General features: G+C 52.2%; 17 protein-coding genes and 5 long non-coding RNA genes across 49 annotated transcripts; 11 read left to right on the top strand and 11 right to left on the bottom strand.

Annotated features, from left to right (window-relative positions):
• Positions 1–16,059: 16,059 nt before the first annotated feature.
• Positions 16,060–20,369, top strand: LOC148224165 (uncharacterized). Its single transcript, XR_015802105.1, has 2 exons — positions 16,060–16,927; positions 18,817–20,369. It is a non-coding gene; the product is annotated as an uncharacterized LOC148224165 (long non-coding RNA).
• Positions 20,370–42,073: 21,704 nt separating this feature from the next.
• FOXA2 (forkhead box A2) lies at positions 42,074–44,968 on the bottom strand. Of its 2 annotated transcripts, XM_088160832.1 has the most exons (3): positions 44,845–44,968; positions 44,029–44,098; positions 42,074–43,534 (listed from the first exon to the last, which is right to left on the bottom strand). In XM_088160832.1, exons 2-3 carry the CDS (start codon positions 44,095–44,097, stop codon positions 42,281–42,283), a joined length of 1,323 nt encoding a protein of 440 aa, XP_088016958.1. In that variant the 5' UTR covers position 44,098; positions 44,845–44,968; the 3' UTR covers positions 42,074–42,280. The 2 variants fall into 2 exon arrangements, with proteins under 2 accessions (XP_088016958.1, XP_014750512.1); XM_014895026.2 differs by lacking the exon at positions 44,845–44,968 and having other exon boundaries at positions 44,029–44,142.
• Positions 44,969–55,171: 10,203 nt separating this feature from the next.
• Positions 55,172–62,550, bottom strand: LOC148224164 (uncharacterized). The gene is made up of 2 exons (XR_015802106.1): positions 62,004–62,550; positions 55,172–55,342 (listed from the first exon to the last, which is right to left on the bottom strand). It is a non-coding gene; the product is annotated as an uncharacterized LOC148224164 (long non-coding RNA).
• On the top strand, positions 62,496–65,677 carry SSTR4 (somatostatin receptor 4). Its single transcript, XM_014895021.2, has 2 exons — positions 62,496–62,634; positions 63,217–65,677. The coding sequence occupies exon 2, from the start codon at positions 63,264–63,266 to the stop codon at positions 64,539–64,541; it is 1,278 nt and encodes a 425-aa protein (XP_014750507.2). The 5' UTR covers positions 62,496–62,634; positions 63,217–63,263; the 3' UTR covers positions 64,542–65,677.
• On the bottom strand, positions 65,191–68,595 carry THBD (thrombomodulin). The gene has a single exon (XM_014895020.2). The coding sequence runs from the start codon at positions 68,560–68,562 to the stop codon at positions 66,928–66,930; it is 1,635 nt and encodes a 544-aa protein (XP_014750506.2). The 5' UTR covers positions 68,563–68,595; the 3' UTR covers positions 65,191–66,927.
• Positions 68,596–72,092: 3,497 nt separating this feature from the next.
• Positions 72,093–76,117, bottom strand: CD93 (CD93 molecule). The gene has a single exon (XM_088160831.1). The coding sequence runs from the start codon at positions 75,678–75,680 to the stop codon at positions 73,944–73,946; it is 1,737 nt and encodes a 578-aa protein (XP_088016957.1). The 5' UTR covers positions 75,681–76,117; the 3' UTR covers positions 72,093–73,943.
• A 17,475-nt stretch (positions 76,118–93,592) lies between these two features.
• LOC106865228 (GDNF-inducible zinc finger protein 1-like) lies at positions 93,593–101,369 on the top strand. Of its 9 annotated transcripts, XM_088160820.1 has the most exons (9): positions 93,593–93,694; positions 93,866–94,025; positions 94,475–94,559; positions 95,568–96,467; positions 97,048–97,908; positions 98,716–98,810; positions 99,260–99,427; positions 99,926–100,083; positions 100,805–101,369. In XM_088160820.1, exons 4-9 carry the CDS (start codon positions 95,569–95,571, stop codon positions 101,057–101,059), a joined length of 2,436 nt encoding a protein of 811 aa, XP_088016946.1. In that variant the 5' UTR covers positions 93,593–93,694; positions 93,866–94,025; positions 94,475–94,559; position 95,568; the 3' UTR covers positions 101,060–101,369. The 9 variants fall into 9 exon arrangements, with proteins under 9 accessions (XP_088016946.1, XP_014750641.2, XP_088016942.1 ...); XM_014895155.2 differs by lacking the exon at positions 94,475–94,559; XM_088160816.1 differs by having other exon boundaries at positions 94,475–96,467.
• A 96-nt stretch (positions 101,370–101,465) lies between these two features.
• GZF1 (GDNF inducible zinc finger protein 1) lies at positions 101,466–114,227 on the top strand. Of its 7 annotated transcripts, none has more exons than XM_088160830.1 (6): positions 101,466–101,620; positions 102,901–104,161; positions 107,866–107,960; positions 108,425–108,592; positions 108,628–108,763; positions 108,799–109,259. In XM_088160830.1, exons 2-5 carry the CDS (start codon positions 102,912–102,914, stop codon positions 108,732–108,734), a joined length of 1,620 nt encoding a protein of 539 aa, XP_088016956.1. In that variant the 5' UTR covers positions 101,466–101,620; positions 102,901–102,911; the 3' UTR covers positions 108,735–108,763; positions 108,799–109,259. The 7 variants fall into 7 exon arrangements, with proteins under 7 accessions (XP_088016956.1, XP_088016954.1, XP_088016955.1 ...); XM_088160828.1 differs by having other exon boundaries at positions 108,628–108,730; positions 108,799–108,906; XM_088160829.1 differs by having other exon boundaries at positions 108,628–108,730; positions 108,764–108,848.
• On the top strand, positions 109,433–110,845 carry LOC148224163 (uncharacterized; the record flags this gene model as incomplete). Its single annotated transcript, XM_088160704.1, has 1 exon — positions 109,433–110,845. A coding segment is annotated over one exon (1,413 nt), but the record flags the coding sequence as incomplete, so codon positions are not given.
• NAPB (NSF attachment protein beta) lies at positions 112,894–121,486 on the bottom strand. 2 transcript variants are annotated; one of them, XM_088160836.1, is made up of 12 exons: positions 120,799–120,889; positions 120,054–120,193; positions 118,960–119,039; positions 118,548–118,664; positions 117,820–117,866; positions 117,647–117,724; positions 116,974–117,029; positions 116,681–116,765; positions 115,984–116,088; positions 115,671–115,739; positions 115,409–115,459; positions 112,894–114,533 (listed from the first exon to the last, which is right to left on the bottom strand). In XM_088160836.1, exons 3-12 carry the CDS (start codon positions 119,006–119,008, stop codon positions 114,429–114,431), a joined length of 762 nt encoding a protein of 253 aa, XP_088016962.1. In that variant the 5' UTR covers positions 119,009–119,039; positions 120,054–120,193; positions 120,799–120,889; the 3' UTR covers positions 112,894–114,428. The 2 variants fall into 2 exon arrangements, with proteins under 2 accessions (XP_088016962.1, XP_014750644.1); XM_014895158.2 differs by lacking the exon at positions 120,054–120,193 and having other exon boundaries at positions 120,799–121,486.
• A 103-nt stretch (positions 121,487–121,589) lies between these two features.
• Positions 121,590–130,695, top strand: LOC106865144 (uncharacterized). Of its 3 annotated transcripts, XM_088160814.1 has the most exons (8): positions 121,590–121,760; positions 121,911–122,126; positions 122,253–122,433; positions 122,587–125,751; positions 126,315–126,554; positions 126,816–126,988; positions 127,249–127,366; positions 128,376–130,695. In XM_088160814.1, the coding sequence occupies exons 1-8, from the start codon at positions 121,606–121,608 to the stop codon at positions 128,634–128,636; spliced, it is 4,509 nt and encodes a 1,502-aa protein (XP_088016940.1). In that variant the 5' UTR covers positions 121,590–121,605; the 3' UTR covers positions 128,637–130,695. The 3 variants fall into 3 exon arrangements, with proteins under 3 accessions (XP_088016940.1, XP_088016939.1, XP_088016938.1); XM_088160813.1 differs by lacking the exons at positions 121,590–121,760; positions 121,911–122,126; positions 122,253–122,433 and having other exon boundaries at positions 122,514–125,784; positions 128,159–128,515; XM_088160812.1 differs by lacking the exons at positions 121,590–121,760; positions 121,911–122,126; positions 122,253–122,433 and having other exon boundaries at positions 122,515–125,784.
• On the bottom strand, positions 130,360–143,579 carry ZC3H6 (zinc finger CCCH-type containing 6). 2 transcript variants are annotated; one of them, XM_088160815.1, is made up of 12 exons: positions 143,340–143,579; positions 139,406–139,586; positions 138,992–139,117; positions 138,179–138,434; positions 137,840–137,979; positions 137,621–137,737; positions 136,575–136,686; positions 135,893–136,002; positions 135,177–135,430; positions 134,238–134,740; positions 133,608–133,850; positions 130,360–132,797 (listed from the first exon to the last, which is right to left on the bottom strand). In XM_088160815.1, exons 1-12 carry the CDS (start codon positions 143,429–143,431, stop codon positions 131,296–131,298), a joined length of 3,636 nt encoding a protein of 1,211 aa, XP_088016941.1. In that variant the 5' UTR covers positions 143,432–143,579; the 3' UTR covers positions 130,360–131,295. The 2 variants fall into 2 exon arrangements, with proteins under 2 accessions (XP_088016941.1, XP_014750640.2); XM_014895154.2 differs by having other exon boundaries at positions 137,840–137,961.
• Positions 143,535–147,090, top strand: LOC106865226 (uncharacterized). Its single transcript, XR_015802104.1, has 3 exons — positions 143,535–143,621; positions 144,760–144,977; positions 146,952–147,090. It is a non-coding gene; the product is annotated as an uncharacterized LOC106865226 (long non-coding RNA).
• Positions 146,407–151,418, bottom strand: FBLN7 (fibulin 7). Its single transcript, XM_014895153.2, has 7 exons — positions 150,141–151,418; positions 149,870–150,040; positions 149,428–149,553; positions 149,210–149,347; positions 148,652–148,789; positions 147,543–147,681; positions 146,407–147,447 (listed from the first exon to the last, which is right to left on the bottom strand). Exons 1-7 carry the CDS (start codon positions 150,451–150,453, stop codon positions 147,075–147,077), a joined length of 1,398 nt encoding a protein of 465 aa, XP_014750639.2. The 5' UTR covers positions 150,454–151,418; the 3' UTR covers positions 146,407–147,074.
• A 1,230-nt stretch (positions 151,419–152,648) lies between these two features.
• MERTK (MER proto-oncogene, tyrosine kinase) lies at positions 152,649–169,000 on the bottom strand. Of its 2 annotated transcripts, none has more exons than XM_088160811.1 (19): positions 168,904–169,000; positions 165,130–165,436; positions 164,907–165,007; positions 164,636–164,809; positions 163,454–163,540; positions 162,773–162,888; positions 160,512–160,695; positions 160,151–160,302; positions 157,775–157,925; positions 157,383–157,503; positions 156,197–156,282; positions 156,009–156,104; positions 155,743–155,823; positions 155,525–155,617; positions 155,313–155,431; positions 154,991–155,100; positions 154,666–154,825; positions 154,251–154,387; positions 152,649–153,179 (listed from the first exon to the last, which is right to left on the bottom strand). In XM_088160811.1, exons 1-19 carry the CDS (start codon positions 168,971–168,973, stop codon positions 152,705–152,707), a joined length of 2,820 nt encoding a protein of 939 aa, XP_088016937.1. In that variant the 5' UTR covers positions 168,974–169,000; the 3' UTR covers positions 152,649–152,704. The 2 variants fall into 2 exon arrangements, with proteins under 2 accessions (XP_088016937.1, XP_014750638.2); XM_014895152.2 differs by having other exon boundaries at positions 157,383–157,536; positions 168,904–168,996.
• Positions 169,001–173,849: 4,849 nt separating this feature from the next.
• On the top strand, positions 173,850–206,047 carry ANAPC1 (anaphase promoting complex subunit 1). The gene is made up of 47 exons (XM_014895151.2): positions 173,850–174,184; positions 174,845–175,006; positions 175,151–175,202; positions 175,753–175,862; positions 176,053–176,135; positions 176,795–176,868; positions 177,092–177,237; positions 177,845–178,065; positions 178,626–178,835; positions 179,121–179,216; positions 179,475–179,565; positions 179,655–179,720; positions 179,862–179,999; positions 180,333–180,473; positions 180,709–180,769; positions 181,069–181,256; positions 181,671–181,745; positions 181,886–182,151; positions 182,363–182,454; positions 182,734–182,882; positions 183,868–183,946; positions 184,026–184,062; positions 184,153–184,223; positions 184,351–184,529; positions 194,154–194,380; positions 195,556–195,674; positions 196,058–196,329; positions 196,812–197,046; positions 197,762–197,853; positions 197,995–198,129; positions 198,224–198,306; positions 198,428–198,506; positions 198,784–198,858; positions 199,376–199,452; positions 199,643–199,733; positions 199,827–199,880; positions 200,158–200,351; positions 200,578–200,664; positions 201,001–201,118; positions 201,811–201,888; positions 202,214–202,281; positions 203,191–203,329; positions 203,737–203,823; positions 204,258–204,353; positions 204,508–204,706; positions 205,143–205,277; positions 205,763–206,047. Exons 1-47 carry the CDS (start codon positions 173,972–173,974, stop codon positions 205,876–205,878), a joined length of 5,856 nt encoding a protein of 1,951 aa, XP_014750637.1. The 5' UTR covers positions 173,850–173,971; the 3' UTR covers positions 205,879–206,047.
• Positions 206,048–207,415: 1,368 nt separating this feature from the next.
• Positions 207,416–224,954, top strand: LOC148224162 (uncharacterized). Of its 5 annotated transcripts, none has more exons than XR_015802101.1 (6): positions 207,416–207,641; positions 211,663–211,863; positions 217,470–217,580; positions 223,671–223,871; positions 223,963–224,238; positions 224,598–224,954. It is a non-coding gene; the product is annotated as an uncharacterized LOC148224162 (long non-coding RNA). The 5 variants fall into 5 exon arrangements; XR_015802100.1 differs by having other exon boundaries at positions 224,577–224,954; XR_015802099.1 differs by having other exon boundaries at positions 207,418–207,641; positions 223,963–224,954.
• On the bottom strand, positions 219,770–229,917 carry BCL2L11 (BCL2 like 11). Its single transcript, XM_014895018.2, has 3 exons — positions 229,472–229,917; positions 224,752–224,864; positions 219,770–222,493 (listed from the first exon to the last, which is right to left on the bottom strand). The coding sequence occupies exons 1-3, from the start codon at positions 229,821–229,823 to the stop codon at positions 222,404–222,406; spliced, it is 555 nt and encodes a 184-aa protein (XP_014750504.1). The 5' UTR covers positions 229,824–229,917; the 3' UTR covers positions 219,770–222,403.
• Positions 229,918–230,225: 308 nt separating this feature from the next.
• LOC148224161 (uncharacterized) lies at positions 230,226–244,398 on the top strand. The gene is made up of 3 exons (XR_015802103.1): positions 230,226–230,899; positions 242,948–243,048; positions 244,236–244,398. It is a non-coding gene; the product is annotated as an uncharacterized LOC148224161 (long non-coding RNA).
• BUB1 (BUB1 mitotic checkpoint serine/threonine kinase) lies at positions 233,386–244,863 on the bottom strand. 3 transcript variants are annotated; one of them, XM_088160806.1, is made up of 25 exons: positions 244,819–244,863; positions 244,573–244,632; positions 244,339–244,483; positions 243,835–244,031; positions 243,278–243,318; positions 242,935–243,029; positions 242,597–242,643; positions 242,300–242,490; positions 241,971–242,119; positions 241,268–241,605; positions 240,602–240,654; positions 239,947–240,087; positions 239,242–239,337; positions 238,839–238,929; positions 238,417–238,492; positions 237,737–237,917; positions 237,160–237,262; positions 236,567–236,790; positions 236,067–236,207; positions 235,401–235,516; positions 234,654–234,815; positions 234,397–234,554; positions 234,136–234,313; positions 233,865–233,971; positions 233,386–233,686 (listed from the first exon to the last, which is right to left on the bottom strand). In XM_088160806.1, the coding sequence occupies exons 1-25, from the start codon at positions 244,833–244,835 to the stop codon at positions 233,491–233,493; spliced, it is 3,303 nt and encodes a 1,100-aa protein (XP_088016932.1). In that variant the 5' UTR covers positions 244,836–244,863; the 3' UTR covers positions 233,386–233,490. The 3 variants fall into 3 exon arrangements, with proteins under 3 accessions (XP_088016932.1, XP_014750503.2, XP_088016933.1); XM_014895017.2 differs by having other exon boundaries at positions 237,184–237,262; XM_088160807.1 differs by having other exon boundaries at positions 241,974–242,119.
• A 325-nt stretch (positions 244,864–245,188) lies between these two features.
• Positions 245,189–256,772, bottom strand: LOC106865141 (two pore channel protein 2-like). Of its 2 annotated transcripts, XR_015802097.1 has the most exons (20): positions 256,731–256,772; positions 256,546–256,628; positions 255,854–255,968; positions 254,663–254,791; positions 254,351–254,467; positions 253,524–253,642; positions 253,283–253,384; positions 252,559–252,685; positions 251,493–251,694; positions 250,652–250,796; positions 249,111–249,296; positions 248,797–248,861; positions 248,421–248,508; positions 248,138–248,207; positions 247,370–247,589; positions 247,082–247,172; positions 246,757–246,870; positions 246,263–246,381; positions 245,935–246,095; positions 245,623–245,674 (listed from the first exon to the last, which is right to left on the bottom strand). XR_015802097.1 is itself a non-coding variant. In XM_088160809.1 (19 exons), exons 1-19 carry the CDS (start codon positions 256,749–256,751, stop codon positions 245,529–245,531), a joined length of 2,259 nt encoding a protein of 752 aa, XP_088016935.1. In that variant the 5' UTR covers positions 256,752–256,772; the 3' UTR covers positions 245,189–245,528. The 2 variants fall into 2 exon arrangements, 1 of the variants encoding a protein (XP_088016935.1); XM_088160809.1 differs by lacking the exon at positions 245,935–246,095 and having other exon boundaries at positions 245,189–245,674.
• Positions 256,773–256,833: 61 nt separating this feature from the next.
• MTLN (mitoregulin) lies at positions 256,834–258,063 on the top strand. Its single transcript, XM_088160805.1, has one exon. It carries the CDS (start codon positions 256,867–256,869, stop codon positions 257,041–257,043), a length of 177 nt encoding a protein of 58 aa, XP_088016931.1. The 5' UTR covers positions 256,834–256,866; the 3' UTR covers positions 257,044–258,063.
• The last annotated feature ends 14,985 nt before the right edge of the window (positions 258,064–273,048 follow it).

The raw sequence follows: 273,048 nt of genomic DNA, 5'->3' as shown, positions 1-273,048 counted from the left end.
TGGGATTATCCCTAAGCGGAGCCGTTCCCCAGGATGGGATTCATCCGTAACTTACACCCCAATTAATTCCAAGTGCTCCTGGCTTTTAGAGCTGGGATTTGTGGCACACGACCGGCTCTCCTTGGCTTTGTCCCTTTTCCAGGGGATCCTGGCTCCATGTCCTGCTTCCCAGAATCCAAATCTTCCCACCAGCCTTTTCCAAGCTGGGCGTTATTTGTTATTATTTTTCCGCCATCCTCTTTTCCTGTTTCTCCATAAAACTTACTGGCATCATCGTCATCATCATCATCATCATCAACTTATAATTAATTTTCCCTGCTCTTCCTTCAGGCTATCCCTTGGATATTCCCAAACTCACTCTTCCCGAGCCCTCTGGCGCCACTTGACAACATAACCCTCTTTTATTCCCTCTTTTTAAAAATCCTAATGGGATTATCCCAAAGCCAATTTTTATAATCGCATCCCGGAGAACGAGCGCGTTCCCTGGGGGGGTGGGGGGGGACATTCTTTAGAATCATTCCAATGAAATCCCAACTCTTGGATTCCATCAGGAAGGTGTCCCTCAGAAAACCCAGAGCTGATCACACAAGATGGGGAAAATCATGGGGTTTTTTTTGGGCTGAGAGAAAATCTGGATTTTTAGGGCCAAAATCCCGTTTTATCCATTGGAAAGGCGTCGGCCAATTCCACGGCTCTTCATTGCTGGGATCATGGAGCAAGGAGAGCCGTGTGTTTGCATTTTGGAAAATGAACCTGGATGCAGTTATTTATCTTCTCCCTTTAATTGTTTGAGCTGTTCCTAATGTCAACTCCGGTAATTTTAAATCAATAGAGGAGGAAAAACTTTCCAAGGGATCGGAAATCCCGAGTAAATTTACTTTGCAAATAGGCTCGGGTAGGTGGGACTACGCCGAGGATCCCCAACTGACGCTTCCAGACAAAAATGCTGGGAATGCTGGGGAGGAGGCACGGGAGTTCGGGAGAACAGAGAACCTGCCTGGCTGGAGGATTGGATTGGAGCTGGAAGCTTCAGGATCGGAATTGTGGAATCTTCCCTGCAAGGATGGGGATGCCTTGGAATAGAATTCCCAGAGAAGCTGTCCTTGGTCCATGCCTGGATGTGTCCAAGGCCAGCTTGGATGGGATTTGGAGCAACCTGGGCTAGTGGAAGGTGTCCATGGCAAGAGGGTTTGGAATGGGATGAGCTTTAAGCTCCCTTCCCATCCAAACCCTTCCAGCATCCCACGGAGGATCCCGTGGAACCTAAGAAGTGCCAGATCCTGCAAACAGGGAATCCCATTCCCAAGGACACCGGCGCAGGTTCCTCGGATGGATGGACGCATCCCTGATGATCCCAGCTCTTAATTCCACACCTCTCTCCTCCAGGAGCCACCCAAAAATAGGATTATCCTGCCAGGACCCGTTTTCCCGACCCGTACCCTGTGTGCTTTGGATGCTTGACAACGACGAATTCCAGGTCTTTCATCTCCTGCTGCTCCACGGCCAAACTTTAACGGGACAACGTGTCCGGGCGCGCCTTCCCGCTGCCACCGGAGATGGGAATGCACGGCCGTGGCTTTGGGACTCCCAGGAAAACTTTTTCAATGGATTCTGTCATCATCCCACGTAAAATCCCAATTATCCGCAGCGGGAAAGGGTGGCTCCCGCTTTGGAGCTTTCTGTGGAGGTTTAGAGCTGGGCTTAGCTAAGCCTGGGCTGTGGATTAAGGAGGTGAATGCGCTGTTGACTCAGCCCTGCGGGGTGGTGTCCCTTTGTTTTTCCAGGATTTCCAGGCAAGGCTCCGACAAAGGGAACGCTCCGGGTGGAAAGGTAACTCCGGTGATTAATGACACGGACGTGACGTCCTCAGCCCAGGTGGTCTGATCCCTTTGGAGTTCAGCAAGCTGGGAAGAGAGCTTGGAGAAGGGAAAACCTGGGCAAAATTAATTCATTGCCCAAACAAAGGAGTTCCTGCACCTGGAATTCGGTGGGAAGTCCCACCTTGCCAGAATTTTTTGTGGCAACTCCATAAATCCTGACTGTTCCTTTCAGAGCATGAAGCCAGTCAAAAAAAAAAAGAAAAAAAAATGGAATTGGAATGTTGGGATTGGTTTGGGCTTGTTGGCTCTGTATGCCAAGAGGATTTTTTGGAATTCAGCGCCGGAGTTCATGACTCCGGTTCAAAGTGATTTTTCCCAATGCTCCAGTGCAGCTCCTGGGGCAGGATGGAGCTTGTCTACTTTGGACGTGGCATTCCCAAACCTGATCCTGAATTCAGTGGGATCCCACAGTTTGGCTTTGAGTGATGGCCCCGTTTTCCTTGGCTTGGGGATCCCGAACATCCAACATTCCCTTGGGTTTTCCACAACGGAAAAAAAGAGGCAGGTGAGAAATGCCTCTGGATGTCAGCTTTGTCGGGAATAAGCAAATTCCATGCAAATGAGGGCCCTCATTATCCCCAAGGGTGAGATGATCCCACATCCACCCAAAATTCCCTTGGGAAGCAGAGGAAATGAATCCATGGATGCTGCTCTCCGTGTGCTCCAGTTCCTTTAGATGGCACCATCCTCCTGCGCTGGATTCTGGCTCGATCGGAATTCCCTGAAAAAAAGGAGAATTCCTTCATTGTGGAGCAGGAATTGAGGTGGTGCCAGCAATTCCACGGATTCCATGAAGGAAAAGCTTCCAATGCTGCTGGCCCGGAGCGGCCTCGTTCCTCCTTTCTCCAGGTATGGGATGGTGAGATGGGACATTCCAGAATCCAGCCTGGCTTTGGGATTGGTGGGATTCTGCCAGCTCCAGAGGCAAAGGAAGAACTGGGAATTCGGTTCCCAGGTGGAATGACGCAGAGGTTGCTCCAGGGTGGCCAAGATTTTCCTCAATCGTTGGGAAAACCAACCGGGAACAAGAAGATTCAAGAAGTTTTGGACCATCCTGGATGCTGTTGGTCCATAGGGATCATCCTCACCCCAACTGATGGGAATTTCATCATCCAGAACCCCCTGCATTCCAAAGAAACCAGAGAAACCATAGTGGAATAATCTCCTTTGGGATTCAAAATTCCAGGAAAACATGGCAGGTAGAGGAGCTGGGAATTCTGGGTGTTTCTCCCAGGAACTTTTTTTGTTCCTCTCTGGAAATTTGAATTTAAATGTGGCATCCCAAGGGATAAAATGGGAATTTTTCCATCTGGCAGAACGATTCCCTTAGTAAGGGAGGATCCATCCCTCCTTTGCCACCAGGAAAAGTTCCCCCTTTTCCTTGGCTGCCCTGAGGCAAAGCAGCAGAAGGGAATTCTCGGGATCAGCCCAAATCCCTGATTCTCCAGCCTTGTCCTGCCTTTTAGAAGTGCAAATATTCCCTGGAAAATGTGGGAGCAGATCGAGGATGGGGCAGGAGCCTTTTTTATCCACTTTGTTTTATTTTTCCTGGATTTTTTTTTGGGGGGGACAGGCTATTTTTGGTCTCTCTTCCCAAACTCATCCCCTGCTTCTGGATTGGAACCATCTCCACCAGGATCTTGGGATGTGCAGCATTCCCTCCATAATCAATGCTTAGGGATTAATGAAGGATCCTAAATCCTGGGAAACTGTGATGGCAAAACATTTTCTGCCAGGTTAGGGATGTGGATAAGGCAGGAATTGATCCCAAACGGGTGTTGTGAATTTCCTTCTTTCCCCCCTGCCTTTTGTTCCCTTTCCAGCCTTTGTCTGTGCTGAACCCACGGGATCAGCACTGGGAATTCTCCCTCCTGGGATCCTTCCAGCTTTTCCCATATTCACCCACCTGAACCCCCCTGCTCATTTCCTGTCGATCCTGTGCCATGCAGGAAACTCAGATTTTTCAGGGATCATGGTGATTTCCCATGGATTTAGTTACCTGGGAAAATAACTTTGGCTTCCTCGTGCTTTGGGATGTCACATCCCATCATTCCTTTTTTTTTTTTGGGAAGCCATGGCTCCGTTCCCTTTTAAATACTCAAAATCATTCCTTAAAGCAGCATCAGGGAAAGATCTTCCTTCTTTCCCACATTTCTTTTCCCTTTGGGTGGAGCAGGGAATAAAAATACTTGGGCTGGTTGAAAAAGCCTGGAAAGATTTGTGAGCAGGGGAAGAATTCCCATTATCCATTCAATTTTCCCTCGCTAACCAAGTTTTCTCCATTATCCATTCCATTTTCCCTTGTTAATCAAGTTGTCCCCATTATCCATTCAATTTTCCATTATCCATTCAATTTTCCCCATTAATCACTGAATTTTCCCTCCACTATCCATTAAATTTCCCCCATTATCCATTGAAGTTTCCCTCTTTAACAACTGAATTTCCCCCCATTATCCATTGAATTTTCCCCATTATCCGTTGAATTTCTCCACCATTATCCATTTGATTTTCTGCATTATCCATTTAATTTCTCCCCTTAACCACCCCATTATCCATTGAATTTTCCCCATTTTCCATTGAATTTTCCCCCATTATCCACTGAATTTTCCCCCATTATCCATTGAATTTTCCCTGTTATCCATTGAATTCTCCCCATTATCCATTGAATTTTCTCCCATTAACCATGACTTTTCCCAGGTCAAGCTCCATATTCCTTCCCCAAAATCCCAATCCCCATGGAAGCAGCAGTGTAGAAATTCCCTGCACACCCCCTAATCCCATTATTCCATGTAAAGAACAGGAATAAACTTCAGGAAAGGCAAAAAACTCCATCCAGGAGCTTAAAAAAATCCCACAAAACCCCAAGCGTCGCGCTACGTCCGAACCTCATTTTCCCACTTAAATTTGCCCTTCCCACCCTGAGTTCGACTTCTCCCTGGAATCTGTGATTTAGGGATCCGATCCAAAGGGTGGAGCCGTTCCTCGGGGCCAATTTTATCCCAATTTCCCGGCGGCGACCCCGCTGTCTCACCCCGCTCCCTGAATTACGCCGGCTTTTCCGACGCCTCCTGCCGGAGTCAATTGTACGTGGCCACCTCCATATTTCATTCCCGCTTTTCCAATGTCTGCACAAGGTCAGGTTGATATTCTCCGGGAATCATCAAGTGACACTCGAGATAAACAGAATGTTTACTCTCTCCATGTGAGCCGGAGCTGATATGGAAATTTATCCGGGCGGCGGGAATCGCATTTGCATTCCCGCTCTTGGGCAAACATTCCCGGCTCCAAATCAAACAGCTTTGGGGGCTCGGCCCCCTCTTCCCGCTGCCAGGCCAGGGAGCAGGAGCAGCGATTTGGATTCAGGAGGGAAGAGGGACACGATGGAACGAGCCCCAGCCCATAATTGGATCAACTTTGCATCCCAACGCCCCGGCCTTGGATGCTCGGCTGCCCGGAACGGCGGCTCCGGGCGCTCCCGGTGTTTTCCCAGCTCCTTTATCTGCTCCAAGCAGGCCGTGCTCACCTCTCAGTCATTTTTCCTGCTGAGCAAATAAATCCTGCTTTTTCCCTTTTTTTTTTTTTTTTCCCCCCTTGTATTTGCATGAAAGAAGGGGAATTGATTGACGGCCCCTTCCAGATGGAAAGCTCGGGATGGGATGGGATGGGATGGGATGGGATGGGATGGGATGGGATGGGATGGGATGGGATGGGATGGGTTGGGATGGGATGGGATGGGATGGGATGGGATTCATGGACTGGGATGGGATCCATGGGTTGAATTGGGATGGGATCCATTGGATTGGGATGGGATCCATTGGATTGGGATGGGATCCATTGGATGGGATGGGATCCATGAGATGGGGTCCATGAAATGGGATGGGATCCATGGGATGGAAAACACCAAGGCAAGGTGGATTCCCAGCTTTGGGATGGGATCCATTGGATGGGATGGAATCCATGGGATGGAATCCATGGGATGGGATGGGATCCATGGGATGGGATGGGATCCATGGGATGGGATGGGATCCATGGGATGGAAAACACCAGGGCAAGGTGAATCCCCAGCTTTGGGATGGGAAGATCAGGTTGGGATGGGATAAATCCAGCAGGGCAAGGTGGATTCCTAAGTTTGGGATGGAATAGAACCTGCAGGGCAAGGTGGATTCCCACATTTGGGATGGGATAAAACTGGCTGGACAAGGAGGATTTCCAGCTTTGGGATGAATGTTGGGCTGTAGGAGGCTCATTCCCAGGAATCTCCCAGGAATAAAGGACCTCGTGGGCAAGAATTTCTGCCGAGGTCCACAGATGCAGGGAATAATGGAAATCTTCCCGAAAATCCCTCTCAGCCAGAGGGAACATAAATTATGGTGGGATTTATGGATCAAGCTGGGCTGAGACCCCCCACAACTCATTGCACTTGTGCCTTTGGCTCACACTTCCAGAGGGGAAGGGACACCACTCTTCCAGCTTTTATCCAAAGAAAACCGGGATTTATTTGGTCCCTGAGGCTCACACACCCAGAGAGGGAGGGACACTGCTTTTCCAGCTTTTATCCAAGAAAAAACAGGATTTATTTAGTCCCTCTGACTCACACACCCAGAGGAGGAAGGACACTGCTTTTCCAGCCTGATCCCAAAGAAAAATGGGATTTAAAAATTTTTTTTGGCTCCTCAAAACTCACGATTCCAGAGGGGAAGGGGCACCACTTTTCGAGCCTGATTCCCAAGGGAAACCGGGATTTTTGGGGTGCTTGCTCACAGACATTTGGGGCACGGCAGAACCAGAAGATCCCGCGCTGAGATTCCCGGGAACAGAGCTGAGATTCCCGGGGACCAAGGCTGGGATCTGCTGAGCAAAGAAAGGAAGGGGGGGGAAAAAAGAACCGCAGAGATGTCGGGATGCAGCTTTTCCTGGGAAACGAGAGGTTTGGAGCCGGGAACGGTGAAGCCAGGAATGCTCCCAAAAAAAAACCTGCAAAAACCAGAGAAAAAAAAAAAAAAAAAAAAAAAAAAAAGAAAACAAATCAGTTAAAAGGAAAAAAAAAAAAAAAAAAGACGGGGAAAAGCGGGGGGAAAAGCCAATTTTCCTTTTGCAGCGGCTCCCTTGGAGCCCCAGAGCCGGCGGCGCGAAGTATTCCTGCCATTCCTTGGAGCGCCGGGATGCCACACACATGGTGTTTGTTCACGGCGAGCAAACAGATTGTAAACTGGCTGATAATTTCGGTGCTGACAATGTCATTTACAGCTGTCAGCCCTTTGTGCGCCGTGTTTGCTTTATTCAAATATGAACCCGCCGCCCCTCCCTCCCCGCGCTTCCTTCTGCATTAAAATCCCATCAATTCCCTGCCAGCCCGCCTTATCTAAAATTCATTGGAGGCCAATCACTTGCATGAATGCTTTGGGGTTGCCATGGAGGCGAGAAGTCTAGTGGCGACTTCGGGGGATTAGGAAGTTTCGCTTGGAAAAGCCTTGGAGTGCTGGAGAGGGGAAAATGTACAAAAAAAAAATTAAAAAAAAAAAAAAAAAAAAAACAAGCCCAAAAAAACCGGCGGAAAAATCAGCGATTTCCGAGCTGATTTCAAGCCCTCCTTAGCCACGAATTCCCGGGAAAATCTCTCGCTGCTTCCCAGCCCGCTTCCATAATAAATTCAAGGCCGGCTCCCGGTAGATTGATTTGGATCCAGCTGCTTCCCAGGGCGCTTCCCGCAGGTCGGGAAGCATCTCCCATTGTTAATGGAGGTCATGGCACCGCTGTTAAATAATTCACAGCGGCCTCTCCCCGCCCGCCCGGGCCAGCTGCAGATGTTGCCACCTGTATCCCAAACCTTTGGACATTCTGGGAATATCCCCGTGATTTGTTGCTCCAGCCGGGCTGTGGCAGGAAGGATCCAGCGGGATGAATTTGGGGACATTTGGGAAGTTTCCCGGTGTTGTTGCAGTTGGATTTTTGGGGATGCTTTTCCTGGATAATTCGGGCCTCGAATCTCAAATTGCAGCTAGATCTTGGGTTTGTGGATTGGAGCAGAGAGGGAAATGAGGTGTTTATCCAGGGAAATAATGGGGATAAGACCCCTCTGGAGTGACCCACAGGTGACAATTAAAATCACCTTTTCCCATCCTGTGTCATCCTCCTTTTCCCCCCCCTTCACCCAGGGATTAAATCCCTGGAGTCAAACCTCGCGAGGAAAAAACCCCAGACTGGTTCGGTGAGTCTGGATTCTTCCCCAAAAAAAATAAAAATAAAAATAAAAGCCTTTATTTACCTCGGGGCTCCTGAAATTGCACTGCTCCAAGGAGGGGCTGGAGCAGGGCTGGGATTCCCGGGAGAAGGGCTGGGATTCTGGGAGCAGAGGTGACACAATCCCAGAGCCATCCTAGCATTCCCATGGTGAATGGATTCATGGCATCAGGGACCGTGATGGAGGTGGGAATGACAAGGATTGTCCCACAGGGACATTCCTTATGATCCCACTCCCTTCTCCCATGGGATGAGATTCCTCCCCTCAAACTGGTGGTGGGTCCAGTCAGATTTTTGGGAAAGAATTCCCTCCTCCCATGGCTTCCTTCACAAAGCACATCCCAATATTGAAGGGAGAATGGAAATGCCATATCCAGGAATCCCAGAGCTCCTCCTGGACACCTCCCTGTTATCCCACTCGTCCTCAAGGACAAACACCCAACACGCAGTGAGCAAAACTCATCCCGACATTCCTCCCGGATCCAGGAAGGAATGGAATCACCGGGGGTACTTTTATGATTCCTGATCCCATTGCAGACCCTGGATGTGCCCCGGATAATGCCCAAGGTCCTGGATGGGATTTCTCCTGGATCCAGCACCCAGCCCAGTGCTGCAGTGACTCCAAAGCTCATCCAGCTTTTCCTGCTATCCCAGGTTGCTCCAAGCCCTACCCAAGCTCTCTTTAGGATGGGAAATTCGCTCCCCTCCCGGGATCAGCCCTCCTGGGAATGACCCTGAAGCTCCTTTTTCCCTGTAATATTCCATATTTAGCTGCCATCATTCCCCGTTTTCACCCCTTTTCCTCAGCTCCTCCACCTCGGGAAGCTTTGGGAATGACAGAGGTTGTTCCCTCGCAACCCTGGCACATTCCAGGATTTGGAAATCCCCGGCCACGGAGCCGCTGCCGGGTTTTGTTCCCTCGCTGCTCGGGCTCATCTTCCTTTCAAGTCGGGCTCTTTTTTTTTCCAAATTACAAAAGGGAAAAAAAAAATAAAGAAAAGGAAAAAAGTGGGAAGGAGCTTTTGCCTGTCATTTGTCTTGCTGGGTATAAAAGCAGGAATAAAAGAGGGAGAGGAGAGGAAAGTTTTCCTTTGTTTCAGGAATGTCTCATTTCAATTTGAAACCAAACTCAACCTGTGTGTGCTGCTTTATAAATTCCAGCTGGGAAAAGGCCTTGGAATTGTGTCAGGGCTGAGGTGTTTTTCAAGCACGGATGGCTGTGTTATACCCCGGAGTGGTGAAGTCCGGGGAATCCTGGAATCCTGCCGTCCCAGCAAAATTTCACGCTCAAACACCACCTCTTCGGAAAACCGGGTTTAAAAAAAAAAATTCTGGGATGGTTTGGGTTGGAATTGAACTCATCTCAGTTTCATTCCCAGGGACACCTGCCGCTACCCCAGGCTGCTCCGAGCCGCGTGCAATCCCTGGATTTAAAACTTCCAGGGACGTGGCAGGCACAGCTTTTCTGGGATATCTCGGTTCCTCCCCAGCCTGCCGGGCGAGGATCCCTTCCCAACATCCCAGCGGCAGCGGGAAGCCATTCCCGCTCATCCCATCACTCCCTGCCCTTGTCAAAAGTCCCTCTCCAGCCTAATTGCTATCAATGGGATTCGGGATCACCGGGAGATGCCGTGTGGTCCAACAAGCCCCGCAACCAAAGCCCAAATCGACTCCCAATGGAGCTCCCTCTTTTTTTTTCCCCCATTATTATTCCCCTTCCCTTTCACTCTTCCCGCTTTCTTTCCCAAACAAAACCGCCGCCGCCGGCTCAGCCGCATGCCGGACAATGCCCCCCGCACAATCCCACCCCACAATTCCAGGCCTCTCCTGGGATATTTACGACACATCCCACAGTTGTCATGTCAACCCCCCAGGCGAGGGCGGCCCTAAATCAAGCTGTCAAGGGGCCGGGAGAATCCCACTATGGAAAAGGACATCCCTGAGTGACACCCGGGGAGCATCTGGCATTTCGGGATCGCCGCCGCTGCTCCCGCTTTTTTTTTTGGGTTTGGGAGAGGAGCAGGGCAAGGCAGGAATATCAATGGGGTGGTGGGGATGGCTCCCGTTTCTCCTTTTGTTGCACTGTCAGGTGGTGATTTCCCTCCAGGAATTCTGGGGTTAGCAGGGCTGGAGCCAAATGTCTTGGAGGGTTTTTTTTTCCAGCTTCTAAAAACCTGGGATTCCAAGTTCATCGCAACCTCTTCCCTCTCTCTGCACAGGAGGCAGCTCCTCTCCATCCTCATCCTGCCCTAAGGAATTTTCCTCCCCCACAGCACAATTTCCAGGATCAGAGTGGGATCCTTCCTCGGGAATCGGAACGATAGAATGAGGAGCAATGGCTCAAACAGAAAAATGGGAAAATTAGACGGGATATTGGGAAGAGATCCTTCCCTGAGAGGGTAGGGAGGCCCTGGCACAGGTTTCCCAGAGAAGCCGTGGCTGCCCCATCCCTGGAATTGTTGGACAGGGCTTGGAGCAAGCTGGATTTATGGAAGGTGGGGGCAGAGGGACGATCTCCCAAGCCAAACCATTCCTCGATGAAGGAAAAGCTCGGAATTTGATTAAACACCTCAGGCCAACCAAAACCTTCGGCACTGCTGTTGTGTGGGAAGAGCTGTGTTTTCCAAGCCTGGAAATCCATTTATTCCTCCAGCAAGCCAAGCCTCAGGGCAGGGAAACCAGGGTGAAATGATTCCTGGGAGATTATAGCCCGAAACCTTAGGACGCGCTTTAGCCCTGACCGCTTTAGACCGAGCTTTAGCTCTTCCTTAAACCCGGACTTTGCAGGCCAGCTGCTCCCTTAATTCCGTATTTTCAGCCCTGCGGGATCGCTGGGAGCAGCGAGGTGGCCTCTGGAGAGGCCGGAGCTGTCGCTCCACCGAGGTTACAACCCCTCGGAAGCTCCTCCCGGGCGGAGCAGCCTGGGTGGCACTGCCACCATCAGCGAGGTGACAACGGCGCGGGGGGCACAGACGGGGAGGTGCCAGGCAATTAGCGAGCCCAGCAGCATTCCCGGGAAAGCTTTCCCGGCAGGAAATCGCTCCCCAGCCCTCGGAGCCGCCGCTTGCCCGGTGGCCAGATGGCTCCCGAGGCCATTCCAGCACGAGTGACAATTTTCCAGGGATGTAAATGACGCAGCGCGGTTGTTGCCGGCTAATTGCCGGGCTGTCCATCATTCTAATATTCCACGCGGGCACGGATTTGCGGCATTCCAGGGATGGACGATTAGGACGAGGCTGAAAATAAAAAATTACGGGCGCTGCGCGGGGGTGAAAAATCCCGGGATTTTTTCGCATCCCAGCGCGGAGTTGGCAAACAAGCTCCAAAGAGCGGGCGGGGAGGGGAGCGCTTCCCTTTGTGTCCCGGCCGAGGGCACGGCAGGATCACAGAGCCCATCCCGGCGCTGTTTGCTTTGGGAACAATCGGGAATGGCGGGACAAGAATGGCACCCCCTGACCATGACTAATTGAATCCCGGCGGGAGCGGGGCCGGGACAAAGCGCCGCTGCCGCCGCTCCAGCCGGGAGCAGCCGACAGTGATTGATGCTGCCGTGATCCCCAACAAGGCTCCTGAAAGCCCGGACCTGCTGGATTTATCCACAGGCTGCTTTTCCCCTTGGACAAGGTGCCCTTGGCTGCAGCCTCCCGCTCCGCTGCGAGCTCTGTCACCGCCTCAGGGATCCCAGTTTCTCCGCCGGGATCCCTCTATTCCCACTGGACCATTCCCATCCCTGCCGAGACCCCGTTGTCCCTGCCAGATCCTCACCATCCCTTCCGGGATCTCACTATTCCCAGCAGGACACTTCTATCCCTTCCAGGATCCCTCTATCCCTTCCACGACGCCCCCATTCCCACTAGGACCCCTCTATTCCTTCGAGGACTCTCCCATTCCCACCAGGATTCCTCTATTCCTTCCAGGACCCCTCTATCCCTTCCAGGACCCCCTATTCCCACCAGGATCCCTCTATCCCTTCCAGGATCCCTCTATCCCTTCCAGGATCTCTCTATCCCTTCCAGGATCTCTCTATCCCTTCCAGGACCCCACCATTCCCACCAGGATTCCTCTATTCCTTCCAGGACCCCTCTATCCCTTCCAGGACCCCACCATTCCCACCAGGATCCCTCTATCACTTCCAGGATCCCTCTATCCCTTCCAGGACTCCCCTATTCCTGCTGGATCCCAAAGGTGCTGCCCTGATTCCCGACGTGATTCCAAATAAGTCTCCATAAGCGCTGGCACATGTGGATCTGCAGCTCCTGGATTTATCCATTCCCTTTATTCCCTTTAAAGTCCCTCCAGGGGCTGCTTTTCCCCTTTGGAAAGGTGGGAGCACTGGGACAGGGAAAGGCAGGAATTTTCCTTTCATCTCTCCTTAGCTCTGTGCCTATCACAGAGGATTTTAGCTTGGAAATCCAGAGGCAAAGCCAGATGGGAAAACCCATCCACGGCTTTTAGGATCAGCCAGGATCCCAAACTTCCAGCTTGGCATCCTGGAGCTATGGTATTAAAAACAAAACAAAACAAAACAAAAAAAACAGCTGTGAAAAGTGCAGGGGAGGAGCTCCACATCCCTGAGCTGGGGGTGGCATTTCCACCCTCTGCTCCAAGAAATCCTCACTTTTCCATCAGGAATTCCCACAAATCCCACGTCCCAAGGGTTGGAACGGGCATCACAGCAGCGGCTCCAATCCCAAGATCCTGGTAAAGGCTGACAAATGAGGATTTGAGCCGTGGGCTCCCAGCCCGGGGTTCTTTCCAGCTGCCCCAAGCACACATTCCAAGTTGGCTCCCTCTCCATGGCCTCCAGGCAAGTGTCCAGGCCCCGGGATACTGCACTTGATTAAGGGAAGGTGGGGAAGTCCATTAAATCCTTTCTTTTGGGATATGATGGAGTGGAACGTCAGGGGTTTATTTGCTCCTCCTGGAGTCAAGATTTTGGGATCCAGGTGCCAGCAGGGCCGGCTCCAACTCCAGAGTGAGAGTCAACAAAAGTGGGATTGAGCAATGGGGAAACCAAAGGGAATCCAGCCCCTGGACCTTGCTCCAGTGGGACAGCGAGTTTTGTGGCAAAACTTTTTCCTGAGCTTTTCCTCAAAGATTTTCCTGAGTTTTTTTTCTTGCCATGCCTTTGTCCTGGGGCGAATCCTGGGAGAGAAAAGCTTCACTTCCCTCCTGGGAAAGGAAGTGACTGGGATGGGGAAGGGAAGTTCAGGTGGTTGCTGGAGCTGCAGCAGGAGCATCCCAGGGGCTGAGCTTCCCAGTGGGACATCAGTGCCCCTGATCCCTCGGGAGAGCCAGGGATGCAGCACAGCATCCTCATCCCGTCTGGAATCATTCCTCTTTCACCCCATCCCTGGGGAAGCTTCTGCACTCCAGGCTGTGGTGAGCACTCCAGGGCTGGAGCATCCAAATCCAGGAGCATGCCAGGGCTGGAACATCCCAGTCTGGGATCATCTCAGTCCCTGATCCCTCTGTGGAATCTGGGATGCAGCACAGCATCCCTATCCCAAGCCAATCCCCTCTGTTTGCGCTGGAATAACTCCACTTCCTTCCCCTTTCCTGGGAAGCCTCTGCATTCCAGGCTGTGGTGAGAATCCCAGGGCAGGAGCATCCAAATCCAGGAGCTGGAACATCCAAGTCCAGGAGCATCCCAGGGCTGACACATCCCAGAGCTGGAGCATTCCAGGGTTGGAACATCCAAATCCAGGAGCATCCCTGATCCCTCAGACAAGTCAGGGATGCAGCAGAGCATCCTCATCCTCATCCTCAGCTTTCCCCTCTCCCTGGGAAGCCCCTGCATTCCAGGCTGTGATGAGAATCCCAGGGCTGGCACATCCCAATCCAGGAGCATCCCAGTCCTTCATCCCTCAGAGAAATCAGGGAAACAGCAGAGCATCCTCCTCCTCAGCTTTCCCCCCAGTTCCTGGGAATCCTCTGCATTCCAGACTGGGGTGAGAATCCCAGCATTGGAGCATCCAAATGCAGGAGCATCCCAGGGCTGGCACATCCCAATCCAGGAGCATGCCAGGGCTGGAACAGCCCAGCCCAGCCCCATCCCAGCCCCTCAGTAAAACCTGGGATGCAGCAGAGCATCCTCATCCTCGCCTTTCGCCCCTCCCTGGGAAGCCCCTGCATTCCAGGCCGTGGGAGCGGCTCCGGAGGCTCCCGGTGCCCGGCGCAGCATTCCCGGCGCACGATCCCGCAGGATCTGTACACTTGGCCGGGCTGTGTAAACTCTGACATGTGCCTGTCAATCTCTGCCATATTTGCCGACGGCTTTATCCCAGCCTGATTAGTTTCCCGAACAAATTGGAGCGAAGGAAAACATCACCTCGAGTCTGGAAAAGCCAACATTCCGGGGAGTTTTCGGATCTTTCTATTTACATGGACACGGGGTGTTTTCCTAAGGCTCTGGAAGTGATGGTAATTGAACAGTGCCAGCGTGTGAGGGGAGGCTGATGAGTGGGAAAGGTTTTCCAAACAACGCCGCTGGATTTGGCCGCGGCCTTGGCGGGAATGTTTGTGGAGCGTGTGCCCGGAGCAGTGTCAATATTCCCGAATTTCGAGGTGGCGGGAGCGGGACTTTGTTTGGAAAATGGCTCCCTGATATCATCAGCAAGTTTACAAACGGCCCGTGGCCAAACAGAGCCAGAGCTTAAGGAAGAGCCCGCCCAGGACTCGGGGAATGTTTGCTGTTTGCCCAGGGATCCCAAAGAACTTCCATAAATACTGCCCTGATCCCGAATCTTGGGAGGCAGCCCCGGCGTGACGCAGCGAGCCCACCGCTCCTGCTTTTCCAGGGAATCCCCGGGCACAGCAGGCTCCTGATGAAGCTGTCTCGGCTGGAATCTTCCCTCTGCATTCCTGTTATCCAAATATTGCCAGGAGGGATTCACATCCCAAAATTCCATCCCAAATCCCCTTAACCGAACGTGGCCAGAAGGAGCCTGAATCCCAAAATCCCATTATCCAAATATTACCAGGAGGAAACTGCATCCCAAAATTCCATCCCAAATTCCCATTAGCCAAACATTGCTGAGAGAAACCTGCATCCCAAAATTCCATTATTGAAATATTACCAGGAGGAAACTGCATCCCAAAATTCCATCCCAAATCCCATTAGCCAAATATGACCAGGAGGAACCTGCATCCCAAAATTCCATTATCAATATATTATCAGGAGGAAACTGCATCCCAGAATCCCATTATCCAAATATGACCAGGAGCAAACTGCGTCCCAAAATTCCATCCCAAATCCCATTATCCAAATCTTACCAGGAGGAAACTGCGTCCCAAAATTCCATTATTGAAATATTACCAGGAGGAAACTGCATCCCAAAATTCCATCCCAAATCCCATTATCCAAATCTTACCAGGAGCGAACTGCATCCCAAAATTCCATCTGAATTCCCACTATTAAAATATTACCAGGAGGAACCTGCATCCCAAAATCCCATCCAAATTCCCATCAACCAAATATTGCTGAGAGAAAACTGCATCCCAGAATCCCATTATCTAAATATGGCCAGGAGGAAACTGTATCCCAAAATTCCATCCCAAATCCCATTAGCCAAATATGACCAGGAGGAAAGTGCATCCCAAAATTCCATCCCAAATTCCATCAACCAAATATTAACAGGAGGAACCTACATCCCAAAATTCCACCCAAACGTCGCCGGAAAGAAACTGCATCCCCAAATTCCATCCCAAATTCCCATGAGCCGCTAGAGGGCCCAAAAATTTTACCAGAGGTTTTTCCCTCCTGAAATGAACTCCAATTCCCCATTTTTTTTTTTTTTTTTTTTTTTTTCCCCCGTGTGGGAAGGAGGAGCGAGGCGGGAAGGGAACGCTGGGGGTTAATAAACAACTCCCGGCTCCGGAATTATTGATGGAAGCGGGAATGAGGCACGGTGACATTTAAAGGAGGAATTTGTGCTCCACAAATCCGAGCGTGACTGACAGAGCCGGAGGCTCCGGAATCAATACAAATAACCCCAACCTTAATTCCTTGATCCCGGGGAAAACAGCGCATTCCAAGCGCTCCCAGAAACTCGGGATCAGCCTGCTGGATGCTATCGACTGCCCGGGAGCAAGGACAATTAGGATGTTCCTCAGGGATGGGGCTTTTCCTGATGTTTCCCTGGCTCCTGTTCCCAAAATGCCAGGCTCCTTTTCCAATATAAAGGGAGATTTTCCCGGGATCATCTCCTTTCAGGAATGACTTCCTGGTGCCTGGGGGAGGTGAGGGGAAGGAGAGGTTGGATCTCCCTCGGCATGTGGGAGAATCCAGCCCCTAAGCCGTGGAAAATCACATCCCAAGCTGAGGTATCCCATAAACGTCGGGAGCAGGGATTCTGGGATAACTCCATCCCGTGTCCCCATGGATACCTGGATCAAGGTGGGAGAAGGAGAATCATTCCTAAAACGGCATTCCCAGCTCTGGGAATGTCCACCAGCACCACAAATCCCAGGAATCTCCATCCCCACCCCCTCCATTTCGTATGCATCCTTTGGAATTTTGTTTGGAGTTCCTCAGGACCAGCGTGGCCAACGATGCCTTTGGGAATCTGAGATCGGAGGAATTTTCCAGCCCCACACTCCCTACGCTTTTCCTTCCTTTTAGAAAAGCCAGGAAGGTCTCCCTGGCATCCCTGGGATCGTGGCTTTGGAATTCCCATCCCGCCCCATTCCCGATGGGAAACACACCTTAATTCCCTGTTCCCACAAAACCACGGGCACCTGACATCCCCAAACTCCCAAATCCAAGAGCGGGAGCACCTCGGGAGCTTATCCAGCTTTTTCCTGGTGTAAGTACAGTATTTCTCTGGGAATTATGGCCGCTGGAATTCACCCGGCCTTGTCCTTGCTCCCATAAAAAACCGGGAGCCGACGGAAATTATGGGATCAAATCAAGCCTTCCTTTGATTCTGACCCTACAGCCACGAGAGTCCCAGAGGGTCCTGCTTTTTTCCTTCCCACTTTCCCTAATTTATGGCTCATTCCCTCTTTTCCAATCAAGCTGGCCGGGGGCAGCTGCTCCCTATCCCGAGAGCCGCCATAAACCATGGATAACATTCCAGCTTCCCGGTTGCTGTGGACAGAAAAAAAAAAAATCCTTTAAGGGAGAGGGAATGGGGATCCAGGGGGTGGCAGGAGGAGAAGGATTGGCTCAACAGATGGAATTTCATTCCCCCTTTTTTTTCCCTGAAAGTGGGGTGGGAATATCCAGAGGGATCGAAATCCCGAAAAAAAAATCCACTCCAGGGTTAAATCCAGCTGTTTGTTCAGTGGGAAAAACATCCTTGGGAAGGTGGGAATGGTGGCAGGTGCGAGCTTGGACTGGGAAAATCCAGGAAAAGAGCAGCGTGTCCCAAAATTCCTGGATTTCTTCCTATTCCAGGAAAAAAAAAAAATAATATTTCCACCTCTTCCCATTTTGTCGCTCTTTTCTGGGATAGGGGAGGATCAGAAAATCCCACAGAGCTGCCTCCCGAATTTTCTTCTGGAGAAACAACTTCCCCCTGGCAACTCCTCTTCCCAAAATCTCCCTCCAAAAATCCTTGGGAATGATCCTGAACTGCTCTTTGCTTCCAAAAATCCATCCCAAAAAGCCAGGGCTCTGCTTGGGTATTTCCAGCTAAATACTCAGGAATGGAATTCCTAGGGATTTGTGGGAAGAAATTTTCAGGGATATTTCCATGAGAGTTCCCAGACCCCACAGAAATTCCAGGTGTCTTTAAAATCCTGTCCTTACTCATTTTTTTTGGAGTCAAATCTGGTGCCCGGAAGGATTTGGGAATTTTGAAATCTTTTTTTCCCGTGAAAAATTAAAATGGGGGGATGTTTTGTTTAATTTGGAATTTTTAATTAATTTAAATTATTATTAAACTATTTTATATTTTATATTATTATAATTTTTAATTAAATTTAAAGAGTTTTAAATTAATTTTTGTGAGTTTGGGATTTTTAAAAAATATTTTTTAAATATTTCCTGGGTTAAAAATTGGGAATATATCGGGATATTAGGAATGATGTTTTGAATTAAGTCTAAAAATCAGGAGCACTCCCAATATTCCAGAACACCCCCACGTGCTCCATTTGGCTTTTCCTTCACTTCCAGACCCCCAAAAAATTCATTATTCCCAGGAATCTCCAAGCAGATTCCTTGTTCTCTTCTCACTGGGATGCGACTTGGGGCCCAATATCCTGGGAGGAGGAAATTTGGGATCCAGGTGTTGGAGCAGGGACACAACCCCGGCTGAAATTCCTTCCAAAATCCAAACCCAGGAGGGTCAAAAGTTCACCCAGCAACTCCCGGGAGTTGTTGTTTTTTTTTTTTTTCCTTCCTGCTTGGAAAAGGGTGAAGGAAAGGGAGAAAGAAGAAAAGAGGGAGAAATCCAATAAATGCCGGGGTGGGAAGGGAGAGGGGCCGGCGGTGGGAAAAGCAAACAAGGAGGGAAAAGGGAACAGGAGGCACGGAAAGGTCCAGGATGGAAAAGTGGGGACACACAGGAGAGGGGCTGGGAATGGGAATTTGAGGGAATGGGAATGTGAGGGGTTGGGAGTGGGAATATGAAGGTTGGGAAGTGGGAATGTGAGGGCGTGGGGAGTGGGATGAGGTTGATATTCCATGTGCGTCCCACCTCACAGGCTGCACTTCCTTATTTTTCCCCCTTCCTGTTCTTTTTTTTTTCAGGAAAAATCCCCCTGGATGCATCCCAAAACCTCTGCTTTGCCAGAAGTCATCCTGCTCCCACAACAAAAAAATGGGATCAAAGCTGCAAAACCCCTGGAATTTCGCCCTGGATATGGCCAGAGCCAGGAATGACCACGGGAGAATCCCAAGGAAAACCCTCTGGAGTCACCGGGAATGCAGGGAGGGAGAGGTGGAATTAAAAACTGGATCAGAAGCTGTTTCCTAACAGAATTCCAGCCCCTCATCTCCATGCCACCCATGCCAGCATTCCAAGGATAACTGGGAGAAGCTCCGTGCTCCATCCTGGAGCCCTTTCCACGCTTCCCAGTTTTTCTGGGAACAATTCCCGGGATGAGCAGAGCCCTGCTCCTCTCCCGGCATTCCACAGTGTCCATGTGCAATTCCAAGGCTTTATGGCTCCCCCACGGAGCCTTCCTTGGAGCTCGATTATCCCGGGAAATGGAGCCTTTATGGACTCCAGCTGGGAAGTGGGACATTAATGAGCCCTCCTTGGCACAGCTCCATATGTTTTCCGCCTTCTCCCGAGATCCCGGTTTTTTTATGGTGACATTTATTTCATGGAAATGAGCCTGGGAATGAAGATCCATGGCCCTTCCTGGAGATTTGCAGGAATCGCTTTCCCACTGCCACGGATAAACCTGGAAGGGAGAAGGAAAACACAGCTGGGTATTCCCTCTTCCCACCTTGCTGGGAATTCGATAAACTCTGGGATTTTTACATTTTGGGGGGAGTTTTCCCCGATTTTTCTCCCATTAAAACACCACAACTTTCCCGAAGCCAAACTCCCGATTCCAAGAGAATTTGCTGCCCGAATGTTGGCGTCTCCAAATGCAAATTTCCTTGGAAATCACCTCCAGCTTTTCTTCCTAGCAGGAATTCCACCTCCAACAATAAATCCCGAGGTGCTAATTCCTTGTTTTTATCTGAAAGGACCTTTCCTTGGATCCCACTGGGTTTGGAATACAATGGACAATCCAGGGGCAAATCCAGGTGAACAAAGGGAATTTGGAGATAAAGGGATGGATGAACTCCCGGGAGGAGAAAACCTGGAGCTGGGAAGACTTCCCAGGCTCTTCAGAGCCATTCCAGAGGTGCAGAGGGGCAAATCCATCGGGAATGGGGGGGGATTGGGATCCCTCTGTGACCTCTGGGAGATATTTGGGATCTTTTTGTCTCTTCCACCTGGAAAAACCTTGGAAAAAGGTCAAGGATCGAGTGTGGGATGAGCCTGGCACAGCGACTCCTTCCCAAATCCCGAATTCCCTATCCCATTTTCCCACCGGTGGCCTCAGTTAAACCAGCACGAGTTCCTCAATCCCAATCCTTTCCAAGGCTGTTGACTTCCCAGAAAAGCAGGAAGAGGAGAAAGCCGGGAATTGGCTGCTCCCTCTGCTGCCCGAAAGGCAGGAGAGGGCGGGTGTGGGGCGGGAATTCCATCCAGCTTTAATTGATCCTGGATTTGAGCGTATTCCAGGTCACTGATCACACACCCAGTCGGAATCTGGGGAATAAAGGAATTCTTTCCATCCCTTCGTTTGCTTTCTCCCTAATAAATCTTTATCCTGATTTTAGGGGATCGCTTCCCTTCCTGCTTTTTTTTTTTTTTTTTTTTTTTTTTTTTGGGAAAAATACACCTGGATACAGCCCAAACCCTCTGCTTTTCCACACCGGCCTTGGGAATGCAGCTTTGCCAGGAGGCATCCCTATCCCACAGGAGAAATGGGATCAAACCCACAAACCCCATGGAATTTCCCCTGTGGATTCTGGGATGAAGCTCCCTTGGACTCTTGGAGGATCTGGAATCACTGGGAATGCACGAAGGGAGAGGGGATATTTCCAAGCAGGAAAAGCTGGATCTGCTCCATCTTTCCCAATTCCAAGAAATGTCCCTGTCCTAGAGCAGCCCAGCACATCCCAGATCTCCCAGTTTTCCATCTTTTCCCTCTCTGGAAAGCAAAAGCAGAGGATCAATGGGGAAATATTCAGCCAAGGAGTAAATCCAGCTTGGATGGGGCTTGGGAATGGTGGAAATTGTTCCTCTCCATGGCAAGGAGTGGGAATGGGATCGTCCTTAAAGTCTCTTCCCACCCAAACTCTTCTGGGAATTTATATGGGAAAAAATTCCGAATTAGGAGAAAAAAATACAGAGACTAAAATCCTTTATTCGGAGAACAGGCAAAGAAAGGGTTAAATTCCACCTGCTCTGGATCAAACCAGGGATTTGGCTTTTCCAAACACAGAAATAGGGGATATTCCAGGGTGGCAATCCACGTTGGATAACGGGAAGTACTTGGGATTTTCCCTCCCGTGTTGTGAGACTTAAATTCATTGCCAGGAATTCTGGCCTCAATCCCAAAAACTTCAATCCCTAAAATGCCGAGATCCCACAGAAACAGCATTCCCAAGCTGAGGAATATTTCCCTCTTCAAGAAACGCTCCCAGAAGTTTTCCCAACCCATTTCTGTTATTTTTCCCCCCCTATTTTTTTTCACTGGAAAACAAAGTTCCAAAGACATCCTGGTGGTTTTTTCCCCTGTTTTCCCAGCCTCCATCCCGTTTCCCCCGGTGTTTAATCCTCCTCATTTGGATGATTTGCATCCCAATTTCCCGGTTTTGTCCTTCCCTTCCCGAGCGTTTGTTCCCGCTGATCCAAGGGCATCGCTTCCATCTTTCCCAATTTAATGATATTTATCCACCATCGCCTGGGAGAGGAATTGGCCGGAGCTCAATTTGGCAAAATAAATCGGGATCGCTTCCAGGATAATCCCGCGGAACACATGGAATTTAATGTCCCCTTTTAATGTCCCCATCTGCAGCCGTTGTCCTTGGGATAAAACCTGGATGTTGCTTCCCAGTTCTCCTTGTGGAATTCCACTCTCTGTCCCAACTCTCTGCTTGCTCTTCCCACCAGGGCACTTTGGTTGTTTTTCCCCGGATTTTCCAGATGATCCAGCAGCTGGATCCGTGATTTCTCCTTAAATCCACTTTGTGCTGAAGTCACCAGGGCGATGGATCTTGGAATTCCAGCATGGGTTGGGATGGAAGGGAGCCTGTGGATCATTTCCCTTCAGGTATCCCAGGTTGTTCCAAGCCCTGTCCAACCTGGATTTGAGCATTTCCAGGGATGGGGTAGCCATGGCTTTTCTGGGAAAACTCTGCCAGGGCCTCCCCATCCTCACAGGGAGGAATTAATTCCCAATATCCCATCTAACCTTGGCAGTGGGAAGCCATTCCCTGTATCCCATCTCTCCATCCCTTATCCCAAAACCACACCCTGTTTGCACCAAAGACTCAGCCCCATCCCAAAAAATCCCCTCGGATGGTGCAGATCGGAATCCTCCTCCCTTTGGGGGAGCTATCCCGATTTTTGAGACTCAAATCCACATTTTTTTCTCCACAGGGTTGAAACTGTGGGAGCCAAGCGCTTCCTTCAGCATCCACAGCATTATTCCAGCTGCAAGGCTGGATTTTTTTTTTTTTTTTTTTTTTTTATTTTGGAAAAGCAGGATACTCCCTTGCTCCTTCCAGCTGGGAGAAGAGGCAGCATTCCCATTCCTATTCCCATTCCCATTTCCATTTCCATTTCCATTTCCCATCCCAGCGCTGCCGTTCATTCCCAAAGCTGCTCCTGGGATTTTTGCGCCACTTCTCCCACCTCAAAGTTCCTTTTTTTGGGATTCGATCCCAATTTTCTGCTGTGGCCAGGAGCCTGGGATAAATCTTGGAACGGGGAATAAAAACCCGGCAATTCCTCATGGAAGCAAAGAAAGCCACTAGAGGGACCTTCGGGCTGAGCCACAGCGAGGTCACACCCCGGTTTGGGGTGGGGGGGGACATCCCAAATTTCCCCTTTTCCCTCCCCTCCCGCTGCTCCAGGGTTATCCCACAACATCCCAAGCGTTTGTTTGGGATCTCCCAATTAATTCCCTAAAAAAACAAAACAAAACAGGAGCGCGTTTTATTTCCCTGTTTAATAACTTCCCTCAGCTTTTTCCACGTAAGGAACCTTTGGGGGGGAGCTTTCCTTTTTTTTTTTTTTTTTTTCCCCACCCCCTTTTCTTCTCTCTCCCTGACCACTGAAAGCTTCAAAAAAAAAAAAAAAAATTAAAAAAAAAGTAAAAAAAAAAAAGGCAGGGAAAATCTCCCGGCAGGAAAAACGGGAGGCAAACACAGGAGTTAATTTCGGCCGGAATAGCTGCGGCTGTTTGTGGTTGTCCCTGACTCCGGAGCACCTGTGTTTGCTCACGAGCTTTTCCCAATCTGCCACAAAATGCCCGGGATTGTCACATGGGCCTGGAGCTTCCCGGCGCCTTGGGAATGAAAAAGCCGCAGCTTTTAGCGGAGTTAATCATTAATGCGCCGGCCTTTGTCCCGTTCCCGAGGCTGACAGGCCTTTGATATCCCAGATTTGCCAGCGGCGCCCCGAGCCAGGTACCGAGGAGCAGCCTGCCTGGAGCTGCCCTTTCCCTTGGGATTCGCTTCCCGGGGTGATCCGTGCACCCCTGTGCCCACCCAAGAGTTTTCCCGCAGAGCATCCAACCCTGTGCTCCCAGCTCGTTGGGTTTTTTTTGGGATAAAAAACCCACTGGGATATCGCTCCGGAGTTTTTGGATTCCTAGGAATTGAGGGGTGCTGGGACAGGAGTGCAGCTGCTCCCAAATTTCCAGCTCCCCCCCCTGGCTTTTCCCAAATTGTTTGCCCGGTTGTTCCAGGGGCACGGGGAGGGAATGCTCCAAAATGGCTCAGTTTCCTTGGAATTCTCCCATAAAATCGTTTTGGAGCCCTGCTTTTCCAGGGGTTGTGGGAAAGAGGGAGAAGGAAAAGGGGGAAGCTCTCCCTGGGCACCAAGAGTGGGCCCCATTCCCTTGGAATTCTCCAATAAAATCAGTTTTCCACCAGTTCTCCAAAGGAAGGCCCAGCTTTTCCAGAGGCTGTGAGAAGGAAAACTCTCCCTGGGCACTGAACACAGCTCCACTCCCTTGGAATTCTCCCATAAAATCATTTTGGAGCAGAAGCCCTCCCCCCCAAAGGACAGGAGGGTTCCCATAAAACTGCTGGGAATGTGATTTGTGCTCCCAGAGCTCCAAGGCACAGTCAAACTCCAAGGTTCCTGAACTTTTCCTTGACTCCATCAAATCCTGACAGCTCCTCCATGGAGCTGCCAGGACAGGGATGGAGGTGGAGCAGTGCCAGGGACTTCCCAAGGCTCTGTTCCCACATTTATGGCACCCAGGGACACAAATCCAGCTGGATCCCCCCAATATTCCCAGCTGGCAATTCCCAGTGTGGGTGGAAATCATCCCAAATCCCAAATTGAAGGAGGAATTCAACAATTCCTCGAATTTTTGGCCCCCTCTGTTGCAGCCTCTGGAAGCTGGATGGGAAAACTCAGTGGCTCCGTGGATTGACACTGTTCCCTCTGGAATGCCAGAGGGAGAAATCTTGGAAAATTATCCAGGGATTGCAGCCTCTGAAAGAGTTTTGAGGTCACTTTTGCCCAAGGAATTCTGCCCCCGGATGCCTCCTGATCCTGGCACACCCCAAAACCACAAAGAATGCGGGGCTGGCTCCCGATTTTTCAGATCCAAGGGGAAACTCCCTTCAATGTCCAGGATTTGCTCCCGGTGACTCACGGAGATAAAGCTCCCAAGGTCACTGAAGGAGCCTGGAAACCTGGAATTCTCCCCCAGCGCCTCCCTGCTCAACTGGGATGTGCCTGGACAAGTTCTGGGCAATCCCTGGAGCTGCAGCATCCCCCCAGGAACCTCAGGCTGGAATATCGCGCGGGTTGGGTGGAATTTAAGGATCAGGCCTTGAACTGGGAACGAATCCAGGGCAGAATTCCCAAAATCCAGGGAAACATTGGAGCTCCAAGGGCCATGCAGAGCTTTGCTCCCCTCACCTGTCGGAGCACCCAGGGAGGCTCCGCTCTTTTGCAACTCCGACCAAGAATTCCACTTAAGGCACTCCAGAGCCGGAGAGCCAGGATTCCAGCCCTTGGAGAACACGGATCCACCCCCAGGCCAGACTCCCAAGGGCTCTCCAGGCCTTGGAAATGCCTCCGTGCTCACGTCATGGCTGGAATGCTCCGGGAGCCGCAGCTCCGATCCCTCGGGATTTTTGGCTCCTTGAAAGTTTGGAAAAGCAGCCAGGGGGAACACAGGGCGTGGGGAGCAGAGCACAAATTCCAGAATCCACTGCTGCTCCTTCCCACCTCGGAGCAGACCCCAGCTCCCTCGGGATTCCAGCTGGGAAAGGAGACCAGGTGCCTTTGGAGGGCGGGGATCTCCGGGATTGGCCACCAGGAAGGTGGGAAGCCGGATTTTCCCTCCTTTCTGCCAAATCCCGGCGCTGTGGAGGTGGGAAAAGACCTGTGGGGGTGGGAAGGAGCCTTTGGATTTGTCCCCAAAGCCTCCATTGGAAGGAGGTGTGAAGCCTTTGCTTTGCTCAGTCCTGATGGGAATTATGGGAATATTCCAGCTGGAAAACCAGAGATCATCACATCCAACCTTTGTCCCTTTCCCACTTTATCTGAGCGCTGAGTGACAATTCCAGGGATGTTCCTCGGACACTTCCAGGGATGGGGACTCCACCAATGTCCCACCCCAATCCTTTCCATGAAGAAATTCCTGATATCCAACCGAACTTCCCCTGAGGCCATTCCCTCCTATCTTATCACTTGTTTCCTGGGGGAATATCCCAATTCCCACCTGGCTGCACCCTCCTTCCAGGTGAAGGCTGCACCTTCCCCAGTTATAATTCCCAGAGGGAAGATTTTCTTTGCTTTCCACAAAAGCTGGGAGCTGGACGTGCCTCTGCCCCGGGGCATATCCATGAATTTAACCCACGGAACGTGGAGCTGGAGTGTGCTGGAAGCAGGAGCAGGGCTGCCCGGGATCATGGATAAATGAGCGTGGGATCAGCTTCCCGGCAGGAAAACTCCAGGGTGCTAAAAGGCTCTTTGATCCAGCGGGGAGAAGATAAATGGGATAAATGGGATAAATAAACAGGACCTGCTGGAAGCACATGCACGCTGGGAACACAAATGATTAATTACGGCCTTTTCCAGCCGCAAAACTCCAATCCCAGTCCTTAAAAAACTCCGGAGGCTCCGAGGGAAAAGCACATTTTAACACCGGCCTCGGAAACTGCTCTCGGAGTGAGCGATCCAAGCTCATTCCCGAATCCTTGTTTAAATATTTTCCCTGCTCCTTCCCCGCCACAGCCCGTTTGCCGTGTGCATCCCACGCCGGAGCCAGGGAGGAAGCGTTCCTGGAAAAATCACAAAGCCACTTTCAGCCGCAGAAATCCCCATCCCGAATCCAAACAGGGAAGCCTCTGTCCCTTGCCAGCCTAGGCTGGGTTTCCGCCCGGAATTAGGCAGGGAAAGGGAAGGGGCCGCTTTTCCAGCTGCGGGGTGGAAATCCTGCTTTTTTTTTTTTTTTCCGAGGGGCTCTTTCCAAGCTCTGCACTGACGGGACACTCAGGACTCCCTGGATGGGTGACCACGGAAGGGAAGGCTCTGGGGACAGGGATGTGGCCGTGGAAAATGGGTTTCCATGGAAAAACCTGGTCACTCCTATAACAGCTCCGGGTCTGGGAGGGCTGGAAAAGCTCATTCCTGGAGCAGGAATCAGACAGATATTTGCTGGAATACGGGGTTATTCCGGGCCGGTTATTCCAGGGAAGGGGGGGTGAGGATCTTCAATTTGCCCCTTGGATCGCATCCAGCTTGCTGGGAATGTCCTGGGAAGCCCCTTCCTGGTGACACCCCCGGTGACCCGGAGCCGCTCCGATGTTAATGGGATAATGAGCCCTCTGTGGGGAAATACGGAATTCCAGGGGATGCTCCCGAGGGGCTGGGATGCCGGGATGTGGCTGCACATCCCATCCTGCACATTCCAGGCATCTCCATTCCATTAATGTGATGGAGAAACACCTTTGTCCCGGGGAGGAGAGGCCAGAAGGAGCCACCGGCAGCTCCAGGATTATTCTCCATTATTAGCTGGGAGCTGGATATTCCCAAGGTTCTCTGTACTCCCAGGAGGGAGCAGGAGGCACAGAACCTGATTTTTCCCGAATAAAGCTCCTTCCTAACTCTCATCCTGGCAGCTCCAGTGGCAGCTGTGCCTGCATCCCACAGATCCAGAGCTCATTCCCACCCTCTCTGTGTCCCCTCACCGTCATCCCCCTGGATCCCACAAGGACAGGCTGGGCTCGCTCCCAGGAAACCAAGGAAGTCAGGGATCATCCCTTCCAGGTGGGATATTCCAGAGGATGAGGAGCTGGTGTCACCTGGAGGTGACGCTTGGGACCAAGGCATGGATGTGACCAAGGCATGGATGTGGTTGGATTATGGACGTGACCAATGCATGGAAGTGACCAAAGCCATGGATGTGACCATGGATATGGCTGGAGTCATGGAGAGCAGGTCCATCCAGGGTGTTGAAGCACCAGGAGACTCCAAGGTTTTTGTTCAAAAGCCGAGGGAGCAGCTCGGAGCCGCTGTGGGAGCGGGAAGCTGTGGCTGCTCTCCCTTCCCTCGGGATCAGCCGGCTCCCTGCTCCTGCTGGGCAAACACGGCCGGCTGAGATAAGGGCTGTGTGTGCACAGCTCTCCACCAGCAATTCCTGACCTCCCTTCCCCGCATCCACCTGCTCCCGGCTCCCTCCCTGTGTCCCAGCCACGCTGGCCTCAGCCCCTTCATCCTTCCCCTTCCCGCTGCTCCTGCTCCCACGTTGTGCTGCAGAGATGGTGCATCCCAAAAACCTGATGGGGTGTGGAATACCACGCCCAAACAAAACTTTGGGAAGATGAGCGGGAGGGAGGAGGGATTTTGGGGTTGGGATGATGGGATGAGTCCAAGCAACGCCGATCCAGCGGAGCGGGCATGGTAAAACCAGGTTTAAAGTTAATACCGGGATTCCTGGGAGATTAATCCCGGAGATAAGCGGGACAATGGCGAGGCTGGAGGGCCCCGTGGCTCAAACAAAGGGATCTGGGAGCGGGAGCAGGGAAAGACGGATGGGTTGTTAAACATTGCCAGCATACCTGGCTGGAGCCATTCCCGGGTCACCAGGAAGAGCAGCCGGGATTTGGGGTGGTGGATCCGACCAATTCCAGCCAACTTCCACCCTCTTCCTTATCCCCGGCTCACTCAGGGGTGATCTCGGCATTCCAGAGGCGCTCCAGGACACGGAGAACATTCCTGGCTGTCTCCAGGTGTCCAAACCCACCCCACCCAGTGGGGGCTGCCATGCCAGGGGCTCCCAGTTTTCCCAGCAGAAGGAATTCGGGAGAGCAGCGGTGTCTCTGCGTGGGTTTGCCCCTTCCAAACATTTTCCACAGGCTCCAAGGAGTGCCCAGTTGGGCAATTTGGAATTTGCTCCAGCTTCTAAATCGGGGGATTTTCATCCTTATGGGGTGCTGCACCTCTGACCATGGGATCCATTCATAGTGGGATCAATTCTCCCTAAAATCCGGGAAAACTGTGGGATTAAAATTGGCCCAGCCAACAGCACCCCCGGGCAACCTCTTCCCTGTTTTCCCATCAGGTGAAAGCCGTGCCTGGGGAGAAAATCAGGATAAATCCCATCAACTTCGCTGCCTCTCTGTCAGCTTCTCTGCTCTCCATCAAATCCCTTCCCTGCTCCTCCATCAAATCCCTTCCCGGCGTCTCCCAGCGGAGACGAGCCACTAAAGAATGGGATGTCAGGGCCACTCGGCTGCTCCCCTCCATCCATTATCCCACTCCAAAGGTCTCACCTATCCAAGAGCCCCATCCATCCCCATTTCCAGGCGCCCGGGGCGGCCCCTCCCCTCCCAGCCCTTGGAGCCCTCTGCTTTCCATCAGATTTTCCAAGACAATGGGTGTCTGGAAGCTCCTTAACTCCTCGGAGAAGGGGGGAGGTTTGTGGACACAGCCCCGGTGCTGGGGGACGACTCCAGGGAAAAAAAATCTCTCCTGGGACACCCCTTCCTTCCCAGAAAAATGGGATCACACCACCCCAGGCTTTTCCCTGCAATTTGGAGGGAGTTTCCCGGCGTTTTTCCCCCCCAGACTGGACACTCCTAAAATCCCTGGGATATCCAGGGAGGTAATTAATGGGATGTATGATTCTATTTGACATCCCAAACCGTAATTCGGGATTGGGAATAGGAACTCCTCCGCCAGGGCAGCAGGTGGAATTCTGGAATCTTGGGACGAGGCCACGAGCGGGAGATGCCTTGTGGGAATTGTCTCTTCTGGGCGGGACCTCCGTGGGATAACACCAATCCCATCAGCTCCTGTGGTGCTGGGATTTCTTGGGAATGCGTGACCCCCACTGGAATTGCTTCTGCATCCCCCCCTGTGCCTCAGGCTGGATCCAGGGAGCCCCAGGTGTCCAGGAGACTTGGCATACCAGGAATTCCAAGGAAAAGGTTTACTAGATTTTTTTAAAGATTTTTATTAATATCGGTGCTGATATTCCACTGATACTTCGGTTATTTTCATTATTATTCCCACCATTCCCAAAATGATTTGGGGATTGGAGCTGAACACCCTCAGCACAGACAAAACCACGGATTTGGGCTGGGTTTTATCCCCCCTCGGGTGGGATTTAAATCCCAAAACAACCACGGATATTGGAAGTGCAAAGGGGGGGATGAGGGGCCCCAAGTCCATCCCGCTGGACCCGGAAAACTTTGGGATGGTGCTGGAACGGTGCTGGAACGATCCCTCATTCCAAGGCCTTATCTCGTGGCAGAGAACCGGTGCTGGCACCGCTGCCAGGGGCACTTTATTCCCTTGGAAAGGAAGGCAGCAGAATTCCAGTGCCAAATCCATTGTTCCAGGAACAGGAATGGCTCCAGGTCCTGGCAGGTTACAGAGCTCCCATTGTTATTCCAGAGCTCAGGATCACCCAGCTTTGAAGTAGCTGAGGCGGGAACGCTCCTTCCTCTCCGCTTTGCTGCTTTTATTCCCTGATTTTTCCCCCCCCTCCTCCAGTTCCACGATTTAACTGTTGGAATGAGAGGAGCTTTAGGGTCACTTCCAACCTGAAACATTCCATGATCCAGGCTGGGCAGAACCAGCACTGGGAATGTTGGCCCTGGGGTTTGGATGTTGGGATGAGCTGGACACAGGTGGGAAGAACCAAAAGCCAACGGATTCCAGAGGATCGGAGCTCTGTTAGATCCTCTGGGAATTCTCCATGGGACATGGGAATGTCGGGTCATCTCCAGGTGCTTCCTGGCCACCTCTCCCTGCATTATCCCACCCTTTGAGCCCGCGCATCCCTCGGGAAGGAGCCGCTCCCTCCTGCAGCTCCTTCTCCCGGCTTTGTATCCAATTTAACCGCTGGATTTGAAATGCCAGCGGAGTTAAGAGGAGCTGATTAAAAAGCGGGAGCCTCATCCCAGTTTTTAAACACGGAGTTGCTTGGCCGTATTTACATTAGTGTCAACTTTAATTTAAATCCCGCATAACGATATTTGCTTCCCTAAATTTATTCCCCGGGAACGCCGCGCAAATTACCCGGCACCGCCGGCACCTTCTCTTTGTCTCCGGCGGAGTGGCTCGGGAATGAGCTCCTGGAAGTGTCATTCCGCCTCTTTAACGTCTCATTAATTAACCCATCCCGCTTTCGGGATGAGGTTGGAGCTGGTGAAGCCCGGAAAAGGAATTCCAGCTGGATCTGCCTTCAAAATGGCAAATTGGGATAGGCTTGGTGAGCCTCATCCTTTTCAACTCGGGAGGTTCCTTGGGAAATCATGGAATTAAGGAGCCCAACCATGCTAAAGGCATAAAATCCCTTCCCTGAGGGATTTTGGGATGAGCAGTCCTAGGAATGGAAATCCGGCTGGATCCGCCTTTAAAATGGGAATTGGGATAGGCTTGGTCCCTTCCACCTTGGGATATTCCATGGGAATTCATAGAATCAAGGAGCCCAGCCCTTTAACTGAGGGATTTTGGGATGGGCCATGCAGTATCAGAGCAGGGAATATCCAGGTGCTCCGGGATTTCAGGATATGTGGGATGAGCTCCGGGCAGCCCAGGAACAGCAAGAACCTCCTGCCTTCCAGTCTGACCACCCTGCAGGGAAAAAAAATGGGAAAAGGCAGGAAAAAACACCAAAAATCCAGTGATTCCGTGGGTTTTTGGGACAGCAGTGGAGTTCTGGGATTGCTGAATCCACAACCTTTTCCCTTTGTACTCCTCAAATCCTTTCAGGATTCTTTCCATCAGCCCAGGGCTATTCCCAGCTCCCAGAACCAACAGGGCAAAAAGTGGGGATGGCAAAGGATGGCTCATCCCTGCTGGCCTTGATTCGTTTGGAATTCCAGCATTTCCCTGCTCAGAGCAAAACGGGCCTGGATTGGAAAAGGGAGAAATTTCCCTGGATTTTCAGGGAATGAAGGCCTGGAGGCAGTGGTAGCCAGCAAGGATATTCCCAGTATTTCACATCTGGTTCCCAGATGGATCTCCCAGGAAGGACGACACATAATTAGGATTTTCACATTCCAGGCTCACTGTGTCCTAAATAAAAATGGAATTCTGCACTTGGCAGCTCTGCATCTCCAGCCCGGGCTGGAAATACCCCTTGGAATGTGGCATTCCTGCAGCTTGCTTGGAATGAGGACAGAAATTCCTTGCCCAAAAAGGGTTTCCTTTTTACCCAAGAGTTTTTCCTTTATCCAAGAGGATTTTCCCTTTATCCAAGAGGTTTTTCCTTGCCCAAAAGTGATTCCTTTCCCTAAAATGTTTCCTTACCCCAAGAGCTTTCCCTCTTTCCAAGTGTTTTTGCCTTATCCAAGAGGTTTCCCTTTATCCAGGACGGCTTTCCCCTTATCCAAGAGGGTTTCTCTTTTTCCAAGAGTGCTTTCCCCTTATCCAAGAGGGTTTCTTTTCCCTTTCTCCAAGGGTTTTCCTTGTCCCCAAAGGATTTCCCTGCCCCTAAAACCTCTCCTTGTCCCAAAAGGGTTTCCTGGCCATTCCCAGCAATGCCAAACAAAGGGTGTGGGATGAACCATCCAGGGGCACATGGAGCCTCATCCCAGAGCCTGGAGCGTGGCTCGGGAATGCCAGCAGAGGCAGCTTTGGCTGGATCCCTGGAATCAGGGGAGGGCCGTGCTCTTACCTGGCCGAAGGAAAGGGCTCCACAACAAAAGGGATTGAGGATCCATGGAAAAGCAGCGGGCCAGAGCCCGGATCTTGGCTGGGGAATGCTGGCAGAGGCAGCTTTTCCTGGATCAGTGGGATAAGGGAATCAGGGAACCAGGGAATCGGGGAAGGGCTGCAGCTGTGCCCTTATCTGGCCGGAGGCCGGGGCTCCACAACAAAAGGGATTGAGGAGCCGGGTGATCCATGGAAAATCCATGGGCCCGGCATTGTGGCCGCCCTTCTGCTGAGCAAATAGTTCAAACTGTTCATTCCCATCTCCCATTCTCTCCCTGGAACGTTGTTTGTGTCCTTGCATTTCATTCCGCAGGAAGATTGCTCCCTGGGCCTATGAGCAAACAGTCCGGAAAAGAGCCAACTATCCCGGCTTTTCCCTGGAGAACTGGCATTTTTATTCCAGCTCCAAGCTGTCAAAGAGCTGGAGAGTTTATGTCCGGATCCTGAATTAATTGCTTTAAGCTGGAGCGGCCTCCAAATGGCCGGGAGATGTTTATTAATAACGGTTCTCCCGGTTTTTTTCCGGATTTTTTTTTTTTTTTTTTTTTTTTTTTTTTTTTGTTCCAAGCTGTGCTCTCCCATCCCATGCCCTCCATTAAGCGCCTGGCCCAAGGAAAAGCCGCTTACAGGGAATTAGGGAGCGGCTCCCGAGGTTTTGGAGGCACGGGAAGCTCCCGGTAGGACTTTGGGGACGCCGGGAAGGAGACGGAGATGGATCAGAGGGAGAAGGAGCTGGATCGCGTTTAATCCAAACATCCTCGGTAATTAACGAGGAAATTAACGCCGGAAAAAATTCCAGGCGGGAATTAAATGGATTTGTGTTAGACATAAAATGTTTGAAAGCTTTGAAATCCCGCTTTAAGGAATGAAGGAATAAAGCAATTCCAACGCCGCTGGAAAAGCGGGAGCCGGGAGCGCCTTTGTGTAAATTTCCCACTTGACTTTTCATTATCTACCTGCCCCAAATCCATCTGTATGGATGGGATCAACATGGAATGGGAGAGATAAAAGCCAGAATAAATGTGCTTTGCATATCCCACCGATAAACCCCCTCCCCTTTTCCGCCGAGCCGCTTTTCCAGGCAGCTGCATTTTCGGGAATAAATCATTTTGCCGAGGGAAGGAGAGGGAAGCGGAGTGGGGCTGCTCAAGTGTTTGCTTGGAATATTGATCCTGTCAAAAGAACGGCGGTTAATGAGTAACCGGGAAAAATATGCCGGATCTGCCTGGGCTCCCGGCTGGAGCATGGATACGGCTCCGGGGCCCCTCGGGATCCGGGAGCAGAGGGAGAAAAGGGACAGGGCCCTGCATCCTGCAGGGACACCCCCAATTCCGGGGTGTTTCTGCATCCCAGAAATATCCCAAATCTCGCTGAATCCCAAACCGAATCTGAAATCCGCTGTGTCCCAAATCCTGCCACGTCCCAATCCCTGCCACATCCCAATATTCCTCACTCCATCCCAAATACTGCTGTTTCCCAAATCTGCTACATCCCAAACCCTACCACACCCTAAACGCTGCTGCATCCCAAATCCGGCCCCATTCCAAACACTGCTGCATCCCAAACCCCACTAATTCCCAGACCTTGCCTTGTTCCAACCCCCTTGCTCATTCCTGCATAACATCCCATGGGATCAGCCTCTTGCACGTCCAGGTGGTTCTCCCTCTCCTCGTCCCAGCAGGAGCCATTCCTGATCCCAAATATCCCCAATTGCAGCTGGATGAAGAATATTCCTGCCTTAAAACCAGCTGAAATTCCTGCCCTATCCATGGGATGCTCCAGAGCAAGCTCCCTGTCCTGTCCTGTCCTGTCCTGTTCTCCCTTTTCCCACCTCCCTTCTCTCCTCCTTTTCCATGAATCCCAGCACCTTGGAGAGCTGGAAAACGCTCCTTTCTTTTTTTTTTTTTTCCCCCCTGGTAGGATTTATTTTCCCTTTAGGAACAGGACAGGGAAAAGGTTAAGAGGCACTTCAGGAGATCCACCCCATTCCGGGGTTTTTATTCCTGTGGAAAGCCCGATCCCATTACAGCAGCTCCCGTCATCCCAAGTGATGAATTCCTTCTCCTCCTCCTCCTCCTCCTTCTCCTCTTTTTCCTTCTCCTCACATCCTCGTGCTGGGAAAAGCAGCCCTGCTCCAGCACCTGCTTCCCACCGGATTTATTCCTCCCAGGATCTTTCCACATGGGAATTTCTCCCGGTCAGGCAGTGGATTTTTTTGCCTTTCCTTATGGAAAAGGCCCTTTGTGGTCTTTTTCTTTCTCCCCCTAAAAATCCACACTGGGAATTTATGGGGAAGAGGGTGTGGAAAGACAGGAAACAAAGGGAAAAGCAGGGATGAGCCGGTGACTTCCCAAACCGGAGATTTCCTCTGGATGCTCCCAAAAAACCGACTGTGCCGTCGGCTGGACATCTGCAGGGATTTTATGGGTTTGGGAATGATGGCTCAGATTGGACCCAGGGGGACAGAAACTCCTGGAAAACCCCTTTGGAAGCAATTCCCACCTTCTGTCCCCTTTTTCCACCCAGGGCTGCTGGATTTGTTCCCCCCACATTCCCAGGAGTGATTCCAAAATGGATTCGCGCATCCAAACTTCCATCCCTTCCCTGTTTTCCTCCCGCTGTGGATCCAAGGTGGAGCATTTTAGGGAAGCTTTGGAAGGGCTTGAATCCCCTTTTAATCACTTTTACGGGATTTTTCCTCCTCTCCAAAGCCTTCCCTGTGCTCACCCTCTGGAAACCCCCCCCCCCGTGCATCCCTCAGATTTGTGGGAAACTCAGCATTCCCGGGGTGCTGTTGGGATTTTCCCGCTGTTTCCACGAGGGCCGGCAGGATCCATATCCCGGCCGGGATCCATATCCAGGCCATGTCCCCATTCCTGTCGGGAATTACTGGAGCGTGACCCAGGTATCGCTGCCGAGGACAGACACAAAGAGGCAATCGGAGATGGGAATCTTGGCCTTTAATAGGGATGAGGACATGGATGAATCCCGATTTATCCCAACTCCCGCTGCCACCGAGTCCGTGTCCATTAGCTGAATAAATAAAGGAGAGGGAAGGGAGAGCGGGAGCGGGGAGCACAGAGCAGGGACGAGCAAAGCATTCCAAGGGCTCCCAAATCCCTCGGAATCGCTGCCTTGGGAAGCAAATCCCCACCTTTCCATTCCAGCTGTTTTCCAGCAGGGATAGGAGCATTCCTGGTAATGCTGCTGGGAGGAAAACCCTATGGAAAATGTTCCTTCCAAGGGACAGCTCCTTGCCCGGCCTTTCCTGGGATTCTGATGCAGGAATCGGTGGAGGGTCAGGAATTCCTGTTTGGGGGGAGCCAAAGCACAGCTTCATCCCTGGTGATCCCTGCCTTTCCCACATTTTCCTTGGAAAAAGGCTCCGGGGGAAGCGGAGAGGGTGGAGCGGGAATGAGGTGGGATGTGAGGAGGGGGAGCTGCTGGAATGGGGTGGGAAAAGGAGAAAAAGGGGGGAAGGAATGAGAGGGGGAAAGAGGGGAAAGGATAAAAGGAAGGGAATGAAAAAAAAAGGGAAAGGGAAAAGTGAGGGAAGGAAATGAGGGGAAAGAAAGGAAAGGGGAGGAAATAATTGAAAGGGAAAGAAAGGAAAAAGGGGAAGAAAGGAAGGGTAAGGAAAAATGAATGGGAAGGGAAAAGGAATGGGAAGGGAAAGGAATGGGATGGGAATGGGAGGAAAGGAAAGGAAAGGAAAGGAAAGGAAAGGAAAGGAAAGGAAAGGAAAGGAAAGGAAAGGAAAGGAAAGGAAAGGAAAGGAAAGGAAAGGAAAGGAAAGGAAAGGAAAGGAAAAAGGAAAAAGGAAAAAGGAAAAAGGAAAAAGGAAAAAGGAAAAAGGAAAAAGGAAAAAGGAAAAAGGAAAAAGGAAAAAGGAAAAAGGAAATTCCAGCTGGAGCAGTTCTTGCCCCGCTCCCCCTGCAGCCGCCTCCACCCCATTCCCGGGTTTTAAACACTTTTCCTTTTTCCCTTCTTAATTTTTCCTTTCCTTTTCCCTGGAATTCCACTTCCAGCTGTCCCTGCAAACAGAACAGCCCGGAGGGAGCTTCCATCCCTGCATCCCTCCATCCATCTTTTCCCCCAAAAAATCCCAATCCCGGGCTCGGGGCAGCTTTTGCCGTTCTCCCATTCCCTTTTCCCGGTTCTGTCGCGCTGGGATCCATCCCTGTCCCTCTGTCCCCGCCGATCCCGGGATTTTCCCAGTGTCCCACAGCCTCTGGACACGGCGGAACGGGAGCGCTCCTTTCGGAATATTTCGGGGGAAAATAACCAATTGCGGGGATATTTTTTCTCCCTTTCCCCCCCATTTTTCCCGTGTATATTTTTTGCTTCCTTTGATTTTTCTTCTTTTTTTGCCCTTTTTGAATTTTTCTTTTCCTTTTCTCTCTTTATTTTATCCTTTCCCCTCTTATTTTTCCTTTTTATTTTCCTTTTCCTTATGTCTTTTTTTCCTGTTTTACTTTTCCATTTTCTTTTCCTTTTGCTATTCCTTTTATTTTTCTCTTTTTTTCTTTTCCCTTTTTTGATTTTTTTTTGTTTTATTACATTCCCTTTTATTGCCTTTCATCTCCTTTTTTTTTTTTTAATTATTTTCTTTTATTCCAGGAAACCCAATCGCTCCTAAATCCACCTCTCCCACCTTTCCTCGGCTCCAGCGGGGTCAATATGGAAAAAACACAAAAATTAAAAAAAAAAAAAAAAATCCCACCAGCTCCTTTTGCTCTTCCCGCATCCAGCGGCTCCGCAATCCCGGGTTTAACATTCCCAGAAATCCGGAACCGGCGGATTCCCCATCACCCTTTCATATTTCCTATTCTCGGGCACTGGGAATAAACTTCCAACCTTTTTTCTCCCCTTCTCCTTCTTCCCTTTTCCAGCCTCTTCCCTACCTGATTTTTGTGGGATTTTGGATTAACCGATGCGGATTTTCCAAAAAAAAAAAAAAAAATTTTAAAAAAAAATCTAGGATTAGGACAATTTCTGGGAGAAATAGTGGGAATTGCCTTGAGCCTGAGCGGAATTACAGCTTGGAAAAGAAGGCTCCATCAGTTTCCCGGGAGACGGGCTAAGCCCTACTTGGGTGTTCCAGCTCTTTTTAGCCCCACTAATAATTAGTCTCATCTCAGCCCCGAGTTGTCCTGCGTTTTTTTGGGTTGTTTTTGTTTTTTTGGGTTGTTTTGTTTTGGTTTTTTTTTTTTTCCTTAGGATCATCCAGAAAAGCGCTGGAAGCTGCGGGCATGGAAGGCAGGGCCGGCTCTTCCAGCGTTATCCCGGGGCAAAAGCTTGGGGGAAGAATTTGGGATTCCCCCCCCCCCCACCACCCCGTCCTCTTTGTGCTTTGATGTCCTTGAAGCCACCCCTGAATGTCATTAAGGGCCGGGATAATTCAAAGGATTTTTTAAAAAATGGGAATAGTCGCTTTTCCTGGAGAGAGAAGTCATGGGGGAAAAAAAGAAAATTATGGATAACGGAGGGAAGGGAAGCGGGGCTGATTTGGGAGCTCAGGCCCTGCTCGGTCCCTCTCGGAATTCCCCAACCGCATCCCAAAAAAAAAATACAAAATAAAATAAAATAAAAATTAAAAAAAAACAAACCCGGGATTTGACGGGAATTGCCGGGAAAACGGAGCGGAGACCCAGCGATTGCGGGGAGCTGGGAATGCTCGGGAAAAAAAAAAGGGAAAAGCAGCCGGGAGCGGCAGGGCAGGAGCGGGAATGCGGCGGGATGGGCGGGAGGGACAGGCGGGCACGGAGCGCTAATTGGAGCTGTCAGCGTTAATTAGCGAGCGCTCATTAGCCGTGTCACCTGTCCCGGTGAGGCGACACGGACGGGGACAGGGACACGGAGAGGGACACGGCCACCCCCTGCGAGCTGTGACCCCCACCTCGTGTCCCCGAAGCGCTGAAATTCCCGGTTTTCCAAGCAAATGCGCCCGCGGAAATGTTTGGATCCCGGTGGTTTTTTTTTTTTTTTTTTTTTTTTTGGATCCCGGGAGCGGCCGGGAATGCCACCGGGAGCGGCGCTTCCCGGGAGAAATCCCCTCCCGGAACAAAAGATTGGCAGGAAAAATAGAGGGGAAAGAGAGAAAATCCGCTACAGTTAAAATGGAACTCGGAAATTCCAGGGAAGCTCGGGAATTTGGGAAGGAGGAGGAAGAGGGAGGGAGCCGGGCCCGCACGTCCCGTCCCTGTCCCACGATTTGGGGCTAAACCGGGCAGAATCGGAGCCTCGAGGTGGCTCCCACCACCCAAAACTCCTCCCGTGCTCCCAGATTGTGAGATGGGATCCCAAAAAACGCGTGGGCTCGGTGTATCCCTGAATCCATCCCTGAATCCATTCTGAACCCACCCTGAATCCATCCATGAGCCCACCCCTGAATCCATCCCTGAACCCATCCTGGACCTATTATGAATCCATCCCTGAATCAATCCCTGAATCCATCCTGAATTCATCCTAATTCCATCCTGAGCTGAACCCTGATTCCATCCTGAACTCATCCCTGATTCCATCCCTGAATCTATCACTGAATCAATCCCTCAATCAATCCCTGAATCAATCCCTGAACCCATCCCGAATCCATCCTGAACTCTACCCTGATTCCATCCCTGATTCCATCCTTGATTCCATCCCTGAATCCATCACTGAATCAATCCCTGAATCAATCCCTGAATCAATCACTGAATCAATCACTGAATCAATCCCTGATCCCATCCCTGATCCCATCCCGAATCCATCCCCCCCGCGGCCTCCGCGCCGCTTCCCTCGGCCCCGGCGGCTCTGGGGGGAGCTGAGGGGGCCCAGGCTGAGGAAGAAAAGCTGGGAATGAAGCGGGAAGAAGGAGAGGAAGGGCAGGAAAAGCGGGAGAAGGAGCGGCGGGTGTCCCCTACCTGCGCCCCGGCCGCCGGCCCGGCTGTGCGGGAGCTTGGGAGCATCCCGGCATTTATTGGAGCTCCAACTGTGCCACTGTTGACTTTAGCACAAAGCAAAGATTTCGCCGGGCGCCCGTTTAAAAATGAATATTTTACCAAGATATCGATCAGCTTTATAAAATTCACTTCCAGCGCCGCGGCTCCGAGCGGCGCGGGGGGGGGGGGACCCGCCAGGAAAGGGGCCGCAATATAAGATCTGTGTAAATTTGCTGAACTCTGACGTGGTGGGGAAAGTTTACCCTCCTGGAATTTGGAGCTCCAGCCATCCTCCCCCCACCCCTCTCTCCGTTCCTGCTCCTCGTCCTTTTTTTTTTTTTTTTTTTTTTAGCTTCTCTCTCTTTTTTTTTTTTTTTTTGTTTACTGACTTTGTTTATTCACAGCTCACGGTTGCTTAACCAGGCAGGAGCAGAATGCGCTCGCTGCGAGGTTGGGATTGTGTGGAGAGAGGGGAAAATGCCAAGGGGAGGAGGGAAAGGGAAGAAATAACGCCCAGCCGGAGGATTTTTGGGTTATTTTCTTTTTTTTTTTGGGGGGGGGGTGTCTTTTCGGACTCAAATCGTGAAGCGGGGCGGAGGAAGGGGAATGGAAAATGAGGGGGAAAGTGGGGAGGGAAGAGGGAGGGGAAAGAGGGAGAAGAAATGAAAGTGGGGAGGAAAAAGGAGCGAGAAGAAAGAAAAGAAAGGAGGGGAGAAAAATGGGAGGAAAAAGAGGGAGAAGAAATCAAATTGGGGAGGAAAGAGCGAGGCAAAGGAAGGAAAAGAAAGAATAGAGGAAGGAAAAAAGAGAGGAAAAGGGAGGGAGAGAAAAGGAGAGAGGAAAAAATGAAAGTGGGAAAAAAAGGAGAGAGAATAAATGAAAGCGGGGGAGGGAAGAGGGAGGAAAAAGCAGAGAGAGAAAATGAAAGTGGAGAGAAAAGAGGGAGGAAAAAATGAGGGAGAAGAAAGGAAAGGAAGGGATGAAATGAGAAAGGAAAAATAAAAAGAAAGAGAAAAGATAAAGGGGGAATAAAAAGGGGAGGAAAATAAAAGGAGAAAATAAGAGGGGGGATACAAGGCGGAGGAAAATAAAAGGAAGGAAGAGGAAAAAAAGAGGGAGGAAAGCCAAAGGTGGAGAAGAAATAAAGGAGGAAATAGAGAATGAAAAGGAAGAGAGGGAAATGAAAGGGGCGAGGAAAAAAAATGAAAGGGAAAAAGTAAAATGGGAGAAAGGGGCGAGGATTAAAAAAGAGAGGGGGAAAAGGGGGAGAGAAAGTAAAAGGGGAGGGGGAAAAGGGGAGAAAAAAACGAAAAGGGGGCAAGAAATAAAGGGGAGAAGGAAGAAAAAAAGGGGGAGAGGAAAAAGGGGGAAGGAAGAAAAAGGGGGAAAGGAAGAAAATAGAGGGGAAAGGAAGAAAATAGAGGGGAAAAGAAGAAAATAGAGGGGAAAGGAAGCAAAAAGAGGCGAAAGCTCGGCTGAGGAGGCGAGACGCGAGCGGGACCCGAGCGGGGCCGGGCCCGAGGCCGGGAGCAGGGGCGGGGGGGGGGGGAGAAATGTCCTTGTCCCCAAAGCGGCGACACCCCCGAGCCCGTGCCCGCTGGCCGCGGGAGCCTTTAATGTGCAAATGCCACCCCTTGCACGCCCCGCTTGCCATCGTGTGTGTCCTTGGAGAGATCCCGGCACATTTCAGCCCCGTTTTGTTGTTTTTGGGAAGGTTCTTTTTTTTTTTTTTTTTTTTTTTTTCTCCTTCTTCTCTTCGCCCCCCCGCCCCTCCCCGCTCGTTGCCTTTTCTCTCCCCTTTTCTCTCGCCGCGGACAATGCGGAATTTTAAGAAGGATTTGGGTGTTAGTTGGGAAAGCAACATCGCGGCGTGGCCGGCGCCGCGTGGGAAAAACAACAAGTGGTTGGGAAGAGAGGGAAAAGGGAATGGAAGGAGAGGAGCCGGGAAGTGCTGAAAATAAAAAGCTCTGCGCCTTTTCCACCGCCCCGGGAAAAACCGGGATGCTGTCCCGGGAAAGGCAGGGATGCGCTGCCCCTGCGAGTCCCAAATCCCTCCCGTTTTCACTCAGCTGGGAGGATTTTTATTTTTTTTTCCCCCCCCCCAGGATCGTGGGGCTTTGGGAAAAGGGTCCGTGCTTCCCACCTTGCTGTTTGGGCGTGGGAATAGTGGGAATAGTGGAATCCTGCGGGGATGGAAATGTCCTGGAAAGGATGGAGGGGTTCCGGAAGGGATGGAAGGATGGTGGCAGAGGCACGGGAGATTCCAGCGGGCGATAGAGCGATCCCAGCCGGGTTTGGAGAGATCCCAGCCGGGGTTAGAACGATCCCAGCCAGGTTTGGAGCCATCCCAGCCGGGATTAGAGGATCCCAGCCAGGTTTGGGCGATCCCTCCGGGCATGGAGCGATCCCAGCCGGGTTTGGAGCGATCCCAGCCGGGTTTGGGCGATCCCAGCCGGGGCCGGCTCGCTCGCAGGGATCCCGGGAACGCCGGGATCCGCGGGGGTCCCGTCGGGCGGCGGCGGCGGAACAGAGATGCAGGGGGAAAAGCACCGCCAATACGACTTTAATGGAGTTCTGCGGCAGCTGCGGCCGCTCGCTACCAGAATACACAGCTCGAAGCCATAAATAAAGCATACAGAAACGATAAATTAATCAGATCCAAGTAGTTTACTCTCCCGGGAACATCAAGCGTTTGCTTCAATTACAACGATCTATCCTGCCCCTTTTTTTTTTTTTTTTTTTTAAATACTCATTTTTCGGGTTTTTTTTCTCTTTTTTTTTAATTTTATTTTTTTTTCTTTCCCCCGTTTATTTTTTCCCCTCTTTTTTCTTTTCTTTCTTTTTTTTTTTTTTTTTTTTTTTTTTTTTTCCCCCCTCTTTACAACGTTACGAGACTTTTGGTCCTCGGTTTCCGACCTCGGAATATTCACAAGGAAGGAGGGGTTGGTTCTGCCTCGGGTGGGGGTTATTTTTCTCCCCCCTCACTCGCACACAAAAAAATAGATATATTTAGACCTCGTGGCGACGACGACAACAAAAAAAAAAAAAAAAATCAAAACAAGCCCCGGAGAACTCCCCCTCCTCGTGCCCACCCCTCCAAACCAAACCACCCCACACGGAGCATCCCCCCACCCCCCCCCCCCCAGGGTGGATTTGGGAAGGGGCCACACGGCTGCAGATTCCCGAATGGATGCAAACATCTGGAGCCAACAGAAAAAAAAAAAATAGATATATATATAGATATATATATATATATGGATATGTACCGTGCTCAGAGTCCACTGCGAGGGGTATGGGGAGGAGAGAGGGGAGCGGAGAGGGGGGGAAAAGGATTTCCCCCTTTTTTCCAGCAGCGTTTTCCCGCTTAGGAGGAGTTCATGATGGGCCGGGAGTACACGCCTTGGTAGTAGGAAGTCTCTCCGGCCAAAGGCGAGGCCTCCAGGGCGCTTTTGTTCGTTACGGGAGCCATGGCCAGGCCCGCGGGCACGGGCGAGGCGTAGCCCGAGTAGTGCATCACCTGCTCGTAGGCCTTCAGGTCCATTTTGTGCGGGTGGTGGTGCTGGTGGTGCGGGTGGTGGTGGTGCTGCTGCTCCGAGGACGACATCAGGTTGTTGATGGAGAACGGGTGGTTGAAGGCGTAGTGGTGCTCGGGCTTGAGGTGGCCCTCGTGGGCCAGCCCGGCGTGCGGCGGGGCCAGCAGGTGCTGGCCGGGCGAGGCCGAAGGCTCGCCGGGGCTCAGCCCTTTCAGGTCGGCCAGGGCGCGCTTGTGGTCCTGGCACGGCGAGGAGCTGGCGGGCGACTCGGCGCCGGCTGAGCCGTCGGAGCCGCCCGAGGAGCTGCCCTCGCCCAGGGGCTGGTTGGCAGCTTGGCCCGGGCCTTTCTTGCCGCCGGCACCGCCGGCGGAGCCGTCCTTGGCCGCCAGCTGCTTCTCGCACTTGAAGCGCTTCTGGCGGCGCAGGTAGCAGCCGTTCTCGAACATGTTCCCCGAGTCCGGGTGCAGCGTCCAGAAGGAGCCCTTGCCCGGCTTGTCCGGCGAGCGCGGCACCTTGAGGAAGCAGTCGTTGAAGGACAGCGAGTGGCGGATGCTGTTCTGCCAGCGCTGCTGGTTCTGGCGGTAGAAGGGGAACAGGTCCATGATCCACTGGTAGATCTCGCTGAGGGTCAGCATCTTGTTGGGGGACTGCTGGATGGCCATGGTGATGAGGGAGATGTAGGAGTAGGGCGGCTTGGCGTGCGTGTAGCTGCGCCGGTAGGTCTTGGGGTCGCGGGAGCGGTTCAGGTTGGACTGGCCGTAGATGGGGCTCATGGAGTTCATGTTGGAATAAGGAGCCAGCGCGTTCATGGAGCCCGCCTGGCCGCCCATGGGGCTCATGCTGGGGCTCAGGTGGGCGCCCATGCCCGGCACGCCGGCCGAGCCCATGGCCGGCATGGCCCCCGCGCCCGGGGACATGCCCGTCAGCGAGGGGCTCATGCCCGTGTTGGCGTAGGACATGTTCATGGAGGTGGCCGCCGCCGCCGCCGTCATGTTGGCCGTGCTGCTCATGGCCGACATGGTCATGTAGGTGTTCATGCTGTTCATGCCCAGCCCCGCGTTCATGTTGCTCACCGAGGAGTAGCCCTGCGGGGACAAGCGACAACAGGGCACGGGGATGGCGCGGGGGGGAGCCCCAGCCCAGCCCAGCCCAGCCGGGAGCCGGAGGCGCCGCAGCCGCGGAGGGCACGGGAGGAAAGGGTTAAATCCCGGCGCGGGGTGGTGGTGGTGGGGCGGGAGGGGGGGGGGGGTAGAGGTGGAGAGGGGGGGGTTGTTTTTCTTCCTAATGAAACCCAAATATATTTTGGGATCTATATTAAAAACGGCGCGGTGGCAGCGGGAGCGGCGGAGCCGTCCCGGGAAGCGGAGTTGCAGGAAGGGAAAGGAAAAGGGAAAGGGAAAAGGAAAGGGACATCCCTTGCCCGGAGAGAGAAAAATACCTGGAGGGGCGGAGGGAAAAACAGGGAAGAGTCGCCCGCACCTCCACCCGCACCTCGGGACCCCCGCCCGCAGCGCCGAGCCGGTGCTAAAGTTAATCCCGGCCGGGATTAAACCGGGGAGATTTTGGGCTCCGTCCTTACCTCGGGCTCCCCGTAGTAGTTGCTCCAGTCCGTGTGCTCATGGCCTTCCATTTTCACCGCTCCCAGCATACTGGAAGTGGAGTGCATGGCAGTTTAAAATTTAACAGCCACAACAAACGACGGCGGAGGGAGAGCGACCCAAAAAAAAAAAAAAAAAAAAAAAAAAAAAGGAAAAAAAAAGAGAGAGGAAAAAAAAAAAAAAAAGTCCCCAACCCTCCCTCCCCTCCGCCGGAGCCTCTGGAGGAGGAGGAAGAGGAGGGAGGGAGGAAGGGGGGGATGGAGCGGCGCTGGGGCTGGGGTGGGTTTGTTCCGCCGCCGCTCCTTGGGTGGGTTTTCGCAGCGCTCCGCGGCGAAGAGGCGCCCGGAGGCGATGGAGGAGCCGGAGGAGGAGGAGGAGGAGGGAGGAGGGAGGAAGAAGAGGAGGAGGAGGAAGAGGAGGACAAGTGCTGCAGTGACGTGGGTGCCCCAGTGATATAGCACGGAGCGGCCGGGCGAGCCTCCAATCCCCAGGTCCTCGGCTGCCCATTTGAATAATCAGCTCACACCTAGGCGGGAGCGGCTCCTCCGCGGCCCCGCGCACCTCTGCGCGCCTCCGCCACCGCCCCGCGCCGGGGGACACGGCTGCCACCCCATCCCAATCCCGGGGGACACCGCTGCCACCCCATCCCGCTCCCTGTCACCTCATCCCGCTCCCAGGGGACACCATTCCCACCCCGCTCCCCGGACAGCCCCGGAGGCAGCGGCTCTCCCGCAGCATTCCCGCTGGGATCAGCCCCGCAGGGTCCCCCCAAAGTCCCCGGTCCCCTCCCCACGCACCTTTGCTCCCCGCGGCGAACGGGCCCCGGGGCTCTGCCTCCCCGGCAGGACGGGACGCGGCTCTTCCCGGCAGGAAAACCGGGACTGAAGGGAGCAGGGAGAGCAGGGAAAGGGGCGGGCAGCGCCGGCGGGGCCGCGGGGGCCGGCCCTGCGCGAGTCCCGGTGCGATCCCCGTGCAGTCCCGGTGTGGTCCCGGTGCGATCCCTGTGCAGTACCGGTGCGATCCCGGTGCGGTCCCGGTGCTGTCTCGGTGCGATCCCGGTGCTGGTTCCGGTGCTGGTCCCGGTGAGGATCCTGGTGCGATCCCGGCGCGCTCCCGGTGCGGTCCCGGTGCGATCCCGGTGAGACCCTGGTGCGGTCCCGGTGCGGTCCCGGTGCTGGTCCCTGTGCGGTCCCGGTGCGGTCCCGATGCTACCCTGGTGCGCTCCCGGTGCAGATCCCGGTGCGATCCCGGTGTGCTCCCGGTACGCTCCCGGTGCGGATCCCGGTGTGCTCCCGGTGCAGATCCCGGTACGCTCCCGGTGCTGGTCACAGTGCGGGTCCCGGTGCGCTCCGTCGGGGCAGCGCCGCTGTCGGAGCACCCGGGAGCGGGGAAAAGCAGGAAAGGAGGGAAAGAGGAAGGAAGGAAGGGAAGGAGGAAGGACAGACGGGTGACCAAAATCACCCCCCCGCGGGTCTCAAACTCCCCCTCACCTCGCTGCTGGCGGGGGGGCACCGAGGGCGGCAGGGAGGGACCGGGGGGCTTCCCCCCATTCCCACCGCCCCTTCCCAGCGCCCGCCGGGAGCATCCCCGCCGCTCCCGGGAAGCGTTCCATGAATCCCCACCTAGATCTGCCCACCGTGATGAAAAAAAAAAAAAAAAAAAAAAAAAAAAAGCAACAAACCCAAACCGCAAACCTGATTGATTTGTTTGTTTGATTGTTTATTTATTAATCTATTTATTTAATTACTTATTTATTTATCGAGCTTGCCCTCTCCGGGGGAGGGCTCCCTACACCGCCGAGAGTTTTTAACCCCCCACCAAACCCCTTCAGGATTCTTTCCCCGGGCTCTCAAATCCCTCAGGATCCGTGTCCAAAGGAAAACAACCCCGCTCGCCTCCTCCTATCGCGATAGCCGCGGCGATATTCGCAGCCCCTCTCCCTCCCACGCGTTTTCTGCCGGGATTTGGGGGATTTGGGGGTCGGCCCGGAGGGAGATGCCCCCCCTGAAGAGGGGGGACACCCCAAAAAGAGGGAGGGGCCGCCCCCATCGCGGTGGCGGGGCGCCCTCTGTCGCCTGCCGCGGGCGCGGGGGGGACGGGGAGCGACACCCCGGGGTGGGGGCGACACCCAGGGACCCCCTGTGGGGTCATTCCCGGGGGGTCACCCCCTTTCCCGCACCCCCAAATCGCCCGTCCCGGCTGGCGCACCCCAAGTGCCGAATCTGCGTTTCCACGGAGCTCTCTGCTCATCCAAAGGCTCGGGAAGGGGGAATTCTGGGAGGATGGGGTGAAATCTGGGCTGTGGCTGCTGGGCAAGCTCAAGGATGCTGCTCTCCGCTCCTGGCTGGATCCAGATGTTTTGGATCCAGATGTTTTGGATGAGACTTCCATGCCCTTTTCCCTCGGACCGCGAGGTTCGCTCCGATGGATTCTGGAGAGGTCGGGATGAGCCTTTCCGTCCCTGGGCAATTCCCGCCCTCAGGCCAGGACCTGCAGATGTTGGGGCAGATGTTGGGACAGATGTGAGCACGTCTGGCACCTCCACGTGAGGTGACACCATCCCACCTTTCCCAATTTCCTGCTTTCTCCTCTTTACCAGGCGCCGCTTCCCTGCTTTGACTCCGCAGGACTCGGAATTTTGTCCCCACCGAAGGTGAGGACTTTCATCCAGATGTGGACTGGGAGCTGCGCTGATTCCTTGGGTTTTTGAGCCTCGAGGACATTCCCGCTGTCCCAGACGCTTCAACCCCGCTTCCCCTTTGTCTGCCCCACAATTCCCCCACCCTGCTCCATCCCGCTGGGAATGGTGATGCCCATCCCACTCCACGTGCCCGCGGGGACAGCCACGGCCACCACATCCCGCTGGTGCTCCTCAGACAAAGCCTTTGTCTCAGGAACGCGAGGACACGGAGCAATTCCAACATTTGTATTCAGCAACGCGGGCCTGGAAAAGCGGCCGGATGTGGGATCGACTCCGGAGGCTCCGCTCCCACATGGATAAAATCCATCTCTCCTAAGGAAAAGAAGCAGGAAAATCGGTTTTTCTCCCATAAAAAGAACATTTTTAGGAATATCAGGACTCCCTAAAATGAGAAATTTTCCGTGGTGTCTTATTTAAACATTCCCGGTTGGAATGAGCGAGTTCCCGGCCATCTCCACCTGATTTCTTCTCTTTAATATTTAACTAATATTTATTTTAAATTTAATTTTGAAATGATGCTCTTATTTGCATTGGGAGCCATGGCTGGGGAGGCAGCTCCCGCTTCCCAAGGGATGGCCAGAGTCTGGATCAGCTTTTCCCACCTCCATCCCTGGCAGTAACGCCAGCAGTGCCTCCCCTCCAAGCGGGATAATTATCCCCCTTCTCCTGATAATTATCATCATTAATCCAGGATAATGAACTCTCCCAATTGTGCTGCTCCTCCGAAAGAAAGGCGGGATGGAGTTTTCCCCTTGAATTCAGGAAATTGGGAGACAGTGGCTCCCGAGGAGCCGCCCTTCAGGAAGAGTGCTGGATACAAAAGGCAACTTGTGGGATTTATTGAGGCCTTCCCCTGATAAGACATGGAAATCATGGATGGATCAGTGCCTGGGAGTACTTCAGGAAGAGGTGGGAGATGGGATTGAGGCTGGAAGAGGGAAGGGTGAAGGTGGAGTGGGATAGGGAAGCTCCCATTGCTTCCGTGCTGGGTTTCTTCCCAATATTTCCTGTAGGATCCATCTTTGCTGGATTGAAGCATTCCCAGGAGCTTCCATTCCAACAAGCAGAATAACCCATGGGAACACATGGAAACAGGATGAGGATGAGGATGAGGATGAGGATGAGGATGAGGATGAGGATGAGGATATTCACATCCTTGAAGCTGGGAATTAAGCTGAGCATTCCCACCAAAACTCTCCAGGAAGGGTCAATGGCACATCCCAAGGTCACATCCAGCAGCGTTTTGGGAACACGCACCGGGATCCCACTCCTGAGCTCCCACAAATCCCATACATCGGGAAAAGCTACTTGAAGGATTCGGGTGGGGACCACCCAAATTCCTTCTTTTTCCCCACCCACAGAGGCTCAGCTCTGGAACAGGTGCCGGAATTCCACTGGGAATTCCCACAATTACACGGGCCAATATTGACTCAACTATTTGAGGAACTCTCCAACCGAGTCCCTCCTAATTAGATTCCACATTAAATGGGGATGCTTAATTCCGGGAAAGATTTTCCAAGGCTTTAGCAAGGCTAACAAAGGAAAAGCCGGGAGCGTGCAAAAATTTCGTCTCTTTAATATCCCAGGGATATCCATCCTTTGAACTCTGGAATGATATCCTTCAACCCCAGGATCTCTGGGGCAGGCAAATCTGCTTCACCCACAAGGATTCCTGAGGATGGAGACAGTTGGGACACATCCCTATTTCTGGCATTTTCACTCCCTGTTTTCACGTTCCTCCCCTCTCTGTAATTATCCCGTGTGCCAATGAAGGGAAGGAGCTGCTGGAATAAAAGAAAAGCCTGGAAAAGCCCAATGGGAATAAAGCCCCGTTATTGGGGAATAACAACTTCCTGGGACAGCCTTCCTGGGGACACGAGCTGGAGATCCTGGGATGGTGGGACGGGATGGGATCACGGCGGGAATGGGTAAAACCCCCTTGGAAGAGCCCAGCAGCCTCTGGAAAAGCTCTGGAGCAAAATCAACAGAGGGCATCTGCCGACTGTTTGCCGTGGGCCACGTGATGCCCATTCCCAGCTTTCCAGCAGCACGTTCTGCTGGATAAACAAGATGCGCAGGCATCTGGAATGACAGAAAACCGGGAGTTAACGGATCCATCCCCGGCTCCCACGGCACAGGGAGGAGGATGAGCCCAGGGAGATGGCCAGATCGAGGAAGAAAGGGAAGAAAGTCTTCTCGACATCCCAGGAAAATCCTGCCCTGGATGTTTTCTCCCGGCAGGCCGGGGAATTTTCACCTGACTGAAATATCCAGGTTTTGGGTTCATCCCGGGAAATATTTTTGATGTTTAATGATCAGTTGCTGAAAACTGCAATGTCCTTGGGTTTCCCAAGAAGAAAACAAACAGGAAGAAAATGGAATCTGGAGCCTCCTCCCAAAACCCTGGGCTTTAATAGCTCCCTGTTATTTCCTAACAAAACCCCTGCGCCCCTGGAGAGCTTCCAGCCTGCCGGAGGCGCTTCCACAACTCCCACCGGGAATTTGCTGCACAGGGACAGGGATGAGTGACCCCAAGGAAGGTCCAGCCCATCACCCAAGGGGCAGAATTAAGGCACCCAATTCCCAAATTCCTTACACATCCCAGAGATGCGCCCAGTCCGACCAGTCCCAGCCATTCGGGAATGACGGGATTCGGAATGGGCGCTGGAGCAGGAGCGCGTCCCAGCTTCCCCAGCGCTCCGGGAGGCTGCTTTTCCAAGGAGATCCATCGGAGACAGCCTCTCCGAGGATTCTGACGGACATTTATAGCCCTGTGAGTCATTCCCGGCCTTGTTTAAACCAGTTAGACCTGGCCAAGACCTTGAAAATAGCTCCATTTATCCCGAGCGGCTCCATTCCCGCGCTCCGGGTATAAATAGCCCACGGAGCTGCTCCGAGCCCGGCAATGCAGGCACTGCTCGTTCCATGCCACCCCCCGCCATGTCCCCACCTGGCAGCCCCCTGCCAGGGCACCCCGTTTTTTCCCCGGGAATGAGGTGTCCCTGGCACATCCCGCGGCAAAACAGCCGGAGCCGAGATTTCTGCTTCCAAAAAAACCACGGGAGCTTGGGATCGGGCCCTGTCTGGGAGTCTGCGGTTCCATGACCACTAATAGCAGGCCAGGATCACCCCATAAATCTGCTCGGGGTCGGCACAATCCCGGTTCTGTGCCTGGGGAAGAGGGACCGGCGGCGCCGCGGTGACAGCGGGGGGACACTGGGATGTCCCCCCCTCCCCATGGATCACGGCGGGAATTCCGGAGCCATCCCAGCCCAGCACCCCCCTGCAGGTCCCTGCCACCTGCGAGGATATTTTCATTCCTTTCCACACTTTTCCAGGGGGGGAAAAAAATTCCATTTCAGCCCGGGGCTTTCAAATCCAGCTTAATTTTGCCGGACAAATGGAAATCCTTTTTTTTTTTCCGCTAAAAAAAACCCGATTTTCTGATGGAAAACCACCTCAGGTTGAGAAGGAGCCTTTGGCACCTGCTCCCAGCCCTGGAAAAGCTGGAAAACAGGGAATTTCAGGCTGCCTGTCCTGAGTGGGATGATGGAATCCAGAACATTCCCAACATTTTTCCCCCCTAAAACAGAGCCAGTGATTCCCTCCCATTAAAACTCGGAATTCCTGTGTCCTTGGGACCTTGTCCCCTGTGCTGGTGGCCAGAATCCAGAGCCTTTGGATGCTAAATCCAGTGGGTTTGGGCTACTAAATCCAGGGATTTGGGCCTTCAGAATCCAGTGATTTTGGGCTACTAAATCCAGTGCTTTTGGCCTCTTAAATCCAATGGTTTTGGGGCTACTAAATCCAGTGCCTTTGGCCTCCTAATTCCAATGGTTTTGGGCTACTACACCTGATGATTTTGGCCTGGTAAATCCAATGCTTTTAGCCTGTTGAATCCAGTGCTTTTGGCCTTCTAAATATTCCGGGGGCTACTGAATCCAATGGTTTTGGACAGCTAAATCCAATGATTTTGGGCTACTAAATCCAGCATTTTTGGGGGCTACTAAATCCAGTGGTTTTGGCCTGCAAAATCTTGTGATTTTGGGCTGCTAAATCCACTGTTTTTGGGGCCACTGAAACGCTAAATCCAGTGCATTTCCAGGGAAGAGCTGTTCTGCAGAGGGACGGAAAAGCTCCGTGATGGCGGCAGCTCCGGCTCTCTCCAAACATTTCTCCCCCTTTCACTCTGATTTTTTTTTTTTTTTTTTTTTTTTTTCTCCCCCCTCAGAAGGAAACAGTGCCCAAATCAACACCCGGCCCCGGGAACGCCGGTTTTCCGCGGATCGGACGGGCACTTTCTGCTGGAAAAAAAACTTCCAATCAGCCGCATTCCCGAGCTGGGCTTATTTTTCACAGTTTTCTGAGTGCGTTTTGTTTTGGTGCCAGAGTAAAGAGCTGCAGGGACAGACTCCAGCCCAACCTGCAGCAGCAGCAGCAGCAGCATCCTCGCAAGATTTTGGGAAGGAGGGTGGGCTCTGACCTACATTCTCAGCTTAGGAAAGGACAGGTTATATCCCTTAACGTCCCCAAATGCTTCTCCCGGCACGCGAAGCCGAGATTTTGGAGGCTGAAGGAAATCCTCCCTCTCCCCCCACCAAAAGCAGCCTCCGGGTGTTTTGCTGTTTTGCAGCTTCCCAATCCCTTTTTCCAGAGGGTGGAACAACCTTAACCAGAGCTTTTTAAAGCTCTCCCACCTTTGCCTCCTCTCTTCCTCCGGCTCGGTGTCCCGGCGGCGGCAGAACAAGACGGCTACAGAGCCCGCTGGAAGCCGGTGCCGCGGAATACACTGGGAGGCTTTTTTTTTTTTTTTTTTTTTTTCCCTCTTTTTTTTTTTTTTTTTTTTTTTTTTTTTTTTCCCCCTTGGAAAATATTTCCCTGCCGCAGGCTGCGGTGACAGCAAACATTCCTGCCGGGGCTGGCGCGGGGAGGCATCACCCCTGCGGGATGGCTGGGGCTCCCAGCCCTTCCCTTCCCAGGGTGCGATCCCCAGGGATGAGCACAAAAAGCCTTTTTATGCTCCCAGCACCGGGGCTGGGGGAGGAATTTGTTTTTCCAAAGGGGAAAAGAGGAGCTGGCGTGGCCCCCCGGGAATATCCAGGGGAGCCCTGGCCGCTCCGTGTGCCCTCGGCTCACCGGGAAAAAGGGAGGATTGTTAAAAAAAAAACACCCCAAAAAAAAAAAAAAACCCAAAAAAAAAAACCACCTCGGATCCGGAGCAGGGAAGTCGGGGCTGTGGTTGTGAATCAACAGAGCTGCTGCTATTTCCAGCTTTTTTTGGGAGCAGGGATGGAGCCCCCCCCCCCCCCCAGGCCAGGTGTGTGCTGAGGGATTTCGGGAGCCGTGGCAGGGAATGGTGGCACGTGGCACACACGTGGATTTGTTCCTTCTGTGAGCTTCCATGGGCAATTCCAGCCCTGCGGAATATCAATTTTATTTTTTTACCATGGAATTCCAGAGGTGGTTTGGGTTGGAAAGGAGCTTAAAGCTCGTCCTGTCCCATGCTGCCATGGGCAGGGGCACCTTCCACCATCCCAGGTAGCTCCAGCCTGGCCTTGGACATTTCCAGGGATGGGGCAGCCACAGCTCCTCCGGGAAAACTGTTCCAGGGAAGGATTTTTTTCCCTCATATCCAACCTGAATCCACCCTCCTCCAGCTTTTCCCCCTTGTCCTCTCACTCCACGCCAAAAGTCCTAAATGATCACGGAAAGGAGATATCCCAAAACCCCAGGAGCTCTGCTGGTACCAGCCCTCCTGCTTTTCCTTCTCTTGGACAGCGAGGAAAAGCCATTCCCTGGGGCTATTCCACGATTCCAGTCCCACCCAGCCCTCATCCCACCGGGAAGCAGCGAGGGCTCGGCTTATCTGCAGGAGCAGCCTCCCTGTCTCCATCGCCGACCTTCCCGGCTGATTCAATCTGTGCCCAGGCTTCCCACCGGGAATGAAATCCACTCTAGGGAGCACCCAGGAGCCCTACACAGCTCATCAAGGCCGGCTCCACACGGGAATGGCGGGGCCGCTCCTTATCTCCGGAGATAGAGGATGTGCTGGGAGTGTCCTCATCCACCGGGATTTACCTGATGGAGCACCGGGATTCCGGTGGAGATTTTGGGGTTTATCCCAGCTTTCACTGGGAGGGTGCAGGCACATCCCAGCTTTCAGGGGGAGGGTGCCAGAGCATCCCAATTTCCCCACTGAGCATCCCAATTATCCCTGTTTGTCCTGGTTTAGGACAAATTTGGGAGGAGCATCCCCATTCCCACAGTGAGCACCCCAATTTCCCCAAGGAGTATCTCAATTTTCCCAGTGAACGTCCCAACTTCCAGAGCGAGAATCCCAGTTTCTCCAGTGAGCATCCCAATCTTTCCACAGTGAACATCCCAAATCCCACAGTGAACATCCCAAATCCCACAGTGAACATCCCAATTTCCCCACTGAGCATCCCAAATCCCACAGTGAACATCCTAAATCCCACAGTGAACATCCCAATTTTCCACATGGAACATCCCAATTTCCCCAATGAGCATCCCAATCTTCCCACAGTGAACATCCCAAATCCCACAGTGAACATCCCAATTTCCCCACTGAGCATCCTGATTTCCACGGCAAAAATCCCAATTTCCCCACTGAGCATCCTGATTTCCACGGCAAAAATCCCAATTTCCCCACTGAGCATCCTGATTTCCACAGTGATCATCCCAATTTCCCCACTGAGCATCCCAAATCCCACAGTGAACATCCCAATTTCCCCAGTAAGCATTCCATATCCCACAGCGAACATCCCAGTTTCCACATGGAGCATCCCAACTTTCACTGGAGCACACAACTTTCACTCCCGCCCCTTTTCCCCCTGCAATTCCATCACAAAAGCCCCCCTAACAGGATAACATTCCCAATCCACAGGCACCATCCCTGCCCCCTGCGGCATCCCTGCATCCCGAACTTCCACTCCGCTCCCCCTTTCAGTCTTGGGCTGGTGGCGGGGGGGGGGGGGGGTTTCCCACTGCTTTTCCCATCTGGCTGGGAAATCGGGATGCAACCGTGAGCGCCAACCCCAATCCCTGCTCCCATTAACACCTCATCATCTCCCGGGGATCCCGGCAAACACAGCGCCTCTCTCCGAGGAAATCCGCGCTCCTTGTGATGCAGAGCCCCCGGAGCGGGCAGAGGATGAGGAGCGGGGATATTTCCTGACCCTGGGATGCGCAGCTGCTCCCGAGGCCGGCACCTCCCTGGGCAAACAGCACCTGGGAGCTCAGGGAAGGCAGGATGTGGATTCAGGAAGCATCCCTGCATCCCGCTGCTCCATGGAGATGGTAATGGGCTCCCCATTATCCCGGCTCCCCGCTGCTCCCGCCGCTGCATCGGGGCTCGGTTGGCAGCCGGCCTTGGGAAGGGAGGGAAGGAGGGATCCAGGATTTATTCCCGCAGTCAGGAACGAGGCGCTGACAAACGGCCGCCGCTGGCACCTCCTTTGTTGGGAATGCTGCAAGGAACGTCCGGAGGCTGAGGAGGAGATAAAGCAGCCTGGCAGCTCCAGGGAGGTCAGGGTTGGGAATTCAGGATGCTCATCCATCCTTGCTAGCCGGGAAAGGGACAAAATTCAGGAGGAAACATCCGCTGGAGCAGCGGGAATAGGGAAAGGCGCCCCCAGCTCATCCCGCTGCTGCCGGATCCATCCCAAAGGATTTCTTCCCTGCTTCCCTGTGCCCTCACCTGCAGGGTCTCCCAAAATATTCTGATCCACAGGGATCCTCGAGTCCCACTCCTGGACACCCCAGAATTCCACCCTGTGCCTGCAGGCGTTTCCCAAGCATTTCCTAACGGGATTTGCCAGTGGAAAAGCTTTGGTGACCCCAAAAGCAGATTTTTGGCAAGGAATCTCCATGTCAAGGGCGTGGAGCACGGGACACACTTCCCATGCCAAGCTCCAAAACATCCCTGTGGAATTTTATGCCTTGCTGTGTCCTATTTGGAAAACTTTGGGAAAGGGGAATCAAACCTCAGGCCTGGGACGCTCAGAATCCCTCAGGATTGATCCCTGACGGAGCTTGGGATGGGAGCCAGTGGCATCATTCCCATCATTCCCATCATTCCCATCATTCCCATCATTCCCATCATTCCCATCATTCCCTAGGGATGTGGGTATTGCTCCCTGGAACGCCAATAGTCTGGCTCCCACCTGGGATTTATCCAGAGGGAGACGTGGAAGCTCCAAAGGGAAAATCAACTCATTTGGAAACAAAGTGGGAGCAATCCCGGTTATCTCCCAGTGGGCTCCAGCCGGGTGATGAAATCAGGGATAATCCCGAGCTCCGGGCAGATAACGCCTTCCCAATCCCTCCAAATCAACTCCCACTGCTGCATTCTCCATGCTGGAATTTCAGTTTTGTTGAAAACAAAAGATTTAAACTCTCAGAGCTGCCTTGTTCCAAGAGCAAGTGGGGTTTTTTTGGGAAGAGTCAGTCCGGGAATTCGGTGTATCCCATGGGGTGGCAGGGATGGGAATGCTGCCGGGATCAGCCCCATCCCCTCCCTCCTCCTGGAAGGAATTGTGTCATTCCAGGTGCTGACGTCATCAGGGAGCTCTGCCCTGTGGGGGAAAAAAAAAAAAAAAAAAAAAAGGCAAATCCCAAGGCACATCCCAAGAGTTTCCCATCCTATCCCGGTCTCCTGCTTCCACATGGGAAGAGCAGCTCTGCCTGTGGAATTTTGGAAAACCCCCATTCCATCCACCCCAAATCCTTTGGGATTCCGAGTTATGGATGAGCAGAGCCCAGACTCCATCTCAAGCTGGGCCTTTCCATAAAGAATCATTTTCCAGGAGCTTCCCAAGTTTCAGTTTAAAATATCCAGAAATATTCCCCGGGCAAAGAATCCAATGTTTCGGGAATAAACGGATGTGAAGCATTGTTTTTTTAAGGAAAATCACAGAATCCCGGCTGAGTTAAAGCTGGAAACATCCAACCATTCCCCCACCCACTAAAACCACATTCCCAAATTTTATATCCCTCCAGGAACTGGGATAACTGGGCAGCTGGGCCAGGGTTTTCCAACCTTTCCAATGAGGAATTTTCCCCTAAAACCCATGGGAAAGAGAAAGTTGTGCTGCATCCCTCCCTTAGACGTGGCCACACCTCCACTTCACCCCAGTTTTGCCTCCTGAGGATTTATCCCAGAAAAAGAGATTTGTTCCCTTCCCAGCATTCCCACCACCCCAGAATTCCTCGGGCGCCTCCGCAGGCGGGAGCTGCCGGCGGCCGTGTTTGACTGAAATAATTTTATTTGAACACAATTCCCTGTTTCAACATTTTTAAGGAGCAGGGGGTTATTTAAGATGGATTCAGTTTTAATCACTTTAATGGGATTTTCTGGTTTTTCATGGAAGCGCTTCCAAATGGTCCTGATTAACTTTTCCGAATCAATACGCTTAAGGGCAAAGCATACAATTATCCCGACAAATGAGCTCCTGCGTGGATCCTGCTGGAGCTCTGCCTTGGATCTGGCCCTGGATTCCCTTTCCCAGCTCACATTCCATGAGGGAAAGGGGCAGCACCCCGTGGATCCCTTTCCCAACTTTTATTCCAGGAGGGAAAAGGAGAATCAACTCCGGTTCCCCTTTCCCAGCTCATGTTCCCAAAGGAAAAGGGGCAGCACCCCATGGATCCCTTTCCCAGCTCATATTCCATAAGGAAAAGGGAGGATTAGCTCCAGTTCCTCTTTCCCAGCTCATATTCCATAAGGAAAAGGGAGGATTAGCTCCAGTTCCTCTTTCCCAGCTCATATTCCATATGGAAAAGGGAGGATTAGCTCCAGTTCCTCTTTCCCAGCTCATATTCCATAAGGAAAAGGGAGGATTAGCTCCAGTTCTTCTTTTCCAGCTCCCATTCCCAAAGGAAAAGGGGCAGCACAGGTGAGACTCAGACCCTGGATCCCCTTCCCGCATTCCTTGAGGAAAAGGAACCCAACAAGCCCTGGAATTCCAGAGGAAAACCTCCAGCTCTTGCCAGTTTTTCATTCCAACACCTTCAACACCCCAAAAATGCCCAAATCCCTGGAAAAACTGAGTTGGGATCAGCGCTGGCACTGGGATAACCTCAAACTCCCCCATGGGATCCCATATTCCCGTTATCCCAATCCTGCTTCCCGTTTATTCCCGCACGATCCGGTATCCCCTGGGCTTTGGGCAAGGTGCAGCGTTTTTCCGAACTTCCCGAGGTGCAGAATTCTTTGGGAAATGTCAGAGTTCCTGGTGGATTAAGCGGGAGCCGGAGCAAACAGGAATGACATTATTGTAATTCCTGCTGTGCCGGGTCATTTTCCTGCAATATCACAGCTCCCATAATCCCAAATCCTGCTCCTTGCATCATCCTTCCCGTTCCCTGCTCCCAGGTTTTTATTTATTCATCCCATGGATAAAAGCAAAGAGGAGGAAAAGAGAATTTCCTTCTGTTTTCCAGCTTTTTTTCCTTCCTTTTTCTTTCATTTTCCCTTCCTTTTTCTTACTGTTTTCCTTCCTTTTTTCCTTCCCTTTTCCTTCCTTTTTATTTCCTTCCCCCTTCCTTTTTTCCTTCCTTTTTTCCCTTCCTTTCTTCCTTGCATTTGGGCAAATTCAAACCCCACTGAAATTCCAGGGTTTTTTCATCTCTTTTTAGGGAAGCATTCCCCAATTCCACAGCAGCAATTCCCAGCGCATTCCCTGGGAATTCCCTGTATCCCAGCCCTGGGATACAAGGATCTGAACGTGGAATTATATCCAGAAAAGTCAGGCCCCTTGGCAGAGCTGGGATCATCCAATCCCTAAAATCCAGCCCTTCCCACTGCTCCAGGAGCAGGGAACCACCCCTGGCAGGAAAAGATGGATTCGCTACTTTTTTTAGGGAATTCTGGCTTCTTCCAGGATATTCCCAGCTTCCCTTTGGAGTTTATCCCTCTCCTTATCCCACCAACTGCTCCAATCCCTGGAACCAGCAGCAAATCCACCTTTTCCTGCTTTTTCTGCGGGATCAATCAAAAGCTTGGGAATTGCCGCCCTTCCCGAGCCTCTGGCATAGGATGAGCGCAGGGATACAGGAGGAAAAAATTCCTGGAGCTGAATTCCATGCGCGATCCAACAGGAGGCGCTTCCTGAGGGACACAGGGAATCTGGGAAAGGATTGGGAGCGCGGGACATTCCCTTGGGAATGCTGCTCCAGGTTTGCACCAGGAATTTTTTCCCACTCTGCTGGTGCAGGGGCAGAGCCGAGCAAGAAAAGCTGGATTTTAGGGAAAAATCACTCCTGGAAAAGCGGGGAAACCGTGGAAGGAGCCAATTAGGAAATGCTGCAAGGGAAAGGAATGGATTGTCCATGTTTTCCAGCGGTTTTTCCAGCTGTTTGCAGATGGGTTTGGGGTAGAATTTGGGAAGCGAGAGGGGGGTGTCCTCATGGGCTGAGCAGCTGGGATTCCCGGGAAAAGCCTCTCCTCCTGTCGGGAGCCATCCAGGCTGCGGGAATGGCTGGGAAAGGGGAGAATCCATGGATTTGAGCGGGGAAAGAAATCAATGATAATTAAAAGAAGGAGCAGCTTCCCAGTGAGGGCGTATCCAAGATTTCCAGGTGCTCCAGTCCATCCCAGTGTCCCCATCCCGACTCTGGGAGCACGGGAAGCTTCCCAGCTCCCTGATTTCCTCCCTCTGGATCTGCTCCAACTTTTTCTATTTCTGGACTCCATTCATCCCCAGCCGGCTTTCCATAAAAATTCCCGGTGCCTCCAGCCTGGCAGCCGGGAAAAACCTCCAGGAGTCCATAGGAAGCAGCAAAGCCTCCGGATCCAGCGCTCCAAAATTATTACGGAATGAGGGAGTGGAGAGGTGATGTCAGCCTGGATTTAGGGTGGATAATGCATCCCTCTGTCCCGGCTCTTCCCAAAAATTCACCACAATCGCAGAAGGAGAAACTTGGGAATATTCAGGGATTTCACAGGGAGCTGTTGCTGCCTCCCCTCTATTCTGTATTCCCAGCTCTTTCCCTTTCCATCAGTTTTGGGATACAGAGCTCCCAGCAAGGAGAACCACACCTTATTCCCAGCCCAAATTCCCATGGAATTCTCTTCCCTGCGCCCCTTTGGGGTTTCCAAGTTGGAAGTCCAAGCTCATCCATTGCCGTTGAATCCAGCAGGATTCGGGCAAATTCCACGTGCAATATTTCAATATTAATCAGGATTCCGAAGCTGGGAAGAAATTTTCCAGCAAATTTACGGGAGGGAATTGCCTCATCATCCCCAAATTCCTCAGGAGCTGAGGATCCTTGAGGCAGGGACAAGAATAAATTCATGGAATGGGAAGAGGGGCCGGATCCGCTTCTTATCCCGCTCCACAATCCCAGGATCCCCGAGCTTTGGGACACCGTGGTTATCCCCCATCCCTGCATCCCGATCCCCTCATCCCAGTGGGAATTTTTTGGAGGAGCAGACACAGGAGCATTGAGCAGGGCTTGGAATGTGGCAGCGGCTGCCAGAGCCCAGGAGCTCCCGGGAAAAGCGCCAGGCCAGGGAATAAGGAACTGCAGTGTGGATCCCAGACTGGATAAACACATCCCAGCTCCCAGCTGGCATCGCCAATGAGGCCCTGACCTCCGGCTCCACTTCCCGCCGGGAAAGGGAAACAAAGCACGTTTTCCAGGTTTTCCATGGAGAAAACAGCAGGAAAACACCCTGAGGAGCAGCCAAGCATCCAAACACCTTCAAAACTCCAAGCTTCCCGAATTTTTGGGGGGAGATATTCACTTTATAAATTCACAAAGTGGATAAATCCTCTTTTTTTTTTTTTTTTTAACCTTAGCATTCATCCCCAAAATATTTCTGGGAATTCCTTTACTCCCCAAAATAATTCCTGATTTTTTTTTTTCCCCTCAGGAGGGAGCAGAAAGCTCCAAGTTAAGAAGGGGAATACTTGAGAAGTTTCAAGGTTTTTTTTTTTTCCAGGAAGACGAGGTCAGATTTTAGCCAAGAACCTGTTCCCAACAATTCCCCCAAAAAATGGAGGTTAAGGAGTAAAAAAAAAATAAAAAAAAAAAAAAATTAAAAATTGGCTTTTCTGGAATTTGGGAAGGATCTTATTCCCACAGTTCTTGTCTTTTCTGGGAACGCCTTGGGATTTTAATTAGAGTTAAAAATTTCCCAAGCGTAAAGATCGAATATTTCCAAGCATCCCAAATCCCAGGATTTGGCGGCTCCCAGGAGAGGGCAGCAAATCTCCACGTTTCGGGCTTTCCTTGGGAAAATCGGGAAAGAGCGGACGGGGGGGGGGGGAGAAGAAGGCGGGGAAATTTGGGAGCAGCCCATGGAAGTGGGGCTGGAACACCGTGTCCTTTAGGATCCCTTCCAAATATTCTGGGATTGTGTGGAACTCATGGATTCCGAATTGTTGGAGACCCGGGGAAGATCCAAGGGGTGGAAAAAGGGGTTCCATAGGAGATTTACCTGGAAAAGGGGAGCAGGACGCTTTAAATGGGAATTTCTCCAGGAAAATCCCAACCCGTTTAGGGGTTCATTAATTCCCAACATCCATAGGTTCCTTCTCGCTTTTTCCCCCTTTTTCCAAGTCCTTGGAGTGGATTTGGGATCCAGCCCGGGTGAGGGAGCAGGACAGGCGCCCATGGACAGGGATAATGGGAATAAAGAGGAAAATTAACTGAATTCCTGGATAAGGAGAGCTGAACAATTCCCTTGGACACCGGGAAAAAACACTTCCCACTAAATCCCAGGATGGTTTCCTTGGAATTCCTTGACTCAGAGGCTCCCTAGAAAACCCGGACCTTAAAATCCCAGAACTGCCGATCCCAAGACCTGCAGATCCCTTGGGATGCACCGAGCAAATCCCAGTTTTCCCTCGGCGTCAGAGCAGGCTCCGAGGTTGGGATCTGGGGCAGCTCCTGAGGGTGGGATTGAGGAGAATCCCAGGATTTTCAGGAGTTGGGCTCTTTGAGGGTCCCTTCCTTGTGGGGATATCCCAGGATTTTATGGGACGGGAAGAAAGCCGAAGCTTCCTAATCGCAGCATCCTTATCCCGAATCCTGGAATTGCTCCCCTGGAGCCAAGGTTGTTCCTGCTCCTCCCAACCCAGAGTTTTCCGTGGAGTTCTGGGATCACGGCGCGGCTCCAATCCACGGCAGAGTTTCCTCCTTTACAGTAAAGGAGCCTCTGAAGGTTTCCTGTTGCTCCAGGGGGTGGAGGGGGCCCATGGAATCTGCTTCCATTGTTTAATTCCGTGTTTTCCTGTCTCCTGCTGCAACGGGAACGCCCGGAGCTCCTGGGCAGGCACCCGGGAATTTCTGTGTCAGCACAGCCGGGACCCCATTGTCCTTTATCCCTCTGGAACACCCCATGGAATTGGGGGTGGAGATGGGGTGCCAGCATTCCCTGGATCCTGGGTATTCCCAGAGGGATCAGTGCCAGCTGCACCATTCACCACGGTCATGGATTTAAGCGGCGAGGAGAAAATCCACCTGTTTTCCCAGGATTTCCGAGCCCATTCCCAGGAGTATCAAATGGATGTTTATCCCTATTCCCATCCTGACAGTCAGGCCCCAAATGGGCTCCTTCAGCCAGCTCCAAGCTCCCAAAAAATTCCCAGTACTGTGGTTTTGGGATGACTGAGGCGAGTTTGCTCCATCATTTCCTGGCCAGGGTCAAGATAAACTGGAGCAGCTGAGGGAGAAAGGAATGTTGGGAAAAAAAGGATGATCTGGGGGGGGTTTCATTCCCTAAAACTCCGTGACAGGAATTAGGTGGGAATTGCCCTCTGCTCCCAGGGAATAATAGACGGGATAAGAGGGAGCTTTAGGTTGGATATGGGGAAAATTTCTCTCCCAGGGCAGCGGTGGACTCCTTATTCCAGGAGGGATTCAACTCCATGTGGATGTGGCACTGGGGGACATGGATCAGTGCTGGATTCACATTGGATTCCATGATTTTGGAGGGCTTTTATTCCACGACTCTATTACTCTTTGATTCCATGATTCCACAATTCCATGATTCTGTGATTCCATGACTAGGGCTGAGCTGGGATAAGATTCCCTGGATCCCTCTCATCCAAAATAAAAACCCCCAAACCCAGCAACTGATTAAAAAAAAAAATAAACACCCCAAAAGAGCTGAAAGATGGAATTTCCTCCCATTTTTACTCCTTGCACCCCCATTTCCAGCAGAAACTCCGACCTGGGGAGGAATTCCCGGTGGGTTTGGATGTGGGGCCAGGCCTGGCTGATCCTCACCCCTCCGAACCAGGAATGTTGGGATGCGGTGCCGCAGGGAAGGAAGGACCCGGGGGCCCTGCAGCGCTGGGAAGGAGCGCAGGGAAGGCGGGAATGCGCGGCAGGAATGCGGGATGAGGGATGCGTTGCCAAGGCAACCATTCCTTCTCCATCACCCGCCTTCCCCCGGAGCCGCGGGGGATGCGAGGGCAGGGTGCGGGATTTGGGATGCGGGATTTGGGATACGGGGATTTGGGGGGAGGAGGGGGAGGGATCGGGCTGCGGATCCCGCCCTCCGCTGGAGCGGGAATGCTCCGGCCGGGAGCCGCAGGACAGCGCAGCCCCGCGGGAGGAGGGCGGAGGGCACTGCGCTGTTTTCCAGCGGAAATCCTGGAGCAGAAAGTTGCGCCGCGTTTCTTTTTTCATGGAAAGCCGATGCCTGCGGCGTAGGGATGCGGGAGAGGGGGAAGATCCCGCGTGTCCATCCCTGCCTTGTGTTCCGCTTTAAAAGGTCCGGATCTTCCCGGTCATCTGATCCAGGTCAAGCAGGACTTTCCATCGGCGGCGGATCCCACCCGAGCATCTTCCCTCAGCGGCCGCTTCCCCCCGGCAGGAAGGCGTGAGGCTCCTGCAATCCCCGGAATACCGAGAGGTAAAATATTCCCGGCTGGCTTTCTCCTTGGCAGGGTGAATGAAATCCTGGAGATGTGCGGGGGCGCCTTAAGGTGGATGGCGTTGATTCCCTGGCTGGGCTGGGATTCATTCCTAGGCCGGGTTGGGATGGATTCTCGGTCCAGGTTGGGAATTAATTCACGGGCCGGGTTGGGATTAATTCCTAGGCCGGGTTGGGATTGATTCCCGGGCCAGGTTGGGATTAATTCCTGGGCTGGGTTGGGTTTGATTGCCAGGCCACGTTGAGATTAATTCCTGGGCCGAGTTGGGATTGATTCCCAGGCCAGGTCGGGATTGATTCCCAGGCCACGTTGGGATTCCCAGGCCATCCCACCCGGTTTGAGGTGCCCCACGCGGGGCCAATTCCCACCCCACAGCCTCTGAGATCCCAAAAATCCCAGGATGCTCCCGGGTAGCGAGGAACGACGTGGAGGCGTCCAGGCAGGGAGGAGGTTGATGGAGGGAGCCGAGGGACGGTGGATGCGGGTTCCCGATGCCGGCGGAACGTGGGCGCCGGGATCCCCGCTCCCCACAGCCCTCACCCCTTGTGCCCCGCCCGCAGGTTGACCCCAGTGCCGGTGCTCTCCCGTCCATGGATCACCTGCCGCCATGAGCACGGACGCCGAGCAGCTCCTGGCAGCCGGAATTCCCCTCTGGAGCATCTCCAGCTGGGCCGGCTCGGAGCCGCCCCCCAACAGCAGCAGCAGCGGCGGCGGCGGCGGCGGCGGCGGCGTCGGCAGCGCGGAGGAGGCGGCGATGGCGCTGGCGGCGCCGGGCGAGGCCGGGCGGGCCCCGGAGCGCGGCGGGAGCGCGGCGGAGATCGCGGGCATGGTGGTGCTGCAGTGCGTCTACGGCCTGGTGTGCCTGCTGGGGCTGCTGGGCAACGCGCTGGTCATCTTCGTCATCCTGCGCTACGCCAAGATGAAGACGGCCACCAACATCTACCTGCTCAACCTGGCCATCGCCGACGAGCTCTTCATGCTCAGCGTGCCCTTCGTGGCCACGGCGGCGGCGCTGCGGCGCTGGCCCTTCGGCCGCGCTCTCTGCCGGACCGTGCTGGGCGTGGACGGCCTCAACATGTTCAGCAGCGTCTTCTGCCTCACCGTGCTCAGCCTGGACCGCTACATCGCCGTGGTGCACCCGCTGCGCGCCGCCTCCTACCGCCGCCCGCGCGTCGCCAAGCTGGTCAACGGCGGCGTGTGGCTGCTGGCGCTGCTGGTGGCCTCGCCCATCCCCGTGTTCGCCGGCACGGCGGTGACCCGCGACGGCCGCGCCGTGGCCTGCGACCTGCTGTGGCCCAGCCCGGCGTGGGCGGCCGCCTTCGTGGTGTACAGCAGCGCGCTGGGCTTCGTGCTGCCCGTGGTGGCCATGGCGCTGTGCTACCTGCTGCTGGCCGGCAAGATGCGCGTGGTGGCGCAGGGCGTGGGCTGGCAGCAGCGGCGGCGCTCCGAGGGCAAGCTGACCCGCCTGGTGGTCACCGTGGTGGCCATGTTCGTGGTGTGCTGGCTGCCCTTCTACGTGGTGCAGCTGCTGGAGCTGCTGCTGCCCGGCCGGCTGGACGCCAGCGCGCACAACGCCTCGCTGCTGCTCAGCTACTCCAACAGCTGCGCCAACCCCATCCTCTATGGATTGCTCTCCGAGAATTTCCGCCACTCCTTCCAGGGCGTGCTGCGCCGCTGCCGCGACGCCGGCCTGTGCTGCTGCCGCGCCGCCGAGGGCCGCGGAGGGGACAGCGAGGATGAGGAGGAGCCGCTGGATTACTGCGCCGCGCCCCGCGGAGACGCCAAGGGCTGCGTGTGTCCCCCCCTGCCCTGCCAGCAGGACCCCCTGCGCCCCCAGCCCTGCTGCGCGCCCGGGGCCCTGCTCCCCAAAACCACCCCTTTCTAGGGGATCCCGAAAGCTGCGAGGAAAGGGGATGCCGGCTGGAGAGGGCCCGCCACGCCCCACACCGCCGGCCGCGCCGCTCTCCGAAATAAAAAAGCCATAAGACTGGCCTGGGATGGAGAGAATTCCATGGACTGAGTGGTTATTGGCGGTGTTCCGGCACGCGGGAGCCGTCACCGGGGATGGGGAGGATCCCAAAACGTCGTGGAGCACGCGGGCCCCCCGATTAATAGCTAATAAAGAGACGGGAAGACACCGGGAAAAATCCCAAAGCTGCTCAGCTCTGCTGCATCCGCAGCGGAACGAGATCCCATCACGCACGCGTCCCTGCCCAGAATTCCCAGGATTTTAGCGCACCCAGGACCAAATTTCCACCCAAAAAACCCAAACAAATAAACCCCAAAACCAGGAGAACCAAATTTTGGTGAGCTTAGAACCCCGGGATGAGGAACAGAGCATGGAGGTCCCATGGAATGAGCCGCTTCCAGATGATTTGGGGTTTAGACGGGTTCCTCCCATTTTAATGGCACTGGGGAAGTACCAGCTGGGAATGTTTTCATCCCGGTGCTGCCCTGGATGCTCCGGGGTTTTCCCGGATTTCTGAAGGAATTTTTGGGAAAGGGGAGAAAGAACATTCCCTGAGCAGTTCCTCTAAACCAGACTGGCAAAGCTTTATTGGTGTCCACACAGGATCTCCACGAGACAATTCCAGCACACGGGGTAAAATTCCAATAAATAAATAAGGATTTACAAATCCCGGGGGCCCGGGAGTGGGGGTGGGGGATAAAACAGGGAGCGCCGGGAATTCAGGACTCCGTAAGGAAGGAATTTGTGATAAGATAAAACTCCGCAGTGGGAATTTGAGATAAGGGGGGGGAGGAGGAGATTTTGGGGGTGTGGTGGCAAAACCTCGGATCCACCCAGGAAGGAGCTGGGCTTCGAGCTGGATAACGTCCACTCTCAAACCTTTTCCTTTCTTTCCCTTCCTTTCCCTCGGATATTTTCCCAAGTGACACCTTTATATTTTGATATCTCTTTCTGGATAAGCACGGGCTAATTATGGATAATCGCAACAGCTCCCTCCTTCCCACTGCAGCCAAACTGTCCCAAAATAAACCTGGCACATCCACGGATTTACAGCCCTCGCTCCATGTGGTTCCACTTTAATCCGTCCCAAGGGATCCGTGGACACGACCCTCCACTTACCCGGCCTTTGGGATAACGACCTTTTAGGAAAACCGCAATTCCTACAAAGCCAATATTTTGATTTTCCCGGGAATTTGCAGCGGAGGTTTAGCATTCCAGGGGAGACGCTGCATGCGTGCTGGGAAGCTCACAGGGCGGGAAGGGGGAATGTGGGGGGACAGAACCCCTTGGCCTTGATCCCAGGCTTCCAAGACTTCCCCGGCTCCGGGATAATATTTCACCGGCATAAAGCTGCCAGCCAACGTTCCTGCTCTAACGGCAGCTGGAGCAGGACCCCCTTTGGCTCCTCAGGGAAGGATGGAGCTGGAAAAGCAAATCCTTCTGCAGAATTCCGCCCCAGTCCGTGGCTGGGAACGAGCGGCGCGCTGGATCCCGCCCCGTGGGAATGTTTTGCCTTGGGATAGAGTCAGCCCTGCACGAGGGAACAGGGAAAAATCCCTGTGGGCAGGAGGCCTCGTAAAAATACCCCAAATCCAACAATTTCAGGCAGCAACAGCGGGAAGTTACGGAAGGAGCTGGGTGAGGCTCTGCAGCAATGCAAACCTTTCCCACGAAACCCACCCCGGCAGCCTTCGTGTCCCTGTTTAACCTCCACATCCCACCAAAAAAAAAAAAAAAAAAAAAAAAAGAGAGGGAATGGGAATGAGGAATCCGAGTCCCACCTTGGTGACACCGAGCCGGGTCCCTGCTGTCACCAGTGGTTTAAGGTGACAAGTGCTTCCCACAACATCTTTGCTCCTCCCTCCCTCAGCCTAAAACAAACAAACCCCATCCCAAAGAAAAGCAGGAGCCTCCCAGCTCGGGAACACCATCCAGCCCGGGGGAGGGGGATTTGAGTCCTTCCAAAGTCCCCGTCTTGGTCACGGATTTCGAGTCACTTCCCCACGGAGCTGTCCCTCCTCGCGGTTTTTCCTCGAGGTTTTCCCGCCTCGGGAAAAGGGAAAGCTGAACTCCAAGGGAGCGGGAAAGGCGCAGCCTCTGGGTGTTCTGCGCTCTCCGGCGCCAGCATTCCGAGAGCCGGCCGGGTAGCAGCAGAGAGTATTTTCTGGGAGCGGGGTGATCACAGCTTTTCCCGGATGATCGTTCCCAAATTCCAGCCGGGGAGCAGCGGGACGGGGAGGAGCGGGGGGGAATTAAACGTCACCCAGTTCGGCCTGGCAGAGTCCGTCCTGTCCCGCTGTCCCTACGGCTTCTGCGCCGAGGGGACGGGCTGAAGCCCCAGCTCCTTCTCGCTGGGGCCGCTGTACTTGTAATCCATGGAGCCGTGGGAGCGGCAGCGCTTCCTGGCCAGGTGGAAGCCCAGGGCCAGCAGGGCCCCCAGGCTCAGCAGGGCACCCGCGGCGATGCCCACCAGCACCCCGGGGTGCAGCCGCTCCGCTTTCGGCGGCTGCCGGCTGGGCGCGGGCGTGGGCAGGACGGGCTCGGCATCTCCCGAGAACTCTTCCTCGCCGTCCCCGCCCAGGATGAGCACGCAGTCGGCGTCGCGGAGCTCGAAGCCCTGGGGACAGTGGCACTGGTAGCCGCCGGGCGTGTTGGTGCAGTTGAAGGGGCAGTGGTCGCTCTCGCACTCGTCTATGTCCACGCACAGATTCTCGTCGTCCAGCAGGAAGCCCTCGGGACAGTCGCAGCCCCCGCCGGCGTCGCACACGGCCGGGCACTCGGTGGTGTTGCAGTACAGGCGGCACAGGGTGGCGTTCCGCGGGTCCGGCGCGTAGCCCGGGTGGCAAGCGCAGCGGTAGCCCTGGGGCAACTCCTCGCAGAGCTGCTGGCACGGCGCCTTCCAGCAGAGCGGCAGGGGCTGGCAGCTCCCGTTCACCATGGTGTAGCCGCTGTGGCAATGGCACTGGAAGCCCCCCTGGGTGTTCACGCACTTCTGCTCGCACGGGCAGGGCTCGCTGGCGCAGTCGTCGATGTCCTCGCAGCTGACGCCGTCGGCCGCCAGCCGGTAGCCGGTGGCGCACATGCACACGAAGGAGTCCCCGGCCACCACGCAGTGATGCTGGCACTGCGCCCCCTCGCAGGGCGAGCGGCACCCGCGCCCGTCGGTGCCCAGCACGGTGCCCTCGGGGCACGAGCAGCGCGGCCGCCCGCCCTCCTCCGCGCACGTCCCCGCGCAGCCACCGCCTCCCAGCCCGCACGGCCACGCTCCGGGAGCGTCGCGGCCCCAGCGCGGCCCCGCGCCCTCCCCATCCTCGCAGCGCAGCTCCAGCCCCAGCTCAGGGACGAAGGCGGCGCTGAGCGGCGGCAGCGCCAGGAACTCGGCTCCGCGGGCGCCGAACGGGGTGGCGTAGGTGACGGGGACGCCGGGCGGCGCTGCCAGGCGGGGACAGCTGCCTCCGTAGGTGTACTGGCACAGAAAGCCGTCGGCCGGCTCCTCGCAGCGCCGCTCCTCCCAGCGCAGCTCCCGGGACACGGTCACGCAGCGCTCTCCGCAGCGCTGCCCCGACGGCGCCCAGTTGGTGTAATCGGTGTTGCGGTCGCCCGTGACCCATCTGAAGCCTCGGAGCAGCCTGCTGGGCTCGGTGCACGACAAGGAGGGCGACAGCGACAGCCCCAGCCAGAGACGCCCCTCGCGGTTCTGCAGCAGCAGCGCGATCGCCTCCTCGGCCACGGTGGAGCGCACGGTCATGAGGTGCCCCCCGCCCCGCCCGCAGCCCTCGTTGGCTCCGGAGAAGGTCCGGGACGCCCAGAACACGGCGAAACACTCGTGCTCCAGGCACTGCGCGCCCGCGGGCGACAGCTCCCGGGGCTGGGCCAGCACCGCCGTCCCGAGCAGCAGCAGCAGCAGCGGCAGCGGCGGCAGCGGCGGTGGCCGCATGGCCCGCGGAGGGGGCGGCCGGCGGCGCCCGGAGCTGAGCTGGGGCCGCTCCTCCCGGCCGCCCCCTTTATAGCCGCCCCGGCGGGGGAAGGAAGCGCCCGCGGGGCCGGGAGTGACCGCGGCGGTGAATCCCGGCCGGGCGCTGCCCCCGCCCCCGCCCCGCCGGCCCGGGTCCCCTCCCGCATCCTCCCGGCGGCTCCGCCCCGGCGGGGCCCGCCCGGCAGCGCGGGGGGGGCCGGCAGCGGCCAGGGAACACGGGGAGAGCCTTGGGAAAAGGGGGAAACAGCAGCGGGATTCGCCAGGACGGGGGGCACGGGGTGGGAGCAGCGCCGGTGGGGATTGTCACCACGCTGGGATCTTCATCACCCCGCTGGGATCTTCATCATCATCCCACTGGGATCTTCATCATTCCGGGATCTTCATCGTCTCGCTGGGACCATCATCATCCCACTGGGATCTTTTTTCATCCCGGTAGGATCATCATCATCATCATCGTCCCACTGAGATCTTTGTCTCACTGGGATCTTCGTCACCCCGCTGGGATCTTGATCATCCCGGCATCTTCATCGTCTCGCCGGGACCATCATCATCCTTCTGGGATCTTCATCATCCCGGTAGGACCATCATCATCCCACTGAGATCTTTCTCCCACTGGGATCTTCATCATCCCGGGATCTTCGTCATTCCGCTGGAATTATCATCATCACGCTGGGATCTTCATCATCCCAATGGGATCTTTGTCCCACTGGGACCATCATCCCCCCACTGGGATCTTCATCCCCCCACTGGGATCTTCATCATCCCACTGGGATGTCACCCAGCTGCTGCCACAGTGCTGGCACCGGGGAGGTCACAATCCCGTGCCCAGCTCAGGATCCAGAAAAAGAAGAAAGAAAGAAAGAGAAGAGAGGTTGGAGCGTGTCCAGAGATGGGAATGGAGCCGGGAGGGGGCTGGAGCAGCAGGAAGGAGCTGGGAAAGGGGCTCAGCCTGGGGAAAAGGGGGATCCAGGAGGGAATTTTCCCTCTTCACAATCCCTGACAGGACGGTGGAGCCAGGTGGGACCGGGATCTGCTCCCTGAGAATAATGAACAGGAAGAAGGGAAACAGTTTAGGTTTGATTGGGGAAAACTTGAAAAATAAATAATTAACATATAATTATATATTTCAGTCTATAGTTATATGTGATTTATATAGTTATACTATTTGGTATTATTATTATTATTAAGCATTATTATGACCCCTTTTCCCATCTCCCCTATTCCCCACCGACATTTCTGAATGAATATCCCATTCCATCTGTTTGTCCTTGGGGGATCCCTCTGTGCTGCCAAAACAGAGCCAGGAGCAACCTAAAAATGCACCTTAAATATCTCCACTCCACAAAAAAGGGGACGTGAGGCTGTTTTTTCATGGAATTCCAACAGCCCCGGGCGCTGCAATTGCCCCTGGGATGAGCAGCAAATCCCAATTTCCTCGGATCAGGGCAAGGAAGTTTCTTTATTAAACTTTATTAAACTTTATTGTCCTTCATTGAACTTTGTTTGCTCTATTTTAAACCCTTGGGGTTTATTTTGTCCTCTCACAACCTTGGGTGCCTCCCTTAAATCGTGTGAGGCTGAGGAGAAAAGGGAAGCTGGGAGGAATAATAATAATAATAATAATAATAATAATAATAATAATAATAATAATAGCAGTAGTAGTAGTAGTAGTAATGAAAAACTCTTAATTAATCCCATTGGACTTTTCAGATCTGCCACAAAAATGGAAAAGAAATATCCATGGGATTTAATTCCAGTAGCAGGGATGATCCTCAAGGAGAAAGTGTCCACGGGGGAGCTTGGAACAAAGAGTTTCTCCAAGCAGGATCATTCCAGGAATTTTCTGGAGAGTTGGATAACTCTGACCTTTCCCGGCTCTAGGAACCCCTGTTGTTCCCACAATTTTCACTTCTTTGTTTCCAATTCTTCTTCCACTTCTCCTTTTACTTCTGCTTTTGTTTTCTGGAGAAAACCACCAAGAAAAGGGGGAAAAAAAAACACAGGAAAAGAAGGAAAATGGAGTGTGGTGAAGAAGGAAAAAAAAAAAACCAAAACATTAAATTCCTGCTCCTGCTGTTTTTATTTTTTTTTTTTCCAGTGACTGCAAACCCAGATAAAAAATTCCTTGTCAAGGTTTTTCTCCAGGAAAAAACAGAGCCTTCCCAAACAATGATCCCTCTCTGCTGGCCTTGTCCCACTGACAACGCTCGCCCCTAAAAGATAACGGGGATGGGGTGGGAGGAACGGGACTCATCGGGGTTTCATAATTCCCTTTTATCCCACTGCCCCGCGGGCTGAGTCAGGGTGCCAGCACTGCCCTTCCTGCTGACAGGCTGCTTTTCCTCTTCCCCAGCGCCATTCATCGTGTTTTCCCTGCCTTTCTTTCCCTCTGACTCACCCCGGCTGGCCCCGTCACCCTGCTCGGAGCGGGCACTCGGAATGCTCGGCCTGACCCCCGGATCCGGGACTTTGTGTCAACAGGGGGGAATTTTTTGGCTCCTTCGCAGGGTTTTTGGGATGAGGTTGCTCCGTTGGAATGCTGGCAGTTGTCCATGAGGGAATGGAAAGCAGTGGAATGTAAAATAATATGAAATATCATGGGATAACAGGATCTAAAAGGAGTCGATCCAATTATTTCATCCTGAAAAAACCTGCTGATATCAAAGGGGCTGCTCGTGGATTTGGGATCTTGGTCATGGGATTAGGACCTTAGTTGTGGGATTGGAACCTTGGTTATGGGACTGGGACCTTGGTTGTGGGATTGGAACCTTGGTTGTGGGATTGGAACCTTGGTTGTGGGATTGGAACCTTGGTTATGGGATTGGAACCTTGGTTGTGGGATTGGAACCTTGGTTATGGGATTGGAACCTTGGTTATGGGACTGGGACCTTGGTTATGGGATTGGAACCTTGGTTATGGGATTGGAACCTTGGTTATGGGATTGGAACCTTGGTTATGGGACTGGGACCTTGGTTATGGGATTGGAACCTTGGTTATGGGACTGGGACCTTGGTTGTGGGATTGGAACCTTGGTTATGGGACTGGGACCTTGGCCATGGAGTCAGGACCTTGGTCATGGGATTGAGAACATGGTCATGGGATTGGGACCTCACTCACAGTTTTAGGAACTTGGTCATGGCCTTAGGACCTTGCCTGTGGGTTGAGGCCCTTCCTCGTGGTTTTGGGAACTTGGTCATGCCATTAGGATCTTGCTCATGGACTTGGGCCCTTCCTCTTGGGTTTAGGGCCTGGCTTGTGGGTTTGGGACCTTTATTATGAGTTTGGGACCTTCTTTGTGGTCTTGGGATCCAACACAGCCCATCCCGCTGCTCCCACCCCATAGCCTCGGCAGGGATGAAGGGAATGGCCCCTGCCCAGGACCACAAATCCTGGGAAAGGCTGAGGAAATCCTGGGATAAACCCCAGGGAAGGATTTGGGATCACCACCCACCCACCGTGGGGAGCACAAGGATTAGGAGCACCAGACCATGGATTTTTAGGAATATCTTTATTCAAACCCACTGCAAACACATTTTTGTTCAGGTTTTCTTTGAATTTCATCCGGAGAGAGGTGTTGGGATAACTTTATCCTGTAAATCCAAAACAAAACACTCATGCACGACAAAAAACTCCAAGGAGCAGGATGAACATCCTGTCTCCTGTGGAAGACAGGGCACCAAATCATCCTGCTCCAAATTGTGGGATTCACCAGTCCATGGATTAAGGAGGCCACGGATCAAGATGTGGCAGGAAAAACGAGAGACATGAGGTTGGATCCAGGTGGAATTGCACCAGGAGGGAGGATATACAGCAGGAAATATTCCCATTAGGGAGAATCCAACCTAAACCTTGGCACAATTCATGTCTTCCCCTAGATCCACCATCATTCCCCACTGGAATACACAGAGGACGTAAGAGAAATCGGGATGGCGATTTTTTGGGAATAAACAGCACACCTCAGGTTTTTCCCAGCCTGGTTCCCACCCTAACCCTTCCTTTCCCTTTGTTATACCCCATCAAAAATCCCAAGGCTGTCACTTCCCACAGATCCCAAACCAGCATAATTGCACGGGGTGATTAATTTCCTTCATTGATCCAGCTATTCCCAATGCTCTGCTGGCTTGGGATTTGGGAATTTTCGGCAGCATTTCCAAGAATCCCGCTGCTACGTTCCCCCCCCTCCCCTTTCTCCCAACCCGGGCAGCACATGGAGAACGTTCCTATCAGCTCCATTTTCCTGTTTGCAGCTCACAATGGAGCCCCAAGACAAGAAAAAAAGCAGGAAAGGGTTTTCCTCGGCACATGGAACGACAGGATGCAGCTCCCTGCCCACCACAACCTCCTTTGTGCTCCATCCCCATCCCCGCAGCGATTCAGCCCCAGGGACAAAACAATTCCAACAGAAACTCCAGGACACTTCAAATCCTGTGGCTGATCTTTTCCAGCCCTTCAGAGCATGGATAAACCACGGAGGAGGTGCTGTTGGATGTGCCCCTCAGGATTTTGGGGGAGAATTCCCACTGGAAAGGCTGGAAGACGCTCAAGGAATTTTGGGAAGTACCTAGGCAGCAACTTGGCCCGGAGAGTTTTTGGGGGAGTTAGGAGTTTTACACAGAATAATCAGCAAATATTCCAATTCCAGCGTATACCTTAGACACGGAAAGAGGGAAAAACACACTCAGCCTGGAGCCGGGAAGGATCCTTTCCCAAAAAAAACCAACAACAACAACAAAAAAAAAGATCCAACAGGAAAAGCCCAGCCTCCCATGTGGCTGATGGGAAGGAGAGTATTGTTTTCTCTGTTTAGAAGAGGATTTAGGCAGGATACTCTGGAAACGAGGAGGCGGTTATTCCAAACACAGCTTTTCCTACCTTTATGCCATTCCTTGGCTCCGTGCTGAGCAGTTTTCCCTGGTTTCAGGCCACAGACTTTTAATAAAACCCCAAAAATAACCCTTAAACCCCACCCAGGATGTGCCTGCAGGAGCCTGGTCGGGCCCTGCTGAGGCACATCCCCTTGTCAAACCCTATTCCACCCCGACTTCAAACCCTTTTCCAAGGCAAATCCGAGGCTGGAATGCAGCCACGAGCAGGGGGAGCAGTGCACGAGGGGCTGCAGGAGAATTCCAAGCGAGCAGTTTCCCTTTAGGAACACGATCCAATCATTCCCAATCCGCCTCTGGGAGCGGAGCTGAGGAGACAAATTCCACCCCATTCCCTGTCCCCTCCCGTTAACCCCTGGAGCAGCAGGACGGCAAATCCCACTGGAGCAGCCAGAGGAGCTCACTTGGGGCACAAAGCATTCCCTCCCCACCCTTTCACCGGGATTTTTTAACCCCCTCCTACCTGCGCTCCCCGCGGCTCTCGGGCTGCTCGGGCACCCAGCAATAATTATCGGCCGCGTTTTTGGCCGGCGGCTTCTCCCTCTTGGCCGCCCTTTTCCTGCAAGCCACGAGCGCCAGGGCGAACGCCAGCAGGAGCAGGATGGCCACCAGGCTGCCCACGATGTAATAGAGCAGCAGCCGCGGGCCGTCGGCGCTGTGCTCGTCCGAGCCGCCCCCCAATCCCTCGGTGGGCATTCCCGGAGTCCGCGGGATGCTCGTGGTCCATGGGATGCTCGTGGTGCCCGGGATGCTGCTGGAGCTGTGTGGGATGCTGCTGGAGCTGTGTGGGATGCTGCTGGAGCTGTGTGGGATGGTGTCGGAGCTCTGTGGGATGCTGTCGGAGCTCTGTGGGATGCTGTCGGAGCTCTGTGGGACGCTGGAGCTCTCTGGAATAGTGTTTGGGATCGCCTCTCCGGGGCTGCAGCCGTGCCCATCCCCGTCCCGGATGAAGCCGGGCGGGCACAGGCACTCGTAGCCGCCGGGGAAGTTGCGGCAGGCTCCGGGACACGGATCCCGCAGGCATTCATCCACATCCAGGCAGGAATCTCCTCCCGGCTGCCGCTGGAAGCCGGGCCGGCAGGTGCAGCGGAAGGAGCCGGGAATGTTGATGCAGAGCTGCGGGCACGCGTGGGGCTGGGCACACTCGTCCACGTCGTGGCACTGGCGGCCGGCGGGCCCCGCGGGGCGGTAGCCGGGCGGGCACAGGCACTCGTAGCCACCGGGAACGTTGTGGCACTCGTGCTGGCACGGCCCGGACTCGCACTCGTCCACATCCGAGCAGCCGCGGCCGTCGGCTGCCAGGGCGTAGCCGGGCTCGCAGCCGCACTCGAAGCCGCCGGGCAGCGGCCGGCAGGAGCCCTGGCACGGGTTGGGATGGCAGGAATCCTCGGGGACGCAGGAGGCCATGTCGGCGGCCAGCACGTAGCCAGGGTGGCAAGCGCAGCGCGGCGACTCGCCCGGCCCGTCCAGGCAGAGCTGCTGGCAGCCCCCATTGAGGTGGCCGCAGGCCACCGGGCACAGGGGGCCCGGCGGGTGCCAGGCGAAGCCACCCCCGGCCAGCGGCCCCTTGCAGACGGCGAACGCCGAGCTGCCGGCGGCCTCGCAGCGCACCTCGGCCAGCGTGCCGAAGGGGGCGGCGGCCAGGCGGGCGCTGCGCACCCCGAACGGGGTGCTGTAGGTGACGGAGCCGCGGCCGGCCAGCGGCAGCAGCCCGCACATTCCCTGGAAGCTGAACTTGCAGAGGAAAGCGGGCAGCGGGCTGCGGCAGGCGCGGTCGCTCCAGCCGCCGGGGAGCCGCAGGCTGGCGCAGCGGGCGCTCACGCAGGTCACGGCCGGCTCGGATGCCCACTCCGAGAAGTTGCCCTGCTCGCCCCCGGCCACCCAGGAGAAGCCTCGCAGCGGCTCCTGCGGCTGCACGCAGTGACCCCGCGGCAGGGCCAGCCCGAGCCAAGCCGGGCCAGCCCAGCGGGCCGTGGCCAGCAGCTCCCGCAGGCGCGCGGCCTCGCTGGCGCTGCGCACCGGGGCCAGGTTGCCCCCGTTATCCCGGCAGCGCTCCTGCGCGTTTTTCCAGGTGCTCTCGGCGCGGTGCAGGGTGTAGCAGGCGCTGTCGGCGCACAGCACCTCCACGTCCTCCCCTCCGCAGCTCCAGGCCAGCAGCAGCAGCAGCAGCAGCAGGAGCGTCCGGAGCGCGGCCATCCCGCCGGACAAATGGACAAATGGACAAGTGACCAGCGGAGTCGCGGCCGGCGCTCACATCCCGTTGTCCCGCCGAGCTCTCCCGAAACACATCCTGTGCTCCCGGCTTTCCTATTTATCACCGGAGGCCGCGGCTTCCTGTAGCGTGGAGCCTCGCTGGGCTCCCCTGGCTTCCCTTTCCCGCCGGCTCCTCGCTCCCATCCCAAAGTTTCGGGGGAAACACGCCGCGTTCCTGCTTGTTGCTTTTTTTTTTTTTTTTTTTTTTAATTTTTGATTGATTCCCTCCGGCAGCAGCAGCTGAGTTTTCCAAGCCCTAATAGGGGCCGGGAGTGTTTTTCGAGGCACGTGTTGCTAAAAAGGGGAAGGAAAACATCGCGGCTGAGAAGCCCGTGGGATCCGTGGATATCGGCCTCTCTAAAAAAGAGGGAATATTTGGAGCGAGCTCTGCCGCGCACGCGCGAAGATTCCAGCGCATTTTTCCCTTTCTTTAAATAGATGGAAAAGCTCTGAAATAGGAGCTGGGTCGTGGGAAGGTCCTGGGAATACCAGGATGGAGCCAAGCCCGGCCGGGCTCCGGTGCCATCCCCAGCAGCGCTGTCCTGCCATTCCATGGACGAGGATTCCTCACGGAATTCCAGGTTTGGGCTGGAAAATCTCATCCGTGAGCAGGGCAGGGACAATTCCACTGGAATGGGTTCTCCCAGACCTTGATGCTGGGATACTGGGCTGCTCCCAGTTCTCTCCCTGCATGCCCAGGATTTCTCCCACTGGCAGCAGCAGATCCAGGATTGAACCCTGGCAGTTTGGGGAGTCTTTTCCCGCTTGGCACAGCCGTGGATCCACTGCCCATTCCAGGATTTCTCGAGTTAGGTGGGTTTGGAATTCCTGAGGGAATGGCCGTGATCCAACAGAGAAATGAAAACCAGGAATCTGCTCCTTCACTTCCCTCCTAATTAAAGAAGCTGCTAAAAATCCCAATAAAAACTGTGCATTATTCCCAGGCTTGCTCATGCACAGCATCCCTGACTGCTGGGATTTCCATTGGAATCTCCCAGCTGAGTGACACTGCGGCACAACCACTTCCCAAAAAAACTGGGAGGGAGAAACCCCACCTGGATGCTGCTTCTAATTGGATTTATCCAGAATTCCAGGAATGGGGAGAATTTTTTTTTTTTTTTGACTTTGGAATAAAAGAATTTAGCACGGAAGCAATTCCCTGCTGCCAGCCCAGGACGCAGCTCTGCTGTTGGAAAAACATGGATCATGATTTGTCCACCCAGCTGATCCTACAATTTTCCAACCAACAACTTCCTTCCACAACCCAACCTGGCCTTTTTTTTTTTAATCCAACCAAGTTTTCCTGGACAAAATCTGGGAATTTTTAACTGCAGCTCCTCTGACTATCCCCAAACTGGGGAAAATCCCAAAATATTTGAATATATTTTTAATATTAAAAGTCATTTCAGAGCAATCATGGAATTGGTGGGAATGTTCTTCCCTAGGATGTGTAGGATCCAGGGAAGAGCTTCCTGTTCAAAAGCATGGACTATTCATGGAATATCTGCAAAAATAAAGCTAAAAACCTTTTCCAGTGGCTTTATTTTATTTTTTTTTTAAGTAAAATTGGGATATCCCTGTTCTTAAGAGTTTCATGGATAGGAAAGCTCCCTCCCATCACTATTAGGAAGATCTCCACGTTCCAAGTTTATGTGGGAATATTTTGGGGAATTTCTGGTACTGCTTTGATTTTTATTGGATATTCCACACTCCTTAAATTTTTTTGGATGTTCCCATTGAAAATCCAAGTCCTGGCTCTGAACTTTCAAAGGATTTTTCTTTCCCAACCCCCCCCCCCCCCCCCCCCCTTGGCTGAACAAAACCATAACCCCCCGTTTCCCCTTAGGAATCCAACCCAAATGATCTGGAGAGGGGAATTCCCACCGAAGGGAATATCCAGTACGATTAATTAAAGCTAATAATAATAATAATTAAAAAAAAAAAAAAAAAAGATAGGGAATTGCTGAAAATGAAGGAATTGGTTAAAAGACGTCGCTCTGAGGTTACAGAAGGAAAAGGGCGTGGAATGTGTGACGTCAGCGGCGGCAAATCCCAGGATTGGGATGAGGGACAATGGAACCGGAGGTGGGGGACACCTGTGCGGGAAAAGAATTGGAGGAACTCGGCTCCCTCCGGAGACATCCCAAGGACACGGAGCCGGGGTTGGGAAGCTCTGAGAAGGCTCTTGGAAAGGGGAATGAGCTCCTGTCACATGAAATTTTGGGAATTCGGGCAGTGCAGAGGAGCAGGAATTAGCAGGGGTTCAATGGGAATGGAATTCCAAGTGCCAGGAAAAGGAATGGCTTTGTTTAGGTTTTCACATCCCTTCTCCTCTGCTCCGGGGAGATCCCACCTGGAATTCTGCGTCCACGTCTGGCTCCCAGCACAGGAAGGACGTGGAGCTGTTGGAACAAATCCAGAGGATTTTATTTCCGGGATAATCGGAGGGATGGAGGGGAAAACTGGGAGAATTGGGATTGCTCAGCCTGGCAAAGAGAAGCTCCAGGATGATCCCATTGTGACATTCCAGCAGCTGAAGGAGCCGAGGAGGAAAACAGGGAGAGATTATTCCCAAGGGATGGAGTGACAGGAGAAGGGAGCACACTTAGATGGAATATTGGGAATAAATCCTTCCCTGGGAGGATGAGGAGGGCCTGGAACAGATTCCCAGAGAAGCTGTGGCTGCTCCATCCCTGGGAGTGTCCAAGGCCAGCTTGGAGCACTCTGGGATACTGGGAGGTGTCCCTGCCCATGGAATGATGAGAGGATTTAAGATCCCTTCCAACTGAAACCATTCCATGATTTTTTTTTCCGTGGAAATGAGGAGAGGAAGGAACAGTTCCCATCTCAAACATCCCATTCCTTGCAGGCATCTCCCTCCTTTTCATGGAAGCAGGGAATTGGTTCCTTGGAGTCCAGATTCCAGGCTGGCATTTTCCATCCCTCTCTCCCTTTATCTGCTTTTCCTGGTGGAACAATTAAGGAATGTGGAAAGGTGGAATAAATAAGGAATAAATAAACATAAATATAAACCTAAGCCTAAACCTAGACCTAAACATAAACATAAACACGAACAGAAACAGAAACTGAAACTGAAACCTAAATATAAACATAAATATAAACATAAACATCGATATAAACATAAACATAAACAAAAATTTAAACATAAACATGATCCATGAGGAGTTTATTCCTTCTTTTTTTCCCCCCTCTGGCTCACACATTTTTCCCCATGGAAAACAGGTTTTCCCTGCCCACAGGACGGGGTGGGGGGACGACAGAATTCCCAATTTCCACCTAAAATCAGGATATCCAAAGTGATCCCTGTGTTCCCATGTTGTTCCAGAGGCAGGATTCCAAAGGTAGGAGTTAAGACCCAGCCTTGTGATGCCAGGAATGGGGACAGGCAGGTCTGCAAAAGGCTCTGGGATCCGGGATGGAGGATTTGGGGAATCCCATTTTTCTTTGGGATGTTTAGGACACCCCACGCATGGATCAAGGAAGGTGTATCCATAGATGTGTATTTTTTTTTTTCCTGGAGCAGAGGCAGGGAAGCGCTAGGCACTGTTATTAAATATTATTTCCCTTTTTGGAGGCTGTTTGCTCATCCCACAGAATTCCCTGCCAGTTTTCCCTCCCTCTCCTGTTGGAATTCCCACATTTGTGGCACAATCCAGACTTCCAGCCCTTCCCAAATTCCCGCAAACAGCAAAACCCAAGGATGGGGTTAAAGCGGGATCTGGACTCGCTCCGGCTCCACCTTGAGCTGAGCCAATCGGGATTTGCTGCCATTCCCAAATGTCATCCCAGCCCCTCCGGCCGGGAATGACTCAGCCCTGGCACAGTCCCAGAGTTTCCATCCCCCCCCAGCTGGATTGTTCCCTGTTTCCCCTTTTTCCTCCTGCTTTTTTAGCGCTGTCCCAGCCCAGCTGCGCTGAACCGCTGATGTGCAAAATCCCGGGAAGGAGTTGGCTCTGGAATGTGAAGGGAAAGGCAGGGTTGGAAACATTCCCGAGGTTCGGGAAGTGCCGGGTGTTGCCCGGCCAGGGCGGCAACAACTGGAAGGAAAAGCAGGGTGGGATTCTCCAAAGGGATGAGCGGCTCCTCCAGACCCTGCCCAGCTTTCCCGGGACAATGAATTCCTTGTTTGCCAAAGGGGTTGGAATAAGATGGGCTTTAAGGTCATTCCCAAAACAATCCAGCCTGGGTTTATTGTTCTCCTGATCCTGATCTTCCCAGAATCTTCTCTCCCCTCAAGATGATCCCGTTTGGAATGTGGGATCCCTTTGCTGGATCATGTCACAGAATAAATTCCATTTAAAAAAGGGGATTATAAATATTTGGCATCCACTGGGAAATCCAGACCCCCCCTCCACGTCGGGATGTGGCCACTCCAGCCCCTCTCCCCATCCAAGGAGAGATCCCAAAATTCAGAAGGGAGAGGAGCCAAAAGTTCAAATATTCCTTAAAAAAACCAAACAATTTGGCAGGAAAAAGGCTCGAAGCACGTGAAAACATCGAGGTCATTCCCAGCGGGAGCTGATCCCAGCAAAGCCTGGATCACTCCCGCCGGCACCATCACCATTCCTGCTTCCCACACTGGGCTCTTTTCCAGGTTTTTCCATTCTATCCCGAAAATCTTCCACTTTGGAGAGGAGGAGGAGGAGGGATAGAATCCAGCAGGGCCTCGGATTTGCCCAGGGAATGGGGCAGCACTCGTGATTCCAGGGATAGGAGGGGAATCCTGAGGGAAAAATCATCAGTTTTCCTTCCTGCTGATGGGGTTTGTGGCTGGGAGGTGAGAAAAACGGGATATTCCCACTGGAATTTTACTGCTGGATTGAAAGATTGCCCCAGCTCACTTTGGTTCCCCACTGGACACTGGCTCTGGGTATCTTTTCCAACTGGGAATAGCGTGGAATTCTCAGTTCCATATTCCCCCCCCTCCGCCTTTTTCCCAATTCCTTTGCAAATTCAGAAGGAATTTCTGGGATTCCATTACCTTTTATTTTTTGGGAATCAGATGCCTTGGATTGGGAGCAATTCCACAGGAAAGGGAGTGGGATTTGCTCGTGTATCCATCTTTTTGCAAGGAGCTGCTCCAGGTTTTTCCAGGAAGCTCGGGATGTGTGGGGAATCAGCTGGGAAGTGCTGCCAGAACTTTATCCCCACCAAATCCAGCCGAGATTTACCCTTAGAGAACATTATTCCATGGAAACCTCATCCCATATCCATGCACAAACACAAAGCCAAGGGGAGTCAAAGAGAGGTGGGAACCCATTCCCACTTTTGGATGGATTTGTTTTCCAAGGGTTCAGCTGCAAGTCCCACTTCAAGCAGGAAAAACTGGACCAGGCTTCATTCCCGACATCCTGAATCCAGGAAAGATCTGTTTGCACTCCAAAATTTGCATCCCAAGTTCAGCACATGGATTGGAATAAGAATTCCCTGGTTTTAGCTCACATCCCATGGGATTCAGGCCTTGGATGCTGCTGGGATGTGAGATGATGCAGATCCCAGTGCCAGGAATTCCTGGACATTCCCTGCCCTGCAGAGCCAGGTCTGATCCACTTCCCAAATCCCTAAAAATCCCAGGATCCTTCTTTTCCGACTCCTTGTGTGTTCAGTTTAACTGGATTTAAGTGGGAATAAAATTCCTGTTCTCACCTGGCCCAAAAGAAGGAAATATTCCCCTGGAATTGCTGATACTTTGAGTTTTGCCTTGAAGATCCCAAGTTTTCAACTTCTTTGGATGTGGAGAAATCCTTGGAAAACTGCCCCATCCCTGCCTTTGGAAACCCAAGGCAACCAAAGCTAAAAAAATGCTGTTGGCACATTCCAAAGTTGGAATTTTGGAGGAAAACCTGGGATGGGACTCCTGGGACAGCTATCCCAGGCTGGCTCCTTCCCTTCCAGATCTTTGGGACAATCCAGGAACAAAGAACTGGAGTGGTTTGAACCCAAATCCTACAAGGTGCTTCCCTAAATCCTGAGCTGGGATCCCTGCTCCATATCCAAGGCTGAGCCTCGGAGCCCACTGGGACGTGTGAGCCTGGAATTGCCATGGGAGAATCCCTGTGGAAAAGGTGGATCAGAAGTGTCCCACCTCCTTCTGGGAGCTGCTGGAATGACAGAATTCCCAAAGAATTCCCATTTCACCCTCTTCAGGCCCAGGCAGGTTTGACCTCAGTTGCCACCGTTTGTGTGGAACAAATGGATTGAAAATCCCTGGAAAACAGGAGGGAAGAAAAGCCCTGTGTTGATCCCAGCTGTTGGTGCACCAATCCCATGGTTTGGATTGGGAAAAACATCAAAATCCCTTTTAGTTTCATGGAAAAGATTCCCAGTGCTGAGCAAAGGCTGGTGGGGCTTCCACAGCAATTCCAAGCAATTCCTTTTCCGTGCTGCTCCAAGTTTTCTTCCCTCTGGTTTTGTCCTGTTTAACTCTTTTCCCTCTTCCCCCTCCTATTTATCCAAGGAAATGGGGCTGCTCGGGAATTCAATGGGAGGAAGGCAGGAGCTGCTGGCTCCACATCCGGGGGCTGCTGGGGGGATCCGGAGGTGCTTCCCTGCTTTTTAATGGGATTGAGGAATCATCTCCACTGGAAAACTGATGGAGGGCTTGGAAAAACGGGATCCCAAAATCCGGAGCCAGGGCAAACCAGCTGTTAGGGAACTGGGAAGTTTGGGAAAGGGGGAAAACAAAACAAGGTCTACAATTCCTGGGAAAAATCAAGCAAGGTTTGAATTCCTCCCTTGGACTCTGGGAAGAAGCAAATCCCGCCCTTTTTGCAGCATCTCCAGGATCTCAGGTTTTCCTGGAATGGGATGCCCTTTGCTCCATGCTGGTGATTTATGTGGGAACCAATCCCTGCTCCTGACCCTGGGACATTTGGGAGCTGGGAGCGAGCTGGGGAGTTGGGAAGTGGCTGGGATTCAATCCAAAATGTGCTCCCAATCCCTCTGGTGTTGGGATGGGGCTGTGACCCAGGGAAACATCCCCAGATCTTCCCAGAATCCCAGACTGGATCCCGGCCAGAGCTCACCACCACTGGGACACTCCGGATTCGCTCCATTATAACAGAGGCTGGATGAACAGAACTTAGGGATCCAATCCCTGCCTTGAGCCCGGCTTTAAACCTCATCCCAAGGTTTTCTTGGGGCTGCTTTGGGAAGCCAGGGCATTGCTCCATGGCCAAGGCGACAGCTCCCAGCCCACGGCGGAGCGGGACGTGGATCCCGGTGGGATTTGTCCGGAAAACTGGCGCTCCCAGTACAATGCCCAATTTCCTGCTGGGAGGGTCCCTGCAAGGCAGGAAAACATCAGCACTTTTCTAGAGGCTCCGAGCTTCCCTGCTGCCTTTGGAGCAGGGAGGATCAATCCCACGATTTTTTTGCTGGAATTGCGCTGCCGTCAATCCTCACCTTGCATCCAGCCCATGGATGCAGCCGAGCTTCTCATAGCCTCGGGGATGAGAGCTCCGTAAATAAAACCTGGGATTGTTGGGAATGTGGGCAATAAAGATAAGGGTTGGGAAGGCTGGGCAGAGTTTTCCGGCTGGAGAACGCGGCCCAGGGCTGAGCTTTTCCCTTTTCCCTCCTTATCGCGGCTCCGCAGGAGTCGGGCGCTGCTGCCAAGGGATGTGCCGGAGCTGGGGTCGCCTCAGCTGGAATTTCCCTGCCTCAGCAAGGGGGAAAAAAAAAAAAAAAGGAATGCAAAGTGAAAATTCCCAGGGCTGCTGGGCAGGGAATCACAGCTGGAGGAAAATCATCCCTTGATTCCACACCCTGCTCCAAGGTTTTTTTCCAGCCCAAAAACAGGGAAGAAAAAGCTTCCTTAGAGGTTTAAAAGGGATTTTCCCTCTTTTGCGGCTTTATTTATTGGTGTTTCCGAAAGTTCCTCCTCCTCTGTGCCACGGCTGTGGGCATCCAACGCTGGATTTGCCTATGGAAAGGGAATAGATGGAGTGAAGGGAATTCTGGGGCAATTCGATGCAGCGCTGGGAAAATGGAAACAGCCACAAAAAAAACATGGATTGGGATCCATTCTCCATCTCCTGAGATGGGATTTCACTGGTTAATTACGGCCACGTTCCCATGCTGGAAAGGAATTAGGGATCATTTCCAGGTGCTCCCTGCCCTGCTGTAATTCCAAGGGTTTTACCTTTCCCGGGAGCCAGCCCAGCTCACCAGGTTATCTATGGCTGCTTCCAGAGCTCCCTATGGAATTTGGTGAAGGCCAGCGTGGAAATGGGAAGAGCCCTGCAGATAAACATCTGGATCCTGCCATTGTTATCCCAAAAGGAGAGGCAGGAGAAAGGTGGGGAGGGAACCAGGGATGCTCTGAGCTGAGCTGATGTTTCCAAAGGGATACAATCCTTGGATTCTTGTCCCTCCCGGCCACCTGCAGGCCTGATCCCAGCTGGAGGCAGCTTTCCACTGACCTCACTGGGCAAACATTCCCTCCTCCCTGGTTTTGTAGGGAATGAGACACTGGATACACAGATCGAAGGAAAAATCCATGGCAAAAAAACCCCAGGAGCCTGTTCCAAAACGCGGCTGAGCCAATTCCCAAATCCTCCTGGGATTTTCTGAGATCTCCAAATGAAATCCAAGCTGGATACCTTTGGATCCAGGAGGTCTCAAGGTACAATTCCTCTTTTTCCCAAACAATGTGCTGTGCCAAGGCCGAGCTTCCTAGGAATTCCTCCCACTGGAGTTAATTCATTTGCTGGTTAAGTAGCCCAGGTTTGGTGTGGTTTTCCCAAAATTCCCTGGAAAAGCTGGAAGAGCCTTGTCAAGCAGATATTGGGATACCCCGACAGGGCAGCCAGAGCTGGATAGAGCCAAAATTATCCCTAGGGAAGTGGGAAGCATGAACTGGAAGTGGGGAAACCTGGAAAAAAACGAGAATGCCATTCCTATCCTGCCAAGAAACAGAGGGAAAAGAGACAGGATGGATTTGATCCCAAATAAATGGGATTGGTTGTTTTCTTGCTGGCATGGCTGCAGCATCCATGGCTCCTCTTCCCACTGTGTTATCCTGGATATGGGAATTCCCAGCAGCTAACCAGGATTGTTCCCTTGGAATGACACCGTGGCAGGATTGGAACCAGACACCATCTCCAGGATTTTTAACGGGAAGAGATGGAAAAGTGGCATCCCCTGGCTCAGCCGAGGATTTTAGGAATGTGCAGTGCTGGCACTGCCTCTCCTTGGAGCTTTTCCCTGCCCGATTTCCCAATCTTTATTTCCACATCTGTAGCATTCCAGACTGATCTCCTATGCAAGTCAGGCTATAAATTTCCCTGGCAGTTCTGGCTCCGGGTGGGAATGCCGATGTCGAAACGCTCCCACCTGGATTTCAAAAGCCATTCCCTAAAGGTGGAGAATCCACCCTGTTCCTGGGGTGATCCATCTGGGATCAAACAGCCACAGCTCCAGGGAAAAGGAGTGAGTGGTTTCTTTTGGTGGGATCCAATTTCCCCCTTGGATTTGCTCTCCAGATATTCCAGCTGTTTCCTGCTTGTCCTTCCCACTTTTGTGGGATTTTAGGGATTGTCCTTCCCTCTCCATTCCCTCCTCCTCTGGAGGTCTCGGTCCCAAACTGAGGAGCCCAAACTCCCCGTGGGAACAGCCTGGAATGTACCCAGACCGGCTGGAAAATTCCCAAGTTTTGGTCCCGGCTCTGTTGCCATGGCAAGGAGCTCTTGGATTCCATCAGCCCAGAGGGATGGGGACATTCCCTGCTTTCCTGCTTGCTCCAACCAGGATCCCAGCAAGAACAGGGCTCCTCACCATGAGCTCCTCATCCTGCTTTTCCATAGGGAAACCATTCCAGCCTCTGCAAGATCTGGAGGTCATTCCGTGCCTGGAATGCACTGGGATGGCCGGAGCAGTTTCTTGGGAAAAGGGGATTAGAGGGAGCAGCCTCTTTCCGTCACAGCAAACTCTGGCTCCTGCCAACATTTCACTGGGAACAGCTTGAAAGGATTGGAAAAAGCCCAGGGAACACAATTCCCAGGAGGGAACCGCCTGCTCCGTCACGGCCGGCGCAATCCGCCGTCATTCCCGCATGGAGGCGACTTTGGGATTACTCAGGGGTGAGGTGATGAATCCATGAGTGTCCCAGATGGGAAGCCCCGGGATGGGATGTACTGTAGTTTTCCAAAGCCTGGATTAGGAAGGGTTTTCCTGGATCACGTGGAGCTGTCGGGACTTGGAATGGGCAGCCCCTGTGGAAGGAACAAGGTGTGGAGATCCTCTTGGAATTCTCTTCCCAGCAAAATAGCCAAAGTGGCTTTTCCACCTTTCTTGGGAATGTTGAGAAGAAAGGAGCGCTGCCAAAGCATCCTCCTGTGCTCCAGGGGCAGCTCCTGCACCTTGTCCTTGGAATTCTGGAATTCTGAGCTTCTACTTCCTTCCCATGCACTCCCGTTTTCCAGAGGGACAAAAATCCCACCTGATCCTCGCAGGTCAGCCCACAGTGACTTTGTCCCAGCTCCAGGAAAAGGCAGGAAAGCTCGGATGTTGGCATTCCAGGTGGGAATTCTGGGCCTAGAAAAGGCTCCCTGCTCCCACCCCAGCTCCAGGTACGTATCCTGAATTCCCAGCTTCCTGCTCAGGAGGGGAAACTGTTTGTGGAGTCACACGGATCCACTCCTGAACTTTTCCACAGCCTGCAAGCTTGGGAAGTCAGAAATGTGCATCTGCAGCATCTCCTGGATCCTTGGACCAGGATCCATGGACCTAAAAGGAATCCATGTAAGGAATTTGGGATCTTTTTTCCCTTCCTTTTGGCTTCCTTCCCTTGTCTCTCCCACATTTCTCCCTGACACTTTCAGGCTCCAACCTGTTCTCCTACTTGTTTTTTTTTTTCTTTCAAGGGTGGGGTTCCATGTCCTCACATGCCTGGGAGTATGTAGGGATTAAAAACACAGACCCATCATATTTTGGGATGTTCTTCCAGTTTCCAATGCAAGCCTGGGCTTGGCAAACCCACTGCAGCCATCCTGGTGCTGCCAACAGGTTTTTGGGATAACCTGGAGCCAACTCCAAACCTCCTGACTCCATAGATCCCTCTGAGCCAGAAGAATGATTCCACAAAACCACAGGCCTTTGGAATGTTGGTGGGTACCCAGTATCTGCTGTATGGAAAAATAAAGGCATTTTAGATGGAATTAGGTGCCACATTATGTCCAGCTCCCAGGTTTTTGCTTGTTGTAATTCCCCTATGGAATGTGTTTTCCCTGAGGAGAAAGTCCCAGAGGTTGGATCCATCCCTTTAGGTGCTGGAGTTTGCCTTGGCTGTGGCTATCCCAGAAAATTCCTCCTCACCTGGAGCCTTCTCTGTGCTTGCAGCAACATTTTCCCATTTCCCTGCAATCCTGGTTTTTAAGGGAAAATGAATCCAGCTGGGAAAAATCAGAGCGGGATGCTCTGGGATTTGGAACTCCAGCTCCATCCAAAGAGATATTTTTCCTTAATCCATCTTGGTATTCCTCCAGCCCTGGAATTCCTGGAAATCCTTAATTATCCCAGAGTAAAAGCAGATGCTTTAACAAAGAGCTTCTGGCCAGAACCAAAGTCATTCCTGCCGCTTTTCCAAAGGTTATCCAGCCATTCTCAGCTCCACTTCTCCCTAGAAATATTAATTTTTTAATCCCAGGTGGGAAAACATTCCTTTTAAAGATGATGGGAACACCTCTGGAGACGGATTTTTGTATCTTTGAAGGCGGACAAGGTTCCAAAAGCCACTGCTGAAATTAATTGGGATAATTATTGGGATCATTATTAGGGATAAGCACAAAGCTGGAAAATCAGCGGTGGGAAAACTCAGCAAATCCTTCTCCTCCTCCTCATCCAGAAAACCCTAATCCGTTCTTTTATCCCAAAGGCTGGCACGACCCCGAGCTCCACGTGGGCATCCAAGCCTCATTCCGCAGTTTTAAGCTTTCCTTGGAGTTCCAGACAGATTTTCATTTCCAGTGGCTCCGGGTTTGATCATCATTAGTATCTGGGAGTAATCTGGGATTAATCCCGATGGAGCTGAGGTGGGATGTGGACACAGCTGGAGAAAGGTGCAGCTCTGCCCATTCCCACTTCCCAGGAGATCTGAGCACCTCCCCACCATTCCCAACAATGTTTCCCTTTGTTCCCTTTCCTTTTTATGGTGGAATTAATGAATGATTTCCCTTCCAAAGGGGTCGGGGGCAAGAAGGGCTTGGGGGAAAAGCAAAACTCTGGGAAGAGTCCAAAAATAACCAATTTGGGAACTTCCAGCACGGAGCCTCCCTCCCTGCTCCTTTCCCGTGCCTAACGACCGTGCTGGGAACGAACGGTGATGGATCAAAAGGGATTAATTGGGATTTTAATGAGCTCGGACATTTGGCTTGGGATGAGTTCCCGATGTTCCATCGGCTTTGAGGAGATGGGGAAGGATCTTGGCATAGACCTTGTCCAAGCAGGAGAGCTGAAAGGAGAAAAGATGGAATAAGATGAAGGCAGATGGGAATTTCTTCATGGAATTGGGTTTGGAATTGCCCAGGAAGGTTTGGAGGCTCATTCCTGGAAGCGTCCTGGAATAAAATATGAAGGAGATGGGAATTTTTCATGGAATGGGTTGTCAGCATTGGAATTACCTAGGGAGGTTTGGAATCCCCACCCCTGGAGGTGTCCAAGGAATACCTGGATGTGGCACCCCTGGGCTGGGTGACAGCTTGGACTGGACGATCCCGGAGGTCTTTTCCAACCTCAGTAATTCCATGGGATCCTGTGGGACTAAAAGCAACCTCCCGAGCTGCAGCTGGGGCTGAGCCTCCCCAGCACAGCCCGGGATGACTCATCCTGAAATTCCCCCAAATATTTTGCCAGGTGTTTGTTTCTCCAGGCAGCTGCTCCTTCCACGTTTAGCCGCTCCCGTGCCAAGATTCCACACCCAAACTGGGACTGGAAAGGGCATTTTCTCATCCCTGCAGGAGCACCTGGAGGCAGGAATATTCTCCCTGAAAACACTCGGGTTCAGGACACAGATATAAACCGAAATTCCCGATTTTTTCCCCCCCAAATTATTTGGCTTCGCAAACCACGGTGAGCGCTCAGCACTAAGGGAAAATAACCACGGAGGGAAAAATATTATTACTGGGAAGACAAATATTTACATTAAAAAAAAAAATATAAATGGATCATTCTGATGGCTGAAAGTCAAGAGGCTTCTGTAGGAGGACGAGAAGTTTGGGATCTTGTGAGGGAATACTGCTTTGTGGGGAACAACAGAAAACCACAGGCAGCTGTTGGAAAAATATCATTTAATCGGATGTATTCAGATTTATTTTCCTTATAATTTTTCCTGGAGAACAGCTGGGATCAGCTGGAATTTGTCCGGAATCACCTCCGTGAAATCAGGAGCTCTTTCATTCAGAGTCTTGGAACACGGGGAGCGTAAATCTGGCAAGAATTCCCTCTTTTCTTGCCATTAGGAATAACTTTGGGGGTTGTTTTGCTGGATTTCTTCTGGCTGGGAGCAAGGTGCTAATCTGAATTTATTCCCTGGGATCCTCTGCCTTCTCTACGGCTTTATCAGGGAATACCGAGTAGGAAGGGACCCTGTGGAGAAGCAGGGGAGAAAAAAAGGGGATTTTTTTCCCCCCCCACACCTCCTTTTGCTAGTGGAATATTTGTTTTATACTGAAATGTAACTAAACAGGAGGCAGCTCCTTTCCAAGCGGGAAAAGCATTAACATCCTGTCTTTTTTAGCTGGAGACTAAACATTATCCACCTGTTTTCCAGACCCCAGATGGAGAAACGGGATCTTTAGGATATTCCATAATCCCCGGACTCAACCATTTCAAACTCAACCAGAACCCAACTATTTAAAAATCAATTAAAAACCATTTAAACTTGGGCTTGAGTGGGAGTGTTAAGGAGTTAAAAATAAGTGGATCAGGCCTTCAATATCCATGGAATGTGACAGAAAATCCTTTGCTTCCAGAGGCAACTTCTGGGTTCGATGCCCAGGGTTTAGCAGGGGTTAAAATATTTGGGAGAAGAAGGAAAAGAAGTTTGCCGAGTGCCAAGAGCTTAAAAACGTGTGATAAACAAGCGAATGAGCTGTGCCGAGGATTTATTTCGTGCCAGAAGGAAAACATCACAGATACACTCCCAGAATTTGGATTTCCATCTCCCTAGCACGTCACTTGTCAGGCGTGTGGGGTCAGGATTGCAGGGAATTAAGGGCAAAGCAGCTCCTCTCCCTCCTCCCCTGAAGTTGTGGGAATACATCCCATCGCCAGCACGGCCACACAGGAATGAGTTCCCAGGAAAAACGAGAGGGAACGTCCGGAATTCGCAGCCCAGAGCCAAAATCCTTGGCTCCGGGGGGATGCTGAGCTGACTCCGAGCTCGTTCCGGAGAAACCTTCCCAAATTTGGGGTCTTGACCTCGGTGGGAGCCTTTCCAGTGGCTCCTGGATGTGTCCCCACGTCAGGAACATGGAGCTGGCATCCCAAGTGTTGGCCTCGTGACCCCAGGGAGCACAGAGGGGTGAAAAGGGCTTTTAGCTGATTCGTTATTTATTTTTGCTTTCATTACATTTTATTTAATTCATTTGTCGCCTTTGATCCGTAAAATTGGTTTTCCAGGGCTCCAAATGTTCAGCCTGGAGAAGAGAAGCTTTGGGATGACCCAAGTGCGGCATTCCAGGACCCGAAGGAGCTACAAGAAACATGGAGAGAGGTTATTTCCATGGGCCTGGAATGATGGGACAAGAGGGAATGGTTTCCCACTGCCAGAGGGCAGGGATAGATGGGATTTTCGGAAGAAATCCTTCTCTGTGAGGGTGGGGAGGCCCTGGCACAGGTTTCCCAGAGAAGCTGGGGCTGCTCCATCCCTGGAAGTGTCCAAGGCCAGCTTGGAGCACCCTGGCATAGTGGAAGGGAGTGGGACTGGATCATCTTTCACGTCCCTTCCAACACAAACCATTCCATGACCTTGGAATTTGATGTCTGGACTTGATGATCTTAAAGGCCTTCTCCTATTCCCTCTCGGTTTGCTCTGGTGCCCAGGTTTTTCCCACCAGAACCTTGATGGGAATTAAATTTGCTGCTTTTTTAGGATTCTAAAATCTCCTTTTCCAGACAAAACACACAGGGACTGCCCTCAATTCCCGTGTTTTTCAAGTGACACCGGGATCTTGGAAGCATTCTGCCGGGATATCCAGAACTCCTGCTCCCTGAGACTGAACGTGAGGGGGAGAATCCGTGGGATGTCCGATTTGTAGAACGATCCCGTGCCAAAATTTCCTATGGAGAACAGGACAGGAGGATAAGCAGAGCTCGGTGCTGACACACGGAGCAAGGGCTGTTCTGTGCTTCCCATCAGGATTTTCCCTGGAATTTGCAATTTTAGCCCATGCTGAAAGCTCTGTCCTTTTTCAGGAAAAGGCTTTAGGCAGCTCTGTCTGCAGTACCACGGTTGATATCCATGATGGGATTCCTCTGGATTAAAGGGATGAGCAGAGCCACAGCCCGGGCTGCTCTTTCCGAAGTCTGCAGCATCCTCTGGTGGAGCTGTAAGGAAGGGATATCCATCCAGGGAAAACACGCCAGGATGTTTCCTTGAGGGGCTCCAAAACATCCCCCAGCTTTGCTGGGAAAAGCCAAAATCGCCAACCCCCCAGCGCCGCTTCCCACTCTGCTCCAGGGGGACGGAACCTGGGATTTGGGGACATTTCCATCCCTTGCTTTGCTTTGGAAACTCCCAGTTTTCCCCCTTTTCCCGGTTTTAGTCACCACGATCAAAGCCCGAGGTATTTCTCCACTCCCTACCAAGGGAAGTGTTCAGATAAAAATCGGAGTTCCCAGGCTCCGATTCTTGCCTGGATTTTGCTGTTTCGGTTTAATAGCTTGTTTTATTTCGCCATCCCAGAGCCTGGAATGCTTCACCCACCACGAGACACCCAGGATTGGCATCTCCCACAGCTGCCTCCTCCCACATGTATCATCCCTCCTGCTGAAATCCCAAAATTAGAGATTGGGAAAGAGCAGCTATGATGCTCTCCCTTCTCTCCCCCCACAGGAGAGACATGGAGAATTCCATGGGTTGCAGGGAGTCCCTCAAGTGCATCTGAGCACCCGGAATATTTGGAGAATGGAGTGAATCTCCCGAGAAACAAAAAGAGCAGAGTGAAATCCGGCCTTGGGAAAATCCCTCCTGGGATGGACACACGGATACAGCCCAGCAGTGTACGCAGAAATTCCCTCCATCCTCGTGGAATTCTGACTAAATTGGCCGGGAGCTTCCCATCTCCTCAGGGTGAGAGCTGCCGAGCACGTCAGTTTTCCAGCAAAGGAAAAGCAAACACCATTCCCTCGTGAGAAGATATAGGAATATTATCCTGACATTTTCAACATGGATCGCTCATATTGCTGCTCATTCTTCCCACTCCAAGAGCAGCGTCTGCACAATAGAAACGTTCCCTGGCTACAAACAAAATAATCAGGATTGAAAACACGGATAACACAGATGTCTGCCTTTCCTGACTTATTATTTTTATGAAGGAATTTATTTTGCCTTTCCTCGGAATTACAGTCACCCAACATTTTTCCAAGCTGTTAAAATCTGAAGATTTTGAAACCTGCGCATAAGTGGGGAGGAAAAAATGCTACAAAGGAGGAATTTATCTTGGATATCACAGATATCCCAGTATCCTCACGGATATCCCAGTATCCTAATGGATATCCCAATATCCTCATGGATATCCCAGTATCTACAGTGGATATCCCAGTATTCACATGGATATCCCAGTATCCACATGGATATCCCAGTATCCATACAGATATCCCAGTATCCACATGGATATCCCAGTATCCACACGGATATCCCAGTATCTTCACAGATATCCCAGTATCCACATGGATATCCCAATATCCTCATGGATATCCCAGTATCTACAGTGGATATCCCAGTATCCACATGGATATCCCAGTATCCATACAGATATCCCAGTATCCACACGGATATCCCAGTATCCACACAGATATCCCAGTATCCACACGGATATCCCATTATCCATACAGATATCCCAGTATCCACATGGATATCCCAGTATCCACATGGATATCCCAGTATCCATACAGATATCCCAGTATCCACATGGATATCCCAGTATCCACACGGATATCCCAGTATCCACACGGATATCCCAGTATCCACACGGATATCCCAGTATCTTCACAGATATCCCAGTATCCACATGGATATCCCAATATTCTCATGGATATCCCAGTATCCACATGGATATCCCAGTATCCACACGGATATCCCAGTATCCACACGGATATCCCAGTATCCACATGGATATCCCAATATCCATACAGATATCCCAGTATCCACACGGATATCCCAGTATCCACATGGATATCCCAGTATCCACACGGATATCCCAGTATCCACATGGATATCCCAATATCCATACAGATATCCCAGTATCCACACGGATATCCCAGTATCCACATGGATATCCCAGTATCCACACAGATATCCCAGTATCCACACAGATATCCCAATATCTTCACAGATATCCCAGTATCCACACTGGGAGAGGCTGAGGAGCAAACGGGGCGATATTAAAGCCCCCGAGGACACGCATCACCGAAGTCACTTCCCCGGAGAAAACCCACCTGTTTTTTTTTTTTTTAATTATTATTATTGAAAGCGTGAAAACAAATTATCTCCAAAACGGATCGATTTAATATTTTTTTTTTTTTTCCCGCTGATCAGCGTGGATTTAAGGTGGGGATTGAGGGTTTTAAAGTGTTTTTTTTGTTTTTTTTTTTCCTCCTTTCACAGCTGTGAGGGAACGCCCTGCCCACAGTGAAAATGGCGGCGGCGCTGAGGGGGGGATGAGGCGCTGAGGCCGCGGCCTCCATGGCGCTCTCGGGCGGGAACCCGCGGTGGGGTGAGGACGGGCAGGAATCCTCGGGATGGAGCCCGGGACAGCCGGGAATCATTCCCCGGGACAGCCGGGAATCATTCCCCGGCAGCGGCCGGAGCGATCCCGCCCGGAGGGATCTGCAGGTGATTGCCCCCTCTCATGTTTCCGTCCATGTTTCTCTGCTTTTCCCCGCAGCGCTTCCCAAGTATCTGAGCGCGGATCCAAATTTTCAAAATCCAGAAGATGACGCCTTGATGGCACAAGGAGCAGCACGGCGCGGGGACATTCCCAGATTTTCATCCCGAGGATGCTGAGCGTTCCTCGGGGGAGGAGCCTTTCCAGGGGTGTCCCGAAGGTAACGTGGGTAGGGAGAAATCAAGTGCTCTGTGTTTCAAAACATTTTAAAAAAACCCAAAAAACCCCCAAACTTTAGGACTTTTGGAGGAATTTGGCCAGCAGTTTGCTGGAGGGAAAATGGAAATTCTCCAGAGCATCAAAGGAGAATTTTAAATTTTTTTTTTAATTTTTTTTTTTTTTTCTGGAGTACAAATTGAGATTTTTCTGGAGCATCATTTCCTGGAGGATAAATGGAGATTGGGGAGGGTGGGAAATGGAGATTGATACTGAACGATAAATAGGGATGCTCTGGAGCATAAATTGACATAAATTTTCCAGCTGGATAAAATAGAAGTTTGTCCAGCAGGTAAATGGAGATGATAAAAATATACAAATATAAGTATTTTCTCGGAGATTCAGTTTTATTTATTTTAAAAATAATTTTATTATTATTATTATTTTTTAAAGGAGTTGTACCAGTTCCAGTTGTACCGATTCCAGCTGCACTGATTCCAATTCCTCATCAGGAGCTCCGTAATTGAATTGAAACACGGTTTGAGTTTTCCATCAATTCTGATGCAATTAAAGTGTCTTTGCAAACAATCTCTTGGATTAATTTTGCTTTCTGCAAATCTTGCACACATGTGCACATTTTTTGAAGTATTTATTCCCAAATTGCCGGGGAAAAAGCTGGAAAGAAGTTACAAACAAACTCATGAAATAGGGAGGAATTTAAATTCGTTTAAATCCTTGGAGTGAGTGTTTTGGGGACTTAAGGATTTGGCAACACTTTGGAAAACTAAAGATCAGCTTCCAAATGGGAACAGAAAATACAAATCTCGGGTTTTTTTTCCTGAAGGGAAAAAACCTGAAGCTGATGGATTTGTGGAGAGATGCTTCAGTTACTGGGGGGTTTAATCCAGAAGCAGACGAGCTCGGAGATGATCTTGGAATTTATCTCTCCCATCGGGCTCCGTGTCAGATCCTGGTGTTAGAGGAGCTCCCAGGGGAGCGCGGATCGGGATCTTATCGGAGATGGGAATCTCGCAAAGGAGCGGCAGAAAATTAGCACGAGCTGCTGCCATCGATTCCTCTGAGCCCTGCACACACACCAGGATTTCCTGCTGGGAAACACGGAGATGGGCTGGAAGCTCCTGTGGGTTTTGGAGCTGAACCTCCGGATCTGCACTGCTTCCAGTGGGCTGGGGTTCCCGTTCCACATGGGAATAGTGGGCAGATGTTGGGTTGGGAGCGTTGCAGAGATCCCTGCTGGCTGTGGGAATTGCCCAGAAGGAATCTGGATGAGAGCAATCCTTTTCCAGCAGAATTTAGGCAACGCTCGCTGTGCCCATATTCCCTCAATTTCCTGCCCCTGGGAGATGGTTTAGTTCCAAGTGGTGGTGATCCATCAAAGCTTGGGCGTCTCTTCCAACCTCAGCGGTTCCACCTGTGCAGGGTGAACAAGGAATTAGGGCGCGGAATTCCACTGGGCTTTCCCTGCCGTACTTGGAACGGAAAGATAGGAAAAACAGTTCCAACGTTTCTCTGTTTCCTCCGGCAGGATGGAGAAGAAGAAAATCCTGATGAAGTCCAAGGTTGCTGCTCCCAACCTCCTGAGGGCTCTGCATTCCCTGTACCGGCTCGGGCACCTCTGCGACGTGACGGTCCTCACCCAACACCTGGGAATCCAGGAGGAATTCCTGGCTCACAAAGCCGTCCTGGCAGCTTCCAGCAACTACTTCAAGGGGCTTTTCCTGCACCAGGAGATGCTGGACGCCCAAAAGTGCACGGTGACCCTGCAGGACATCTACACCGAGGAGTTCACCTCCTTCCTGGAGTTCGTGTACACGGCCGAGGTGGAGATCGAGGCGGGAAAGCTCCAGCGGATGAAGGAAATCGCGGAGAGGCTGGAATGCAAGGATCTGCTGGACATCTGTGAAGAAGTGAAGGCGGAGGGCAGGAAGGGCTTGGATTTGAGCCTCCACCTGAAAGGGCAGAGGGGCGAAAATGGGGGATCGCAGTGGCCTCGCATCCAGCAAGAGGAGAACCCCAGGAGCTCTTCGCAGATCGTGGCGATTCCCATGCAGAGGAAACTTTGGGATAGGCAGAAACACAAGGAGCTGCTGCCGGGCTATGAGCTCGTTGGAGGCCAAGCAGGAGGCCTGGAGCAGGAGGCCACGGCTTTTCCAGCCCCAAAATCCAGGCCGGCAAAGCCGCCCAAGTGCAACAAGGCGCATTCCCCGAGCAGACCGGGTGTGGATATCGGCAGCCTGGAAACCAAGGACGGAAGGGGGCAGGAGGGGAAGCGGGAATCCCAGGCGTGTCCCTACTGTGACAAGGCCATCAGCTCCAAGTGTGGCCTGGCCCTGCACGTCCGGACACACACCGGGGACAGGCCCTACCGCTGCCAGCGCTGCCCCGCCAGCTTCGCCCACAGGGCTGCCTACACCTCCCACCTCAGGTACGGCGTTCCTGGGAATGCGCTTCCTGGGGATTCCGGGATAAATCATTCCCACAGTCCTCCCTGCCTCAGCTCCAGAATTCCTTGGATCTCACTCGAAGCGTTGTTGAAATCGGGATTTTTCTCTTGGCCTCGCAGTGCGGACGACTGGATTGGGGGTCTCCCAGATGGGGAACTTAGAGAATTTCCCATTGGATTAAGGGGGGCTTGTGCAACCAGATTTCTTTGGAATCCTCAGATTCGGGGTTTTAAATCGGAATTTTGCGTATCTCTGTCTGGGCATTTAACCTCTGTTTCCTTAATTTCACGGCCTGGGAGGAAAAGTCCATCCTACATTCCTGATCAGGTGAAAAATGTAGATCTTAATGAACTGAGGCATTTTAAGTGCCTTTAATTATCTGGTCCAACTCTTCCCAAACTCTCCTTACTTGCAGGCTTTCCGAACACGCTGGGAATTTCTTAAAGGGTGCAAGGATCAATTCAAAGGAAAGGACTCTCCCCCCAAGGCCTGAATTGAAACAATTAAACAATTAATGAGTTTCAGTCGAACTTAATTGAAGTTGTGCTCCGTTTTTAACAGGAAAATCCATGAGTCCGGGCAAGAAAGGAAACTCCTGCCTGTCTATTGGATGGTGGTTCCACCCACACACGGCCCAAACTCCACGAGCCGTGACAAAAATCCCGACGGAGAGACTTGGGATGGGACACCGGAAACCTCGGGGTATGAGGAAGATGCCAGGAATTCATCTGTTGCCGAAGCAGAAAGGAGCAAGGAACAAGAGGAATTCCAGGAAGCTGAAGGAGGGAATGAAGATGGAGGTGGAATGAGTGTAAAGGGCGAGGAGCAGGGAGGCTATGACACAGGATACTCGGAAGTGGCAGGAAGCAGGGACAACGAGGAATGTTCTGAGGAGGAGGAGGAGGAGGATGAAGCCTCAACGGAGAAGGACAGCAAAGAGCCTGAACCAGGGTTCAAACTAAAGAAGGCCGGTAAAAGTGGGGCCAACAAGAAATCCATCTACGTGATCCACTGCGACAAGTGCCAGGAGCAGTTTGTTTCCCGGAAAAAATACGTGGATCACTGCCGGGACGTGCACCAGAGCCTGCCGGGCAAGGCGTACCGCTGCGAGGTGTGCAGCAAGGCCTTCGCCAGCTACACCAGCTGCAAGGAGCACCGCGCCTGCGTGCACAGCGAGGAGAGGAGGTTCTCCTGCGGCCTCTGCCAGGCCACCTTCAAGAGGAAGCGGGACGTGAGGACCCACTCCGTGCGGAAGCACGAGGGCAGGGCCAAGCGGCCGCTGTGCTCCGTGTGCGGCAAGATGCTGAGCTCGCGCACGGCGCTGGTGTTCCACATGCGCACCCACACCGGAGAGAAGCCCTACGAGTGCGGCGTGTGCCCCTCCCGGTTTGCTCAGCCTTCCCAGCTCAAGATCCACACCAGGTCAGACCCCAGGAACGCCAGGATCTCGCGTGCAGCGTGATTAATTCCCTTGCGCAAAGGCTTTGGCTCCGCGCCGCGTCTCCCGCGGTCGGGATTTCGACATGGATGCCCTGTCCGAACTCGCAAGGAATATCTGTCATGGAGACAGGCTCTCAAATCCCACGTTGCCCCTCAGTGATGAAGAGTGAGTCAGGGATCCTGGAGATCCTGTGCCGCGCTCGCTCTTGGAGCAAGGAATTGCCATGGGATTTCATCTCCGTGTGCAACTCCAAATCCGTGCCGCTCAGCCCGAGCTTGACGGGATGAGTTGCTCCCTGGTGGTGTCTGTGCTGGATGTGTCCTCTCCCAGGAGAGGGTGAATCATCCCATGGAATTTCCCATCTTTCTCCATGATAATACTTTGTCCTGACAGCTCAAAATCAGGAATGACTTTGGACGTCATCCTGTCTGAGTTGGAATAAGTTAAGACCAAACATTAGGCTCAGATTTTTCTGATTCTCTGTCATTTTCCCTTCTTTCTCCTTTCCCATGCTCTCAGCTGTCTGGGAAAAAAAGGTGGATTTTGTGGGGCCTGAAATTGAGGAAAAGGTAAATTTTAAATGGGAATTTTCGGTTTTAAAAGGTAAACTTTAAATGGGAATTTTACTCCCAGAGCATAGCACCTGTACCTGGAAACACTCAGTTTTCTGAGGGGGCAGAATTTCCTTTTCCCACCACATCTAAAACCCAAAAACATCGTTTCAAATCCAGTCTTTTAGGGACCAAGACCTAATTAATTACTAATCATTGGTGTTTTGTCCCCATTAGATCCCACACTGGGGAGAAGCCCTACATTTGTGAGGACTGCGGCGCTTCCTTTGCCGACAAAGGAAAACTGACCGGCCACAAAAGGACACACACAGGTGGGAATTAAATATTTTTATTTTTTTTGGTAATTCATCCAGGAGTATCCAAGTACCAGGAAGGAATTCATAGGGGTAGAAGGACTTTTAGCCTGGAGAAAAGGAGGGTCTGGAGGGACTTTGTTGCTTTCCACAATTCCCTGTCAAGAGCCAGGGAAAATTTGGGCTCTGCTTCCAAGGAGCAAGGGATAGGACTGTCCTCAAGTGGTGGTTCAGGGGAGGTTCAGCTTGGGTATCAGGAAGAATTCCTTCATGGAAAGGATTATCAGGCATTGGAATGGGATGGAATCCCAGGGGACAACTGGATGTGGCACTGGTTGCCAAGGTGGGGATCAGGCACAGGTTGGACTCGATGACCTTGGAGGTCTTTTCCAGCCTGAGCTCTGTGATTTGCAGAAGGACCAAATTCCCCTGGGAGAATTCCTGATGCCCGGTTTCTGTTCCCTCAGGAGAGCGGCTCTTCAGGTGTGATGTGTGTGGGAAGCACTTTGCCACCAACGAGTACCTCAAGTGCCACAAGCGCTGTCACCTGGGAGCCAAACCCTACAGGTGCGAGGTTTGTGGGAAAACCTTCGGCCTCAGAGCCTCCCTGGCCCAGCACAGCAACGTCCATGCAGGTAATTCCAGGGCTGGGAAAAGGAACGGTGGCCTTGTGGCGCTCCCCAGTGTGGATGGGGACGTTTCAGCCCGTTGGTGAATTAGGGGGTCCTGGAATGATCGGGGTTGGAAAAGAGCTCCAAGGCCATCGAATCCAAGCTGTGCCCAATCCCCACCTTGTCACCAGCCCAGAGCGCAGGGTGCCACGTCCAGGCCTTCCAGGGACGGGAATTACGTTGGGATGCAGGGCTCGTCCTGACCCTGGCTCATGGGAGTGTTGTGTCAAAAAACGGAGGCCTGGATTGTGCAGCTGAAGGAATTTGGGGCAGAGCATGGTGGTGGGAAGTAATTATCACAGAATGGTTGGGATTTGAAGGGACTTTAGGGATTATCCCCTGCCAAGGACACCCTCCACTCTCCCAGGTTGTTCCAAGCGTTTCCTTGGGCACTTCCAGGGAAAAGGCTCTTAGCCTGCTGCTCTCTGCTAAGCCCACACTTGCTGGGATTGTTATTCCCAGAGACCCGTCCCTATTTCTGCGAGCAGTGTGGGAAGGCCTTCACGCAGCAGGGAGCGCTGCGGCGCCACCAGCGCATCCACACCGGCGAGAAGCCCTACAAGTGCCGCGCCTGCGACAGGACCTTCACCGACATGTCCACCCTGCGCCGGCACGTGGCGGTAGGACATCCCACGGGAGCTTCCCGCCCCTCAGCGCCACCCCGGCAGCGGGAATTTCCAGCCTTTGGGAGGGGACAGTGCTAGGGGTGGGTTTCAGGGCAGCGCCATCCTCTAAATCTGTCCCTGAGGTTTGTGTGAGGTTTTCCTCCCCCAGTCCGGTTATTTCCCAATCCAAGGCGGGGGGAACATGGCTGGAAGTGGCTGGACACGGCACTTCCTGATGGCCATCAGCTCCGAGATCTTCTCCCGGAAGATTCCATGAAAAACGTGATTTTAGGATTTTTATGAGTTAACTGCAGGGTCTCTGATGCTTTAACCTTCATTCCAGCCCTCGTGCCGCACATTAACAGGGATTTCCAGCATTCCGCTGGAAAACGCTGAGCTCGGCTCTTCTCAGAGACCTCCAGGTCCTGGAAGTGACAGCGGAGGCAGAACAGGAGGTTCCCTTCCAGCTCCAAGTCAGTGTTTTGCCTGTGTGCTGAAATTCCAGCTGATTTTGGAAGCGTTCCACGGCAGCACAGCCAGGAATTCAGCACACAGTTGGCAAAAGAGCCTTGTTTGTGTTTGAGCTGAGACTTGGATCCTGGAGTTATCCCAAAATTGTTGGATTTAGCTCTGGATGAAGTGAAATACTTGGCAGTTCAGAATCAGATCTAACTTGTTTTCCTGTCCCACTCCCTTTTTTTTTTTTTTTTTTTTTTTTTTTGTCTCCTCCCCCCAGATCCATGACCGGAATGCTCACTGGAGAAGCTTCTTGATCGACCTCACCCAAAAAAAAGACCACAACTGGTCCAAAATCGAGACTTTAGCGGAGGCGCAGCCGGGAAGAGATCCCGTGCCAGAAATTTGGTCCCTTGGCCACGGGAAGCTCCATAAACCTGAAGGTGCTAAAGCAGCAGCTGCAGGAGCAGCAGCACAAGTGACACCTGGCCTTGGGGACACCGGGGACACTGACCCCTCCGTCTTGTACTTGTAAAATCCGTCTGAGCCCCAAAAATGGGCGGTTTGAGGCCCAGTGGTGGGAATTGCCCTTTGGAGCTCAGGGAATCGTCCACCTGCCTCGGGAGCTGCCCTGCAGGTGCTAAAGGGGTAATTCCTCACGAGGGTGTTTACTCCGCTGAAATGTTTGCCATCTCTCCAGAGGTTTTTTTCTCCCAAAGCTGTGGGAGCATCCCATTGGGAATGGGCAGAGCGGGGGTGGGGGGGGGGGGGGGGTGCGTTTATACAAACACAGCGCGCTGTAAATCCTCAAGGCCTCCTTAAATAAAGCTGTCAGTGCCGCCCTGCCCGTCCCTCCTTCACTGGCCCAGATTTCCCTGGGGAAAACGCCGGGAATTTGGGAATGCCGGGGGCGGGCTAGGGCGCGTTGCCTAGCAGCGCGCGGCGCGCTGAGTGACGTCACTTCCGGGGTCGTGGCGCGTCAGCGCTTCCGGCCGCGCCCGGAGCTGAGCGGGAGCAGCGGCCGGGAAGAGGCCGGGAACAAACCGGGAACGAGCCGGGAATAAACCGGGGACAAACCGGGAACGGGCCGGGAGCCGTGAGTGCGGCGGCCATGGCGGGCTGGCCCCGCCCGCCTTCTTTTCCTCTCCTCTTTCCGCCTTATTCCCCCTCTTCCTCCTCCTCTTTTTGCCCGCTTTTTTTCCCCTCCTCTTTCCCCACCCTTCTTCTCCCATCCCTTTTCTTCTACCCCCCGCTTCCCCTCCTTGTTTGCCCCCTTTTCTCTCCCTATTTCTTTCTCCCCACCCCAGTATTCCCATGGGATCCAGGGTCCTTTGGGAATTGGGATTGGAAGTGGGCACCGTGGGGTTCGCCGGCTTCAGCAGCATGGGAATCCTCTCCCCATTTTCCTTTTGGCCTGGAGCTTTTTGCCTCTTTGCAGCCACTTTTGCCTCTGGAAGGGGAGGTATTCCTGGGAAACGGACAGTGCTCAAATGGGAATTAGAGGGGTAGTTGTGCAGTAACGCGGGAAGCAGTTAAAAATCATTTTATCGGGGTAAAAAGGTGGCGTTTCGGTGTCGCTGATTGTTTATAAAGCGTTGGGTGAGACATCACTCAATTCCCGGGAAACTGAAAGAAATTCCTCGGATTCTGGCAGGAAGAGGGTTAGACTCCAGAGATTCCTGAGAGCACCTTTAAATCCGTAGAAATCTGGTTTGTTCTGGGGTCAGACGGTTGGGAAAACACCCCAAAACTTCCTCTCTTTTACAAACTCTGGAGCAACTTCAAACATTCCTGGGAAACAGGGCCCGATGGGGAAGGTTGGAAATGGGCTTTCAAAAAGTGCAGGCTGTGAGTCCGTTTGGAGGAATTCCTAATCATTTTTGGGATTTTCAGTGTGTCAGATAGGAGCATGGAATTTTCTGTGGAAACCGTTTTCAGGCGGTTCTTTAGGACTGAGGTTAACTTTTGCTTAATCTTGGCTTCCTTTTGTTGCCTGCTGAGGCCGGGAATCGTTCCTGAATTCCAAGTGCCTTGACCTGGGTCCATCCTTGTTTGCTGTCCCAGCTGCTGGCAGCCCAAAGGGTTTAATGGAAAACGAGGGTTGGGATTTAAGCTCGGCATCCCTCGCTCCGTGGTTCTGTTGAGGACTTGGAGGTCTGAGGGTTGGATTAAATCATCTCAGAGGTCTTCCCAATCCCAAGAATTCCGAGAGGCTCAAACCCCTAAGGGTTTCATGCAACCTTAGCTCAGCTTCCCTCGCTCCGTGGTTCTGTTGAGGATTTGGAGGCCTGGGGTGGGATCGAATCGTCTCGGAGCTCTTCCCAACCCCGGGCCGCCTCGGGCCCGCCTCCCTGACGCGGGGGGTCTCGTTCCCAGGGAGAAGAAGGATGGAAAGCGCCCCCGTGCTGCTGGAATCCAAGTCCTCCCCCATCAACCTGCTGAACGAGATGCAGCAGCTGCGGCTGCTGGGCCACCTGTGCGACGTCACGGTCAGCGTGGAGTACCAGGGCGTGCGCGCCGAGTTCCCGGCGCACAAGGCCGTGCTGGCCGCCACCAGCAAGTTCTTCAAGGAGGTCTTCCTCAACGAGAAGCCCGTGGACGGCCCCCGGAGCAGCGTGTTCCTCAACGAGGTGCAGGTGGCGGATTTCGCCTCCTTCCTGGAGTTCGTGTACACGGCGCGCGTGGAGGTGGAGGAGGACAGGGTGCAGCGCATGCTGGAGATCGCCGAGAAGCTCAAGTGCCTGGACCTCTCCGAGACCTGCTTCCAGCTCAAGAGGCAGATGCTGGAATCCGTGCTGCTGGAGCTGCAGAGCTTCTCGGAGTCGCAGAATTCCGAGGAGGAGAGCGCCGCCGCGCCCGAGCGGGAGCCTCCGGACTCTTCCGCGGGCGTGCCCGGCTGCGGGGAGCCTCCCGAGGCCGCCAAAGCCAAGGAGAAGGCGGACAAGAAGAAGGAGGCGCCGAAGGCTCCTTACGCCAAGATCCGCAGGGCGAGCGGGCGGCTGGCGGGCAGGAAGGTCTTTGTGGAGATCCCGAAGAAGAAATACACGCGGCGGCTGCGCGAGCAGCAGCGGAGCTCCGAGGAGGAGACGCCGCCAGAGGCGGAGCGGGAGGAGCGCTCCGGCACGGCCGAGGGGAGCTCCGCGGAGAAGGAGGACGACAGGAAGCGGCGCGGCGGAGGCGCCGCCGGCGGTGCCGCCTTCAAGTGCGCCACGTGCCAGAAGGAATTCCTGTACGAGAAGAGCTTCCTGAAGCACGTGCAGCAGAGCCATGGCGGCGCGGCTTCGGCGGCGGCGTCGGCGTCGTCGACGCCCGAGTTCCGCTGCGAGACGTGCGCGCAGACCTTCGCCAACCGCTGCAACCTGCGCAGCCACCAGCGGCACGTGCACAGCAGCGAGCGGCGCTTCCCGTGCGAGCTGTGCGCCAAGCGCTTCAAGCGCGGCAAGGACGTGCGGCGCCACGTGCTGCAGGTGCACGAGGGCGGCGGCGAGCGCCACCAGTGCCCCCAGTGCGGCAAGGGGCTCAGCTCGCGCACGGCGCTGCGCCTGCACGAGAGGACGCACACGGGGCACAAGCCCTACGGCTGCCCCGAGTGCCAGGCCAAGTTCTCGCAGCCCTCCGCGCTCAAGACGCACATGAGGTGAGGGCGACGGCGGAGCTGCCCGCCCCCGCGGATCGCGGCGCCGCCCTCAGGGCTTCCCAGGCCCCTGTTTTGTCCTTCGGGGCCTCATAAATCTCTGTTTTCTCTTTTAGGGCCTTCCACATCCCCATTTTCTGTTTTAGGGCCTCCCAGATCCCTGTTTTGTCCTTCGGGGCCTCCCAGATCCCTATTTTTCCTTTTAGGGCTTCCCAGATCCCTGTTTCCTCTTTCAGGGCCTCCCAGATCCCTGTTTTGTCCTTCAGGGCCTTCCACATCCCTGTTTTCTGTTTTAGGGCCTCCCAGGTCCCTGTTTTGTCCCTCAGGGCTTCCCAGATCCCTGTTTTATCTTTTAGGGCCTTCCCCATCCCTGTTTTATCTTTCAGGGCCTTCAACATCCCTGTTTTCTCCCTCAGGGCTTCCCAGGTCCCTGTTTTGTCCTTCAGGGCCTTCCACATCCCTGTTTTATCTTTTAGGGCCTTCCACATCCCTGTGTACTCCCTCAGGGCTTCCCAGGTCCCTGTTTCTTCTTTCAGGGCCTCCTAGATCCCTGTTTTTCCTTTCAGGGCTTCCCAGATCCCTGTTTCCTCTTTCAGGGCCTTCCACATCCCTGTTTTCTGTTTTAGGGCCTCCCAGATCCCTGTTTTGTCCTTCGGGGCCTCCCAGATCCCTATTTTTCCTTTTAGGGCTTCCCAGATCCCTGTTTCCTCTTTCCGGGCCTCCTAGATCCCTGTTTTATTTTTTAGGGCCTTCCACATCCCTGTTTTCTCCCTCAGGGCTTCCCAGATCCCTGTTTCCTCTTTCAGGGCCTGTTTTATCTTTTAGGGCCTTCCACATCCCTGTTGTCTGTTTTAGGGCCTCCCAGATCCCTGTTTTGTCCTTCAGGGCCTCCCAGATCCCTATTTTCTCTTTCAGGGCCTCCCAGATCCCTGTTTTATCTTTTAGGGCCTTCCACATCCCCGTTTTCTGTTTTAGGGCCTCCCAGATCCCTGTTTTGTCCTTCAGGGCCTTCCACATCCCTGTTTTATCTTTTAGGGCCTTCCACATCCCTGTTTTCTCCCTCAGGGCTTCCCAGGTCCCTGTTTCTTCTTTCAGGGCCTCCTAAATCCCTCTTTTATCTTTTAGGGCCTCCCAGATCCCTGTTTCTTCTTTCAGGGCCTTCCACATCCCTGTTGTCTGTTTTAGGGCCTCCCAGATCCCTGTTTTGTCCTTCAGGGCCTCCTAAATCCCTATTTTCTCTTTCAGGGCTTCCCAGATCCCTGTTTCCTCTTTCAGGGCCTTCCACATCCCTGTTTTCTGTTTTAGGGCCTCCCAGATCCCTGTTTCCTCTTTCAGGGCCTTCCACATCCCCGTTTTCTGTTTTAGGGCCTCTCTGATCCCTGTTTTGTCCCTCAGGGCCTCCCAGATCCCTATTTTTCCTTTTAGGGCTTCCCAGATCCCTGTTTCCTCTTTCAGGGCCTCCTAGATCCCTGTTTTATCTTTCAGGGCCTTCCACATCCCTGTTTTCTCTTTTAGGGCTTCCCAGATCCCTGTTTCCTCTTTCAGGGCCTGTTTTATCTTTTAGGGCCTTCCACATCCCTGTTGTCTGTTTTAGGGCCTCCCAGATCCCTGTTTTGTCCTTCAGGGCCTCCCAGATCCCTATTTTTCCTTTTAGGGCTTCCCAGATCCCTGTTTCCTCTTTCAGGGCCTCCTAAATCCCTATTTTCTCTCTTAGGGCTTCCCAGATCCCTGTTTCCTCCTTCAGGGCTTCCCAAATTCCTGTTTGCTTTCAGGGTTTTCCAAGTCCCTATTTTTTGTGGGGTGCAACCCTCAGGAGCTCCCAAATATTTGTTTTCTCTTCCCAGGGCCTCCCAGATTCCCATTTTCTCTTCCAGGGCATCCCAAATTCCCATTTTCTCGTTCAGGACATCCCGAATCCCTGTTTTCTCTTCATCCCAAATTCCCATTTTCTCCTCATACCCAGCTGGGATTCCTCCAGCACATCCTTTGGGTCAACACAAAGTGTGGAAATATTTGGGAAGGATCTGTGGAAGGATTTCCAATGGGAAAAGGCTGAATTTGGGGGGAGAAACAGGGAAAATAATGGATCTGGGAATGGGAGGAGGTGGCATCACCCACGCACAGCTGGGTTTTATCTGTCCCTGGGTGTTTTTATCAGGGAAAAAAAATCATCCCTGAGGGGTTTTAATCTGATTTTGTCAGTATTTTATCTACCTCGGAGCATTTTGAGAAGGTAAAAATCATCCCTGAGGGGTTTTAATCTGATTTTATCCATTTTGTCTTCCTGAGGGCATTTTTATCAGGGCAGAAGGGGTTTAACCTGATTTTATCTCTTTTTTTATCTGTCTCAGGGCAGAGCCCTTTACATGAGGGCAAAAATCATCTCTGAGGGGGTTAAACCTGATTTTTTTCCTGTTCCCAGAGCCCTGCTCAGGAATTTTGGACGCTGGAAATTCGACATTGCCTTAATTTGGGCGTGGTGGGGATTTCTGATGCTAGTCTACAAATAAAAAAATTTTTAAAAAACCCTCACAACTCTTCATATAACTCATCAACAAAACACTGCCACAAAAGTAATAGCAACAAAATTTACCTTGCATTATTAAATTATCCAAGTGTTTATTCAATTCACTTTCCAAATCACATTTTTTTTCCAAACAAAATTAAGTTTTTAATAAATACTAAAAATCCATTTCAACTCATAACCTAAAAAAAAGTCTGGTTTTTTATGTCTCCACAAATACTAGTCCAAAGTAAATTCTTTCAAAAAATATGAAACCATCTTCTGTCCCACATACAAAAGCTATAAATTTTAAGTTTTATGTCAATACAAAAAATACAAAAGTCATTAACATTATAAAACATTATTGCCAAAAACGTAATACAAATAATATTGCAATTCAAAATTTTATACAAAATATAAAACTTTTAAAAAAAAAGTTAATTTAGTATATCACAATTAACCTTAAATTAAAAACAAAACAAAAAAAATCAAAACCATAAATAAATATTATAAAACATAAATAAAATATTATATTTGTGCCTTATTACTTCATTGTTTGCTTTTAGTAACACAACCATACCCATAAATCAACCAAAAACCAATTTTTAAATAACCTTAACAAATACATCAAACCTAAACACCATTTATTTAACGAATTCAAATCCAAAAAAGCCATTCTCAAGCTATTTAATCGATATACCAATAAACTAAATTAATTAAATCCCACTAAAAAACCGAAATATTTTTCTTTTCAAACATCCTATAAACCTCAACAGTTATAAAAAAAATATTTAAAAAATTAACATATATATGCTAATTTTGATCGTAATAATCATAATATTTGTGCCTTATCTACTTCAGTGTATCCAGCAAAGAATTAAAACTATCAAGGCAATGTTCATAATTCACTTGGGGATGGGTTTTGGCACCTTTTGGCTTCTCAGGAGAACCCCTTGAGAAGCTTTTCCTCACAATCCCAAAGGATTTGGGGCCACAACCTGCAGAGAATTTTCTAAATTTGGACGGAATTGTCGAAATTTCATTTTTCTACGTTGAAAAATTCGTTGTTTTTTTTTTCTTTCTTTCCGTAACGTTTTTTGGCCGTGGGCGTCGCTCCAGCAGTGAGGATCCGTGGGAATGTTGGGGGTTGAGGGAAAGGCTCGTGCTGGAGTTTGAAAATTCCCTTTTTTTTTTCCCCTTGCAGGATCCACACGGGGGAGAAGCCCTTTGTGTGTGATGAGTGTGGGGCCCGTTTCACCCAGAACCACATGCTCATCTACCACAGGCGCTGCCACACAGGTGAGCCTGGAAAACTGGGAAAACCCAACCCCACCCATTCCAGGGAAACTGCTGCCTTTGGAAAACGCTGCTTTTTATCTGTGTTCTCATGGATAAAACAAGGTGTTGTTGTCTCTTAGAGGAGATTTGCCTGCTCAGGGTTCCCATCCCATGGTTTTAAGCTGGGGGGGGTTGATTTAAATTGGATTTTGGGAAGAAATTCCTCTCCTGTGGGAGTGGTGAGGCTCTCCATGAGTTTTCCTAAAGAAGGTGTGGATTTCCCATCCCTGGAATTGATCCAGGCCGGGTTGGGAGTGGTTAAGGGAAGGTGTCCCTGTCCCTGGAATGGTTTGGAACTGGGTGACCTTTAAAGGTCCCCAGAGCAAGGGCACGCTCCAGAATTCCTGTGGGATATTTAAGGGCGTTCCCGAACCTCTGCTGCTTCAATCCTCCTTTTTTTTTTTTTTTTTGCTCCCTTTTTTTAGGGGAAAGGCCTTTCATGTGTGAGACCTGTGGGAAGAGCTTTGCCTCCAAGGAATACTTGAAACACCACAACCGGATCCACACGGGATCCAAGCCCTTCAAGTGTGAGGTTTGCTTCCGGACCTTTGCCCAGCGGAATTCCCTGTACCAGCACATCAAAGTCCACACAGGTAGGATGTGCCCCTTTTCCTTGGATTACACACAGGTAGGATGTGCCCCTTTTCCTTGGATTACACAGGTAGGATGTGCCCCTATTCCCTGGATTACACACAGGTAGGATGTGCCCCTATTCCCTGGATTACACACAGGTAGGATGTGCCCCTTTTCCTTGGATTACACAGGTAGGATGTGCCCCTTTTCCTTGGATTACACACAGGTAGGATGTGCCCCTTTTCCATGGATTACACACCCCTCACCACTGCAAGGAATTCTCAGCCAGGTTTTTCCTTGCTTGATGTGTCGTGTTCTCCCCTTCTCCCACTAGCCCTGAGCCATAATTCCCTGGAATGCTTCCACAGGCTGTGGAGACACCTTAATAACCTGCCGGGATCCTTGGTGCTGGGGAGCTCTGGTTGAGCTCTGAGGGTTTATCCAGGGAAGAAGGAAAATGGGATCTGTTTCCAAAGAGGGAGTTAAGGGGGAGGAATACTTGGATTCTGGGCAGGAATGGAAAATCCGTGGAAAAAGGGAGTGGGAGCAGAGCTTTATGGGGCAGGGAGGAGCCTGCTGCCCGCGACGCCGTTTGCACCACCAGGAGGTTTTCCCTGACCGTTCCTTGGGGGTTGCTGGGCATTCCCGAGGCACAGCAGGCGGGAATTCCCCCATGGGCGTGTTCCTTCCCAGGGGAGCGGCCCTACTGCTGTGACCAGTGTGGGAAGCAGTTCACGCAGCTGAACGCGCTGCAGCGGCACCACCGCATCCACACGGGCGAGAAACCCTTCATGTGCAACGCCTGCGGCCGGACCTTCACCGACAAATCCACGCTGCGCCGCCACACCTCGGTACCGGCCCAGTCCTCGGCCCAGTCACCAGCCCAATCACCATCCCAGTCACCAGCCCAATCCTCAACCCAATCACCATCCCAATCCCAATCCTCAACCCAATCCCAGTCACCATCCCAATCCTCGGCCCAATCCTCAACCCAATCCTCAGCCCAATCCCAATCACCATCCCAATCACCATCCCAATCCCAATCCTCAACCCAATCCCAGTCACCATCCCAATCCTCGGCCCAATCCTCAACCCAATCCTCAACCCAATCCTCAGCCCAATCCCAATCTCCAGCCCAATCACCAGCCCAATCACCATCCCAATCCCAATCCTCAGCCCAATCCCAATCACCATCCCAATCACCAGCCCAATCCTCAGCCCAATCCCAGTCACCATCCCAATCATCAGCCCAATCCTCTGCCCAATCCTCTGCCCAATCCCAATCACCATCCCAATCATCAGCCCAATCCTCTGCCCAATCCCAATCACCAGCCCAATCCCAATCCTCAACCCAATCCCAATCACCAGCCCAATCATCAGCCCAATCCCAATCCTCAACCCAATCCCAATCTCCAGCCCAATCACCAGCCCAATCCCAATCACCAGCCCAATCCTCAACCCAATCCCAGTCACCATCCCAATCACCAGCCCAATCCTCTTTCCAATCACCAGCCCAATCCTCTTTCCAATCACCAGCCCAATCCTCTGCCCAATCACCAGCCCAATCCAAATCAGCATCCCAATCACCAGCTCAATCCCCATCCCAGTCCTCATCCCAATCACCAGCCCAATCATCATCCCAATCCTCATCCCAGTCACCATCCCAATCCTCTGCCCAGTCACCAGCCCAATCCAAATCAGCATCCCAATCCTCACCCAATCACCATCCCAATCCCCATCCCAATCCAAATCACCATCCCAATCCTCATCCCAGGAGCACCCCCCACATTCCAGGGGTTCACCTCAGTACTGTCCCATCCCAATCCCCATCCCGGGAGCACCCCCCACATTCCAGGGGTTCACCTCAGTACTGTCCCATCCCAATCCTCATCCCAGGAGCACCCACCACATTCCAGGGGTTCCGTGCACTGACAGGTGAAGCCCAGAGCAGACTTCCTGTTCCAAGTGATGGAATGGGATGTTGGGAAGGAATCCTTCCCTGGGAGGTTGGGAGGGCACTGGCCCAGTTTTCCCAGCTGCATTCCTGGAATTGTTCAGAAGCAGGTTGGACAGAGCTTGGAGCAACCCGGGATAGGGTTGTCCCTGTCCATGGCAGGGGGTGGGACTGGATGAGCTTTAAGATCCCTTCCCACCTGAACAATTCCACGACTCCAAAACAAAAGCCTTTTCCTCTACCAACATCAAACACAAGCTTGATCCAAATTTTTCCTTCTCATCCCATACCCAGCTTTCTCTCTCCTGCTTATTCCTTTGCAGATCCACGACAAAAACACCCCCTGGAAGTCCTTCCTGGTCATCGTGGAAGGAGCTGCCAAGAACGACCCGGAGGGGCACAAAACGGAGCTTCCCGACGAGGAGTACGAGGTGTCCCCCAAAATCCCTGAAAAGCTGCTGTCCTTCCCAGAGAACAGCCCCTACCAGAGCCTGGCAGCAGCCCCAGGAAATGGGAATTCCAGCACGGACTGTAAGGCCTCTGGAGCACAGGAAGCCCTGCTGGGAGAACTCGGCGTGCTCCACACGCAGACAGACTCTGGGCAGCCCCAGCTCCATGCCTTGGTGAACATGGAATAATTCGGGATTGCCTCCTGCTCCCGAGGCTGCACCCCTTGTGCAGTCCTTGGCCTGGTGGTGGGAAGCTGGGAAGGAGTGGATTTCCAGCTTTCCTCTGGAAATTCCTTCCCCAGCTCCTGGTTGAGTAGGGTGGCACCACACACCAGGGAATTTGTGGGAGTTGATTCCTTGGGAATTCAGGGGGTGGCTCAGGTACCTCGGTGGTGCAGGTTTGTTTTCCAGGGAATTCAGTGCCACACGGACAATCAGGAGAACTGATGTTCCTCCATGACATTCGCTGCGTTTTCCCCAGTGGAATTTCATCCAGGAAAAGTCTGGCTAAATTCGCTTTTCAGGAATTGTTGGTTTTTCTCTGCTTTTGCCAAAGAGCCCAAAGAGTGGGAGCAGCTTTGGAGTTTCAGTCCAGGAGTTTGGAGTCTCTGAGCAGCAAAAAGGGGCAGGTGGCAGCCAAGTGCTACTTCCTTGGTTCTGCAATTCCATGGAAACCGGAGCAGTCTGGCACTTGGAGCCTGTCCTCACCTTTCCAGCTGTTCCAGCTCCCGTGGAATTGGGCACTTAGGAGACCAAAACATCTCCTAGAATAAAGTCTGGGAAAAGGAGCTGTGCTGGAAAAGGCTCAGTTCAGAGGCTTCTCCTGCTCCATTTTAGTGGACTTGGATTTGGGGGATTTCCCCTGGGCAGGGAAGGAGCCTTGGAGTGTTGTCCAGCTGGGCTGACTCCTGGTTTTTTTTTTCACAACAGCAACTCACTGCTATGACTTAATGCTTCAAACCTCGGGATGGGCTTCCCAGTGTAAAAACCTGCAGCTTTTCCCATTCCTTTTCCCATTCCTTTGCCTGTTCCTGTAGTATTCCCACAGCAATTCCTCAGCTGAAGCTGTGAGCAGAACTTTGGGAAAGGTAAGCACAATCCAACCTTGGTGAGATCCAGCAATAAAGACCCCCCCTCCCCCCCCAACCTGTGGCACGGAGCTGTTTTTTGGGATAAAGGGATGGCTGAGGCGTTCTCACGGAATTCTAAGGTGGAAAAGAGGGAATTTTTGTACCAGAGGACATTTCCAAGAGGTTATATTTGAGGTATTTATTCCTTCTGGAGCTCAGTTATTCCCAATGGAAGGAAAGGGGTTGTAGATGTATTTAAAGGCTGAGCACTTGGATCTGGAGCCAGGGAACGTTTTGTACTCTGGGAACACACAGAAGTGAGTTCCTTGTTTGAGCTGTTCCTATTAAAATATGGAATATGGAGACCTCCCAGTGACTCAGTCATATCCAATGGGACACTTTGGGATATTGACGGGCCTGGAAGGTTCACCTGGAGAAGGGAAGGTTCCCTGGAAACCTCAGAAAGGGCCTACAAGGAAAAGTGGGAGGGATTCTTCATCAGGAATTGCAGTGGCAGCACAAGAGGGAGGGAAAGTCTTCCCAGTGACAGAGGGGGAATTCAGGTGGGAAATTGGGAAGGAATTCTTCCCTGTGAGGTCGGAGAGGCCCCTGGAAGAGTTTTCCTAGAGAAGCTGTGGCTGCCCCATCCCTGGAAGTGTTCCAGGGGCTCGGAGCAAGCTGGGATAGTGGAAGGTGTCCCTGGAACAGGATGAGCTTTAAGGTCCCTTCCCACCCAAACCATCCCATGATTCCAAACAGGAATTAAAGGAATCACAGCCCCTCCCAGCCTCCATCATCCCACCACGCTCCAGCCTTTTGAGTTTTCCAGAAGAACCACTTCTCCCTCCTTCCATCCATGATTTTCACTTTATTCATGTACAGAGTCACACCAAACATGATATTCTTGCTAAGGCCATTTCCTTAAATAAGTTTTCCGAGTAGAGAGTGATGGAAGTGGGGCGGGAATACAGCGGGAGTGGCGGAATTGTCACCTGGGAACCGTCACAATGCACCATGGATACAGCAGAGGACATGCTGGAGCTACTCACACACAACTACCAGGTGTAGGGATGGAGTAACAGCCCTCCTGCTCCTCCTGTCCTACAACACCGACACAGGGAATGGCAAAAGAACCGAAAAAAACACCGGGAAAAGTGGAGCCTCCCAAGCTGTGCTTCCCCTCATCCCGGCTCCCACAGTGCTGGACACCAGACAAAGCCATTCCTGAGGGTGGGAATGGATGAACTCCGGGTGCTTCCAAGCCTGGAGCTGGGAGATCTCCCCCTGCCTCCCAAGCCCGGGCTTTTCCATCTGTTTGGGATGAACACGAGGACCTGTGGGAAATAAAGAGATGGGGAAGGGCAGGAAAACATCAAACCAAGGAGAATTTGGCATGGATGGGGATTTTTGGTTTTCAGAACTTTAGAGCCCAACGAGCCAAGCTCTATCCAAAGCCCAGCGTTCCAGCCTGACTTTTTCCAGAGGAAAGAGGGGCTGGGGCTGCCTGGAGCCTCCAGAGCAGCCCTTAATGAATGACTTCACTCTTCCCAAAGAGTGACACAAGCTCCCTGAAAAACCAGGCAGCTCAATCCTCTCTCCTTGCCCACACATCCATCACTTCCTGCAGGAATTTTTCAACTTTTCCCAAGCAGACCGTGCCCCTCCTGCCACCCGAATTCCAACGAGGCTCCCGTGGGATCAACACCCGTGTGCGGCATCCCGAGGGGTCGGAATTTAGGGATTGTGCCCGGCCCACGAGGAGGGCGAGGGTACAAAACCAGATCCTTCCTCGGGTGGAATTATTTGGGAAGTGGAGGGATGGGATGCACCACGAACTGAAGTGGAAAATCAATCCAAGAAAGGTGGAAACCGAGCAGGACCTAGGGCCGACACCGATGCCGGCATTCCTGGAATGCCTTTGGCGTGGCGGGGGGTGTGTGGGATATTCCCAATTCCCAAAGCCTCTGGCTAGCACCACTTCCAGACCCCCAAATCCAAGTGTATCCAACACTGGAGAGCGGGAAGATGGGAACACAACGGGCTGGAAGCGCTTATTGGTGCTGTGCTGGCCTGGATGGAATATTTACATGCTGGAATCAACGGAACAGCAGGAAAACCGGGAGCTGCGAGTGCAGGCACCGGGATGAGCGGGACCAAACCCCAGGAGGAGGAGGAGGAGGAGGAGGAGGAAGAGGAGGAGGAATTCCTTCCTCTCCAAGGGCTTCTCCCGCCTCACATCCACCCGGAGCGTCACCACAGAGCGGGAGCTAAAGAAACACAGTGAGCCGTGGGAGTGGGAAGCGACCAAAGAAAGCGCGGGATTGGGTCGGGAATTCCCGAAAAGTCCTCGGCTGGAGGTGGAGGCGGGAAGGGCCCGCGGGCGTCACTTGAGGTCGCCGTCGCCCTCGCCCTGGATGGTTTTCTTGATGCGCAGCAGCATCGTGGTGAGCCACTGATCCAGCCGCGAGATGGAGTCGAATTCCTTCACCTGGCACCGGCAAAAAACGTGGATCAGGGAGCGGGAGGGGATGGGAGAGGGGAGTGGCAGAAGTGGGCTCGTCCTGGGAATAAAGGGGAGGGAAAGAGGAGAGAAAAGGGAAGGGGGGAATGCAAAGAAGGACGGGAAAGGGAAAGGGAAAAAAAACAAGGGGAAAGGGAGGGAGAAATAAGGAGAAAGGGGAAAAAAGGGGAAAAGCAAAGGCAAAAGCAAAACAAGGGGAAGGGGAAAAAAACAAGAAGGGTGGAAAAGGGGAAGAGAGGAAAAAGGGGAAGAAGAGAAAAAAAAGGAAAGGGGGGGAAGGGAAAGAACCAAGGGGAAAGGGGGGGAAACAAGGGGGAGAAAAACAAGGAGAAAAGGGGGAAAAACGCAAGGGGAAAGCGAGGGAAAAACAAGGGAAAGGAAAAAGAAAGGGAAAGGATAAAAGGGAAAGGAAAAAGGGGAAAGGAAAAAAAGGGGAATAGAAAGGAAGAAGGGAAAGAAAGGGGGGAGAGGGAAAAAGGGAAGGAGCGAAAAGGAGGAAGGGCCGAAAAAACCAAGGGCAAGTGGGAGGGAAACAAGAGAGAGCAGAGGAAAAGTAGGGAACGGAGGGAAAAGAAGGGAAAAAGGCCACAGTCCAGAGAAAAATCTCTCCAAACCCACCCCGAGCACTTTAAGCTCCTGTCAAACACCAAAGGAGCAAACCCAGGCAGGATGTGAACTCTCCATGAAAACCCAGGAATGGTAAAGGAGGAAGGTGGGACCGTGCTGGAGCAGCTCTGTCCCCAGCCCCTCTCTGCAGGTTCCCAAATCCTGAACAGGGCACAGGCATCCCAAAAAAAGAGAAGGGAGAGGCAGCATTCCCAAGTGAAGCCATGAGTACTCACTGCCTCGGTGTAGGCCTCGCTGTTCTGCTCCTCGTGAGCTTCCAGCAGTTTCTGGGAAAACAACAGGAAAAATGAGGGAATGCTCTGGTCCTGCATGTTCCTGCTCCGGCATCTCATCCCAGGGAACAGAGACTCATGGGATGCACCCACCACAAACAGGGATCTGGGACAAACCCAGGGAAAAGCAAGACTGATGTCCTCTAAAGTGCTGGGAGAAAGGAGAAAACCCCTGGAAAAGTGGGAAATTCCCCTGATTACTCACTTTCAATAGCTTGCATTCCCGAGAATCTGTGAAAGCCGGGAACATTTCTTCGTATTTCTCCAGTGCAAGCTGGAAGAGAGAAGAGATTCCTACACACACCAGTCCCATTTCTTTTTTCCCCCAGGATTTTGCCTTCCCATCCTCAAACTCGGAAAAGTATCCACCAGGAATCCAACATGACAGCAGCACATCAAGAATTCCAGTCACTGCTGAGGATGGTCAGGGATTTTGGGATAATAGCTGTGAGCCCACCAAGCTTCTCCCAGCTGGCCCAGGCTGGTGAGGAGGGATTGGGAATTCTGGGATAACTGACCTTGGCATTCAGTTCATCCACGATGAAGTGGCACAGGGCAGCTTTGAAGAAATATTCCTTGGCGCTGTACTTGAGCAAAGGGTTATCCATCGTGTTTGTTCCCACCTGGACAAACAAAACAAAACCATGGAAAAAAGGGGCAGGAAAGGAAAGCCTGGGTTCAACCAATTCAAATTCCACAGGGCTGGGAATAAAAGGCGTGGAAAAAATGCCAAAAAAGCTGTTGGGAAGCAGGGAGGTTTTGAACTTATCCCAAGGGAAGTCAGATCCCACCAGGCTGATGAGGAAATGGAAAAACAAATCCATTTGGGAAAAAGCTGCTTTGGGATTAAACCTCTGGAAGTGCCAAGCAGCACTGCTGGTATTCCCAGGTAAATATCCAACCAGGGCAGAGTTGATAAATCCAGGAGGGAATTTTCTACCAAAGGGTGTTGTAAATACCTTCAAAGGGGAATTCTGATGGATTTCCCCTGGAAACACTGAAAAATCACGGATGAAAAACACTGAAAAAAAAAAAACCTGAAAAACACCGAAAAATCATGGGGACACCTGGCATGCTGGGGGAGCTCTGACCTCAGAGAGCTTTTCCAACCTAAACAATTCCCTGATTCTGGCAGTTCTGCCGACCACCCCCCCCCCCCCCCCCGAGCCCTTTTCCTTGGGAAGAGGTGCCATTCCCATGGGATTTGCTGCTGACCTGCTCGTAGATCTCGATGGCTTTCTGGTACTGCTCCAGCTGCGCCGCGTACGCCGCCACCTTCAGCAGACACTTGTTGGCCGAGCTGCGACCACATCCCAAAAATCAGGCCCTGAATCCCGGGAATTCACCAGCCCACGCCCCAGCACCCCTTCCCGCTGAGAAAACTGGGAACCCACAGGTGGGATTTAGAGGAATTGTCGTGGAATAGCCCGAATTAGAAGTGTGCTGGTTCTGGGAGTGTGTGGGGTGGATCCCCGCTCCAGCCCTTCCCGCTGATCCCAAGGACTTGCCTGTTGGATTCCTCTCCCTTGTAATAATCCGCAGCCTGCTCGTAGTGCGCGATGGCCTGGGGACAGAAATGTGGGATCAGTCATCCCGGGAAAAAGCACCCCAGGGGACAGAGAGGGTGATCCAACAGAGCAGATCCTGCCTGGAAAAGAACCCTTAAATCCCATCCAGTTTTATCCTGCAGAATTCCAGCAGGAGGAAGATGAGCAGCGGGATTCCCGCTCAGGGAGCTTGGAAGTGGGAATGAGGGAACTAAAAGTGACAGAAGATGGCTCTGTGACATTCCTGAGCACTTGGATTCTCACTGGAATGTGCTGCTGGCACAGGGACACACCAGAGGCTTGGGAACAACGCTCCATGGAAGCCTCCAGGCTGGGAAAACCATTAACTCCAACTCAGGGCTGGAATGCACCTACACCACGGGACGGCAGATGGGAATTCTAGAGCTCAGGGGCGAGGAAATCCCGGGAATGATCCGGCTTGGAAGGGACCTCAAAGATGATCCAGATCCACTGGGGAAACACCTCCCAGTGCCCCGGGCTGCTCCGGAGCTTGGCCTCGGGCACTCCCAGGGATGTGAGAACCGCGGGTTTTCCGGGAAAGCGGCGCCGATGACATCGCCCGTGACGTCACCCGGCGACGTCACCGATGATGTCACCGATGATGTCCCCTGACCTTCTCGATGTCCACCAGCTCGGCCTCGTAGATCTCGGCGATGGTGATGTGGTGCTTGGCGGCGATGGTGAAGCGGCCCTGGGGGCGGGAGGGGAGGGGAGGGCAGCGGGATGAGGCGCGGGCGCTCCCGGGGTGAGGCCCCGCGGCATTCCCGACGGCGGGAATGGCCTTACCATGTCCGTGTAGATATCGATGGCTGCGTTTAAGCAGTTGATGGCCTCTGCAGCGTGTGTGAGAGACAACAGCGTCAGCCACGCCCCCCTTCCCAAATCCCACCCGGCAGGGAATATCTGCCCGCAGACCCGGGAGTGATCCCAGCACCCCCAGTAATTCCCAAAGGGAACAAACGCCGGGACGACCCAAGCCCAAGTTTGCTGTCTGCATGCCCCAACGGAGCAAACTTCAAGGGATCAGCTCCGAAACACTGCTGATTCCCAGGGAATTTGGGAGTTTCACGGCTCCAAAAGGGTGTTAGCCACCCTGGGTTCGTTCCCGTGTCTCCTGGGATAATGATGCTGGGAGGAGGGGGATTTGCTCCCAGACCTATCCAGGGAAAAGTGGATTGGAGACTTCCCCCAAAATCAAAACCTGGATCCTTTATTCTCATCCCACCAAAGGCCAGGACTGAGGAAAGCCTCGGGGACACGGCAGGGATCCCACTGGGATCCAGCCCAGTCCCTGCCTGGAGCCATTCCTCAGGAAGCCATTTCCCTAAAGCCAAGCCAAACCAGGCTGGAAGCTGCCAAAAATCCCAACACCCTGCAGCATCCCAAAATCCCAACAACCACCAAGAGGAGACGCCAGGACAGCGCTGACCTCCTGCACCATCATCCCAAAGCTCCTTGTGGAAAAGCAGGACCGCCCCCTCTGCTGGGAACATTCCCAGATTCCTCTGCCTCACCTTGTGGATCCGCTTTTTTGTAGGCATTCCCGGCATCCACGAAGCTGGTGGCTGAGTCGTGCTTGCTCTGGAGCTGCATGTGCAGCTTGGCTGCCTGGCAAAAGGCATTTCCTGCCGCTGGAAAAGAAGGAATACCAATCCTGTGAATCCCAGGGATGAGCAGGAATGTGTTGCCTCCGGGACTTGGGGGGATTCAGGGATGAGAGCTTCCCAAGCAGCATCACCAGCTGGCATTTTAAAATTCCTCCAAGACCCTTCAGCTCATTCCCTTTGTCCACTCTCACAGTATTTAAATAGGAATTGTATGGACACAGAGACCATTCCCCACTGGAATAATTCACAGGAAGATTTTTGGGTGCTCCAGGATCTCACCCACACCTCCCCCCACCCAGATCCCAGGATTCGGACTCACCACTCCAGTTTTTGGCGATCTTGAACATGTTGGCAGCCCTGGTGTACATCTCACAGGCCTCCTCCACCCGGGTGTTGCCCCTGGAATGCAGCAGGAATGCTCCTGAGGCCGGGCCAGGAGGGAACACGGCTCCAGAGCCAAAACTGGGATTGGGAATCTTGGCCTCTCCGGCTCTGTGATGCTGATCCCACCCCCCATGTGAGAACACTGAAAGGGGAATGCTGGATTTGGGGGCTCCCTCGGAATTCTGTGATGCCAAAGGTCAGATTTTTCGTAAGGAAATGCAGATTTTTTTATGGAAACCCTGAGAAAAAAAGAGGCTCTGGAGGGACCTCGTTGCTCTCCATAACTCCCTGACTGGAGCCAGGTGGGATCGAGCCCTGCTTTCACAGAAAAAAAAAAACAAAAACAAAAAGGAATCTCAGAATCCTTAAGGTTGGAAAATCTCTCAAGCCCATGAATCCAACATTCCCCCAAAATCCACGTCCCCAAGTGCCACATCCACGCTGCTCTTAACTCGACCTCACAAGAGGAATTATTCCATTTTCTTTTCCATCCCTTGGGAATTCTGGCGCTTTTCTCCCTTCCCTCTCTGCCTCTGGCAGCCGAGCACGGTTGGTTTGGGAAGCACAGGCGGGATTTTTGGATTCCTCCTTGCCCTTGGAAGGAGGCTCTGGCAGGAGCCGGAGCCCAATGGAGGCAGCACCGAGGAACGCTGCACGCAGAGAGGCCTCTGGAACAGGGCAGGTCCCAGCCTTTTAATCCCAAAACAACCAGAAATAAAAGGAATATTTCCTTCCACGACAGCTCCTGTGCAAGGTGCTGGAGCAATTCCAGGAATAGCCCAGGTGGGAAGAAGGAATTTGGCTGGCACTGCGAGGCCTGGATATCCCGTTTGCCAGGGAAGGTGCCAAGAGCCGAGTCACCCCCACCCCCCCACACCTTCCCTTCCTCTTTTTTTTTTTTTGTTTTTTTTTACTCCATCTAGTTTTAGCCCTGGAAATTAAAAATTCCCATCTCGAAATCTCAGCCCGTTGGCTCCAAGGATTTTCAGGAATTTGCTGCCCGGATTATGCCCCGGGAGCAGGCCCTGCCTGATTAATCTGCCGGAGGCCGGAGAGGAAATTCTATTTAAAACTTGTGGATTTTTGGACGGTCTCAGCCGATTTTTCCAGGCTGATGGATAAAAAAACCTCCCGGCCTTCACAGAGCATCACTCCAGGAATGTCCTTTCCTAAAAAAAAAAAAAAAAACTAAGGAAAAGCAGGAGTGAGGTGGCCAAAGCACCCTGTTTCAGCGAGCCTGGAGCAGGCAGGCTCGGGGAAAAGGACGCTCTGCCATTTTCTGGGATAACGCCGGTGTTCCCGGGAATTCGGGAGAGCCCATCGGTGCCAGGGCGAGATGATTCCCTCGGGATAAAGCCGGGATGAGCGGACAGGAGCCGCAGAGGCCTCTATCACATCCCTGTGGCCATGGATGGCCAGGAGCGGCTGCTCCAGGGAAATCCGGGTTTGGATCGGGACGGGAGAGCTCCTGGCAGGGATAAGGAAGGACCCTCACCCACAGCGGGGGGCAGGAGTTGGGAAAAAAGGGGGAAGAGGTCGGGAAGGGGAGGATGGACTAGATGGGGAAGGGGGGCAGGAAATAGGGAAGGGGGCGGATGGAGGAGATGGGAACGGGGGTGGGAAGGGGCTGGAAAGGGGGATCCAGGAGCCGGGGAAAGGGTGTTGGGGGGGGGGGGGGAATTGCAGAATGCCGGAAGAGGGATGCAGGATGGGGGATGCAGGATGCGAGAAGGGGGATGCGGGATGCGGGATGCAGGATGCGGGATGCGCTCACCCGAAGAGCCCCCGCAGGAAGGAGTGCGAGCCCTTGACCCGCTTCTCGGCCTCCGCCATCAGCTGCACGGCCTCCCGCTCCTTGCCGGCGCTGTCCATCGCTCCCCGGCCTTTTTCCTGCTTTTCCTGCTCCCCGTGCTCCTCCTCCTCCTCCTCCTCCTCCTCCGCCGCGGCACCGGGAGCGCGGCGCGGCGGGGCGGGGCGCGCGCAGGATGCGGGATATGCGGGATATGCGGGATCCGGGATCCGCCTCCTCCCGCCGGGTGGGACCCGCGCAGCCGCGGCTCTCCGGTTATTCCCGAGGGGGGGGATTCCAAAAGATGGCTTGTGCTCGAGGATGCCGAGGGGAATGGGAGCGGGATCCCAGCTTAGTGCGGCCGCTGGGATCTGTGACAGGTCAATCCTTGTCCTGAAGGTTATTTATGTCGCTCTCCCAGTTTCCAGGGAATTAGCTCACCTGTAATGCAGGAGAGCTGAAACTCAAATTCCCGGGGAGGTAGGCTACGCTTTCCTGGGAATATTCCACGCTGAGGATAATCAGAAGGGTCACATGTGTCCTGCCCTCGTCACCTGAGCGCACATTTGGCTTGTTCAAAAACGCCCCTGGAAGGAGTGAGCCCTGTACGGGGAAAACTGGGATATTCCTGCCTGATCCCTCCCCTGCGCACCCGGGCCGAGGGAATCCCATAGCCCTGACCCCGCCGAACTACAACTCCCGGCGCGCCCCGCGGCCGGCGCGCTGCGTGACGTCACATCCACGCGCCCGCTTGTCTCCATGGCGACTACGGCGCATCCCGGCGTCGCTCCCATGGGAACGTCCCGTCCCGCATGGCGTCCCGGGAACCGCGGGAAGCGGGGGAAAAAAACCTGGCGCTGCCCCCGGCTCCCTCCTCCCTGTGAGGGAATGCCGGCTCTGCAGTGCCGGGAAAGGAAATCCCGGCTCCGGTGTCCCAGGAATTCCAGGTGAGTGACCTGGTTTCAGGGCTGGGCGAAATTAAAACCAGGAGCATTTCCCAAGCCAGGAACTGTCGTCCCCATCCGAGCTCGCTGGGAAAACCGGCAACTGTTCCACACTGGATCTCAATTAACCCCAGGGTTTTTTCCCTTTTCCAGGCAGGACGACATGGAGCCTTTTTCTCTCTCTGTGCTTGGGCTCCCAACAGAAAACAAAGCTATCCAGGGAATTCTCTGCCCCATGGCTGTGGAGCTCTGCCACCTCCTCCTCGCCCTGCAACGGGAAGATGGGATTTCCCTGGCCTTTCCCAATTTGGTGGGAAAGGCGGGAAAATTAGCCAAAGCTACGGAAGAACTCGCTGCTGTGGCAAAGAGGTGAGGTGGGTGGATGGGAGTCTCCCGGGTGGATTTAGGGGCTGGGAAGAGATGGAAAAGGTGGCAGGGAGGGACGGGACAGGTGGGGAATAGACAGGAGTGCTGAGCCCCGTCCTGCCATTCCAGGCTGTCTGAAGATTCCGGCCAGGAGGGGAACGCGGAGATGTGTCCCGTGGGTGAATCCCTGCTCCAGGCTGGGAGGGACGCGCTGCTGGCTGCATGCCAGCTCCAGGAGCATCCGGACAGCCCTCGGCACCGACAGCACCTGGCAGCGGCTGCCAAGAGGATCCTGATGGAGACAGCAAAGGTGAGAGGGACATCGGGAAGGGACACGAGCAAGGTGGGGAGGGAAGCTCCAGCAGATCCATGGAGCAAAACACACCTCCTCCCCCCTCCAGGCATGAAAGGGGAATGGGGAATTCCTGACCTGAGCAGCTTTTCTGCCTTGTTTCCTGGTTAGCTCCTTCAGCTGGAAGAGGCTGCAGGGATGAGGAGGATCACTGGCGCTGCCAGCTGGCTCCTGGAATGCCTGAGCGTGCTGCGGGGTGCCCGGGACGCTCCGGGAATGCTGGCTGCATTCCAGGCCTTTTCTGAGGCCGTGCTCCTGCTGAGCCGCCTGACAGCCAAGCGGCTCCAGGAACTCCGAGACTGTCCTGCAGGGAAGAGCTTGGCCCAGACCCTGCAGCTGCTCCACGAGTGTGTCCCACTCATCCACACAGCCAAGCACAGCGCCCTGACACCTCCCAGGGATTGCCGAGCTGACCTCTCCCAAGATCCTGTTTTCCAGCTGGCGGAGAGGATCATCAGGGAGCTCCTCTCCCTGCTCACAGAGCCACAGGACAGGAGTGGGATCTTCTCCCAGCAGGTGAGCAGGCTCCAGGCTCTCCTCTCCCATCCCGAACCCCTGCGCCTCTCCGAGGGCGGGTTCAGCTCCCACTTGGAAGCAGTCATTCTCCATGGAATGCTGCTGGCAGAGTCATCCAGGCTGGATCTGCAGCTGGAGCTGGTGGAACGTTGCTGGGTCCTGCTACAGCTGAGGAGGAGCATCTGCAGCCACCTGAGCCAGAGGGAGGAACAGCCAGGACAGAGGCAGGGAGGACATTTGGAACGGGAATGTCGCAGCCTGAGGGAGGAGCTGGAAAACCTGGACCGGGCAGCGCTCAGGGCCACGCTGTGCCAAATCCTGGATGGATTCTTCGAGGAGAAGGAGCCCCTGAGGCAGCTGACTGAAGGTGCCCTCAGCCTTGCCGGCTCAGGATGTTTTCCAGCAGGACCAGGAGGAATTTTAAGGAAGCTCCAGCCTCTCATTGCCGCCTTCTTTGCTCAGGCCCAGCAGATGCTCCGAGCGGCCGATCTGGTCCTGGCCAGGTGTGCCAAGGCCCAAACTGCCAGGGAAATCCGGGAGGGCGTGGAGCACCTGCGGAGCCTCCTGGCCAGCCTCCCTTCCCTGCTCACAGAAACAAGCAGGAATTCCATGGAGCACCTCCAGGCCCTGTGCTGTGCATGGGCCAGAGCCACCCACGGCCTCCTGCGCTGCTTTGAGGAGACCTTTGGCATGAGGGAATTCCTGGAGTTATCCATGCTGGAGCTGGCCAAGCACAAGGAATGGTGCCAAGCGGCGCTGGAACGCCGAGATCCCGAGGGATTCTCCTGGCACGCCGCTCGCCTCACGGGCTGGGCACGCTGGGTGGTTGGAGCCACCACCCGGCACGTGGACGGGGCCACGGATCCCATCTTCAGGAATGGTTTGCTGGTGTGGGTGGAGCAATTGGCCAAATCCATCCTGGAGCTGGGAGCAGTCAGGGCCCTCATCCCAGGAAGGTTTTCCTGCCTCCAAAGCCAGGATGCCTTTTTGCAGGCAGTGAGCTCCCTGATGGACTCTGCTCTCCGTGTCCAAGCCGGGCTGGATGGGTCCAACCACCCGGAGATCCTCAGCCCTCTCCGGGAGCAAGTGCGGAGCACCAGGGTGGGAAAGGGGCTGGAGCTCAGCCTGTCCCACACTGGAATACAGACCAGTACAGATGAGGCAGCGTTCCAAGGAGATATCCAAAGCCATCCATCTGACTTCCCCCTGGATGCATGGAAAGGGGACACACACCCTGTCATTGCAGCTCTCCTGGCAGCATCCCAAGCCGGTGACACGGATGCTGTCCGTGCTGCTTGCTCCGTCCTGCTGCAGCTCTCTGATGGCTGTGTGGAAGCAGCACAGGAAGCGCTGCCCGTGGCTGAGCCCCCCCAGCTCCAGGTGCTGGAGCAGCACCGGGATATCACGGCACTGACCCCACAGATCATCAGCCTGGCCACGGAAACGGCCCCTGGACAGCTCCCTGCTCCAGGCAGGCTTCTCCAAATGGCACTCGGGCTCTCGGGAAGGATCCGGGACACTCGGGAGTGCCTGGCAGCTGTGGCAGGTTCTTGGAATGGTCTGGCCCAGCAAGTGCTTGGATTTATCCTGTCGGGGGACTTTCCACGAGGGAAGCAGGCTTTGGATGAGACTCTGCTGGGCTTAGTGGGAGCAGTGCAGGTGGCAGGAGACATTGCAAGCACAGCCTGCAGCAAGGAAAATCCCAATCCCTCCCATGTCCAGGAGAGCTTTCTGCAGCTCCAAGCCAAGTTTTCCCGTGCTCAGCTGAACACCAAAGCATTCCTGGAGAAGGCAGCGTCCTTCAGGGAATCCTGTGGGATGGAAAAGGCCATCCTGGAGCTGCACGGTGCCCGGTGGGCCATTGGCATGTGTGTCCTGCTGGATGCCATGGATCAGTTTGTGGGCAGGGATGTCCTGTTCCTGAGGGAGCTGGGCAGAGCTGTAAGGAGCAAGGTTGGCCCACGGAGCCTCCTGGCTGCCGTGGCTGAGAATTCCCTCAGGTTGCAGGAGGCTGCCCGGCTCTCCTACTTATCCTGCCCTGGAGACCACAGTGCCAGAGAAATCCTGGTGCTCCGGGAGGAGATCCAGGTGTTCATGGAAGCGCTGCTGGATGTGTCCAACACCCTCCTGCACTCCCCACTGCCTGCTGCCAGCTTGGCCATCCGCTTCGAGCTCCTGCGGAGGGACGTGGCCCTCAGGGCCAAGGCGTTGCTGCTCCACATGGAAAGGGTCAATGTGGAACAGCTGCAGCTCATCCAAGGGGTGGTCGGAGCAGCTCTGTCCAACCTCACCCAAAAGGAGAGGGAGAGGAGCAAAGAAGGTTTCGAGGAGAAGGCAAATCAGCTCATGGCTGATGTCCAGTGGGTCAGGAACACCCTGCGGGATGCTCTGGAGGCTGGTGCACAGCTTACATCGCAGCCTGACCTGCTGTCCATGGCTGAGCACCTCCTGCTGCTCACAGCTGACGTGCTGGGAAGCGCCCGGCAGCGCTTCCAGAGCCACCAGGACACTGGGAATCCCTGCCAGGACACTGGGGATCCCCACCTGGACAGCGTGGTGTGGTACTGGTCGGCCAAAGCACACTACCTTGTCACACAGCTCCGGGTTATCCATGGAATGGACAAGGACATCCTGCGGCGCCTCAGGGAATGCCTGCAGCGGGAATCACGCTTCCCAGGATCACCCAACGGCACAGCCGGACTTCCCCCAGCCCCAGAGCCCACTGAGGCAGCAGGAATTCTTCCATGCAGGAGCAGAGGAGCGAGTGGAGCCGTGCGGGAAGTGGGTGAGCTGGTACGGGAACTCTTATCCCTGGCAGGGTATTGGTCAGGGCTGTCCTCGTTCCTGGTGCTGCCAGCGTGGAGCAGGAATGTGAGGGATGCTGGCACGGCCTCTGGAGGTCAGCAGGCTGACCCTGGGCCACTGGGGCAGCTCAGGTTGCTGGCAGCCCTGGATTCCTGGATATCTGATCACATCCTATACATCCACCCCAATCCACCATTTTCGAGGCAGGGGGGCTCTCCCTCACCTCCACACATTCCCTCTGGGAACACCAATTGCTGGGAATAGCAATTCCATTCCCATGGGTATCAGGAGCTGGGAAAGGCTTTGGCACAGACCCAGGCCCCTCAGCAAAGTGCTTTAGAGCTCTAACTGTGCTGGGAATTAATTGCAAACTGTCAGCTTGCAGGACATCCTACTTCCATTTGGAGATGGCTCCAAGGGCTTTGGCTTTAGGGAAAAGGGCTAGTGGGAAGGTGGAGTGGACCCAGCAGGGGGTGGGCAGCTCTCCCACCAACTTTACTCACCAAAATCTCCTTCAGAAACACCCAGCTGCAGGAGACCACTCGGCATCGCTGCATCCACATATTCCAAGCTTGGGATCTGCTCCATTACTGTCTCAACAGCGCCAGGATCCTTCCTGCATCTCCCCTGCAAAGCAGGAGAGAGGAAACTGTGACAAGTGGCAGGGTGGCCCCAGCAAGGTGTCCCAGGTGACCCAGGACATGGCCACTAGGATGCTGCACATGGCTCAGTTCCTGCGGAGGAAAGGCCCCATTGCGGTAGGCAGCGTTTCATCCCTCCCATTTTCCCTTAGGATCATGGCAGCTCCATCCCAAATCCCTGTGTCACCCAGCTCTTGGGAGAGTGGCACCAGCTCTATTTATGCAAAATACTCCAAATTCCTTCCTCCTGGTTGGATGTGAGCTTGGCATCCTGTCCTTTCCTCAGGATGTATCTGAGCCTCCTGGACCCTCCCTGTTTTACAGGAAAAGCCTTTTTTTCTCCTCTCCCCAATCCCATTGATTTTTATCCCATTGCAGAGCAAGGAACAGTTTGTTGCCTGTGCCAGGAAAATGGTTTCTGATGGGCAGGTGGTTGCTAAGTTTGGGAACATCCTTGCCAAGCACTGCCTGGACCAGAGATGCTCTATGGAGCTGCTCCGTGCCACTGAGCACACCCAATCCATCAGCAGCCAGCTCGGCATCGTGGCCAGGTGAGCTGCCAGCAGCTGGGATCACCTCTCCCGAGGCCATCCAAGAGGGATCCCTTCTCCAAGGGATGTGGGTGGTGGTCCCCAGAGGTCCCGGGGGAGGTGGGTATTATCCAAGAGTTGAGGAACAATTTGGAGGCCTCCCTCCCCTCCGTGGGTTTCCCTGCTCCGATGGCGCAGGGGACACAGGCTGGGTTTGGGATAACAACACTGTCAGGATGTCCAATGTCCTTCCAATAAAATCCTTTGGGATGTCTTTGAAGGGTGAAAGCAGTGACTGGGGAGAGCAAGGCCTCCTCTGAGCTGCTGCTGAGCAACGTGCAGAACCTCATCCAAGCGGTCCAGCACGTCCTGAGGGCGGCCGAGGCGGCGTGTGTCAAAGTGAGTCCATCATGGAACCAATCCTGGAATTATCTGGGTGGGAAGGGTTGCTCCAAGTCCCCCTCCAACCTGGCTTGGAGCAGTTCCAGGGATGGGACAGCCACAGCTTCTCCGTGCCAGGGCCTCCTCATCCTCACAGGGAAGGGTTTCTCCCTAACAGTGAAGGCTGATGGCAGCAATTCCACGCTGTGGGAGATTCTCATCCAGGGCTTTCTATGGGAGCTGGGATCTGGCTGCTGTGGGACTGCAGCTGGAGCAAATATTCCTCCCAGAATACTTTGTGCCTTTCTGTCTTGTGTCCAAAGCCCACCCTGCATCATCCCAAGCACTTACTGTCCTTAAAGTCACCTTTTCCTGGTCCATTCCCCACTTAATTTTTGGATCGTAGAGCACCTTCATTTGGAATTAGTCCATGCTATCCTCTTCATTCCCAAAAGCCAAATTCTCAAGAGCTTCCCATGCAGCTGCCATCAACAGCCACCTGATCTGACTGCAAAGTCTGTGGGGGCAGATTTTTCCTGGAAACAACAGGAAAACAAGTGCAAACACCACTAGCCTGTCCCTGAGGCTGAATCCCCTCTATAATCCTACTGCTTTTCCTGGGATCAGCATCTCTTTTTTAAGGAAACACAGATTTTTTTTTAGAATCCCCTTTGCTGAACAATCAGCCCCAAGGGTGACAAAGCTCCTCCTGTGCTTAATTAAACTTTAAACTTCCTCTATTTGCCCATTTTTCACTGTGCTGCTGCCAGCCTGGATTAATTAGTTAATTAATTAATTTTTACTTTCTAGAGCCCCAAGTCCTTTATGACCTGGAAATTTCCCTTTGGAAAATTCCCTGCTTATCAACAAACTGCCCTCCTTTCCTCTCCTCTAAGAAGCTTTTGAAGCATTTTAAAGCATTAAGAGGTAGCGATGCCACGTGGATCACACACACATCAGCACATCCAGACTTTTCCACAATTTAGGATGCAGAGGGATATATTAAAGCAATTCCTTTGTCCAACAGGGTTTGGGACAGCCCTCAGCAGACCCTGAAGAAGAAGAAGTTGCTGCTTTCTGCCAGCAGTGGAGGAAAAACCTGACACAGCACAGAGCCAAGGAAGCTTTGAATTCCGACCGGGATGAATTAGGGCTCCGGAAAACTCGAGGGGCAAAAGCTGAGCCCACCCTGATGTCTCTGGTGCAAGAGCAACCCCCTCGGAGCAGGAACATCCCAAAGCATCCCATTCCTAGGAAAGGACCTACAGTTATGGACAGACACCTGTAAGTCCAGAGAGAGGCTCCTTGTCCTGATGGTGTTGGAAGCAGAGGAGGAAAACTTTGCAGTGTGAAAGATTCCTGCTGGAGTTGTTCATCATGGCAGGAAAATCTTGGAACAGGCTTCATGGGGAGGCCAGGAATGTTCTGGTGAGTGTTTTACCCCTCAGGTGGTGAGATGGGATGGACAGGGCTTTGGAGAATCCTGATCCAATGGGAAGTGTTGGAGGTGTCCCTGCCCATGGCAGGGGGTGGAATGAGATTAATTTAAGGTCCCTTCCCACCCAAACTATTCCAGGATTCTGTGATCCAGAAATGCTCAGGCTTTCTGCTGTCTTTCAACCTTTCCTCCTTCACACATCCAGGGATACAGCAGTGGGGAGCATTTTGTCTCACCTGCTGCCCCTGAGCCTGCAGATTTCTTCCCAAAATCCCACTCAGCCCCAGGATTCTCTCCTATCCAGAGTAAACATTCAATCCCCAAGGTCACCTACCTCACAGCATCCAGAGTATCCCAGACTGGTGACACTGCTGCTCCTGTATCCCGGCTCTGCACATCCATCCTTCCCAACCTCAGGATCACGAGTTGGAAACGGTGCTCTGTGCTGGAATTCTGCAGGAGAGGTGGAAAGGAGCTTCCCCTGTGGGATACACAATCCAACAGCACAGCAGATCACAACTGGCTCCATGGTGGATGCAGCCCATTCCAGCCCACCCTGGTGTCCCAACTGCATCCCAACCACCTTCTCCAGACCAGGAATTCCATTACTTGCGTGGTGGCAAGGACATCTCCTCCACATTCCATGGAAAGGCAGCAGCAGGCACACTGGAGACTCTGGGAAGCTATCTGCAATGGATAAAGCATGGGTGCATGGAGGAGAGGAAGGGAAGGAAGGAAGGATTCCAGGAAGGAATTACACACGGAGACAAGAGGCTGAGGACTCGCTGGCTTTTGTATCCATGTCCCATTTCCACACTGTTTTTCCCTGCTGGCTTGGTTTTTTGAGTAAAACCTTGCCCAGCCACACCAGTGAGCGGATGAAGAAATAACTGATTACTAATAAAGGGCTAATGGATTTCTCCCAAATAACAGCCCACTTCCATGTCTATTCTCTACATTTCCTACACAAACAAAAAATCATAAAATGAATGGAATTCATGCTCTGGCAAATCAGGAAGGCAAACTGGAACCACGTTTGCCTTTGGAGATGCCTCCTCTGCCATGAAGGGATCACTGGCTTCCCTCAGCTCACCCATGCAAGGCAAAACCTCAGGATTTGGGAAGAACACTCTGCTGTCCCAGTGGAAAACAAAGAGGAAAAGGTCCATGACCATCGCTTGGCCCAGGGGAAAAACAAGAGGGAAAGGTCCACCAAGGAAGAGACTTAAAGCAGAGGAACATTCCAAAGGGGTGGGAAGCAGGTGAATGAGCAGCCAGCACATTTTTATTGGGAAGGCAGCTGGTTGGGAATGACTGCATTTCCTCTGGAGAAAAAGCAGCCCCAAAGGCAGGACAAGGGGTCTGCAGGACAACTCCCATGCTCTCCCATGCAAAACTCGGGCAATTCAAGACATGCAGGATGTTCCACGGTGGAAAATGGAAACTCTTCTCCGTGAGACCTCAGGATCAGGTACCAGGTAATGTTAAAACCCCACAAACCATCCCAAAAAGGGCAGCTGTAGTGCCCCTCATGCCAGCTGCCGCCGTATGCACACGGAGTCGTCACCAGGAATTAACTGTACCCTTTTTAATTGTTTTGTTAAAAATGTCGTCGAGACACCATGAATACAAGTACTGCAGTTACAGCCATACAAAAAAAGCAATACAAATTAAGCAGCTGAATACAAAAATACATTGAAATACATGAACACCACAATGGAACTCGGAGCACTAAATCCCAATCGTGTAGGCGTGGAAAAAAATTAAATAAAAACCTTTTTTTTTTTTTTTTCTTTTTTTTTCATATTAGACAGTGTAGTTTTCTCCACTTTGAACAGTTACTTTTGCTAGTTATGTACTTCACAATTTCTTCTATGTACAGCATAGAATAAAATACTTTTAAAAGATATGACATTTTTCATCCTCAATATGTGATATAGTCTCTTTTACACTAATATTGACTGCAGGAATAAAAACTGTCCGTGTCTTACATCAACTCATTGGAAAAGGAGGAGCGACGCTGTCCTTTGAATTCGTTTCCGTGGGGTTTTTCCATCAGTTCGGGGGTTTGGCAGTCCTGGAACGGCATCACTCCTGGGAATTCATGTACATAATATTGCTTGGATCTATACAAATGTGGCAATCGGATCTAAGTGGTGCTTGGGAAAGAGGCAGCTCACACATATACAGCTCTGGGAATTTTCCATGACTTATTTACAATGAAAGTGCTTTTCTCAGCTCTAACATGATCCGGGGGGGATTGGTTTCCTTTCTACAGGTCAATTATTAGTCTCCCTGAAATTGGAAAGAAAAAGGATTTCTCTAGAAAATACCACAGCTTTGCAAACACTCGAGCGTACTGGAGAACTGCGTGTGGTTCGGAGATTAGCAGCTGAAAAGTGGTGGGAATTATAATTTAAAAATAAATAAAGCCAAAAGAGGTAACCCAGGTACAAAACAGCAGAGAACTGCAATACCCACAACGGTAAAAAGACTCCAAAGCCATCTGCTAACAAAAGGGGGAAGCGGTTGGATCGAAAGTCTTGAAAACATCTTTTAGGGATTTATCATCCGACTCCCCGTTGGGATCGCTCTCCGGGGCCTGCGTTACCTGTCCGGGCTGCCTCACCTGCCTGGGGTCGCTGTACTGCGGCCGGATCAATCCCGACAGAGCCTGGATTGGCAGGTTATGGACGGCAGGAGCAGCGCTGGAGTGTTTAGCCTGAGATTTACTGCTGTTGTTTGCCTTGTCTGAGGCAGCTTCCGCCGATCCTTCCGTGGGTTTCTCCGTGTTGGAGGCAGCCTTCTGCTGGGACGCGTCTTCTGTGAGGCCCGGCTCGTTTTTACTGGAATTTTTCAAAATACTTTTTTTCTGGTTCTCTCCGTTCTCTCCCGAAGCGGCCGGAGCCGTGTCCGAGGACGAGCTGTGATCCCTGGGATCGTACAAACTGATCCCGCTCAGGATGGAGCCGGGAGCTCCCAGCCTGACGCCGCTGGACGATAATTTGGGCGCGTACGGAGGCAAAGCGTCGGGCTCGGATTTCGGAGCCGCGGCTTCCGAAGGCTGGGATGAGCTGGCAGCAGCTCTGGCGAGGCGGGGGTCAAACTTGGGAGGGTGGGAATCCTTCCCGACTCCGTGGTGAGCGTCGGCGCTCGACAGTCTGTGGAGTCTGGGATCGACGTTCTTCTGCAAGCGAGGATCCCCCAGTTTGCTGGAGCTACTGGCATGGGAATCTGTGGATGGATCCAAGTAGCCACCCCGGCCCGCCAGGCTGTTTTTGGCCTTGGCGGCGAGCCGGGGATCGGCCGGCATGGCGTTGGGGTGCGGATCGTTCTTCAGATTCCGCAGCTTATTCAGTCTCTGGTCGGCAATGAGCGGAGGGAGGGGTAAATTGATGGAAGAGACAGGGTCGGGTTTGGGCAGAGGGATTGGGAGCAAGTCCTCGGGGGCCCACACGATGTGCTTGGCAAAGTTGGGTTTCATCAGGGTCACATCCATCTTGATGTGGCTGAACTGGCGCAGCTGGGAGCGGGGATCCCGTAACGTGACGCCCGGCAGAGGTTCCATGGGAATGAGGAAAGCTCGTTCCCTGAGCTCCCTCTCCGAGTCCTCCTCGTCATCATCCAGCCCTTTCTGCTTGACCTTCACTCCGGCGTGGGCGTGGTGCAAATCCAGCTTGGCCCCGGCCAGGGAGGAGCCGGGATGGCCGCCCTCGCTGACCTTGTGCATCCGCGGATCGCGGGCCAGCCGGGGATCCAGGGACGCCGACTCCGAAGGTTTCCTGGGATTGGGCCTGGGAGAGCCCCGGAGCCTCGGGTCAGCAGCCTGAGGCCCCACACCTTTGTCTTTGGCCAGCCTCGGATCCGTAGGCATCCCGAGCATGTGCTGCTCCGTGGAATGTTGCTGCCGATTCCTAAAGTTTTCGCTTTGTTTCTTTAAGGTTTTGAGGATTGATTTAACACTGCTCCCCTCTTCCTCCTCACTACTGGAATACCAGTTGACATTGTCATCTAAAAATCAAAGAAATGCCACAAAATTTAGATGATTCCAGCAAATAATCCTTAGAGAATCCAACCCTCCCTAATGCAAAACTTCTCAGTAAAGTCAAACTGAAAAGATCTGAAAAGATATTAAATCACTCCCTGTGTCATAAAAATCACAACCTCAAACGACCAAAATCCATTTAATCAAAGAAATACCATAGCAAAAAAAAAAAATGAGGTAGTGGAGATAGAATGCTTGGGAGTGTCTGCATATTCATCAACATCAACTGCTTGAAACAATCCTTACAGGCACTAGTAAAAAAAAACATATCTAAAATCTGAGTCTTGATGGGAGAAGGAATAGTAAAATGGTCCCTTGCAGTGGTCATTTATCCAGGTAAATTACAAATTTGCTGCCTTACTTAATCCAAATCCCAAAGTTTGCGGGAGAGGTTGAGATTCAGGAAGGGAAGAAATTACAGTATTTCTTTTTAAAGGATATCAGAGAAGGAAAAATGCTGCTCTAGAGGAAATAAATCAAGAGGTGCAACTGAAGAAACAAGGATCGATGATAAACTTCCAGTTCTGGCAGCAAGAAACAACCCTTCTGGACCAACAAGGGATTTTCAAAAGGAATTATCAACCAAAGTGCAGCTAGATCAAAAAGTTACTGAGCCTAAACTAAGATCCTAGAAGAAGCTGGGAAGAAGAGCTGAAAATACTGAGCTGCTGCTTGGACACTCCCAGTAACTGTGACACGACACGAATCAATGTCAACCGGTTTGCTGGCCAAGGGGCCACTAAGTATGATGAGAATTCCAACGGAATCCTGCTCACCTTCATCTTTGCTCATGGCCCTCTGGCCCTGGCTGCTGGCAGAGTCTCCATCCCGCTGGTGCTTCTGGCTGAGCCTCACATACAGGGCCTTCTGCATGGCGGGCAGGAAATCGGGCACGTTGATGCCCTGGTTGTGGCCCATGTGGCCACCACCCATGCAGTCCGACTCGCTCCCGCCCGGGTGCGACTCCGGAGCCATGAGGTGAGCCTGGTGATCCGTGAATTCTCCGTGCCACGCTCCATCTGCAGGACAAAGCTCCAGTTAGCAGTTATCCTAGAGAGATGTTGACAGCTATAAACATGGCATCGTGCAATGGGCTGGGCTGGAAGGGAGCTTGAAGGACATCCAGTTCCAGGCCATGGCAGGGACACCTTCCCCTATCCCAGGCTGTTCCAAGCCACATCCAAGCTGGCCTGGAACACTTCCAGGGATAGGGCAGCCATAGCTTCTCTGGGAAAACGCTGCCAGGACCTCCCCACCCTCACTGGGAAGGATTCCCAATATCCCATTTCAACCTAAAGCATAACATGACTTAACAACATAAGTGAACACCACCGGCTGAGACAGCCAGAACACTGAAGACATTCCAGGCAGGTTCTATCCAAAATTCATCCAGCAAACGTCCTTACCTCCGGAATTATTGGCTGGCTGGAAGTTGTGTACAGCTTGGTGGGAATAATAGTTGTCATAGAAGTCAGCCGGGTTCTGCATGGGCTCGTAGTCCCCGGGCATCTGCTGGTACTGTGGCCCCGGGGGACAGTGATTGTCCCTTGGCATGTTCACCATGTGTCCCTGCACTCCGGGGGAATTGTAGGATCCTCCCATGCCCGGTGGGGTGAGGGGTGGCCCACCCTGCTGGCCCTGCATGGCCATTCCAGTCTGGTTCTGCGGGCCCATGTATCCCGGGGGAACGCCCTGCATGGGGGGGCTCTGCGGCATTCCCGGCCCTTGGGGGCCTCCACAGGGATGGTGCCCGGGAGAACCGGGGTGCATGGGGGGACCGTTGTGTCCTTGGGACATGCCAGGACCCGGCCCTGGACTGGAGCCTGGATTGTACATGTGCTGGGAATGTGGGTCGTTGCCCTGGAACGGCGGCCGCGGCGGTGACGCGCTGTTGTAGAAGGTCGGTGGCCTGGAAGCGGAAGAAAATCAAGGAATCAAATTTTGGACCTACAAACACCAACAGCTGGCTCTCTCCGCCCCTTCCCACTCTTACTTGACCTGACGTTGGATAAAATTCCCAAAGGAGCATTATTTTCCAGCTCCACCCATTCCACCTTCCTTAACTTGGCGAAAACCACTTTTTTCCCAATATTTGCTCATCTCCATCAGTTTTGCCCAAGACAAAGCCAACTACAGAAAGACTGGAGCAGGGAATGAACTGCTCCACCCAGAGATGGAGATGTCAAACCAAGAGTCAGGCCTAAGTTCCTTTCTATGGAAAACAACAAATAATCCTGGTATCAACTATCTGGCATATCCTTAACTTAGCTCAGAATCCTGATAGGAACAATTAAAGATTAAACGATCAATATCCAGAGAGTTCTCCCCAGAATCCCAACACCTACTTCTTCCCAATTTTGTGTGCCAAATCCACAGTGGGCTTCACGACGATTTCAAAAAGAGATGGGATTTTCTTATAATCTCCGGAAGGATCCTGGTAATTTTCCATGTCGGACTCGGAGAAGGGATATTGCTCCGGGGGGGTTGGCAGGAGCCCGACGCCCGGCGGGGGTTTGGGCAGAGGAACGATGCCCCGCTTCCGCAGCTCCTCCAGCTCCTTCTCATCTTCATTCTGGGGCTCCTCCTCATTATTCAAAACCTGCAACAAAGACATGTGGAAAACATTCCATCAGTTTTCCAGTTCAACTGAGCCTTGTGCCTTTTATTGAAATATTATTTCTATATTTAAATAGACAACTTTCCTGTTATCTGCTGCAATCCTGCTGGATATTGATGTCCAACTCAAAGGAATTCTAAACCCATTTTTGGGAGCTGTTTTCCAGGACACCAAATCTCAGCCAGGAAAACACTTCTCTATTTCAGGAAGGAACAACTTCTCACAAATCCACTTCCTTCAAACAGGAGTGGAAGGAATTATTCCAAGATTCCTCATGTTTTAGTGTTGGATTCAGACCCCTTTTCTTTTAAGGCCTGGTGGGCAATGACTGGAGAGGGAATATCCCAACAAAACAGAGCTCAGGATTTCCCAGAGCACGTGGAACTTCCCCTTCCCCACTCCAAGTGCAGCAATGCCAACATTCCCAGTATCTGGATCACTCACCTTATCCAACAGCTCCTTGGTTTCTGCAGTCAGGGGAGCATGAGAGAATTTGCATTTATCTCCTTGATAACACTTTGCTCCTGTGTGGTAGAACTTGCAGGGGAATTCATGTGAGGAAAGAATTAAGGATTCTTAACAGTTTGGGAAGGTTACAAAATCCAGCTGGCAGCTATCTCTCAATTCTTCATCAGGAATTCATCTTTATGGTAGGAATTTTGGAAGCTAATAACCAACTTATCTCTTACTTCCATTTAAAGTTCTCCTAAAAATGACATTTCTGTCATTTTTAAATCCTTCTAATTTAAATTTCGGATTTAATTTTTAATTCGGATTTAAATCCTCTGGATTTAATTTTCCAATTGTGATTCAAAAGGGAAAGTTCTCAATTCCAGAGGCAAATGCCAAAATGATGACAAAGAGGAACAGACGAGGAGTTTAAAAGTGGGGATAAATGTATCTAAAATTCCAGGGATTTTATTTTCGAAAATGTTAGAAATCAGTAATTTTGTATTTATTTTTTCCTCTGAAGTATTTGAGAAAAGGAATCTTGTAATTAATCCACACAGTAGGTGGTAGAGCCTCTTAACAGTCACCTTTAGAAATCGTTTCTATCAAAATAAATAGAAATAAAATAACAGAAATTAACATTTCAGGTGAATTTAGAAGTACTTTAAAAGGATATTGTGCAAATAAATGCAGTTCTCTCCTTTGGTGCAGTAACCCTGGATGTAAAACTTACAGATTTCCTTTTTCTTCTCAATCTCTGCATCGTGATCAAACTTACACTGTTCTCCCTGTGAGTAAATTGAGAAAAAAAAAACCAAGGAAAAACCATTATCCATCTGAAATGATGAGTAATTTAATTCCGTAGCAAAAAGAACATCCTCCTCAGCTGAATTTAAATTTCTCAACTTTACCAACATTAAATTTCATTATAAGCAATAAAAACTGTAAATAGGGAGTCTGGACATAGAGAAAATTCCTGGATTGGAATTCAAAGGATTAGATGGAATGGTGACAGAAAACAACCCCTGTTCTCTGCCTCTACCTGGGAATTTGCATTTAAAAGGCACTGAAATAATATTTTACTGAATTACTTTCATATATTCTGTTACTCTTTGGGATAATTTTGCTGGATGGGGATTTGGGTGTTTTTTTAGGATTTATTTTCCTGAAAAAAGACACCAAGTGCTCTCTCAGTCCCTTCTAGAACTGAAGGTGGCAGCAAATAGTCATCTGAGCAAAAGGTGTTTAAAGGCAGCAAAAAACAAAACATTTCCAATCATTTGCACTTTTATTTCTACCATTTGGGTAAGAAACAGAAAATTCCACTGCTAAATCCCAAGGAACCAAATAAAAGTGAGAAGCATTCAGTGGTTGTGTCCTCTAACAATCCCACTTTTTAAAGTAAGTCCTTTAAAGTTCTCAAATGAGCAGGAAATAATTTCATATATTCAGGAGTTGTTGCCTATTTAGAGATTCCAGACTTGTGACATATGATGTCATTACTGTATTATCATTCTCAAGGTAAGTTTAGGATGTTTTTATTGAGTTTATTAATAAAAATGTAATTTTTTTTTACTGGAATTTAATTCAAAATGTGTAACAGAAGGATAAAATAAAACAAATAATTCCATCTAGAAATCCTCAGCACACCAGAAATCAAAATACTGAATTTTCAATACCCAAGTTGGCTCAAAATTTATTTTAAAAAATAATTCAATTTACCTTAATGCACCTCCCTTCAAGGAAATATTTACAGATCTGCTTGCCCTTGTGCTCCACCGTGTGCTGGTTGATGAACTCCTGGCTCATATTAACCCATTTCTTCACTGGCTTGCCATCCTGGGGAAAAAAAAAAAAAAAAAAAAGGGAATCCACATTTTATCAGCTTTTTGGAGCACTGGTGATGCAGACATTGGGAGTAAGGAGTGGAATTGCAGGTACCTCATGGAAGCCATCGGATCCTTTATTGCCGCCTCTGCCCCTCCCGCGATCTTTGCGCTTCAGTTTCTTTTGCATCCCACGCCCTCTTCCAACACTGTAGTTGTTCCCTCGTTGGGAAATGCCTGGAAAACAGGGAAAACCTCTTAAAAGGGTCACAGAAATTAAGGAGAAATGGTTCTCTCGTGGCATCAAAGAGAGATAAATGGAGTAAATTAAATCCCTCCCTATCTGCTGTTGGAAATGTTATTTCTGACCAGCCAGCAGATGCCAGGAAAATCATCCCTGGCAGCTTCCCTCACCCAGGGCTCCATCCCAAAATGCCACCAAAACTTCCCTTACCTTTCTGGATCCCTTTCATGCCCTGTTTCTTCACTGGTTCCTTCGGGAAGGGAGGTCCCAAATCCCCACTGGAAGTCTCTTTAGCTTGTCTGTACTGTTTGAGCTGGTCAGCAAAATCCTCATCCTTCTCCTCCTCATTGTAATTGCCAAAGTTTTCATCACTGTAATGACTGTAGTTGTCATATTCCTTACTTTTGACATTTTTTTTATGCTGCATTTTCTGGGAACTCATGTAATTCCCTGACACGTGTCCATGCTGTAAGGAAAGGGTTTGCATTAGGAAGCAATTCTGTATTTCCAAACCCCACCCCTCCAAACTGCTCTAAAAATCCACTTCTGGGGCTGTTTTATCATTACCAGATTTGCCCCAAAAAAGCATCAATAAAATAGGGAAAAATCAGTTATTCGGGAAAAATTAATAATTTTAATTCACCAGCTGAGAAAAGCCAAGACAACTGAGCTCCCAAAAAGCAGAATCAACTTTAGATATGGAAAAGTGACTTTTCAAGAGTTCTCTCCTTTGAGTCCAGCCTAAATCCAGTGCAGGCAATAAAAAGATTCCTTAATAATTAAGATTCCTTAATTCCTGTTGCTTGATGGAGGAAAAACTGGTATCAGGCTTATTTTCTACCACACATCCTGCTTTACATGTGGGAATCTCCTCAGGGAGATAGGAACTGGAGGAACTTCCAGAAATCCAGGAGAACAGGCACTAGGATGGAGCCAAACTTCCAAACCCACACTGTTTATATTTGTATTTTTGGAAATGTCACCTCAACAAAGACGTGAGGAATGGAATTTCAAACTTCCTACCTGACTGAAGGAGGAATCATAATCCCTGTAGGAAGAGCTGCTGCTTTTTTTGTGGGGCCTTTCCGTGCGCTCCATGTCGGAGTCGTGGCTGTAGTCAGAACTGTCATCGCTGGAAGGGGAGTTATGCTGGAAAACAGAACAAAAAAAAGCTGGGAATTTGGAGGGAATCATCTTCTTTCCATAAATGTAACGAGCACAAAAGTAATAAATTTACATTGTGATCTTATCCTAAAAACTCTCAAATCCCTCTGGGTTCAGCTTCCAAGACCGGGATTTAACTTTGGACATATAAGACCAGTTTAAGTCTTAATGGTAATAAAACCATTTTAATTCCTTCACCAACTCCCTGGATCCTTGTCCTGGGCACCCATGAATCAAATCAGCACTTCCAAAACGTTGGTGTTTTTTCCTAACCTTATGCTTGTCCCGTCTTCTCCTTTTGGATTTTTTCTTTTCCTTCTCTTTTTTGCGTTTCTTCCGGGATTTCCGGTGGCCTTTCTCGTTTTTCTGTTTGTCCTCCCCTTTTGAGCTGTGCTCCTTCACATCCTCATAGGCTGCATCGTCTATTTCTCCATCTTCCAGCTCTCCATCTTCCCTGGAAGAGGGAAACCAGGTAGACAATAAAATTCCATGTTATTATCCAGCTCACCTGTCACTGGAAAAAAAGAGTTAAGAAATCCAAAGCAACCTCAAGCTGTGATTTTTGGGATAAATGGATATGCCAGGGAGAAGACACAATTGCTATGTGATCTGGAATTTCTTGGAATTACATTAATGAAATAAAACTGGAACATTAATATCCCTGAAACACCTGCAGCTATCCCAAAAATCCAATTATGTTTTGATATTATCAATTAAACTTATTCCCTCAAGGATCAATTAAAACATCCTCTTCGATAAAATACCTCCTGAAAATGCTCCTTGGGAACAAAGTTGTTCCCATGTTCCTCTGGGAATTACACTCAGGGATTTCCAGTTTTGGGATGCACACAGGACTGGCATAACTTTCCAGGTAAAGCAATCTCAGTGATACAATCCCTTGGATTGCATGGCAGAGGGGAGATTACAAAAGTCCTCTAATCCCTGCATTCTTTCCACAATATCCAAGCACTTTCCAAGGACTGAGCTTCAAGAATGTAAAAAAAAAGAGGAGGAAGGAAAAAAAAAAAAAGGAAGAAGGAAAAACCCAACAACTGGATAAACATGGATTGAAAAGATAATGATCAAAAATACCATTTCTTGGAAAATAAGTTATTTTTCAAGGAAGTGCCAAGGCAGGAATTCTCTTCTGGTTTAGCTGCTTTTATTCCCATTTAAATCCCAAACTAGAGCTGTGCACCAGGAAGGGAGAGCAGAACCTCCCTGTCACGAGTTCCCTCCCAAGCTCCAGATATTTGGAGCTCGATGGATATGTGGAAACAATCCCAGAAAACATTCCCATTGTCTGACTGGATTCCTAGAGCATCTCCCAAATGGATCAGAAAGGCACAGAAGCCAAATGATCTTCCAGGAAAAAGCAACCTGATGAAATCCCTGGGCATTTCCACAGATATTTGGGAAGAATAAAAAAAAAGAAAAAAAAAAAAAAAAACCAACAAAAAAAAACCCCAAACAATTCTGGAATTTTAACTTCATTTCTAACCTTCGAACCTGGATTTTAGCTCCCCTTCCTTGATCTTATTTCAGGTCATCTTTAAAAATAGAATTCCTTATGCCCAAAGAAGATTTACTCCAGAAGCTCCTTAAGTCCAAGATCCAAACCCTGGACGCATTTTCTGAAATATTCTGGGTATCTTTGCCCTCAAACATTATTGAAGTCCTTAAATTTTCATTCCCCATCATTTCATTTTAAAACAATTTTACTTCAGCTTAAAATTCCCTGAGGACTAAAATTCCCCAAATTTTGATGCTAAGGTGCTGCTTAAGAAATTAATAAGGAAAATAACTCCAAATAACAGAGAATTTCCACTGGAAAAATCAAATAAAAGCAGAGGGTAGCTGGGAGCAGTAAAAAGTGAAAGTAAATGAATCCCAAGCTATTTTCTGGGAAATCTGGCATTGATTTGTGTGTAAATAAACTTGCCTCCAACTTCTTCCTTACTCTGCCATGGATTTGCCCACACAGAACCAAGAAATCTTCAAAAAAATCCTTCCAGGACACCTGTGCTGGAAGGCTCAGACCCTTCATCACCAAAATAATGTCAAAAACAGGAATTAACTAAAACTAGTTAAAGAATTAAAAACATTCCTGTCTTGAGAAAATTGCATTAAAACAACCTTCCAACTTGGAATATTCAAAGTGTGGCCAGGCAGGGTTGTTTTAATTTTTTTTTTTTTTTACTAAATAATTTCTTTATCATTCAACAGATCAGCTCAGATCTAACTAGTAACAATTCCTGCTGCACAAATTGATTGGGAATCGGGAGGTTCCCAGTATGGGTGTTCCCTGCAGTGAACTGGTTTTACTGGTCCTATATTTGCACACCTCACGTAACACAAAAACTTGGGAGTTGGGCCTTTCTTGAAACGAATGAACTTATTTTACAGAGCTGAAGTTTTATAAAAAAAAAAAAAACCACAAGTTGTGATCTCCCAGGTGGTGTGTATGGTTGCTCTTCACCTCCTAAATTAAAACATTATAGAGCAACACTCGTAAATTAAAATCAATTAGGTTGTTTAGGTGGCACTCATAGGCTCTATTTCACAATTACCAGTGTCACAACTGGTTGCACTGGTGGGAACGGCTGGTGAGTGGATGAGAACTCCAAGCTGGAAAAACCTCAGCTCCCAGCACTACCCAGAGTCACTCGGGCTTGTCCTCAAGGATTTGAGAACTCCAGATATTTTCAGTCCCTGGAAGAGTGAAAAAGCCACAGCCTGACTGCAGGAACTCCACGGCACAGCTCTGCCCCAGCTCCAGAGATCCCAGCGGATTCCTGGTGTGCACTCGGCTTGGAAAACAGGGCATGACACAACTTCCACCCTTGTCCAAGGACAAGCAGGAAGGGGGAAACGAGAACCTGGAGCTCTGGGTTCTGCCTTGAACTTGCACTAAACCTCAGGCCCATTTCAGGGATCACTTCATGAGGACAAGCAGGAAGTGGAAAACAAGCACCAGCAGCTCTGGGCTCTGCCCTGACCCTTGCACTAAATCCCGGGAGCATTTCCCAAGGACAAGCAGAAAGGGCAAAACAAGCACCAGCAGCTCTGGGCTCTGCCCTGACCCTTGCACTAAATCCCGGGAGCATTTCCCAAGGACAAGCAGAAAGGGCAAAACAAGCACCAGCAGCTCTGGGCTCTGCCCTGACCCTTGCACTAAATCCCGGGAGCACTGTGGGACCACTTCCCAATTTATAACTCAGAACTCGGGACTCTTCTTCTCCAGCGAGGAAACAGTTTTGCATTCACCCTGTACAAGCCTTATTTTTTTTTTTTTTTGTCTGTTTGTTTGGGTTTTTTTCCCAGTGTTTTCTGGTCCTCTGAAGTACCACAAAGGGTTGTGGAACTGTGTGGGGGGAGGCCAAGCTCTGGGAATCCCAAATCCGGGGCATTTTTAACTCCTGCAGCTGTGTCAGGAATGCTCAGGGTAGATGTAGGCTCAAGCACTGCTAACTGCCACCCTGGCACAATATTTTTGGAACTAGTTAGGAAGGCCAGGGCTGCCTGGAGAAAGGATTTGAATTTCCAGCAGCTGCAGGAGAGAAAAGGAGGGAGGGAAGGAGGGAGGGAGCAACAGAGGTCCTTTCACCAGGAACAGGACTCTGGGTTTCTGCGCATGGGGATTGAGAGGTGGCAAAGATAACGTCAGTCAGCCCTTAATCTGCATAAAAAAGATCCAGTTAAATGTGTAAGGTGGAATCTGGCAAGAAAATGACGTTAAATATGGCTCTAGTGAGAGATTGTGGTATCAACAAAAACAGCCAAAAATAAAAAACCCGCCCAACTCGGAGCACCCTTTCCTGCCTGAGACAGAGAACAATGGTGACATTCAACAGACACCCCCTGGAAAGTGCAATTTATGGAAAGAATGGCAAACAGCCCCCCTTCCCAGCCAGAATAAATCAATGAAGATGTAAAAACGCATGCATTCCAAAAGGAAAAATTAAAACCTTGCTAAAAAAAAAAATGCACTTTTAATGCAGTGACACCCCCCCTCCCCTCCTTGCATTCCCCACCACCACCACCCCGCTTCAGCCTGAAGGTGACCTGCCCCCCAAAAACATCGTTAACCCCCTCAGGCACATTAACAGAGCATCATCATCATCAGCATCAGCATCATCATTACCAGCATCACCCCACTAAGTACCACCATTATGAGAAGCGGAGAGAGAGAAGAATGTTACTCGACCTTTCGTCCCCTGCATGTTGCCTGTCAGAGTCGGGCATGTTTAGGTCAAGAACTGGGTTTGGGGGTTTGGAGAACAGGCTTTCAAAGGCCATTGTGCCTGGCTGTGGTGTGGTGAGGAGGAGGAGGAGGAGGGAGGTGGAGGAAGGCAGGGCCCCGCCGCTGCCCGCGGTGCGGAGCGGCGGGAGGAGGCGGCGGCGGCGGCGGCGCGCACGGCCGCGCTGGGGGCGGCTCGGTGAGGAGGAGGAGGAGGGCCGGGCCCCTCAGTGAGGAGAGATGATGAAGGTTTGCACTCACGGTTACTTAGTGAGACACTAACGGGCACTCAGCGCCCGGGCCCGGCCGCCCCGCGCGGGCGCTGCGGGGAGGCGGTGGCGGCGGCGGCGGCTCGAGCGGCAGCCCCGGGGCACAGGAGAGCGGGAGGACACACACACGGGGGGAGGGAGGTGCTGCTGGCCGGAGATGGCGGCCCTAATTCTTCCTTACAAACATGGCGCCCGCGCGAGGCACTCGCACAAAATGGCGGCGGCTGAGGGAGGAGGAGGAGGAGGAGGAGAACGGCGGCAGCAGCAGCGGCGGCAGCGGCCCCCGGCGCTTTGCCCGCACACGCTCGCTCAGCGCCCGCGGCCCGCACACGCCGCCGCCGCTGCCGCCACAGCGTCTTCCGCGCCCGCCGGGGCCGCGATGTCGCCGCGTCCCCTCACGCCGCCGCCGCCCGCCGCGCTCCTCCTCCTCCTCCTCTGCCGCGGCCCTGGGCCCGCCCCCCGCGCGTCGCCATTGGCCGCGGCCTTCCCGTAACGCGCGCTCATTGGCCTTCCGCCGCGCCCGTCACTCCCGCCGTGACGTCACGCGCGGGCCCCGCCCTCCTCCGCTTCCCCTCGGCTGCGGCGGCCGCCGTGCGCGCGCGAAGGGGGCGGGGCCTCGCGGCGCGCCGCGTCACGTGCCCCGCGCTCCCTCACGTGATGGCGGCGTCTCCCCGGGAATGGTGGGGGAAAAGGGGGGAATAGGGAGGGAAAAGGGGGAAAAGGGCGGCGGCTTCCGCCCGGAGAGAACCGGGACGGGCACCGGGAGCGCGAACGGGCCTGCCCTCCCGCCACTGCGTCACGGCCGCCGCCCCTCCGCCCCCCCCTTCACGCGCTGCGGGCAGCGCCCCCTGGCGGCGGGTGTGTGTGAGGGGAAGCGGCCCGTGCGTCGTTAATTAGCGACACTCGTAATTAAACCGAGAGTGTGTGTCCCCAGGGCGGGACAAAAGCGGTCCCTGGAGTCGCTGTCGGGGTCAGGGCGTGACAAAAACCGGGATAAAGTGTTTCAAAGGCAGCCATGTAATAAAAATGTGCGCGTAGGGAAGAGGCGTCCGTCGGAGTCACCTCAGTGACCTTTAATCAAACGTTCCCGGGAAAAGTTACATTTTTTCCTTTTCCAGGCTGTCTCCCTGCCTCTCGGGGCTTTTCAGGACACGCGACTCGGCTTTTTCCAGCGCTAGCAGTCGAATAAAGTTTATAAAATCAAGGCGGAACACCCGCATGGGTCCCCAGTGGGAGGAGCCTCAGATCCTGAAGGGAAGAATCATTTCCCTTGGGCCTCACGCACCTGAGTAAGGCAAACAAAAAAACCGAAGGTCCAGGTCATCAGGGAAATCAGGTAAATCCAAGGAAAAGGCTGGAAAACAGCATTCCTACAGGGACGGGGTGGTGGTGGCTGGGGAACATCATTAGGGACACTTAGGGCTAATTGGCCCCATCAGCACAGGTGGAGCCCTGGAGCTGATGCCCGCAGGACTCGGCATCATCTCCTTAGGCCATAGGCAAGGGAGGAAAAAAAAAAAGGGGGATTCTAAGTCTGGACTAGAAGGAAAAATCCCAAACTTTTGGTTAAATATTTTGGGGTGAGAAATGATGATTTTTTGGGACAGCACATCTGGGGCCAGCTTGTGCCCGCCAAAGGGAGGCGGAAGCATTCCTGCTGTTTTTTCAGCTCCCAAATATTATTATCCCAAATGAAAGCTGTATTTCAAGACCGGAAGAGCCTCTCTCTGCAAATTCCAACCTCGGGAAGTCTAAAAGATGCCAGAGCGGCCGTTCTGGGAAGGGGAAAAAAGATCTCCTTTAGTCAACTGGAACGGCAGCCAGAGGTTGAGAAAGGCGAAGATCCGAACTTAAACTTTTCCAGGGCTGGAAGGGAGAAACCAGCTCACCCTGGCCTCGGGAATTGGGAAAATGTTGTCAGTTTGGGATCGTGCCGCAAGGAAAAGCCTCGGGAGCGCGGTCCAGGCGCCCGTCTCCAGCTGTGTTAGCCGGAGAAAGCAGCAGATGGAAACTATTCTGCCCTGTCAGGAGCTTGTCCTCTCCCAGATTCCTGCTTTTCGGCTCCCAGATTGTGTTATCATCCCAAAACAGGGTGATGGGCTGTCGGAGGAGCATGTCCAGAATGGGAGAGGGCGAGAAGAAGGAGAGGAGCAGCAGCCATGCTTCTAGAAAAGCATTTTCTCCTAATTTTGAGGGATATTTTGGAAGCGCTCTGGAGTTTTCCCTTCCCTCCCCCAGCACAACCCTGGGATACATTTCCCTGCCCGGCTCTGCATCCAGCCAGAGCTCCCGCCAATCCAAACATCCTCCATCCGCTGACAGCGGCCCTGAATGTCCCTTCTTGTTCTGCTGGAGAGATCCAACCGCTTCCCAAGCTCCCATACCCCCCAAAAATCCAGGAGCTCGATCCCCCAGAGGAGACAGATCCATCTTGGGAAGTCTTTCCTCAGGACAAGGAGTGGGAATGGTTTCAGTGGGTGCAGCTCAGCAGGGTGTAAGGGAGTGAGGATTCCCAGGGGAAAGGATGCTCAGGGGTGAGGATTCCTCGAGGGGAAGGATGCTCCAGGCTGAGAATGCTCAGGGATGGGGATGCTCCGGTGGGAATGAGCCCGCTGCTATCAGCCAGCCCCTCCCAAACAAAAATAAAACAGTTAAAATAAAAAGAGATAAGAGGTTCTTGCCCTCCCAGACCCCAATTCCCCTTGGACTGCTCCAGGTGACCATTCCCCCCGCCCCCCATCCACACATCCATCACTGCGGTGACATCCTTTACATCATCCTTTAATTGTACTAAATCCAGCGGGATGAGGGAACATGCAGAACATGCACAAGCAGGAGGGTGAATCCCCCTGGGAAAAGCTGAATTCCAGCTCTTCCCGGCATTCCTATGCCAGGATGGAGGCTCTGGCTGATGGAGGAGGGAATATTCCCACCTCCACACGCAGCTGAAGCTCTGCTGTGAGGAGGATCCATGGGAGATCCCCATTTGGGATGTTTAGGGAGCAGGGATAGCCCTGGAATTCCTCCTTTGCCCCCGCTTGCCAAAGAGGGCAGGCAGGTGGATGTTCATGGGGTTTTCCAGCCCTGATCAGTCCCAGGGGATTGAGGCACCAGACCTCAATCCCCTACAGGCTGCTCAGCATCCGGAGGGAAGTGGGAGTGTGTTTTTAGGGAGCAGGACTGGGTGCAACAAGGGAGGAGAGCAGGAAAAGGCCATGAGCCTCCCTCCTCTCACACACTCCGAAAAGGGAAAAACAGGAATTCAAAGGAAATAATCAGGGCTGTGGCTTCCATCTGCTGTTTGTTGTAGGACATCGTCTCTCTGGAGCTGGGATGAGGATGGCGCTGCTTTTCCACCGTGGGAAGAAGAACTTCGGGACGGAGGGCAGAGCAGCTCCAACCTGGACTTTTCCCCAGCAGGGAGCGCGACCCCCTAGAACTCATAGGGCGAGACAAAGAGAGTGATTTTGGACAGGTGCTTGGCCTGGAACACCCGGTCCAGGTACTCGGCCATGTCCACATCCACGTGGACGGTGCGGGGCCCCGGCAGGCTCTGCACCAGCAGCAGCTCCCCGGTGTGCCGGCCCGAGCGCTGCACCACGAAGTGCCCGCGGTTGTTGCCGCCCGCGATGCCGAACCGGAGGCTGTCGGGGCCCGGCCGGCCCGGAGCCGCCGCCGTGGCCATGCGGAACAGCGGCGCCGGGGTCTGCAGCTTGGAGGGGAGCGGGAGGTAGTGGAAGGAGATGGTTTTGGGGGCCTGGTGGCAAGAGCGGCTCTCCATGGGGCACGGGTTGCGCTCGCACTGGCTGCAAGAGGAAAAAGCGACACGGGGAATGCGGCGTGCCCCGCCTGGCTGGATCCACAGGGATGCCGTGCCCTGGGTTTTGTGCCCCGCACTTACAACGGGGAGGTTTTGACGTAGGAGACGTTGCCGGCGGCCGGGGGACACTGTGGGGTGACGCACTGGAAACCCCCCCCGGTGTTGATGCAGGTGCTCCCGTTCGTGCAGTTATCCTGGGATAGGGAACACTCATCAATATCTGGAAAACAGGGGTGGGAAGCGGGGTCAGGGCCTGGGAGCCTCCAACTGAGTTCACCTCTCCATCAGAAAATTATCAAAACCACCTTGGAGCAGGTCAAACGCGATCCAAAAAAAATATGGGAGCATCCCAGAATTCCACCTCCTTTCCCCGAGCTCTTTCCCCAGGGCAGCGGGCCTTAAGAGCAGCCCTCTCCCAGCAGGAAGGCAGCTGCTTTTCCAAACTTTCTGCAGGATTGTTTGGAAACACCATCCTTTTTTACTCCCTGAACACCCATGGGACACCTGGCAGGAGATGGAATGCAGAGGATTTGCGGGGAGCATTAGTGAGGTGCCATGGAACATGGGAAAATCCGGGAGGAATGGGGAAATAGGGATTTTCTCACCCCGAACTGCCGCAATCAACGCTTCAGGGCACAATAAATTCCCTGTTTTTCAGGAGACTTTCAGCAGTTGTGGCCTTCCACTATTCCCACCCACTGCCTTCCACCTGCACCCCAATTCCCTTGGGAATTGCCACCCTCTGAACTGATCCTGGAATTCTGGGGGTTTAACATTACTTTTGGTTCTTCCCAGGAATTCCCCACTCCAGGAACATCCCCACAGCCACAGCAGGGTCGTCTTCAAGGAGGTGCCGACCCAAAATCATCCGGAGAGGGCAGAGGAGAGGGGAGAGGGAGAGGAGCAGCCATGCTTCCAGAAAAGGGTTTTATTTTCATTTTTAGGGACTCTTGAAGCACTCTGGTAGAGTTTTCCCTTCCCCAGCACAACCCTGCAATTCATTTCCCCATCCAGCTCCGCATCCAGCCGGAGCTCCTGCCAATCCAAACATCCTCCATCCGCTGCCATCCCGCAAAGCGTCGCTCCATCGTCCCCCTCCCCTCTTACACCAGCCTCTTCCTTGGAAATGGAGAAAAAAGTGGGGGGAAATGGCAAAGCACTTGGGATCAAGTGTATTCCAGCCCCCTCACCTTCGCAGCTCTTGCCGTCGCCCAGCAGGACGTACCCGGCGGGGCAGGAGCAGCGGAAGGAGCCGGGAATGTTGACACAGGCATAGGCGCAGAGCCGGGGTCCCCCTTCCTGCTGGTACACCTCGCACTCGTTGAGGTCTGCGGAGACAGGGATACACCGGGACCTCGCTCCAGCCTCCTGGGAAAACCCAGGGAGCGAGCGCGGGCTGGTGGAGCGGCCGGGGAAGTGGGTTGGGAAGTGATTCCAACGGATTCCATGGAACGGGAGCAGCAGCGCAGCTCGGGTGCTGTGAGCGGCGGCGTCCCGCAGAGGGCGACACTGCGCCCAGTTCGAGCTCGGCCATCCATGATCCATTGATGCATGGATTCAGGGCTTGGAGCCTCCTGAAGGAGTTTGGGTCTCCCTCACTGGAGATACTCCAGAGCCAGCTGGACACTGGACACAGCCGCAGTGCTGTGCGCTCTGGGATGGCGAGCTCTGAGCCGCTGTGCTCCCTTCCAGTGTGACACTGCGAGCGGCCGAGGCACCGAGCCAGCCCTCCCGCAATCCCGGCTCACCCTGGCAGATCCCGTCGGGAGCCGTGCCGCTCATGTGGAAGCCGGGGTCGCAGCTGCACTGCTGGGTCTGGGCGATCTGGGCACAGCGGGGCTGCCGGCTGAAGGCCGGGTCATCCGTCACGCTCCAGGCGGGAGGAGCTGCGGGAAAACGGGATGGGCAGCTGGGATGAGGTAGGGGATGAAATACTCCCATTTATCCCCCAGCAAGGGTCACCCACCGGTCTGAGCCTGGTACTGGCAGGTGGTCCCGGTCCACTGAGGGGGGCAGAGGCACTTGAAGTGGTCGAGCCCCTCCAGGCACGTCCCGCCGTTCTGGCAGGGGCTGCTCGAGCACTCGCTGATCTCTGCGGGAAAAGCAGCCACGTCTCCTTTGGGGAAGCAAGCCTCAGGAATGCTGCATGCACCGGGATGCTTTGGTGCCCTACGGCACTTCATAGCCAGGACGCTTTCCATCATCTCTCCTCCTGAGCTGCTCCAGCTGTAATTCCCACTTTCCCTTAAGACTGAGAAATCCCAAAGCCGTGGGAGCTGCAGCATCCCTGGACCTTTGCGGGGAAGCTGCGATCCCTCCCCACTCTGAGCACCGCAATATCCCCGCCGTATTTAAATAAACGCACTTTTCCAAAGGCCGTTCCAGGGCAGGGGATGAGCAGTACCTACCTGCGCAGCGGGGCTCCTGCCCTGTCCAGCTGCCGTTGGCCTGGCACATCCGTGTGCTGGAGCCCAGCAGCTGGAATCCTGGATCACAGACGAAGTGAACCTCGTGATCCACCAAATATTTGGTGCCGAACATCCTCCCATCCGCAGGGGCTTGGAGGGCAGGACAGGAGGCTGCGAGACCATGGAAAGGGGGTGAGTTTGGAGGTGGCCCTGTCCTTCCAAGCCACCCTTTACCTGCTGTTTTCCCTGGAATGCTGTGCCGAGGACTCACGGGCGGGCGGCTGCGGGGCGGCCTTGGCCAGGGAGGCGTGGATGGTGCTGAGGCGGCTCCTCACGGCGCGCAGCCCCTCCGAGAAGCGCGTCTCCTGCCCCTTCAGCAGCTGCTGCATCTGCCGGATGGCAGCCAGGAGCTGCTGCCTGCTGAGGCAGCTCTGCGGGAACAGCGATGGGGACAGGGATGGGGACCTCCCTGCGCTGCCGCTCCTCCCGGGAGCCGACCTGCTGCCCGTGGGAGGAGGCTGGTGCGGGAGCTCCGCAGCATCCGATGTTCCCTGAGCGCCCTGACTTTGCGTTTCCCCCCGCATTTACCCAGATCCAGGAGTTTTTTTCCACCTAGGCCTGTGCTCCAGGCACGGCTGGGATCGCTTTGTGGGAGAGATGCTATAACTCATGTTTCATCCTGCTGGAGCTCCAGCCCTGTCCCATTTCCACATGACAAAAGAAGAGGAAAACAGCTGTCTTGTGAGCTCTGCCGGGGCCAGGAACGCTGGTGGGACTCCTGCCTGCAAACCGATCGCTCCCACGGGGCTGACTCATGCCGGAGACGGGCACCGTTATTATGGGATTCCTGCGGAATTGACTCGAAACCGAGGAAAAAGAGCAAAGCCATTCCCAGAGCTCAGAAATCCGGGGAGCGCAGTGAGGACAGAGTACACAGGACTGGGCTGGGAGCTATGGAATTCCGGGAAAGCGAGCGGAGCTGGTGGGCTCTGTCCCACCTGGCCGATGGGATTCCTGCCCCCCTTTCCATAACTTCACTGTGGAATGATTCCCATTTCCAGAGAGCTGCTGAGGGTTGAGGGAAACACAAACACAGCAGCCCAAGCAACGCGCTCGGTGTCCTCTGCTTCCCCGGGAGCACTTTCGGAGGTCCCGGGCTGCCGGGGGCGGGGGATGAGCCGGGCTGTGCAGGCAGCTCTGGGATACCCCGAGCCCAGAGGAAGGGAGGCAAAAGCAAATAGATGCTGGCGCGTCGCTGGCTTTAATAAACAGCTCTTTGTTAGGGCTGGCTTTAACTCCGGCAGCAAGCGCGAGCTCCGGCGGGATGCTGAGCCCTCGCAAAGCTGGTAAATCCGTCCCAAAAGCCCCAAACGGGGACTCTTTGCTTCCGGTGCGCTCGGGGGCAGCTTCAGGTGTGGGGTAACAAGGGCGAAAAGATCCCGAAAGGAGCCGCGCGCGCTTTAAGCGTGGCTCAAGCGCCGTTTAAGCGCGGGTTGGGGCTTTGCCCACCTGTTTGCCGGGGCAGGAGCGCCGGCAGCGCTGCGGGGCTGTCGGGGCGCACGGGCAGCGAGCGGGAAGCGGAGAGGAGCCCCGTGCTCCCCCCCCCGCGTCCCCCCCCCCCAAATCCCCTCCCGGGGTCCCGGTCCCCGCTCACCTGGGCGGCCGGCGCGGCCGGGAGCGGCAGCAGCAGCGGCAGCAGCAGCAGCAGCAGCGGCGGGAGGCGGCCCCGCGCCCCCCGCGGCCCCGCCATGGTGCGGTGCGGCCCCGCCGCTCTCCGGGACCGGCTGCCCCGCGCTCTCCTCGCCCCGCCCGCGCCGCCCCCGCGCTGCCCCGTGCAGGGGACGCGGCTCTTCCCCGCCCCGGCGGCGGGCCGGCCCCGCGCATCCATCCATCCATCCATCCATCCATCCATCCATCCATCCATCCATCCATCCATCCATCCATGCATCCATCCCCCGGGACACCGGCGCGGCGCTGCGAGCACCCATCCCCAGCGCTTGGGGTGCGGGAAGAAGGTGGCTTTTCCCCCAGCTCCCCCAGGGCCGGGACCACCCGCGCCCCTTCCCCAGCCCTGCAGCCCCTCCCCAGACCTGCACCCCGTTTTCCAGCTCCTGCACCCCACTGCACCCCGTTCCCCAGTCACAAAATGCCCTTCGCAGCTCCTGCACCCCCTCCCCAACCCGGTTCCCCCATTCCCAGCCCGGTCTCCCCCACGGAGAGGCCCGAGGTGCTGAGTCCGGCGCCGGTTGCTGCTAAACAGCTCCGCTGTGGAAGCAGCAGAATTCCCCCCAGAAGGAGAAGGGGCAGCAGGGAAAAGCCAGGCCATGGCTGGGGGGCTCCAGCCCTCCCGGGATCCCCTCAGGCTCCTGTTTCCCTGGTGTTGCAGCTGGAGTGACGGTGCCTCAGCACGAGGATGGGATGGATGGAAACCCGTCAGGGAGAAGGGAATGTGGGAGCACCTGCTGGGGCTCCGTTCCTGTTTTCCATGGGGAGCTCTTGCAGTGTGAAGTTCCCCAGCAGACTGTAGAGCTGGAGCCCTCTTCATCCAGGGGGCTGCCCATCCCACAAACCTTAACACTTGGAATGATGGAAAAGGGGGAAAACACCAGCTGCCCCCTCAGCACCATCCACCCCACCCTGCTCCGCTCCGTCTGGAAAAAATTAATAATTACAGCAAAACAATTCCACTGTTAATTCCAAACCCTTGGGACTTCAGCCCAGGAGAGAGCTCCTGGGGAGAGCCAGCCTCCACCAGGAAAACCGTGCAGGAGATAATAAATAAAAGAGACGACTGTTTATTCAAATATTCCCTCAGTGTCCTCGCCGTGGTGCCACTCACACCGTTCCCAGCGGCACTTCCGAGTCCTCCCCGCGGCTCCCGGACCGCGGCCGCTCCGACACGGGCAAAGTGTCGGCCTGGCTCCATCGGCTCCCCGCCTCCGAGCCCTGCCAGGGAAGCAGGGGCACGTAGGGCTCCTCCACGGGGCCAGCGAGCTGCTCCTCCACGACGTACCTGGTGTCCCAGGGCTCGCCGGGATGCACATCCACGGCCACCAGCGCCGCCTCCGCGCCGGGGGAGCCGGGCTCCGACGCCTCCCCGCCCTCCCAGTCCGAGTCCGCTTGCGGGAAGCCCGAATCCTGCGTGGAGTCCGGGCTCTGCTCGGCAAGGCCGGTGTTGATGTAGATGATGTCCCCGCATGCCTTGGCGCTGGGAAGGTTTTCCAGCAGCTTCTCCAGATGGGCTTTGAGCTGGGAGAAGGTGGGGCGGCTGGCAGGGTCGGCTCTCCAGCACTCAGACATTATTTCGTACCTGGAAATTTGGGAGTGTGGTTAACAGGATCCCAGCATTCCAGAATGATTTGGTTTGGAAGAGACCTTAAAGCTCATCCAGTCCCACCCTGCTGCCATGTCACCACCTCAGGTTGCTCCAAGCTGTCCTTGAACACTTCCATTAAGCAGCCACGGCTTCTCCAGGCAGCCTCTGGGTTAAGGGGGAGGTATGGGGGCTAATTCCCAGTTTCCCTCCAAGCTGGGCAAGCCTCGAAATTCCCATTAAATCAAAGTGAAACCAACTCCCTCTGCTCAGGCTGTTTGCCAAGGGCATGGATTTATCAGCCCAAGCTGATGTTGGAAGCGTGAGAAATCTCTTCCAGCGCAGCCCTGGGACCTGTTCCCTGGGAACATCCCAGCTCTGTGCGTGGGATGCCCAGTCCTTCCCTGGGCAGGTGCCTGCTCCCAGGCTGGATGTCAGGGAGCCCTGGAAGCTCCCAGCACGTCCCTGCCAGCGTCTCTGCCCTCCAGCAGGCTGGATTCTTAGAGGTTCCTGCACTGCTTCCTTCAGGAACAGGCGGTGGAGAGGAGCCTTTTAGGAAATGTACAACTCTGTTCATCCTGTTGGGATTTGAAGCTCTCAGCCATGAGGGTTTAAACATTTTCAGCTCTAATGGCACTGGAAAAAAATTCAGGAAGAAAGCCTGGGAGAAAGGCCTTTGCTGAGCTGCTCAGAAATCCAAAGGTTTGTGTATTCTGCATTTCCCCTTTCCGGGGGACACAGATTTATGGATTTAAGGCAAGGAAGGGCCCTGGAGGGAGTTTTGTGGGACAAAGAGGAGCATCACTAGCCAGGACCTTTTGGCCGAAACAAATCCAAAAATAAAGAAATAAAACACAAAAAAATCCCATCACTGACTGTTCCTGGTGACCTTGCCAGCCCTACAAACCCACTGCTTCCCCTCAGGACATTTGTTGGGATTTTTGCCTGGAGCTCAGCAGATGCTGACGCGCGCTCCGCTCCAGGATCCGGCTTTCCTCAGCAAACATTAAAGGGGGGAGGTTTGATCCTAGAGAAACCCGTTTTCCCAGCTGGGATCCTAGGACTCACAGCTCATCCAGGCAGTCCTCGGGCTTCTTCAGGCGCTGCCCATGGAAGAGGTACTCGTAGATCTCGTGGTTCTGCACCCCTGGGTACGGCGTCATCCCACGCGTGGCGATCTCCCACATGGTGACGCCGAATGCCCACTGCCGGCACAAAGGGAAAGGCCAAGGCTGAAGGGACGCTTCCAGGAGCAATGAATGAACCTTTTCATCGGGAAAGGTCACTGCCTGCCATCCAAGGGACAACGGGCAGAGCTGTGGTGCTCCCGAAATTGGGAACGACCAGGACGGAGGCGAGGGGCCCGCACAAGGAACAGGCAGGAGAAGGGCTCTGGCACCTCCTGCACTTCCAGGGAATGCCACCAGCAGGAGCACGGCGTGGCTGAGCCCAGGGGACCGTCCCTCCAGGCACAGGGACCTACCACATCGCTCTTGGTGGTGTAGACACGGTCAGCCAGGGACTCGAGGGCGATCCACTTGACCGGCATCTTGGCGATGCGGCCCTGCCGGTAGTAATCCCCGCTGTAGATCTTCTTGGAGAGCCCGAAGTCTGCCACGCACACCGTCATGTCATCCCGCAGCCTGGGGGCAAGCGGGATGCATCAGGACAGCCCCAGGGCCGCCTCCTGAGCCACCAGCCCCAGGCTGAGCTCTGTGTCTCAAAACCAAGGGAGCTTTTAGTGAAAGGAGCAGAGCTGTAAATCCGCAGGGTTCATCCCGTGGGATGGAGCGGAGGAAAACACTCACATGCAGTTCCGGGCTGCCAAGTCCCTGTGGAGGAAGTTCCGACTGCTCAGGTATTCCATGCCCAGGGCGATGTCCACCATGAACTTCACCAGGGTCTGCAGGGGCACAAACTGGGGAGGGAAAATGGCTGTTACACAGTGTTGATCCAAAAGGCTTCCCTGTCCAGGGCTGCCATCCCAATGGATGAGCCCACGGCAGCAGACGAGCTCTCATCCCTCAGACCGTGCCATTCATTGAGCCACGAGCCTGCAGGGGCTGCAGAGGGGGGGATTCCCTTCCCTCCTCCATGCCAGCACACTCCTCTGCTCCAGGTGCTCCCTACCTGGGGGGCCATTTCCAGCCGGGAGCGGAGCAGGAAGCTGTGCAGGTCCCCGTATTTCATGAACGGCAGGATCACCATGGGCTTGGGCACCTGCAGGGAGCTCAGCTCGATGCACACCCCTGAGAAATATGGACAACTCACACAGCGCCCTGGGAAAAGGGATCCAGGTCCACCCAAATCCCAGCTGGAGGGTGGGAAGGGACAGCTCATACCGAGGAGCTTGATGACATTGGGATGGTCAAAGTCCTTCATGCACGCTGCTTCGCTGAGGAACTCTTCAATCTCCCTTTGGGAAAAGTTATCCACTGGGAAGCAGAGAGAAAGAAAGAGCTTTGAAATCCCAAAAACGGTGCCAGGATGCCATTCCTGAGAGGGCTACTGGGAATGCTGGGACAAACACCAAGTCCTGTGCAGCAGAGAGACAACTCACACTTCATGGTCTTCACAGCCACCTTCTGTGGGGGCCCCTCGGGCTGGCTGAGCCTTCCCTCCATCACGGATCCGAACTCCCCTGCACCACAGGAGAGAAGGAATCCCTTTACCCAAAGCACCACCTTTCAGGACATCACCGGATCCCTAAGCTCTGGGATGCTCCAAGATGGAGCCAAAAGGCTTGTTCCTCATCAGTGACAGAAGGAGCTCATGGAAGGTTCCGTGCCCGTGGCAGGAGGTTGGAACGAGATGAGTTTTACTCACCCTCTCCCAGGACTTTTCCCAGGCTCAGGGCGTTTCTGTCCACGACAACATCCTGCAGCTTCTGCTGGAGCTCCCTGCTGACACCCAGGCTTCCCACTGCAGGAAAGGGGAACAGGAGCTCAGGCACCTCCCACCTGCTGCCATTTTCCCCCTCGGCTCCTTCCAGAGGGATAAAAACGTGTCCTTACGTGTCAGTTCCACGGCTCTCCGGCAGTAGGACTTCTTGGCCGTGTAGTTCACTACCAGCTCTGAGTTGTTCCTGCTGAAAGCATTCCTGAGGGAACACAGACACCTCCGCTGTGGCTGGATGAAGGAATCAGCAGGGCAGGGGCAGGAGCCCAAGGGATCCGTAGGAAAAGGGGAAATGCACATTCCATTTCCTTTTTCCTGGATCAGCACCATCGCCTACAAAGTCTGAGCTAAACAACAGCTCCACAAACACCACTGAACCATCAAGGAGTGAGTCACAGAACTTCTGGGGAGGAAATAGGATACTCATTTCCTACTCAAGGAGTAGGAATACTGCTGGAGCCCTGCAGAGTCCAGCTTTGGGAAACAAAACCAGGGCAGGATGCTCCAGAGCTGGGGAAGCAGGGAAAGAGTGACAATAACCAGTGAGGAAAGGGATCCTGACTCGGTACCAGTTTCCAAACTGGGAGCACAGGGCAGTTAAACACCACTTGGGAAGTCACGAGGATGAGTGAGGAGTGTTGGGTTACTGCAGGAGAAAACAGCCCTTTGTCCTTCCTTTAAACAATGCTGGGCCATTGAACCCGGGCGTGGGATGAGGCAGGAGGGTTTCTCCAGGACATGGGGTATTATGGAATCACAGACTCATGGAGTTGAAGGGAACCCACAAGGATCATCCAGTGCAGCTCCTGGCCCTGCCCAGACACCCCAACAATCCCACCCTGTGCATCCCAGGGAGTGTTGTCCAAACTCTCCTGCAGCTCTGGCAGCCTCGGGGCCGTGCCCATTCCCTGGGAAACCTGTTCAGCTCCCTCTGGGGAAAGGATCTTTTCCCAAAATCCAGCCTAACTTCCCCTGATACAGCTCCAGCCGTTTCCCTGGGCCCAGGTCACCCTCTGGTGACCAGTGACATTCTCTGCTCTCTCCTTTTTGTGCCAAAACACCTCCCCCACCGAGTTGCACAAGTTCACTTCCCTTTAAAAATAGGAATAGTGAGGAAAAGGTGAACTGCTGAGCTGAGGAAAGGGAGGGGAAGGAAAAATACACTTAGTCCCTCACCACTGGCATAAAAAATGTCATTTGTGGCAACGCCACCAGTCCTGGGGACAGAATCCTTGTCCCCAAATCCAGCAGGGGTTGCTGGCCACCCACCCTTTGGGAGCTGCCCATTTTCCATCCCCTTACCCGTATTTTGTCTCCACGCATCGTTTCTGGATGACCACGGTCAAGCAGAGGATGACTCCAACAGCGATTATCCCGCAGATAAATCCCAGGGCTACGACAAAGGAGTCGGCATTCCCCGAGGCTGGAGTCGAAGAGGGGGCTGAGGTTATTAATCCTAAGAAAATATCCTGTTAATGGAGCTGGTGGAAGAGTCAGCCTGCAGCACCTGTGGCATGGGGCAGGAATTCCCAGGGGTTTCCAGCAGAGCACAAAGGGTTACATGGGAAAAAAGGGAATGAGGAGTGAGGCTTTGCTGCTCCCAAATCAGGATCCTTGGCTGACAGGGATGCTTTATCTAAGGGAGGATGGAAAGCCCTGTGCCATTCCCAGCATCCAGCCCTGCAGCTCCTTACCACTGGCGGGGATGGAGATCTCCACGGGGATGCTGAAAGGTCCCACTCCCCCCTTGGTGACAGCAGCCACACGGACGGAGAAGGTGGCATTGGTGGCCACCACGGGCAGCACGGCCACGCTGCCGTTCAGCCGCGCCTCGTCGGAGACAATCTGCCGGAGAGAGGGAGAGAGAGAGAGGAAAATCCTGGGCTGGGGAAGGCAGGGAGACCTGGAGATTTACTGAGAACTGTCCCCTTGGCAACCCCTGGAGCTGCTTTGCTTTCCCAGCCCAGAGGAAGTGCAGCACCCGGCTATTTAGGGAGAAGAATGGCCCTGTGTGCAAGGGCCGGATGGGATCGGGAGCGGAGCTGAGCAGAGCTTCCCCTTCAATCCCAGCGTTCCTGGCCCTCTCTGCTTCACAACAGCAGCAGCCAGAGCCAGAAAAGAGGCAGGGAAGGATCTGGCAAGGAAGGGAAAGGCTCTGGTGACATGGATCGTGACCCTCAGCCTTCCAGTTTGGCCACTGGAGCCCTGTGAGTCTCAGCACCCATGGATCCGTGTGCTCCTGGAAGGATTGTCCGAGTGATCTGGAAGGGGATGCTAGGGCAGATATTTTCTGCCTTCTGCGGTTTTTGTGTCCAGCTAATTATATTCCAACTTTTTGTGTGTTTCCTTGGCTGGTACCAAGGCAGGAGGCAGCGTGCCTTGGTAAAAACACAGGAGCCTTCCCCTGCAAATTCCATCCTTTCCTGTTCTTTTCCAGCTGAGAAAGTGCTGCTGCTGCTCCCTGCCGATTTCCAACTGCAAAACAGCTGCCCAGCTGCAGCCAAAACATCTGGCAGGCTGCTGTGCCCAGCAGTGCCTGGCTCCTTCCTGAACATCCCAGAAAAAAAGCAGGAGCTGAGGGGGATCAGTGACAAGGAGAGGGAATGGAGCTGAGGGGATCAATAACAAGGAGAGGATCAATGGACAAGGGAAGGCAATAAAAGCTTCTCAGAGGGAACCAGTTTCTGTTCCCTGTCCCAAAAAAGCCACAGAAACGGATGTGAAACACCCAGGCCCTGGGAATGTGGGGGCACCTACTGGCAGTGACAGGAGCTGGGACCTGCTGTCACCTCTGCTCCCACACTCCTGCCTTCCTCCTCCTTGCATCCACACGGGATCCTTTCCCTACCTCCAGCCTAAAATTGGGATCCTTTCCTGTCCTAAAGGGCTTTGCTGTGTCATCTGAGGACAGATCCAGACCGTGAGCACAAAGCAGGGCTGACCTGCCAAATTTAATGGGATTTTATGAGTTTTGTGGTTGCTGAGGAATTTCTTCCTGTCCCAACTCAGGCAGCCTTGGCTCCAACAAAGGCTGCTGGTTAAGGAGGAAAATAAACTAACTTTTGGGGATTTTCTGGTTGTGGAGAGGCCTGCAGGTGGCCCTGTGACACCGAAATCCAGCTTCTTCCTGACTTTATCCTGCAAAAACTGGTGCTTATTTTGGGGCAGTCCAGATTTAGCCTGTGCAGGGCCACAAGTCAGGGACTTTATTTCACGGAATCATTCCCACAGAACCACTTAGGTTGGAAAAGACCTCTGGGATTACCGGGTCCAGCCTTAGAAGGAGCCTTTTGAGGAGTCAGAACTCCAGTCTCGTGCCTCAGACTCACGGAAAAATTGAGAACGGGAAAAAATTTCACTCCGTAAGTTGGAAAAATGGACAAAAACTAACAAACAACAACAGCAACAATAAATCTCCCAGGGCTTAAAGGGCAAGGCCTGGATTTGGCCTTTTGCTGGAGAGAGACAGCTCCTGTCAGCACTTTTTTTCCGAGTCACAAGACCATGATTTTGTTTCCCTGGCTTCATTCAGGCTGGATCTATACGGAGGAGCAAAAGGAGAACAGAAAGTGCAGCATCCAACAAAAAAATGGGGATGAGTCACTGTTTCCAGCCAGCCACTCCACCAGCCTGGCACAGAGGAACCCAGACCACAGCTGGATCCATTCCTGCTCTTATCCACGGGCTCTGGATGGGATCTTTTGCCCAGAGCCTGGGCCAACCTTGCCCTAGGAAATCCCTGCAGTTATTTCCCAAATCCTAGAAAAGGCAAGCAGGGTGTGCCAGGTGATTTCATGCACTCACAGAGAGGCCTTTGGGCCAAAGAGTTCCTCGAGCTCTGAAATTTTGTGCTGTGGGCTAAGGCAGGGATAAATCCCACCTGAGTAAGGAACAGCTCAAAATCGAGGGAATGCAAGGCCAGGAGTGGTTTGAAGCCCACAGGAAAGCCCAAGACATCAAAGAAACGAGCTCCAAAAAAAAATCTATGGAAGCACTCGAACCCATCTGGACATCCCTGCTGGGAATTTTCCCAGGATTCAGCCATTCTTCCCCATTTCCTGGTGACTCACCGTGCCCTCAGAGTTGTGCCAGCTGTACCAGACGTGGTAGCCCTGGAGCTGCCCGTGGATCCTCTCCAGGGATGGCTGCACCCAGCGGATCTCCAGCGAGGAGCTGGATTCGTTCAGGGACACCGTGACGTTCAGAGGAGGCGTGCTGGGAGCTGTGGGGATCGGTGGGGAAAAGGAGGTGAGGGAAGCTGGGAGAAAGGCTGCAGAGATGTGGGAATCTGATGGGAAACGAGCTGGTGCTCAACCAGAAAGCCCATGGAAAATGGGGAAGTTTCCTCTCCCACCCTGGGAGCAACCAGGAGGGATTAAGGCAGGGAAATCCCTTCTCATTTTCATTCTCCTTCTCCTTCTCCTTTCCTACCTCCCTCCGTGGTGCTGGCTGTTATCCAGGGGCTGAATGCCGACCAGCCAACCTCATTCCTGCAGGAAACACGGATGTTGTACTCCTCCATGGGCTCCAGCTGCTGGATGTGATACACATGGGGAGGCACCGAGGTGTGGAAGGGCTGGAGGGAGTTGTTGCCTCTTGGAACGACTTCCTTGACCTTTAATTGGAAAATCAGCCCACAAACAGGGATTAGTCAGCAACAACTGCAGGGAGAGATGTTGGAAAACAGGATCCAGAGCCCTGCCTCCCATTTGAACTCTGCAGGGAAAGCTCATGGCTCCAGCACGTGTGGAGCTGGGAACATCCCAAGGATGCTGGGAAAGAGGGAGGGATGATTTGCTGTTTCTTGTGGCATGGAGCAAAAGGAGCCCCAAATAAAATAACCAGGCAGCACATCCAAAATAAACAAAACAAAGCTCTTTTTTTTTCATGCAGCACATCCTTGGAAAACAGGATTTATCTCCCAGTCTGGAATAATCCCAGTCCTTGTCACAATTAGCAGCATGGATGAATTCAACATCCCAAAAACAAGTCCTGCTTTTCGCAGAAAAGACAAATGTGTGGGTGTGGAACCCCCATGGAGCTGCATACAGAGCCACTGCAGCTTTCCAAGAAACATCTCATTTTTTAGGAAGCACTACCTGGACTGGGACAGAGGGAAGAGCAAGGACAAGGACAACCCAACCCATGTGCACAGGGCCGTGCACTCCTCTGAAAAGCCATCCAGGATTTTGGGATGGCAGGACACCTATCCTTGTGCTCAATCAGAAGAGCTCCCCACAGCATCCCAGGATGGTCTCAGCATCTGTTTTACAGCCAAAATATAACAGAACAGCCTTCAGCTTCAGGTTTCCATGGAGAAATTCCCAGAAATGCTCCAAGGAGATCTTTGGAAGAGCCTGCAAGCCTGGGGTCGCTGCAGCCACACACTTGTCCTGGTCACACACTTCCCAGCCAAGCAGCATTCCCAAAGTCAGGATTTGGAGGGGCAGGTTTCCCTCAGCTCCCCACTCTTTACAAACAGTGGGAAGGAGTTGAGGGGTTGCCTGTCTCCTGAAAAAGTCAGGGAATGCCACCTCCACCCCCAAGCTGTCACAAGATAGGGAGGCGAGCAGTGACCAGAGGAACACACACAACACTTTTGGGACCAGACATCCTGAGCATCCAGCCTGATCCCCAATTGCCTTCTGAGAAAAACCCATCAAACCCTTGGATTCTGGAAGGAAATCAGGATGTTTGCAAACTGCACCAGTTGGAGCTGGCAGGTGGGCCAGCTGCAGCCCTCGGGGGTGAGTCACTGGCTCGGTGGGCCCAGGGATTATCCAAGGGGACAGCAGCAAAAGGGCTGAGTCACAGCTGTGTTTTTGCCAGAAGCCCTCTCCTGTTTTCCACTTTCAAAGGCCATTTCCTACTGACAGCCCATGAATGTTAAGTCATAGGAAATTCCTTGGCTCTCCACCCTGGCTGGAAGGCAGCAGCAGGACATGGTGCTAATATTAGCCCTGGTACCTTTCTTCCCTGCAATTCCTTTCACTTTTACCTGCCTTCAAAGGTTACCTCTATCCACGTGCTATCCCAGCTGGAGTGGAGATTTTCCAGGATAAAAATCATATCCCTGAGACAGCGAGATGGGCTTGGACTGGGAAAGCCAGCCAAGTGCAGCAGGTGGAAAATGCCTGCAGGCTCTGCCCATGGAGGTGGTGCTCCCTGAGCTGTCCAGGACACAGGAAATCCTTCAGCTCCTTCCCAGGAGTGGGGAGCTGAGGGAAACCTGCCCCTCCAAATCCCAACTTTGGGAATGCTGCTTGGTTGGGAAGGGTTTGACCAGGTCCATAAAACACATGAAAACCTGGCTGTGTTGCCCAATGGGAAGGGGCTTCAAGAGAGCTGGAGAGGAACTTGGGACAAGGGCATGGAGTGACAGGACAAGGAGGAATGGCTTCCTACTGCCAGAGGGCAGGGATGGGTGGGACAGTGGGAAGAAAATGTTCCCTGTGAGGCTGTGGCACGAGGTACCCAGAGAAGCTGTGGCTGCCCCATCCCTGGAAGTGCCCAAGGCCAGCTTGGAGCAACACCTGGAATAGTGGAAGGTGTTGGAAGGGAACTGGATGATCTTTAAGGTCCTTACAACCAAAACCATTCCAGGATTCCGTGAAATCTGTGCAGCTCGTTCCACCTGCCTCAGAGCATCTGTAGGGGGGAGCTGCAGGGATGTGGGAATTCTGGATGCTCACCTGGACACTGCAGCTGTTCAAGGCAGAGAAGGCATCAAAGCCTGGCACCCAGGATATCCTGATTCCATGGGCTGTCCTGTTGAGGACCTCCACACTGACAGGAGCCAATGGAATTTCTGCAGGGAGGAGAAGCCAAGGGCAGTCAGCTGGAAGCCTGAACACAAACCTGGCGTGGTGGCTTTTCCCTGGAGCTCCCAGGGCTCACTGTGTGTGACCCCACATCCGAATTCTGCGGATGTGCCGGACCACCGGATAGGGAAGCATAAAAATGTCACTTTCAGAACTATTTTGGCCATTTCTATATTTGTCACCGCTCTTGGCAGCTTAAAGGCCGTGACTTGTTTAGGGGAACATCTTCCTCACGTTGCCAGAGCAGCTCCCATCAGGAATGTCAGCAATTTGCACTGTTTCCTATGGAAAATTCCTATGGAGCACCGCCCTGGTTGTGAAGGAAGGAAGGAAAGGAGTGATGCAGCCCTTCCGAATCTTGCTTTGAAGCTGACAGTTTTGCTTTCAAATTTAGATTTCGGTGCTCCTTCCCCTCTGCCGGTGCTGGGATGACCACGTTACAATCAGATCCCACTGGGTTTTAGTCACAGGACTGAAGCTGGGATCTCCCTCAGCTTGTGAAGGATGTGTGGAGCCCTGGGCACGGGGATTTAACAGGGAATGGGAGCTGACCTTTGATGTTGACCTGGCCCGGGCTGGATGCAGTCAGACCTTTGCTGTTGTGGGCCTCGCAGCTGAACAGCGCCGGCTTGCTGAGTCCTGCCGGGAAAACACAGCCTTGTTCCTTGGATAGCCCAAAACCATCCCAATCCCGCCAGCCAACACTCAAGGTTTCCTTTCTCAGCCTGTTCTCACTTCTCTCCGTGACACTTCTGCTGCCAGTGCCTGGAGGTGACCCCAGGCTCCGGCTGCCCCGCTCCCATGGGCACGCAGCCGGCACGGCGAGGACGGGATGTCCCAGCGGAGCCCTTGCACAAACTCCTGAGCAAGGAGTTGTTTTCCCTCCAAAAGGGGAAAGGCAGAAAGCAGAAGAGCCCCTGCCACGGCCTGGTCAGATGATTTAGTGCTGGTTAAGGACTGACCAAATTGCCCAGCTGATGGCGGGGAAGGACCACTGGAAATACCCGAGGGTGGATTCTCCCAGCCTGGGTGAGGTGACCCCCGGGCTTGGGATCTCTGTGCCGTGCCAAGGTGGATGTGGGGAGTGCTGGCTCATGCCAGCAGTGGTGCCAGGGCTCCTGGGCCAGGAGAAGCTCTGCTCCAATGACCCAGCCTAGCGGGTGCCAGGCGGATGCAAGGACATCCAAGAGGAATGAGTCACTTCTTCCGGCTTTCACTGCCTTGTAAAGGCCGCCTGGATGCCAGGACTGGGCAATTATAGGCCAGCTCTTAATTAACCACCTCACGAGCAAGGCAAGAAATAGCCCATCTCCTGCCTCTGCAGCAAAACCAGAGTGGGGGTTATGGGGCACCAAGGATTTTTCTCCCTGTGTCCCACCAGCTGTCATGGACACACACCACAGGGGGCATCCCAAACTCTTCCAGAGTGGGGACCCAACATTCCAGCAGCCCAGGAGAGCAGCCAGGTTCTTGCTGGCACAGCCAGATGCTGGAGGAAAAATCTGCTGCTTGCTCAGGGAAGAGTCGGTTGAGTGTTCTGCCTTTCCCAAGGCAGGGATTCCTGGAAGCAGCCAGAGGGGGTCGGATGGGGCTTCCTGCCCCAGAGGAGCTCCAGGGCTGTGCGTGGCATGGGAACAGCCCCTCCTGGCACCCCTCTGGGATGGCACAAGGCACATTGCCTGCAGTGGTGTCCCACGGCAGGGACACGCCAGGGCAGGGACACTCCCAGCTCACCTGGCACAGTCAGGACTGATGGGGAGATGTGGGGTTCCTGGTTGACCCGGACGTTGTTCCGGAACCAGTAGATCTCCACGGGCTCTGGAGGCCCCACAGCCTGGCACGTCAGGTTGAAGGGGCTGTTCCTGGTGACGTTCATCTGCTCGGGCTGGCGGATGAAGTGCGGGAGACCTGCACGGACACAGGGGAAGCAAAGGATTCCCCACTCCTGGCTCCCAGCTCCTCGCTCAGCCAGGACACAACTCCACAGCTGCTCCTTCCAGCTCACCTTCCAGCTGCACCAGGATGGGATCAGACACCACCTCCACGCCAGAGATGTTGAGTTTGCAAACGTAGGAGCCATTATCCGAGCGCTGTGCACCGATGATGCTGCCGGACACAATGGACACCACCTCAGGCCTTGTGGCTTCCCATCTTCCCTGGGAGCCATCCCTCATTCCCGGGGAGCCATCCCTCATTCCCACCTGCTCTGGAAGGCCAGCAGCACTCACCTGAAGGTGGAGGTCATGGCCACCTCCTCCTCATCAGGGATCTCAAAGTGGCTGCTGGCGATGCGATCCAGCACGTGCAGCTCCCTCCCGTCCTTCCAGAGGGAAATTCCCGGTGCATCGGGCCGGAGCAGCTGCTGGGGCACTTTGATGGAGCAGTTGAAGGTGACATCCTTGTGCTCGTTGATGACCACGTGCCGCACCGTGGGGTTGAAGCTAAGCTGTCCCACTGAACCGCCGCTGCTCCGCTGGGAACGCCGGGAATGTTCCCACAGGTTCAGCCTCGCACCTCCTCTCCCATCAGCATCCTCTGCAAGGGAACACCTGGGGTTTGCCACCGCCATCAGAAAGTTTGGGACGTCACCTCGCAGCAAAACCACCCTGCTGCTTCCAAGAATAACCAAAGGTAGCTCATTTCCGTTTCCCAAAATGTTGTCCCAGGATTCCGTACAGGCGGCACCTCCAAAAAGTCCTTTTTAAAGCAAACAGGAGCAGCCCAAGCTGAAGAAAACACTCAGCCACGTTTCTTCGGGCAGGGGAGAGGCAGGAGCTATTCCTGCTGCATTACACCCCCGGGACTGGAATATAAAAGGATCCCTGGGCAGCAGGAATTTGGGACTTTACTCCAGCAATCCCCTTGCGGGGCCTCATCTGAAGCGTTTTCAGCTGGGGCAGAGGAAGAGCTCCAGGCTGGAATTTTGCTGATTTTAGGCTCTGCCAGCAGCCTGTCCCTTCCCAGGACAGGGACATGCTCTGAGTCAACTTTTGCTAAGTGCCTCTACTCCACTGCCTTTCCCAGGAAAAGAGCTGCAGACGGATGAAAAAATGCCTTTGGACACTGTATAGGAGCCAGCTGCTGTCGAGTGTTGCCCTCCCAGGGTCTTCTCCCACATTTTTTCCCAAGGGAAAAGCTCTTTTTGAGGACTTTATACCCCCACTTCCAAACCACCAAATGGTATTTTCCTCCTCCCTCCCAGCACTTCCCACCCAGCCACGGCTGAGATGAAGAGCAGCTCCACTTAAAGCAATTCTCCTCCAAAAAAAATTGTGTATTTTTGAGGCGATCAGACCTAGGGGATCCACCACGTGGAGGTTGGTTTTCCAGGACCATTTCTGAGCTTCCTGAGGCTTTCCCAGCCATCAACAACCCTGAGCCGAGTGGTAAATCTCCCTTTCAGCAAGCAAAGGCATTGTGCCAGACAGGAATTTCAACTAAATTATTTCCCTTTTCCAAGAAAGAAAAGCCAACCAACCACTCACAGTTTAAAAGATAAAGAAAGCACAGTTTTTATTGAACCTGAGCTCAGCCGAGTTTGTTTTTGGGCAGGTTTTAGCCCTCAAACATCAAACAACAAGTTTTTAAAGCTACGTCATCGCTGTTGTGAGTAATGGGGCAAGAGCCTGGTGTGTTTTCTCCCAGAGCCAAAAAACACAGCCCAATTTTGAGGTTGGCTACATCCCTTTGCTAAATCTCTCCCTATTCTTAACCCTCCAGAAATGCTGCTTTGAGAACAGAACGCCAGCAGGGTTTTTCAGCCCAGGGGGAAGGGGGAGGCTCTCCCTGCCTCTCCCGAAGCACAATGGGTTTCCCTTTGAGAAAAAAAAAAAAAAAAAAAAAAAAACCCAAACCAAAACAACAAAAAAGCTGCAGCTTTTCCAACCTGCTTCCCCCTAAAGCTCCCATCCCAACACAAACAGAGCCCATGTGACTGCTGCAAAGCTGCAGGGACAGCCATGGATGCACAGCTCCCCAAGGATCTGCCAAAAGCAAACAAGCAGCGAGCCCAAATTCCCTTCCCTGCCCTGCTCCTCCCAGAGGTCACTCAGGCTCCCTGCCTGGCACAATCCAGGCTTCAAATGCTGTTTTCTGAAGGGTTTTGAAGGCTCCATTTGAAGGGTTCTGGCTCTGGCTGGAGCAGCTCCCCCGGCACGCACACCTGGCCAGGGAGGACACGAATTTGTGCAGTGTCCTGCGATGGTCTCTGCTTCCCTGGGCTGCTCCAAACTCGAAGGCAAAGAGCAAGGAGGATCTCAGCCTTGTTTTCACACTAATTAAGTGGGAAGAGGTGTTTGCTGGCCGAGGAATGAAATACTTTCCTCTCTGACTCATGTGAGTACAGGAATTCCACATCTCCAGCGCTGCCTTTGGGTACCCCAGAAGTTTGGGATGGGGACATCCTCGGACTTGCAGCTCCCTTGCTTGAGTCCAGAGCAGTTAGGCTGGCTCTAGAACTCCAGACTAAAGCCAGGGAGCTGCAAGCCTGGCGTGCCTGTGTGGGTGTCAGAGCGGCTCCCGTCCTAACCACAGCCAGGCCTGAGGCAAAAAGCTGCCCTGGAAACCAAAGCACTCACAAGGGCACTGCTGCTCTCCTGGAACACCTGGAATTGCAGCAAAACTCCAGGACCAACAGAGGCAGGTCTTGCTGCACAGCTCCTGTGTGCCTGAACTGTAGCAGGAAAATCGGGCAGGATACTTCATTAGGGATGAAGAGCAACAAGAAGGGGCTGCACACCCCAGGACTGAAACACAAAATGCAGCCAAAATACTGCCTCCCTAATCCTGGAATTCCCACTGCTGGCACTAATTCACCTGCTGACAACAACTTCTGCTCAGGCACTGTTGAGCAGGAGGAACGAGGAGCCCCTGCCCGTGGGGTTTCTAACCTCCCCATGCTCTGGGAGCCGTGGCACACCTGGAAGTGTCAGGTTAATGTAATGATCATTTCCAAGCTGAACAACTCTCTATGACTGTAAGAAATTTATTTTCCCCAGGGCCACACCTGAATCCAAAGAGATTTTCCTTACTCAAACACCTTTTGTGCAAACCAGCCCAGGATTCCTGCTTACATCCAAAGAGAGTTCCCCTGACCGCGGGCTCCTGCTGTGACAGTCAGGATTTTAACTCCTCCCTGCCCAAAGCAAACACTCACATTCCTGCCTTCCCTGCTAAATTCCATCTGCACAGCGACTTCGAGACCCCCCAGCAACCCTGAGGTTCCCCCAGCAGCTCCCAAAGGTCGGGCAGCCCTAATCACAGGATTTTTGAAAGTCCAAAAATTACTTTGTCTCCTCATTTCTTTCTGCAGATGGATTTGAAAAGCCACCAAACTGCATGCACTGCAAAGCACCACAAACCGTGGTGATTCCCGAGGATTTTTCCCAGCATCGCTACGTACATGGCTAATGGGATAAATCCCAGACTCATCTGCCACAGGTTGTGGTCCCTGCCTGTCGCGGTGCTCCCGGCAAAGAGAAGCACATCAGGCAGTGAAGTACTGGGGCAGGACCACGCTGCAGAGGCAGAGCTTTGTTCTGGGACAGCCAAAATGCGTCCCAGGACATCCAAACCATGTCCCAGAAGAGCCAGACCCTGTGCTCAAGGACCAGACCCAGGACAACAAAATCCTGTGATTCAGGACAGCCAGACCATGTGCCCGAGGACAGAGAAACCGTGTGTCCCGGGACAGCCGGACCCTGTGTGCCAAGACAGCCAAATCCTGTGTCCCAGAACAACCAAACTCCTTGTCCCAGCACGGCCAGACCCGCTCCGTGTTGCGACGCAGCCAGAAACCCACCGGGACATCCCTGCGCACTTTTCCTCGGCACCCGCCGTGCGCTCAGTGCCCGCTTTGCCCACGCCACAGCCCTGCTCGGAGCAGCACCCGCGGGGAAAGCGCTCCCCGCCGTCCCCCGTCCCGGGGCCGTGCCCGGCTCCCTCCGTGCCCGGTTCCCTCCGTGCCCGGTTCTCTCCGTGCCCGGTTCTCTCCGCGCACTCACCGGCCCCGCCGCGGGACGGGCGCAGGGCTGCCAGCAGCGCCCAGAGCAGCGCCCAGCGCCCGCCGCCCATTGCCCGCCGGCACCGCCAGCGCCGCCGCCTCCGGGAATGGCCCCGCTCCGCACCGGGAATGGCACCGCTCCAGGAATGGCACCGCTCCGGGAATGGCTCGGCTCCGCTCCGCACCGAGACTGACACCGCTCCGCCACCGGGGCTGGCACTGCTCCGCCACCGGGAACAGGCGCAGGAGCGGCAGCGGCCCCGCTCCGCTCCGCTCCGTTCCGCCGCCCCCGGGGGCCGCCGGCGCCGCCGCTCCGCCCCGGTCCGGCCCCGGCGGGGGAGGGACCGGGCAGCACCGGCGCTGCCCCAGCGCTGCGAGGCCCCAAGGAGCGCTGTCCCCGAGGAGCGCACGGCTTTCGCACCCCTCCGCGGTGGGGACTTGCCATTGCCCCCGGCAGCTGTGCCAGGGCTGGGCAGTCCTGCCTGTGAAGGGATTTTCCCAATGTCCAACCTAAACGCGTCCTGCCACAGCTTGAGGCAGGTTGCTCATGTCTTGTTTCTTGTTATCCGGGAGCAGAGACCGATTCTGACCTGGCTACGACTTCCTCTGCCCCATCCCTGGCAGTGTCCGAGCGGGATGGGGCTGGGAACAGCTTGGGCTACCGGAAGGTGCCCCACGGGATGAGTTTGAAAGTGCTTCCAACCCAAACCGTTCCATGATTCAGGCACTTGTAGAGAGTTTAGGTCCCCCCTGAACCCTCTCGTGTCCAGGCTGAGCCCCCAGCCCCAGCTCCCTCAGCCTCTCCTGGTGCTCCAGACCCTTCTCCAGCTCCATTCCCATCTCTGGATACACTCCAGCATCTCCAAGCCTTTCTTTTCATGCAGGGCTCAAAATTGCGCCCAGGATTTGAGCTGAGGCCTCAGCAGTGGCCACACAGAGGGATGGTCACTGCCCTGGTCCCGTGGCCACGAGAGGGGCCAGGGACAAAACCGAGGAAAGGAGGAAGAGCCAGGTGAAACCAATACAAGCCATTAACCCAAGGCAAACACATCTCCTGTGGCATGGGAAGGAAACAAGGCAGTTTCTGGATATTCAAACCCAACACTGGCTTTGCATGGGGACATTTGGGACCAAGGTGTGTTGAGACCCTGAGTGTTTCCCCCCTTCATGGGAAGGGACTGGGATTTGGGGAACCAGCAGCCTGATAACCATACCTAATCCACTTTGAAGCCTTTTCCAAGTAGGAAGAAAAACCTTCTTAAGATCAGTGAAAAAAACCCCAACAAATCACTCCCAGACTCCTTTGACTTGCAAAGCTGCTTACTCACTGCACATTCCCAGCCTTTGGTGACAGGGATTGAATTTTCCTCCCAGCTTCCCACATCTTGAAGCCATCAGCAGCCAAGGAAGGGCTCATGGAGTTGGAGGCCCCGAAAGGAAAGGGGAGAAGGAAAATTCACTAAAACTGCTACCTGAAGCTGGAGCATCCTCCGTGCAGATCCAGCAGCTTTTCCTCCAGGTGTTGGGCACATTCCCTGTGCAGCATCCCCCAGGGAGCAGGGCGAGACCAGGGACAGACATTTGCCCCATGCCTGTCATTTGTGGTCAGCCTTTGCCACACGAGTGCACTTTGATCTGGCTGCATTCCTCGCTGCTCCTGCTGGCTTTGCAATTTTTGGGAACAAAGCAATGGAAAAGCCTTTGGACCCTGTGGGCTGCAGAGTGGGAATGACCCTTGCAGCAGGATGCAGTGGCCCCACTAGCACGGGGTGTGGAAGAGAAGCAGCTTGTGCAAAAGAGGGGTTAAAAAAATAAACAAGAACATGCAGGAGCATAAAGAGGATTTCAGCAGCTCCCAAAAATCCCCTGATTTGGGTCATTTCTTTGCAGCAGGTTGGGTTCTGCTCTAGCTCCAGAGGGTTTGTTGCACAACCTGACATGAGGAAGAGGCTGGTGTGTGGAGAGGGAGGAAAAAGTGGAGAGGAGAAATCAGAGGAGAAGCTCCCAGGTGAGGTTTGTGATTGGAAAAGCCTGGAAGCAGCTGGCAGGAGCCAGCCTGACCTCTCTGGCTCTTGGATACCTCGCTGCCATCCTCCTGCTCCCCATGGCATATGGAATACTGGAGTGGCCTTTTTTTGGAGCAGGTGACAGATTTCTAACCTCAGAGCCCGAACTCAGCAGGTGCTGGGGGGTATCCACACAAACCACTCGTGGTTTTTGGCCCCTGACTCACCAGATCTCTCCAGGCAGCATTCCCTGCTCCCGCTACCCAGGATTGGGAATCAGGTGGCATTTGGCCCTAAGGATACCTGCTGGGGCATTGGGAGAGGGGAAAAAGGCCACGGATGTCAAAGGAAGGAGGGACAACCTTTCCTGGAAACAAAGTCTGCCTGTCTGAGCAGCAGGATCAACCCTGAACCAGATAAACCAGTTGCTATCCAAGATCATCCCATCCATCACCAGTGGATTTTTCCTGCTGTGTCCTGCTCCAGAGGCAGAGATCTTTATCCCCACAGCTTCTCCTGCCTGGGTGAGAAGTTATAACCCTGTCCCTTGGTGGGATCCCAGCGATGCAGGTGCCTGAGTCTGACCCTTTTTTGCAGCTTCACTTCAGAGCATCGACTCCGTTTCCTCACCAGAATTTTGGGATACCTCGGAGTCAACACCACCCTTGGGAAATCGGATTGTTTAGCAGAAATGCAAGTCCTGAGAGTGAAAACTGAGGGTTTCCCCCCTCCCCCGGCTATTTCTGTGTTTTTATTTTCATTTTGCTAAATCGTTCCTTTATTTCTGCTTCCTCTTTGGGCCTATTTTTATTCCGATTTGCAGGGGCTCCCATTCTTTCAAAACACCAAACTCCTTTGGCAGCACGTCCTTAGCTGAGGGCAGCTGGCCCGTTTGTGCTCAGTGCTAAACCCCAGGCACAGGATGCATCTCCCAAACAATCTGCAGGGAAAAACTGAACTTTTTGTGATGCCACTAAAACGCCTTTTTCTTGCTGTGCCCGCTCTGGGCACTTTTACCAGGAACATCCTGTCCCTTGACTCAGCTGCTTCTTCCCAGGACAACTTCTCCCACTCTGTAAATCATTTTGCAAAAGCAAAGGTTGGACATTGGCTTTTCCCATCCTGCTTCTCCTTTCTGAGAAGTCCCAACTTAAACCAAAGAACCCCAAACCCCAGTTTCAAGAATGTTTTCGATTCATCCACAGCTTCTCCCTTCTTTGATTATTGTGAAACTCATGTCTTGAAAATAAATCATTTGCCCTTTCAATTCTCATCGAGGTACTCCATACCGGTTTTAGAGGAGGGTTAGATGGGATATTGAGATTAAATCCTCCCCTGGGAGGGTGACGAGGCCCTGGCACACGTTGTCCTATGGCTGTCTCATCCCTGGAAGTGTCCAAGGCCAGGCTGGATGGGGCACAAATCCTATGAGGACAGAAAGGGTTGTAAAGCACTGCAAGAGGCTGCCCAGGGAAGTGGTGGAGCGACCATCCCTGGAATTGTTAAAAAAAAAACGTGGCTGTGGCACTCGAGGACGTGATTTAGTGGTGGACATGGTGGTGGTGATGGCTGATGGTTGGACTCAATGATCTGAAAGTTCTTTCCCAACCTTAACTCCCATGCAGGAGGGATGACAAAATCTCCCTCCACTCCAGACAGAGCAGCCCCTCCTGTGTGCCAGGAGCTAGGATTTTAGCTGGGATAAGTCAGCAGAGCCCAGACTCACACAGGTTTATTCTAATCTGTGTCACGAGCACGTGGAATGTTGACAAGAGGGTTGTACACATGCCCGGGGGTGTACAACCCCATCAGTCCCACAAAATAGTTTCTTAAAACACCATATCAGAGAATTCCAGAATGGCTTGGGATGGAAGGGACCTTAAAGATGATCCAGTCTCACCCCCTGGCACAGGCAGGGACACTTCCACTATCCCAGGGTGCTCCAAGCTGGCCTGGGACACTCCCAGGCATGGGGCAGCCACAGCTTCTCTGGGCTAATGTCCATGTCCCAAACACAGACAGCCGTGGATTCCCAAGCAGGGATTGTTGGGAATAACAGACAGGGATTTTTGGTACTAAAAAATTAACAAGGGAAATTAGCAAGATGTGACTGGAGAACGGGCCATGCAGAAGTAGGGCGGGGCTTTTCTGGGACAAACATCCTTGTTCCAGTTCACGGAGACAAAACAACAACAACAAAAATGACAGCGTCAGCACAGAATTCTTGCTTCCTTTATTTCGGAGCCCCTTCAGGCTCTAAGATCTCCCTGGAGGATTCTCTTTCCCAGGTGAACACTCCCAGTTCTGAGGGAGACTGAGCCCAGGACTGGATCCATCCACGTCCCACCTGAGAAGTTTAGGGAACAAGGGAGTTCATTCTGAATCTCCCCTACACATCCCTGGCTTCCATAAAAATCACTCTACATGGATTCTGCTTGTTCTTTGTCATGGAATCCCGGCACGATTTGGGTGGGAAGGAACCTTAAACACGATCCAGTTCCTTGCCATGGGCTGGGACACCTTCCACTATCCCACGCTGCTCCAACCTGGCCTGGAACACTTCCAGGGATGGGGCAGCCACAGCTTCTCTGGCCAACTCCTCCAGAGCCTCACCGCCCTCACAGGGAAGAACTTCTTCCCAGTATCCCATCTAAACCTATTCTCCGTCCCTTTAAAGACAGCCAGTCTAGCACAACCCCCAAGCTGATCCACGACAGGAACTCGCCACGGGAGGACACCAGTCGCCAACCACCGCGCCGCTCGGCCTTTCCGCGGCACCGAAACGGCATTTGGGGGGAAGTCTCCCTTCAGGATACGCCGGGAGGCGCAGCATTCCCCCGGGAACACGCCGGGAACCGCGGCGCTCCGCCACCACGGGGCGGCCATGGCGGCCATGGCGAGCGGGCGCGCGCGCGCGCGCGGGGCAGGGCGGGAGGCAGGGGCGGGAGGGAGCGCCAAGATGGCGGCGCCCGCATGAGGGGCCGCCGGTGCCGCCGCCGCCGCCGCCCGCGCGTCGCGGTGCCCGCGGGAGCGTCCCGGAAATAATGTGGATATCGGGGCCCCATGTCGGACCACTGTGACGAGAGGGCGACGATGATTGCGGCCGGCGACCTGCAGGAGTTCGCGCCGCGGGGCCGCGAGCAGAGCCGGCGGCACCCGAGCGCCCTGAGCCTGCAGCTGAGGCGGCTGCAGCCCGCGCCGGAGCTCTGCTCCTCCGACGGCGCCGCGGGGCTCGTGGGCTCCCTCCGAGAGGTCACCATCCACGACCGGCACCGGGTACGAGCCTTCCTGAGCCGGCAGGGCTCCAGGGCATCGGGTTCCGTGGGCCGGGACAGCTTCCAGCAGAGCTGGTTGCTCCAAGGCTCCTCCAGCCTGGTCATGAGTTCCAGGGATGGGGCAGCCTGTGCCAGGGCCTCCCCCTGCTTCGAGGGAAGAATTCCTTCCCAGTATTCCATCTAACCCTGCCCTCTGGCAATGGGAGCCGTTCCTGTCACTCCAGACCCGCGTCCAAGTCCCATTCCAGCTCTCTTGGAGCTCCTTTAGGCACTGGAAGGGGTTTTAAGGTCTCTTTAAAGGAGGCTTCTCTTCACCAGGTGAACGCCTGGGAAGCAAGGGGGTTCACTCTATAAAGGGCCTCCCTTACCCATTCCTCCGTGGCTTCCATCAAAATAAATCTATGTGGATCCTGATTGTCCTTTACCGTGGAATTCCAGGCTTCTTTGGCTTGGAAGGGACCTTATGGATCATCTCATTCCAGTCATCTCATCCCACCCCCTGCCACCGGCAGGGACACCTCCCACTATCCCAGGTTGCTCCAAGCCCCATCCAACCTGGGACACTTCCAGGGATGGGGCAGCCCCAGCTTCTCTGTGCCAGCACCTTGTAACTACTCAGTGGATCTTGTGGCTTTTTCCTTGACGAAGCCCTGTTTTCCAGGAAAGCTGGCAGCTGAGGAAGGGCATCAGCGATGTTGGGGAGGAGGTGGACTACGACGAGGAGCTGTACGTGGCCAGCAACGTGGTCATCTGGAGCAAGGGCAGCAGGAGCCAGGCATCTGCCATGTACAAAGCATTCACCGTCGACAGCCCCGTCCTGCAGGCATGGAAATGGGGGAAAGGGGCACTGAGGGATTCACAGACCCTTTTCCAGACACTGTTTTTGGGGTGGGGTTGGTTGAGGGAACGCAGGGAGGTGTGGGAGCAGCTCGTTGTGGAGAATTAATGGTGCTCTGTCGGGTTTCAGGCCTTGTGGTGTGACTTCACTATCCCCCAGGAAAAACTGGAAAAAGCTGATGGTGAGTGTCCTGCTTCTTGTGCTGCTGGGCAAGTGCTCAGAGCTCAGCTCCCTTGGAATCATGGAATTGTTTAGGTTGGGAAAGCCCTCAGAGACTGCTGAGTCCAGCTGTTGCCAAGGCCACCACAAATCCCCAAGTGCCACATCCACGTGGCTTTTATAGCCCAGTGCCTGTGTCAGGGCTGGACACCCTTTTGGGGAGGAAGTTTTCCCAATGTCCACCCTGAATCTCCCCTGGTGCAGCTTGGGGCTGTTTCCTCTCATCATGTCCCTGTTCCATGGAAGCAGAGCCTGACCCCCACCTGGCTGTCCCCTCCTGTCAGGGGGTTGTGCAGAGCCAGAAGGTCCCCCCTGAGCCTCCTTCTCTCCAGGCTGAGCTTTCTTAGCCAGTCCTTGTTTCCCATCTCCATTCCCTTCTCTGGACACACTCCTGGAGCTCATTCACCACGACTTGAAATGTCAGAATTTACTTTTTGTGTAAAAGGGATGTCTGAAACAGAGAGAAGCCTCACTGTTTATTTTTTATTTTTTCTCTTCCTTTCCCCTCCCAGTTTCAGGCAGTGAGGAAATAGTGGAGAAATGTATCTGCATTTTGCAGAATTCCTGCATAAACGTGCACAGCATGGAGGGGAAGGATTACATCGCTGCTCTGCCTTTCCAGGTAACTTCTGCTTTGCTTTTTGTCCACAACTGGAACATTTTTGTCCACATTTACATTCCCCTGCTCTGCATAAAAAGCCTGAACATCTTATTTTCCTATAAAACCCTCAAACATAATCAACACAGCACATGGTTGATTTTTTTTATTTTTTTTTTTTAATCCCACCATAAATCTGTAATTTTTTTTATAGGTTGCAAATGTCTGGCCAACTAAATATGGGTTGTTATTTGAGCGCAGCAGTTCTTCCCATGAGGTGCCTCCAAGTCCACCCAGGTATGGGATCAGGGATTTGGGTGGTTTCCTGTGGGATAAACTAATTAGGAGTGGAGGAGTTGGGAGCCAGTGGTGAAAGATCCCTGCGTTTCTGACAGGAAAAGGAGTGGAATAATTTTAAAGTCCCTTCCAATCCAAACTAGTCTGGGATTTTACTGATGTGACTCTTCCAATCATTTTATCCCATCCCAGTGATTCTGAGTGAGCACACTCAAAACTGAGTGTTGAAAACCCAGGTGGTTATTTGGGAGTGCTGGTCTTGGGAATAGGATCTGGGAAGCACCAGCCTGATCCCATTAAGCTTTGTCCTGGGAATTGATTCCAGGTTGTCTTGGACAGCTGGGAGAGTCGCTGAGGGATTGTCATTGAGATAGTTCCTCTCAGCTGCAGGATTCCATTCCCTGCTGGCTGAGGATCCCAGGCCCTGTGGAATCCCTCTGTGGATCCCTAAGGAAGCAGCTGGACAATGCACTGATGGGCAGCTTTAATCCACTCTTTCGGGTTCTCCCCTGGGATCCTCTAGTCCTTGGAAGAGCTGGGATTAGGAATAAAGGTCCTGAAAAGCTGATCCTACTCAGTCAACCCAACAAGCTTTTGGAGATGGAATCTGTGTCCCTGCTGCCACATCCCAGGCTCTGACTGCTCTGGCTTTTCCCTAGGGAGCCTTTGCCCACCATGTTCAGCATGCTGCACCCCTTGGATGAGATCACCCCTCTGGTCTGGAAGTCTGGAGGTACGTTGGATGTCCCTGGAGTCCCTCAGGGTGGCAGCAAATCCCAGCGTGTGTCCCTGGAGCCTTCCCTGTACCAAAAGATTCGGGAAGAGTCACATCCAAGGATGCAGCTGGAGCGGCTGCATTGAGCAGGGAAGCTGCTCAGGGAAGGAACCCAGAGTGTGGGAAATGCTCCCAGTGTTGTCGTGGAGCTGCCCCTTTGGAATGCATGCCTGTTTTCCAGGGGTGTTTGGATCGTCCCGGGTGCAGTACGTGGCTGACCACACGCTGAGGATCGTGTTCCTCAGCGCTGACCCTTCCATTGTGATGACCTACGACACTGTGCAGAGCTTACACACGGTCTGGGCCCTCAGGAGAGTCAAGCCAGAGGTACACATTCCCCGGGGAGCAAAGATCCCTGGGAAAACAGCTCTGTGCATTTCCCTGTGTTAGGGACGCCTGGGGTTTGGGATTTGTTTCATTTAGAAGAGTAAGATGTTCGGTGGGGCTGGTTCTTTGGGTTTTTAAGAAGTTTTTTTCCATGGATTTGCCTGGAGCAGGGAGATCGTGTGGTGGTGATGGTCATGGATTATATTATTAGCATGTTATTCCATGCATTGTACCAGAAGGTTTAAGAAAAGTGGGAAGTGAAAAAAGTGAGGGTTGTGAGACCCTGGCAGAGTTTCCCAGAGAATCTGTGGCCACTCCATCCCTGGAAATGTTCCAGGTTGGATGGTGCTTGGAGCAACCTGAGATAGGAGAAGGTGTTCTCATGGCCGGGGGTGGAAGTGGCAAGGTGTTAAGGTCTTTTCCAGCCACATCCTGTGATTTTATGAAAACCATTGGAGCAGTTTCTGTGGGAGTGGAAGAGCAGGGTTGGTGGGATTTAACTCCATAGGCTGAGCATGGCTTTGTAACACATAACTGATGGGAAAAGGTGTTGGAAAAGCCTCTTCCCTGGCTCTCCTTTCCCACATGCCACTGGTTTTCCTTCCAGGAGCAGAGCCTGGTGCTGAAATTCCCCGAGCAGGGTGGCACCCCCCAGCACATGGCCACCAGCAGCTCCCTGACTGCTCATCTCCGGAGCCTCTCCAAAGGAGACTCCCCTGGAGGCTCCCCTTTCCAGAACTACTCGTCCATCCACAGCCAAAGCAGATCCAGCTCCTCTCCCAACCTGCAATCCCGCTCTCCCACCATCTCCAACATGGCTGCTTTGAGGTGGGCACCCACAGCAAATCCCAAAGGATGGCAGCTATGGAATGCCGTGGGCATGTTTTGCTTTCTGTCTTTCCAGCCAAGACTCAGGTGCCTCTTGTGTTGCAGCACCTGGATTTCCCTTGGAATGCCTTTATCCCAATAGCACAGGAGGATAATGCCTGTGCCACAGCCAAGGAGGCTGCTCTGTCCTGGATCAAGCATCCTGTCATGCAGGAGTGTTTTGGGCTGGCTTCTTAAAGATATTAGAGGGAAGAGGTTGGGAGGGATTTTTGATGGAATGGACCGTCTGAAATCTTTTTGGAATCTCATCTGTTGGATTCAGACAGAGGTGCCTGGAAAACAATTAGAGAATTGTCTTCCTGTGCTGGAAAACTGAAGGAAATCAACAGTGAGCTAGTTCCTGGTTTAGGGTTTAGGGTTGGGTCGAGTTTGACAGTCAGTGGATGAGCTCCCTGGGATTCTCCCTGATTTTGAAGATCCACCGTTCGGCCACATCAATGTCTGACTTTCCTGTGATTTTGGAGATCCCCTTCTCATCCATATCCTGTCTCTGCCTGCAGCCGCTCCCATTCCCCAGCCCTGGGAGTCCATTCCTTCTCTGGAGTGCAGAGGTTCAACTTCTCCAGCAGTGCCCAGTCCCCGAGGAGACCCAGCGTCACCCACTCCCCAAATTCCGTTTCCAACGACTCCTTCCTCGTGCCGGAGACGGAGCCCATCGTTCCCGAGCTCTGCATCGACCACCTGTGGACAGAAACAGTGCCAAGCATGAGGTCAGGTGCTTTTCTTGGGATGAGAGTTGGGAAGGAGGAATTCAAGTGAAATCACAGATTATCTGAGTGTTTTTTTCTGCAGTTGGAGCCATCTTGGAGTCAATTCATGGACTTGCACTTCCTGATTTTTTTTTTTGGGAAGTGATGCTCCCTAAGCACCTGGCTCTCTTGCAGAGAACTGAGCACTTGGAGCAGTTTTCCCTCTCCATTCAGGCTTCCTGAATGGTTTCATGAAGTCTCCAAAGCAAAGCAGGTTCTAACCTGGTCCTTGTGTCACTTTTCCAGAGAGAAGAATTCCCAGGCATCCAAAGTGTTTATTTCCACCGACCTTTGTGGGCAGAAATTCCTGTGCTTTTTAGTGGAATCCCAGCTCCAGCTCAGGTGAGCATTCCTTGGGGACAGGTGAACCAGGAGAGGCACTCCAGAAATTCCCAGCTGGAAGTGCATCAGGGGTTTTAATTAACTGGAAAATTAAAAATACGTGGATTTCTTTTGGGTAGAGCAGGGAGAAGAAGGAAGAAAGAGCCACAAAACTCGCCAAAAAAAAATGTTCTGCACTGTTGGAATTTCGTGTTTTCTTTCTGTAACAGCAGCCAGGACAAGCCTTTTATGGTTCCTGTTGTTTTCTCTAATTCCTAGGTGTGTAAAATTCCAAGAGAGCAACGATAAATCACAGCTGATCTTTGGATCTGTCACCAATATTCCAGCAAAGGACGCCTCTCCAGTGGAGGTATTGTTACCTGTGGAATGTCCTTTCCATCCAGCTGGTGCCTCCTTAATTAAACACAAGTAGCTGAATGTGCTGCCTGATTATTCCAGGGAATTGACACTCTGCTGGTTCTGGAAGGCAGTGGGAATCTGGTGCTTTATTCTGGAGTGGTTCGGGTAAGCGACACCTTTCCCATCCCTAATTTATGTGCAGGCAGTTCTGAAGCATCCATGACAATTACATAATTTTTTTTTTTTGTGAGGGCTATTTTCATAGAAAAACTTAACTTTCTTTGGTTTCCCCTTTCCACCAAAAAGGTGGGAAAGGTTTTTATTCCTGGGCTTCCTGCTCCGTCCCTGACAATGTCCAACCCAATGCCTCGGCCAAGCACTCCCTTGGATAGTGTCAGCACTCCAGCCAAGCCGTTGAATAAGCACCTGGGGCCCCTGGAAGAGGTAAGAAACAAGGAAATATTCCTTTTGTTGTAATGATTGGTGGTTTTTTATCTTCCAAGGTGTCTTTCGGAGTTGAACCTTCCCCTCTTTTTTCTGTAAATCCTCTGAATAAACTGTGTTTAAAGAAGATTTTCGTGGTGCTGCCCTGTTTATTTATTTCTGTTTGCCATAAAACTTCCAAGGCAGGGATTGGAAAGATTTATAGTTGTTCCCAAGATTCTTGTTGGTACTTTAAACCCAACTATTTTAGCTGTTCTTTGCTCAGATCCACTTCAGTTCTGAATTCCAGTTCCATCTGAACTCTAAAATGGGCTCATTTTTCCCACTTTCCAGAGCGTGCTTTTGTCACCAGTTCCAGAATTAAGGGATTCTTCCAAGCTCCACGACTCCCCCTACGTCGAGGACTGCACTTTCCAGCAGCTTGGGACTTTCATCCAAGCTCTGAGGGATCCTGTCCACAACAGAGTAACTTTAGTAGGTATTTCCCTGTCATTTGGGGCAACACTTTTGGTAGCAAAGGTTATTTCAAGACCATCCCAAGATTTCCAGTGTTTCACAGAGCTGGCGCCTGCATTCCACGTCTTAATGCAACAAAAGCCAGGATTTGGGAATATCTTCACCCACTAGGGAGTTCTGAGTTGATAGAAAAGGACTCTGCCTGCACTTGATGCATTTCCTGATTTATCTCCACTTTTGTTGGGTTTTCCAGGAGCTCAGCAATAACACCATGGTTCGGATCAGCATTCCTGAAATCGCCACCTCGGAGTTAGGTAGGATTCCAAAGCTTTGGGTGGCTTTTGCTCTGCTTGGGGAAGGGCTGGGATGCCAGTTCAGACATGGCCTGTTTCAGCAATGAGCAACAGAAAAAAAAAAAAAAGGAGTATTTTTCCTAATTTTTGTTCCAAATTGGAGGATTCGTGCTCAACTCGGGGAAGAGCTGTTGGAGTTGTGTGGCTTTATTTAGAGTTAAAAGCAGGTCCAACAAGGGAAACCTGTGAAAATTTCCACCACTGATGAAGCAAATCCCAGGAAAGCAGAGCTGATGGGTGATTTCCTCCTTTTCCAACAGTGAAAAGATGCCTGCAGGGGGTGAAAGCCATCCTGCCCAAGGAAACAGCTGTGCAGATGTTGGTGAAGTGGTACAACGCCTACAACGCCCCGGGAGGGCCCAGCTACCACTCAGAGTGGAATTTATTTGTCACCTGTCTCATGAACATGATGGGTTACAACACTGAGAGGCTCTGCTGGACACGGAATGTGAGCAAATTCGTTCTTCCCTTGTGATTCTCGGGCCTGTTTTACTCTGTGTTTATCACGAGATACATTTGCAAGGTGCCTGTTATTAAAAACAAACAGTGCAGATTTGACTCCAGCTCACAGCTGACACTGCTGCATTAAATTTGGTTCATCTCATCCATATTGAATTGATTCTGAGTTTAAACACAGGTCACAACTCAGATTATTGTTCCTTAAAGAGAATTTTGGATTTCTGGGGTTTGTCCAGCAAATCCAGAAGTACCTCAAGCCACATCATGTCCTACTTGGTTTGGGTTCAGATGTTGTGATTAGCCCAGGAAACCTTGGGAATTTAATTCCTGAACTGCTTCTATTTAATTTTCTTTTTCTCTTTATTTCTTCTATTTTTATTTCTTTTTCTTTTATTTGTTGCAGCTTGATTTTGAAGGATCACTCTCCCCAGTCATTGCTCCAAAGAAGGCAAGGCCATCAGAAGCTGGGTCAGATGAGGTAAGAAATGATTCCTGCAGTTATATTTGGATTGTTTTTTAGGGAAAAAAATTCCTTCGTAACAGTGCTTTGGAATTACCTTTGTGGAAATGATGTTCACCGTGGATCCTCTGTCTTTCTCCCCTGTTTCTTTGCTCTAGGACTGGGAATATCTCCTGAGCTCTGACTACCACAGGAATTTCGAGTCTCATCCCGTTGCCAAAGCTCTGCGCCTGGACCCTCTGGAAGTCTCAGCTTCCAAGGATGACTTTTCCCAGAGCCTCAGTTTGGATTCCTCCACCCTCCTTTTCTCCCACATTCCTGCCATCTTCTTTGTTCTCCACCTCATCTACGAGGAGCTCAAACTCAACAGTCTGATGGGAGAAGGACTTCGCTCCCTCGTGGTTCTCCTGGTTCAGCTGGCCAGGTATTCCCACTGGAAAATAATTTCTTTTGGTGGGGTTGCCCAAATTGGAGCAAACCTGCCCTGCATTCGAAGGAAAGGAATTTTTATAACCTTTCCTATTTGTTCCATGGCTCCAGATTCTTCCCCAGTAGCAGCAGCTGCTCAAAGGTGGCATCCAGGATGTTGGAATGTTTTTTTTCCCAGTCTGTGACTCCCTTCTATCTCATTCCAGGGATTTAAAACTGGAAGCTTACATGGATTATTACTACAGGGACTACCCAGCCCTTGTCAAAACCTCCAGGCAGACCTGCATAATCGACCAGGGTGAGTTTAAGCCTTTAGCTATTCCGTGATATTTGGATATTCCCTTTGGTTTTAACATTCCCCTCATTCTGGAGGGTTATTCCCTGCTTATTCCTTAAATAGTTGACTTGAGTTCTCATTCCTGCCATAAAATCCCATCTGACAGGAGGGATCTGTAACATTTTGCGGGGGGGAAATGCTGAAATTTTGTTGTTGAAGGAAATACTGGAGGAATTGGGAATGGTGAGGAATTCTTTGTGCCTTTTCCCTGAGCTCATGGTGCTTGCTGTTCATCTCAAGTCCAAACAGGTTTCATGCTCCATCCCTCCTTTTTTTCTGCTGAGCCTCCAAGTATCTTCCAGTGGCTGAGTTCCTGCCTGAAGGGAGAGGGAGTGCAGCCTTATCCCTACTTACCAGGGATCTGTGAAAGGAGCAAACTGGTGGTACTGGTGAGTACTGGGGGACAGGGAATACAGGGAATGTGCCTTGGTCTGTCCAAGCACCGCCCTGTGGGCAGGGTTTGCTCCAACTGCTGAATTTCCTGGCAGGGAAAAATCCCTAAAGGAGGGTGAAATAACAGAGGGATTCATGTACTCGTTTTCCAGGTGGGAAGGATGTATTGGAGCTGAGCAGCTTCACCACTTCTGTGTTTTTATTGTGTTTTGTGCAAAGTCACAATGCAACTTGGAGTTACCTCTATTTTGGGAATGAGAATTCCCCAGTTTTCTCCTCAGACATGCCCCAACACCAACATTTAGTCCTGTGAGTGCTGATGGTATCTCCTGGTCAGCATCACTTCCTTAATCATGGGTGGGAAAACCCTTCCAACTGGGAGCAGAGGTGTCAAGCCTGAGGAGAAAAGAGCCAGGATCTGTTTTCCTCCTCTCCCTGCATAATCTGCCCTTGCAGCAGAGCTCGAGGTTGAAAGATCTTTATAAAGCCCACAAGATCATCTTACCTGGATGTGATTTTTTTTCCCAGGAAATGTCAAAATAGAGTGTCTGATCCCTTGGATTTTGCTGGCTGGACCCAGCAGCTTTTCATTTGGAACCTTCACAAAATATCCAAAATGTGGAGGAAACCAAGTGGAAAAGTGTGTCTACAAACAATGTGTGTGTCCTGCAGGAGGAATGGAATGTGGGAAATGCAAGAAGGATAACTGGGAATGTGTTTTTCCATGGGGAGGATATTTATCTTTTATCTCTGGAGCATTGAGGAAAAATTCAGTGCATTGTTTCAGGGTGGATTTTTTTCCCCCCAAAATTTAAAGCTTTAAAGTGTGGTGTTGTTCAGTTGTTTCGGTCTCCTTTTCCTCACAATGCACCTGCCTCGCTTCTGAAGTTGCATTCCAGTTATTTCCTGCCTGTTTTTTTTCTGGGAAGCAAAGGAATATCAGCCCCAAAACGACTTTTTTTGGGTGTCTCTCCCCTCCAGAGCGTGGCCCTGTATATCCTTGGGGACGAGAGTGCTGTGCTGAACGAAGCCTCCCATTATTTATACAAGATCACATCAGGTAGGGATGCTTTGGATTCCATCCTGGGAGTGCCTGGAGCTTGGAAAACACGGAATTAACACAGCCTTGTCTTTCCTAGGCCAACGGAAGCAGCAGATGGAGCAGGATGACAAACGGTATGGAGGCTTTTGGTGTTGTTCTGTTGAGTTGGTGACTTCCTGCTGACTTCTGGATGGGCTTTTATTGGCTTCTCCTTAATTTTCCAGGTGCAGTTTCAAATCCAGCACTTCTGTTTCCAGCCTGGCTGAAAAATTGGTCCTTTGGATGACCAGTGTTGGTAAGAACGGAACAACAACCTTCCCAAATAACCACGTGCTTGGATAACAGGGAAACACTCTTTGTCTGGGATTGATAATAACACTTACCTGTTTGAGGTTTTTTTTTTTCCCCTTTTTCATTTTAAGGTTTCACCTTGAGGGATCTGGAATCTCTTCCCTTTGGCGTGGCCCTTCCCATCCGAGATGCCATCTACCAGTGCCGGGAGCAGCCGGCCTCGGACTGGCCCGAAGCCGTTTGCCTCCTCATCGGCCGCCAGGATTTGTCCAAACAGGCCTGGGAAGGGAGCCTGCAGAAGGGAAAATCCGTGAGTATGGCCACAAAGGGATTTCCCAGTCCCAGGGGTTTGGGCAGAGCACCCAGCTCGGGAATTTCCAGCTTAATTCCCAAATTGAGGGCGACAAAATGGTGGCTTTATGTGTACAAAGGTTTTGGTGTGACAGCCAACATGCAGCAGGGATGGATAATCATGGATAGCTGGGAAAACTCAAATCACCTTTTTAAATTCAGAAGAAAGACTTGCCTCCCGAGCTGTTGGATTGCTCCTCTTCCCATCCTTTGGTGCTTTCTCCAGAGGCTTTGCCATCAAACCATGGCAGAAGGAGAAGCAAGTGGGTATTTGTCAATGGCTGGCATGGCCAGCATCCTCCTTTCCACCAGAAGAGCTGGATTTGGAAATACTCTTGCCATATTTCTCTTTTTGTCCCCCCCCAAAAAGTAGTTTTAGTTATTTGTATCCTGAGGCAAAACTATTAAAAAAACCAAACTGGGGTGTTTTTCTCTTCCACGTTTTCTTCTGATGGTGGCAATCACCAGCATCCCAAGGAATTGCATCTCACTGAAATGTCCTTTGTTGGAAGCCAAAGGTCTTCTTAAGGCTGACATAAAACCCCTTCATGGCAAAAGAGTGGAGCCTTTTCCAAAGTCAGGAATTGGGGCTTGGAATCTCAAGCCCATCTTGGTCAAGATCCTTTTTTGCTGTCTCAGCTTTGGAAGGGATATTAAAATTATTCCAGTTTTCTACAACAAAGGCTTTGTAACTAAGTGAATATCAAAACTGTAATTAATTAGGCAGAAAGCTTAATTAAGGCCAGGTCAAGCCCCACCTGCCACCACATGAAAAATCCTTTTTGTTTGCTGCCGGTGGAAGCTGTGCCCAACTGAAACCCTCACAAATCGTCAAAAATGATGATAAATTTGATTTTATCACTGACTTTATAACAATGCCTCGAATTGATGTGACCTTAAAAGGCCAGAGTGAGCTTCAAACCCCAAATTGTTTGTCATTTCTCAGGAGGGCAGGGTGGAGTTTCCTGTTTCAGAACGGACGCTGCAGCTCTGGGTGGTGCAGCTGAGTGTTGAGATTGAGCGTGGATTTACCAGAAGAAATTGGGTCTCATTCACCAGCTCTTCATTTACTCGCCTTTCTGGGGCCATGTGTTCCCAGAGAACCACAGGAAGATTGGTGTGATGTGAACAAACAGGAGAGCAGGGTCTTAGAAAAGCATTTTTTTAACCTTGCATCGAAAAAGGGTTTTCCAAGAGAGCTTTGGTACTTCTCTCCTCATGTGTGGAAGTTCCAAAACCATCCTGGTGCTGTGGTGAACCCCAAGTTGTCTGATAGTGAGGAATTTTGTGATTTTTCTCCTGTGCAGTCTGTTTGTTTTAATGAGCTATTTTACTTTTCCAAAGTGGTTGTGGAGGGAATTCAAATTGATGTGAGAAAACATTGATACTTTGAAAAATAATGGAGGGTTTGGAGCAGAATCTGCAGAGCAGCAGCTCTGGTTGGGCTGATCACAAACTGGGATAATCACGAGCTGGGCTAATGTCGGAGAAGGGAGACACGGACACCAATTCGGTCATCTGCGAAGTCTCGTTTATTGATAATTAGAGTGGCGATTAAATACAGTGCTTAATTAACTCATGCATATTGCAAAAGCTAAGCTCATCATTGGTTGCCTTGCCATATGCGTCACTATGCTGATCGGCTAAGTTTATAGCTACACTTTTGCAATTTCATGGCTAACAGAGTCCTTCTAGTTCTTCTTTTACAGTCTGTCTTTGTTCATCTTATCACAAGTCTACGTGCTTTCCCTCTTGCTATGCCCTTGAGGCTGAGGCCTGCTTTGTCAGCCTGACTAAATTGATCTGACTATGGCCTCTCTCTTCTAGCCATTCCTGCACCAGGCTCTCTACACTTCCCCCGTTTTCTTTTTGAGCGAGAAGATTAGTATGCCAAGCCTCGCTAACAGTTTTTTGGATGAAATTCTGTAAGCAAGTTATTAAGCAAGGAAGCAACAGAGTTAAACATAAGAATACGCCTAAGATCATGATAGCATACTTAATGATGGTCCGAATCCATCCTCCAAGGCCCAGGCTTTTTAGCCATTCATCAATGTCCCAACCATCTTGCTCCTTTAGATCATGTAGTTTGTTTTGTATGTCTCGTATCTTTTTGTGAATGGATTTAGAGTGGTCAGACAAATTCATGCAGCACATTCCCTCAAATTCCTCACAACCGTGTCCCTGCGCTAGAAGTAGAAAATCGATGGCTGCTCTGTTTTGCAGTACTGCATGGTTAACACTTGAGACATCCCTGGCCATCATATCTAACACCTGAGAGGTGGTGTTAAATTCATCTTTTGCCCAGCACCCTAACTGTTCGGCTAGGGCCATAGCTTTCCTGGCTGTTGCGTGAGGGAGGAGTACAGCAGTTGCTACCTGTCTAAAGTCACTCCAAAAGTGTGGTTGCCCTATGCCGGTGCAGTCAAGATCATGTAAACTGCGTTTTGTTCTATTTGCATTGCTCGCAAGTTGCATGAGAGTAGTTACATTGGGGTGAAACATGGTTAATTTCCCTAGATAGCAGGGTCCCCCTTGTGGCCTCACTGGAATACCATTCCAGGCACGATCCCCACAAATTAAAAATATTCCTGGGGGTAGTGCTCTTGCCTTTGTGATGTACCTACCGTTACATTTGGAGTAGAGTTGAGTATGAATTGTTGGTAGATTACTAAGAGCCGAATTAAGGGTGGCAAAGTTTTTGTCTTCTAGGGGCATAAAACTAAACCATCCTCCTGCATTTTTTCCTATTGATGCATTAGTGCTTCCGAAGAGGTCAATCTCTTCTGGAGGGGAGGCTAAGGTTTTGCCTAAAGCTAGGACAAATTCACATTGCCAGCATCCATCATGTTGTGAGGGATTACTACTAGGGAAAGTACAACCCTGCAGCAAATCGTTATCCTCTTTTGTAGGTAGGTTGCTATTATTAAGATATCCTGCAAACTCTCTTGGTTTCCAAACTGGCAATCCTACAAGACAAGTTTTGAAAGGATTCTGTGCTCCCCCCAAGCTTAAGCAGATTGATTCTTGCTTTGTTATGTTAGCAAATGTTACCCATACATTTTCTCTAGGTGTGTGTTCCATTGGAAAAGCATTTGTGCAAGCAAAGCTAGTAAGCGTAAGCAATATGATGAGTATCATGTTTGCTGCTTACGTGACTTCTTCCTCCTGTACTTTGGATTGTCTGCTGCTATGTGCCACTGCTTTACCTTTTCTATGCACTGGTCTAATACCTCTTCAGGATCGGTACCTGGCTTAACTGGTCCTACCCGAGGGAAAGGTAGATATGGCACTTTAGTCATGCATCGGGTAGCAACAATGCAAGATTTTGCAGTGATTTTTTGCCTCCAGAGCCAATTAGTTATTTCCCACCGGGCCCAAGCTAACATAAGCTGTTCTGGTGCTTCATATACACTCGGGACCTGTACAAATGGTACTCCTGCTTCCCTCTCTAATGCTGCACCCCAGCTTGAGCGTCTTTGGTCTTCCCTTTGACACTCTTGGCACCACAATTTATATACTGCTTTTTGTCTTACCCATGAGCAGTCCCCACAGCCCCCACACTTTAAAGCCACCCAAGCTTCACACCACGCTTTCCCACACGCGCAACAAGGGCGACCGTTAAGGCGTTGTTCTTCCAGGTAGGCGTGGTAGGTGTGATACTCGATCCACTCCACCTAGTTCGGTGGCGGCCGTTGCAGTGCCTTGCGGACAGCGCGTTTATATGGTGCTAGTTTTTGTAAATAGGGCCGTAAGGTCACCGTCAACTTCTGTTGTATCCGCTCTCGGTCGTCTGGAGCTAATGGTGTCCTCAGGAATCTTTTCACCAACTCGCTCATTTAGGATAGGTTTCACCCACCTAGCAGGGACCCAAACTGTTCCTGTGGGAGTAGAAACACAAACATAACCTCTGCCCCAGTATATTACTTCAGCAGGGCCATTCCATATCCCTGTCTTTGGATCCCGATACTTTACCCACGCTTTTTCGCTTTCTGCCTTGTTACCTTCCCTTTTCCCTCTATGCCTAATTGCAGGCGGCTCTGACTCTTCCCCAAACACACACAAAAAATTCATAACATAAAGAACCTTAGCTAACCTTTCTTGTGGATCATCTATGGATTTGTGCTTGAGTAGATACTGTTTGAGTGTCCCATTGGCTCTTTCTACTATGGCTTGTCCTGTGGGTGAGTGTGGTACTCCTGTGATGTGTTTGATTCCCCAGAGTCTCATGAACTGGCTTACTTTCTTGCCGACATAGGCTGGTCCATTGTCGGTCTTTATTTCCTTAGGCATTCCCATGACTGCAAAGCAACTTGTTAGGTGCCTTATTACATGGATTGCCTTTTCTCCTGTTTGTGCGGTAGCCCAAATGTACTTGCTGTAGGTGTCTATTGTGACGTGCACATATTTGAGCCTACCAAATTCTGCTACATGTGTAACGTCCATTTGCCAAATTTCATTACTTTCTAGACCCCGAGGATTTACCCCACACCCAAGACCCACCCCGCTATTATGATGACTGCAGGTGGGGCAGGCTCTCACTATTGCCTTAGCTTCTTGTATGCCTATTTTGAACTCACGCACCAATCCCTTAGCATTCTGGTGAAATCGTGTGTGTGACTCTCTTGCCTCAATCCCCCTATCATCTGCTACATTCATAACCAATCTATCTGCCCTGGCATTGCCTTCACCCAAGCCTACATCCCACTTGTGGCTTCTGATGTGTATGATACAATAAGGCTTAAACCTTGCTCCTACTGCTCGCTTTAGCTGCAGCAAGAGTTCATAGAGTCTTTTGTTTTGCACCTCTTTCACAGAGGCGTCCTCAATTCTCTGTGCTACTCCTGCAACATAAAATGAATCAGTGACCACATTCAAAGGCCCTTGCAGTTCACTAAGTGCCCACACAACAGCAAGCAGTTCCAATGTTTGTAAACTGTCCTCTGGATCAGCGTCTATTATCTGCTTTTTCCATCGAGGGCCTTCTTTCCAGGTGATGGCTGCCCTCCTCGATTTCTTTCCGGCATCCGTGAATGCTGTGATGGCACCTGCTATCGGTTGTTCCGATCGTGTTGGCTTTGATACCCAGTCCCAATTTCCTAACCACTGAAGATGACGTGGTGTCAGCGGTCCTGTGTTGACTGCTGCTCCAACTTCTAGCAAAGCCGTTTGTAAGTCCTCAGAGTTGAGGAGGTACCAATCTAAATCCTCCTTTTTCATGGGTAGGTGGATTGCGGTCGGACCTGTTCCGGTGATTTCCAGAATCCTTACCCGACCCTTACGAATCAAGGTAGCTACTTGTTCGATTTTTGTACTGATTGTCCTTTTTGCTTGTAAAGGTGGAGTTATCCACTCTAGTACCTGTATCTCCCCCGTTTTCTTTTGTGTTTGTGTAAGTGCTCCAAGTAGATGATCAGGAGTATTCCAAATGGTGAGGTCTATAGGTAATGATACATCTCGGCGGGAGACAAATCCTTCATTGACGCAGCGAATAATGCCATTGAGAGCGTCTTTTTGTTGTGGTGTCATGGTTACAGGTGTGGTTGGATCGGTCCCCTTGAGCATTGGCCTGAGGGACTCTAGCAGAGAGTTGGGTATCCCAACAATTGGTTTGAGCCACTGTAGATCTCCTAGTAAGCGTTGTGCTTCGTTTAGATTGGTGATCTTTGTAGCAATTTGAAGTTTTTGCGGCCGTACGATTTGATTTGTAATAGTCCATCCCAGATACTTCCATGGTGTAGATTGCTGTATCTTTTCTGGAGCTATCATGAGAGATGCTTTTGCTAAGGTGTTTCGAATTTCTTGCATTTGAATATTTGTAAATGCTGTTTTCTGGGCGAATAGGATGTCGTCCATGTAATGGTAAATAATTGTGTCAGGCCATTTTAGTCTTAGGGGTTGCAAGGCCGCATCAACATATAATTGGCACAAAGTAGGTGAGTTTTTCATGCCTTGTGGAAGAACAGTCCATTCATATCTTTTGTCAGGTTCCCCCCTGTTAATTGCCGGTAGGGTAAATGCAAATCTTTTTGTATCCTGGGGGTGTAAGGCTATAGTAAAAAAGCAGTCCTTTAAATCAATAATTAAAAGAGGCCAATGTTGTGGGAGCATGGCTGGATTGGGAAGTCCCGGTTGTAATGCTCCCATTGCTTCCATTTGATCATTTACTGCTCTTAAATCATGTAGAAGACGATATTTCCCTGATTTCTTTTTAATCACAAAAATTGGCGTGTTCCATGGGCTTGTGGAAAGTTTTAAATGTCCTTGTTGAAATTGTTCTTTCACGAGTTGATGTGCTTGTATTAGACTTTCCCTTTTTAGAGGCCATTGCTTAACCATTACCGGTTCATTGGTAGTCCAGGTGATTGGGATTGGGAAAGTCCAAGCAATGGCAATTACCCCAAAGGGTGCTCGTTGGATAGAACGACCCCAAGCTGAGCTAAAATGTCCCTTCCAATTAGACAATGTACCATGGGCGGTAACGCAACTACTGATAACACAGTTACCAAGTCCTGCCCATCTATAGTAACCCTTATTGGGGGCGTTTTCTTTGCGAGGGTAAACCCTCCAACGCCCGTCACGGTATCTGTGGTTTGTAATGATGGCCAATCACAAGGCCATTTTTCTGGAGAAACAATGCTGGTATCTGCTCCAGTGTCTAAAAGTCCCATCATTTTTATTGTACGTCCTGCATAGGTGAACTTCACCTCCTTTTTAGGTCTAGTATTGAGATCCATTGTGAGCAGAGCAACACCAGAGGACCCAAAACCTTGGTCCCTGCGCGGAGTTTGTGTTTGTGGTTGAACACCCCGGCTTAACTGTGGAAGTGGAATAAATTGAGCAATACGCTGATTTGCCTCAATTGTTAGAGGAGGAAAAGGAGTATAGACTATTATTTGTATTTCCCCAGTGTAGTCTGCATCAATGACACCTGGTAGTACAAACAGTCCTAAAATGGAGCTTGATGAGCGTTCCACTATTAGTCCTTCAAAAGCTTGTCCTTTGATATTTATCGGGCCATAAACTCCAGTTGGGACTTTGACGGAGCGAGCTGTCATCAAAGATGTTTTTACTGCGGCTGTTAGGTTGAGTCTCAGGCTCCCTGTTGTGACTGGTTGCAGACAGGAGATGGCGCTGATGCTACGGCGGCTACTTGTGACCGGGGCCAATATGGCGGCGGCCGCCGGGGGCTGATCGGCGGCGCCTGTCGGGCTGCGCCGCATCCACCCGCATCTGTAGCAGCGCGCCGAGGGAGGCTGGTGGTTGTTTGATGTGGCTGGGGCCGCCGTAGAAGCACGGAGCGGAGCAAGAGCGGCTAACACCTGTGACTGTGTGGACTCGGCTTGTTTTTGCAGCCCTAAGCCTAATTCTTTTAGTACATTAACTAAGAAAACCTGCGCCCCTCTCATATACTCTGGAACTCCTGCCTTTTCAATAGCAGTAGCAGCCTTATCTACAAAGTTTCCAAAGGATTTATTTCTTTCCTGTTTTATCTCCATATACATGGGTATGCCTGAGCTATTTTTGACTTGATTGATAGCGGTTCTTACGATACGCATAGCTTCTCTAACTTTGTCAGCCCCTGGGAGTAACTGAGTTTCTGACCTGCGAAATGCACCCACTCCCATTAATTCATCTGCTGTAATTCCGGCTAAGGGATCACCCTGACCTCTTTGTACTGCAACTGCCTTGGCAACAAGAGCTTGCCAGTGAGCATTAAATAGCATTTGCTGATGTGGTGTGAAAATTAATTTTGCTATGCTTTTTAGATCATTTGGCAGTAACAAATATGTGTCAAATAGATAGTCTAGCATTTGCTTGGCTGGCTCACTGCGAAAACCGAACTGACTCACTGTCTGCCGTAACTGTGCTAGCAACTTCCAATCAAGTGGTTCATACTCTCCCACTTGTACAGCTTGTCCTTGTTGGTTTACTCCCTGTGTGTATGTTACAGGAAAGGTCCAGACTTTGACTGCACTCACAGCGGCATCATCCCCAGTCTCCAGGCCGTGTCTAGCTAGCATATTCCATGCCTCCCTCCTCTGCCTTGCCACTTCCCCCCGCAGGTCGCTTTCCGCCCTAGGGACAGGATTTGGCTCACTGGCAGGTTTAGGGGTGCTAGATTCAGGCCGACAAGGGGACTCTATACCGCAAGGTTGGTTTATTTCGCCCTCTGCAATTGCCTCCTCTGCTTTGGCAGCGTTATTCCCCAGTTCTTCTGAGGGGGGTGCAGAGGGCCAAGTGCAACTAGCCCCATCGGCCATTCCTGCCGTGTCTCTAAGAATAGGTATTTCAACCCTTCTTGTGCTTGGTGCAAGGGGCTCATTATCACCATACTGAGCATTTCTTTTATATGCCTCTACTGCCTGCTGTGCCGCCCTTTTCTCTGCCTGTTGCTTTAAGAGTGCGTTATGAACTACTTGCCAGATTTTTCCTAACTTTTTTGCTGTCTTATCATCTGCTAACACTGCCTCCCACAGTACATCCCCTAACTTACGCCACTCATTTAACTCATGTACACTATGAGGGTTAGTGAATAAGCCTTTAGCAGAACCCCAGGCTAACAACCCCGGTATGTCCTTCCTGGGATTAAGCTCTTTTAGCCCTAACTTATCTATATGTGCTATAAATAAATCATATGCTGCTTGCCTGTCCATTTTTTACCGTCGGCGCCGTTGCAACTCTCCGGCTTCGGCAGCACGTATGGCCCAGGACCACCTCTGTAGCTCCTGAGGGTGTCTTTCCTACGTCGTTTGACACCGACCCGGTTGCAGCAGGCCCCAAGCTCAACTTCACCGACCGTGGCGTGTTCTCCCCCGTTTTCTTTTTCAGCGACGGAGGGACAGCGTCGGGGTCACCATTTGTCGGAGAAGGGAGACACGGACACCAATTCGGTCATCTGCGAAGTCTCGTTTATTGATAATTAGAGTGGCGATTAAATACAGTGCTTAATTAACTCATGCATATTGCAAAAGCTAAGCTCATCATTGGTTGCCTTGCCATATGCGTCACTATGCTGATCGGCTAAGTTTATAGCTACACTTTTGCAATTTCATGGCTAACAGAGTCCTTCTAGTTCTTCTTTTACAGTCTGTCTTTGTTCATCTTATCACAAGTCTACGTGCTTTCCCTCTTGCTATGCCCTTGAGGCTGAGGCCTGCTTTGTCAGCCTGACTAAATTGATCTGACTATGGCCTCTCTCTTCTAGCCATTCCTGCACCAGGCTCTCTACAGGCTAATCACAAACTGGACTGAGGGAGTAGGCAGGGAAAGGAAAACCTTTTCCTACAACTGCTCCGAAACAAGGAAGGGTTTTGAAAGGACTTCATCACACATCACCTCCTCGATGTGTTTGAGGTGTCATCTCCTCTTGTCTTTAGTTATTTATCCTATTTGGTTGTGCAAAATACTTGATTTCCACGCGCGGAAATCCTCCAGGCCTTTAAATTCCTGTAAGGAGCGTGGGAATGCCGTGTCCATCCCTTCAATGTACAACCCCATCACTTGTGCTGGACAAATTCAGGGCGTGGTGCCTTCCTGACAGTTTTCCCCCCCTGGAATTGCCTTTTTCCCCTTGCCCTCGCAGTCCGTGGGCACGGTGCTGTCCTCGGATATGCCGTCGGCGGCCGAGTCGGAGGAGGATGAGGATGGCATGAACGACATGAACGAGGAGGTGATGTCCCTGATCTGGAGCGAGGACCTGAGGGTGCAGGAGGTGCGGAGGCTCCTGCAGAGCGCCCGGCCCGTCCGCGTCAACGTGGTGCAGATGCCAGAGGCCAGTGACCACGAGTACATCGAGGAGAAGGAGAACAGGTACGGAATCCTGGAAGCATGGAATGGCTTGAGTTGGCTTGGCTTGGCTTGGCTTGGCTTGGCTTGGCTTGGCTTGGCTTGGCTTGGCTTGGCTTGGCTTGGCTTGGCTTGGCTTGGCTTGGCTTGGCTTGGCTTGGGTTTGAAAGGACCTTAAAGCTGATCTCGTTCCAAGCCTCTCCCACGGCCATGGACACCTTCCACTATCCCAGGTTGCTCCAAGGCCCGTCCAGTGTGGCCTTGGAATTTTCTGCATTTCCAGCTGTTCCTATTTCACAGTATTTCGTTCAGCTGAAAGGTTGTAGGGATATTTTTGGAGGCTCAGAATCATGGGTATCAAAGCTTTGCTGTGTTGGAGTTGGAAGCTCTCGGGAAGGACATTTAATGTGGATTCCAAACAGCACATTGAGGTCACTTGGGGCTGAAAGGATTTTGTGGCACTTCCTTCTGACAAAAAATGTGAAATATAAGCAGGACCTACTCTGTAGAGACCAAACCATCCATGCCCTGCCTAAAGCTGGAGAACCCTTTGTGATAGGCTGGTCTTGAGCAAGGGGACCTCGGAATTCCATAGAAAGCACATTCACTGTCCCATCCCATTCCTTTGGAACTTGTGTCCAGTGGCCTTGATTATCCCTGTCCTGCTTCTTTATTCCCTTCTGGGGGGGGTTAAAAACTCTACTTTAGAAACCAAATCAGAAAGCAAACCTGAGAACAAGCAAACCCGTGACATGCTCTGAGCCTGACCTAGGCAGCTGAGTAATCTAACGAGTCTAGAAAGGGTTTCCAGACTAAATTGTAGAGAACTGTGGTTGGCATTTTTGGAAGCACCTTATCACCTCTGTACGTGGGTTATTACTTGGTGTTGTCACCACTCATAGCAGAATCCCACATGGCAACCACCTTTGCTTGGCTTTCTCCTCTCCTCTCGCTTCTGACATGGCTGGGAAGTGTCCCTGGAATGGATTTATTGAACCAGCTTTGAGGGAAAAATAGTGCCAGGTTCCAACAGCTGGATGGTATCTTGGAGATGAACCTTGTAAGGACCAAAGATTTGGTTCAAAAGGAAAAGGAAGGAGTCACAATGAGGGAAAAATGATCCTGTCCAGTGCCTGTTGTTCTATTTTTTAATATTTGGGAAAGTTTTCCATGTGGTTTTGGATTCACCTCCCCACCAGGTTGCTGCAGCTGTGCCAGAGAACCATGGCGCTCCCGGTTGGACGAGGAATGTTCACCCTGTTCTCCTACCATCCCGTGCCAACGGAGCAGCTGCCCATCCCTAAGCTGAACCTCACCGGTATGTTGGCCAGGGGTTCCTTTCCAGTCCATCCCACAGCAGGATGGGCTCTCTTCCAGCTGTTATCCCATTACTGTAGTTTTTACAGCATCTTCTCCACCAAGGATTCCTCATGGATTTTATGAGGAAGCAGCTCCTTTGGGCTTTGAGTCTGCCACCCGAACGGTGGAAGATCCTTCTGGAGTGGTCAAACACTGAGACCTTTTATCAGGTCCAGAAGGAGAGGGAAGTGGGAAAATGGCCTAAACTGGTCATTGCTGGAGATCCTGCGAAGGGCTGTCCTGACATTCCTGAACGTTCTTGGATCGGAGCTGTTCCCTCGCTCGGCGCTGGATGAAGAGCTCGGCTTTTCCTGACCGCTGTTATCCCGTCTCCCACGGCAGGCCGTGCTCCTCCCAGGAACACCACGGTGGATCTGAACAGCGGGAACATCGATGTGCCCCCCAACATGGCCTGCTGGGCCAGCTTCCACAACGGGGTGGCCGCCGGCCTGAAGATCGCTCCCGCTTCCCAGATCGACTCCGCCTGGATCGTCTACAACAAGCCCAAAATGGCCGAGCTGGCCAACGAGTACGCGGGGTTCCTCATGGCCCTGGGCCTCAACGGGCACCTCACCAAGCTGGCCACCCTCAACATCCACGACTACCTGACCAAGGTGAGCCCTTCTGGCACATCCAGGAGACAGATCCCGGTGGGGTTGGAGTCTTCAGGCTCAGCAAGGAAGGAAAAATCAACTGGTTCCTTTGAGCTGTTGGATTGGAATGGTGTGGTGTGGGGAAATGTTGGAGTTGCTTCGTTGTGGTTGTGGTGCATGGTTTGGGTTGGAAGGATCCTCTCTCAGTGTGAGGAAGGATTTCTTTGAGCCAGGTGGAGAACTGGCTGTCCAGGGAGGGCATGGTGCTTCTGAAGAAACTCCAATCCCACCTGGATGCATTCCTCAAGAGTGAGCAGGGGGGATGGACTGGATGACCTCCAGTCCTAAATATTCTGGGATTCCACAGGATGAGGAAACTTATTTTCCCTTCAAAGATTTCCGGCAGTTTTACCACCAGATCTTCCCACCCTGCACACAGCTCATTGGGATAGGCCACTGGAACACTAGGACAGGGTTTTCCCCTCTCTCCTCCCCTCTCCCAGGGCCACGAGATGACGAGCATCGGGCTCCTGCTGGGCGTCTCCGCCGCCAAGCTGGGCACCATGGACATGGCCATCACCCGCCTGCTGAGCATCCACATCCCCGCCCTGCTGCCCCCCACCTCCACCGAGCTGGATGTGCCCCACAACGTCCAGGTGGCTGCCGTGGTGGGCATAGGCCTGGTCTACCAGGGCACTGCCCACAGGCACACGGCCGAGGTGCTGCTGGCCGAGATAGGTGGGCACTTGGGAAAACGGGATGAGGGCTGTTGGGGGGGTCACCGTGAGCACCAAGGAGTTGGGATCTCTAAACTTCCCACCACAAGGTTCTCCTCTCGTTTTCCAAACCTCACAGTCCCTTCCGTGAGCTTGTGCTGCATAAAATTTGGGTTTGGGAAAAGAAACGTGGCAGCTTCGTTGCTCTTCCTGCTTCTTCTGCCTGGAGATTTGGTGTCCTAAATTTCCCTCTTGGGAATTTTAAGGGTTTTTAACCACTTGGCCTTAAGAGCTGATGTGAACAGCAGATTTATGATCTCACTTGTGCTCTCATTCGGAATTCATTTGTAACAGCTTTTCTCCATGTTTACATGGGACTATACTTGGAGACTGTGTGGTTTATTAAACAGGGAATAGGATGAATTTTAAGGGTGAAATTCTGGCATTTCTGGAAATTGGATATGTGCAATCCTTTTTTAGCAACAGCATTTGGATTGGTTCAGGATCTTAAAGTATCCTCAGTTAAACTTGGTGTTTTCACCATGGCTCCAAACTCCAGCCATAACATTTAGGAGGGAGCTGCTATTTGGGAGCAGATGGATGAACTTCCAGTTCCTTGTCATTCCACTGAAGACTTCCCTAAAGAGGGACAGATTTTTTTTTCCCCTCCTTTCAGTAGGAATTAGGCAATAAGCTGGAATTTCCAAAGGTGAATTTTGCTGGTTTGGTTTCTCCAGGGCGTCCCCCCGGCCCAGAAATGGAATATTGCACAGACAGAGAGTCCTATTCCCTGGCATCAGGGCTGGCCTTGGGAATGGTGTGCCTTGGGGTAAGTCAGCTGCAATTAGGAGACTCATCATCCATTGGGATGGCATTCCAAGAGCTGTTCCATCCTTGGCTCCCAGCTGCCTGTGGGTTTTTCTCCTAGAGGAAGGCACTTCCATGCTTTTCCTTCCATTCCATTCCTCAGCATGGCAGTAACCTGATCGGGATGTCAGACCTCAACGTCCCTGAGCAGCTCTACCAGTACATGGTGGGGGGACACAGGAGATTCCAGGCAGGAATGCACAGGGAGAAGCACAAATCCCCCAGCTACCAAATCAAGGTATGTGCTGCCAGTGCTGGCTCACTGGAATTGGAAGTCTGGGAGGTGTCTCCGTGACTTTGGGAGCATCATTCCTTTCCCTGTGTTTTCCCAGGAAGGAGACACCATCAACGTGGATGTGACGTGTCCAGGTGCCACCCTCGCACTTGCCATGATCTACCTGAAGACCAACAACAGGTATTGATTGACCTGGGAATTCCATTCCTGCAGGGTTAAACTGCCCTGCTGTTGGCTCTGCTGAGGTTTGGAATTGCTGGAATGTGACCTGGAATCCCTTTTCCTTTGCCATGCCCTGCAGATCCATTGCTGACTGGCTCAAAGCACCAGACACCATGTATCTGCTGGACTTTGTCAAACCAGAATTCCTTTTGTTGAGGGTAAGATTTTCCTGGGGTTCATTCCTCAGTCTATTTAAATGATGTTTAGGAATTCCAGCCCAACATTCCCATCATCCAGAATCCTTTGCTTCCCAGCCAAACTCACCCCCTCCAACAATTCTTCCTTGTAGTGTGGCAACAGAATTTAGGGAGAAACAGATAAAAGGCACAATTTATGGGGAATGTTACATTACATTTTTAGATGTATTTTTATAGCTTTTTCCAATTCCACAGATGAATTTTCTCCCTCACAATTTGTTTTTCTCCCCTTTTCCAGACCCTGGCTCGATGCCTCATTTTGTGGGATGACATCCTGCCCAATTCCAAGTGGGTCAACAGCAACGTGCCTCAGGTAGGTGTTTGTTGATGTGGGGTGTGCTTGCTTCCCAGTTTTACACCTCCCTGGATTGTGGATTTTCCGTGTGGGTATTTCCATAGTCAGGTCAGGAGCACAAGGAAATGAGCATTAACATGACAGAGGTGACTGTTCCATGGCATCCCTGCATTTTAGGAGCAGCAGGGACTGGAAAGGAGATGATTGAGGAGGGATGGGATTGTTCCAGACACAAAAAGATGTCGTGGAAAGGAAGGGATTAAATTTTTCCCTGCATTGCCAGGTCCAAAACTGCTGCATTGTGAATGACTTCCCAACAGTGGAGTCAGTGATATTCCAAGATATTGTATGGAGTTTTTAAGACCAAATGGGCTCAATACCTCTGAGAACTACAGGATGCTGATTGTTGGGGGAAAAAAACAGCTTTTCCTTCCCTTAGACCCGTTTGGTATCACTTATGAACACTTGAGGGCCCCGAGTTTCAATTAGTCATCAGTTTTCCCTTGGATTTATTTTCCTTTCCTGCTTTTTACAGATCATAAGAGAGAACATTATCTCTCTTCATGCAACAGAGCTGCCTTCCTCTGAAGACCTGAGCTTGGAAACGCTGGCGTGAGTAACATCCCAAAAATCTCCTCCTGGGGCGATTTTACTGTCCCGTAAAGGAGAGCTTTGTTACATGGGATATCCTATAAAGGATGAGTCTTGCCTTTCGTTTTTAAGGGATGAAGGAGCTTGTGCTGTGTGTTCAGATGAGGAGAAGAGGAACATGTAGTCATTTCCTGTTTGTGTTGTTCCTTAGGCAAGCTCACGTCTACATCATTGCCGGAGCGTGTTTATCCCTGGGATTTCGCTTTGCTGGCTCAGAAAACCTGGCAGCATTTCAGTGCCTGGTGAGAGGAGGGTTGTTGGATTCCCTTCACCTCCCAGGGAGCTGCCACTCACCTTTTGGATCCATATTCATTGGGAATTTCTTTTCTTTCTAGTACAAATATGCCACAGATTTCCTGAAGTGCTTGTCGGCTCCGACAGCATCCATAGTAAGTTTTCCCAAGTTTTCCTCCAGCAAAAAGATGGCTCTGTGTGGCCCTCAGCAAAACCTCAATGGGAACAAACCCAGCCCTTTTAATTTCCTGCATGATGACACATGATATATAGGATGTGGCAGGGCTGAGAATCATTGGAGGACTTTTCTGGCTCTCCCTCTTTCTGGGGAATGTGGTTTTCAGGCTCCGGGGTAGAAAGTGGTGGATCACCCTTCCCAGAATGTGCTGTTGGCCATGGAATGGTGGTGAAACCGTGCTGTTGTGCTTGAAGACAGGTCACTATAACCTGGAAACGTGCCTGAGTGTCCTGCTCCTGGCCCTGGCCATGGTCATGGCCGGCTCTGGGAACCTCAAAGTGCTCCAGCTTTGCCGCTTCATGCACAAGAAGACGGGGGGAGAGATGAACTATGGCTTCCACCTGGCTCACCACATGGCTTTGGGGCTCCTCTTCCTGGGAGGAGGAAGGTAATGGGCCTTTTCCAAAGGCAGATCCCAGCCCTTATTTCCATTTCCTCCCTTTCCCTTTTTTTTTAATGTTATATGGATGCATAAAGGCGTCTTCTGTCGGAGGAGAAAGTCTCGTTGTCTTCGTGTTGTCTTTTGGAAATTCCTTTCCTCATCCCACCAAAATATTTTGGCCTCCTGTGTTTTTTAGAAGGAAAACTAAAGGATAAATGTTTTTTTCCTACAGATATTCCCTGAGCACTTCCAACTCGTCCATTGCTGCTCTCCTCTGTGCTCTGTACCCTCACTTCCCTGTTCACAGCACGGACAATCGGTAAGGCTTTCATGGGGATCCCATTTCCTTCAGCTTCTTACAAAAGACAAATAGTGGATTTTTACCAAAAATCAATTTTTGGAGGTTTTCTATTAAAAAAAAGAGCGGGAAACAGAACAAATAAGTGAATCTCCTGTGACGTGCCTGCTCCAGTTTGCTCAGCTGGAAATATTTTCAAGGAAGATCTGTCCATTCATGAGCCTTCATCACTTTTGTTTCTGCTCCGTTGAGCCCTGTTCTGTTAATTAACCCCTACCATGGGCTTGGTGTGGAGCTGGAGATGGGGTGTGTGGGATCATTCCCAGCCCCATACTGAGCTCCTGCTTCCCACCCCAGGTACCACCTGCAGGCTCTGCGTCACCTGTACGTGCTGGCGGCCGAGCCCAGGCTCCTCACCCCCGTGGACGTGGATTCCAACACCCCCTGCTACGCCCTCATTGAGGTCACCTACAAGGTAACGTGGCTGGGAGGCCTTGAGGAGCTGTGGGATGAGCAGACACTCGGATTTATCCCGGTCTTGGTTGGAGTGGCCTTCAGTCTTGGGTTTGGTTTTAAGCTGAGTTGGGCTCAACCAGCCTCAGGTGTGCTTTGGTGGCACCTGGAGAGCAGAAGGGAGGACAGGGAGAGTCACCAGAGTCCTCAAACGGGCAAGGAAGGGTGTCCTGACTGAGCCAGATCCTTCTCCCTCTTCAGAAGGATTTCCAAAGGCACAAAGGTGGCTGGAGCCGTGTATGGTTTTCCAGGCCTTCTCCTAATTCTGAGATCAGCAACTCGATGTTTCTCCTTGGTGCTTCCATCAGGGAAGGGTCTTTTCTGTGGGATTTGTTTTATATGGGAGAAAGGAGATGCCAAGGATTGAGTCTTTGGAATTTTTAGGGGGAAGAGGTGCAGGCAAAGAGTTCTCCATGTTCCCATCACAGTTGGCTCCCCCAAATTTCACGTTTCAGCTTTGCCCAGCACTGGGTGTTGATCCATCCATCCATGGAAAATACAGCTTGGGAAGTCTGTGTTTTCTGACATGAGCCCTGTGTTTACTTAGGAACAGAAGCCCCTGCCTGCTGCCAGGGCAGTTGTTCCCCCTGACTTTCCTTCCTTTTCCCATGGAAGTGAGCTTTTCTGACCCGTGGCTCCCGTGATGTTCTGCAGGGCACGCAGTGGTACGGGGAGGCCACCGAGGAGCTGATGGCACCCACGCTTCTCCCTGAGCTCCACTTACTGAAGCAGGTAGAGGAAATCTCTGTTTTGATGGGAAACTATCTGGATTTTGTGCCACAAATCTCAGGAGCTGAGATGTGATGTTTTTTTGATTCCTATGCCTGACTCTGGAGGACACTCTCCCATTATGATTCCAAAGATAGTTCTCTGTCTTCTGTCTTGATTAAGATATTCCAAGATCCCTATGCAGCAGGGAATTCCCTGTAGGAGACACAAACCTCCTCCTGAATTTTCTGTGTGGGCAACACTATAAAACAGCCCAGCAAAACACAGTGGAAACCTCTTAATTCAATGATTCTGGTTATATTTAGTAATAAAATGTTTCTATTGACAGATCAGAGTGAAGGGCCCCCGGTACTGGGAATTATTAATAGATTTAAGCAAGGGAACGACTCATCTCCAGTAAGTGTTTTTTTTAATGCTCAACTGAATCATGACCTCGTAGTAATCGTATTTCATGTTTTTTTTAAGCCCTCCCACAGCTCAGAAAGAAACCTGGGTTTCATCAAGTCACTGTTGTGCATGGGACAGCACTTTGAGGGGGGGGAAGAAAGAAACTGCAGCGTTGGGTTTCACCCATTGAGGTGAATAATTCATGCAAAAAAACAGGGCTGGGGAAAACTTAATAGTAAAACCCACAGAGAGTGGCGGTGGGATGGAGGCACCAGAAAGCAGCTACAACTCATGGTTTTGGTTTGGTTTTGAGTGGTGGTGATGTCACGTTTCCCAGACTGTTGGGGACTGTTACTGCCCTGTGAAATGCTTTTTTTTCTCGTGTCACCCTGCGTCACAAAGTGCCGCCCGCCCTCGTGACACGCTGGAAACGTGGGGGGCAGCTGTGGGAACCAGAGATTTTACCGGAACACAGGATCTGGGGGGGGGGGGGGGCGTGGGGGGAGGGAATCATTCTCAAATTTGCACTCCCCAGTGAGGGGTGGGAGAATCCAGCTGTGTCTTTGCTCAGTAACGTGGTGCTTTGAGGTCGTTTACTTGCCATGAATCATTCAGGTTGGAAAAGAGCTCCAAGGAAACGAGTCCAATCATGGGTCACCCTCTTGTCAGCTGGAAGGATTCAACTGAGCACAGTCCATTGGGTTGGAAGGGACTGAAGGATCACCCAGTTCCACCCCTGCCATGGGCAGGGACACCTTCCACTGTCCCAGCTTGTGGGATAGTGGCCTTGGACACTTCCAGGGATCCAGGGGCAACCCCAGCTTCTCTGGGCACCCCGTACCAGGGCCTGCCCACTCTCTCAGGGAGGAATTCCTTCCCGATATCCAGCCTGAATATCCTCTCTTTGAACAATTCCAGGTCCATCCTCTCCAAGGGTGGCATCCTGTACGTGAAGCTCCGGGCAGGGCAGCTTTCCTACAAGGAGGATCCCATGGGCTGGCGCAGCCTCCTGGCACAGACCGTCACCCACCGCAACTCGGAGGCGCGCGCCTTCAAGGTACCGCTCCCCCAGGGTGGCTCCTGCCGGGAATGCTGCTGCTGGGGCAGGGAATTCTGGGGGCTCGCACAGGACAGACACGTGTTGGACACGTCCTCGATCATGGTTTTGTTGAGGGTGGAAAAGCCCTCCCAGGGTCGTTGGGAGTCCAACCCTTAGGTCATCGAATCCAAGTTTTAGATCAGAGTCCAACCTTTAGAACATCTAGTCTAGCCTTTAAATCGAGTCCAACTTTTAGATCATTGAGTCCAGCCTTTAGACATGGATTCCAGCCTTTGGTGTGGGTTCCAGTTTTCTCCCTTGTGTTCTGGACGCTTTGGCAGCGGGTTGATGTTATCTTTGTGCACAAATCCAAAAAGTTCATTTTAGGAATGTGTTTTAATCCTGTTGGTTTGGTTTTTTTCCAGCCAGAAGCAATTTCTGCTTTCACTTCTGATCCTGCTCTCTTTTCCTTCGCTGATTATTTTTGCAAACCGACTGTGAACATGGGCCAGGTAGGAAGTGTTGGTGGTTCCCAGCACTTATCCCATGGATAAAAGGTAGGGAAAACCTGCCTTAAACTCTGGAGCAGAATTTAGCCCTGCAGTCAGCAGGAACAGGGAATACCCTGCAGGATGCTGTGTAATACAAGGGTGATCCTCTGATTCCTGCTTTGATTTGTGGGATTTTTTTTGTCCCATTCCTTGAGGAATGTGTTTAACAAATCCAGAGAGCCCTGAAGCATTTAGGGGAAGTCACAGGAGGTGTTTTAGATGGAATTTCTTTAAAAATTATTTAAGGCAGGGCATAAAACCCAGTTTAATGGTACCACCTGACTTCTCGCTTGGGATAATTAATTACCCGAATTCCTGTGATGCCACTGCATGGATTGACTTCAGTGGAGGCAGGAGCCTGGAATCAGTTGTGCCTGACAGCTGTCTTTCCTCAGAAACAGGAAATCCTGGATCTTTTCTCCTCCATCCTTTACGAGTGCGTGACCCAGGAGAATCCAGAGATGCTGCCCACCTACATTGCCATTGACCAGGTAGGAAACTCCTGTTCCTGTTGGCAAACACTCTTTGCCCCCCCCACTTTTTGGGGGAAAAGAGTGGCCATTCTGTGTGATTTTTCCAGAGGAGGGAGGAATCATTTCCTTCCTGTTCATTCCTGCCCCAATTCCCACTGTCCCCCACTGCCAGGCTGTGAGGAGGCTGGAAAGGAGGGAAATGTCCGAGACCTTCGAGCTGTGGCAGATGAAGCTGGTGCTGGAATTCTTCAGCTCCCGGAGCCACCAGGAGAGGGTGAGCAGGAATCCAACCCGAGGGCTCTTCATGAACTCAGAATTCCTGCCAGTGATGAAGTGCACCATAGATAACACCTTGGATCAGTGGCTTCAAGGTGAGGAGGAATTGCAATCCGACCAGTGTTGGAATCCTGAAATGGTTTGGGTTGGAAGGGACCTTTAAAGCCCATCTCATTCCACGCCCTGTTGCTCACCTGGTTCTTGTCTTGCTGATCCAGGTTGATTTTTGACTCAAAAGTATGGAAAAGTGATGGGGGAGGAGAGGGTGTTTTCAGTTTGGAGTGGAACATTCCCTGGAGAATTGAATTTTCCTGGAGTGGTGGGGGGTTTTTTAGCAGGGAAGGTGATATTTCCCAGAGAAAATTCCTTCCTCATCTTGCACAGGGAGGATCAAAAGCAATCAGGGTGGCCATGGCAGAAGGGAGGAGGTTGGAGAAACAACCTCCTGTGGGCAATGGAGACTTCGGTGGGATTTATCTGTGGAAATCCTGCTTCCCAAACATCACCAAAGGTTTTCCTTGTGCCTTGCAGCCGGAGGGGACGTGTCCCTGCATTCCTACCTGAGTGGGCAGGCTCCAGAGGAATCCCAGCTGAGCATGCTGGCGTGTTTCCTGATCTACCACTCTGTGCCCACGCCGGGGCAGCTGGCAGCTGGAGGCTTGGAAGGTGAGTCTGGAATTGGCATGCAGGGAAATCCTGGATCCTTTTCCACTGGGCAGCTTTTCCTTGCCCTCCAGCAGCCCGGGAATACAGCAGTCCTGAGGTTACTCAGGGAAAAGAAAGGCAGCTGGACCTTAATTTTGGGAGTTCTGTTCCTTGCTTAGGGCTGGGGCAGGAATGTCCCCACATCCACGAGGGATCTGGGGGCTATCCCAGGAATCCACACAAATTCCTGTGCCTGGACATGGAAGATGCCAGTTGCACATCTCTCTTCTGGGTGTTCTTTTCTTCTGTGTTCTCCTTTTTCCTGGGTTTGGGATCTCTTTTAAAAAAGAAATTTGAGATCTCTTCTAGAACTTCCCAACCAGCACACAACGAACGAACAGATCCATGGGATGACACCTCCAGCGCTCCCTGGAGCTTCTCCCTCCAATCCTGGGCAAACCTTTGCTCATTTTTACACCTTTTCCCTTTGCTTTGGATGTTTTTAGGGAGCAGGAATTTCTCGGAGCTGCTGCTGAAGCTGCGGAGGCTGCGTGTGCCCGTGCGGGCGCTCCTGCGCCTGGCTCCGCTGCTCCTCGGAAATCCCCAGGCCATGGTGCTCTAGTCCCACCCAGCTTCCCAAAATCTCCTTCTTTTTGGGACCTTCCCAAACGCCAGACTCACCCCCAGCTGTGGCAACCACGACCAGGAGTTATTTATAAACTGTTACCAAAAAAAAGAAAAAAAAAAGAGCTATAAAAGTGAGATCATAATAAATTTACTTTTGTAACGAAGGCTTGTTTGCAAATGTGTCGTTTTTTGGTGGGAATTTGGGGAAGGCCTTGGCTGGGAATGGTGCTTTTCCTTGGTTTTAGAACTCCTTTGCTTGTGGTGGATCTTATTTCCAGACAATGGAAATAATTCCTGGTTTAAACACTTTATGTTCCTCTCCTCCCTGTGTATCCCCCCTGGATGAACTTGGAGCAGGGCTCAGTCCGTGTTGGTTCTGGGCAGAGCAGATCCCTAATTTGTCATCAAACACGTGGAATTACTCCATAAAAAGCAGCCAGAGGTTGAAGGAATACTCAGCCAGAGCCAAAGGTTTGGATTCTGATTATTGTAATTCCAAATTTAACCCTGTTCTGTGGGATTTGTGCTGATTTCTCTGTTTTTTTTCCCCAAATCCTCAAGGATTTTGCAAAGGATCAAATGGAGGGAGGAGGACAACCAGGAGTGATTAAAAAGAGAGCAATAGCAGGAAAAGGAGACAAACCTACTTCTTATAAAGAATAATTTTATTGTGTATTAACTGAGGTTTTCCAATTGCTTGAGGTGTCCTGAAGGAGGCAGAATTCCAGCCCTCATCCCCTTTTTTTTAAGCTGTTCACAAGCTGCTCTAATTTAATAAAACCAGTTTAATTAATTTGGTTTACCACACCTAGTCCACCTAAAGCACCTTCTTTATGTGAATTCGATGAGCCCATAAACATATGGGAAATCAGAGGAGCCACGAGGTTTTGTGGGGGGATCCTGGAGCTTCCTTCCCCTGGGAAGTGGGTGCAGCTCAGGGAAGGAACTCCCAAACTGTGGAAACTGGGGAGTATGAAGTGCTCATTTCCCAGAGGGAATGAAACTGGGCTTTCATGGAATCCTGGAGTGGTTTGGGTTGGAAAGGACATTAAAGACCACGGGCAGGGACACCTTCCTGAAAGCCCAGTGTTCAACCTTGCCTTGGACACTTCCAGGGATGGGGAATGAGATTCCCCACGACTTTTCCAAGGACAGATATTTTTGGTGGTTTGTTTTTTTTTTTTACTTCCTCAAGCCTCTATCCCAGCGCCAGAATGAGCCTCCCCGGTTTAGCTCAGTTGGGCAAGAGAGCCGAAAATCCAAAATGCTGGATTTTGAGGTGGAAAGCTGAGAAACCTGGAGGTGCCCTAAATCCTCTTGCTGTCCCGGTGGATCCATGGGGGTTTATCCCACATTCCCAAGGTGATGCTGCCCGGTGGCTGGAAGCTGAGGCTTCATCTCACCCCAAGAATAAGCAAAACGAGCACCACGAAACCGAGCATCTCCCTGCCAGGACTTGGGGATGCTCCCGGTTTCCGCCGGATGCGGGAGAAGCGCCATTCCCGGCTTTTTTTTGGCGAGGGAGGCGAGCGGCTGGGAAGGGCGGGGGTGGGCGAGGGAGGCTCTTGGCGAGGAGCTCTGGGGCTTCCTGTTTCCTCCGGCGGCTCGAGCAGAATTTGAAAGCAGCGGCTGCCGTGAGCTGGACCAATGATCGGGGTACAGCGCGCCCGCGCCCGTTAAGGGATGCCCGGGGCTGCGCTTCCCGGCTCCACGTGGGAAAAACCGGGAACCGCCGCCCGCGGAACCGGGAACCGACAGGTGAGGAGCTGATCCCGTCGCCTGCTAACGGGAACTGCGGGGCAAAAAAAAAAAAAAAAAAAAAAAAAGCAAAAAACCTCCATGGGACCAGCGGGAGCGCTTGGGATTTGCGCGCTGGAGCTGGGAGGAATTTAGGGATGCTCCTGGAGGCGCAGGGAGGGAAGCGGCGCTGCTCGGGCACGGAGAAGGGAGAGGTGGGATGTGGAGGGTGGGATGTGGAGGGTGGGATGTGGAGGTTCTCCCCGCTCCTGCACCCCGGGTAACTCCATTCCCCATCCCGGGAAGTGTCCCAGGCCAGGTTGGACGGGGCTTGGAGCAGCCTGGGCGAGGTTCCCATGGAACGGGATGGGCTTTATGGAGCATTCCCACCTCAGGCATTCCCTGGTTCCATGATTATGGCACAGCTCTGCTGGCGTCATGCCTGCCCCCACAGTGCTTAGTCACGTTTTTGGGGTATTTTGTGCCTCTCGTTCTGTGCTCTCCTTTGGAATTCGGGCTGGCAAAGCGAGTTCCTCTCCTGCCTCTCCCTCTCTCCCACCGCTTTCCATCCAGTACATCCCAAACTGCGTTTCCCTGGGCGCTGCTGTGTGTCCCAAGGGCTGTCCCGGCGCTCCCTCCTTTTCCTGCCCTGGCTCAGCTTTTTCCTTCGGGATCATCCCTCGGCAGCACATTCCCTCTCCGGGAGGGAATTATCCTCATGATCCCTCTTTAGCCGCGGCTGAGGCAGAGCGCGGCTTCTCCAGCTCACCCCATCCCATCCCATCCCATCCCATGGATGCGCTTCCCGGTGCATCATTCCCGGGAAGGTGCCTATTCCAGCCCGGCCCCATCGCCGCCTTCCCCACCGAGTTCTCTTTGGTTTTTGTTTTATTTTTTGGGGTTGTTTTTTTGTTGGTTTTTTTTTTTTTTTTTTGGCTGGGGCTCTCAACTTTTCGGCAACAGTGACCTCTGTCGGCATCGCCACCGTGGCCACCGGCGTGGCTCCGCTGCCAGCCGGCTGCATCCATCGCCATCCCCACCTGTGGCACGAACGGGATGCGTTTTTTTGGGATGGATCCCGCTGTTCCAGCTGTGCGGGATCCCACGGGCGAAGCCCCGGGAAGCGGCGGTGCCGGGATGCGGCTCCGGTGACCCAAAGGTGTCCCCAGGACAACCCCGGAGCCGGGAACGAGACAATTCCGGGTTTATTGGGCGACCAAACCTCCGTGACTCATGGCAGCAGTGACTAATCCCGGGAATGTTGGGCTCTCTTATAAATAACAATAAAAAATCCAGGTGAGCTTATGGGAAAGAAGGAGTGAGTGGGGGCTGCCGGGTGGGTTTGGGCATCACCTCAGCTCCTCCATCCATGCCCGAGCCCACTCAGAGAGGCTTTCCCTGCGGGAAAACGCCTTCCAGCACCTCTGGAGCGGCCCTTTGGAGCGGGGATCAGCAGCTGCAGGTGGCGGCGAATTTTTGGGAGGGCTGTGGGGCCGTGGCGGCGGCCGGGGAGTGACTCAGAGGCTCTTTGGGGCTCTGTGGTTTTGCTTTCATGGTTTTGCTGTGACTTAGCAACTTGTTTGTTCGCTCTGCGGGAAGGCAGGTGCCGGCATGCCCGGCAAAGCAGCCGGATCCCGCGGGATTCCGGCCATCCCAAGGGATCCCAAATCCCTTGGGGTGCCGAACCCCACAGGTGATGCAGGCAGTGGTGTGACACGGCCCTTTGGGATCTGCCGTCCTGCAGCAGCTCCAGCCCACTGGGAATATCCAGCAGGAGCAGATTCCACTCCTTCTAGAAGGAAAATGGGATTTTGGACGAGGATTCTTTGGTGTCCCCTAAAGCTCCCAGCCGCTTTGGGGGTTTCTGGAGAGTTGGATTTGGGAGCTGGGCCAGCAACCTGGCGTTTTCCAGGGAGATGCTAATCACTGCCAGCACGTTTTCCTGTTTTGTTGCAATTTTGGAGGGGGGAAAAAGGTGGAAAGGGAGCAGGCTGAGTGTTTCCCCACCACAGTGGAAAATACTCCCAGTCCTTGTGCTCCTCCTTCCCATAGGATGCTCGTGGTGTGGTTTCTTCCAGTAAGGGCATTTCCTACAAGCTGGGAGGAGCTCCAGGGATGTCTGTGGGAAGCACTGGACAAAGAGGAGCATCCAGCTCCTTGGTTTTTTGGTTTTTTGGGGGGAAAATATCCAAGCATTTGGTGCCGCTGTAGCCAGTGTGGTGCTCCAGAATCCCACAACTCCTGGGTTCGTTTGGAGGTTTGTGATCCCTGGAGTCTCAGCCAAGGGAGCTGGGTGGGAAATGAGTGAAAGCCACAGATAAGAACAAAAAGGGGATGGTTTGGGGTGGTTTTCCTCCCTCAGCTGAGCCAGGGCATCGCTCAGCCCCTGGCAGCTCCCTCGGGCACTGCCGGGATTTTCCTTGCGCTGCAGTGACGGTGCTGGAAGGGTTAAAGCCACCAGCGGGTCCTGAAGACCGGGATTGAGATCGGAATGTTCATGGCATGGCCATGGGACATTCTGTGCCAAGCCCCTCTGCACCCGAGCTGCCTCCCTGGTGTTCCTAAATCCACGTTCGATGAGCGTGGATTTGGAAAAAGCTGATTAAAGGTTCCCCGAGCTCCCCCTTTCCCTCCGTGTCACCTCCCCGGGGCTCCCCCTTCCCTCCGTGTCACCTCCCCGGGGCTCCCCCTTCCCTCCGTGTCACCTCCCCGGGCTGCTCGTGTCTCTGAGTCATCTCCAAACTCCCGCTGGATCCAGGAGCACGGCCCTGCCCTAAGCTGCGCTGTTTTCCCGAAACCCAGGAGCTCCAAAAGGACAGAAATGGAGTGGGGAAAACCCCGAGTGGGGACAGCAGCAAGGGGACAGCCACCCTCGTGCTGCAGGAGAGAGGAAAAAGGTCCCTTAGAAGGGAGGGAAAGGGATTGGAGTGGGGTGAGCATCTCCAGGGCTGTTCCCTGGGGAATGGGGTTGGTTTCCATCCCTCACTTGCAGCCAGAGCCTTTCCCAGGGGATTTGCTGAGAGGTCATGGCTTCTTTTGGGTGGGAATGGGGGGGAAAATGGGGATTTCCAGGCTGGAAGAGTGTCCAGGTGCCAGGGAGCTTAGGGATGCATTCCCTGGATGAAAGAGCCTCCTGCTCCCACTCTGGAATATCTCATCCCCTTCCCAGCCCCTTCAGCCAGTGATCCCCATGGATTTGGCTCCAGGCCCTGGGAAACGAGACCTTTCCCAGCACAGGCTCTTTCTGGCGAGAAAAAAACTCCCTGATCCTTTCCCGATGGGGGAAGTGGGAGAGCCCTTGGGCCATGGGAAAATCTCCCTCCCCACGTCCTGGTGGGAGGGACAGAGCCATAAAAACCCTCAGCACATCCCACTTGGGATGGGAGCTGCGGCCAGGAGAGGAGAGGCCAGGTAGGATTTGGGATGGATTTGGTCTGGTCTGGGATCCGTGGAGGGATCCCCATGGCAGGGGATCCACGGGTGGCTTCGGAAATTGGTGCGTGGGGAATTTGCTGCCGGGAATTTGCACCCGTGCCTGGGAAATGAGACTGAAATTAATAGAATTCCTACGGTTTTCCCTGGCTGATGGATTTTTATCTGTCCCTTACTCTGCCTGGGCAATTCCTGCAGCCCAGGGAAGGATGCTGGAGCCAAAGTTTCTCCTGTCATCCCAGCATCCCCCCCGTCATTCCCATTAATCCTCAATACCAAAGCATTCGTGACGTTCCAGCAGAAACTGTGCTGGATGGGGCTGGGGTTTCCCAGGGAAGCTGATCCTGACCCCTTGCCATTAAATGACTGGAGAAATGTGGGAAGCACAGGGGTGAATCCCTGTTGTCTGGGATCCAAAGGGCACAAACCCATGAGTCATTCCCACCCTGTGGCCCAAAACCTGAGAGCAAAGGGGCAGCAATCCCACTCTTCTGCTTCCAGCATTCCCAGTGCTGCTTCCTCCATAGGTGAATCCCTGTCTCTGGAGCAGAAGAAGCAGAGGAGTTTTTTCAATCAACAAAAATCTAAAAAAACCCTTTTTTCCCCCCAGAGAATCACCAGGAGCATGGCTACCCCTCTGGAATAAGGACTGGAAAGGGGGATCTTGTCCCTTTCCCCGTTATTTCAGTCCCCACTTAATGGTGCAGTCAGCACTTTGGGATTTTTCCACCCATTCCCGTGAAAACATACCCAGTCCTGGACGTTGCCTCTCCCTGTCTCTGGAGGATGTGGGGAAGGAGCCGTGGATCCGGTGAGTGCCTCCGTGGGATGGATAAAATGGATAAAAATTGGGAAGGGTGGAGTGGCTTCGGGACGAGTTACTTGGGGTGCAGAGCGCCAAGCTGAGCTCAGGAATTTGGGGTGCCTGAGCCGTGTCCCGCTGCCACCAGCACTTCCAGCAGCACCAGTTTGTCTCCTCGGCTGGAAAGTGGGGTTTGGGGAGCTCCAGTTCCTGGAACTGCAGTTTTATGTCGTGGGGGGGAAGGGTTGGGTCACTGGGTGGCGGAGGAGGAAGGGAAAACCCCACGGAGCAGCGCCGGGAGGCTCCGGCCAAAAATGAGTCAGCGGTGACTGGGTGGCTGCTGGGACTGGTTTTACTGGTGAGGCCGGGCTTACTGGGGCTGCTGGTACTGGTTCTAGTTGAACTGGTCGTACTGGTGTTGATACTGGTGGTACTGCTGGTACTGGTGGTGCTGGTAGTGGTGGTACTGTTGGTAATGGTGCTGGTACTGGTGATACTGGTGTTGATACTGGTGTTGATACTGGTGTTACTGGTGGTTCTAGTGCTGATACTGGCATTACTGTGCAGGTACTGGTGGTTCTGGTGATACTGGTGCTGGTACTGGTGATACTGGTCTTACTGGTGGTGCTGATGTTATACTGGTATTATTGGTGCTGATATTAGTGGTACTGGTGCTGGTACTGGTATTACTGGTGCTGGTACTGGTGCTGGTACTGGTATTACTGGTGCTGGTACTGGTATTACTGGTGCTGCATTGCGGGGCTGCAGCCTCTCCCAGCTGCTGCTCTCCCTCTCCCAGTGCCCCCTCCCAGCTGCTCTTTTCTCCTGCCGGGAATTCCCAGGAATCCCAGGCAGGATTTTGCCAGGCCCATCCCAGCACCCGGGTCCCTCTGGATCCCATTCCTGTGATTCCAAGGACACCCGGGCCCTGTTTTAGGGAGTTGGGGCTTTTCTGGATGTTTGGGATTTATTTTCTTTTGGAAATATTTGCCAAATATTTGAGACATGAAGGTGACCCTTCCCAGCTTTTCTGAGCTCTTCCACACTTTTCCATGGCATTAGAATCAGGGAGGGGAATTTAAGTCAGGAAAGGTAATTAAAATCCAGCGGGGCAATTAATTAAAATCCAGCAGCCCCCACCATACCCCTCTTTTTAAATTTAAATAAATCTTATATTTGTATATTAATATGCAAATACATTCATGTCAATATATTTATATGTAAATGTATTATATATATAAAAATACATTTATCTATTACATACAAAGCCATTTCTTTATATTTAAATAAAATTATTAAATACATTCACATGTGTAAACTGTTTGTATGTTTATCGATTAATACGTCAAAATATTTTTTTGTGAAATAGAATTGAATAATAGAAATATATATTTATTAAATTAGATTTAATAGCAGAGTGTGATAGAATGGATATAATTAATGTAATGTGATAAATATAGTGAAAATAATATAATTCCTATAATAGTAAGGATGTCCTTAGTGGTATTAATTAAACCAGGTGTGGGGTTAATTTTTAAAAAAAAAAAAAAGGGGGTGAAAAAAAGGATTAATTTTACAATGGGAAAGGATTGGGAATAAATGGAAGCACACACAGGTTTAGTGGCTACTGCTGAGAGAATCATGGCAGGTGGGTTTTGTGGTGTTGAATTTTCCAGATTAATTCCTAGAGGCAAATCCCAGTCTCTGGGAAAGGCCTGTCTGATTTTCCAGCTGGGTTTCTTGATACTGAATTTTTTTCAGCTTAATTCTCAAAGGGAAATTCCCAACCCCTGTGGAAATCCTGTACGATTTTCCAGGTGGGACACTTTTAATCCCACTATTACCATTGTCCTGGGATAAAACCCATTCCCCTTCAGGTCAGAGCGATCCCCCTCACTGAAAAATTATGATGGAACAAAATCAGATCAGCCACAAATTCCCTTTTCCCCCCTCCCCGTTTTTCCATCCAGCTGCCCAAGGGATGCTCAGGGGGGCAGCCCAGAAGTGCTGGAAATTGGAGTGACAGAATATCCCGAGTTGGAAGGGACACGAGGATTGTCAAAACCCAATTCCTGGCGCTGACCTCCCCAAAAAAATCCTGTGGTGAATGGAGTGGGGGAAGCCTGAGGATTTTGGGGACTCTCAGTGTTCTTCTCTCCGGTTTGCCTCGGATTTTCCTTCTCGGCACCCCTCAAATATTCCCTGGCACAGGGAAGGGGATGAGCCAAACCCCAAATTTATAATTAATCCCCTCCTTTCGCCCACTTTGGCTCAGCTTTGAGATGGATGACGTGGAGGAGGAGATGGAGGTGGAGGGTGGGGGGGGGAGCCTTTGACTCGAACAGCAGCGAGATGAAAATAGCGAAGTGGAAATTCAGCCCAGCTCGAGGTTTGCCATGAAATCGTTCGAAATTCAAAAGATTTTGTGCCTTGCCGGGGCTGTCCCAGCCCTGCTCCATCCTCTGCCCGGCGTGTGGGTGTCTTGGGAAAGGGAGCAGCATCCCGGGAGGGTTTGGAGGGTGCTCTTGGTCATCGCTTCTCGGCACTAAAATAGAGGAAGAATAAGTTTCAAACGAAGCGTGTTTTGTTTTGTCACAGGAAGTGGAGAGAGCTTCGGGAGAGCCCTGAAACATTGACTTGAAATTCTCTATTTTAGCCTTTTCCTGGCCAAACCAACGGCGTGGATTGGCGCCCGGTGCAAATCCAGGGGGATCGGGACGGGGGGGAGCAGGGCAGTGGGGTCCCCCCCCTTTTCCAATTCTCCCGAGGGAGGAAGTTTGGGGCTGAAGGGGTTTGGGGGGGACGGCAGCGTTTCCTGAGGGAGCTGCCGGCTGTCATTCCCTGCTCCGGAGAGCCTGAAATTGTGGTGTCCAAGGGCTGGGGGGTGGGTGGCCCTGGGATGCCCCTGCTCCGGGAATCCGTTGGAGATTTTTTTCCGGGAGCCTTCGGGCTCGGGCTCCGCCGGCAGCGGCAGCCTCAGGAAAAGGAGCCGGGTTTCACAATGGCTCGGTCCTGCCCCAGCCCTGCAGCCCCCGCCGAGCAGCCTCCTGCCCTGAAAAACCCCAAAATTGGTTGTCCCAAATTGCCTCCCCTGGCCGGCACCAGCAGGAGAAACCTCGCGCTGCTCCGGCGTCACCGAGCCCAGCCCTGCCGGGGTGACAGCACCGAGCCCTCCCTCTCAGCCCAAACCCCCCCCCCCAAAAAAAAAAAAATCCCTTGGGATTAACCCCTCTGCTCCCCCAGAGCTGCTGCTGCTGCTGCTGGCCAGGATGGCCCCCCCACACCCAGCAGTGCCGTGGCGCCGCTGGAATTCCCAGGGAATCTCCCCCATTCCCGCTGCCCCCCCCCCCCCGTATTAATTTGGGTTGTTTTTTTTTTTTTTGGTTTCGCTATTAATGCCGAAGGGCTGCGAGGTCGGCGGCGTTGGCTTTCGGTGGTAATTCACAGCCCCACTGATTTAATCCACGCTCTGCTGCCAAAATCAGGGCTCACCCGGGGTGCTCGGTGCCCACGGGTGGGGAAACGCCGGGAAATGCGTTTTGGGGATCGGGAAAAACCCAGCGGGTCACGCAGGACTGAGTTTGGCTTCTGCTGCCAGGGAGAGAAGGGATGAATCCCTATTAAACCCGGCGTGCCCCAGGGGGTGGGCGGGGGCTGCTTTGGTGTCAGCCAGCAGTGCCCTGGGGCTGGTCCCTGCCTTGGGGACAGGGATTTGGGCAGGGGCTGTTTTTGGGGTGCAATCTGCCCTTTTTCTCGTTGTGCTGTGGTTCCTCCTGTGCTTCTCTGCCCTCGCCGCTGTACCCTCGCGAAAAGGTTGCAAGCAGTTTTGGGAACACGTTGTCTGCCTGAAACATGACAGAATCGGCCACAAATTGCAGATGAGACTGATAACAAAAGCTAACAACAGAAAATAGATAGAAAAACAACACGGTGGAGGCTGAGAGACCACTGAAGGGCTTTTTTGTGTGTTTTTTTTAACCAGTTCTCTCACGATGGAAGTGAAAACACATAAAAAGAGAAATATCTTTTGTTCTCCCACTCAAATTAAGATGCTGCAGCACCAAACCAGGGTTGAACCCCGTGGCTGGAGCTGCTGCCCAGCCCAGGGACTCATAAATCAGCATTTTGGCACCGACGAGGGTGGCTGGATGTGTTTCTGGGGGGGGTTTACGGTATTTTTTTAACCTTAAAACATGTGCCCTGCAGCACATGGGTAACTCAGCTCATTTTCTCAGCCCAGCCTGCTCTACCTGAACGTCTCTGCTCGAATAAATCAGGCTCCAGCTCAGAAATTAGGATGAGGTTTTTGTTTTCGTTCTACTTATTTCATCTTTGTTTTTATAAATAAATACAAATCACTCAAACTGAAACTCGATGGCTTTGGTGATAATCAAAGAGCAGCCCTGGGGAAATTTTTCTTCATTACCATGTTCTTTCACAGCCCACACTCGGGGTTTCGGGAGGAAAACTTCTTAACCTTTGCAGCAGCAGCACCCGACGCTTTTTGAAGTCCCGCCACGCTCAGACTCGGGGTTCACATCGCGGAGCTGCCTTGGCATCACCTTTATTTTAGGGCCACGTGGAGAGGAGAAATTCTCTCACCCCTCCCGGCCCTCTCTCCCCTCAGCTCACCCCTTTTCCCCTTTTTCATTCAAAGAAAAGAAATTATATATAAAGAAGACCCAAGAAAATGTTGGACTCCCCCCCCTTGAAGGGCTTGGAGTTTGTTGTTGTTTTTTCGGTTCTCTGGGGGAGCTCTGTTCTCTTACCAGCTTTGTACAACATGTTTTATTATTTGCAGCTCACTTCCTGTATGAGGTTACTTTGTTTATCATAAAACCCCTATTTTTAAACCCATTTCTGCCCGTAAGTTGTTCGAATGGTAATGGCAGGCGCTCGTGACCGTCCCCTGTGCCTCCAGATCACGGGGGGACCCCTGTGGCTCCAAGAGGGATTGGGTGACGGAATGTGGCCTTGAGGGCATCCCGTGGCTCTCCCCTCAAATCTCAGGGGGATTATTTGTGTGGAAATCACTGGGATTTCTGAAAATCCTGGCTTCTTCAGCGCCGGGTCACGCGCGGTGCGAGGATGCGGAGAGGCAGCTCACCGTCCTTCCAATCCTTAGGGAACGGCCACCCTGCCATCTCCCCAACTTTATTCCCACTAATTGCCAGCCAGGAGAACTGTGGGATTGTCAAAAAGCTGTTGGCTCGGCCCACTCTGCCCCTAATTGCAGCGAGATGAGGTGTGGGAGGCCAAGAATCGCCGGCTCCCCGTCTGTCCTCCCGGGAAAAGGGATGGAGGAGCCTGTCACAAACCCAGCCAGGAGAAATCCATCAAATCTGGGAAGAACAGGCCCTGTATCCCCACAAGGGCTCCCTGAACTCCACTGGACCAGCTTTTGTTGGAACAGCGGTGTCTCCATCAGGGGTAACCTCGTTGTCTGCCTCTCCTTGGCTTGCAGGGCTTAATTTTTCCAAATTCCACAGAAAAGGGGGTTTGGATGCTCAGCAACGGCAGCAGGACGGTCCCCTTGGTCCAGCCACCCCTGAGCTGGCCTTACACCCTACAAAAACCCCGCTAGAACACCTTTAACATCCCTTTATTGCTTTTAGGGACCCGCCTGGTATCCAACGCTTCCCATCTCCGTCTGCGCCGGGCGTGACCCCAGGAGAGGTCGAGCATCCAAGGAGGTGCCAGAAAAGGCAGAAAAGCCGCTGGAAAGAGTGAGCTTTGATGCAATATGAAAATCAAATGCAAAGCTCGGGGGCTATTTTTAGCTGGTTTGGGCTGCACAGGTGTTTGAAAGGTCAGCGGCGAGTCATTGGAAAAAAAAATAAATATATTTATTTCTGTGCGTGGGGAGAGCCTGGTGTGGCTCCCGTGGCTCTGGATGGCTGGAATCTCATCCTCAGCTCGGGTTGCTCGGCATTCCCGAGGCCGGCAGGGGTGTGGGACTGCAGGAATGTCCCAGTTTTGTGTGTCCCCAACAGCGTGAGCACGGGGCGGCCATGAGTGTCCAGCCCTGACGGACACAGGGAGCTGTGGCCTTTTCCCGTGAATAAAATCTGGGAGCTTGCTCCTTTTCAAGGAATAGTGGTGATTTGTCGTCCTTAAAACAGAATTGTGTGTGGGGTTTTTAGGAGCTCCTAGAATTGAAGGGCGCGGAAAGGGCCTGGCTGGTGGGGAGGAGCCACTGATGTGGCTTTGGTGGACCCGGGCCATGGCCAGCGTGGGCTGGGGCCAACCTCAGTTTGGTGGCCCCGTGACTACTCTGGGCTTGGCCATGACCACCTCTTGTCTTGGCCAGGAACACCCTGGACCTGGCCATGGCCAACCTGACCCGTGACCACCTTGGATTTGGCCATGGCCAGCGCGGGCTGTGGCCAAGCTGAGCCTGGCCAAGGCCAAGCTGGGCTGGGAACACCTTCAAGGTGGCCGTGACCCCCTTGGAGTTGGCCACGGCCAATCTGGCCCTGGCACGTGCCAAGGGCAGATCCCGACGGGAGCAGCGCTTCCCGTCCCACCGTCACGAAGTCCCTGGGTTCAGGCAGGTCACACCAGCTCCATCCATCCTAAGTCACAGCAGGGTCGTGTCCCAGGTGTGACAACTCACCTGGACACAGCCACGAGCTCCCAAATTCCAACGGGATCACCGGGAGAGCGGAGCCAGCAGCTGCCACGGGCTCCACCGGGCAATTAAACCTTTTTTTCTGGTGAGTTAAAGAAGCCCCCAAAATAGCACCTGAAACCAATAAACTTCCCTTTCAGGAACTTCTGTAATTTGAAACACACTCAAGAACAAAAAAAAAAAAAAAAAAAAAAAAATCCAGAATTTTTTTTAGGTTGTTTATCAAGTAGGACTTGGGGGGGTTGTTTTTAAATCCCTTTCAGGTGGTGACTGACTGCTGAGGAGTAAGTGGAGGGGTAGGAGGGACAAATGGGATGGAGGGCCAAGGCAGAAGGAAGGTGGGATGGGAATTTTTAGGAGCAGATTTAAAACTGTAAAATAAAAACTGCCATGTGAAATAAAAGAAGGGGAAAAAAATAGTGATAACAAAATCAAAATAGTAAATACATTAAATAATTAAAATAAGACACAAAGCATGAAATAAACCCCAAAACTTCTTCAATGCCAGTGAAAATCAGGTGGGGTTTTCAAGAAGTGCATGGAAGGTGCCCATCAGCTGGGCTTGAGCCTACTACCACATAAATGTGAGGAAGGGCAAAAAAATCCCAAGGAATTTCCAAGTATCTCCCAGCTGGAGCAGCTTTTTGGGGTTGGGAACACTCAAGGCAGCACGTGGCAAAGCAGATTCATTCCAGAGCTGCATTTTGGGTGGCCTGAAGCATCTTGGAGCTCCAAGGACACCAAAATGGAGAGGGGAACACCAGGCCTGGAGGGAGAACGGGTGACAAACGGGGAAAATTGGTGATAAAGCAACAAATCTCCTCTTCCCAGGAGAACCTTGATCCCCACAAAAGAACCAGCACTCGGGACAAATAGTTGAAAGTTTTTATTTATATAAAACTCATATTAAGAACATAAAAGATTCTTAAAAACAAAACCAAAAAAAAAAAAAAAAAAAACCCCAAAAAACAAGGCTCTTGCGATTATTTACAGCAGTATTGCACAAGTAAAGTGGCAATTACCCTGTCCAAAATTCATCAGTGCAAAACACAAGGAAGGCAGGGAAATTGCAGTCAAAAATGCTACATACGCTGGGTCCTGCGACACGATTTAGTGATTCACGTGATCCCATGGGATTTCTGCTCCAGGAAAACCTGGCTGGAGCAATCCCGGGGGGGGGGTGGAGGAGCCAAATTCCAAATTCCCACTGAATTTCACTAATGCTGAAGGTCTTTGATGTGCCTAAATCGCTCCTGGGAAGTGGGGACTTAGGCACTTGGAGGGAAAAAAAAAAAAAAAAAAAAAAAAAAAGAAGATTAAAATCTTGTTATCCACACCATGATGGATTTGGAAGGGGATCCAACACTTCTGGCAGGGAGGAAACCAAATCTTCACAGGAACTTAAATAAGCAGGAAATAAATATACAACATTTCTACAAGTTACAGCATTAAACAGTAGAGTGCATTAATTACACAGAAAAAAAAAAAAAAAGGACCTACAGTATTTACCAATTCAACTCTAAAAAAGTGTAGGAAAGAAGATTTTTTTTTTGTTGCTGTTTTTTAGTTGGTTTTTTTACGTATTTCTAAGCTGTACAAAACTTACAAAGGAGAGAAAGGAGAGGGAGTACATTGCACACAGATATTTGGCTCAGATGATGAAAATAATATGGTGCTCTACTCTAATAAATATTTGGGTATTTACAGTTTGGTGGGAAAGAGGAGAAGCAAGAATGGGATCAATCTGGTTTCCAAGGAAAACTCTTCATCCTTTTGGTGCAACACAGAGCACAGTCTAGGCTTAGACACGACCCAGAGCAGGCAGCCAACATGGCTGAAAGGAGCAGAAATCCCTATTTTATATCATTCTTCTGTTCTGAGGCTTTTTTTTTTTGGGGGGGGGGGGGGCTTTTCCCCACTAAACCTCACAGGAATCCTGCTTTTTGAGGGTCCCTTTTCCTATGATTTTTGGCTGGGGACTCCCCCTGTGGAGAAGGCCCTGGGAGACTTTGCCAATACCTTGAATTTTTTTATTTATTTATTTTTTCTCCCCCTTAAAATGAATCTGGGTTTTTGTCTCCATGGGAGGTCGGGGTAAAGTGCTCTTTGGTGATTCTTTGGTGTACTCCAAGGGACACACATTCCGGGATGCCAAAGGTTGGGAGATCCCAAAGCACCATTTCATCCACCAGCAACGATGGAACTCAACCAGGAGCAAAAATAAAAAAACAAAAAAAAACCTCACTGGGTTCCCCCCCACCTCTGCTGCCGAGTTTTATCCGTTTAATTTTAATTTTACCAGTGGAATTCCATGGGAAATCCCTGGTGGCAGCTACAGTAGGGCTGGCTGGGGCAGCACAGGCACGGGGAGCCAAAGCCAGAGGCAAATCCCAAGGGATGAGGAGCAGGATCTACCCTGGCCAAGCTCCCTCGTTCTCTGAACTGCTCACTCTCCACCAGTGCAAAGGTTCCCCCCACAAAGGGCTCCAAAATGCCCTTCCCAAAACATTCCCTGCTCCTGCAGCCGCTGCTCACCTTGCACTTCCAAGGAGGAAAGGGGAATAAAATTGGCAACCGAGGTTAAAACTCCTGCAGGAGCAGGAGGGGAGGCCCTGCTCCCACAGAGCCGTGCAGGGAGGTCCCACGGGGCTCTGCCCATCATTAATTAACACTAATTATCATCCATGGCACTCAGCAGCTTCTCCCTGTGGGAAGAACCGCTCCAAGGGAGGGCTTGGGATGGGGCTTTTCCTTCTTTCCTTTTCCTGTGGTCCCCGGAGCTTTTGGGGAGCACCTGCACCAGCCTGAGGGAAGGGGGACGTTTGTGCATAGATATGGGATGGCCAGAGCAGCCAATCCCAAAAACATCTGCTGGGAGACAACGAGGAACACCCACGGCTCCAGGGGGAAAGGCCCTGGGAGGACACAGAGCAGTCAGATCCCCTTGGAACGTCCTGGATGGATCCATGTCGGGCTGGCATCCTCTCATCTGCATCCAGGTGCTCATCCCTGTCCAAAACACGGAGAGGATCCCAGGAAAACACAATCTTGGAAACCTCTTGTGACAGCCCAGACTCACAGCAGGTCCTGCTGCCGTCGCCTCCGGCGTTCCAGGAGCTGCTCCCTGCCTCTGGAAGGGTTTTTATTGCTGGATTGCTCAGTCCCCCACATCTGATAGCAGACAATACAGAAGCGTTTTCACACGTTTTATAGAAAGAATTTCTTGTTTAAAAAAAAGGCAACCTGGTGGCTTGGGGTTTGGTTGGTTGTGATGGTTTGGACCCTGGAGTTCGACAGCAAAGTCTTGAAATTCAGAGTGGATAAAAAAAAAAATAGAGATATCAAAACCCAAAAAAATAATAATAATAATAAAAAAAAAATCAGTCAGCAGGAAAAAGGCTGATTTGCATGATGCAAATGAAGTTGGATTTGGGGTAGCATTAGGTATTTACAGGTAAAAGAAGTGCTGATTAAATCCCTCTGCCCTTTTTCCAGCCTTTTTGGGGGCAAAGGGAGAGGGGAGGAATCCGAGCCTCTGCAAGGCAAACTGGTGGCTCTGCCCATCAGCTGGCTCAGGTTTCCCTCTTGCCCGCTGTGGGGCTCATCCCACAGGATTCCAGGAACGATGACAAAACACAATTCCACATTTTCGCTGAGACTCTTCGGGGAGAAAAAAAAAAAAAAAAAAGAAAAAAAGAACAAGAATGAAAAGAGTGGAGGGAAAACACCGAGTAAACACCACTCTGAGGTGGGAATGGGATGTCCACCCTCATCCTGCCACGTGTCCTGGGGGAGAGGCAGGGTGGGAGTCCTCACATCCATCCATCCATCCATCCATCCACGTGTCCATCTGTCCTTCCTGGGCTTTCCCCAGTGAGGAAATTCAGTCCTGGTGGCTCCTCGGGATGCGCCTGGAGCTCACTGGAGCCTCCAGATGAGGCGGATGATGTAACGCAGCAGGCGCAGGATCACGACCTGGGGGTTTCCCACCTGGGGATCCAAGAAACCCTGGAAGAGAGGGAGGGGGAAAAAAAGAGAGAAAAGCCAAACAAAGTGGTGACTTTAATTCCCAGCATCACGAAGCCCCCTATGTTACAGGAACGCCTGGAAAATATTCCAGAGGCACAAAGTGAAGTGTTTAACACTTGGCAGCCGGCAGAGCTTGGGGCTCGTGGCAGCAGTCAAGGGATGCCCCGTCTTCCAGGAAAAGTCTGGGACCCACGAGAGCCTTGTTGGGACAAGGAGTGGCTGGATGGCGAAGTGCCCGATTTCCTGGTGTCCCTGTCCCAGGAGCAGGCCCGGGGGGAGGCCCCACCCCGGGGGAACGTGACAGGGACAGCGCCGGGACGGGACCCGTCAGACAGCCCCGACCTGCCCGGCGAGTGCGGCTCTGGCACGGCTGCAGTTCCCCGTTTCTAACCTCAGGCTGAAAGGGCAAACCCCAGAGCCAGGCGGGGCCGGCGGGGCACGGAGCCTTTCCACCTTCCCCTCTGGAGACAGCTCAGGAGCAGCCAGGACGCTTCCAGAATGAAAAGAGACCTTTCCGCCAAGCGCCTCAGGGATGGTCATTAAACAACGCCTTAAATCCTCTGACACCTCCCCGGTTTCGGGTGCAGGGAGTGAGAATTTGTCACATGCTGGCTGCACCAGGTACAGAGTGTTTTTTAGGGTCACGCATGACATCCCCTGCTCGTGTCACCTGAGCGGGCAGGACGCGTCCTCCACGTTCCACTCCTTGCCCCGCGCTGGAATTGCTGGAACAGCCTGCTGCAAACCTGGGGGATGCTCCCTCTACCTCACGCTGCTGCTGCCTGGGAAACGCCCCCAATCCCACTAAATTCACCCTCTTATCCACCCCAGGGCTGTAGGGAGCAGCGTGATGTGCCCAGAGATTTCCAGCACCAAAGGAGGCGGGATAACACTGGAAGGACATTCCTGCTCCTCGCTAAGTGCTCCAGATTTAAGGCACTGCTCCTGCGAGGCAGGGAGGAGATGGGATAAGGGTGAACCAGCACTGACCAGGCTCCCCAGGGAACGGTCACAGCCCCAAGGCTGCCAGAGTTCAAGGAATACGTGGTCAGGCACAATTCTGGGGCTGTGCAGGGCAGGAGGAGTTTGGACTTGGATGATCCTTGTGGGTCCCTTCCAGTTCAGGATATTCCATGGCACTCTGCATTTCTTCCAGCTCTTCTGGATCAGCCTGCTGCTACCAGGTGCCTCCAGCCTTCTGGACAGCCTGATCCCTGCCTTTCATTGGAAAGATGTCCTTTCATCCCAAAAAGCAGCCACTTTGCATCACAAGGGATCAGCCTGGATGGAGGAGGTCGGAGGATGCGCATTTTGGATTCTGGATTGGGGATTCCAGCTTATCACCATTTTGTTGCAGGTCAGGAATGCCAGGCCATTTAGGAAAAGTGGAGCAGGTGGAGATGGTGTGGAAAAAGCAGAATCACAGCAGCTTGACCCTGGTTTTGCAGGAAAACCAACCCTGGGAGCAGTGAGGAAGAGCTGCAGGAGCTGGCTGGGAGCTGAAGAGGATGGATAAGGATCCAGCATTCCATCACCAACACTGCTCCTGGCTCCTCTTCCCACAGTGGATGGAGCAGAATCCACAAGCAGGAACATGCAGCCGTCGGGAACACTTGGGAGACTCCGAGCTCCTCTTGCTTCACCCTCTGGGCTGGACTGCCTTGGGCTTGGGATTGGGCTTTTCTGTGGCATTGCTGCATCGGCTTGGGTTGCAACACCCCAAGGTGAGCGAGTTCATGGGCTTACAAAAACTCTTTCAAAAGAGTCTTTGCAAGAGAAAGAAGTTCTGGGACCCAGTCTCTTCTTTGCAGCGGCCGGGATTTGGGAGCTGGGCTGGGAATCCCACTGAATGCTTCCCTAAAAGGGACGGTGCTTCCCCCAAAACCCCCAAATTTTCCCTGCCTCTTCCTTTTTTAAAAGTTTCCTCGTCACCATCACGTCCAGGCCCAACCCAACACCTCTGCCCCAAAACCCTTGTGCAAACCTGGTGCCCTAAAGCTTCCAGCCCCGATTTCAAGGTTATTTTTAATTGGTTTAAAGGTTATTTTGAATTGATTTAAAGGTTATTTTTCATTGATTCGAGGCCGCCACCGCTGATTTGCCTGGTCCAGGCCCCCCCCCGCCCGCGCAGCCTTTTCTCCGTCTGAGTGAACGAAATGCTCACCGCAGAGAGAGTTTCCAGAAATGATTCAGCCTTTCCCTTTGAGAGAAGTGGAAAGTGAAGAGGGGAAAGTTACCCTGCGTGGACAATAGGAGGCATTGAACTCGTCCCCGATGCGCCGCAGCTCCTGCGCGATCCAGATTTCCGGCTGCACCTCCTCGGCTGGAGACTGGGATTGCCACCGGGAAGCTGGGGGGGATGAAACGGGAGAGTTGGGAACCAAAAACAAGAACGAGTTGTGTAGAGTTTACTACATAAAGCTCAGTGGCAACCCATCAACCCTTGCCATCTTATTCCTATTCTTTATTACTGTTGTACTTTAGCTCTCTTAAATCCCAGGGGTGCACATGGGGACTCACTGCATAAAATGAACTTTTATCCTCTGTTATTTCTCTGTTATCGGTACTACTATTTTATGTATTTATTGCAGGCTTTCTGTGTGAGCATCTCCAAGCTTTGGTCCCTCTTAAACAGGGATAAAAGCCAAGATGCCCCTCTCCAATTTCCTTCCCTTGCCAAACCTTCTCTTCCCTCTTTTTTTCCTTCAGCAGCAACTCCTTCCCTAACCTTAAAAACCCTGTGCCTGGATATTTTCATCCAATCCTCAAGTTTCTTCCCCAAATCATCCTCGAGTGCCCAACAAGGAAAACCAATGGGTTTGTCATAGGGAGGAGAAAGCCACAGATGGATTTGTGTGTGGAGAAACCACATTTCCAGCAAATCCAAGTGCTGGCTTGAAAGGGAAAAGAAAGAGTGAATGTATTTATTATACTGCAGGATACATAATTATTTACGTCTCCATCTTAAAAGGTTATTAAACATGTGATAAATCCTCGAAATAGCCAAGGAAAAAAAAGGAAACAAGACCATGTATGGTACCAGCACTGTCTTCCTTGAACTTCAGGATCCGAGCAGAAACTGCAGCCTTAAGGAATATTAAAAAAAAAAAAAAAAACCTAAAAAAACAAAAATAAAACAACCCCACACGACCAAAAAAAAAAAAATTACTGCACAAAACAAAGCAGTGTTTTGGCACGACAGCTTCGGAGGAATCACAAGGGAACAGGAATAGCTTCCAATCCTCCAAATATTCAAAGGATTAGTAGGGCAGTTTTAAAAAAAAAAAAAAAAAAAAAAAGAAATTAAATAAACGCCTGGCTCCAACCTGACTGGAAAATGCATCTCCGAGCCAAGGCAGCGCTGCTTGGCCGGAGGATGTGTTTTGTTTTCACGCTGTAGTAGCGCAGGAGCAGCGCCCGCCGCCCGCCCCGAGCGCTTCTCCCGCCGCCGCTGAATGAACCGGGCGCGGCTCTCCCTCCGCCCCGGCTGCTCCGGGCAGCCAAACCCCGTCCTGCCGGGGCGGAGCGACCTTCCCAAATCCCACCGCCGCCCTCAGCAGGGCCGGCCCAGCCAGGCAAACAAAAACACGCGGCGAGCCCGCGGCAGGAAAACCACGCGAGGGAGCCGCGCTGCTCCTGCTCCATCCTTTCCCCCTGTGCCGTCCTTCATCCCCCGCTCCATCCTTTCCCCCTGTGCCGTCCTTCATCCCCCTCTCCATCCTTTCCCCCTGTGCCGTCCTTCATCCCCCGCTCCATCCTTTCCCCCTGTGCCGTCCTTCATCCCCAGCTCCATCCTTTCCCCCTGTGCCGTCCTTCATCCCCCGCTCCATCCTTTCCCCCTCTGCCATCCTCCCTCCCGCCCCGGCATCGCGCCCACGGGGCTCCTCTCCGCCCCGGAGACGCTCGGGCTGGGCTCGGTGGCTGAGAGCGAAATCGGGCTGAGGTTTTCAGAAAGGACTTTCTGCGGCGCTGCTGAGCGGCGGCGGCGAAAGGGGACAGTCATAACTGGTCCCCAAACCTGTCACAGGCGCTTTCGGGGGCGGGGGGACACAGTCATAGCGCGAGCCAGCCAGGGTGACACGGATGCCCCGGGCACGGGGACGACCCGGGGCCACCGGCACCGCCGGGATGCTGCGTCTGGCTCCGGCCCGTGGGATGCTCCAGCGCGGAATTGTTGCTGTTCCGGCTGGGAAGGGCAAAGAAAGCGACCCCAAATTGCAGCTTCAGCTCCTGGGTTAGGTATCCAACTCCCCCCCCTCCCCCCCGAAAGGAAATGCTGGAGAACCGGGAGAAAACAGCAGCGATTCCAAAACAAGAGCTTCAGGACGTCACCAGCAGATTCCCAGCTCAAGGTTTTCCCCTCAAATCCAACTATTTGCACGTGGAGAATCTCCCTGGAGAGCAACAGGAGGTCTATGCTACTTCTCTCCTCGTGGGAATACACACCAGGATCAAACCAGCACTGGGAAAACCCATTTGCAGAGCACCTGCTCCAGCCACATTCCCAAAATCCGCATGCCAACAAGCACGTGCCTTCAGCCCGAAAATCCGACGGCAGGAAAGGAACCTCTTCCCACGGAGAGACCCGAAATACCACGCACAGAGTCACCCAACCCCTGCACAAAGGGTGAGTCTGTCGTGCCTGACTTACACTCCCAGCTGGGAATTCCCCATCCCTGACAATCTCTTCCCCTAAAGGCAGGATTAAGCCTCTTCCTCCAGCACAACCAAATCGACTCACCCCTCGCTCCTCTCCTTCCCGTACCCAAAAGCATCTTCCTGGATATGCCAGGCTGGCACTGCAACCCTTGTTCCCTTCCATCCCAGAGCATCCCCTCACTCCTTTTGCCTCGTTTCCCCCCAAAAAACAGCTTTGGAAGCAGCTGGATGCATGCCCTGAACTGTCAGAAAGGCAGCACAGCCCAAAGCATCACTTCCCAAAACCTCCACAGCAACAGCTCTTCCTTACACAACCCAGGGCATTCCCAAGGGCTGCCTCCACCTTTATTTGCCCTCACTGAAACCTTTGGGGAAGGTTTTGAAAATGCAGAGAGGGACTTTTGAGGCAGAGCACGAGATTGCCATGCTGGAGCAGCCTTGGAGCAATTCCCCAATGCCCATGGGAGAGGCCGGGAGCATCCTGCTCGCAGGAAACGCCTGTTTATTTTAACCAAAATAATAATTACTATTATTGCTTGTGCTTCCGAGAGAAACTCTCCACCTTGCAGCCTCTGCTCACAACAGATAAAATCAGTGGGTAAAAGCACAACAAAAATATCCCCTTTGCTTCCTTCCCAAGGGACTGACCCACTTCCATGTGGAAAACTTCACGGCACGCGTCCAGCTGGACACTGCCAAGGCACAGGGATTGAGGAGGAGGTGTGCGGGGCAAAGCCACGGATATTCCCCAAGGAGAGCTGCATGGGAAGCCACAGCCCGAGAGCTGCAGGCCTGGATGGGGATAAAACAGCTCTGTGGCTCCACGTTCCCAGCTTAATCCGTCTGGGAGTATCCAGGAGTCCCGGTTAAACAGCACTGAGGATTTTCCATTCGCTTATAGTTGTTTAGGATGATGCCCCTAGCAACACTCACAGAGCAAAAGCTCCAATGAAATAGCTGATGAGAGCACAGGAATTTGAAAAAAAAAAAAAAAAGAAAAAAAAAAAAAATCAGGGAAAACTTGAATTTCTTCCCGGAAAAAAAGAAACCGAAGCCTTAGATCTCCCGGCGAGGAATTCCGGGAGCATCCCTGCCCTGCCGTGCCAGGGCGAGGTTGTGAAACTTGAATTAAGCTGTAATTACTGCAGTAATGTCACAAAATCTTTCCTAAGGGCACGTTGCAGCCAGAACCACAGCCCGGAGCCAGGAGGGAGCGAAAACACCACCAAGCATAAAAGACGGTGTGTAGCTCCCAGAAAGCTTGGAGCTGGTGTTTGTTATCCCGCCGTGCCCTGGTGGAAGCTAAAAGGGTGGAAGTTCAAAGGTTTCCTCCCATCAGAGGGAATTCATCAGGAGAAGGGAATGCTGGAAGCGCAGGCAGCTCCCGCGGGCGGGTTTTCCCTGCTGGAGAGGCTTCACCTGGCAAAGCCACTGGTTAAAAAACACACCCCCGGCCGCCTCCGGGCCGCTTCCCAGCGGGATTTCGGGATGCATGACCCCAGCACCTCCGCCGATGGGAGAGCCGGCAGCGCCGCACGAGCCAGGAGCCACTTGCTTGGCAAAACACGCGAGGACGAGCGAGCCCCGAGTAGGAAGCTGGACTCAACAACTCTGTCCCCTCCTCCCCTGGCAGCGAGTGACCGAGCCCGGAAAAGAATAAACATCATAGTAATAAAAACCCCGGCGCTGGACGCGCGGGAGTTTCCCCGGCGCTGTGTTTGCTCGGCGGGCCCGGCCAGCTTCCACAAATCCCAGAGCGCCCGGGAGAGCCTCCAAGCGAGGGCTGCTCCCAAAATCCACGGGTGGGATGCGGGAGGTGCTGCTGCTGCCGCTGCAGGTGCCTGGCGTGGCTACCTGCGTTTTCCATCATTCCAAGGAAAGCCGAGGCAAGGAGCAGCAGCAGCAGCAGCACCAGCCCTGTGCTGGCACTGTGCGCTCACAGCTTTACTCCTTGGCACTCGCACCTGCACGCAAAACCTCACGAGAATTCCGTGTTTTCCAGGGTTCTGAGGAAAGCCCAGCCAGGTGAGGAGGGGAAAGCGAGGAAAGCCCAGCCAGGTGAAGGAGGGGAAGGCGAGGAAAGCCCAGCCAAGTGAAGAAGAAGGGTGGGAAAATCCTCTCCCGCACTTTCAACCTAACCACACCGCCTCACTTTCTCACACCCCCAGGAAAACCCGTGTTTTCCAGGGCTGTGAGGAAAGCCCCGCCAGGTGAGGAGGGACAGCGAGGGAAGCCGAGCCCGGCCGGTAGGAGGAGGAGGAGGAGGAGGAGGATGGGGAGCCGCGCCCCGGAGCTTACCCATGGCGCTGAGGCAGTGGCTGAGCGCCTGGCAGGGCGGGCTGGGGGTCTGCGTGGCCTTGTCGCAGCCCAGGGCGGGCGCGGGGCTGCGCTCGGCTTCGAACGAGAAGTACCCGCTGGAGGTGCGCGGCAGCAGCGGCGACCTCCGCACGAAGATGAAGAGCGGCGAGCGGGTGGCGAAGGGGCCGGGGCTGGCGGGCGGGCCCCGCGCCGCGGACACCGCGCCGGCCCCGGGCAGGGCGGCGGGAGCGCCGGGGCGCAGCTGCGCGCCCGGGCCCGGCCCCTCGGCCGCCGGCAGCCGCCCGCCCTCGCCGTCGCGTCGCGCCTTCACCTCGGGGGGCTGCTTGGCCATCGGGGCTGCCTGCGGGGAGCGGAGCGCGGTCAGCGGCCGAGCGCGCCGGGGCCGGCCCGGCCCTCGCCGCTGCCGCCGCCCCCCGCCCTCATTGTTCTGCCGAGCGCGCCCCCGCCCCGGCCCGCGCCCCCGCCCCGCGCCCCCGGCCCCGCTCACGGTGCTGTCGCCGCTGGAGCGGCCCCGGCCGCGGCTGCGCTCGGGTGTGCGCGGGAGCGGCCCCGGCCCCGCTCCGCCCCTGTTTACAGCCCGACACCGCCCCGGCCTCGCTCGGCCCCGGCCCCGCCCAGGCCCGGCCTCAGCACCGCCCCGGCCCAGGCGGCCGCCTAGGCCTCCCCCGTCCCGGCCCCGGCCCCGGCCTCAGCGCCGCCCCGGGCCGGGCAGGCGGCGGCCCGCGGCGCGCCCTTGCACACGCGGGGGAAGGAAAAGTGTCTGCCGGTGTTCGAGTGGGCAGAAAGAGTTGGGGAAGTTTGTTAGGAAGAGACATCAGGGGAAAAGTTGAAGACAGGGGACCAGCAACTCGAAGGTCTGGCCATTAGCTTTCCGCCCCAGAAAAGTGAGGGACAAGGAGAGCTGAAAATCAGGCTCGCTCCTCTTTTCCCAGCCCTCCAACAGAGATACCCACAGCACGGAGCTCCACAAGGCCCCACTTCCCTCACACTTCCCTTGGAGCCAGGGGCCACCCGAGGTTTTTCCCCTTGGCTGGGATCTGCGGAGCAGTCTGTGGCAGTGGGGCAGAGCGAGGGGGACACTCTGGAGGCACCAGGGCTGCGGGGACATGGGGCCAGCCAGCAGATGTTGAGTCTATTTTCTCCTCTTGGCTCGTCTTAGTTTCTGCGTGGGTGGCTCACGCGAGCACAAAGGGGACGGGGAACAGCCCGGCCTTTCCAATAGCCAACCTTCAGCTGGCCCTCCTCCTCCTGCCCCCGGGTTTTTGGAGAGCCAGGACAGGCACCAAGTGCATTTTCCCACCGTGAATCACGGCTCCAGCCTGCTGGAAGAAATCCGTTTCGACGTTATCCTCGTTCCTCGTGTCGTGAGCCATCGCGGAGGAATTTGCACCGAAGCCAATCCCAAAGGTACTTCATTTTTGGCAGTGTGGGCACAGAGTGAGAGAGGGGAAGCTGAAACCTGCCCCTCAACACTGCAGCATCCATCCCCAGCTCCCTGGGAATGCCTCATCCCAGCCCGGCATCCATGTGCAGGGAGCTTTCCCCTGTCCCCCACGTGGAAAGGAGGAGGATAGTTGGGATCCCGTCCTGCCATAGCACTCCAGCAGTGACATCTCCCACCCAGCCTTCCCTCTGTGCCACCACACAATCACTCAGCTTGGAAAAGACCTCCCAGATCATGGAGGCCAGCCCCATCCCAGCCTGGCTGGAGGGAGCAAACTCCTGACAGTGCCATGAAAACCCCCAGGGAAAACCACCCCCAACCCAGCAGGTGCTCACCAAACCCACTCTGACCTGAACAAAGCACCAACGGAAAAAAATGACACCTTGTTCTCCTTCTCCTCCAACCATGGTGATAAATGTTACTTCACTCGTGCTGCCAGATAAAATCAGGTTTGAGCCTCAAACACGAAGCTGTGTCTGAGCCAGGCTTGGAGCCTGACCTTTACAGTGCTCCCAGTTTCAAACACCAACCCAAAATCAAACCCTGTGTCACCAGCGTGGGGGTGCTTGAACAGCAAAGGTTGGCTGGAGATAACAACAGGTGGGTTTCGTTAGATAAATGTATATTTTAGTTAAAGAAACCACCAAACTCTCTGAGGGAATGTCACTACATGCACAGCAGTGACAGCGATGTGGTGATGAATCAAGTGACAAGAAAGGTCCCATTGTGACCTGAGTAGTCCCTGGGCTGGGCAGGGGGTGCACTTGGATTTCCTGCTGCCACCAGTGAATTTGGGACCTCCTAAGGTATATTTCAAATTGGTAATTGTTCCTAATGGGGCAGTGACAGCGCCGTGGGTGACCCCAGGGAGGGGGAGCAGGACTGCTGCTTCGTTAGCCTGACTAATTACTTCAACGACCTCACACTTTATCCCTGTTAATACCTTCAAAGCCATAATTAAGAATTCTGGCCAGGAATTGCAGGGAGATGGCAGCAGAAAGGGCTGGGTGGTGATGGGCCACCACCAGCAAGGGATGGAGGAGCCCCAGACCCCAGGGGAGGCCCCGGCTCGACGGCAGAGGGTGAAAGATGAGTAAACCTGGGTTTTCTGCAGAAGAAAAGGCAGAGGCACCCACCCACACACCAGGAAATCTCTCCTCTCCGTGTGGGTGGTGGAGGCCCCAAGATGAGTTATCTCTAAAGGGCGACTCTGGGGATACCTCGAGATACTGGTGTGGAGCCAGCAGGGAAATATCACCCTGCCAGCTGGGCTTCAACTCCTGTCTTTTTTAACAGCTTGCTTTAAATCAACAACAGCAGAGCCCGCCTCGTCCATTTTTACCCATCTCATGAGGTGGTTTCAACCTTTCTCCTCCCTGCTTCCCATGGGATGATGGTGGGATGGGGGCAGGAGCTGGTGGCTGGGACAGGGGGCTGTTTTTAAGGGTGTTTAATGTAAAATAATAGCATTATTAAGGGCAAAGCTGCAGCTAAAAGCTCCATTGTGCTCATAATGCTCTGAAAAGTGCTCTTCCACATATCCCCCTGCATTATATGAGGAACTAAAAATATATAATTTACAATATAGATCTAAAAACGTAAGCCTGGCAGAGATTTTTGGCCTGGCCAGAGAACAGCTGGCTCCAGCACAGCTCGTAAAAAAAAAAAATGCAACTAAGGGGAGAAAGGGAACAAAAAAAGCCACCCCCAGCATCCAATGTTTATGTTTCCACCAGCTCCAGTTGATCTCCCTTCTGGTGAAACTGGCTCCAGCTGAGTCAGGCACCAGCTGCTTCACATCAAAGCCCAAGGCTTTTCCACGTGCCACGGGAAGCTGGCTGCTTTCAAGGGGAATCCCAGAAGTTCTGCCACCAGGGCAAGGAGAGGAGCCCCAGCTGCAGGCAAAACACCAAACCCGAGGAGAGCCAACACATCCCAGCTCTTCCTGACCATCCCAGGCTCTACCAGGCTCACCGTGGTTCTCCAGCTGAACAATTTAAGTAGAGGAAAAACACCTCTGAAACAGAAGCAGGAGGGAGAATAAGAAAGGCTGTTGTCTCCCTCCTGTGGGGAGATGCAAAAATCAAATTAATGCCCTCTCCTCCCTCAGGGTAGGAGGGTGGTTGTGCTCCTGAAATATTCCTTTTAAAGGAACACTTTTTTTTCCCAGAATTATGCCATTACAGGCAAACAAGAGACATTTGTCCTCTGGGTTTCCCCTGAGCTTGAATAATGATGTGGTGGGAGGTCAGAACTAGAGGTGCCAAGGGTGGTTCAGTCCTGTCCAGCTTAGATCTGACCTGCAAACCTCCATTTCCTCCATCCTAGAAATTCGTAAGGAGAGGTAGAGCAGGGAGAGCCCAATCCAAGCACACCCATTGCCTCCCAAACCAACTAACAACCCAAGTCAGCTTATTTTTCCCCTCAAAAAAGCACAGAAAGATGCTGGTCAACCCTGAACCCATTTATTATTTAAAACCGAGTTACTACAAAAAAAAAACAAATTCCACATCCATAAAACCCCAAGTCCTTGGAAGCTGTGCAAACTCAGCCCTTATTTCCGTGAGCGTTTGTGCTCGATGAGCAGCACGACGAGTCTGTTCCGAAGGAACTTGATTTCCTTCATGTAGGACCTGCAGAATAAATCCCTGAGCTTCTGGCGCAGAGCTCCGAGGGAAGGCAGCTTCTGGCAGCTGGGAATATTCAGCAAGCTCTCAAAGAACTCTTTCCACAGCTCAGCATTGGCAAGCCTGCAAAAAGGGACAAAAAAGCATCAAAAAAAGTGCTAAATCCAGCTGTTAAATACCGATTTTTATCCTGCTCCCAGCTAGAAAAGCTGTGGCAGAACCTGACCTCAGAGCAATGTGGTACTAACGTGGGTTTCTAGGAAATCTAGGCAAAGATTTGGGGGATATTTTGAACACCCACCTCCTGAAAGTTCCCTCAGGCTTCCAGACCCCGTTGTCATCCTTGAGGCGCATGTAGGTCCCGAAGAGCATGCAGTACACGGTGGCTGCGATCCCAAAGTAGTCTGTCTGAACCAAAACCACACCAGTTTTGTGTCAAAAAACACACCCAGAGCACTGGAAACGAGCTGAAATCACCCCGTGGAGGGGGAGAGGCTACAGCTCTGGCAGAGTCCAATTCTACCAGAACTGGTGTGCAGGAGGCGCCGAGATTCCAGCCCGCCCCTCCTTACCTGGTAGTTCCATGGTTTGTTTGTCAGCATTTCCACGCACTGGAATCCAGATGTTTCACACCTGGCAGTGAAGGCTGTTCCCTCAGGGAAGAGCTTCATGTCGATGCTCTGGCCCAGGTCAATGAGGGTCAGGCCGTGGCACAGCCCATCGATGTCACACGTGTCGTTGTCCAGGAACCTTCAACCACGACAAGAAACAACCCCCTCAGTGTCTCCAGGCTCCCTTGTGGGTGACATCTGGGGACAACAGGGGACACTTGCCTTTCTCCCAGGATGAAATTGTCAGGTTTGATGTCCCCGTGGATGATTTTGCAGCTGTGCAGCTCCTCCACCATATGCAGGATTTTGACGGCGAAGTAAATGACGAGGGCTTGGGGCATCACCTTCTCTGGGAGCTTCTTGTAAATGTTGATGGCGTTCTGGAAGCCAGACACACACGGAGGAGGGATTAAGGAACAAGCCAAGGAAGGTGAATCAAGTGGAGGGAAGGCTCCAGAGCAGGAGCTGGTGGCACTCACGAGCAGCGTTCCGTAGTTGTGGAGCTCTCCCACCAAAATGCTGCCGTTGGGGAAGAAATGGGCCGAGTAGAAGTGGATGTAGAGGTGGCGAACGCTGGGGCTCAGCCTCTCCACCAGCTGGGTTGCAATGTAGAACTCCCAAGGGTTGGCAGGTTTCTGGACCTGGGAGAAAGAAGGGGATTTTTCCTGGGAAAAGCTGGAGTTCCTCTCGGGTTGGGTTCTGTTGTTGGTTTTTAATGGCAGATCAGGCATCTTCCCTCTTGAACGTGGCCCAGAATGGTTTGGTTCAGGAGGGAACTGAAAGATGATCCAGTTCCATCTTCCATCCCCTGCCATAGGACACTTTCCAGTATCCTAGAGTGCTCCAAGCTCTGTCCAGCCTGGCCTTGGACACTCCCAGGGATCCAGGGGCAGCTACAGCTTCTCTGGGCACCCTGTGCCAGGGCCTCACCACCCTCACAGTGATTAACCTCAGTTGATAAACTCCATGATTAATCCTTTCAAATCAAGACTTCAATTCCACACACTCCTTGTGAATCCCTGATGCTCCATAAATCACCTTTCTGTCCTGAAAAAGTTTCCCTTCAGGGGTTTAAAAGAGGGCTTTCGCTTTCTTTGAAGGACTAAATGTTGGGGGGAAGGTCCACAAAAAGATGCCAGAGGCAGATCTGATGTGGAAAGCCAAGGAGGTGTGTGGATCCACCCAGGGGGAGGGTCAGACTCAAAAGCTGTTCCAACACCACTGACCTTGAATATCACTTTCTGATTATTCCGAGGGTTACTGGCATCCAGGATGGAAGCTTGGTAGACTTGGGCAAAAGCTCCTTCTCCGACCAAGCAGTCCACATGGAATGAGCTGGGACCTTTAAAAGATTAACATTAAATCCTGCCTGCCCAACTCCACAGAGGAAAAAAAAGGAGGAAAAAGAAAAAAAGAGAAAAGCACCAGCCCATGTGAATTATTAAATCCTAGATCAAGTCTTTCTTTCCAAACCTTTTCCTGCTAGGAACAGGAGAGAGCAGGAGTGCTGGACGTGCCACACACTCGACCCCAGTGTTTCTATTTTTGCCTGACCCCCTGGAAGAAGTCAAATTCCAAAGGGCATGCCCTGAAAAGTAAACACTAATGTTTAAGTCCCACAGGGATGTTGCAATCCCCGTCCTACAGCTTTTGTTGACATGGGCCCGCTGCTGTTACACACAAAGCTGGAGAGCTGTGGCCCAGTTTACAGGGAAAACTGGGAAAAATGCCTCATCCAAAAGGCTCATGCTACAAAAGACAAACAAACCAACCCCAGGCCTCATTCCCAACCTGAGGCTGAGGTAATCTGGAGATTTACACACGCAAGGAAGCTGAATTCCCACATGCTCCCAACAAATGCTTGGCAATGATAAGTTTGAAGGAGCTCTTACCCAGTGAGAGTTCAGCCTTCAGTTTGATGAATGGAAGAGGAGATTTCCACTCGAAGTAGTTGGGGCAGGTGTTCAGAGGTTTTGGAAGCTCCGACAAGAATTTGCTGATCAATTCCTTGTCCCAAGGGTTCTCAACGAGGACTTTGTGGAAAAAAGGGAAGTGTTTAAGCTCTGGGTGTCATTCCAAGGAGGTAACACAAGCTTGGGTTGGAATGAGCATCACTAATTTAAAACCAAAAACCCCAGGAGGGATAAGGATATGCGCAGCATTCCTTGGTTTTGACACTCCAGCTTTTGCACCTGCCCAGAAATCCAGAGTTTCCCAAAGTGTTTGAGCCTCAGTGAGCCCAGAACCTGTCAGGATTCCAAGTATTCAATGGCAATATGCAATCCAGGTACAACCCACACTCATCCCTCACAGGAATCACGGCACTGCTTCCTGCAGTGCACAAAGCACTGCCCTTGGAATCCAGGCAGGAAAACCAGGGAATGCTGTGTACCTGCAGGTCTCTCACTCCAGGCTGTCCTGTCCTGCCCAGCTCCACACAGCCTCTCCTGGGCAGTCCTGTCCACCCCAAGGGAAGAGCAATGTCCAGTTCTGCTTTGAGCTGTCTGCTCATGCAGTCGTTGGGAAGCAGCTGCAGCAATTCCTTGGATTCCAGTCCCTTGTTTCAGGATGTTACCATGAAGCCCTCTCTTCTCTGGGACGTGTTCGAGACCAGGACTACAGATTTAACAAAATATTATTAATAATTGTATAGTAGTGTTGTATTATTAACATCCTGCCATAGTGGTTTGGCTCCTTCAGGGAGCAAAAATGCCAACCATGGCTAACACGGAGGTGAATAGAATGGAATTTTCTTAGGAGAATTAGATTTGCTCAGGTCACTTTACCCATTCCCTAATAATTGTCAAGTTTACCAAGAGAAGCGGATTTTTGGCCAGTTAATTTTTCATTTCAACGAAGCAAAATTTAAACCTTGGAGGGGTTTGGGGGCATGGTCACCAAAACCAGGTCCATTTACCCCCCCAGGTGTGTTGGGCAGAGCCAGGCTGATAAACTGGAAACCCCTAAGAAACTTGCATTGCATACCTTAACTTCTTGGGAGCAGCATACCTTAGCTTCTTGGCCTTTGGCTGCTTATACAGTTCTTCAGAGAGTTCCAAATCCATTTGGGGCAAATTTTCCTTACAGGCTGAACAAAATGAACAAGAAGAACAAATCTATGTTTATTTCCCCAAAAGCAGGAATATTTGGAGTATTCTCACCCAGCAGCTCTGAAAGCTGCTGCCAGAAAAACCAGAACTTGACAGAGCCTCATTTCAAATATCCAAGTTAAAATAACAGCTGGATTTCTCCAGGGAGCAGATTCCAAGACTTAAAAGGGGCAGAGCAACATAAAGGTACTCCCAGATGGGATTCAGCCAATGTTTGGATATTCCCAACCCCTTGGAATGGTTCACAGCAGCAGCTGGACACACAAAGCCTCTCTTGTCCCTCCTCTTATCCCTATTAAAAATCCTTGGAGAGCTGATGAGCTGCTGCTCCACAGGCAATGTGGACTCAGGAGTGGCAGCAGTGAGGGCCACACCTGGGTGGGATTTGGGCAGAAATGGAGTCACGAGGGACCAAATCCAATGTTTTCCACCCAAAATAGCCTTTACTTTACCTCTGTCCTCCACAGGAGGCTGGGAAGGAGCTGCCAGGTAATTGAAGGGTGTGGACATGAGCTGGGCAGCTCGGGCAAAATCCCTGGTGTTGTCTGGACTGGGAGCCAGGGCTTTGTTGCTGCAGGGGCCATTCCACACCGTGTAATCATCCCGCAGGAATTCCGTGCTCCCCGTTTCTTCCTAGGCAGGAAAAAAAAAAAATAAATCCAGGTTTAAAACTAAACCAGAAAAACGATCCTGAAATATAAACAAAAATCCCATGTTTTAGACTAGGTCTGAATGTTGGTAATAGTCAAGGCCACAAGCAAAATGCCAGACCAGAAATTGCTATGAGAGCCTGGAAAAGCCAATCCCATGAGAAGAGATCTGTTCTATCCAAGTTTTATCCTTCCCCTTGGCTATGGAAGCTGTGAGGTGGCTGCTGGAAGATGAAATGTCTCTTCTTCCCCCAAACTGATGCCAACTCCACACATTTAAGAGGTGGAGTTGTCCATCAATTCCATGTTAATCAGAAAAAAGCTCATCCCGTGTGTAGGAAACGGGAAAAGGTACCCAGCCTTCAGCTGGCCATCATTCCTAGGAATATTGTGGGATTGGGATAGAGGTGAATCCATCCACTCTGATAACTCTAAGTGCATAACCCACTTCCAAGGCTAATCCCTGCAGGATCACCACTCACTTCTGCTGCACAGTCGGTCAAGGGATGCACTCCGAAAGTTCTGGGCTCTTCTGGTTTGTTCCTCTGCTGTGGGATCCTGAAAAATGTTCCAAAAAATTTAGAACAGCTTTTCCCCAGGAGCTTTCCCAGGCACGCTGGTCACAACAAAGGTTGGTTTGTTATAACTTGAACTTTTTAATTTTATTTTAAGAGCCCCATTTGCAGCAACTTGGAGAAGGTGCAGCAGCTCAGAGTTATCCCCAAATTCTCCAGAGAATGAGAAGCACTGTCCAAACAGGGAAGTTGTGCAATCCCAGAGCAGCAACTCCTGCTTTTCTAATGCCACTCCAGGCAGCTGCCACAGCAAAGTCTCATGGAATGGGATCCATTTTTCTTGTGATTTTTAAGGAGCTGAGCTCAGCTGCTCCTTTTTCCCTCCTCACCCGCCGTTCTCCTTCTCCTCCTCATCCTCAAAGATGGCAAATGCAGGAGTGACAGGGACAGCAATGTTAGTTTTCAAACATCCACCAGGCTCTGAAAAGAAAAAGATAACCCCTGTTATCTTCACGCAATAGTAAAGATTATTTACACAGCCACATTCTCCCCCCTCTCCTGGGCTCCATGCAGCTGCACCTGCAGAATTCCCATTCCAATCACCTTTCCTACAACCTCTTGGAAAGAAGATTTTTCCAGCCCAACCCCTGATGTGAAATCTCTCTCTGCTCACTCTTGTAAAGCCCCTGGGCTTCAGACTGGCTCAAATCTTCCACAGCAAGGACTGGTGGGAGGTGCCAATGGGAAATAAAGGATGGAATCCCAAGGGCTGGGAAAATAAAGAGCACACACCACTTTTTCTGCAAAAGGCTTCAAATTGTTCCTCACTGTCCTCCAGGAGAGATGGCTCAGGCAAGAAGGGTGTTTGGAACATATCCATGAGAACACCTAAGGAAGAAAGAAATAATACTATTCTGCCTTCTTTGCATTTAAAGATCTCAGACAACTAATCAGACACAGGAAGGGCTAATTTGGCCAGCACACCCTTGGTCATGGCCCTTTTTATTCCCTATCCAAGGGGATGTTCCAAGTTTCCTGAGAGAGGAAATTTTCCTTTAATTTCTCAGATTTTTGGAAAACTTAGATGTTTTTAGGACTAGTTAATGCCACAGGCTTTTGGAGTTTATTCTTTCGTTTTTATTCAGCTCAGCATCCAGCAGAGCTGACTGTGAACTTTCAAATTAACGTGGTTTAGGTCTTCACCTCCCAAACAGGATTCTGTGAAAAAGCAGCTCAGACAACACACTCCCAAAGAAGCCTGGCAGTGATTTATCCAGGAATTGATGGGATGCTGTTAAAACATCAAGTTCTGGTTCAGAAGTTTTGGGTCACCCAGACAATCCCAACAGACAATGAACGATTTCATGTTATTTTCCTCTTTGAATGGTGCACATGCCCATCCCTGAACAGCTCCCTTGCCTAGAAAAGGCTCCACTAACATTTCCAAGGAGGATCTCGGGGACTCCAGGGGAAGGAAAACTTTATTCCAGACCTTACCCAAAGCTTCCTTCGTGTGGACTGTGGGTGATGGCTGCACCTTGAAGGGTGTTGTCGTCCCCATTGCTCCTCCCAGCGAGGTATTGGGGGTGGCTTGGGAAGGATTTCCACAGGCAAAGGAGGAATTCCCAACTCTGGAGGCTGGAAAACACAACGACAAGATCATTCCTGAAAGAGCCTGGGATTGTTTATGAGCATTCCAGCAAAATGTTAGTGAGGGAAGTAAACAAAAGGAGTAGCAGCGACACAGAATTGGAGGAGAGATTTTGGCTTGTTCAGGGATTTGCATGGCAGGTCCCCAAGGAAGGTTGCCCTGGAGGGCAAGAGGGACCTGGGAGAGCTGGGTGGCTTCCAAGGAATGGATCTGCAATTCCCAGGAATGCTCTGTTCCCAACACAGAAGGTGAAGCAGGAAGCCAGCGAGGACAAGCAGCGATTCCCAACCGTGCTCCAAAGGGAACTGCTCAGAACACGGGAACAGGGACTGGATCCATGTTCCACGGAGGGGATAGAGACCCTGCACAGACATGCAGGGGTGGAGGTTGGGAAGTCAAGAAGCTTTGCCAGGGTTGGAGCTGGTGTCCACAATCAGTTAACAATTCCCAGCTGGAAGCAGCCACACCAATGGCATCAGTCTCCATGCAAAGATTCCTTACCTTGCTTCACATCCACAGCAGGAGTTAATCCAGTGGATCCCTTGCTAGGGGACCTTTTGAAGAAAGAGTCACAACATTACCTTGGAATAAAAGCCATTTAAATGCCATTTCAATCCCTATTTCAATGAAGTGAAAGGTCCTTTAATAAAGATCACCCTGGAAAGTTTCTTCTACAGCTGCCAATAACCTAAGAGGCAGCAGAGTCCTTTAAAAAGGTTAAAATGCATTAAAAGTGCTCCTTGGACACAGTTTGCCTCCAAAGAATTCCAGAATAAGAGTAACTGTTCCCAGCTTGGCCAAGCCCTCTGAGCCACCCTGGGTTTCTCCCTCTGCCCCCCTCATTTTGTGGCCAAGTCCCACAGCAAAAGTGCAGCACTTTTAATCGTTCTCTGAAGACCCTGGAGTGGGATCTGCAGATTCCTGGGGTTTATTCCAGGCATGCTGGGGTCAGCCACGCATTACACACCAAATTTCCTCTTACTGCAACTAAACCACGGGGTAAAAGGAACTAAAGGTGGCCATGAGGACCAAGTTTGGCCCAAGTTTAATAAATAGCAGTTTCAGGTCAGGTTTTTTTTTTTTCCTGAAGGGGAAGAAAAGCTTCTTTTTAAGCTAACTCTCAATGTGCAACCCTGAAGACACAACTGCAGAGGAGTTCACACTCACAGTTGTCCCACATTCCGAGGCAGAGCTGGGTTGGGACGAGCCCTTTCCTGAGCTGGAGCAGCACTGAAGTGAGGGTGCAGCAAACTGTTCTGGAGCTCCCCAAGCTGTGCCCGAGCTCCAGCTGGGTCCTTGTCCTCTGGTGCTCCCCAGGGAGAGGCTGCTGGGATGTGGTCACCAAGGGGCTTCGCTGGTTGCAGCCTGGGAGTGGTCGCTGGTGGTGCCTGGAGTTGGGGCTGCTCAGGCACCAGAGCTTGGCACTTGGGCACATCCAGCCCTGGAGCAGGTGCCATCCAGGTCCCTGGGGTGTGAGATGTGCTGGGCCTCACAGGTGGGGGCACCTTTAGGGATGAGAAGTGTTCTGTGACATCCAGCTTCCCCCCAGAAATGCAGCCATTCCCATTTTCTCTACCAGCTCCACCTAAAGAACCTTTAGGTTCACCACCACATACAGCCATTCCCATTTTTCCTGTTAGTTCCATGTGCCCAGAACCCAAGAGGGCTTTTAGCTGCATCTCAAACTAAACTGTGGAGAAGCAAAAACCTTTCAAATCCGAGTGTTGCAAGCTGTGCCAGGTTTCCACACTGGTATTGCAGCCTCAACCTCCAGGTTGGGCTAACAACCAACCCTGGTTCCTACAGCATGGCTGGATTTTGTGGGATAAGCCTAGGCAGAGCATTCCTGTCCTTTCCAGAACCCACTCACCACCCTCTGGTTTGGCTCAGCTGCTGGTTCCAGTCTTGTTTCCTCCAGGCTTCTGGAGAGCTGCGTGAGCTGATCCAGCTTCTTCTGCAGGGCTTGGAGTTCCAGGACTGCCGACTCCTTTTTTCTCATCGAGTCTTTCTTCTCCTCCTCTAAAGGATTAAAGAACGATATTAAATAATATTAGATGCCATGCTGATGGCTCACTGTGCCTCCTGTCTCCTCAGCAGAGACACCACTAATCGTGGCACTGAAAAGAGGAACCCAAGGGATGAGCTTAACCAGGAAACAGCCACTTTGAGAGCTGGAAAAAAAAAGGAATATGGGAATACCCAGTGCCTGCTGCCTCCTGAGGAGCTCATCTTTCCTGGAGTATCTCCTGGCCCTGAGCTCCTCGAAGGAGAGCTCAGAGCCTTCACACAGGAGCAGGTTCTTGTCGTACATCGGGATCTGCTCCCAGCCCGCGGCGCCCGGCAGCGGCTTCGGCACCACCTCGGACTTGGAGATGTAGGTCACGTAATTCCTGGGAGAGAGAAGGGGGAAAAAAAGGGCCAGGCTTGGGGGATTTATCCCAGGAGAGAGCTCCTTTTCCCACAGTGGGACTTTAAAAGCACCACCCAACTACTTACACTTCTTTTCCAGCAGCACAGCATTGAGAATCAGCAGCGTCTAGACCCTGCAGCAGGGAAATAAAACACGAGAAAATGAAACCAAATTAAGTTCAAGCAGCACAGAATCCACTGCTAATATTATTCCTGTGATTCTGGGAATGTGTCAGGCCACTGAGTGTGTCCCAGTGCTTCCCAGATGAGACATTCCTATGGAGATGTGATGCTTGCAGCAGGAAAATAGCAGCAATACCATCTCAAAAATCAGTTTTGAGACACACCAGATAGAGTCACTCTTCCCTTATTCAGCCAACCCAAACTCTACCTGAAACATCTTTCCCAAATAATTCCTCATTTACCTGACTTTTGCAGGGATTAGGACTCGAAACACCTTTTGGAGGAGCCATTAGATTTGCAGCATGGGAAGTCTGAAGTGGTTTTACAACAGGAGCATCTGGCACAGAAAATAAAATGTAAGTATTTTTCACTCAATAAGTAAAAATTGTTTGCTCATTTGAACTTTTATGAACTTGAAGCACTGGAAAATTAATAACTTGGTTTGAATACACTGCCCTTAAGAATTTTTCATGTAAAGAAGGAAAATACTGTGTTTTTTACGGGAAATTTGGCTTTTTCAGTGACAAAACTCACTCATTGAGGTAAAAAAATTAATTTAGTGCAGGTACAGATTAAACACCTCACCTTGCACAGGAGGATTCCGAGGATCATAACTCTGCAGGGAGCTAAATTGCAAAAAAACCCTCAGTTATTATAATGAAATCACCTGTCCCTCACGCATCCCCACCTCCCAGCAATCTTGGATTTCCCTGTACAATTATGCCATGAAATAGAACACTGAAAAGCATGACTTTTACTGTATATGGACATCTCCACAGCTGCAAAATTAAAAAAGCCTTCAAGAGGCAGCAGGAGAACAGAATTGGGCATTTGTTTAATGTTTTACATTACATTTTACTTTAGAAAGCTAAATGCAAAAAAACTAAGAAGTAAATGCTTAACTTCAAGACTCAGCTCAAGGATTTGCTTTACTCTGGGATATTGTTTTTTAAATACACATCCCAAAACACCCAGTAAACATTCAACAGCAAAGAAACGTTGCTAAGTTTAAACCCCCCTTTACTGAAAATAAGCACGCAAGGAAAAAAAAATAAAAATAAAAATCAATCACATGCTAGCCACGGTTAATTATGAGTAATTATGAGCACTGAGTAAACGAGTAGGAAAGGCTGCAGAGTTACCAGTGGAGCTGCTGCAGGCTCTCCCGGGGCTGTGCCTGGTTGAGGAGCCCTTTTTGGAGCACAGCTCCTGCTCCCTGCACGTTGCCTTCCTTCAGCAGCAGCTGAGCCCAGGCCAGGTAGAAATCCGAGGTGGTGGCTCCGATTCCCTGCCCGTGCAGGTACTCAAAGTACTGGCAAGGGGAAGAGATGAACTCTGCCTGCACGACACAAATGCACGAAGCCATCAGCACTTCCAAACACATCCAAAGGAGTGGCAGCCAAAATAAAAAAACAGAGTTTCCTAGTTATCATATAGGAAAGCATCGTTTTCTAAGGGTAAGATAAGTTAATTCAAATCTCTTCGAGCTACCCAGCTTAAAAAACACACTCTTGCTTTTTTTTCTGGTCTCCCTGTTCTGCAGAAGATCAGAATTCCTGAGGCCTCCTGCTCCTCCCCAGGCTCTCTGCAGTCCCAGAAGTGCGGCGTGAATAGATCAGGATAATTTAATTCCCAGAAAAACGCACCAGCTTGATGCAGTAGCTCACAAAGCGCGGGTCCTGGTGGTACCTCTTGTCGCCCACGAACACCTTGACCAGCTCCTCCAGCAGCCCGGGCCAGCGGCTCTGCTTCTCCTGGACAGGGAGACATCCCTCTGCCCACTGCAGGTACCTGCAACCATTCCAGAGTCAGCTCCCGGGCAGGGATGGGGGCAACACCCAAACCGGACACGCCAAACGCCGAACCGGGGCCATGCTTACCTGTCCCATGGCTCCAGCGGGTCGGGCCCTCGGTAATTCCGGATCTGAGCTTCATAATTCCTGCAGGGAACACGCCGGGATGAGTGAGGGTGGGAAGCGGGTGAAGGTTCTGCCGTCCCCGCAGCGCCGCGCGGCTACGGCACCCGCACAGCTCCGGGAACCGGGGCACTCCCCGATGCCCTTCCCCATCGGGTTATCCCATTCCGTTATCCCGTTTCCCATCCCGTTATCCCGCTCCCCGCTCACCGTCCGGGCCCGTCCATGCTCGCCCGCCCCAACCGCTCCCGCCGATTCAAACTGGCCGCGCGCGGCCCCGCGCCGCCTCCCCATTGGCCAGCGCTCAGCCCACCCCGCCTTCCCATTGGCGGACACTCCCGTCAATCACGCAATGAACTCCGTCCTCCCCAGGGTGCAATTCGCATGGCGGCCACTGGACGGCGCCCTGGTCACATCCCCAAGGAAAATGCGGGATTAAAGGAAGGATTGGGAAGGGAATGGGAAAATCTGGGAATGCACGCGGCGCCTCCACTCCCTCTCCCCCAGCCTCATTTCCAACCTCCACGATATCATGGAGGAACCACAACCCTCTCCCGTCATTAACTCGGAGGCAATTCCATCGTTTTTCCAAACTGCTGAATTTATTGTGCTCAAGAGCTGCTCCATTCAGCATACACCGGTCCAGAGCTGCGTATAAAAGTGCTGCGATACAATTCCAGTTACAAGAAGGAGTTATTCCATAACACACCGCCCACGGCACCGTCCCTCTCCGGGCACAGCCGGATACTCCGACTCCCCCCTCCACATTCCAGAGGTTTATACCAGACTTTACATGAAATAAAGCTCCTTTACAGGACAAAGCTGTTTGTTCCCACCGTGCAACCGGGGCCCCAGGCGCGGGAGCAGTCAGGGAACACCTGGACAGCCGGGACTCAGCTCCATTCCCTGATCCCCTCCCATCACGCTGCGCTCTGGGAATTCGGGCTCCTGGGGACAGCCGAGGTGGGGGACAAGTTTAGGATCTCTTCAAAGGAAGGGCCTTCATCCTCCAGGGGTATCTCTGCCTCAAACATGCGCTGCAGCAGAGCATCCACTGTCCTGTACCCTGGGGCCACAAAAAAAAAAAAAAAAAAAAAAAAAAGAAAGCCCTGTAAGCACCTGGTGTGCGCCTCCAGATACCTTCAGGCTTTTAAAACAGTCAAGAAAATCCCCCAAATTACACTCCCTGTTGTTCCACCCCATCTGATTTAAGTTCTCAAAGATAAGGCCATTATTTGGGATTTTAAGCCCTTCTATTCCCACACAATGGAAACCTGAGGTACAGCAAGAAAGCCAGGAGAAGAAGGGAAAGTAGGATATAGTCACCCCGTGATCCAAGGCAGCAGGAATGCAAAGCCCATGGAGGAAGGAGAAAGGAAAGCAGGTGTCTTGGCACAGCAGGACCTTGGCCACCAGGGCAGTGTCTCCAGAGGAAGGTTAATGAAGACAAGGAGCACAGAAGGGCTGAGGTGGGAGAGGAGAAGGTGCTACAGAAGTAAAAACAAACAACAAACATCCAATGTCCACAGCTGTCCCAAAGTTTCCAGGTGGGTTTCAGCTGCTTTTAGAGCCCCTGAGGAGCAGCAGGGCTTGGGATCTTCCCCAGGAAGAGCTGGGAACCTCGGGCCTGGACACCCTGGAGGGTCACACTTACGTTTGGAGGCAATTTTGAACACCAGCCCTTTGCTCTGTGGCTTCGTTCCACCTTCCCCCTCAAGCTCGTGCTCTGCACTCTCCATGTTGTCAAGGAGCTGTTCCTGCTGGAGCTCATCCCTGCACAGCAAGGGCCAGGAATTACCCTGGGGACAGGGCACATCCCACCCTGGGAGCCCTGCAGGGCTCTCAGTGGGGCAGCACAATCACCAGCCATGGGATTATTTTCCAGCATCTTTCCTGTCCTCCGGGCTGGAATTCCCAGCTGGAAGAGCCACGAGAGGCAGCAAAGCCAACACCAGTGGCCTTCTACTGGCACCTAAACCAGCAGAGGAGCCAGAACTTCATGACAGGGAAGAGGAATCTCCATTTTCCAGGAAGATGAGCCAGAACTTTGTGACAAGGAAGGGGAATGTCAACTCACACCTCGACACAGAGGGTGGTTTTCCCTCATCAGGGGTGCCAATCCAACATGGGTACATTTGGGGGGCTTACTCTTGAACTCCCATTCCCAGCTCCTGGATTTTCTGCTCGATGGCAGTTTCCACTTCACTCTTCTCCAGGGAGTACTCCACAAAGAAAGCTTCCAAGATGAATGACACAAAGATGCTGAAAGAAACAATGAGCAGGGTTGAGGCAGCATTTCCTGGCTGGCATTGACTGTCTCAGTATTCCCAGGCTCACTTCCCAGAGCTCCATCCCCTCCAGGTCAGAGCAGCACCCAGTGGGGACAAGAATGCAGCAGATCCTTCTAAACACATCCCAGGGGCAGATCCCCTTTTCCATCTAAAGCAGATGGAATCATCCCAAAAAAACATACTTGACAATGATGATCACCATCACAATGTGGAAGGCGATGAAGTAGAGCTTGGCTGGCTGAACTGTCACGTTGGCAAATCCATTGGCAAAGAGTGGAGTGGGAGTTAAGGGAAAAGAGGGAAGGAGGAGCTGAGGGAAGAACCAGGATCCCAACAAAAGCCTCTGAGGGACCATCTGTGCTACCTGTCCCTGTGCAGAGCGTGGATCTGAGAACAACCCCAACCTCCCCCAAGGACCAGCAAGGCAAATTCCCAAGGATCCAGCTGGGAATGTGCTCCACAAAGGATATCATGCCACTGGTTGACCACGGTGAGCTCCATGAGGACAATGAAGGATGAGGCAAAGTCGTTGAAATTATTCTTGCAGTACCTCCCACGGGCAAACAGGGAATCCTTGAGAGCTGGATTCCCACACTCCAGGGCGTGAGGAGCATTCGAGTTGGCCGGGAAGTACTGGATTTTCCCATGGAATAACTCCATGCCAATGATAGCAAACACACAATACACAACCTGGGAAGAGAAAGCCCATCACCTGCTTCTCCAGCAAGCTGCAAGCCCCAGGGCAAGCTCAGCATCCCAGCAGGTTTTCCAGTTTCCATAGGCACAGCAAGGGGCTGGGGTGCAGCACAGACTCCAAGAGCCCCAAGCCACCAACAGCAATCAACAAGCAGCAATAATTAACCAAGAACAACAAATACACGGATAGGAAATGTTCCCAAATCATAACAGAGGCTCATTTGAGGAAATTACTTGAAATCCAGGTCTCTCATTCAGCCTCTTGCCCAAACCATGTTTTGATTCCTTTTGATGCAAAGCCCAGGCTGCCAGAACACCCCATGGATCCAAGGGGGAAGTCCTGATCCAGGGAAAAGCAGGAATGCAGCCCCTCTGCACGCTTTGCTTGCACAATGGCCACGATTCAAACGGTCACTTACAGTTCCAAGGGCCTGCCATCCAGGGAATTGCATTTATCCCCTTGGAAACAGCATGAGTGTGAGATTTAAGGCACATTTATGTGAAACTGGAGTGCTTTGAGCCAGGATACCAGGAGTTCTTACCAGAGTGAGCCCACCAAAAGTCAGCATGGTTGGGACGATGTTTATCAGGGTGTTCATGATGACCTGGAACCTACAGAGAGCCCACGCTGGTTATTGCCACACCCTGGCCACCACATGCTCCCCACAATCCCCCAAAAAAGCCTCCAAGGAGGCTGCAGCCACTGGGCTCATCCCAGGCATGCTGGGACAAGGCCTCGGGATGCTTTGTGGAGTGGCCATGGTCACACAGCCTCTGGCACAGACCAAACCCAAAAACCATCTCCCATCCCACTTCCTGCCTCACCTCTGAATGCTGTCAACAATCCGGATCAGCCTGAGGACTCTCAGGATGAACACAATGTCCAGGATCTGCTGGCTGTTGTACTTCATGGCTGAAAAACACCCAAATATATTTTTATAATGAAAATAACACCGGGGGAAGCGTTTAGATAAAATTTTCATTTGTTATTATGTATCCTTGTTAAACACTAGTACGGAGCTAAAAAAAAAAAAATATTTAAAAAAGGAAAAAAAAAAAAAAGGAAGACTGGGTTAGTTCTTAAAAACCCTCCAGAAATTGCTTGTCTGGTCACAAAGCCTCTCAAGCCTGAGGTGCTTGCAGAAGGCTGGGAAGGACACCAAGATTCCCAAGGCATGCAGGCTGCTCAAGCTGCACTTACTGGACTTGAGGGTGGCATTGAGAATCGTTGCAGTCAGGGCAGCAAAGATGATGAGAGTATCAAACCTGGCATGAGGGAAGGGCACTGCCGTTAGATTTTGGGGGACAGGAGTGGGGTTTAAACAAGGAGTGACCCCTGCTCCTCACAACAGGGCCAGGCAGCCCTGGGTCAGCTCAGACTATGGGCACATGGGACAGCTTTGTCACAGCATCCTCTGATTGATCTTAAACAAAACCTGGCACAGGAGCTCGGAGCTTTTCAGTCCTTGAGGAGCTGAGCACAGCACACACCACACAAACTTCCAGCCCACTCACCAGTTCCAGAACTGGGTTTTGCCAAAGAACTCCCTGGGTTCATAAGTGTAGACCTTCAGGAGGATCTCGATGATGTACAGAGTCAGGAACACCCACTCTGCATAGGAAATGTAGGGGCTCTCCTCATCCAGAGCAATGAAGATGGCATTTATCAGGATGATAGCATCAAAAGTCCAAACAAAAGCCCTGCAAGAACCAGGAGAGATCAGTCTGCAGCTCCCAAGGAGGTCAAAGGCACGCAGTTACTTCAGGAGCTCTTTGCCTCCTCTCTCAGAAATTCTTTACCCATCAGTTCTCCCCAAACCTGAGAGTTTGGGGGAGGCACTGAAGAGTTTAGTTTTGCTCTTGAGGTCCAACACAGAATTTGGGTAACAGGTGTCCAGGGAAGTGATTTTTCCCCACCTACTCAGTACTGGTGAGGCCACGCTCAAAGGTGCTGAGGGAGGAGCCAGGGTCAGCTGGGCTCCCCAGTACAAGAGAGGCCTGAGGACATAGAGCTGGTGCATTAAAGGGTCACAAAATTGACAGAAGGACGGGACAGTGGAATATGATGTGTTGGGAGAGCTGGGGTAGTCCAGCCTGGCAGGGAGAAAGGTCAGGAGCAGCTCCTGTGCATAAATACCTGATGGGAAGGTGCAGGGAAGATGGAGCCAGACTCTTCTCAGTGATATCCAGTGGAAGCACAAGAGACAAGGGGCACACGTTGAAATACAGGAATTTCCACTTAAACAAAGAAGTTGCTTGGGTTTGTTTTTTTTAACCAGGGGTGATCAAGCACTGGAGAGGTTATGGAGCCTCCATCCTTTGGGAATACTCCAAGCCCAGCTAGGATAGCCTTGAGTAACCTACTCTGGCTGACCCTGCTTAGAGCAGGGGGGTTCCACTAGCCCATCCCTAGATGGTCCTTGGAACTGTGGTGGTTTGTAAAGTCTTTGTCTCCATAGACTAAAGAGGGAAGTCTCCTCTTTCAAGCAAATTAGTGAAAGACTATTTCAGAAACGGTAAACTAAAGTTGTTTTTTATGTTTTCAGTGTGAAAAAAAAGAAATGTGTAAGGGAAAGGAAAGTAGTCTAAAGTTTTATTCTGAGGTGTTTTTTTCCTTATAGTTTCTAGTAATGATGTTTCTCTTTGTACTATTTAAAGCTGAGCCTGTTTTTGCCTTCGTCCTAATCCTATCTCACAGCAGGAAAATTTCAAGTTAGGAAAACAAAATCACTACAGCTATTTGAGGATTCTGGGAAGGTTTGGAGGTGAAAGAGAGCTCTAGAACTCTCAGTTCTAGGGAGCTCTATAACTCCCAGACCTGATAAGGCAGCAGGACAGAGCTCTGCAGCAGAGACTGCAGAGGTAGGAGCAGATCTAAGTGCAGCGCTTTGCACCTGCGTGCCAAGACACAAAGCGCAGCCTAATGGCAGCAAAGCCCAGCTCAGGCAGCGAGCTGGCTCCTCCACAGTGACAAAGGCAGGCCAGGAGCAGTGGCAGAGCCCCCGAGGGTGGCCTGGCCACAGTCAGCACACCCAGGTGAGCCCTGCCAGACTCACCTGTGCCTCACGGCGCCGCGCAGGAGCCGGCTGGGTGTGGATCCGTACAGGGCCGGCGCCCAGCGTGCCAGAGGGTGCCTGCGGATCTTCAGCGTCACCACCTGGATGTTGAGCAGGTCTGCCAGCTGCACGAAGGACTTCTTGTCTGCAGCACAGTGCCACGTGTCAGATCTCATGGCAAATAAGCAGTGCCTGCTAAATGCAAATCCCAGCCCACAGAGGAGTGGAAGCGATCTGGACTTGGTATCTGCTCCCAGCAAAGCCAGTCCTGAGTGGTATCCACCACAACAGGCTGAACTTGGAATTCAAACAGCTTCTCCATCCCACTCCTGGGGAACTGGGTGAAACCATGGGCCAGAAACCACCACAGAATGATTCAGAATGAGGAGACTGGCCCATCTCTCCTGATGTTTCTATTCCACATGGCATCTGATAGCAAGGAAGGCTTTCCACATCCTCTGCTGAGAACAGGAGGTCCCACATGCCATGGAAAGCTTGGCCTGATGTCAGATGGCCATGAAGGGCCACTCACAGCGTGTGGGACATGGGCTATAGCACAGGCAGCAAGAAGAGCCTTTCAGGACTCCAGGAATCTGGAGAACAGGAAGAGGGGTCTGGAGTCACCATTCCTGGTGATGCTCAAGGAATGACTGGATGTGGCACTCAGTGCTCTGGGCTGGGTGACAAGGTGGGGAGCAGGCACAGGTTGGACTCCATCTTGGAGGTCTTTTCCAACTTCTGTGATTCCGAGTCCCTCTGGGGCCACTACAGATCCCAAATCCCAACTCCAAACCCCTTGAAGGATCAGGCTCCTGGCTCCTCCCCAGTCCCCAGCGCTCACCTACGAACCCTTTCTGCTCGTCATCCGAGATGCGGAGCAGCAGCTCCCGGTGGGAATTGCTGGTGTCAGGAGCCACCAGCTTGACCAGCTGCTTCCACCGGGCTTCCCTCACCACGAACTGCCCTCCCTCGTCCTCCTTCAGGAGGTTGAAGGCCTCGATCATCTTGCGGCGCTTCATGTAGGCGAGTTTACGGATCTCGTTCTAGAGAGAGTGCCGGGAGTCAGGCAGCTCCAGGTGCCCTTCCCCCTTTCTTTAACAAATAAACTCATTTCCACAGCACAGAGATGCAAAGAGAGACCCAGGGGAATGACACGGGACACAAAGCACAGTGTGCTTAATGGTGTTTAACGGGTAGCTGTGGGTTCTCCACACAGCTCTGGAAGGATCAGCAAATTGCTGGATGCTGGGACAACACTGAAAAACCGGAAGGAAAGACAAAGGGTAGTGTCAGACAGGAAGGAGGTGACAAAGACCACGGGATCTGCATGGCCACAGAAGTAAAGAGGATGTGTCCACACATGCTTCCCATCCACAAGTGAATCCTGCTGAGAGCAGGGGTGGGGATCCTCTTCTGCACGTGACTGTGAGCAGAGGGACATCCAGCACTCTGCTTCCTGAGAAAGATCCAATTGCCTCATGGGAACACCCAGGAATTCCCAGCTCTCCCCATTTGATCATAAGTCCCAAACTGCCCCTACTCAGAACAAAAATTCTGATTTACTCAGACCTCCCATTTCCAGTTCCCTTGCTCTACAAGCACATGCAAAGATGCTGCACAAAAACAATTCCCTGCACGGAGACAGCATTCCTGAGCTAGGACTAAGCCTCCAAGATGATGCAGAACATGCTTCTTATCTGCTGGAAACACCATAGGATATTTCATTCAATGCCAACAGCAGAACTCCCAAAAACCCCATGATATGAAAAGTGGGTCTGTGCTTGTTGTTTGCAGAGCACTAAAGGCAAGAAGCCATTTCCCCTTCTCAAAGCTTTCCAAAGGAGAGCCCGAGGTTCCTGACAGAGAGCAGCAGGAATCCAATGGTCACAAGCCCCTCCAGGCATTACCTTCAGGTGTTTTTTGTAGTTGTTGTAGACCACAGCCAGGAAGAGAGACATGAAGATATAAGTGTTGACGATGACGAAGGCGATGAAGAACAGGGCGTACCAGGAGCTGAAGTCAAACGCTGGCATCCTAGAGAAAGGGACAGGGATTGCTGCTTGCCAGACAGACACACAGGGAAAGTGAGTCCACAAGGAAACAGACTCCCACACGGATTTCCCAGGGCCTGCCAGATCAAACTTGTCAGATAAAAGCTAAAAACTGCATTTGTTCAGCTAGAAAACACTTTTCTTCTGCCTGGTTTGTCAGGCCCTGACTGCAGGGGTGCAGGAGACAGCACAGAGATGAAATCTCTGCCAGTGTGGCCAAATTTAAGAGCAGACAAGAGGCAATGCTTCAGCCATATGCTGGTTTTTGGCCTCAGACCCTTGCTGCACTCAGATCTGCTTTTCCACTTGCTCTAGGATGAGCAGCATCTTATTTCTCAGTTTAAACTCCCAGGGTCCTTGTACCATCCCAGTTGTGCTCAAGGTATTTCCAGCACACAGACGACTGAGCCATTCCTCCCTGTCCTACTCCTGCCAGCACCTTCCCAGCACAAACTACAATGGGAATCCAGAAGAGAGAGGGATGAAAAGCCCAACACAGAATTTTAACTCTGCAGTGCAAGTTAGAAGCTGCACAGAAAGCCCTGAGAACACTTTGAGAGAAAGATCTGATCATCTGTACATGACATCTGGGCTGTTTGCCGTTGTCACCAGCACGTAGAGGTCAAACACAATCTCCAGGTAGTTTCTGAAGTAGGGCAAGCCTTCTGCTGTCTGGAGATTCCTAGGAGGAAGAGGACAGCCTGGAGTTAAGCAGTGGGATCACAACAACAGGAGCTGTGCCTATCAGCACAGCGCTTGCATTCCCTAGGAACTGTTTGGAGTGCCCCAGAGTATCCCAGGAGCAAAGGAAGTACCCACACCTCTCTCCAAACAGCTTCAAGGCCATGAGGGAGAACATGAGGAGGCTGAACATGAAGAGCAGGAAGACGTAGGTGATCTCTGGCAGCGTGTTGCGGATGCTGCGGAACGCCCTCCGGATCTGCCAGGGACAAGGGGAGGGTTCAGAGGCAGCCTGGCACCCCCTTGTCCCCCCTCACCATCCCATCTGCATCAAACCCCTCAACTGGGCTGCAACAGTCCCAGGCCTTTCCTCCTTTTTGTCCATGGGGGATCCTAGAAGGAAAGGCCCCAGCTACACAGCACAGTGAACTCAGGAGCCAAGGGACAGAGGGCCCCAGGGCACCGCTGAGATGTTCCTGCTGCAGGGAACCAGTGAAGGACACAAATCCATCACTCCGGGTCACAAAACACATGCCCTGAGCCCAAATGTTGAGCTGTTCCCTCCCTGCTGTCAGGCCTCCACAGCACAGTTTATTCATTTGTTAGTCAAGACCAGACCCGTCTTGGGCAGCAGGACAAAGATCTCTCCATGCTGAGAGGAATCAGAGTCCAAAGCCAGACTACATGTTTGAGAACACCATGACACTTGTTTACCCAGGAGACTTCCAGAAATCAGTAACCTGGTCCCTGACTCAGGGGGGAACACTGGGTCTTCTCCTGTGGTACTGTGTGAATCTACCCTTCTGTCCATCACAAATTATTGCTTCAGGCTGCTTCTGAAACAAAACTTTCTCTCACAGGACACTGAATTCTGCCATAAAACCTTTTTAAATCTCCTGGATTATGGAAAGCAGCAGGCTGTCTGAAAAAACAGGACCCTGCACATCCCACCAGACCTCTTCCTTACCTGGCGACTCTCTGCGAAGTTGATGAGGAAGACAGGCCTCACAATCCTCGACCATCGGATGCTCCTCACACCATACAGCCTGAGGACCCCATAAACAGCCAGGTCTGTCAGGGATAACTGTAGGAGAAAGAGGGAAAGCTCCCAGAATTAATGCTGGAATGTGTAACTAGATAGTAAACAAGATGATACAAGAGAGGCGCACACACAACAGGTTTGTGAGAGCTGGTTGGTTTTGCTCAAGTATGCCAGGTCTGGGATCCCAGGAAAGCAACATGAGGGGGAAAAGAACCACCTCCCCTGAACCCAGCTCACCAGGATTGCCACCATGATGCAGATGTTCTTGGTGTCCTTCCAGAACACGTTGTGCAGGGTGACTTTGGCAAAGTGTGTCAGCCGGCCAAGGAACACCAAGAGGCACACCACCTCCAGCACTGACGTGGCCTGCAGAGAGAGCAGGGCTCAGCCAGCACAGCCAGCAGCAGCAATGTTCCTTTTTGCACGATAAAAAAAAAAAAAAAAACAGGCAGAGCAACGTTTTCAGGCTTCCTTTTGTGGAATTCCCTGCCACAGGCAGGTTAGAGCCAGCAAGTCTGTGTTTGCTTAGGATTCAAGGAGAACATCTTTCACAATCACACCAGTAAAGGACAAATAAAGGCTGCAGAAAAGTCTGGCCTAAAGTAAAACTTGGCTTCTACTTTCACACGTGAGGACTGGACTTGAGGCCCAGAGAAGGCTGGAATTGATCTCTGGGATGGAGAACAGCAACAAGACTTTGTCCACAGTCACATGAGCCAATGATGGTGGCCACAACGGCTTCTACAGTCCCTGGCCAGCTCCTGTGCCTTTTTTGTCCCCATTTCAAACAGGTCATAGAATTATAAAATCACAGAATCCTTTGGGGTGAAGGGGACCTTAAAGATGACCCCATTCCACACCCTGCCATGGGGAGGGACACTTTCCACTACCCCAGGTTGCTCCAAGTCCCAGCCAACCTGACCTTGGACACTTCCAGGGACGGGGCAACCACAACTTCTCTGGCAAATCCGTGCCAGGGCTTCACCACTCTCACAGGGGATAATTTATTTCCAATATCCCATTTAATCCTGCCCTCTGGCAGTGGGAAGCCATTCCCCCTTGTCCTGGCACCCCAGGCACTTAGAAATAGTCTTTTTCCATCTTTCTTGGTGGCCATTTCAAGTACTGGAAGAGCCAATTAAGTCACTCTGAAGCTTCTCCAGGCTGAACAACCCCAATTCTCCCAGCTTTTTCTCACAGCAGAGCTGTTCCATCACTCTGATCAACTTGGTGGCCGCCTCTGGAGTCACTCCAACTTTCCACGTCCTTCTTGTGCTGGGGACCCAGAGGCTGGACTCCAGGTGAGGTCTCACCAGAGCAGAGGATCAAAAACATCCCCATCCACTGCCTCTTGGCACCTCTGACAAACCATTTTGAAGCAAGTTGGCTCCAGCAGCTGCATGTGCTGCTCCTACACCACAGACTCACCAGGAAGGGCAGTGGATACACAGCAGGTTCCTCAAACAGGGCAAGGGACAGGTTGAGGAAGATGAAGAAGTAGGTGGCTGTTCGCATCATCCAGTGGTTATAGAGGCGATAGAGCCTGGAGGAAGAAGGCACAGGCACCACAAATAAAGGCTGCAGGGCACATCCCCAAATGTGTCCTGGAGGAACAGCACTTGCTGTCCCAAACAAACATTTTTGCCAGCAAGGAATTTGGCAATTTGTTTCCAAATCAGTCTTGGAGCTGATGGATACTATGCTGCCTTTCACAGCAGGGTTAAATAACAGATTATTCATTATATAATGTATTTCTTATAGTAAACAATAAATACTTAACTGTGCAGCCACTTGGTTCTGCCACTGCAGCACCTTCCACACAGCTGAGGGCTGAGCCAGCTTCCCAAACCCTTCATTCCCACAGAGGCTTGGAAGACTTCCTGTGAGTTTTATTTTCTCCCCTCCAGCAAACCACAACTTTTTAATGTCAATACCCATCCTCGACGTACAGATGTGCTGAGCCCCGTTTGTAATCATTTCAGTTTAATTCCAGTTTTTGGCACCCCACCCATTTACCCTTCTTTAGCACCCAGACTTTTTCTGGCTGTTGCTGCTTGCCCACGGATGCGGTTACCTCTCCGCAGGTGTGTTTGGAGCGGGGGGAGCGCATCCCTCCTTACCTGACCGCCTCGGGGGAGGTCTTAAAAGGAATATTCCTGTTGTACTGCGCGTCGGAGACAAACGCCGCTGCCAGCAGGAGATCCTGCGGGAAACACAAGACAGCGGGTGAGGAGCCCCGGGGAAACTCCGCGGAGCTGAAAGGAGGGAAGAAAGGGCAGAGGGAGCCGCGGGGGCGAGGCGGTACCTGCGCCCCCGGCTCGGCCATGGCGCGGGCGGACACGGCACCTCCCCGGCCCCGCCGCCTTTAACGGGGCCGGTCCCGCCCCCGCGGCGGCGGAAGCGGGAGGCGGTGCCGGGCTCGGGTTCGGGCCGGGGCCGGGATGGTGCTGGAGGCGCTGCGGCCGCGGGTGGTTCGCTGGGCGCTGCTGGCCGCCTTCGCCGCCGGCGTGGTGGTGGGCTGGCAGGCGGGCCGGGCGCGCCGGCGATTCCTGCGCTGGCGGCAGCGATACCTCCAGCGCCGCCTCGCCGCCGCGCAGGAGAAGCTGGAATCGGCCTAAGCCCAGCCGGGCTGAGCCCAGACCTGGCAGCGCCGCCGCATGGCTCCTCCGGCGGCTTCCCTGGGCGCTGCCTGAGCCGCTGGGGAAGGACAGCATCCGTGGAATAGCAGCGCTTCTGGGGAAGGACAGCATCCGTGGAATAACAGCTCTTCTAAGGAAGGACAGCATCCGTGGAATAGCAGCGCTTCTGGGGAAGGACAGCATCCGTGGAATAGCAGCTCTTCTAGGGAAGGACAGCATCCGTGGAATAACAGCTCTTCTGGGGAAGGACAGCATCCGTGGAATAACAGCTCTTCTGGGGAAGGACAGCATCCGTGGAATAGCAGCGCTTCTAGGGAAGGACAGCATCCGTGGAATAACAGCTCTTCTGGGGAAGGACAGCATCCGTGGAATAGCAGCGCTTCTGGGGAAGGACAGCATCCGTGGAATAACAGCTCTTCTGGGGAAGGACAGCATCCGTGGAATAACAGCTCCTCTAGGGAAGGACAACATCCTTCTGTTGCTGCCTGCCGGAGAGGGTAAAAGAGGATGAGATGTACTAGTATAAGTAATTTATGAGTATTAAAGCCTCAGAGCCTTAAAAAAAACCCCTATTAGTTGCTGCCTGGATTGCTTCATGCCTGCAGAGCTGATGGCTTCTTCATGAGTGGTTTTGCTGAGCTCTCTCCTCTTTTTCTCACATGTGCATCAAATCGCTTGTGCATCACACACCTGCAGCTCCATTGACCTGCTTGTGCTAGTAAGCTGGAATGAATACTTCTATGGAGACAGATCACAGAATCGGTTGATAGATTTCTTGGAAACGTGTGTCACTAGAAAAATACAGAAGTCTCTCTGATGTAACTTTTAAAACTATTTGCTGTCATCCCCATCTTCGCAGAATGTGACTTTTGCAGCTGTCCAGAGAAAATGCTTCAATGAAACAAAGGGTTTGGAGTACATGGAACAATTTTGTTGCATCTGAATTTAGCTCCATTTTCATGGAAGTCAAATTAAAGAATGTTTAAATGAGGAATAGCATACTGTGTCCAGATAAGTTTTTAACCAAATCGTTTTATGTACTCATTGCGTGTCTGTGTCATGTTCCAAAAGTTAGAAAATCATAACAGAGCTGTCTTTTTATTTTGCCCTCCAGTGTTTCTGATAGATCCAGAAATGTAAATAGCCTGTTACATGATTGGGTTTTTTTTCGGATTTTCACAGTGTGTCTTTTTCATTCTTTCCTTAAATATACCTTTCAGGAGCTACGATTGCCTTTCTTAGTGGCCTCAGCAAGCATTTTTTATGTATCAACAATTTTAAGTGTTGATACTTGGTGACCAGGGTCTTCAAGTCAGGTGTGTCTGTTGAAATATGAGTGTTCACAATAGCATCGACACAGTATGGGCTGTCACAGAGACTCAACCGTTTATGAATATTTGATTTCTGTGAACGTATGTTCACTAGACATGGCTTTGTGCATATTTGAAATATATTGCTTTTTCAGTGCTCTCAATCACAGGAGCTTTGCCAAGCCACAGAGTGCATAGTGTGAGTGTTATTGCTGTAGTGCACTACTTTCGTGGTATTTCAACAGCAGTATTCAACATCCTTAAAAGATTGGTTTTTTCCAAGGTATTACTGTCTTGCAGCTGCTGCAGCTTTGCTAAAAGATGTTGAATTTATTCAAGATGCCGTTTATGCTCCTAAATCACTCGAGGTGAGTTTCCAGGGGAGTGAGAAAACACCTATGATAGAAATATGTTACAATTCAGCACAACACTTCTAGCACAGGAAATCCTAAAGTGAATTGTGGAAGGAAATGATGCATAATTATCTTTACATTGATGGGCATGTTTTGTTCATTCTTTAAATTTTAATTTGTGCAAAATTTGACAGACTGTGAAATGAAAGAGGCGATATTTCTGCAAGTTTCTTACGTTGGATTAAAACACCTACATTTCACTCATTTTATACGAGAGACATGCTTCAGCCTTGAAAGGGGGTTTGTTTTCTTTTAGATCTAATAGCGAGAAAGAGAGTAATTGGTGTAATGATGGGAATGTGCAATGTAGCACTTGACTGCATGGTAGTTTTCCACACTGAGATCAATGCTTGGGGCACTTCCTTCATGGGGATTTATCTGCCTCATAGAAACTTCAAGGCTTGCCTTCTCCAGACTGTTCCACTGGTGGTTAACAAAGAGAAATACTTGGAATTTGTGTTTGGCTGCCTGTCAGGTGATGAGATCCACCTCTGTCTGCATGTCCATCCTGATATAAAAAAGGGAGCCTGGACATTCCTGAGTCTCCAAGTGCTGTTCACAAGAGCTTTGTCCTCGGGGAGATACAGTGGAACCACAGAATGCCTCTTGCATAGGAAGGTGCTTTTGGAGCAGTATTTTTCTGAAAAAATATGTTTCTGTTCCTAATTTCACAGATGGTTTTGAGAGGAAGGTGGTTCCAGGAGGAGCTGGGCAACAGTATATAAACTGCTTGAAGTTTCTCTGGGGGCTTTTTTAGCGTTATTGATGCAGAATTTTTGCTGATCCATTGGCAAGTTTGAATCAGCCAAACATACCTATTTTTTCTTACCTGGATTTTAGCCCCGAAGCCTGGTCACATATCTTGGTATTAGGTATCAGCAAGTAAAAGTGAATAGTACAGGCACACACTGGAAACACCTAAGTCAAATTTGTGTGCCATTCTTAATTCTGGAGGGTTTTGTCTCTCTTCATTGAACTGTGCAGGGAAAGAAGTCCTCAGTCGTCTAATACAACTGGGTTTGAATTCCCCCCCCCCCCTTTTTATTGGTTTTTTTTTCAATTCTCTTGACTCTAGCCTTGCTTTTTGATACCATGGTATTTCAAGGGTGTTTCTGCTCCCTCTACCTCCCTGCCTTCATGGTGTTTGTTCTGTGTACTTGTATCAGGTTTCTTCCCATTCAAAGTCTGGTTTAAATCAAGATGTTACTATGGCCCTGGTGTTTCATGGGTCTTCTTCCAGCCAATAGCATAGAAGATTTGAGGTTTCCAAAAGTGTTTAAGTGTGTAGTAGGTGTAAATATTAGAGATGGCTTATTCTACAGAGATGCAACCACCCTTAAGTGTGAAACCCTGGGATACGTAACATATCAGAGCCACAAAGATGAAGGTAATACTTAAAAATTATAAGCCTGTTTTTTTAGCTGCTCTGTTGACTGCAACATGTTCTTTAAAAGAATAAAGCCAAAAATTATTTCTCTTTTTGACTTTGAAGTAGGTTTTAAATTATTTTCAGAAATGTATTTCAAATAAATTGTTCTGATTAATATTTGATCTCTGATTGCAACTTGATAATTTGCCTCCTTGTGTAGGGTTGGTTTGTTCATTTTTAGTTATTTTAATGGAGAGGGAAAATGTGAACTTTGGTGGCAATCGGGGAGATGCTAAGCATGCCAAAGCATGCCTCAGATTTGTATTTGCTTTATAAAACATATGGTCCAGAGAAAGGTAAAATACAATAATAGAATTAGTCCACCTGAAGCTGGATCATGTAATCTTTATCTGTGTCACAAGAGAAATGCCACTCAGTCTGAGAAAAAAAGTATTTCTGAATTGACAGAAGTCTGCCATACAATAACACTGCATGCTTGGGTGTACTAAGTTGTAGGTATAGGTATGACAAAATAATTCAGCTATCAGCTATTTTTAGCCTGTGAATAATTTGTGACAATAGAAAGTAAGGAAGAGATGAGCATTAGTATAGCTGAGTAACTGTTTCATTTCTGATGTATCTGCTTTTGTTTGACAGTGATCTCAAAATTCCTGGATCCAGAACAACTACTTTGAGTTTTGGTACAGATTCCAAAGCAGGATAGAGTATGTTTCAAAAGACACCTTGGAAAAATCCATTATTTGTCTATAACATGTGATATATAAGTGTGATGTCTATAGTTCATCTTAGTTGATGCAAATGTACTTTGAGAAATGTTTACTCGTTCATCTCTCCCCACCTTCATTCTTCCTCAGTGTACATTTTATTCTCCAGTACTCAGATGAGAGAGAGGAATTTTCTTCACATCAGCATAAAAGGAAAAATTGTTCAGTGACTTACAGTCCTAGTGAATGTATGTCTGAAATCAGGATTGTTTTTCCATCATGTATCAGTCTGTATGTTAACACATGTACAACAAATATCAAAATGCACTAAGTACCTGTAGTTCACCAGTGAATGTTGTCTTTCCCCTCTCCGTGTCTTCTCACGTGCTGATTTACCTGCTTAGATAAAGGATTTGTCTAATTGTAGTCAAAGAAATCAGATGCAGACTCCAACAGGGCAGTAATAAATGCAGATAAATCTCTTTAATGCTATAATCATAACCCAGCATGATTATTGCTCCCAGCTTTCCTTGTAGAAATGTGTAACATGGACTGATGAGTTCATCTGTGTGACTGCAGGTGTCACACAGGATGCTTTTATGCATGCATAGGGGGATGCACACCAAACATTTTGACTGCAGTGTTTTCCCCCTTGCCTGGTTCCAGTAGAGCAGAGCTCACTGTTCCTGAGCAGACATGCCTGTTGAGGTGCTGGCTCAGTTGCTCCATGGTGAAATAATTTCCTGCCTTGGGGCTTAAGCGTTTCATGTGCAGAGATTGACTTTTAACACTAGTTAAAATTCCTGTTAAGAACTAATTAGTCCAAGATCCATTCCACTACCACTTTTTCATGTGTGACCACGTCAGTTCTTTGGATCTCACATTCCTTCATGGGACTTGGACCCCGTATTTATTTGGAGATTAGCATTTTTCTATTCATGCATTTAGCTCTGTTTAGTTCTATCTTTTACAAAAAACCCCAAACTTTGTGGCTGTAGGATAAGATAAGAGATGCCCTCAGTCACAGGAGTAAAGAGATACTATATATATGAATGAGAAAAGATTTCACCTGGGGTCATGCTCCTGTGTTCATGTGCTTATATCTATGTTTATCTGGGTTATTTCCTTAAAACCCTCTTGCACAGTGCACGTGTACTGTGTGTGCTGTGCCCTAATGTCAGCAGCAAAATTCTTTATTGTGAGTGTAAATGGGGAATACAAAACAAGGTCAAGGGTTTCTGTGAATGAAAGATTTTTAAAACAGTCATTATTGTGAGAAAAATTTTGAAATATCTACTGGATTTTTTTTTTAATTCTCATATGCACAGATGTTTAAGGATGTACGTTGTCTATTAACTGAAGGGCAATCAACCAAACTGGATTATGTTGTGTTTAACAGCATTAACGGAAAAGGTGATGTGCTTCATTATAACACATCATGTATTTGCTTTGAAAACGTCTACAAATGGTGTAGAGCTTTATAGAGTTATGTATACATAGAAAATGAGAGTTTTTCACAGCTTGGGCTAGCAGGGTGTTCTTAGAGCCAGTCATCAGTTCAAACGTAGGAAAATCTAACTACTGATGGACAAAGTATCACAGCAGGCAGAGTAAAATTTAGGCAAACACTTTTTGTGCAGATACAAAGTTGTCAAAGCGAGCTTAGGAAGCATTTCAGGAATTTTTGTTAAATATATAAGCCTGTTACTGTTAAGACTATGAGTTCTACTAGTTCTTAAGTACTTTTAAGAGCAGTCATACAAATACCTCCAGTATTCAGAAAAATTTTCAACAGGTTAAAACTGCTGAATCAAAAAGAACTATTTTAATCCATCTGAAGCATACCTTAGAACTTGTGGAGCCTCTGCAAGTAAGTGGTCTTTGTTCTTTTTTTCTGTTTTTAAAATAAAGCACAGATAATCTTGCCCTTACTTTTATGAAGTGCAGTTTCTTAAATTCCATAGGATATCTCAATTTGGAAGGGGTAGATGAAGTAAAAACAGAATCTGATTGCAGGGCACAGCAGTGCCAGCACAGTACATTGATTCTTAGCAGCGATGGGAAATTTCACATTTGTGTCTGTGCTGTGAAGAGCAGGGTTCCTTTAAAAAGGCTGCAAAAAGCCGTAACTGTCCTGGCTGTATTCTCATCCTCACCAGGCTGCTTTAAGAGGCTGAACCACCACACAGCTGCTAAAGGCTTCTTACAGTTCTCTTGTAGCTACCAGGTATTTCTGATAATGCTTAGCTACTGTGTTAGAAACTCTCGCCTCAAAAGTGCCTGTAAGATAAAAGATGTTGCATCTTTGCTTGTTTATAGCTATGGGTATCGCTCAATTCTTTTTATTAAAGCTGATTTTAATTGTCAGCAAATCTGATTTTCAACAAATGAATCCAGGGATAAAAGCAAGAGAGCTAGCTGTGATAGTGGAGTTGCTGCTGAACTGAACTCCCTTAGAAATAATTCTGAAAAGACAAGAGTAGTGGTTTCCTAGAGTCTCCATAATCGTGCAAAACTCACATGTCGAGTATTTGAAAAAAATGTAGATTTGAGAAATAATCTGTGTCTTCCAGAGATGTGAATAGTATTTTTAGTCAGACTTTGCTATAGTCACGGTTCATTCTGAGGTGAAAATAGAAATGAACTGTAGCGTTTTGTTTTAGCAGTAAGTAGTTTGAAAGTAGCTTCACTTATTTGTATTACTGCTACTCGTATTTTGGGGATGATGCTGCAAGTAAAAATGGTGAAGTATTGTGCATCTAATGAGTGGTACAACTGATGTTGCAGGTTTGGAATGACACTTGGGAAGATGACAACTGTAATTGAGGATGATCCAAGATACACAAGAGGATGTCTGAGTATGAGGACCCAGGCTGAGTCCCAGCCCAGGAGTTCTTCTTATGTCCCTTGAGAGGACACCCCCGGGGTTTTTTCTTCATAAGGACTTCTGATCAGGCAATCTGTAGACTCCTGGTTTCATGTAAATAGTTATTTAAATTTTTATCTCTGAAAGCAAAGCATTTCTCTCCAGACTTCCCTGCAATTCAGTATCTACTGCCCTGGGTGTGCATTTTGCTGAGCTAATAGAAAACCTCTCTGTGATTCTGTAATTTCCAAAGGAACCGCATGAAGTCGCTTTTCTTTTTCTTGTCTCCATAGCTTTAGCTTGGCTCTTGCTCAAGGAGAGGAGTGACTCCATTGCTGTATGTGGTGAATTGTTAGTTTGGGGGGCTTTGCAAGTTCAGGGCTAAAATACGGTGTAAGAAAAGGCTTTTTTTTTGTAGCATTAGAGAAATGCTTTTCTGTGACATGTTGAAGGTCTGTTATTTTACAACTTGAAAGGGAGGAAACCAAGCCAGGCTGATGACACTCCTTTCAGCAAGGTTTGGAACATATTTGAGCAATTAATTCAGCAGGGTGCATTTGACTAATCGTCAGTGTTTCTCATACAGTAGGAGTGTTCCACCTAGTGTTTTTCAATAACAGCAAGCCATTGTGGTATACAGCAAGCATAATCTCCAAAAGCGGTTTGGGTTTTGTTTTAGTTACCCAACACTAGTCAATTTTACTGCTGTGAGTTGGGAAGTTTTCTCCAAAAGCTTGGAATGAATTTCCCCGTTCTGCCCCCTTGGTAGGCACTGTTTCTCTTAGGAAAGCTTGTAGCCTCCACCAGCAGTGCTCCAGTTCAGCCTGCAGTGCTGGGTCTCGCATCCTTTTCCGTTCAGGTAACGAAACCATTTTGTTGGTGACCTCGCTGCCACGGGAGCTTACATTAGTCCAGTGTAATTTGTGAGGCAGCTGAGAGGGGAGGGAAGGACTGGGGCAGAGTACTAAGGAACTGAGAATTTCAGGCGTGACACAAAAGAAAGCTCAGATTGCTGGAAGGGAAACGTGTGCCCAGATTGTCTCGAAGCAGTGCTGCTGTCGGTTCTCGTTCAGTTGTGTCTTCTGAAAATGAGACTGTTGTATTCGTTGTGCTGTGCTAAACACTCGTCATTCTCCCAATGCCAGGAAACAGATGAAGCTTGAAGAAAGAGGAAGGAATTTGGAAGCGTACAAACAAGCTGAGAGAGGTTCAGAGATCAGGGTGCTCACTGGGGGCTGGGGCTGGGGTTAGGGCTGAGCAGGAGCAAAGCTGGAGCACATCAACCTCACCTCGTGTTTTCTCGGGGGCTTTATGGCCCTGGCAAGAGAGAGATGTTCACTGATGGGTCCCAGGCCGAGCCGTGAGCACAGCATGTTGTGTTGGAGCTGGGGTTTTTTGAGACGTTCAGCAGCCACACTCTCTAATAAAGAGTCCCGGGGTTTGTTGCTGCTCCTCTTTCATCCTCATCTCCAGCTTCCAGCCCTTTTCTTCTCTCTGTCCAGTGTGTCTTTTGTGTTCCTTTCTTGTCCTGTGTGCTCCCCATCCCATTCCCGTTCCCTACGGAGGGGGAGGGTGTGGAGACTGGGGGCTCAGAGGGGGATTGGGGCACCCCAAATTCCCTGGGAGAGGGAGCCGGGCTGCGCTGGAGGAGCAGGTGAGTCGGGCATGGGGGGGGGGGGGGGGGGGTCATGGTGGGTGCCAGAACATTGACAGGGAGGGGTGGGTGTAGAATGCATGAAAAACAGAACCATAAAAAATACCTAAATATAGTCTAAAAGGAATGTTTTATTGGTTTGTGTTTGGATAGAGGTAGGGTGTTTTTATAGATACTATAAATATAAAATATAAAGAATAGAAGTAGATAAAAAAATATAAGTAACCAATATATAAATATCTTACATCGTATTACATTACATTATATTCTATTGTGAAAATAGAAATATACAAATATTTATACTTTAAAAGGAATGTTTTATTGGTTTTTATTTGGTTAGAGGATGGACTTTTATAAATAATATAAGTAATATCAGCAAAAATATACAAATATGCAAAAATATATACTGACATAAAATTATTATAAATATATATGCATATATAAATATATGTAAGTATAAATATATATATATAAAATATATGTATGCAGTATGTAATATAAATAATATTATATCGATTTTATTATACCTAATATGTTACATTAAATAGTAGATGTTATAATAGTATGTAGCATATTAATATACTAGTAAAAAATAAATAGTATATAAATATATAATATACAATATAGACATATAAATCTACAGATATAAATATGAAAACTAAATAGAAAAATATATTCAAATATAATTTAAAATAAACGAGTTTTTCGTTTCTATTTGGTTAGAGGCAGAGCTTTTAAATAAATAATATTAAAAACTATAAACATACAAATATATATGGATATACATAAAATAGAAATAATATTAGTAATATAAATATATGTAGATAATGAATAATAACATAACATTGTATATATGATAAATAGAATAGCAATTAAATTGAATATATGAAATATGTATAGATTATGAATATAAACTAAATATTAAAAAATATATTCTTTTTATATCTAAAGGGTTTTTTTTCATTTGGTCAGAGGCAGGGCATTTTTAGTTTGGGTCGGGGTTTTTTTGGGGCGTTCATTGAGAGGATTTTATGACGGGTGGGGACTCTGGTGCTTGGAACTCTCTCCCTTCTCTGGCTGTCCCTGACAGGGCGGCAGTGCCGGGCTGAGTTGGGCGGCAGTGCTGCCGCCGTGTGGACACAGGCGGGTACTGCACCGTGCCCCTCTCAGGATGGCGGAAGGGCCCGCGGGCCGGGACCCAGCCCTGCGGCAACGCTCAAGATGGCGGCCGCTCCAGGACCCCGGCCGATAGGCGTCTACTTCAAACGCCTGCTCGCGCCCGCCGGCTCCCTCACGCCCGCGGCGCCGACGACAGCGTGGCCCTTGTCCGCACGCTCTGAAACGTCCGGGAAAATTGGCGGCGAGAGGATCGGCGTCGGCGATTTAATCAGGCAGCCCAGTGGACACAATGGGGGTCCTGATTTTTCCCGCCCTTTCTGCCGCCATTTTTGGGAGGGCAGGCGGGGGTGCCGCCCGAGCCGCCATTTTGTGAGTCCCGACACGCTCAAGATGGCGGCCTCTCTAGGACCCCGGCCGATAGGCGTCTACTTCAAACGCCTGCTCGCGCCCGCCGGCTCCCTCACGCCCGCGGCGCCGACGACAGCGTGGCCCTTGTTTGCACGCTCTGAAACGTCCGGGAAAATTGGCGGCGAGCAGATCTGTGTCGGCGATCTAATCAGGCAGTCCAGTGGACACAACGGGGGGGGGTCCTGATTTTTCCCGCCCTTTCCGCCGCCATTTTTGGAAGGGCAGGCGGGGGTGCCAGCCGAGCCGCCATTTTGTGAGTCCCGACACGCTCAAGATGGCGGCCGATCTAGGACCCCCCCCCCCCAGCGGATAGGCGTCTATTTCAGACGCCTGCTCGCGCCCGCCGGCTCCCTCACGCCCGCGGCGCCGACGACCGCGTGGCCCTTGTCCGCACGCTCTGAAACGTCCGGGAAAATTGGCGGCGAGCAGATCTGTGTCGGCGATCTAATCAGGCAGCCCAGTGGACACAACGGGGGGGGGTCCTGATTTTTCCCGCCCTTTCTGCCGCCATTTTTGGAAGGTCAGGCGGGGGGTGCCGCCCGAGCCGCCATTTTGTGAGTCCCGACACGCTCAAGATGGCGGCCTCTCTAGGACCGCGGCCGATAGGCGTCTACTTCAGACGCCTGCTCGCGCCCGCCGGCTCCCTTACGCCCGCGGCGCCGACGACCGCGTGGCCCTTGTCCGCACGCTCTGAAACGTCCGGGAAAACTGGCGGCGAGAGGATCGGCGTCGGCGATTTAATCAGGCAGCCCAGTGGACACAATGGGGGTCCTGATTTTTCCCGCCCTTTCTGCCGCCATTTTTGGAAGGTCAGGCGGGGGGTGCCGCCCGAGCCGCCATTTTGTGAGTCCCGACACGCTCAAGATGGCGGCCTCTCTAGGACCCCGGCCGATAGGCATCTATTTCAAACGCCTGCTCGCGCCCGCCGGCTCCCTCACGCCCGCGGCGCCGCCGACCGCACGGCCTTTGTTTGCACGCTCTGAAACGTCCGGGAAAATTGGCGGCGAGCGGATCGGCGTCGGCGATTTAATCAGGCAGCCCAGTGGACACAATGGGGATCCTGATTTTTCCCGCCCTTTCTGCCGCCATTTTTGGAAGGTCAGGCGGGGGTGCCGCCCGAGCCGCCATTTTGTGAGTCCTGACACGCTCAAGATGGCGGCCTCTCTAGGACCCCGGCCGATAGGCGTCTATTTCAGACGCCTGCCCGCGCCCGCCGGCTCTCTCACGCCCGCGGCGCCGCTGACCGCACGGCCCTTGTTTGCACGCTCTGAAACGTCCGGAAAAATTGGCGGCGAGAGGATCGGTGTCGGCGATTTAATCAGGCAGCCCAGTGGACACAATGGGGGTCCTGATTTTTCCCGCCCTTTCTGCCGCCATTTTTGGAAGGTCAGGCGGGGGTGCCGCCCGAGCCGCCATTTTGTGAGTCCCGACACGCTCAAGATGGCGGCCGATCTAGGACCCCGGCCGATAGGCGTCTATTTCAAACGCCTGCTCGCGCCCGCCGGCTCCCTCACGCCCGCGGCGCCGACGACTGCGCGGCCCTTGTCCGCACGCTCTGAAACGTCCGGGAAAATTGGCGGCGAGCGGATCGGCGTCGGCGATTTAATCAGGCAGCTCAGTGGACACACCGGGGGGGGTCCTGATTTTTCCCGCCCTTTCTGCCGCCATTTTTGGAAGGTCAGGCGGGGGTGCCGCCCGAGCCGCCATTTTGTGAGTCCGGAGTCGCTCAAAATGGCGGCCTCTCTAGGACCCCAGCAGAAAGGCGTGTACTGAAGAACTGCCGTTTTGTGAGTGCTGCAAAAACAACTGCTGGGGTGCCGGCTCGGGGCGTGGCTGCAGTACCGCGCTGTCTCCACAAGGTGGCAGCACTGCCCGGGCGCCGGCTCGGGTGGTGGCTGCAGTACCGCGCTGTGTCCACAAGGCGGCAGCACTGAAAGTGCGCCGGCTCGGGTGGTGGCTGCAGTACCGGGCTGTGTCCACAAGGCGGCAGCACTGCCAGGGCGCTGGCTCGTGGGTTGGCTGCAGTACCGCGCTGTGTCCACAAGGCGGCAGCACTGCCGCCCTCCCCACGCTCGCCAGCTCGTCCTGCCCGGCCAGGGCGTCTCTTGGCACCCCGAGCTCGCCCTCGCCCCTCCGCTCTATTTACAGGCACCGCCCCGCTCGCCGCTCGCTCCGGGCAGCGGCGGGGACGCGTCTGCCTTCCAGATCGCCCGTGAGGAGAACAGCATTGCTGCTCTGCTGGATTCAGAAATCCAAGTGCAATTCCTTGGAGACATTGAGGGGATGGCGGGCTGAGCGTCAAGCTGGGTTATGGCAGCGGGAATTGGGTGAGGAGGAGCCATCCCTCAGGATTAGTGAAATCCAACTCTGCCGGGTTTGGGTATCCCTGCCCCAAAAATTGATCCCACTTGAAGGGGACTTGGGGAAGCAGCAGGATGTGCTGGGGGCTGTGCTGGAACCCCCAAGCTTTGGTCAGGAATGCTGGGCAGGTGCCATTGCCCCAGTGGACACAGGCAGGACCCGGTGCCGGGAGCAGCCCCGCTTCGCTCCGGGGGAGCAGGGCCGGGCCGCGAGCGATGGTCCCGCCCCAGCCCTGGCAGGGCGGGGCCCCGGGGCGGAGCCGGGAGCGGTGATTGAGGGGCGGCCCCGGGGCGGTACCGAGCTGTACTGGGGGCGGTGATTGAGGGGCGGCCCCGGGGCGGTACCGAGCTGTACTGGGGGCGTTGGTTCAGGGGCGGTACCGGGCGGTACCGAGCTGTACTGGGGGCGGTACCGGGGCGGTGATTCAGGGGCGGTCCCGGGTCCGGCTCAGGTGTGCGGGTCCCCAGGGCGCCTGCGCGGGGCGGGGCCGAGGTGATTTAACTTCCGAAAATTGGCTCGGCCGCCATTTGCTCACTATGAGCTCACTGCGGACGGCGGCATGCGGTCGGAGCTTCGCACAGAGGGACAGGACGGACTTCGGCTTCCCCTCCTCTCCAACCCTCTCCCCCTCCTTCCTCCTCCTCGTGTTCCCCTTCTTTCTCTCTCTTTCCCCCTCCTCCCCAAAGCCGACGCCTTTCCCTCCCCTATTCACCCCTCCGTACTCCTCCCCGTGTTCCCCTGCTTTCTTTCCCTTTCCCTTCTCTTTCGGCTTCCCCTCCTGTTCCCCCCCTCTACCTTTCCTTCCTCCTCCCCCTGTTCCTGTTCTTTCTCCCTCAAACCCTCCCCTCCTCTCTCCCCAAACCTGACCCCCCTCCATCCTTCCTCTCCTGTCCCTACCCCGCTCCCCCTTTCTATTCCCCCTCCTCTGTTCACCGTCCCTCTCCCCCCAACCCAGCCTTTCCTTTCCCCTCCCTCTTCTCTCCGCATCCCGATCCCCCTCCTTATCCCTGCTGTCCCCTCTCTTTGTCCCTTGTCCCTTTGTTTGTTCCCCCGCAGCCGCGGGGTTCGGGGTGCCGGATAATAAAGCCCAGAGGGCCGGAGCCGGCGCCCCTCGCGGGAATCCCCCCACGGGGCCGGAGCCGCTCTGCGGCTCCCCCCACACACAACACTGCCCCACAGTGCCGGCTGTCCCCACATCACACTGGGGGGGCGGCCATGGGGAGGTCGGGGTGGGCCCCTTCCTCAGGAGGGGGTCCGGAGGGGGGTTGGGGTGGGGGTTAGGGGGCACCCCCTCCTTAGGAGGGGGTCGGGGGGTGGGGGGAGGGGTGGGGGGGCCCCTCCGGAGGAGGGGCCCTGGGGGGGGCGGGGGGCGGGCCCCCTCCGGAGGGGGGGGGTCCGGGGTAGGAGGGGTTGGGGGGTTAGCCGCCCCCCAGCCCCTCCTACCTCGGACCTGCCCCCCCTCCGGAAGGGATTCGCTCCCTGAGCCCCTCCCCAGGACCCCCTCCTCCGGACGGGGCCCCGGGGGGAGGGGGGGCGGGTGGGATGGGGGGGGAAGCAGGGGGGGGGGGCACGTCACTCTGCAGCGTGAACAGACACAAAAAAAATTGCCAAAAATACGAGCGGCCCCTCCCTTCCTGCCCCCCCACCCTCCCCCCGGGCCCCGGGCCGGAGAAGGGGGTCCCCGGGAGGGGGCCGGGGCGGACGCCGTCCCGAGGGCAGGGTCCGGGGAAGGGGCGGGGCCTGGAGGGGGGAACACCCCCTCCAGGCCCCGCCCCCCTCCCCGGACCCCGCCCTCCGGAGGGGGCCCACCCTGACCCCCCCCCTCCGGGACCCCCCCCTCCGGAGGGGGCCCACCCCCCTCCCAGGACCCCCTCCTCCGGAGGGGGCCCTTCCTAACCCACCCTCCCCTCGAGGGCCCCCTCCTAATGAGGGGAGCCCCCCCCTAACCCGCACCCCCCACTCCGGGACCCCTCCTAAGGAGGGGTCCCCCCAACCCCAGCCCCGACCCCCGGGGACCCGCAGTGTGATGTAGGGAAAGCCGGAGCCCCGGCGCTGTCGGGCGGTGTGTTGGACCGGCATGGGGACACCCGCAGAGCGGGCCAGTCCCCGTGTGGGGCAGGGACGGTGCGGGGCGCCGGCTCCGGCCCTCTGGGCTTTATTATCCGGCACCCCGAACCCCGCGGCTGCGGGGGAAAGAGAGAAAAGGGGGGATGGAGGATGGGAATTGGGGGGCAGACGGAGTATTCGAGGTGGTTGAGCCAAGGACGGAGGGCAGGTGGGGGTGTTGGGGTGTGCAGGGCAGCAGGGAGACGGGGCAGGGGGAGGTGGAGTGGGGGGAAAGGGAGGGTGGAGGAAGGTGGGGGAGGATTAAAGGCAGGAGGGGAAGAATTGCGGGGGGAACGGGATTAGGGAGAAGGGACGGAGGCGACCAGGGTTCGGGAAAGGTGGAAGGAGCAAAAGGAGAGAAGGGAAGGGTAGGGTAGGGTAGGGTAAGGTAGGGGCATGGGGGGAGCCGGGCCCAGGGGGGGAGGGAGGGGAGGGCTAGGGGGGAGGGGGAGGGGGGGGGTAGGGGGGGGGAGGGAGGAGGGGGGTGGGGGAGGGGAGGAAAGGGGGGAAGAAACGAGAGGTATAGAGAAAGAGATGTATAGAAGAAAACAAATATAGAGAAAAAGAGATACAGAGCCCAGCCCGGGCGCAGCCTCCCCCACGAGCGTCGAGGAACAAATGGCTCCGCCGTGCTCGCCCCGCGGTTTAAATCCCCCTCAGCCCCGCCCCGCGCAGGCGCTCTGGGGCCCCGCACACCTGTGCAGGCCCCGCCCCCCACACCTGTGCAGGTCCCGCCCCCCGGGGCCCCGCCCCGCCCGCGTCCTTCAAGTGCGCCCGAGCCGCTCCCGGCCCGCTCCATACGCGGATGCTTCTCTTGGGATGCGGCGGGACCACCGCTCGGAGCGCTGTGCCGAACCCAACGCGGGGGCTGCTCCCGGTGCTGCGCGGAGCTCAGCTCAGGTGAGTCTAGGGGTCGGTTCTGGGTCTTGCCGGTGCCTGCTGGCGCCTCCGAGTGCTGCCGCCTCTCCCTGGGCCGGCAGGGTGCGGGTCGCAGGAGCGGGATGGGATCGGGGCTGGGATCCGGGAACGGGATCGCCGCGGGCAGCAGGAGCCACCCCGGGACGGGCGCTGGGACCGAGCCTGGCGCTGCCGCTCCTGCTTCGGCCGCAGCGGGCGTGGGACTCTGGGCGCGATCCCGCTGTGGCCGTAGGGAGCCGGGGCTCTGCCGGTAACCGGGCCTGGGAGAATGGCGGTGGAATCGTCTCGTGCAGACGCTGGATCGAGGCTGGAACCGCCCAGGGCACGAGGAACGCCGAACGAGCCCTGGGAGGAGCCCCAAATGCCGCCGGTACCGCCCGCATCCCCCGCGGGAATGCACAGCCCCCGCAGCCCTCAGCGCGGAGCAGCGCCTGCCTCCCCTTTTCCCATGTCCCCACGCCCGTGGGGCTCCCGCCCGCCGCTCCCCTGTGGAACGAGCGGGGCTGGAGCACTGTGGGCGGGAGGAGCCGCTCAGCCGGGGCCAGGCACTGCGTTCCATTCAGGCTGCTTCTCCAACACCTGCCAGGTGAGATGCTTCCCCCTTCCCCTTGCTTTGCAACTTAAAAAAAGCTCTGCAATGGTAAACAAGGCAGCTGAGAATTTTCTTCTTTATTTCTAGATTACAGGATATACTGGGGGTGAGAAGGAGCCTAAAGTCTTTCAAGTACGTGACCC

Source organism: Sturnus vulgaris, chromosome 3 (genome assembly GCF_052056855.1).
Source record: "Sturnus vulgaris isolate bStuVul1 chromosome 3, bStuVul1.hap1, whole genome shotgun sequence".
NCBI lineage: Eukaryota > Metazoa > Chordata > Aves > Passeriformes > Sturnidae > Sturnus > Sturnus vulgaris.
The sequence above is the reverse complement of the archived record's forward strand: the minus strand, read 5'-3'. Positions and strand labels throughout refer to the sequence as shown.

What these genes read in the sequence shown, in the direction of transcription:
- FOXA2 (XM_014895026.2), bottom strand. Translation starts at nt 44,115, where the DNA reads ATGCACTCCACTTCCAGTATGCTGGGAGCGGTGAAAATGGAAGGCCAT. An exon ending in ACTACTACGGGGAGCCCGAG is followed by an intron (nt 43,535 to 44,028) that starts GTAAGGACGGAG and finishes TTGTCCCCGCAG; the next exon opens with GGCTACTCCTCGGTGAGCAA.
- SSTR4 (XM_014895021.2), top strand. Translation starts at nt 63,264, where the DNA reads ATGAGCACGGACGCCGAGCAGCTCCTGGCAGCCGGAATTCCCCTCTGG.
- THBD (XM_014895020.2), bottom strand. Translation starts at nt 68,562, where the DNA reads ATGCGGCCACCGCCGCTGCCGCCGCTGCCGCTGCTGCTGCTGCTGCTC.
- CD93 (XM_088160831.1), bottom strand. Translation starts at nt 75,680, where the DNA reads ATGGCCGCGCTCCGGACGCTCCTGCTGCTGCTGCTGCTGCTGCTGGCC.
- LOC106865228 (XM_014895155.2), top strand. Translation starts at nt 95,569, where the DNA reads ATGGAGAAGAAGAAAATCCTGATGAAGTCCAAGGTTGCTGCTCCCAAC. An exon ending in CAGCTCAAGATCCACACCAG is followed by an intron (nt 97,909 to 98,715) that starts GTCAGACCCCAG and finishes TGTCCCCATTAG; the next exon opens with ATCCCACACTGGGGAGAAGC. An exon ending in GCACAGCAACGTCCATGCAG is followed by an intron (nt 99,428 to 99,925) that starts GTAATTCCAGGG and finishes TGTTATTCCCAG; the next exon opens with AGACCCGTCCCTATTTCTGC.
- GZF1 (XM_014895157.2), top strand. Translation starts at nt 102,912, where the DNA reads ATGGAAAGCGCCCCCGTGCTGCTGGAATCCAAGTCCTCCCCCATCAAC. An exon ending in GCGCTCAAGACGCACATGAG is followed by an intron (nt 104,162 to 107,865) that starts GTGAGGGCGACG and finishes TTCCCCTTGCAG; the next exon opens with GATCCACACGGGGGAGAAGC. An exon ending in CGCTGCGCCGCCACACCTCG is followed by an intron (nt 109,424 to 110,849) that starts GTACCGGCCCAG and finishes ATTCCTTTGCAG; the next exon opens with ATCCACGACAAAAACACCCC.
- NAPB (XM_014895158.2), bottom strand. Translation starts at nt 120,896, where the DNA reads ATGGACAGCGCCGGCAAGGAGCGGGAGGCCGTGCAGCTGATGGCGGAG. An exon ending in GATCGCCAAAAACTGGAGTG is followed by an intron (nt 118,665 to 118,959) that starts GTGAGTCCGAAT and finishes CTTCTTTTCCAG; the next exon opens with CGGCAGGAAATGCCTTTTGC. An exon ending in GCGAGGCCTACACCGAGGCA is followed by an intron (nt 114,534 to 115,408) that starts GTGAGTACTCAT and finishes TGCCGGTGCCAG; the next exon opens with GTGAAGGAATTCGACTCCAT.
- LOC106865144 (XM_088160814.1), top strand. Translation starts at nt 121,606, where the DNA reads ATGGGAACGTCCCGTCCCGCATGGCGTCCCGGGAACCGCGGGAAGCGG. An exon ending in TTCCATGCAGGAGCAGAGGA is followed by an intron (nt 125,752 to 126,314) that starts GCGAGTGGAGCC and finishes AATCTCCTTCAG; the next exon opens with AAACACCCAGCTGCAGGAGA. An exon ending in CCGAGGCGGCGTGTGTCAAA is followed by an intron (nt 127,367 to 128,375) that starts GTGAGTCCATCA and finishes TTTGTCCAACAG; the next exon opens with GGTTTGGGACAGCCCTCAGC.
- ZC3H6 (XM_088160815.1), bottom strand. Translation starts at nt 143,431, where the DNA reads ATGGCCTTTGAAAGCCTGTTCTCCAAACCCCCAAACCCAGTTCTTGAC. An exon ending in GATCCGATGGCTTCCATGAG is followed by an intron (nt 137,738 to 137,839) that starts GTACCTGCAATT and finishes TTTTTTCCCCAG; the next exon opens with GATGGCAAGCCAGTGAAGAA. An exon ending in GCACACAAAATTGGGAAGAA is followed by an intron (nt 134,741 to 135,176) that starts GTAGGTGTTGGG and finishes TTCCGCTTCCAG; the next exon opens with GCCACCGACCTTCTACAACA.
- FBLN7 (XM_014895153.2), bottom strand. Translation starts at nt 150,453, where the DNA reads ATGCGGGGGGAAACGCAAAGTCAGGGCGCTCAGGGAACATCGGATGCT. An exon ending in GCAGGAGCCCCGCTGCGCAG is followed by an intron (nt 149,554 to 149,869) that starts GTAGGTACTGCT and finishes CTTTTCCCGCAG; the next exon opens with AGATCAGCGAGTGCTCGAGC. An exon ending in CCAGTACCAGGCTCAGACCG is followed by an intron (nt 149,348 to 149,427) that starts GTGGGTGACCCT and finishes GTTTTCCCGCAG; the next exon opens with CTCCTCCCGCCTGGAGCGTG.
- MERTK (XM_014895152.2), bottom strand. Translation starts at nt 168,973, where the DNA reads ATGGGCGGCGGGCGCTGGGCGCTGCTCTGGGCGCTGCTGGCAGCCCTG. An exon ending in CCCGTCCCGCGGCGGGGCCG is followed by an intron (nt 165,437 to 168,903) that starts GTGAGTGCGCGG and finishes GTTCCCTTGCAG; the next exon opens with AGGATGCTGATGGGAGAGGA. An exon ending in GGCTGTGAAGACCATGAAGT is followed by an intron (nt 155,618 to 155,742) that starts GTGAGTTGTCTC and finishes TCTGCTTCCCAG; the next exon opens with TGGATAACTTTTCCCAAAGG.
- ANAPC1 (XM_014895151.2), top strand. Translation starts at nt 173,972, where the DNA reads ATGTCGGACCACTGTGACGAGAGGGCGACGATGATTGCGGCCGGCGAC. An exon ending in AAAACTGGAAAAAGCTGATG is followed by an intron (nt 175,203 to 175,752) that starts GTGAGTGTCCTG and finishes TTCCCCTCCCAG; the next exon opens with TTTCAGGCAGTGAGGAAATA. An exon ending in CGACTGTGAACATGGGCCAG is followed by an intron (nt 203,824 to 204,257) that starts GTAGGAAGTGTT and finishes GTCTTTCCTCAG; the next exon opens with AAACAGGAAATCCTGGATCT.
- BCL2L11 (XM_014895018.2), bottom strand. Translation starts at nt 229,823, where the DNA reads ATGGCCAAGCAGCCCCCCGAGGTGAAGGCGCGACGCGACGGCGAGGGC. An exon ending in CCACTGCCTCAGCGCCATGG is followed by an intron (nt 224,865 to 229,471) that starts GTAAGCTCCGGG and finishes CATCCCCCCCAG; the next exon opens with CTTCCCGGTGGCAATCCCAG. An exon ending in CCTCCTATTGTCCACGCAGG is followed by an intron (nt 222,494 to 224,751) that starts GTAACTTTCCCC and finishes CCTCTCTTCCAG; the next exon opens with GGTTTCTTGGATCCCCAGGT.
- BUB1 (XM_088160806.1), bottom strand. An exon ending in AGCCTGCAGCAGCTCCACTG is followed by an intron (nt 243,319 to 243,834) that starts GTAACTCTGCAG and finishes TTTGCAATTTAG; the next exon opens with CTCCCTGCAGAGTTATGATC. An exon ending in CAGGAGGCAGCAGGCACTGG is followed by an intron (nt 242,120 to 242,299) that starts GTATTCCCATAT and finishes TTAATCCTTTAG; the next exon opens with AGGAGGAGAAGAAAGACTCG.
- LOC106865141 (XM_088160809.1), bottom strand. Translation starts at nt 256,751, where the DNA reads ATGGCCGAGCCGGGGGCGCAG. An exon ending in TGTATCCACTGCCCTTCCTG is followed by an intron (nt 254,792 to 255,853) that starts GTGAGTCTGTGG and finishes CTCTCTCTGCAG; the next exon opens with GCCACGTCAGTGCTGGAGGT. An exon ending in CGAGCAGAAAGGGTTCGTAG is followed by an intron (nt 250,797 to 251,492) that starts GTGAGCGCTGGG and finishes ACTGTGCTGCAG; the next exon opens with ACAAGAAGTCCTTCGTGCAG.
- MTLN (XM_088160805.1), top strand. Translation starts at nt 256,867, where the DNA reads ATGGTGCTGGAGGCGCTGCGGCCGCGGGTGGTTCGCTGGGCGCTGCTG.